At 47.3% G+C, this 288,358-nt stretch overlaps 1 protein-coding gene across 1 annotated transcript; it reads right to left on the bottom strand.

Moving 5' to 3' along the window:
* Nucleotides 1-58,726: 58,726 nt before the first annotated feature.
* On the bottom strand, nt 58,727-239,781 carry Med27 (mediator complex subunit 27). The gene is made up of 8 exons (XM_034495275.2): nt 239,537-239,781; nt 236,594-236,738; nt 171,998-172,128; nt 115,250-115,343; nt 84,078-84,185; nt 75,062-75,103; nt 60,494-60,571; nt 58,727-59,064 (listed from the first exon to the last, which is right to left on the bottom strand). The coding sequence occupies exons 1-8, from the start codon at nt 239,737-239,739 to the stop codon at nt 58,930-58,932; spliced, it is 936 nt and encodes a 311-aa protein (XP_034351166.1). The 5' UTR covers nt 239,740-239,781; the 3' UTR covers nt 58,727-58,929.
* Nucleotides 239,782-288,358: the final 48,577 nt, after the last annotated feature.

Below are 288,358 nucleotides of genomic sequence, written 5' to 3'. Positions count from 1 at the left end.
TTCAATGGTAACACTAGCCAAAGAATCTTGGCCATATTAAGCCCACTAACCCAGTCATGTTCCTCAGCAGCTGCACAGACCATGGGCTTTAACATGGTCTCAGATCACATGCCACCCACATCAACATGGCCCCCGAGGCAGAACCAACGTGGTTCTTCTATTGAGGAGGTCCAATCTAGAAAGTGAACCTTTGCCAGGGAATCCCGCAACCAGGCATCATGCTCAGGGCTGAGTGGGCATCTGCACATGCTCCAGGCTACGCACACGACCCCCCGACCCTACTGGGAATGACAGCATGCTAACTTGGCCTTCTCTCTCACTGGTCACTGCTATCATGTCTCCAGCTCCACCTCCATAGGGCACCCATCTCTGCTCTGTTTCTTTCTATCTTTCCTACCTCTCCATCACATAGCTGTTCATCATGGTGGTGCCCACCATCCTGTACCATGGTGGGCAAGCCCTAGGTTGTCTTCCTCCTTTTTCTCCTCCTTCTCTTCCTCCTCCTCTTCTTTCTCTTCTTTTTGAGACAGGGTTTCCTCTGTGTAGTCCTGACTGTCCTGGAACTTATTCTGTAGACCAAGCTGGCCTCAAACTCACAGACATCCACCTGCCTCTGCCTCCCAAGTGCTAGGATTAAAGGTGTGTGCCACCACTGCAAGGTTTCTTTCTTTCTTTCTTTCTTTCTTTCTTTTAGATGTGGGTTTTGGGGATCAAACTCAAGCCCTTGTGCTTGCAAGAGCAAGCATTTTATCAACTGAACCCTCCCCACACGGTGCTCTGATCGTGTACTCAGACCTTACTCTGCTGGACCTGTAAAATGCCAAAGTGTTTTAGGAGCACTGGGCCAGGCAGCAGGGTCAAAGAGGCCCCCGGCTCCCAGTTTCTACTTCTGTGAAGGCCAAGTTGCTTACTTTAGCTGTCAGGCAAGGTTTGGCCTGGCCTGACACTGTTCTATAAAATTTGAGTAATTTTGGGTTAGAATTCAATTTGTGTTTCTCTTCAAAGACTGGAAAAAAACTGAGGCCAGGGGCCCAGTTTCTCCAGTGTGGGTTGATGGGGAATCAGAGCAGCTGCTCCTTAGGCCTGGGCCCTACTGCCCCTGAAGCCTCCTGCTCCTTTCCCTTAGGTAACCTGTGGTCCCCATCAACGCATTCCAGTTGGGGACTCTTAGATTCTGCGCCCACTGCTATGATTCTCTGCTGAAACAAGACAATGAATCTGAGGTTTCCCACTTTTCAAAGACTCTGTTTCTCTCAGGAGCTTTTGATGGCTGCTTTAAGAGTCAATATAGCAGACTGCCCTCTGCATCCTGCCCAGACGCCCTGCAGTCTTAGGTCTTGCAGCCCCAGCTTTGCCGGCTGCCTTCCTGTCCCATTGCCATCCACTGTGTAGCCTGGGCTGTCCCTGAACAAGAAACAATCCTACCACAGTCTTCAAACTGCTGGGATTATAGGAATAAGCCAGGGTACCTGACCTATGATTTACCTGGCTTATTTTAGAATTGTATTAACTCTCTATGTGGTGTTAGGGATAAACTCAGGGACTTGTGTATGCCAGGAAAACAATACATTATGTGACATTCCTTGCTCTAAGAACAAAATCTTCAGCGTGTTCAAACAAACAAACAAACAAACAAAAAACAAGATTGTATTCTTTAGCCCAGGCTAGCCAGGAACTCACTATACATAGTTGAGGGTGGCCTTGAACTTGTGACTGTTCTGCCTATCAGCCTCCAGACTGCTGTGGTTACAGTTAGAACTATTATACTCAGTTAAACAGTAAAAACTTTTAAATGGCCTTAAAAAAAAAAACCCAAACAACTTTTTATTAATTCTTTGTGACTTTCACATCATGCACCCCAATCCCCTCATCTCCTCATCTCTTTGCATCCTCCCTCTGACCCTGCAACACCCCCCCCCCAAATTAACAAACAAAACATCCTGTCGTGAAAGCTGCAGTGTCATGGCGTGCCACACAGTGTACCCTTTTGTCTACACATCTTTACTTGCAAATGTTCATTGCTCATTGGTCTGGTACAAAGCCTCTGGCTTCTGCTAAACAATTGATATTGGACCCTCACTGGACTCCTCTTGATCTCCTGTTGTTCCTGGTGTCATGGAGCACCTGCCGTTTCGGATTTTCAGGAGCAGCCCCTTCATGCCCTCCAGCAGTTCACAATGGGGTGGATGTTGGGGTAGGTCAACTCAAAGTCCTGAATCTGGGCCTGGGTGGTAGCTGAGTTTGTCAGCCTGCCAACTCTCCTTCACCCACACCACCAAGGAGAATTACCCAGGCTAGCTCTGGAGTCATTAGAAGCAGAGCCAGTTCTTCTGCTCTCCTATTCTTGGGACCAGCTCATCCACACCCACACCACAGGGCCACCTCTCCTGTGCTGCCTAGGCAAGCTCCAGGGCCTGCTCTCCCTCTCTTATGACCCCAGGGCCAGCTCTTCCGCCTGCCACAGGTGTCGAGGAGCAAGGTGAGAGGGCATTTCTCCCCTTCCCATGAAGAATGGAATGGAAAGAAAGGCTTAGAGAATTCCTTTGTGTCTTTCACATTCCCAGACTCCACTGCTAGAGTAGGACCCAGTACAGTGTGAACTCACAGGACACATCACTATCACCCAAGGTATAGAGGTGACATTAGGGCATTGCTTATGGTGTGGAATGTTTTGTGTGTCATTATGGTGACATCAAATAGACAGCATCCTTACCATAACCTCCCCTTTGGGAAACTGAGGCAGGGATCAGAACTCTCTGTTTCCTTTGGGACTCCAGCCTGACAGGCTGGAGTAGCTGGCTTTGAGCTATTCCCAAAAGGAAAACTGAGGTCAATCAAGGAAAAGTTGGTGAGTCAGAAGACCGCTGGCCTCTCCTCTCCTGTTGAATCTCCTCTCCTGTTGTGGCTGAATTGTCTCTCTGCCCTCCCCCCTCCCCATTCCCCTTAACACCCAGCTCTGAGCTCTGAGAACTGATTGGCAGTCAGTATGGGCTGTAGCTGGTGTCAATTCGATGTCCTCAGGAGGGGAATGGGAGTCTGCGCCTTTAAACACAGATTAGCAGCTCTCTCTCTCTCTCTCTCTCTCTCTCTCTCTCTCTCTCTCTCTCTGTGCATCTTCCTTAAAGAGCGAGCTTGTCAAGGGCCGCATCAATAATAGATAATGGGGCTTCACCATGGCAGGTTCCAGCCAGAGGCTGTTTTGATATTTTCTAGAGAATTTGTCAGCAATCGGACAGTGGGGAGAGGATAGGGGAGGGAGGACAGTGGGAGCAGGGGGAGTAGGGGGAGGGAGTGCGTAATTAATTGGTCCTCATTTGCATTCTTACTGCTAAATAATGTAAATAATGTAAATAATGTAAATAATGGTCTCTGAGTCTCCAGCCCTGGCCCCTCCTCTGGGTCTTGGAGTCCATGAGGGATTACACAGGCCTTTGACAGCCAGGGTGGGGGCAGGGCAGGGCCACCTCAGCAAGACTCCAGAGCCCCCACAGAGTCTGTCCGAAGGGCAACCATAGAGGGATGTTCCCTCTCATCAGGACTATCCTTGACAGAGCTGGTCCTGGACCAAGTGGTCTGCAAGGATGCTGTTGTAGTCTTGAGGGATCCCTTGGAATGCTCACACTAAATCTATTTTATAGCTGGGAAAACAGGCTTAGAGAGGCAAGTACGGCTCAGAGCCCACCAGCTAGGGAGTGATGGAGGGAGCCAGGATTTGCTGTGTAGATTTGGTATCAGGTCAGCATCAAAATCTGCAATGTTCCCTTCACTTGCAGCCCCAAGGAGCTCCTGGAGAGATGCTCTGTTCTCTAATCAAGGCACTGAGAACGTGGCTGCAGGCGGTCTTTGGGTGGAGACAAGGTAACTGAGGCCAAGGAGCTTGGACAATCCATACTCCTCCAGTGAGAAATGGACACCGCAGTGGGCAAGTTGTTAGGGAACACAGTCAGCCTTGACCTTGGGAAGGATGTCCAAGAGACTTATGAAAATGGAATGTGACTGTTTTGTGAGTAGTCAGCACCTGTCACCAGGGGATTTTCTCGGAAGCTGTTGTCTGCTGCCAAGGTCATCTTCAGCCAGGTGACAGATCTCTGCTCCAGCTGTGAGTTTGATTCAATTAGCTTCCACCCATATGATAGACTATAACACAGCCAGGAAAAGGATGTTGTTCACACATGTTTTTTCATGCTAAACCTTGAAGCAGATCATGAGTTTTGCAGAAGCGCCAGACCATCCTGGAAGGACGGCAGTTTGCTGTACCGTATGCCTCTCTAGCTGGTGACCCAAGATGGTGGGACTTGAGCATCTCACTCTTTAAACTTCTTTTCTAAATGTTTTACTACATTTTATTTCTTTTGGAGGCAGGGCGTGCATGCTATGGCTGCCCATGGAAGTCAGAGTACAACCTCGGAAATCAGGTCTCTCCTTCTGCTGTGTGAATGCTTGGAACTGGCTCGGCTTGCCAGGCTTTGCAGGTGCCTTTTACCCGCTTGGCCATTCTGCCTACCACGAGTGGTCGAGCTTTCTTCCACACAGCACCTCTTGTGCACCAGTCTCCGGCAGGAAGTCACTGCTTCAGGGAATGAAGGCCTTGAAGCATCCTCCCTGAGCCTCTAGTGAAAAACATTGTTTCATGAGTACACACTCATGTGTGTTAATCAGAGTTCTCTAGAGCAAAAGAACAGGGCTCTCGAGAGGTTTTTGTTATATCTATCTCCACATATAGAAGTCTATATATTCATCATACAGAGACATATATTTATATATTTTATTTAATATATGTATGTACATACACACACACACACACACACACATGGGATTTATTAGAGTAGCTTTCAGGTTGTGGTCCATCTATCAACAGAAAGTCCAAGAATCCGAAGCTGTGCAGTTCATGAGACTGGCTGTCTCGGCCGCTCTTCACACTGGGATCCTGAAGTAGGCTCTAATGCAGTGAAGGAATGGACTTGCTGGGCAAAGCAAGCAGGCACCGAGCAAGAGCTTCCTTCTTCCATGTCCTATAGGCTGCCAGCAGGTGTGGCCCAGACTGAAAGTGGATCTTCCCACCTCAAAAGATCCAGATTAAGAGTGGGTCTTCCCACTTCAAATGATTTAATTAAGGAAAGCTCCTCCCAGGTGTGCCCAACCACTTGGATTGGTTAATTCTAGATGTTGTCAAGTTGATAACAAAAAATAGCCATCATAGTGTGTGTGTGTGTGTGTGTGTGTGTGGTGTGTGTGGGGGGAGTACACGTGCATGTATATGCATGTGAAGATCAGAGATCAACTTTAAATGTTATTAGGAGCTGTTACAGCATAGCCCCCCCCCCTTTTTTTTTTCTGAAACAAGATCTCTCTACCCTGCCTGTCCTGGAACTTTCTATGCAGTCCAGGCCGGCCTTGAACTCACAGAGATCCTCCTGCCTCTGTCTCCAGAGTGCTGGGATTAGAGACGTGCACCAACACGACTGTCAACTTCAACCCCTTGTTTTTTTTTTTTGTTTGTTTTTGTTTTGTTTTGTTTTGTTTTTTGTTTTTTGTTTTTTGTTTTTTTTTTTTTTTTTTTTTTGAGTCAGGGTCTCTCTCTGGCACCTGTGTCTGCCTGAATAGGCTGGTCTGTGGTGGGGACTGTCCATCTCTATGTCCCCAGCCCTGGGTTACATTGATGCTACCATGCCAGCATGTCCACATGGGTTCTGGGATTCAGACTCAGGCCCTTGTGCTTGTGTGCCAAGCACTTCATCTACTGAGCCACCTTTCCAGTCTCCCGTGTTAAATCTCTGGTCCGCCCTGGCAGAAGTCACACTGCCTGGCGTTCCGCTGCCCTCCTTACCAGTACAGACTGGAACAGCACTTCCTTCTCTGCCAAGTCTACATCAGTATCCTGGGGGTGAGGACACGGTGTAGGCTTTTCCTAGGAAGATGCTCTGTAGGTCACTCACCAGAGGTCACATAGTCAGTAAAGGTGAACCCTGGGAAGCAGCCGCTGGTCCTGGCTTTGTGGGTGATGTCACTGGCTCTCTTCCTATCCTGGCACTGGATGTGCCAGGGACCCAGTCATGGATGATGTGACCTGATAGAGTCAGATTTGAGGTTGTTGCCTCTGTCAGGTTCAGGGCCATCCTGTCCTCTCCATGAAACCAAACTACTTTCTTTCCTGCTCTGAACTCCCGTTTTTTTTTTTTTTTTTTTTTTTTTTTTTTTTTTTTTTTTTTTTTTTTTTTTTTTTTTTTTTCTGGGCTTTCATTCCTGTCTCCCTTCCTGTTAGGGCTGCATGGGGGAAAGGCACTTCTGTGATATAATGTGTTGTCAGAGGTTGGATCAGTTCCTGTCTAACATCTGGGGCAGCACAGGATCCTCTTGTTCAAGGCAGCATAGGCCTCTACTGTCTGTGTTTCGGGAGAACTTTAGTAAACTGCATGGTGTAGGTGGGATTAGACTCACCAACTATTGCTGGGATCCCCTCTCTGCTTATAGAACCTCTGGCTGTCTAGTTAGTTTGCTTAAAGCTACCAGGTTTGGTGCTTTATGCCTAAGTGAAGCCAGAATAGCATCACCCCATTTTACAGATAAGTAAACTGAGGCCTGAAGAGGATAAGTGACCTAACAGAGCTCAGTTGCCTAGGTTTGTAGCCTAAACTAGGAAGCTCAGGCTGGAAGACAGGGGAAGCAAGAAGAGCACCACACTGTTGGGGGCACATGGTGGAGGCTGCTGTGAGTCACCCTACAGGGACCTGAGCATCTGTAAGCTGACTAGGGCTTCTTCCCAGGCATCCTCAGAATTCAGAGTGGCTTGCAGAACCATGGACATAAGCTAGAAATCGAGTTTACAGATCTATACAGATTTAATAGAGGACACGGGGCGGGGGGAGGCGGAAATGGAGTTTATAGATAAACATGTAGTTACAGCTATAAAGATAATGATAGAGCAATCATCTCATTTGTCTGTTCAACAATGTTGGCTGAGCCCTGTGGAGACAGCCCGTGGGGCTCTGGAGCGAGAGGAAAGAGGCGCAGTACCCACTTGTGACCACAAGGGGAGCCCTAGGGCTGAGGGCAGGGCAAGTGGCTGCTTTGGGGTCAGAAGAGAGAAGCTCACAACTAGAAATGGTCTCAGAGGAAGCCCATGGTGCAGCCAGGGTTAGGGTAGGAAGGGGAGAAGCCTGAGGGTCTCTGCTATACACAGACAAACAAACACACACAGAGACAGATGCAGATGCAGATGCAGACGTGCGCGGACACACACACACACACACACACACTATTACAAAAAGCCCTCATGTTTTAAGTAAGTTATAGTTTTGTTTGGGGCTGCATACGTAGCTGTCCTCAGGTGTATGTGGTCCACAGGCTGCAGGAGGCACACGCTTGGCATGGGCTATCTCCCTCTGCCTTTCTAGGAAAAGTTCTCCTTCACCCTCTGATGCCACCATATACCACTTTGCCTGCTCTAGGCAGGTACCATTGAGTTGAGCCATATCTATTTCCACAATGGACACTCGTGAAATTGTGAAATTGTGTAAGTCGGTCACTTTTTCCTCAGTAGGCCACATCCCATAATAACGGGCCATTCGTTTCTGCACTGCCTTCCTGGTAAGTCACTTGGGGCTGTTTCTAGGTCCTGGCCATTCTGGATAAAGATCCCACGAACCTCCTGGGAAACCTTCCCAGGTAGGAGCATGCGTTTTATTTGTCCTGGGGACTTGTTGGGGGCTATCATGTGGGTAGGTGTTTAACTGCCTAAGAAACTGTCAAACCAGGGTTAGGGTGTGGTTCCATTGGTAGAGCTCTTGCCTAGCTTTCATGAAATTGTGGTTCAGTCCTCAGTACTGCATAAAACTAGGGGTGGTGGCTTGCGCCTATGATCCATACATTAAGGATATGGAGGCAGAAGGGTCAGAAGTTCAGGGTTATCCTCAGCTAGGGCAGTTCAAAGCCAGCTTGGGCTATGGGAGACCCCGTCTCAAAAAAAAAAAAAAAAAAAAAAAAAAAGCCAGGCTATACCGTTGTGTGGACAGTGGCTGCACCATTCACGAGTCTGGCAGAGTGTGTAGAGTGTTGGATTCACCAACACTCGGTGTTGTCAACCTTGGATTTTAACCCCTTGCACAGGCTGCTGAATGGAGTCACAGAACCTTCTCTCATCCAGGGAATGCAGGTCCAGAAAGGCTCTCTACACATGGAGGTGACATGCCACAGGTGGCTGTGGGGCAGTCAGGTCTGTGTGGGCTACCTGTGAGCACCCTCATGCTTCCCATGGGACCAGGAAGGTGAAGGTTCATGCGGCCCTGGGTTTAGACTCATTTGGCAGATCGGGACTTTCCTTGATGCTCACTGGGGCGTAGAGATCAGTGTGACTATTGTCTTGTTTACAGAAAAGGAGGTTCCCACCTGAGATTTCCTGTTCTATCTGATAGGAATCTCTCCTGCTCTGCACTGTATCAAGCTACCTGGGGAAATGGATAAGGTCAAAATATATGTCCTGCCCGGAACCGGCTTGTATTCAAGTGGTCTAATGAAATCACTACAGGAAGCCATCGGGAACTAAGAAGAATGAAATCTGGTCACGGTGATGATGGTTATAGTGGTGATGTTAGTGGTAACAGTGACGATGGTGATGGTAGCGGCAATGACAGCAAACCATGACAGTTAGGACCTGGGCTGGTGCATAAGCTCTCATGAGGGGCTGGGCTGGGGTTTCAGCTGGGAGACATTATGAGCTCTGTCTTTCTGGAGATGTAGTGACAGGGAGCTCTTGGGTACAGGGCTACTAATGAACACTGAGTCTACACAGTAGGAGCTTAGCTTGGGGTCCTTCTCACCTGCTCATCCTCATGCAGTCATAAACAGGGATTCGGGATGCTTGGCTGGCCCCAGGTCAGACTGAAGCCACATTCAGGAAAACCATGGTGCTTTTGATTGACCTGTGACCTCCAGTAGACATGCTAAGGTTCTATCCCATCCCCATTCTGTGGGCATGAGCTCATTCAGACGTAGAATCTTCATAGATGTAGTTAGTTTAACTCAGATGAGGTTATAGTGGGACTGCAGAGGTGGATCAGGAAAGGGCTGTGCAGGCATGAGGACCTGAGTTCCATCTTCAGAACCCAAGCAAGCAATGTATGTGGTAGCATGTCCATAACCACAGTGCTGGGGCTCGGAGGAGCTCGGGGGCCAGCTGGCTGGGTTTAACTGGTGAGTTCTAGGCTCAGTGAAAGAACCTGTCTCAAAAGTGGAGAGCATCTGGAGGGCTGCTCAGTGGTTAGGAGCACTTACTCCTAATCAGAGGACCTGGGCTGGGTTCCCAGCGCCCACATGGTGAGTCACAACCTTCTGTAACTCCAGTTTCAGGGAATCTGATGCCTCTTCCAGCCTCTTCATGTCTACTCTTATTATGGCACACAGGTGGTACACATAACATGTCTGCAAGCAAAACATTCATATGCATAGAATCAAAATAAATCTAAACATTAAAATGAAAAACAAGACAGAATGATTGAAGAACATACGCGCCATTGACCTCTGACCTCCACATGTGTGCACACATGGATGCACATATGTCAGCCTCATATATAGAGTACCAGCCCTTCCAGTGCTTTGACTTTTAACCTCTGGTAAATATGGTAAACATAGTTCTTTTACGTTGAACATCTGCTTTATGGAAACTCATCGCTGCAACCCTGAGATAATACACACAAAGTCAGGAAGTCTCCCTGCCTTCACTGTGGACCCAACCACTTCTCTTTGAAGTCTGTGCTGGAACTATGGATACCCTTCCTCTTTAGCCTCTTCAATGCTGCAGCATCCGGTGTCTCTGACCTGCCTTTGCGTTCTCAGTGGCACGGATTCTCTTTCAGTGTTCTCGATGGTCTATTTGCTGATGACATTTTGCTACAAGAGAACCCTGTGCAGCTGGGGTCCAGGCTCCTGCTGTGTCTCCAGCACCTGGTGCAGAAAATATCCCTTACCTCCATGGTGTATGATTGATTGATGGATGCTTGGTTGGATGCTCGCACACTGTAGCAACTTGGTGGTTCCATCTGTGGTTCAGCTGCCTAGTCCTTGCACAATAAACTTGCCCCAGCAGACACTAGCTGGTGAGCTAGGCTTGGGGTAGAATTCTCCCCCCCAACAATGAGTCCCAGAGATCATTTTTGCTTAGCTTGGTTTTCTCCAGCGTCAATTATAAGCATGAAGCTGATTGGTCTCACAGAGCCACGGTCTAGGCAGTCTCTCTTATTACTTCCCTGGCTACTGAAACTTTTTAATCCAAATGCAACAAGAATTGTCTTTGCTGGGAGAGGAAAGAAGCATCAGCCACTGGGCACTCAGCCCCTGAGAAACGAGGACATTGGCTGGAAGCTCTGAGGGCAGGCAGGGCTCTAGGCTCCCTGGTTATGAGACTCCTAAGCTCTCTCTGTGGGTATCTGAACTATACTGTCCATCGCTGTCCTGAGTGCCTAGCTAGCCCAGGAACATGCGGGGCTCTAATGTCATACAACCCTCCCCCAGGCTTTGTGTGTCTTGAGTGCCACAGTAGCTTTGATACTCAGCTGTGTCAACTGTTCACCCCTAACCAACTCTATAGCCAAGGATAGCCTTGAACTTCTGACCCTCCTGCTTTTGCCTCTCAAGTGTTAGGCTAACAGGCACGTGGCATTCCATCTGTTTTATATGCAGTGCTTGGGGTAAACCCCAGGACTTTTTGGGTGCTAGACAAGTGCTACTACCAACTCAGCTACAACCCCAGCTCTGGGTTCACTGCCAGGACTTCAGTCAATGTTCAATATTCAACAAGGATACCAGCGGGATGCCAGCATGACCAACTTCCCCCTCAGTTTCGCCAGCCTCTTCAGGCCACTACATGAGCCTGGGTTACAAGCGCTTGCTCATGGAAAATTTGCAGACACTCACTCTAGAGACAGCTAGTACCAGCTCTTTTTTTTTTTTTTTAAGATACATTTATTTTATTTATATGAGTACACTGTAGCTGTCTTCAGACACACCAGAAGAGGGCATCAGATCCCATTACAGATGGTTGTGAGCTATCATGTGATTTCTGGGAATTGAACTCAGGACCTCTGGAAGAGCTCTTAACCGCTGAGCCATCTCTCCAACCCCCTAGATGCCATCTCTTTTACCAAGCTCTATCAGAACCAGCTCCTTCTCCCTCCTGCAGACTTTCCCTCCCCCATCCCCTCTTCCCACATGTTTGTCTTTGTGCTAGTGACTAGCCCCAAGACCCTTGGCTCACACTTGGTCCAGCACTTCCCTGGGCTTGGTTTCAGCCTTAGATGCAACGTGGTGGAGGATGCTGTTGGCCCATCCTACAGATGACAAAACTGTAGTCTTGGGAAGTGAAGCAATTTACCTCAGGTCACATGCTCTGAAAGTGGAAGAGGTAAGGGCCCTCTTCCTCTTCCTGTAGACCTTGCTTCCCAGAGCTGCCCTTCCCTTGTGCTGAGCACCATAGCGGGTAAGGGATGCCTGGACCCCAGGGAGGGATGCAGGCTCTGTGTGTTGGGCTGGAACTCTCTGAGGGAGAAGGGAGGAGCTAGCTGTGCTCCTCAGACCTGGAACACCTGCCCTCTCCAAATTTAAGGATGAAGCTCCACCTCTGTCACCATCACACTCTCTCACCTACAGCTTCCGAAGACCTCCAGTTCACACCTAGCACAGGACCTGGCACAGAGGTGGAGGTGGGGACTTCACAAACACTGGCTCAATTCAGTCCCTCTGCACCAGCTCAGGAGTGAAGAATGAGAGTTGAGAAAACCCTAGAGGCTAAAGCAAGGCTCACCCCTCAGCCTCCACTTTGGACTGAGTCTGTTTTCTGTCTGTGAATCTTAGTGGCCTTTCTAGGGCATTCTGAATTCAGCTTCCCTACATTCTGAGTCTGTTGAGACCATCTGCATGCACTGTTTGTTTTAAGATGGGGTAGGGAGACCCCAGAACAAGGGGAAAGGAAAGGTGAGGGAGAGAGGTCCTTGGGAGAATGCTGTGTCTCAGAGGGGAAGGGGAAGGAAGTGGGGTCAGCTGATGGTCTCTGGCAGGTCCACAGTAACATGCCTGTTTTATAGGTAGTGCTTGAAAGTCTGAGACTGAGGGAGACTCTGTAGCAAGCAGGTGTTCGAGACGCCCCCTGCAGTACTCCCTGGTAGTCTGTGCAGGGTTGGAGATAAGAGGCCCCTCGAGACAGGGTTGTGGGCAAGAACTAGGGTGTAGAGGACACTGACTAAGAGCTCATATGGTGACCTTGGTGAAAATAGCTTCAGGGACATGTCACTCCAGGGAGCCATGGACAATGAGGGGCTGGGACCCTGGATCCATGGCCCTCTCTTGGCCTGAGACAAGCAACTTTGCACATTCACTGAAAGTGGTTTAAGAAGTCTGTGTCCTCTGGTTCTGAAGCTGCAGGAGAGACAAGGAAGCGAAGGGCCTGAGGGAAGGAGGGAGAAGTAGTCTCTAGTCGTGAAGGTGAGCAGCCCTTTGGCTAATGAGTGGAGAGACAGCCGATCATGGCAAAGAGCAGCACAGGAAGAGAGGCCGAGACAAAACGTGTTGGAAGTGTGGAGTTAATGGAACTACTAAGTAGATTTCCCAGCTAATGAGGCCCCTCCCACGGGCTGAGGCCCCTCCCACGGGCTGAGGCCCCTCCCATGGGCTGAGGCCCCTCCCACGGGCTGAGGCCCCTCCCACGGGCTGAGGCCCCTCCCACGGGCTGGGGGGAGTGGGCAGGAGAGAAAGACCAGGGCTGAATGACTGAAGGCACTGGAGCTAATGAAGTCACCGGAGACGCGGAATTCCTTGGGCGAGTCTGACACACACTGCAGCAGTGCTATTTTATTTCAGTCTGAAGTTGACCAAAGAAGAGAAAGCTGCCTGTCTGAGAATGTGAGGAGCTTGGGGGACAGGAATGCTGAAGAACTCAGGTTGGGGTGTTCACCTCACACAAACCCAGGACGGATGCAGGGACAGGGAAGAACGAGCGGCAACTCTCTTGGGAGGCAGTGGACACATTCCAGATGATGCACAGAGCCAGATGCCCTCTCCAAACACATGCACACCTGAACTTCTCAACTAATATTTAAATAGCGTGGCGCCTGTGAAGGTCAGAGACCAGGAGGACTCTGGCTCCATGGGCTGAGCCTAAGCTTTCCAGGCTTGAAGCTGCATCTCATTCTCTGGGCATGAAGTCCCCCATTGCTCAACACTTGGGACTCATCTGGTATCTCTTTGTCTCCCACACTGTGCCAGCCTTCTGGGCTCTCTCCTCAGGTTCTCCTTGCTTTGTGGCCTTTACACCTGTTGTCCCCTCTCCGAGAAGCTGCAGACTATGAAAATTCCTTTAAGAATCAGGTCTTTGATCAAATGTCACTTCCTCCAGGGGTCTTCCCTGACACCTCAGACCACAGCAAAGCTTTTGATGATATGCTGTTTTCTAGGCTTACTGTAACGAATAACCATGCACACTGGGTGGCTTAAAACAATAGCAATTTTGAAAGATTTTATGTGCACCGTGCATGTGCCACTCACTGCCTCTGAGGAGGCCAGAAGAGCGTACTGGGCACCTTGGGGCTGCAGTCACATACAGTGGTGAGCTGCCATGTTAGCGCTGGGAACCCTGATCCTTCACAAGAGCAGCTGGTGTTCTTAACTGCTAAGCCATCTTTCCAGCCTCCCCCTCCCCCCAGCAATTTATTTTCTTAGTTCTGAAGGTAGAAATCCAAAAATCAAATCAAGATGTTGACGGGGCAATTCAGAGAACTTTCTATGCTCTTTTGCTGGCCTCAGGCCTCTGTAAGCTGCTGGCAATTGACTATATCATTCTGCCTGATTTCTGTGTGGCTATTCCTCTGATAGGCATGTGTGCGTGAGTGTGTGCGCGTGAGTGTGTGCGCGCGAGAGTGTGTGTGTGTGTACAAAACATACAATATTGGTCATGAATGAGAAAAGTCAGAAGACACAGGAGGAACCCAAAAATACTTTAAAAGATTCAGATTCTCTGAGCTTAATTCCAAATGTCTTTGCTATCCAGTCCTAACCTGTCACTACTGAACCAATGCCAGCACTCAGGACTCAAAAGATTCTCCATAGATACTGTGGGCCAGATGGATGAATGTGTGGATGGGAGGGTGGATGAATGAATGAATGAATGAATGAATGCAGCAGCCTTTCTTGTCTGCAGCCACAGAAGCTGAAGTGTTGTTAGACCCTGCATTTCCCACTCAGCTCTGCTCATCTCAGCCTCCATATGCAGCTAGGTCATTGATATTCACAGAATTCTTTCCAGCATTGATTACTGAGACAGAGCGCCCTTCCCCCAAACCCCGTCAACTTTCCTGAACCTCCCCACCAAGGGAGCCTCCATCCAGCTTCCTGATTAATTCCCTTCCATGACTGTTCTGATGAAACTGTGTGCCCACACCGAGCAGCCTCCATAGCCTGGATCATTTCAAAGCCATTTTGCTCTTTGTGGCTTGTATTCATTAGCTGTGGCAGAGGTCATGAGGTCTGGGCTGGCTCGGTGGGGCCACCTCTGAGCAGGCAGTTTCCCTGGAAGGGAAGTTCTTCCCAGCTTGCTGAGGGTGGAGAAGGTCATGCTGGCCAGACCTGGTGGCTTGAAATCTGTGAGAGGGAGCAGGCGCCTGGCAGGAGAAAGGGTGGCTCTCAAAGGAGCGAATATTAGACAGAGCCACACGGGAGTTCTGATATGCAGCCTTTTGTGCACTCATGAAAGCAGCAGGCTGGTGAATAGAGTCATCTGAAGTCCAGACAGGGAGGGAAAGGAAAGAGCGGGGGCTCTTAGAGAGCAGGTTGCCACAAGAGTGGTCCTTGGCTCCTGGAGGGTGGTTTGGGGTGAGCTTACAGGGACAGGGGGAAGTTGCCAGCATTTGAAGCACTGGAGCTCAGAGGCCTGGGCTCTGGAACCTGTCTGTGGCCTGGGACTGCAACCGTTCAGTGTGGCCCAGCCTGTAGCTTAGATTGGCTGCTTTAGTGGGTTGCAGGGCTATGACGCTGTCCGTGGTGCTGAATCACTTTTGACAAAGATCACACATGTGGCTTATGCTTGGGTGCTGCAGAAGACTGTCCACCATCTTTCAGGAGTCTTGAGCCCAGAGAAGAACATGGAAGAGGATAGGAGTCAGTGTAAAAGTAACCTCTCACCCTACAAAGAAACAACTGCTAGCTGGTTCTGGAGAGGGAACATTTTAGTATGTTACCATTGTTAAACTACTATTGCTCCAGGGACACACACGCTCTTTCCCTGTGTGTCCCTGGTGCTGTCCTTAAAGCAAAGGACAAATCAGTCTTGGGTCTTCACCCTATGAACTGATGCTCATTCCTCTTGCCTGTAAACTCTTTGCAGGACGCTTTGTTCTTGTTGCTGTACTCTGCTGCCCTACCTCAACATCTGACCCCAGCAGTCCCTGCCTCGCCACACCCTCCCTTCCAGGAAGCCTCTCTTGACCACGTTAGGCCAGCCTGGGCCCTTTTGACCTCAGAGCTAAGTTTAGCAAGCAACACTTTCCAAGGCATTCTTTCTCAGCTCTCTCTATCTCCCTCCCTCCCAGCTGCATGCTCTCAGGGGACCTGGCTCTTGATTTCTCTGTCCTTGCAGCAGCGCCAAGGCTCTGCATGCATGGATATCAGCAGCAGCACCGTCAGCCACCATGAGTGAGGGCTACTGCTGTGCAGGCAGTTTTTGTGCTATTTCTCACAGAAGACTCACAGGGAATCTGCAAAACCGGTCCTATTGTGTTACTGTCATAATAGGAGGCCCAGAGAGATCCAGTAGCCTGCCTAAGCCATAGAGGCATGAGAACCAGGGTTCAACCAAAGGTCTGTCTGGCCCCAGAGGCCAGCTCTTAATCACCAGCTAGTCTATCTGAGTCATGGCAACGACCCACAACTGAAACCCATTCTGCTGCTGACTTAGGGTGAAATTGTGTCACTGAGGGACCAGTGTTAGAGAGTGGGGGGAATCATGAGTTTTTGCCAGGAGGGAGCTAAGAGGGCTACATCATTCTCTTGCCCTGAACAACATTCTCATACCTTAGCAATGGCATTAATGTTTACAACACTTATTGAGCGCCACTGCATGCCTAGCATTATGAATTATGGCGAGAGCTGGGTCAGATAGCCACAAGTACAACATACACTGGCTGATCCATCTATGATAGAAACATTAAGAGAGAGAATTAGAAAATAATATCACAGCTCAGCTCCAGACCAGGGTCCTCACCAATAGATGGCACTAGCTTCTATGCTTTCTTTTGGAAAGACCCTGGTGTATTCTAAAAGCAATGCAGACTCCCTAGAGACAAAGGGACATTCAGAGTCGTGGCTCTGGACTTTTCAGGAGATGGTGAGTCTCAGACACCACTTATCTAGGGAGTGCTTGATTCTGTGAGGGTGCCAGCTGACATCATGTTACCCAAAGACCAAGCTAGGCCCTGTGTGATTGTGTGTGCCTGGATGTATACATGCACATGTGTATCAGTATTGCGCATTCTTGTACGTACACGTGTGTGCATGTGTATGTGTTCATTCATGTGTTTGTATGGTGATAAGCACTCACACACTTTTATGTGCCTGCATTTCTTTTCAATTAGAAGTATATTGGTGCTGACAACGAACAGGAACAGCAACATGAAGTAATCATAAGACTACTGAGGTGTGGATGCCTGATGGGGAGATATAAGATAAGTGGAAATCAATTCTTTCCTGGATCTGTGTGTGCAGAACTTCAGCCAGGGAGAAATGCTGCTTCCTCTGAGTGGCTCTGGAGAAGACTGGGAGGAACACAGACTCCCTGGACAGCTCAACTCTCAGAGTATGCAGGTTGGGTCAACAGAGTAAGCAGAATGTTCAGCAAAGCGCACACACACACACACACACACACACACACACACACACACACACACACAAGCACTCCTTGAGATATACCCTTAGGCAGTTTCTTGGGCTAACCAGGTCTTGTCTTAGCCTGTCCTAAACAGCAGGCTTCATGGTCTGACACCCTGGCCCAAGTTCCCCAAGCCCACCCTGCATCTTTCCCTCAGGGATTCTTACCACATCAGAAAACCCTTAGTTTCTAAAGAACCGTTCTCCACAGCCTTTGATGCTGCCCTTGTCTCCCCCAGGTCTTCCGGAGAACAAAGGAATAACTGAGTGGTACTGGTCTCTGGTGTCTGCCCTGAGTCAGGTTCCTGTTGATGGGGGAGAAATTTGATTGCTGGTTTACTGGCTTTCTCTTCTCTTTCTCTGCAGGAAAGTTCATGCCCGTGGGCTTCCTGAGAGCAAGAAGAGCCTCTTAGTTGCTGCCACTCAAACACAGGGTCCTTCAGCCCACTCGATAAACACCGGCAACTATCGCATGTGGATACCATTATAATTTAGGGATAAAGCAGTCGGCAGACCTTTAAACAAAAGCTTGGCCTGGCCAGAGCTTGGATCTGATAGAAATGCTCTGATAAAAGAGACTTCAAGGCAAATCCAGATGCTGTCATTTATCGGCCATAACACCCTGAGCAAAGCACTCAGCGTCTCCTAGCTTTAGTTCTTCTATCTTTAAAACAGAGACAACCAGAGCGCAATAGCTACTTACTGCTACAGCAGTGCCACATAACAAATGATACCTAAATCTTGGTGGCATGCAACAGCAGACATGATTTCTCACTCGTCGGGAGTCAGCTGAGAAGAAGGGTCAGGGTAGGTGCGGCTTTGCAGCCTTGATGGGTTCACTTCCTTGTCTGGGGTAATTCAATCGACCTGGATCTGCTCAACACTCCTTTCATCCTCCATTAGACCAGCTCGGTGTGTTCCCAGGGCAACAGCAGAGGTGCAAGAACAAGAGGCCAAATCCTTCGAATGACGTCTGTGCAGATACTGAGGCAGCCAAAAGGAAGCTTCATGGAGGATTCCAAAGTGGGACTGGGTGGACCTGCAGAGCTGCGTGGCAAAGGGTCAGTGCTGGGGATACAGGCTCCTGGCCTTAGAAGTCATTTTATCTCACCTGCTGGAGGTTAACAGTGTCCCAGAAGACCCTGGCTAGAGCCAATCTCTGTCTACTCAGAGACCTCAGCTCTCCGGGACCATTTTGAGTCTAGCAATGGCTCCAAGCATGAGCTTCAAAAGCATCCTTGCTCTCCAAATGTCACAGTTTGACTCGGAAATGTTCTCATAGGCTCATGGTTCTGGGCCTTATTTTTCCATACTTGTGCAATTTTGAAGGGGTGGAGCCTTGAGGAGGTAGGGCCTGGCTGGTAGGAGGGTGAGGTCATGGGGACGGGCCTTTGAAGTTTTAGCCTGTATCTTCCCCTGCCTGCAAGAGAGCATCCAGAGTTGGAGATCCCACTGATTTGCTGTCATTCCCTCACAGATGAAGGGGGTGGAATCACTGGACTCTCCCCTGAGATTCCAGCAACTCTTTCCCGCCATCTACATACAATCCGTCCCTCACTGCACACAGCTCTGGTGGTTTTGGAGGTGTCCAGGCTGGGGAAGGTTAACTGAGGGGCTCTCTGTTCTGCCAAGAGAGGGATACAGATTTTCCAGTGCAACTGCTTTGGGGTCCCCCCTGCTCTGGCCACTAATCCTTTATCCATGTTCTATAAATAAGTCCAATAAACTGATTGGTTTTCCCCAAGGTGAATGTTAGTGGATTTGTATGTTGGTTTGTCATTGAGATCGTATGAGGAGGAGATATGTGTTGTTTAGTCTCCTCAGGGAAGAAATTCTATTAAGGATCCTGTCATTCTCTCTTGTCTGGAGGCAGAGGGTCTGGTGAGAGAGTTCAGGGCTCTGGAGAAGTCAGGAAAATAAAGCCCAAAGGCCGCACTCTGCCCTTTCCTTGTTGCTTTTGGAAATAAAACTTTATTGGAACATGGTGGTATCCATTCCTCTTGTGGTATTTATGGCTGCTGAGTTTTTGGTCACAGTAATAGAAATGGGTAGCTTCTGCTACCTAGATGGCCAAACTTCCTGTGTTCCTGTCTGGTGCTACTCTGGGGGATGGTGGGAGTTGGCAGGAGCCTGGAGTGTCGGCTTTCCAGGAGCACACCCTGAGCAGGATATGGGCAAGAAAGACACCCTTCCTGTGTGGCATAACTGAGGTGTGGGCTCTGCCTGATTTTGAGCTCAGCCTGCTCTAAAGGTCCAGTTCTACACTGAGCAGGAAAACGCCAAGGCACTACTACCCTCCAAGAGGCCAGCTTACCCAAGAAGGAAGCTTGTTTCTCAGGTTGGGGTTCAGGCAGGAACAAGACTGAAGCTGGTTGGTCACTCAGACCTTGCAATGCCATCTGGGTGATGCCTCTTGTATAGAATGAAGGGAACTTTCTCTTCTCAGAAGATGGCAAAGCAGAGAGAGAGCCGATGGAAAGGACACCCTGGGCGGCTATCTCTGGTGCCAGCATACAGAGAACTACAGCCTCTGGGCTTTCAGGCCCATCAGGCAACTTGAGCTCAGGGGCTTATCAGTTACCAGGTGGCGCCATCAGGTAAGTCATGGAGCTCTCTCCCCCAGCTTCAGGTTACTGCCTGTGAAATGAGATCAGGATTGCCCAAATCCTACAGTTGCTGGGATGGCAGGGTCTTCAGCCGTAAGACACACCACTGCCCTCGAGTGCCATGGCCCCAGCTCTCCAAATCCCAGTCCTAGTGGCCTGGCACAGCTGCCTGCGTCTGGCAGCAACCTACTCATAGCAGATGGAAATGAACCAGCTTTCTCTGCCTTTCTGGAGGCCTAGGAGAGATAGAGAAGGTGGGTGAGCCCAGAAGGCTTGCGTTGGTAGGGAACAGGTAACCATAGTGGGTCAATTGCCAGAAGGGTATAAAGAAAGAAGACACAGAGAGAAAGAGGCTGTATCTTCAAAGAAACTCACGTCTCAGGGAGCCATTGGTCCAAAGGGACTTTCTGGGGCACTGTGCTTACAGCAGAGAGAAGGCCAGTCACTTCCTTACTTCAGCTGGGTGTTAACAGGAGACTGCACTGGAGATTTCAGACGGGGAACTGGACATTCCACTGACTCTTTGGGGTATCCTTAACTACTTTGAACTCCATGTGGCTGTTTCCCACCTTGGGCATTTCTGTTTAGCGCTTCCTTCTGGTTCCTGTGGACACTGGGTTCTCCCTCAGGACCTCCTTCCCTGTAAAGAGAGGCTGTCTCCCTTACCAACCTCTGCCTTCTTTCACTAGAGATGCTGAGTGGGATTTCCCTGGGAACCTGGACTGTTGGGGCAGAGGCTGCCAAAGCTCTGACTACATGGTCTCTGGCTTGCTAGGTGACCTCTGATAAGTTATTAACCAATCTGGGTCTTAATTGATTCAACTGGTGAGGCAGAAGTAAATGAGGCATAGAAAGGCCTTGGAAGGTGCTGGTATCCTGTGTGCAGTGACATACACCAGCAGAGATACCAAGACAGCCCAGAGATAGCAAGACAGCCCAGAGATAGCAAGAGAGCCTAGAGATAGCAAGACAGCCCAGAGATAGCAAGCAGTTTGCTTTCAATTACACAGCCAGTTAGAAAAAACACAAATAAGGCTTAGCTGTCAAAACTTACTGGCTCTGCACTTTTTAAAAGGAAAAAAGAAACTGCCAGAGAAGGTGTGAACGCAAGGCTTCAAAGACAAAAGGCTCTGCACAGCAGAGATGTGAGGAGGGGCACTGGGGAGCCAGGGTACCTCCGAGCTCTCAGAGAAACCACTCTCATCAGGACCTTGTAGCCAGGGCTATTGTGGGGCTTCAAATCTCCCTGTTGTACAGCAGTTTCCTCTGAACTGAAACATTCCATCTAGAAGGGAATCTCCAGAAGTAAACAATTAAGTCTCAGGAAATTCCTGAAACTTAGCAGATGCCAAGGTACCTCCCCTTCCTCTCCCTTTGTATAGTCTGTAAGGCCTGCTGAGGAGAGGAGACTCCCTTGCTCTGTTGAGTCATGCCTGTCTGTCATGCAGAGAGTTCCAGGGTCCCAGTTCTTCTGAGCTGTCTTCCATGCTGGGGGCTGCAGTGACTTTGAGTCATTTCTGCTGACTAAGTAACTTCAGGAATCTCATTGGTTATCAAGTCAGGCTTTATTTAGTCTACCCTGTGATCACTGGGGTAACGGTGTTCACTTCTCCTCAAGAATAGTGTCATGAAATACTTCTACCCTGAGATGCTGGCAGATTTGTATCCCTGTGTAAGCAGTCTTTCATTTTGTCATCTGTAATACAGTAATTAGCTCACAGAGGTTGTGAGGGAGCATTCAAATTAAAGCTTGCATACAGTAGGTGCTAAAGAAATAACCACAGCTGGTTAAAAAGAGGTTTTACCCTATGCCCTAAGCTTAGAGGAATCAAATTGCAGGAATCACCTGGCATTGCAAAGGTGATGACCTTGGATGGCCCTGTCCCCAGGAGTGGTAGGTCAGAAATGAGACCTGCAGAGGTTCCCTGGAGACACTGAGATCAGGCATCCTGTTTGGCTGCTCCACCCTCCCTGAGCTCTGTGGAACTGTAGAGAAGCAGAGGAGCTAGGCAGGCAGGGAGGAAGGGGGGAGGGGTGGGGAGGAATGAGGTCTGGCTTCTCTTTTTGCAGACATGCCCTGGGGTTTCCAAAGACCGTGAATTCATTAGCTGTTGCAGCTTTGAGAGTTGATTAAAAAGATGATACCCCCACCCCCGCCCCCCACACCTTTTTTCTTTTCTCTTTTCCCTTGGTTCTTTCAATTTGCAGCCAGTGGTCCTTGGGGGCACAGCCAGTCCAGGCGAGCGAGGCTGTGCCTAAGGGATTGAGACCGTGCTCTCCTGTACTGCCTCCCACATCTTCCCCTCCCTTCTCCTCGCCTTCCTTTCCGCCTCCTCTCTTTCTCTCCCTCCCTTTTGCACCCCACTCTTGCTCCCCCTCCCCCTCAGGCCAGGGTTGGACACACCTGCTGTGCACAGTGGTTGCCTGATTACGGGCCGGATTGATTGGCCTCGGCTCTCATTAGCATATAGTTAGCAGTGACCCTCTGCCTGGCCCGCTGCCTGGGCTGACCCGAATGGATCTGCTGCTGGTGGGAAGATGCACGCTTACAACAGGAACTCCTCTTGGGGACACCAGGGGCTTCCTGGGGGAGGGGCCAGTGGATGGAAGAGCCTGAAGGAGGCCAAAAATGCTTTCCTCTTCTCCTGAAGGGGACCTAGATTGCAATGCTTCCTGGGAGCTAGACCAGTGAAGGATAGAGAGTCGCCTCCCCCAGGGGTGGAAGCCCCTCCCCCTTCCAATTCTTCACTTTTTATTCTGCAGCAGATGCCGTTCAGGGCTCAGGGCTTATTTGATGTTTGGATCCTGCTTGCTTTCTGTCTGTAGCATGAACAGAGATGGAGAAGGAGAAGGAAAACTATCTCAAGTTTTCGAGAATGCATAAAGTGAGACCATTGGGGCACAGTGAGCATAAAGGGCACCTGATGGTGGAGTGGGATCCTCTGAGTGGGCCTTACCCTTCCTCCTGCCTCCTGTACACAATGTATGGCCAGGCTGACCTTCAACCTATGGTGGTGGTGGTGTGTATGCGTGTGTACTTAGTCTCTTTCTAGTTAGCTTTCAAAGACTTGTTTTTAAATTATATACATGTGTGTGTGCACATGACTCCAGGTACCCTGGAAGGCCAGATGCATCCAATCCTCTGCAACTGGAGTTATAGGAAGTTGTCAGGCACTGGGAACTGAACCTGGGTCTTTGGCAAGAGGAGTGTGCACGCTCTTAATTGTAGAGCAGACTCTCCAGTTCACAGGCACATTCTTTGCAAACATGTCAAAAAGGGCAGTTGTCAGCCCCATGGTTGCAGGGACCTCTTCTGCTGGTCCATTCCAGCATCACCAAGGGCACCTGTGCAGTGAGTGTCTAGGATGTGCGTGCTGAACAGGAGCTGGCCAAGTGAGTGTTAGTACAGTTTAGAGTCCAGGTGATCTAGGGCATCTGTCTCTTTGGGAACCCTGACCAGAATGCCTGCCTCTTTTTTGTGGCTTTGGCCTGAGCTTTTAGAAGATTGTGTGTGTGTGTGTGTGTGTGTGTGTGTGTGTGTGTGTGTGTGTGTGTGTGTGTCTGTGTGTCTGTGTGTGTGTGTCTGTGTGTCTCTGTGTGTGTGTCTGTGTGTGTCTCTGTGTGTGTGTGTCTCTGTGTGTGTGTGTGTGCGTGTGCATGTGCGTGTGCGTGTGTGTGTGTGTGTGTGTGTGTGTAGTCAAGCTCAGATAACCTCTGGCAGGGAGATATGGGTAGGGAAGAGAGACAGCCTGGCAGATGGTTCTTGGTCAACAAGGAACAGACTGCTCCGATGAACTGGCCAGGCTCCACACCCCAGGCTACAGTTCGGGGCCCCTTGGATGTGGAGTCCTGGGTCACACCACTTCAAGCTCAGGTCCAGATAGCACTGCAAAGATGGCCTTGAGAGAGCCGCTGGCTTGGTCCAGCCTGTGAGTAAACAAACAGGAACCTCCTGGGCCCCTGCAAGCCCAGACCTCATGAACAAGGTAGGCCTGTGGGAACTCAGCTTTCATACCTGGGCTTGTGGAGCCTCTGGCAAAGCTAGACAGTGCCAGTCAAGGAGGTGAGGCAGTCCCAGCTGGCTGGGCCCGAGAGGCTTCCGGGGAAGTTGCAGCCCTTTGAGACACTCACTAATAAGATCTTCTCTTTCTGCGCTGAGTGACTCAGTCACTTCATATAGGATTCCATCTGTCTGTTCCCTCCGAGCCAGTCGGTTTCTAGGCCTCTGGCCAATTAAAAAAACCCGACTAGCTTTGTATGAATCTGCTGAACAGCTAGTCCTGGTGAGCGTTGTTTTGCCTCTGTGGAAGGAGGCCTCTTGGCTGCCCTTGTAAATCCTGCCTTGGAGAGAATTTCAAGTTGTGTGGACAGAAAGGACCAGGAGGCAGCAAGCTGCAAGGAGATGAGCCCCAGCTAAACAGCTGAACAGGCCTCATCTATCGGGGGCTGTACAGGATGGTAGAGAGCTCACCGTGTTTGGGTCTGTTTGAGTTTTGGTACTTAACTCCCAGGAGAGACTCTGGACTTCATGCCTGACATAACTGGGTGTGGGAGCAGGGAGAGCAGACAGCCTAGTTCATCACCAGGACTGGCCACACACAGGATTTTCAGTCCCCTTTGTGCCTCTCAGCCAGTTAACTTTGCTAATGTCCAGATCCTGGAGCTGAACAGACTGCTGAGGCCAAGGAGCTGGCGGACGGGACAATGTATAGTTCCTGTAGGCAGCCACTCCGAGGCTGATTTGAGCTGAGTTAGAAAACCCCTTTAAGGGTAGGGAGAATTGTCCATGTGTGTGCCTAGGGCAGAGCTACTCAAGCGGTGAGCACTGGGTTGTAGTTTTTATAGAAAAAGCCTTGGCTCCGGAGGCTCCAGTAGTGAGGTTTGGCCACCATCCCCGATACATCCAGCGTGCCAACGAAAGAGGCTTGTGATGGTGAAAAGAGGGAGAAGCTGTTTGTTCACCAGTGCATGCACACTGCAAAGTGTTCACCAGTGCATGCACACTGCAAAATGTTCACCAGTGTGTGCACACTGCAAAGTGTTCCCAGTGCGTGCACAAAGTGTTCACCAGTGCGTGTACACTGCAAAGTGCAGATGAAAGGTGCCAGGTCCATCTTCAGAGCACTGATGTAAGGATTCGAGCTTTAGATTCAAGTACAACTGGGAAAGGTGTTCCCCAACCCCCAGCCCCCAAAAGGTGTGCTGACTCAGCAGTTCGGAGTACGTGCTGCTCTTGCAGAGGACTCAAAGTTCGGTTGGCAGCTCCAGGGCATCCGGTGTCCTCTTTTGATTGCAACATACATGTGTGTCCTGATGCCTCTTCTTTTAAAACTCTATTTTCATCATGGATTTGTATGTAGTGAGTGTGTGTGCATGTGTGTGCATGTAGGGGTGTGCGTGTGTATGTGTGCACATGCATGTGGAACCGGGGAGTGTGTGGAGGCCAGAGGACAACTTGTGGGAGTCACTTCTCTCTTTCCACCATGTGGGGCTAGGGATTGGACTCAGATCATCAATCTTGGTGGTAATTGTCTTTTTCAGCTAAGCCATCTCTGTGCCCACCCACTCCTCTAGAGGTCCCTGGTGAACACCATCCATTCCTAGGTCCACCAGTCCTCACCATGTGTAAGAGCCTGGCCTGCCTGCCCTTCCAGCCCCATCTCAGGATCCTTCCACCTCCAGCCACTCTTGTTCCCAGAATCTCCTATGCCTCTTAGCTCTCACCCCAGGGCCTTTGCACATGAAGTACCTTCTGTCCTTGTGGACTCTACTCCCATCTCTAGCTGCTGACCTTCTGCTTAAACCTTCCGTATCTCCTGACAGCCCAGTCTTCTTTCCTCTGGCTAGAAAAACTACATGGATTTCTGTCCTGCCTGAGTTGTCAGGTATATCTCAGACAGAATGACAGGAGGAGTTGAAAGACGATGCTGGCACCCAGTGCCTGGGTATGGACCCCACCTGGCACAGGTGCCCTATGGGCAAGGGTCCCCAGTGAGTGATATTCCCTCTCTCCAGTTCTGAGTGCCACCTAGCTCTAACTGGGGGCCAACATGGGGGCAGGGTGAAGGAGGGTTTTTTTTTTTTTTTTTTTTTTTTTGGCTCCCCAAGGGCTGTGCAATATGGCAGCTGCCTTGAGCTGGCAGGGCAGTGAGGTCCTGTGGGGATCTAGAAGGCATTCAGGACACAGACTGCAAGGCTTAGCTGGTGGCAGGCTCTGCTCCAGCCAGGTGATCTCTGCCTGTGACCCCTCTGGCCATGTTGTATCCTCAGGACCCAAAACCTTCCCTGTGTCTCTAAGGACTCAGGGCTTCCCCCAAATCACCTCCATTCCTTGGGTATTGGTGAGGCCCTTGGCTGGCATTAGTCACTGGCAAGGGCTGAGCAACTGCCTCGAGACTGGTCACTCAGCTTCCCCATCTGTGCACGACAGGCCCAGACTGTTGTGACGAGGGTGCACTCCATATATGGGGGTGGATGGTTCAGCAGCAACTTACAACGCTTACTGCTCTAGAAGAGAATCCCAGTTCAGGCACATGGCTTACAGCCACCTGTAATTCCTGCCCTCTCTGGCCTCCACCGACACCATCACTCATGCGCATATGTGTGCACACGTACACACACACACACACACACACACACACACACACACACAGAGAGAGAGAGAGAGAGAGAGAGAGAGAGAGAGAGAGAGAGAGAGAGACTTTACAAAGTAAGTCTTTTTAAGAAGTGTGCCAGCCATTTAGCAGGCCTTGATGTTGTCACTTTTCTTTCTTGTCTCTGCACTGTACTGCTTTTCCAAAGCCCTGTCCCTGTCACCTCCATTCTGAAAATACACACCTGGCTTTTCCCTTATCACAGAAGTGGGTTTCCAGCCCTTTTTATAAACTAATGGCTTAATGTATCTGACAGAGACACTGTCCCCAGTAAGAAGGCAGGCAATGATGTCGCCTTGGGCACCAGCATTTGTAGGAGCATCTGGGTTTGGAGAAGCTTTCATTGAGAGTCAAGAGCTTCGGTGGGAGGAGGGGGAAGCTGGTGGAACTGGCGTCCTCAAAACATGCCACAGGAAGTCCCAGCTTCTCTGCTCCTGGCTGTGTAATATTGGCCAAGTCTCTGAGCTTCTCTGAGCTTCCTGGTAATACTTGGGTAGTTCTTGCCGCTGGAGCCCTTCAGTAGCCCTGTGTTACAGCACAGGGCCCGGTGTGCTGCCTCCTTTGCTTGTTCTGATGAACAGGCATTAGTGATACAGCCAACAAACCACCAGCCTGACTCCACAGAAGCATCACTGAGAGGACTCAGTAGAGGCCTGAGGACAAGCAGATATGTCCAGAAAACCATCAATCCAGTTTCTCTGAGACTCACAGAGCTCTCTGCCCTGGGTCTGGATACCCACGTTTTTTTTTTGTTTGTTTGTTTGTTTTTGTTTTTGTTTTGTTTTGTTTTTTGTTTGTTTTTTTTGTTTTTTGAGACAGGGTTTCTCTGTGTAGCTCTGGCTGTCCTGGAACTCACTCTGTAGACCAGGCTAGCCTCGAACTCAGAAATCCGCCTGCCTCTGCCTCCCAAGTGCTGGGATTAAAGGCGTGCGCCACCACCGCCCGACACCACCGCCCAGGCGATACCCACGTTTGTAACTGAGGGAGTTTCCAGAGGGAGAGAGATCCAACCAGGCCAGGAGATTTGCTCAAGGTCACAAAGTCCCAGGACCTCCCTTTCTTCCTATGCCAAACTCCCTCCTCCCAAAGTGTCCCCAAGTTTCCAATGGCCTGCCCAGTGAGAACATTATGAACCCAAGTGACAGGGATAGACCCAGGAGATGGAGAGCAGCAGGCAGGGAGTCCTCTGAACATCCAGCAACTCAGAGCATAAGGCAACTGGAATTTTCCAGGCCCTCCCTGCAGGCGCAGCGACCCTGGTCAACCAGCCACTCCACACAGAACACCTGGCAGTCACTTAGAGACCCCTTCCCAAGGTTCTCAGGAGGGGTGAGGGCATCTGGAAGCAGGGGTTGTTGAACTAGAGCTCCACAGTCCTGTAACACCTGCCTCCCAGTGGGACAGTAGGTCATCGGAAAGCAGGGGCAACTAAGCCAGACTCTAGCTAGCTGCTCAGCTTCAGCATCCTGGGGCCCAGCAGGAGGATTGGGAGGGCAGGGCCAACAGCAAAGTGCCTCTGTCCTCACATCTCAGTGGGGGTGGGGGGAGTGCAGAGAGGCTCAGAAAAACTAAGTGAGGGCGGAGGGGATGATAGAAATAATGGAATAGGAAGGGTTGGGGAGGGGAGGGGTAGGATGGGGTAGGGTAGAGAGGGGCGGGGTGGGGGGAGAGAAGAAAGGAAGACTACAGAGAGAGAGAGAGAGAGATACTATTCATCTCTAGGAAAAAACCAAATCACAAATTTGCAGGAAAAAAAAAAAGAGAATGGATTTATGACGTTTAATATGAAGTGAGGCCACTATCTCAGAAAAAGCACAGTAAGCACATGTGTGTGGAATGGATGCTCGGATGCACACAGTGTGAGCGCATGTGTGTGAGGGTACAGTGTAAACGCACGCACGCAGCATGTAAGTGTGGGTGCAGGACAGCACATAGCTTAAGCGCATGCGTGTGTGGGGGTGCTGTAACATGCAGGAGACTAAGGGGTCAAGGAAGACTGAATACAAAAGGTGGACATGGGTCAGAGAGGTGGAAAGCTCATTGTCTTTCTAGATTAACTCTCCACAGATTTTTGTTTTGTTTTGGGTGATGGATACGCACATAAAATATATTAAATGGCGAAGTATAAAATCCAATGTGAAGGTCTATATCTCCGGTTCCAAACGGCCGGTCTAAATCCATTTTAATCCATTGAGTTGTACGGTCTTTCTGTGCGTATTTTTTTTTAATTTGCAACTTTTTTTCTATAATAAAGTGGGGTTTGTTTGTTTGTTTGTAGACACTGGGTGTTGCGGCGGGGGTGGGGGGGGATCTTCTCCATTCCTCTGATTTTAGTTTTCAGAGCTCTGAGTGCTGCCTCAGAGCTGGGTCCCTGCTAGAGTTCCCCCAGCCATGGCTCTCAGCAGACATTGCTAATCAATCCGGGAGCCCCTTCCCTCTAAGCCACCCTCCTGTGCTTCCAGCACCTTCTTTAGGCAGCAGGACACACTGGTATGTGGAGCTGTTGATGACAATGGCTGAGATATAGCTTGTGTCCAGTCTACCACCTGGAACGGATACATCCTATGAGAGGTATCTGAGCTGACTTGGCTGACTGAGAGGTTTTGATGTGAGCAAGGCCAAAGGTCAGGACATGGTAAGCTAGAATCGTGTCCCATCTTTCCTCCCAAGTATTTATATATAGGGATATATATATGTGTGTGTGTATGTGTAATTTTATAATGTGACTGAATAACATACACATTTAGATTCTAAGGGGTCTCAGTTCCTGTTCCTGACATTTGGAGACCCCCCGGAGTCTCTTGCCTGGGCAGACTCTCCTTGAGGACACCCCATAGTGTGGCTGATGGCTGGTACCCTAATGGCTTCAGGATGGGGCTGGTTACCTGAGGAACCATTGTGTCACGAGGGCTGGACCATTCCATGTGTATAATGGTGCCTCGGGAACCGTTTTGCCCGAGATATGGGTGACACTCTTTTCCACGTCAGCAATCCTGGCAGCTGTGAATTGCTGTCACACCATGGTTTGTGTCTGTGTTTCCTTGATGACCCCCTAGGTCTCTTGAGCACTGGGATCTTGGTGGCCTCTGTGAAGAGCCTGTCCTGCCTGGTTATCTCTGGCCCCGGTCAGCGAGCTCTTGCTGACTTATCTGTAGGCCTGTTTTAGGCAAAGCTTCTTTCTTATCCTGAGCAGTTTCCTCTGTACGGATTGCCTTTTTCCTGGTGGACCCAGCTCACCTCAGCCTGACTGTTTGTTTATTCTTGCCTGTGACTGCTGCTGTCTGTGTCCTGTCTTCAGCTCTTGTCTAAGCACTTTCCTCCTTGCCTTTCACAGTCAGCTTCCAGCCCTTTCTCGGTGGACTTTTGCTTATCTGTGAGGAGTGGTTTGGGATAATTCAGCCCCTGTGACAGTGGGGTTGCCCCATTGCATTCTGGGCAGGGGAATCCCTATGTCTAGATTCGTTCCCTGTTTTGTGACTCAGTTTATCTTTACTTGTGTGGAGTCTTCATGCACCCTGGACAGGGGGCTCACCTGGCCCAGTCTGTCCTTGAACTCTCTGTGTAGTTGAGGCTGACCCTGAACACCTGAGCTTACTGATTCTACCTACCACCCCCACCCTGGGATTACAAGAATCCACCCCCAAGTGTGGCTTGACCAAAGGAAGCTTTGATGCTGTTGCTGAGAATCCTATACCCAAGGTGACTTTTCCCTCGCAGATACAGTGCTGGCATCAATTATTCAGCCTGAGCGTTTCAGAACAAACTCAGAAAACATGGGCCAGTCTTTCTGTTGTTGAGGTCTCCTTCCAGGCCATCAAACCTGCACCTGGCAGAGAAACAGAGAGAGGGGCATCTGGGAGGGGCAGAGAGCAGAGAACTGCAGGAGCTGGTGACACCAGGACTCTTGCACAGGGTTCGAGACTCCACAGAAAGAGGTGTCACCCATCACAGGGCCTTTGATTCCTCCCTGACTGTAGTGGATGGGTTGGTCTGGGACTGTGCATAATTCATGAGCCCCCAGCAGCTGTGAATTCTGAGCACAGGATGGGCAAAGCTGAACTGGACAGAGGGATGTGGCATACGAATCCTGTGAACACCCACGCCCTGTCCTGTTGCTACCGAGAAGGTGTGGGGAAGCAAAAGAGGATCCAGGGATTGGAGGGAGAATTCGGCCCTTGAAAAGTCATGACTACTGACTACTTGTCTAGGTTCTCGGAAGGGTAAGGACATTAACCCATCATCTCCCTCAAGCAGAGCACACCCTCCAGAGGGTTGCTAAGGGACCGCTCAGGCCACCTCAGGCCAAAGTTAGTGAAGACCCCTAGAGCTAGTGGCTGGCCTTACTCCCCTCCGATAAGAACAAGGCTATAGAGGCTGGCAAAATAGCCCAGTGGGTGAAGTGCTTGCTAGGCACAATGAGGACCCAAGTTTGGATTCCCAGCAACCATGAATAAGCCAAGCTTGTGGGTAAAAATCTGTAGCTTTAGTTCTGAGGCTCAAATGGCCAGCTACCGGTGGTTAATGAAAGACTTTGTCTCAAAAGAAAAAGAAAAGGTTGGTAACATGGCTCAGCTGGTGAGGACAGTCAGGGCCATGACTGGAGTCCATCCCCAGGATGGTGAAAGAGAGGACCAGCTCCCACAAGCTGTCCTCTGACCTCTACACATGCACTAGGGCACACACTCACACACCCCTGTAAAAAAAAAAAGTCTAAAATAAGGTAAAGAATCAGTTAAGGAAGACATTTCAGTGTCAACCTCTGGCCTCTTCACACACACTGCCTGCTCAGGAACATATATGCAATCATACATGCATGTCACACACACACACTCACACACACACAGAGGGGAGAGAGAGAGAGAAAGGCAGATAAACTGACAGAGTGAGACACAGAGAGACAGAAGACAGAGACAGAGAGATAGAGACAGAGAGATAGAAAGTACAAGGTTGAGACCCCCACCCCCCGAAAAGATGCTTCACTCCATTTGCGGTTGAGCACTGATTGTTTATCACAGGCGATACTCACTTGGGTTGAGTGTCCCCATTCCATTTGGCTCTCTGGGGCTGAGGGTTCCCTGTCTTGGGGTGTAGCCTTAGGCAGGGTATTAGAACTACACAGAGTTTGGCTGATGCACAGAGCAGGATCCAAACTAAACCAAGAAGCACAAAAAAATGCATCTGACAGCTGTTTGAGAAGCTGTTCAAACCTGGTGACTTAGTACCTGGAGATCAGGCTCCCAAAACCAGCAGGAGCAGAAACCGCCCAGAGCCGCCCAGAACTGCCTCCTTTCCCTTCCTTCTCTCTTTCTCCATTTTTTGTTTATTTTTGTTGTTTTTTTTTCTCATTCTAGAGTTTTGCTATATTGCTCAAGTGGGCTTTGAACTCTTGGCCTCCCAAGTTCTAGGAACTGTAGGGTGCAGGACAGTCCTCATCCTATAGATGTAAAAGGGTAGCATCTCCCTCTAATGAACTCAGGGTTGGGGGTCGACAAAGATCCATCCAATCTTCCTAAAGTGGCCCCACTGGCCCCTGCCTGGCTAGGGACAGGTGCTGGGCAGTGTTGGGGAGAGCCTAACTCTGCCCCTGATCTTCTGACTGGAGCTTAGCCAGAGGTATTTTTCAAATAATTACATTGTTTCTGTTTTCATTTCTGTTTTGGTTGAGAACATTGATTTTTTTTCTCATAGTATAGATTTTTTTTCAAGCTGCAAAAGTAATACATACATCAATGTTTTATTGTTCCCCACACTTTTCTGTATTTAAGGTTTTTTTTTTCAACATTAAAAAACGCATGTCTGAGATGGACATGGGGGAAGATCTCTGAGTTCAAGGCCAGCCTGGTCTACAGAGTGAGTCCCAGGACAATACCTTGTCTTGAGGGGAAAAAGTGTGCTTGTGCGTGCATGTGTGTGTGTGCGTGTGCGCATGCGCGTGTGTGTTTCAAGCTCCCCCCCCCCCCAAAGTAGAAAAACAGAGAAGCTGAAAGGGGCTGGAGGATGACCCATGGTTAAGATCCTTGCTGCTCTTGCAGAGAACCAGAGTTTAGTTCCCAGCACCCAGGTAGATCACAGCTGCCTATAACTGCAGCTTCAGGGGATCTGAGATGCTCTTCTGGCTTCCATGGACAAGTGTATGTATATATACCCCCAGACCCCTACACAAATGAAAATAAACCTTAAAAAAAGAAGAAAAATAGAAAAGAAAAAGCCAGAAGGCTGGGCATGGTTGTGCACACCTTTAATCCCAGAACGCAGGAGATAGAAACAGCAAAGCAGCAAGGGACTGTCTGTGAGTTAGACCCATCCTGGTCTGCATTTTAAATTTCAGGCCAGTCAGGGCTACATAGTGCTACGTAGTGAGGCCGTGCCACATACAAACAAATTGTACAAAAACAAAAAAAGCAAAATAAATGTAAAAAAGCTTGCTCCCCAATCCCTGCATTCAGAGATCAACTCATAGCCTGTTTTCTAGGGCCACGGCAGTGTGAGAAGAGATATCCTACCGGAGTTAGCTAGTGTAGTAAAAGCATACAGCATCAAACTGATTTGCTTTTTTCAAATGAGATCCCATGTAGCCTAGGCTGGCCCTGAACTCTTGTTTTACTGCCTCTGATTCCCAAGTGCTGGGATTATAAGTGTACGCCATCTTGCCAGATAAAAACACGCGCTTTAAGCTTATTTTAGCCCACGTTCCCTTGGCATTAAGCATATGTACACTGTGTACCAGCATCTGTCTCCAGACCATTGTCACCTCCCCATTACTCACTGACACACATGTCTACTCTTCAGCCTCTGGGAGAGGCAGTGAGCCAAGCTGGAGACACTTCATTATACAGTAACTGTAGGTGTCAATGTGTCAAGAGTTGTAGACACACAAAGCTACTCGATGTCACCGAGAAGATTAAAGCAGAGGCATACCATGCTCATGAACAGGAAGGCAGCAGTCTTGTGCAGACATATATTTCTCAGTCAATAGGTTTTTACTTTTTTTTTAATGACTTTATTTTTGTTTGATTATGTGTGCGTGCAGTACCAAGGGTGGCCAGAAGGGGACGCGAATCCTAGAGCTGGCGTTAAAGCCAGTTGTGAGCTGCCATGTGGGTACTGGGAAACTGGGTCCTCTGCAAGAACAGCCAGCACTCTAACCACTGAACAGCCTTTCCAGCCCCAGGTTTTTCCTTTTTTAATAGACTTTGATAAGCTGATTCAGAAAGGAAAGGAGAGCCAAGAAGATCTCAAGGCTGCCGTCGCCACACGAACCAGACTAAGACCTGTTGTGAGGCCAATGTCACAAGGACATTTGAGTGACTGGCCCAAGGAAAGGCAAACTGACCCATAGAACAAGGAGTAAATCCAGACGTAAAGCCCCTCCCCCCATCAACCAACCCCCACCACAGTCAGCTAAGGTAATACCAACTAGGATAGCCTCAGTGTCTTGGAGGCAGATCATCCCTAAACATACCTCAGAGATAAACAAAGTTGCCATTGGAAGGGTTAGAGGGCGTGAAAGCCAAAGAGGAAACTGATGAGAGGCCTAGCTCAGATAAGATGAAGGTATCTGTGGTGAGACAGCACCAGCCATAGCAGAGAAAACAGTACTTGGTGCTTCAGTGAGGCCTGTCCATCAAAGAGCCCAGAGCAAAAACAGGGCTGAGGGGTGGGGGGTGGGGTTGAGTGGGGGTGGGATGGGCAGGACAGGACATGGAGGGAGATCCCAGGGTGGGAGCTGGCCTGGAGAAAAGGGCCAGGTGTTAGTATTCTGTCTAAACTCCACCTCCACAGTTACCTGGCAACAGCCAGGTATGCTCCTCCCCACAGTTACCTGGCAACAGCCAGGTAGGCCTGGTCCACTATAAAAGGGGCTGCTTGCCCCCTCCTCTCTCTTACCCTCTTAATCTCTTACCTTCTTACCCTCTTGCCTCTAGCTTCTCTGTCCCCTCCCCCTCCCCTTCTCTTCCTCTCTCTCTCCACGTGGTCATGGCTGGCCTCTACTTCTCTTCTTCCTCTCTCTTCTTCCATCTTCTTCCCCCCACCTTTGCCCTATCTCCTGAATAAACCTCCCCCCTCCCCCTTGGAACCGTGTGGTCTAGAGTGGTCTGTTCCGAACTGGGGTCGGACAGCTAATAACAAGTAACACAAGGAAAAAAGGCACATGCAGAGAGAGAGAGAGAGAGAGAGAGAGAGAGAGAGAGAGAGAGAGAGAGAGAGAGAGAGAAAGCACCCTAGGAGACAGCCAGAGCGACCTGGAGGATGACCCAGTGAGGGAGAGAGTCAGAGAACACAGGAAGGTAACTGTCCATCAGGCTAGTTCTCAGCCATTCTTCACAAAACATGTTTTAGAAGTTAGTAAAAAAGATTTATGGAAAGGAATGTTACAACAGGCTTGCAGGAAAAGCAAAAGTCTCATACCAAGCTGGTGGTTGTTACATAAAAACAAACCAGAAAACAACTGTCACCTTACTGCTGTGAACTGGTAGGATCTGGACTTACCTCAAATGCAAGCCTCTGGGTATACCTGTGAGGGACATATTTATTAAGTTAATTGAAGTATGGAGACACACCCTAAAAGTGGGTGGTGGCAACCCAGGACGGGGACCCCTAGACAGTATCAAAAGGAGAAGCTGAGGCTCCTGGGATGGCTCAGTGGGTAAAACTGCTTGCTGCTAATCCTGATGACCTGAGTTCAGTTCCCAGGACACACATGGTGGAAGGAGGCAGCCAGCTTCCACAAGGTGTTCTCCAAATCTCCACCCATGTGCTATGGAAGGTGTGGGCATGAGTGCTTGCCACCAAAATTGATGGCCCCACATGGTAGAAGGAGAGACTGGACTCCCAACAGTCGCCTTTTGATCTCCACTCACATGCCATGGTCAATGAACTCACCACCCCCACACATATGTACACACAAACAAATAAATAAACAAACAAATGTTTAAAAATTGAATGCAGTCTAGAACTGGAAAAGATGAGCAGCTATTCTTGGCAGCAAGCAGAGACTGAAGAAGGATGCAGGGACTGGAGAAGGGTTCAGGGACTTGACCCCTCAATTCCACAGCAGCAGCATCAATGTAGCTCAGGAGGAGTGCCCCCCCCCCCCATGCCTCAGATCCATAGCTGAGTGAAAAGCAGGCAACTACACTGTAGATTGTCACTCACCCTGGAGAAGAAGAAAAGACGTGCTGACAGATGCTCCAATACTGGCGAGCCTTGTGGACATTGCACTAAGTGAGAAATAGCCAGTGAACAAAGGTTATGCTTGGACAGGTCCATTCAGGCTAGGGACCTGTGAGAGTCAAGTTCAAACAGTATAGGTCTTCCTGGGAGGAGGGGCTGCTGTTTGTGGGGAGCGTTGGGGAGGAAGGAGTGTCCTAGAGACTGATGGCAGTGACTGCCACACAGTAAAGGCGCTGTGTGTGTGCTTCATGCCACCCAAACCACGCCCTGAAGATGATAAATGTTATGTTATGCATATTTTAGCATAATAAAAAAAATCAAAGAGCCAGTGGAGAAGACTGGTAGAGAGATCTGAACAACATGAGTGCCTGGCTCTACTCCTTAAAGGGCACTGTTCTGCAAGACGGAGCCCATGGAGCATGGAGGCTGTACCCCAGTCCTGCATCCCCTGGTGGTGTCCTTCATAGGAAGACAGGGAGGCCAGAGGGCGAGAGAAGTGAAGGACCCAGGCTGAGTGGTTGGAGGAAGAAGCTCAGGAAAAGTGATACAGAGTATCTTCCTAGGGGGCCGACCAGGGTGAGCCCATCAGGTGCCTACACAAAGTTTACAATGTTGCTAGGCACCATTGCCTTACCGGAGCACGGCATACAAGCCATCTCTAATTGGTGGTGATTCTAGTCAGTCCATGACTGAACAGAGACAGGCTGGGCCTGTCTGTGATCATGTGATTGCCTAGAGGGCTTTGGAGTACAGCTTAGGTCTCACTCTGTGACTCAGTTTCTCTAGCTCCTAAGTCAGAGAAAAGTCTGGGGTTTGCTTTAATATGGTCACCATGAGAATAGTGAATGGGCTTTCATGTGTTTTAGGAATCACCGATGTCTTGGTGTCTGTGATGGTGTGGGGTACAGGGAGAAGGCCCAAATGCTGCGGTGTTGGGTTGCCCTAGCTAGAGGGATGATTGACAGGAAACTGATGTTGCAGAGAGCCTGGAGGGAGGGCTCTAGAGGGCTCACTGTGACTGTGGTCTCACATCAAAGGTCTTGGTGAGGCTCATGGAAGACCCATGAGACAAGTGATCCCTGTTGCTTCTGATACCCTCTCTGAGGATGTGGCACCTCCCTCAAGGAGGGCTAAGCAACACTTGGCTTCTAGACATTGTGCTGCCTCCTGAAGACAATCCCTCACCTGACACTTCAGCCAGCTTGGCCTCTTAAAGGCCACATAATGAGAAGATGCCAATACGATATTTATATTCCTCCCAAGCATCTGCTGAATCGGACTTTCTGCTTACAACCCCACACCCTCCCAGATCCCCTATTCCTCTTCATCATCTATTGGATAGAGACTTTTGGGGCCAACTGCTGGGAGGATTTTTTTTTTCTTCTTTTAATTTTCTGTATTGGGTTTAATTAAACCAAGGTATGCATGACCCTGTCGGATCATATCAAAACGGACCACTTTGCTGCATGAGGAAAAACACCAGCATAAATTATTGATTCATCTTCATTGAAATTAATCTGCCAATGACTTTTCCCGGCTGGGGTTGGGGCAGGGACCTGGGGCACCCTGTGATGTGCCAGCACAAACAGCATTTGAAAGTTCCATCTCAGAGTGACATGAGATTGCATCAAAGACAGCAAGAGGTGTCAAAGACAGGCAAATACCCAGATGCCACTGTGAGGGCTTAGATGCAATTTCTAACGTGGCCCTCCTCCAGTCCTGCTCTACCCACAGAGCACTGAGGTTTTAAGAGATGGGAGGACTGAGCTGGAGCTTCATGCTGAGCTGTTTGAACATTAACTGAAAAAGACAAAGTAACACAAACTCCAAAATTATTACTCCAAACAATGTATTGAAGAAATTAAGTCCCAGACTATGGGGCAAAGGTAACTCCAAGCCCAGAGTTCTTTCCTGGAACAACTCAAAGTCCGTTCAAATCTAAGAGGGTAGACAGAAGGGTGTGGCCTTAGTGTCCTGACAGGGAAATGTTAGTCACAAGCTCCCAGCTGATTTGCTGTTCCAAAGCCAATCAACAGAGTAAAGGAGGCAGCTCACTTGGCTGCTACTATAAAGCATGAGAATTACTCAATATATTCATGAAGAAAAGCGCTTAGGAAATCAGAGAGAAGGAGACTGCCTGCCTTGAGAAACTGTGTGGTGGAGCGGCTCGTAACTTCCAGCCCTAGAGGTGCAGCGCCCTCTTCTGCCCTCTGCAGGAACCTACACTCACGTGCTCGTGGTCAGCACTGCCACAACACGTAATTAAAATAAAATACATCTTTTTTTTTTTTTTTTTTTTTTTTTTTTAACAAATTGAGCATTTATTCTAGAGGCAAAGGCAAAGAATCTTTGTAGGTTCGAGGCCAGCCTGGTTTATATAGAGTGTTCCAGGCCAGTCAGGATTAAATAGTGAGGTCTCGTCTCAAAAATTAATAAACAAACAGGTACAGCCCCCTTCTCCCAGCTCTAAGCCTGGAAGCACAAGATTCTTTCTCGTCAGCATTTTTAATAACCCACTATCCTCCTTGATGCAATTAGAATTAGAAGAGAAAAATAAAGTTGTCTTCAGTCTTCATAGATGATAAAACTGTACACACTGAAAAACTAATAGAATTTGCAGAACATTACAATCATAAGTAAATTTATTGAACATGTTACAAACACCGTCAGTCTCCTTATTCAAGATAAAAAGGAGAGAAACGGAACAAAATAACATCGGCAGCAGCACCAAAGAAAAGAAAATACTAGCTGGGTCTCAACAGGCGGGAAGGTCAGGAGTTCAAAGTCAGCCTGGGCTACATAGGAAGACTCTACTTCAAAACATTAAATGGAACTAAAAACTAATAAATCGAAGTGTGGCGGAGCCCATTCCTGCAATCCCAGCCTTTTACAGGGGAAGGCAGAAGGACTAGAGTTCAAGGTTATCCACAGCTTCGTAAAGAGCTCGAGGGCAGCCTGTGCTACATATGATCCTGTCCTTAAAAAACAAAACCGAATAATAATAATAATTAAATAAAATGAAAATTAAAATCAAACAAAGGATTAGATTATAGAAAGACTTGTATATCAAGTAAACTGGTGTATTTTTTTTAAATTAATTTAATTTAAGGAGTATGGGTGTCCGCATGTATACAAGTGCACTCACTGTGTGTGCCTGGTGCCCTCAGAGGTCAGAAAAGGCATTAGACCCCCTGAGACAGGAATTACAGGTGATTGTGAAACCAAGTGTGTGTGCTGGGAGCTGTGCTGCCAGCCTCGTAACTGTGAGCCACTCTTCAGCCTCAGCAATACAGTTTTCGTTTCTTTGCTGCCTCTGTTTTGTTTTTAAAGAGTTTCTTTTATTATTTATTTGTGTGTGTGTGTGTGTGTGTGCGTGTGCGTGTGCGTGTGCGTGTGTGTGTGTGTATGTTTGACCGAGGCAGGCAGAAATTGGTTCTCCTGTATCTGGAGTTATAGGTGGTTGTGAGCTGCCTATGGTAGGTGCTAGGAACCACACTCAGGTCCCTGCAGAAGCAGTAATGCTCTTAACCACTGAACCATCTCTTCAGCCCCTTCATCAAAACAAAAACAAACAAACCAAAACCCCAAACCCCCAGGATCTTATGTAGCCTAGGATTGGCCTTGAACTTGTAGTGTACCTGAGGATGACCTTGAACTCCTGAGTGCTGGGATTACAGATATGTGTCATTATACCTGGTTTATGCAGTGTTCTAATGGAACTCAGGGCTTTGTGGATGTTAGGCAAGCACGAACTGAGCCAGTTCCCAGACGGCGCCCCCACCCCTACCTCCAGCCTTTTTTTTTTTTTTTTTTAATAAAAGGCATCCTATATGCGGGAAGAGTCTGTCGCAAAGCAGCAGCGCTCATCTCGGGTGCCGTGATTGTGAGATATTTTTATTTCTTCTTTGTGTTACTCTTTATTTCTTCTTTTGAAAAATAGTGAACATGTATTATTTATGCAATAATTTTTCAGAAGAACTTATTAAAAAGAACTTTACAGCATATTTTATTGCTTGGGCATTCTCTAGGGAATAATACCACAACGATTCCGGCAACTGACGGGCTCTTATTTGTAAGCAAAGCAAATCGCTTCCAGTCGACTTAAGCAGAAAATGAAGTCGCCAGCCAGGTGTTGGGGCTTCTGGGATCTCCAGAGGCACAGAGGACCCAGTTGTGAGTGTGGAGCCTGTGAAGACCGGAAGAAGGACCCACAAAAGCCGAGCTGGGTTTGTGGGGACGCTGAGCCTCTGAGCTTGCTCCGTTCCCTACCGCCGCCCAGGACATCACTGCAGCTGCCCTTGACCACGCCCCCATGACCAGGCCAACTCCCACCGCCCTGCTCCTCCTCTAGCCTCCGAGGAAGGCCTAGATCAAGCTGCTGGGGGACCAGTAGGCCAGGAGTCAATGTTTGCTCAGGACAGTTGGGACAAGAAACAGGGGCTGTGTCTACAAAGTAAGACCCCGTGTCTAGAATGAAAAGAGAACGAAATCAGAGGTGGAGAGTGTTGACGGAGATATCCGGACACAGCCCGGGGAAGACCAGCCTTTGTGTTCTGGGTCAGTTCTTCCACTTGTGGCCTGGCCACGCCCCTCGGGTCCACACAGAATTATTTACTGCTGCCCGATCTCCAGGCAAGGATGTAAACGTTCCACTCAAGCTAGTTTATTGGCATCTACTTGCTTCCAAGAACTCTCATGAAGCTCCTGTGTCCGTTCTCATTCTGTGATAGATCTGGCTGATCGCGTAGGAGGCAGAGGGTTGGATCGGGTGTCCCTGGAGGACCAGGGCCAGGGTATTCCAGCTCATAAGCTGCAAAGTGCCATCGCAGCTTTGCCTTAGCTCTGCATTCCCCCCTCCCCCCTCCCCCACCCTCCCCCTGCCCCACCTACTCCCCCTCTTGTGCTCTCTTCTGCAGCTTCTCTTTCCAGAAGCTTCCAGTTGCTCAGAGCTGCAAGCCCCATCATCATACCCCTCTATTTGGTTTAGACTCTAATTGATCTCTGCAAGACTTCATACCAGGGACCGGAGAGATGGCTCAGTGTTTAAGAGTGCTGGCTGTTCAACCCAGGTTCAATTCCCAGCACCCAGCTTCTCACAGCCACCCATAACTCCAGATCAGTGATCCAACTCCCTCCTCCTCTGCAGGTACCAGGTACATGGTGTACAAACATACATATAGGTATGTATTCATACACATAAAAACAAAACAAAGCAAAACTTCATATTAGACTTCTGCCTTAAACAGGATTATTATTACTGCAAAGAGACACCATGACCAAACCAATTCTTTTTTTTTTTTTTTTTTTTTTTTTTTTTTTTTTTGTTTTTGTTTTTTGTCTTTTTGGTTTTTTTTCCAAGACAGGGTTTCCCTTTGTAGCCCTGGCTGCCCTGGAATTCACTCTGTAGACCAGGCTGGCCTGGAACTCCGCCTGCCTCTGCCTCCCAAGTGCTGGGATTAAAGGTGTGTGCTACCACTGCCTGGCTCCAAAGCAATTCTTATAAACATTTAATTGGGGCTGGCTTACAGGTTCAGAGGTTCAGTCCATTATCATCACGGTGGGAAGCATGGCAGCTCTCAGACGAGCAGAAGAGCAGACGGGTGCTGGAGAAGGAGCTGAGAGTTTTACATCTGGATCAGCTTGACTCAGGAAGAGAAATAGAGCATCACTGGGCCTGGCTTGGACATTTAAAACCCCAAAGCCCGCCCCCAGTGACACACTTCTCCAAGACCACCCCTATTCCAACAGGGTCAAGTCCTAATCCTTTCAAATAATGCTGCTCCCTGTGAGTCCATGGGGTCCATTTTCATTCCAATCACCACATCATCTTTGTGGCTATTACACAGCAGGTCCCTGGGCACTTCCTGTCCCCATGGGGGTGGGGGAGGGGGTTGGAGAGCTGTGAGATCCACGGCTAGACTCTTAAGTTTGCTGGACAGAGAAGCAAACCCTTCAAGGGTCAGAGCGCGACCCTTGGGGTTACTCATCCGGGTTACCCATCCCTAGGGTTTCCCCAAGTACTCTCATATGCCTGGAGCAAGGGAAGAGCACACAGGGCCTCAGGGCATTCTTACATACAGTCATTACATTCCAGATCCCTTCAGCTTGGTGTAGCCCTGTGCTGGGTTCTGGATGTGGAAAGCCCAGGGGAGCAATGGGTCACTCCAGTCGGGTCCATAGAAATCTTTGTAACCTCTCTGCTGTCCTGTCCCCAAAGCAACTTGGGTATAACATGTACTTAGTGGCAAAACATTTTTGAGTCTGGAGCTCTGAGTACTGTGGGCAGCCCCCGGCTAGCCTCAAATGCACCATATAGCTGACGATGGTAACCTTGAACTTCTGATCCCCCTCCTCTCTCTCCTGAGGTGGGAAGGCAGGCGTGGGTCCTCACGGTGGCAGATTCTAACTTCTGCCTTAGAAAAGAGGGGTGTAAGTCCCCTCTTCTTCAGTCAGAAATGCTTAGTTCTGCTTCAGCCAATAAGACCTGGCAGACCAACCCTCTTCCTTTCCTGCCTCCCTAACCTCCCGTCTCTGACTGTGCGGGCTTGTTGCATGGAGTCTGGCTACCTTCCCTCTAGCTGGGGTGGGTCAAGGCTCTTCCCTTCTCAGAACATCCTCTGAGAGGCTCAACAGCCAGTGTGAGGGAAGACAGAACAGACACAGGCAGCTCAGGGCAGGGAGAAGGATCTGGGGTCCTGATCGCCTCCCTCCTAAATCAGACTTTAGCATGTGCTTCTTGGCCAAGTCCCTGAAGCAGATATTCTACTTGTCCGATCTTTGGGGCCAGAGGTGAGGGGTAGCCTTCTGCCAGCACCAAAGGTGTGGCTACTCTTGCCTTCTGAAGCAAAGGCAGGGCTCCTGCCTGGTCCTGAGGTGACGTCCTCTGTCCCCTGGCTCAGCCTTGTTACCACCCTCCTCTTGCCTACTGATTCACACATTGGCTGCAGCAGGCCAGTGGCCTGGGTGGTGAAGGGAGAGGCTGCTCCCTCCTTGCCTGTACAGGAAAACTCACCAGAAGTTTCCACTCAGGACTTAAAGAGGAATCGAGCAGCTTCACAGAAGAGGCCCAGCTTTTAGGGGAGGGTAGATATTTTTAGCTGAAAATTTTTACCAGAAGAAAGGCCACCCCAGGCCTGAGAGAGATGGACGTCATCTTATCTGGCTGTCATCTCTCTCATGCTCCAGGTTCCTCTAAAAGAGGGAGAGCCTGAGACGGCTTGAAGAGCCATCCTCTGCCGGCACCGCCCACCTGCTGCAGCTGCACTCAGTGCAGCGCCCAGTGCCCAGGAACGTGAGAAAGTCATGTCAGGGGGGTGGGGGTGGGGGAATCGCAGTCTGCCTTCTATGTAAAGAAAGTTCTGCCTCAACAGCTGAGCTCTTCTCCAGCTGGTGACATTCCAGGTCTGGAGGGTCAGTGCCACCTCCCATCCTCCCTGTGGCAGTCCCCCATCTTTGGGCCTTTTGCAGAGACATGGTACCTGTTGGGTTGTGGGCCTTCCTTGGGTGTTTTTTTGGGGGAGGGTTGCTTCGTTTTTGACAAGCTCTCACTGTGTAGCCCAGGCTGGCCTCCAATTCACTGTTTTGAGCTCTGATCCTTCTGTTCTTGCCCTGCAGATTCTGATGAGGTGGCTCCACCCAGCTTCCCTTGCTCATGTCCGACTGGTCCTCCACACTCATTTCAGATGTCACCACCTGGGGAAGCCATGTTAGATGGCTACAGACATGCATTCTTACACACACTATAGACTGCTTATCCCTAGGTCCTGCTCCCACTGGGCTGAGGGAAGAGGGCCTCTCAGGATTTGTGCACCCCCAGAGCAGAGGACCTGTCCACTCCACTGTAGCTGGTGACCTAGGGCAATTTCCTTATTTATCCACTGTAAACCTTGGCTTCTCTGAGTTAAGGGAGAGAAGACAGTCTCGAGTTGAACATTTTGTGATGCTGGAGAGAGGCTCTGATGGTATACTGTGAACAGCCCCATCCATCCCTGGAGAGCCAGTGCTACCCTCTCTGCAGCCTGAGTGAGGCTGTGGGCAGGGACCTGGGCCTGGGTCACCCTGGATCCTGAAAAGATCCCTCTTTCTCTTGGATTTGGCATAACTTACAAACCCTATGTGACCACATAGCTGGCCTGCTCCCCACTGCTCTAAGACAAAGTGGCAGTCCTGGGGAGCTACAGGGGGACGGATACCATCCCAGGGGCAGCTTCCCATGTTGCCCTGTTCTTATGGCAGAAGCTCAGATGCTTTGTTCCTTGTCTGTTCTTACTCCCCAGGGGCCAGAGGCAAGCCACAGTCCTCTGCAGGAATGCTATGCTGGGGACCCAGCACACAGCCTGTGCAAGGTGGCACCTCTCAGATGGCCTTCTTCCATTTACACCCCCTCGTGCCAGAAAGGTGAGCTCTGTTTAACTGAGATACTAGACACGGGTTCTGTTGTTTGCTGGCGCTGTGTAGGGAGTTCTACTTGGCTCCTGACCCTGCGATAACTGACACTGGATTTTCCCCAGGAGATGACTCCCCACTGCCATCCCAGCTTCCTGGTCTCCAGAACCATGGAAAATAAACTCCCATGGACGTAAATCTCCTGGTTGTGGTCTGTGCTGCTGCTATAGGTGTAGATAAGACAAAAACGCCTACTTCCGGGGGCTTCAATCCCCAGGCTCTCAGCATTCTACCCGGTGGTGCCTGCCGCCACCTGCTATTATTTATTAAGCTTACTCTACCCAATGGTCAGGCTGGAAAGACCAGGAGATAAATTTGAAACTGGGGTAGGGGGTGAGAAGCCAGAGGCCAGAGCAGTACGAGATGCCCCCATGACTTAGCCTCTAGTCTCTGCGACGATACATCTACAACCTGAGGTAAGACAATGAAGCACCAGCTTTAAAAGGAGGTGACGTCATGGTCCCACGTGTGGTCCCTGATGGTCTAACTCACTCTGGAGATATTTCTGGAGCTGAAATGCCAGCTTCCTGCCTGGCACTCACGTTGATGTCACCATCCATCCAAGTTCACGGGTGGCAGGGCGACAGGAGGCTCACACTCCCCACATGTACACCCACACGAGTCGAGGCTCATGGGAGCCGGGAGCCGGGAGGAGGAGCAGAGAGAGAGGGGCCTGTGCTAAGTGCTCAGTGTCAAGGGGGGAATAGAACCGAGTCACACTCACTTGAGTGACAGATTGGGAGTGTGGCTTCTGTGAACTGACCCTGTGTCTCACTTGCATCCTCTTTCCCGCTCACTCACTTAGGAGGCACGGGAGGCACCCTGCCATGCCAGGAAAAGGGACAGTGGCACTTGCTGCCCTTGCTCCTTGTCTGGCTGGGGCTGTGAGCTGGTTTGGTGAACGTTTCTGCACTTGGGTGTCAGATGGAAAGGAGCCGAGCTCTTGTTCAGAGCTTCTCCCTTCCCAGCAGGCCAGACCCTGGACTTCCATCGGACTGTCACACTGGATATTTTAAGGGGCTGTTGGCAGGAGGGGTGAGTTCATTTTGTGAGGAGGGAGCAGTGAGAACCATTTGAGGAGATAGGGGCAGCTGTGCGGACATGAAATGTGTCTATTAACTGGCACGAGGGGTGGGGCCTCTGCCTACTCCTGTCCAGTGGCCAGGGTGAGGAGCTCATGCTTACTGAAGAAAGGAGGACATTGGGGGAAGGGCATGGTAGCTTCCTGCCTGCTCCCTCTCAGTCCTCCACCTCTAGGGAGGTGAATTGTGAGGGGAGTTGGCGCTAAACTGTGAGGCTGCTTCAGGAGCCAGGGGAGACAAACAGCTCTCTGGTGAAGAGCCCAGACTTCCCACCAGTATCCACATAGCTGCCATCTTGAAAGGGGACAGGCCTAGAGTAGCCTGGGTGACTGCTCTGACAAGAGACTCTGAGGCAGCACCATCCGCTAAGATGTCCCCACCTGCAGTGGCATAGGAAGATGTTCAGTTGTGCTCTGACAGGGTGGCTGAGCTTGTACTCACACTGCCCTTCCAAGCACAATATTGCTCGAGGTTTGATTAAAAAGCAATGTGGGTTTGGGCAGTGGCGCATGCCTTTGATTCCAGCACTCAGGAGGCAGAGTCAGGCAAATCTCTGTGAGTTTGAGGCCAGCCTGGTCTACAGAGTGAGTTCCAGGACAGTCAGGGCTGTCAAAAAGAAAAAGAAAAAAAAAAAAAAAAAAAAAAAAAAAGAAAAAAAAGAGAAAGAAAGAAAGAGAAAAAGAAAGGCAGTGTGGGACGGGAGAGATGGTTCCGGTTTCCTAAGGAAGCCTTGTGCTCTGAGTTCAGTCCCCCAGAGCCCAGGTAAGGAAGCAGCGCTGTCTGTAATCCCACAGCAGTGCAGTGAGCTGAGGTGGAGAGAAGAGAAGCAGGTCGAAGGCTGATTATGCAGCAGCACAGTGGGAGAAACAAGAGAGACCCAACTTCTGAAGGCCTTCCTGTAACCGCCAGATGAGTGCACAGCAAATACACACACACACACACACACACACACACACACACACACACTCTATCATTATTTCTTCAAAGATGTATTAAAGTTTTATCTACACACAGTGGAAAGGCCTTGTGAGGAAGGCGCGGCTTCCCAGGCGTGCATCTCCGGCTTTGCCAGGCACAGGCTGCACCCGGGCTGAGACAGGGAAGAGCCTCTGCGGCTGCTCTGCCCACGGCAGAGCCCACAAACGCTGAGGAAGGCCTGGGGCTAAAAAGTTAAAGTTTTTGCCCATGGTTTGCCGGCTTAACCAGTGGTTAATACTTGGTTAATACTTGGATACTTGTCACAGGCAGGAGGAGCTCCTGGTGAAGTGAGATGGAAGATGACAGGGGTGGGGAGGGGCGAGAAGGGGGACAAGAACGCCGTCTCTGCTGTGCAACACCAGCCCTGGCACAGATGCCAAACTTCCAAAGCAGAGACGGGAAGCTGCTTAAAGCACGAGGTCACGAAGCCGCTTCCTCTCCACGAGGCAGAGCTATGCTAATTAATTGCCTTTCTTGACTAAAGATGGATGTGATAACCTTTAGCAGTGTGAAACAGCAGCAGCAACCAAACTAATGTGGTCTGGACACAGGTTGGCTGGGATGAGGTGTTAGTGATGGTGAGGAACCCTGACACAAGCCCCGTATCCAAGAATAAAAAGCCAACCAGCCAGCAAGCAAACAACCCGGTAACCTAGCACTCTCAGGTCCTCCGCAAGGTGACCATGGGAGGGCAGAACGTGAGCTTCAAGGGCGGAGCTGTTTAAAGCTAACAGCCATTGCACATCCTGTGCCCTTGGGAACAAGTTGGCTATGAGAGGCAGTAAAACCAAAACAGTGGCGTGAAGGAGACATTTCAGCTCTGTCCCGAGTGTGGGACTTTGGCTTCAAGTTCTAAGATGGCTGCTTGAGCGCCAGCCATCACACCCACAGTTTTACTAGAAAAAAAAAGGAGGAGGGGACAAAACAACCCCCCCTCTTGTAACTGCCCCACTAAGGAGACCTCATGAGTTTTATCTCAGCCATGCTTTTTTTCTATAAAAGAGCTGGGATGAGAAGTCTTTACCCCTTTATCCTGTGAGAAAGGATCCCAGGAAAGGATGTAGTTGAGCCTGCTTCTACCTATTCTGAGGTTCAAGTACTTCAGCTCAAAGCTCTGGTTCAAAACCCCGTTCCTGGTTGTGAGTGTGGCACTGGGGAGGGGAGGCTAATGCCAGGGAGATCAGAAGAAAACGTAATGACATGGGATGTTGAAAGAGTAGAACTTAGTCATGTAAATCCTGACATTTAAGTCACGAGGCTAAGCGTGGAAAGCAAGAAAACATTGTCCAGACGGAGCCCGAACTCAACGGTGGCTCCTTCGCTGCCCGCATTGCCTGAGCCCCTGTACTTCGGGTTTGTGTGGATCTCATCTGGAGCCGGGGGTCCTAGGAAGGACCAGCCAGCCTCTGAGCAAACCGAAGGGTAATGGGGCGTGTTAGGGTGGGCCAGGCTGTAAGACACAGCAAGGGAGGCTTAGGGCCGAGCTTCTTAGAGTCCCTCAGGCTGGGACTTCATTTGGACCTGGGATAAATTTGGCAACAGTAAAAAGCTTCTAAAATGACAAGGACCAAAAACTAATCAAAAATCAAACATTTGGCTCTGAGGTTTTGCTGGCAGCATTTACGTGTGCTGTGTCTCCCGGTTCACGCCACCACAGATGTGGTTCTGAACAGGAATGAGATATCACACCACACACGCCAACGAATGGCCTCAGCTCAGAGGTCCATCAGCATTTACGTGTGCTGTGTCTCCCAGTTCACGCCACCACAGGTGTGGTTCTGAACAGGAATGAGATATCACACCACACACGCCAACGAATGGCCTCAGCTCAGAGGTCCATCTCTTGTATTTACAAGTTGTGGATTTAACTACACAGGCAAAGGGTTTGCTCATAGAGAGACATAGTTTAATTACAGAAAACCCAGCCGGGCAGTGGTGGCGCACGCCTTTAATCCCAGCACTTGGGAGGCAGAGGCAGGCGGATTTCTGAGTTTGAGGCCAGCCTGGTCTACAGAGTGAGTTCCAGGACAGCCAGGGCTACACAGAGAAACCCTGTCTCGAAAAAAACACACACAAAAAAAAAAAAAAAAAAAAAGAAAAGAAAACCCAAAGATAATAGTTTCCTACCATCCTGTCTCTCAGCAAATAAATATCAAATTACTATACATCTGAACTGTATTGTACTAAAGTGTTTGGTTTTTAAAAATTGCAGTTTGAGCTTTTGACTTCAGTTTCATTTATAAAAATTACCAAATGGGGACCTGGAGAGGTGGCTCAGCTGAGGAGAGTGTAGACCCTGCTCCTGCAGAGGAGGGAAGTTCTGTCGCCAGCGCCCACGGCAGGCAGCTCACAGTGGCCTGTAACTCCAGCTCCAGGAGCATCAACTTCTAGCTTCCTTGGGCATCTGTACTCAGGTGCACAAAGCCGCACACAGACACACACTCGTGCACACAACTACAAATAAAAGATAAACCTAAAAAACCAAGTCCTTAAGTGAATCTTGGCTGGGAAGAGGGCTAGATTTTCAATAATTTCTCCAATGGCAAAACTCTTGCCATGTTGTACCGTGTGTTTGTGTGAAGCGGTTTTCTCAGCACCGACTGGTAAGTGAACCCCAGATTTTACTTGCAGCCCACCCCACCCCACCCACTGACGTGCACGTAAGCCGGAGGTTGTTAGGTGGCTCCCTCTGTTGCTTTCCACATTATTCCTAGACACAGGGTCTCTCACTGAAGCCGGGGTTCAGCAACACCAGCAAGGCCCAGCAACCCTCCTGTCTCCACCTCAGTAGTGCTGGGATTATAGGTGCACATGGCTACACCCAGCTTTTTAATGTGGGTGCACACTCAGGTTTTTCAGGTCAGGCCTTGGCCAGCGGCTGGCACCCTCTCCTCCATCAGTTGGCTTCTCTTGCACAGCCTTGCCCTGACAGTGTCTCCAGAATTTCCTAAAGCTGCGAGTGGCTGTCACCTCCACATTAGGTGCCTGCACTTAGGTTGGAATTTTCTTGACCTTTGCCAATTTGCAAACTAAGGGAAAGAAACAGGAAAAAGAGCGAATTAACTGTGGCCTTTTGGCGATCATTGATCTGACCCTTTGGAAATGAAAGGCTGGTACAGAGTCAAATATCAAAGGCTACGGGGGGGGGGGGGGGAAGCTGCCTCTAATCAAGGCAAGGGGCGTGGTGCAGGGTTTGTGGGCAGCGGCAGTCATATCGCTGATGGGTGCTTTGCCCCATGGCTGAGGCTAGACCACAGCATTTGAAGAGAGTAAGCCTGCCCTCTGTGTGACCACCATCAGCCTTGGGAAAGGACAATGTGGCTTTGCTACCTGCACAGACCGGGTGTGTACGCCTTCTTTCCCGTGACAGACTGAAACCTCAGAAATCATGAGAGCAGTTTGGCCCTAAACTCCCGATTCTGCTGCTCCCTCCTTCCAAATTCCAGGGTTATAGGCATGTGTCTACACCTGGCTTCCTTTGTCATTTTAAGGTGCTTTGATTGGTATTTTGTTGGGGCAACAAGACAGTAATACAGAAAACTGCATCAGTGAAGTGATGTGTTGCTGAGGAGTCTGGCATGTGGTCCTCAGGCCTGCAGAACAAGTTCCTGACAGGAATGTGGAAGAGTTTGATGCTGTGGCTCAAGCAGCCATTTAGTGCCCTGTGCAGAGCTCAATGGGGGAGATCCCAGTGGGGGCTTGAAAGCCCCAAATACTGACAGGAGTGTAGACAGCAAAGGCCAAGTTCATGAGGTCTCAGATGGAAAGGAATCCATCCAGATGCCATTCAGTCACATTCTGGCAAAGAACTTGTGTGCATTTCAGTCATGCTCCAATTCTGAGGCAGGCTGACTTTAAAGATGATGGGAAAGTTAATTTAGTGGGTGACACCCAAGGCAGCACAGTGTGCAGCAGGCTGTGATATGGTTCTTGTTTGCTGCGTTTGGCCAGGTTTCTAGTGAGAATGGCAATAAAAAGCAGTGTGGAAAGGTTTGGAAAACTTGCAGCTTGCCTAGGAAGTGTGTGTGTGTGTGTGTGTGTGTGTGAAACAGGGCTGACAGATGTACAGCTACAGACACTTTCAGGGATGCTAAAAGAAGCTGAGGGCTTCATAATGGGCCAGTGGGAAAGGCTCCTCAAGGACACCTCAGGGATTGGCTGGACCCTGCCCATCACTGGCATAAGGGCATAAAGGTCTTTAATGAGATGGAAGAGAGCTCTGGGGCCCCCTCCCTATGCAGGGCCCGTAGGAAGCTTCTTTCTCAGAAGTCACTTTACCAGGTTCAGCTACCAAAAGCACTCATGAGCTGCTGTAGCTGTGGTCCAAAGGGCCTGGCTCTGAGCAATGACATCTCAGACTGGCCTTTGGCCTCTTCATGGTTAACATATATACATGGCCACCCATGTACAGCTAACACACACAGACGATACACACGTGTATGCACACAGTAAAATAGAGACACACACTGAATGACCTCGTGCATATAACACCTATGAAAGAGGTGACAGCCGTGGTGGGGAGGATTAGTGCTTCCCTAGGGTGATGATGTAGTGAGACTGTGGCTCCACAAAGCTGAACACAGAGTAAAACTGCACTAGTGGACATGTACAGAGACAAGTGTGCAAACACACACATGTGCACACACATGCACATATGTGCACACACACACACACATACACACACAGGAGTGTGGTGCCCCAGGAGACTCTGAACAGCTTGCTTGTGTTGTACTGATTAGAATTCAGTGATCATGAAGAGGTTGAAATATTGCAAGACCCAAATTATCTTGGGTCATCTTTCCCATTCTTACTGGCCATGCATTGCCGCCTTCTGCATCCCACCCAACAGCCTTGTGATCATTAGGTAAATCCTTGGGAATGTGCAAACAGGTCTAGTTTCCAGCCAACCAAGGGGGTGCGCCTGAGGCCTGGAGTAGAGGCCTCCCAGGTTTGCCGAAACCCCCTTACCTAATATTCCCACAAAGGTGCTTTGAAAGTGTCTTGATTTGTGACTTTCTTTGTTCTAAAAAAAACCTGTCAAACTGTTGCCAAGTTAGAACCCGGAATTTGAGGTGACTCAGATCTGTGTCCTGAGCCATCGCCACTTGAATTTGGCTCAGAATAAACTGTTCCTTGTGTCCCTTGAGGTGAGAGATGTGACTTTGCTGTCAGCACAGCCCTGCCAGCCTCCTGGTTTGAATACTGTGGTCATCATGTATGGGGGAGGGGGAGTCTCCCTGTACATTTCTTTGCAACTTCCCATGATATATAGATTACTTCAAAATTAAATATTTAAAAAATGCCATGAGGGATTTATTACATAAATCATGGTTACTAAATGGCAGAGACTCCAAGAAAAAGCAAATACACAGACTCCAAGGAACAGACAGAGTCACCGATGTCCACCTTATGGGAAGGGAGGACTCAGGGCTATCCAGGTAGAGACTGCTTCTCCCAGAAACCCTTGCAGCTGGACATTGTGTGGAAGTTCCTCCTGCTGAGGGGCTGTGAGAGAACCCTCAGTGCAGCAGGCCAGCTCTGAGGTTTAGGGTGTTAATGTTGGAAATAAGGTAGTAGCAAATTTAAGAGAAGTGTGTGTGTGTGTGTGTGTGTGTGAGAGAGAGAGAGAGAGAGAGAGAGAGAGAGAGAGAGAGAGAGAGAGAGAGAGAAGCAGTTTTTAGAACATAATTCTGCAGAAAGTGGGACCAGCAAAGAGAAAAAAAATGGTTATATGACGATTTGGGACAAGATGATAGATTTTTTAAAAGATGTATATATGTACATATGTATGTATGTATGTATGTATGTGTGTATGTATGTATGTGTGTATGTATGTGTGTATGTGTGTATGTGTGTATGTATGTATGTGTGTATGTGTGTATGTATGTGTGTATGTATGTGTGTATGTATGTGTGTATGTATGTGTGTATGTATGTGTGTATATGAGCATGCTGTAGCTGTCTTCAGACACACTAGAAGAGGGCATCAGATGGTTGCAAGCCACCATGTGGTTGCTGGGAATTGAACTCAGGAACTCTGGAAGAGCAGCCAGTGCTCCTAACTGCCAGCCATCTCTCCAGCCCCAGATAACAGTTTTTAAAGCTCTATGATTTTAAAACACTCCTGGCCCCATCCCATCGGCCAATGGGAAGCTTGGTCTCCCATGTGCTCTCCAAGCCTTTCTACCTTTCTGCAGCTGGGAAGGTTTCCTGACTCAGTTTCCACCATGCACACAAAGGAACTGGGTCCCTGAGTAACTGCCTGCCTGGTGTTGCCTGTCCACTGCTGTGGGAAGAGGGGACCAGCAGTTTCATAGTACACAGTGTGACTTCGCTTTCCACGACAGCCATTCAAAAGGCTTTCAGAAGGGCACGGCCTGGTGTTCTGACACTCTCCAGTTAGCAGAAAGGACTACATTCTTTCCCTTGCTTTGTTTATTGGCATTACCTAATTCCCTCTAAGGGAACATATGGGTTCCTTTTGTAATTAAGAGCAAGCCTCTGACTGAGATGGGGGTGCCAAAGCCTTGAGCCAGCCTGGGTGCTTGGTGCAGGCAGTGGGAGCTGGGATTCTCTTGTCTGGGATTCACTGATCCAAGGAGAAACAGCCCATTCATGGGTGAAGCTTGCTGTTGGGACACTCTTGTCCCTGAGTGGGCCCACCTTATCTCCTGGCTTGAGTTTCTCTTTGGCCATTGGTCACCTCAAAGTTGTTGCAAAGGGTGACCTTGGTGTGCTTGCGAACTTGAAAGTTTAGCTCTTATAGTAGTAAGAGGGCTTAAGAACTGGAATCTAAGTTTAAAATTTCTATTTATTTGTGCATGTGTAGCATGTGAGTACATGTATGCACACTGGCACGTGAGTACATGTATGCACACTGGCACGTGAGTACATGTATGTGCGCTGGCTGTCTTCCTCTTCCTCTCTGGTCTCTTCCTTTGCTTGCTTTTTCCATATACCTATGTTTGTATATATACCATTTTATGTGTTTGTGTACACACTTGTATGTGTGGACATCACAATGCTGTGGCATTTGAAAGTTCCACAGGTTTGTGGAACGCTTCTCTCCATTTCCCCTGTGGATCCCGGAGCTTGGCTCAGGGCGCTAGAGTCTGGCGGCAAGCGTCTTCACTGGCCGAGCCATCTCTCCAGTCCTCCACCTTAGTATTTCTTGAGACAACATCTCTCGCCCAATCTGGAAAACACCACTTTAGTCAGGCCGGCTGGGCAGTGAGCTCCAGGGATCTGCCTGTCTCTGCCATGTTGTTGGGATTATAGACATGTGTGTGGTTGTGCTGGCTTTCATGTGTGGGCAAGGGAATGGACTTACCTCCTTCTGAGCGCATAACAAGCACTTCAGTTGCTGATCCTTGTCCACAGCATGCTTTGTTTTTACTGAGACCAAGTCTCAAGCTGTAGTCCAGGCTGGCCTTGAACTTCTGGCCATACTCTTGACTCCCTTTCTCCAGTGCTGGAATTAAAGGTGTGGGCCAGCATGCCTGGCTGCAATTTAAGATTGGGTTAAGGTTCTCTTATCTTTGGTTTAGGGGCCGGGGAGGACAGAACAGAAGACCCTGGGATAGCCCGCTGTGCTAGGTTAGCCCGCTGTGCTAGGTACTGGAGGCTAATTAGCCAAGTAGAAAACGGCTAGTGTCTGGTCATGGGGCCTTGGGTGACTTTTGTACACGTGTGGAAAAGCCCTGCTGGCTGCTGTAGCATGCTGGCCGAGGTGGGACGGGATTAGGTCTACTCTGCACAGGGTAGGCCCAGGTGAGCTCCACTTCTCTTTAGTGTGTCAGGAGACATGAGGCCAGGACACAGTGTAGAAAGGCCAGCTTTCCTTTTTTGTCTCAACCAGACCTGGATGACACCTCCTGTCAGGTTTGCAGGGGGTCCAGATCTTGTGCGAAGTCTTCCGGCTGAAGATGTCCTTCCTCCACTCAACTGAGGTGACCTTAAAAGACTCTCAATTTAGCATCAGCCCCACTCGCTGACACTCCAAATGTGACGGCAACTTCTCGCATTAACACTGAAAGATCACCGTTTTGTGGTGTCCATGGTGTTAGTGTTAAAACATCACTCGATACTGAAAGGCCAATTCCCTATTTAGTTCAGGAGGAAAAAGAAAATCTGGACAACCTTTCGCGGGCCTGCTTACTCTATTCTGTCAGTTGCTAATGGGAGCCAGAGCCACTGGGCAGCAGAAGGCATGGGGCAAAGGCCTGGCTCCCCAGAAGCAGTAACTTCCAGCAGGTAAGCAGGAACTGGTGGGGAAGGAACTCAGCCTTTTTTCATCCCTTCATGTCCGTCATGGGTCAATGTGGGAGACCCTCCACTAGGTGTCCACTAGGTTCCTCATCTGTAAAGTGGGAATTCCACACACCTGCCCGGGATGGAGCTTGCTGGCATATATGAAACACTTGGTAGAGAAGAGATGAAGGCCTAGACGGTAAGAATACAGTCCCATAAAATAAACGCCTTGGAGGTCTGGCCAGACTCCACCCTTAGAGAGGGTGAAGGGGATGGGGTCTCATGTTGCCCAGGCTAGCCTTGAACTTACAATGTAGCTGAGGATAATCTTGAACTTCTGATCCTCTCTCCTGGCTTTATCTCCTAAGTGCCGGGATTATAGGAGGGCACCCCCACACCGCCTGGGTTTATGAGGTGCTGCGGCTTAGTATATGTTAGGCAAACTCTCCATCAACATGTGAGCCACACCCACAGCCTCAAGTCACATGACAGTCACTGTGGCACTCTAAGTCACATGTCAGTCACTGTGGCACTCTAAGTCACATGACAGTCACTGTGGCACTCTAAGTCACATGACAGTCACTGTGGCACTCTAAGTCACATGACAGTCACTGTGGCACTCTAAGTCACATGACAGTCACTGTGGCACTCTAAGTCACATGTCAGTCACTGTGGCACTCTAAGTCACATGTCAGTCACTGTGGCACTCTAAGTCACATGACAGTCACTGTGGCACTCTAAGTCACGTGACAGTCACTGTGGCACTCTAAGTCACGTGACAGTCACTGTGGCACTCTAAGTCACGTGACAGTCACTGTGGCACTCTAAGTCACGTGACAGTCACTGTGGCACTCTAAGTCACGTGTCAGTCACTGTGGCACTCTAAGTCACGTGACAGTCACTGTGGCACTCTAAGTCACATGACAGTCACTGTGGCACTCTAAGTCACGTGTCAGTCACTGTGGCACTCTAAGTCACCGTGGCACTCTAAGTCACATGTCAGCCTGTGGCACTCTAAGTCACATGTCAGTCACTGTGGCACTCTAAGTCACATGACAGTCACTGTGGCACTCTAAGTCACGTGACAGTCACTGTGGCACTCTAAGTCACGTGACAGTCACTGTGGCACTCTAAGTCACATGTCAGTCACTGTGGCACTCTAAGTCACGTGACAGTCACTGTGGCACTCTAAGTCACATGACAGTCACTGTGGCACTCTAAGTCACATGTCAGTCACTGTGGCACTCTAAGTCACATGTCAGTCACTGTGGCACTCTAAGTCACATGACAGTCACTGTGGCACTCTAAGTCACATGTCAGTCACTGTGGCACTCTAAGTCACATGACAGTCACTGTGGCACTCTAAGTCACATGTCAGTCACTGTGGCACTCTAAGTCACATGACAGTCACTGTGGCACTCTAAGTCACATGATCAGTCACTGTGGCACTCTAAGTCACATGGACAGTCACTGTGGCACTCTAAGTCACATGACAGTCACTGTGGCACTCTAAGTCACATGACAGTCACTGTGGCACTCTAAGTCACATGACAGTCACTGTGGCACTCTAAGTCACATGACAGTCACTGTGGCACTCTAAGTCACATGACAGTCACTGTGGCACTCTCTATTACCTTTTAGCTCTAGGACCTGCGGAGGGTCCTCCTGGAAGCAGTCTGTTTCTGGTTTCCCTTACAATCTACCCTTTGGGAACCGACCTCTCTCCAACTTGAGGTTTTACATCAACTTGAGGTCAGTGTCTCCTTTTAACAGCTCATACCCAAGCCAGGCCACTTCACACTGATCTCTAAGCACCAAGCATTCGGGATCTCCCCCATTCTGGACTTTACCGAATGCATTATCACTCAAACTTGCCTTCCTAGGACAGAGATGGGAGCAGTGCACAGGCACAACTCCGGTGTCCCCTTCCCTTCACCCTTAATTAGGGAGTGTTGAAAAACAGAAAATCAGATTTGAGTCAATCAGCAGGGTCATGACACCTGCCCCCACGTCTGACAATTGAGAGACGTGATACCAGATGTCTTCTGACCTCCTCTGTGGAGCAGTGCACATGTGCCTACATACATATGTACATGTGCACATACAATAAACAAACAAGCATCAGGAAGGGAGACAAAAGGAAATCAGAATAGTGGGCACGGCTGGGATTCTGCTGTCCAGCTCCCTTCATGGCTACCATCATGGCTGCCTCACAGCCGACCTGCCTGCCTAGCCAGGCTTCCTTCCTTCATGATGACCAACTTGCACTGGTACAGAGGAGATCCCTAACCCACCGTCTCACAACTAGCAGAAAGTTGGAGCACAGAGCCATCCCTTCATCACCTGTGGCCCGCTGACCCTGCTTCTTGGTCACCTGTGCTACTGTGTAAGGAATGCTTTGCTTTAGTGGCCTAGGCAAACTTGGATGGAGTCCTGTCATCCCTGGAAGCAGAAAACAACCCTTTGTCTTAAAGATGTGTTTCTGAAGATGACAGAGGACACAAGAACACGACCCTTGTTCTGAGTGGGAGCAACAGCCTACCCAAGGCTGCGGGAGGGGTCTGCATGCACCTCACTGCTGAAAGCAGGCTGGAACAGGTTGGAGAGCTAAAGAACAAATGGGGATGGAACCAGAAATGCAAATGGCTTAAAACCAAACAGCTTTCTCATGATGTGCCCCACCCTCACCAAAATCTCCTTAGTCCTCTGGGACAGTTCTGCATCTGCACATCTCTGAAGGTGCTGGCTGCCAGCTGGCACTCACGAGACGATCGTCACTCTGCACATGCCCTGACTTGGTTACAGCCAGCAAGCTGCCATCATACCATGTGAGCAGTGCTTGCCTCGGCACCGCACCAGATCTGCTTGTCTTTGGAAGTGTCTTTGGAAAGATCTTGCAGTCTTGGGGCAGACTCTCATTGCTAACCCAGTGTTGTGCATTTCCTATAAAGCAATAAACGAGGCTTTTAGAAGACCGAGGAGAGGAGGGCTAGAGGAAGCCCATGAAGCTGTGTCACAGCCTGTAATGGGGACAGTGGACAGACAGCCCAGAGGGAAGGGCTATGCTACTATAGGCTGAGCAGTCATACTTAAGGCTTAAGAAAAAAATGGTTATCTTTGATCTTAGTGAACTATGGCACAGAATACCGGTGGCCCTTCTGGCACATGCTGATTGACAAGCAGGCCTCTTGTTCTTCCCAAATGTGCAGTAAAGGAAGCAGTGTTTCTCAGAGTCAGGTTCTCTGGGGCCCATGTCACTGTCACGGCAGTGGCTGCAGAGTGGAGCACTGCTCATCCTGGGAGCACGGAGGTAGCAGGGGTGGGCCTGAAGGTCTGCACTTCCACAAGCTCCCACTTGGCACTGCTGCTGGGTTAGGGCCCCAGTGTTGAACAGCACTGTGGGATATATCCCTCACTCAATGGTGACTCAGAGGCAAGAGTTCTGGTGTGCTCTTCCAGAGGACCCAGTTCACTGCCCAGTGACCACAACTCTGAAATTCTAGTCCCAAGCTGTATGTGGTACACAAATATCTTGTTAAATCACTCATATACATAAGCAAACAAAAATGTAAAAACCAAAAGAATACAAACAAAAACCTTCCTGCTTTGGTTCTTCCCAATGTGATAGACAGGTAGGACAGGGCTGGGTGGCCCAGGACCAGTGGGGAATTAGCCACACTACTATAACCAAAGCCTTAGTTTTCTGTGCAGCCCTGGACAAAACCGCTTAAGTTTAAAGCCTGCCTGGGCTACCTAGCAAGACAACTGTCTCAAAACAAAAACAAACTCCAAAATAACAAGCAAGAAGGGAGGGAGAGAGAGGCAGGGAGTAACAAGGGGAAAAGGAGGGGGAGAAAGAGAGAGGGAGGGGGAGGGAAGGGAGCTGACCTCCTCTAGGCTGGGCTGGGCGGGGCAGGGCCAGCCTTCACAGGGAGGGAGGGAGTGCCTTTCACTGAAGTGGGGGCGGCTTTATTAAGAAGGCTGGAGAAGGTTCACAGAGATCTACAGAACCGCAGAGGGCCAAGCAGCCTGCATTACTGACTACACTAGCAGGTGCTGCAGCTCCTGCTGGGGGAAGGGGACCTCTCTAGGTACCTGTGGAGCTCAGTCAATAGAGCCATCTGCAAGTCTCTCCTCAGGAGTTCTCTGTTTGGCAGCAGTGGTGACCAGGATACAGCATTGCCAGCCCTGCTGCCCTCCCCCCAACCCCCCCCCCCCCCCCCCGCCCGCCCCAGGAAGAAACAGTAGAGGCAGGCAGCCTTGGAAAGAACTTTTCTATAGGACCTTGATGTCTTCCAGGGACAAAGCTTAAGCTCTGTCCTTGGGCCACTAGGTTTTCCAAAAGGGCAACTGAGGAGAAAAAAAAAAAAAAGAGCCCCCACCCCCACCCCTTTGAGACTGGTTCAGTGGCCCAGGCTGGCTTCTAACTCTCAATGCAGCTGAAGATGACCTTGAACGCCTGATCCATCTTCACCTCCTGGCCAGGATGCCAGGCCTGTGCCACCACGTGGAGCTGGAGATACAGGACTTATGCTCTCAGCATGCCCAGCCCAAGGACTCTGCTTCAAACACAAACTCTTCTGGTTAAACTGAGAGAATGTCAGACATCCTGTAAGAAGCAGGACACAGAGCCTTGCCCAGGTATAAAAACTTTATTGTTTACAAAAATAAGTTACAAAAACCAACCAAGCATAACCAACGTAACAGCTCATGGAAGCAACAGACCCAGGGGCTAGCACACAAGGAAGGGGCAGACCATCCTCCTGTGATGCAGATGACAGTTATTCAGGGAGAACAGCGACAGACACCTATATGGTGAATGGGTCAGGCTGGTCTGGGGTCACTGGCGGCAGGTGTCATGGAAAGCTTCCAGGGTTCGGAAGTCTCTCCATGTCGGGGGAAGGCCATCTTGTAGAAACTTCCCACAGCGCTGGCACGGGGCCTGGAACAGCTTAATGTAGCTTCTCAGCCAGGTCTGAAAAGAGGTAAGACAGAAAAGAGAGAAGGGATCAGGGAGCCCCCCTCTTGGAAGGCCTAGTTGCCTAAGGATAGAGTTTAAGCAGGCTTTGACCCTGGAAGACACCCAGGGTCTTTTAGAAAAGCTGTCTCCCTGTGACTCAGTTCTGATGTCTCCTCCCTACTGTCCAGAGCTGAAGTGCCCCCAAGGCTATCTGGCACCACTGCCGGGTTCCCTGTTTCAGCTGCTTCTACCCTCTCTCTCTCATTCTGAGCAGAGGTACAGGCACATCTCAGTACTGTGAGACTATCAGGGCAACGTGCTCTGAGCTAATCTCATTTCAGAGGTTGTCCCTCTCTGTCATGGTGGGGCCTAACACAGCTGGGGTGGCCCCAGAGTCACCAAGTAACATAAGTAACAGTCCAGTCGCCCACCTTGAGGTTGAGAGCTGAGGGCTCCCAGATGTTCTGCATAAGAATGAGGCTCAGGTAACTCAATTCTCCACCTCAAGGAGACTCAGGGGCATAAAGGCCCAGCAAGCAGACCCCACCAGCCACAGGCAGGCAGCCCGGAGAGCCAAGCAAATCACATAACTCACTCCCTAAGGTGTCAACGAGGGGACAATAACCTCTGAAGAGGTTACTGATGCAAGTAGGTCCTGAGGGGCGGATCTAGCCCACCCACAAGCTGGTGTTTTGGAAAGAAACCTGTGGGGTTTTGGAAAGAAAACCCCATCAGGGTGATGGGTGGCAGTCTGCTCTGCTGCACAACTCCTCCAGTGCTGTCAAGTGCAAAGGAAAATGTGGAGTCCTGTCAGGCAGACGTGTAGCATGTGGACCACTGAAGGCCGTCACGTGCTCACTCCTCAGCATGGGGAAGGTCTCTCTGCATCTTTACGCTGAGCACCTAGTGGCATCCCCCCAACACCATGCAGTCAGTTCTCAAGCCAGGCTTATGTCTTGTGAGGAACAGCCTTTCTCTCTAAGAAGCTGTGACCATAAGCTGCCAATCAACACTCCTTGTGGTAACTACTGCTCAGACCAGCAGGCAGGAACACCAACAGCCATGGTAGCATGGAGACAAAAGGAGTTTCCTGGGCAGGGAAGGGCAATGGCTAGTGACGCTAAGGTGGACTGGCTGCAGGGTCTGTGGAGACTGCAGCTGGCTACCTGACCAGCCCTGGGGAGAAGTCCTGATGACTCCGAGTAACACCCCCCCCCCGAGATTTAAAAAGGACAGGGCAGGGGAACTACAGATTCATCCTGTCGCTCCTCCATGCTCAGGTCCAGCCATAGGGCTTGGAGGGTTAGTGCTACAGTGCTGGAAACTTCTGTAAGGCCACTTCTGTGGCACTGCTTGTCCCATTCTGATTGAAGTCCCAGGGATCACCTGGGACGGGCTCCCCAGATCTCTCCCTAGCTGGAAGGTCTGACCTGAAGCCACTTACCATGAAGGACCTGACCACGACGTCTGGCATCTGGGGTAACTGATAGTGAAGCAGGGCAGTGGTGGCATGGTCTGTCACCTAGAATGAAGGACAGTTACTGTTAGCCAGAAGCTGGTAGCTTCCTAAGTGACAGTCCTGCTGGGATCCCCCTGCACGCCTCCTCCCCACACCTAAATTAAAATCTCAAATAAGAAAATTAGCAGAGTTGAGACAGGGAGGAGGCACTGCAGGTAAGAGGGTACAGGGCTGGAAACAGGAAGAGTATGGAACATTCTGGCAACTAAACATCTGGACAGGAAGAAGCATGAGAGGGACAGGGAGACACTTCGACAGACAGCAAGGGTGCAATGATTTCATCCTGTCTCCAAGCTCTTCACTTAGGCTCTGCCCTGCCAGCTCTTTGAAGGCCTGCCCCTTGCTCTGGTCCTCCTCCCCACCAGGCTTCCTGGCCTTCCCAGCTCTTCTGGGGACCCATTCAGGTCTCCTGACTTCTCAGAAAGGTGGTAGCAAGGCCAGGGCCCAGATGGCCTGAGGTGCCCAGGAGGCGCCAGGAACATAGGCACTGTCTCTTGACCTTGATCCCATCACTCTCCCTGGGCCTCAATAGCTCATTTTCAAAACAAAGGGGCTAGTCAAAGACCCTAAGGTCTGGCCATCCCCAAACTAGTTAAGAGCTGACTAGTGAGAGGTTTATTAAAATTAATGGTTTATCTGACTGTCCTTAGAAACTCTTAAAAAATTTAAAAACATTTTCTTTTTTACTTGGTGTGTGTGTATGTGTGTGCTCTTGTATGTGGTGTGTGTGTGTGTGTGTGTGTGTGTGTGTGTGTGTGTGTAAGAGCATGTGCCACAGAGTGATGGCAGGGAACAGCTTGCAGGAGTCAGGTCTCTGCCCCCACCACATGGGTCCTAGAGATCAAACTCAGGTCGCCAGGCTTGGCAGCAGGCACCTTTACCTGCTGAGCCATCTCACAGGCAGTGGAAATTCTTTTTTTTTTTTTTTCTTTTTTGTTTTTTGTGAGACAGGGTTTCTCTGTGTAGCCCTGGCTGTCCTGGAACTCACTCTGTAGACCAGGCTGGCCTTGAACTCAGAAATCTGCCTGCCTCTGCCTCCTAAGTGCTGGGACTAAAGGCGTGTGCCACCACTGCCTGGCTGGAAATTCTTGTCATTACAAATATATTTAAAAACAAAAGAGAACACGCCAGATGAAGTCATTAACTCTGAGAACAAAAATCAACACAGGCCCAACATGCGTGGACTTGCTAGTCCCCAGGCTCAGTAGGATACTGTGACACACTAGCTGGCAGGGCCACTGCAGCAGCAAGGCAAACTCTGTGGGCAACTGGGAGGGCCGATCTAGGCCAGGGGCCAGTGAGGATCATCCTCAAGTTATACCACAGCATGAGGGCAACTGGCCCAGGATCCCCCAGTGTCCAGAGGCAAATTTAGGGCCAGATGGACTTTAACCCATAGAGGAGGTTGTGGCTCCATGCTTCAAGGCAGGGGAGAGGACAGGCTGACCAAGTTCTTCTTCCCCAGAGAGCTCAGTGCAGCATCCTCCCTGCCCTCCTCCTCTACCCCCCAACTCTGCCCACCTCTCCCCACAGCCTTCCTACATGATGCTGGTTCATGCTGTGTCCCCAGGCCTAGAACCACAAGGCACACATACAGCAGGTACCCAATGCATACGGTAATTAAAGAGAGGACTGTGGAAATGCCCACTCCTGGGGACAGCACTGCTCTCCCACAGAGACATCCCTGTGCCTGCGCTGCACAAGCCTGAGCAAGTCTTTCCCTGGGTGACTTTCAAGATAAGCGTACTTTCCCCCGTGCCAGGCCTGCTTTTATTTTAAGCTCCCTGACAGACAGCTTTCTAAAATGAGCAGTAGTAACCGTGACACGGCTGTGGTGATGCCGGGGAGACGAATGGGCTGTCTTTTTACCTAAAATGCTTACCTAAGTGATGCTGTTCCCCAGTTCCAGGCATGGCTACTTTCCTGAGATGGGCGCTGTCCACAGCACGAACTCTCCAAGGCCCTCTGGAGAGGTCAGAGCCATCTGTTCACCTGCTGGAGCCTTAGTTCAGTGACCCAGAGGAACATCCAAAGCAGGGTTGCTTGCTTGGATGAAGTTTTTGTGTTTCTTCCTTCTCAGTTAATACAGACCACCACATGAAATTCTCAAAGCCACAGAAGCTACAAACATCCTCACAGGTGACCATGTGAGAGGGTCTGTGTCCCACTTCTAGTCTCCACAAGCATGTGAGTCCCTGTCTAGTGGCTGACATCAGTGGGAGAAGAAAAAGGTTCTCTAAATGGGCATGCCCCTGTAGTGTTCCTCCACAATACCTGCTTGGCCCCTGTAACCTATGAAATTTGGGACCTCTAGCCAAATCTGACAGGACTGTCTCTGCAAATGCCCCAAGCCTTGAACCCAGGCCCTTTATCCTACTCCTGGCCTGGCTTCCTGAGCCTTATTTGGGCTCCTGTTTCCTGGCTGGACGACTATGGTCCAGGTGAGGGTCTGAAAGGTGGTCTTGTAAGTGTGGTGCAGGGAAGGCCTGTCCATGTAGTTGAGGTGTACAGGCTAGCCAAGGGGACCAGCCGAGTTAATGAAAAATGATTTTCTGCAGATATGGAGGAGCCAGGCACTCTCTGACTTGGCGTCTGATTCCCAGGCAGGCACGTAATCAGACCGGCCATTCTTGGCGTGCCATCTGGCTGAAGCCAGCCTTCTTTTCAAAGAGTCCCATTAAAAGTACTCCCTTTAACTGTCAAATGGTGGCAGGTTTTGCTCTGGCAACTGATGTGGTTGGTCATTTAGCCTCTCAAAATCCTACCACCGATCTCAGCAACATTTTAATAGAAGGAAACAAACCAGCTGCCTTCTGAGTCTCCCCAACTTCTTCACCGGCTCCACTCCCAGTTCTCTGATTCCCATGGCTGAACCCCCAGTACCAAGCAAAGCTCCAGCTCCAGCCATGCACTCTTCCTAGTCCTCAGAGCTTTAGTCCACCTTCAATGTGTGTGTGTGTGTGTGTGAATGTATATATAAAATAGTTTTACACTTTCAATAACAAAGTTGTGTTTTGTTCAGCACTGAAGATGTAGAGAAACCATGGCAGTGCAACAGAAGATTGCTACTAACTAGTGTTGTGAGGACCTAGGTCTGGGCCGTTGTGTTGTAAGTGAATGATGTTCCCTGGAGATAAAAGCGGCTGCTCAGAGGGAGGCCAGGGAAGAGCACTAATGCTCCTGAGAGACCAAGGCCAAGGAGGATGCCTTGCTGCAGGTTGAGTGCTTGGTTGAAACAAAGCTTATGAAAACATCAAAGTGCTTGGAACCTAGGGAGAGCAGGCAGGGAGGGGAGGGCGAAGCAACACTACTAGACAGACATGGACTAGGCAGGGTACCATGGATGGAAGGTGGGAACTCCAGAAGCCTTGCTTCCCCTCACTGCAGGGAATCAGAGGCCCAGCCTGGCTCCTGGTGGGTCCCCATCTGGAGAGCCAAGACAGCAGGCTGGGTTGACTGAAGTTCCCTCTGCCTCAGCTCAAAGCTGTGAAAGTCTTTGTGCACCCAGATGGAGGAGAACTGAGCAGGGCTGGCGGTGGGGGTGGGTGGGTGGGGGGGTGGGGCAAAAGGACTCTTTCACAAGACCTTGGAACAGCTGCCAGTCAGCACTCTGGAGAGGGGCTGCCAGTCAAAGCAGTCTTCCTAAGTTCCTCTGTCATACTGAGGTGCAGAGTGCCCCGAGCCTCTCTTCCAGGCTGGAGCTGTTTTAGCCACAAAGAAAGCAAGCTGCGGCAGGGGCAGTGCATGTGGGTGGGCAGCCCTCTGGGCTACAGGCTCACTGTTCTATACCTGGTCCTGCCCTTCCTAGGAGTAGAATGACCTTGGGCATAGACTCCACGGGTCAGGAGAGGGACAGTATCTGACCTCACGCAATCTTCATATCAGTGACAGTAGAGGGACATTCCAAGGGCCATTTGCAAGTCAGGGAAGACTGGGAGCTAAAGGGACTTCCTTAGGCTAGGTGGTTACCATGCAGCAGGGCAGGGCTTGTCCAGCCAACCTGAATTGAGGGTCTGACCTACACTCAGTAGGCTTCCACTGGAGGACTTCTTGGGTGAACAAGTGTTCTGGGTGGTGCCAAATCATGGAGTCTCCCCTCTCTTAGGGAGAGGCTGGGACAGACACCCGAACCTTGGACAAGGTTCCTTCCTTCCTTTCTTCCTTATTAAAGCCTCTGTTTATTTTCTGCTAACAAGGCTCACTTTCCCACTGCACTGGTCAGGGGGACAACCGAATTCATCTCCTGCCCGTGTTACACGGGAGCAGTGGGGTGAGGAGGGCTGCAGTTCAGTGTCTCAAAGGAAGTACAAAGCATAGAAGGTTGGGGGTCCTGGCAGTAGTGCAGAGGCCAAGTGTTCCATTGTCCAGTGATGAATATAGGACACACTCTTCCTCGCAGCCCAGGTGCCACAATAACTAGACCCTCAAGGGGAAAACCAAAGGCCACAGTGGTGACCCAGGAAAAGTTTGGAGAGGGAAGGCTCTTAGACTATCACAGCCCAGCATGCTTCCCCTAAAAGGGAAGCGTCTGCAAAGTGAGAGGATAAAGACAGTCAGCAGCGGCCAAGGTTAGGGACGTGGTCTGCAGCAGAAACCCTCGGCTGCGCCTTCCTCCTCCCTCACTTCACTTCCACACGGCTCTAATTTGGGGTGGCTGTTTTTCTACAATGAGAGCCCTGAATGTCTTCAGAGGCTCGGGGAACCTCTCAGGTGGGAGGCATTACTTGCAGGAACCAGACCCAGCTTTTAGAAGTTGTTGAGGGGTGCTGTCTAAGAGCTCAGGATATTAGGAAGTGCAGGCCACCAGGGGGCAGGACAGCAGCCCTAGGTGAGCTGGCCGCAGCCTCCAGCAATCCTCCATCCAATGCTCTTTCTAAAGCAAGGGTTACTGGACAGTTTCATCTATCCATAGGGCCAAATGCCCAAGGCATGTCCCTGCCAAGCTTGGGGGCTGTGGCCGCTATAAATAGCATTCCCCTGCGAGGTTCATGAGCAGGGGAAGGAAGTACCCAGTAACTACAACTGTTTAAGAGAACTTGGTGGTGACTAGTCTCTGGCTTCCCTCCAGGAAGCACCAGCCTCCACATGCATGCTGTAAGGTAGACAGGAAAGTGACTTGGTGGAGGGTGGGGAGCCCAATTGATGGGGGCTGGCCTGGTGCTGGTCCTGCAGGTCCTCAGTGTAGGTTCCCAGTCACTCATTGCCAACCCTCAGGTAAGGAGCTGTACCATCTCTGGCCCTTTCCAGGGGTGACTTTAATTTTTTTTTTTTTTTTTTTTTTTTTTTAAAGAGAGGATCTTACTCTGTATCCCTGGCTGACCTGGAACTTACTATGTATGCTATGATAGCCTCAAACATACAGGGGTTCACCTCTCTCTCCCTCTTGTGTGCTGGAACTAACGGTGTGTACTACTATGCCAGCTATCACCAACTTAAAAAAAAAAAATAAAGACAGCAGATGCCAGAGCAAGAAAGGTGCTATGTCTCTGCTTCACTCTAGGTGCCCACCTGATGCCTTGATGTGATGCCATCTTTCTAAGGCCCTGGCTTTGCTAGCTTCTCTCCCTAGCTCTAGGTTTCACCAAGACCGGAAGCACTGAATGTGCCTCTAATGTGCTCATGCCTTCCCCCAGCACAGAGTACAAGCAACCTTAGGAGGGTAAAGACGATTTACCACTGTGGAGGGGCCAGCGCAGGCATCTGGGGCTCCCCAACAATTTTAACAACAGCAATCCCACCCTTGGGAGGAGAAGCCCCAAACAATGCTCAAGTGTAAATGATTTGTGGGCGGCTCTGGAGCCAGCTATGGGAGCTTGGTGTGTGAAGGGCTTAGAGATGGCAGCCATGCTAGGATCCCTGCACCAGCTTTAGGATGAATCCTAAAGGCGGCTTTAGAAGTCTTCATTCTATGAAAAGAGGAGTCACCATTATCTCAAAATTGAAATGCTCTGAAGTCCTCAAAGTGGTGTTGGGGGCCATGGGAGCATTGCAGACAGAAGCTTCTAAAACATGGATGAAGGCACGGCGGGGCGGAAGCAGGGGATTTATCACTTATTATGCAGCTCTAGTCTCTAATCGGAGACAGGATTTGTGTGCCACAGGCTCAACAGGCCTGGGGGGCCTGAAGAGGAAGCCCAGAGGCCCACAGGGACTAGGGATTACTCAGGCAAGATCGATATTCTGCTTTGTGTGATGAAGGAGCCATCTGTATGGGCTCTGAAGAGCTTATCGCTGTCACTGGGGCCAGGTCATGCTGGTCTGGGACTTCTGGGACACGATCAGCAGGCTAGCTGGGTCAGAGAGGAGAGGTAGAGACAGACCCAGCTGCTCCATCGGGTCTCCAATCCCTTGCACATCTTTGAGATCAAGCCCTGCATTTGAGAAGTACAAGCCTGCAGATGCAAGACAGTTTCTGGCAGGCACAACCTGTGTCTTCCAAAAATGAGCATCTGAGTGAGGCAGGCTACAGTAAGCCTTTAGAGTTTCAGACATGATACCACTGATGTCTGGAAGAAGCTCTCAATTCCCTGGACCCAGGCAGACTGGCTGTTGATGGCCTTCATGGATGGCTACGTGCTTAAACACCCTAGCATAGATTGCTGCCTCTCCTCCTTTCAGCCCGCCACTGACACTGCAGTGACCTGTGAGCCTGCCTAACCCAGCACTGCTTTCTGACCTTGTCTGAAACACTCTTCTCTCTAGGCCCTTTCCAGTACTGACACTCAGTCTGGTGGCTCCCTGTCCTGACTGGTACCTGGTGCTTAGGGCTAGTTCCCTTGTGTGTACTTCCACAGCCCTCTGGGTAATTGAGTCTGGCACTATGTCCAGACTTGAGAGCAGATGCTCCATCTCCAGGCTCACTCTCTGGGAATGAGGCCACCTGGGCTGCATTTGTGTCCCTGGGCCAGCTTTGGACATTAGAGAGCAGTATGTCTCTGTACTGGGCACCACACAGTAGTAGGACCCAGACTAAGGGATTAAGTGGGAAGGTCTCAGGCAGCTGGAAGGGAGGAGAGCCCAGGAGCCTGGGAAAGCAGGGACACCACAGTCCTCTTGGAACCAGGGAACTCTCCAAGGTTCTGACCAGTGAGCACTTTCACATAGCAGGGTTGAGAAGAGCCACATAGTGGGTCCTTGACATTTTTTTTCAGGATTAAGAAATCGAGACTCTTCTTTAGATGAGAAAAGTTTAACACTTTCCAGATGGTAAGATGCCAGACTGCCGCTGGCTGCCGCTGGAGGTGACACAGTGATACCCATTTCTCCATCAGATATGTAAACAACAAAGCACCGGCCATTGTGAAGTCAGGACCAGTGCATCCACTGCAGGCCATATAAAATTGGTGTCACTGGAGGGAGGTGTGGTTTCAGGACAGTACGTACTTTCCCAGGTCCTGGCCTATCAAGTTGCTCAGTGAGTATAGCTGGCAGCTTTAATTCTTGTGTATTTCACACCAAAGCTGCCCACTCTTTGGCCAGGGAAAGAGGTATCAGGGCCAGGAAGACGGAGGAGGCTTTGGTGGGAGTGGTTGGGCTTGCCATGGTAGCTGGGTCTTTAGTTTAGTTTACGAAAATACTCCCTTAAAATGGTGACATGCACGGGCTGGAGAGATGGCTCAGCAGTTAGGAGCACTGACTGCTCTTTCAGAGGTCCTGAGTTCAATTCTCAGCAACCACATGGTGGCTCACAACCATCTGTAATGGGATCTGATGCCCTCTTCTGGTGTGTCTGAAGACAGCTACAGTGTACTCATATATATAAAATAAATAAATATTTTTAAAAAAGTAATGCTTCTCTTTAAAAGGTGTGTGTGTGGGGGGGGGCATGCACATAGATGGCTACAGATTCCAGGTACCGCTGTCCTCAGCCCCTGTGACAGGTACAGAGGCAGCAGCAGCAATAGCACATGCCACACACTCTCCAGGAAAGCTTAGTGCTAAGCCCCTCACCATGGCTGATCTTCACAACACACACCCCATGAAGGAGGTGTGATCTGTTTCACCTTTGTGCTGAGGAAAGAGCCGAATCCTACACAGGACAAATTCTTGGCTGGAGATCCACAGCACATCAAGTGCACAGCCCAGGCTCAAAACTACACAGTCCACCGTGGAGAGGAGCCGGGAGCCCTGTGCAAGGGAAACTGGCCAACAGGGAGCAGAGGAGATGGAGGGGCTTCCTCAGGAGGAAAGGTCACTTTGGAGGCAGAGTAGTAGGGATCATACTTTATATGTAACCTTCCTGTGATGTCAGCTCCCCTCACAACATGCTCTCTCCAGTACAGATGAGCAAACTGAGGAGGCACAGCCAGGACCTGACCACCTGCAGATGGCTCTCGCTGGAATAGTCACTACAGGGAGCGTGAAGGGGAGCAGCCAGACCTGGAGTGTGTGGACTAGCAGTGCTGGCAGCTTGAGCTGTGGGATGAAGGCAAGGGGTCCAGGAGTGGGAGGAGCCAGTATCTCAGAAGCAGCTGTCAGATCTGATGGCCTGTCCTGTGTCCCTTCCCTCCAGGAAGAAGGGAACAATCGAGATCATGAATGGCTGCCCATGACCCCTCTAATGGCAGAAGCCCACAAGCCACTTCTCGGGTAACTCATATGGGGTATAACCATAGAGGCCAGTGGGCTGGCGGGGCCTCCCTGGGTCTGTTTGCTACACATAGCTGGGTGCATGTGAGCACTGGAGCTGTGAACACACTGCCCAGCAGGGAGCCTGAAGGAAAGGGGTCAGGCCCATAACAGGCAAACAAGTGAGGACACCTGCTCTGGGAAGAGACACGTGTGGGTATGGACCCTCAGGGAAGGTGGTGGCTGGGGCTCTTGGCAGCCAGTTCAACCCAAACACCTCTTCCTCTTTCCCTTGGCTCTCAGGCCTGGGTGGATGTTTAGCTAGCCCTACCAGCTGGTGGCTGGTCTACCAGCCTACCAGCTGGTGGCTGAGGGCATGGCACCCTCTTCGATGATCAAGGGATCCTCTGCCTCTCTTTTCTACAATTTAACAGCCTACTCCCAGACAAATGCACACCTTCCTCGTGTATGCTACCACCAGAAACCTACCTGTCTACATGAAGCTGTTCATCTGTCCTGGTACTTGTGAAAGCTGTTCCCTCAGCTCTGTCCATTTGGGACACACTTGTGAATGTCCCTTTAAGTTCAAGAGCCTCTGTGGTACAAGGGCTGGGTAGGGTGTGGCCTGAGAGTCTCACCACAACCTCTACCTCTCTAGGCTTTCAGGTGTGGCATCCTTACCAGGGGTTTTGGGTTGAATTATTTTTTTGTGAAGAGAAATGTAGGAGGTTGGCAGGGGGACTCAGAGACTAGTTAGTGAGCCTCCCAGGTGATGTGAGATGCTATAGCAGGGGCCAGTGCCCAGGTCACGCCCAGCTCAGGGCACTGCGGTGGAGTAATGGCCACGGCTAAGAGTGGACTTCCGGGGCCAGTGGCTAGGTTTTGTTCCTACCCCCAGGAGGGGACATTGGCTCCCCAGGGACACTCTCTTTCTATAGCCCCACCCTGTCTGTCTGGGGCCTCTGCGCTCTCACCTTTCTCTAAGCCCTGCAAGGACTTCATGCAGAGTGACGGATGCTGGGAGAAATGCACACTGTTTTGAAATGAGGGGGTTAAAGGTCAAAACAGTGAGTGCCCCAGCAGAGCTTAAATGGCAGGAAAATCCGAACTTGCTTGAAGCCTTTGCTGGCTCTGTGGCTCTGGCCTTTCAGAGGATCCCCTTATTTCTGTATTTCATTCTCTGAATCCACACTGCTGGAAACTCACTGGCTATAAAAAGCGGCTTCGCCCTAGGATGAAGTGCAAGGCGCCTCTGGGGTAGTGCGGTAAATGACAGGCACCTGTTGGCAGTCACAGCCTCACAGCAAGCTGTCCCCCAAGCAGCCTCTGCCTTGCACTTGGGCACGGAGTCTAATGAGTAAGATAGAAAAAGGCTTGCTGACAGTCAGTGTCCTCAGACAAAAGGCAGGCATTTCACTCCTCAGGACTGGTTTGCTATAGAGCCACATGAGCGAGTCTCTGAGGGACTTGAGCTCGGGCCTCTGGACAATGTAACAATGGCCTGCCTTCCACTGCCCTGGCTCCTGAAGTAAAAAGACACGGGTAAGTTTGCTTTGGCTCTACAAGGCACTGGTCCCCTTCTACCTAGAGGGAAAGAGCTCTGGGGCTTCCTGCCCTCCTAAGGGTACCTGAAGCAATACAATGGTGCCAGGAAAGGGAAGGTGCCCTTAGCAGTGGGTGGTGGGGGTGGCAGTTCAAGTTCCTTCAGTGGCCAGGGAGTCTCAGCTCAGAATAGGGTGTACTAATGCAGTCTACTCTAAGTCAAGCTCTTTGGGAAGTGGGTGATTCTGCCGGAGAAGTCCCCTCACACAGGGGACAGAACTTCCTTGTCACAGTGAGCCGCCCTCCTGACCCACAGGAACTTACTGCCCTGGGCTAGGCTTTTCTCAAAAAAAGAATTTGACCTTGAAGCCCATGGTGGCTGTCTAGCGGGTGGACAGGTGCAGGAGAGTCCTCTCCATGCTCTGTCAGCACCTACCACCAGCAGAGTCAACAAGCACACATGTGGGGACAGGAAGACAGAGTGAGAAAGGGTGGATCCTAAAAAGCAAAGCCAACCAACCCTGTCATCTGATGCTGTGAGTCCCACACTAACTATCACTCAGAAGGCTGTGCAGGACAGACTAGCCTTGAACAGAGTGGCCCCAGCTCTGACGTCTCTGTGGAGTGGATTGTGGGAAGGAAATGAAGCAGGATAACACATCCTGCCCTTGGGACAGGATGCTGGATGCACCTTCTTCCTGCCACCAGCCCCTTCTGCAAGCTTGGAGCACAGGCTCCCTGATGTGACATCACACCACACCCATACCAGGGAAAATGATTGGCTGAAGCTTTCCTGAGAGGATTAAGATGGACTCTGTAGAACATTATTTTCTTAGATAGCCCTCCATCAGGGTCAGCACTGGACGTTAATCATTTAGATATAATAGGGCAAAAGAGAGATGAGGAAGAACCCAAAGTGTCTGGGCAGTGGTCTAGGAGGGTAAAGCACCACCACCACGTGGGTCAGCCCATTCTCACTACTGCAAACAGGCCATGTAGTACACAGGGAGACTGGCAGGCCCAGGCATCTCTCCAACTGTCCATTTTAGACTCTGCCGCTGTGTGTGTTTGCAAGATCAGACAAGGACTGCATGGCAGGTTGTTTCCAGGGAGGGGTGGGTAAAAACATGGTAGCACAGTCTAAGTCTGTGCTTCAGAAAGTCTCCATTTCACACTCTGCCCGAGTCCCTGATAAGCTTCCCACATACAGTCATGGCACAGAACAGTTTTTAAGAAAGCATGGCAAGGAGGCTCCACTCTCAGGAAGGGTTCACTAACAAAGACCAGGTTCTGAGCTGCAGGATGCCAGGAATCCTGCAGGGCTTGAGGAATCCTGAGGGTCATTGTGGGGTCTGGAGAAGTAACTCATTACTGTGCCACAGAGGGCACACAGGTAAGGACCAGGTTAAAGGACAGACAAACACCAGTTTTCATGATGCTGACTGACTCTTCTGGTTTTCTTTTTCTTTCTTTTCTTTGCAGTCACAGAGGAGGGGGAAGATATCAAGAACAACATGGAAAATACTCATGTTCATAGCTGAGGTGGCACCTGTGCCAGCCATGCCAACTATGTGAATATCCCCAGCTTGGTAGCTTAGCAAGCATGCCGAGCCTGCACAGGTCCCGGGCACTGAAGGCTGGGCGTGGCATTCATAGTTCCTTTCATTCAGCTCTGGGCCGGGGAGTGAGGCTATGTCCCATACCGTTATGTTTCAGTGAGGTGATGGAATGCTAGCAGACCTGGGACAATGATGTTCTCAGTTAAATGATGTTCTTGCTTTTGAAATACTTTGAGCTCTATGCAAGAACTGCACAGGTGGCCAGACAGACTCTGTTATAACTACTTTCCTCAGCACTGTGACCAAACCCAGTAAGTGGAGCGATGGCTCATCTGGGCTCATTCTGAGGGCACAGATCCACACAGAGAGCAAGGCTCAGCAGCAGGTGGCTCTAGAGCTGCAGAGTGCACAGTCGGGACTCCACACCTCCTCAGCCCTCCCCAGAACAGAATGGAAGCACAATCCTCAAGACCTGCCCTCCAGCAGCCATTTCCTCCAGGCAGGCCTGACCTCCCAAGTTTTAATTTTTCTTGAAATAGTGCCACCAGCTAGTTCAAACACATAACTTTATGGGGCACAATTTACATTCAAACCATACTGACTAATGATCTTATTTAAGTCACCTTATTGGGGCACACACTTGGTCAGCTAGCCTAACTCCACCTTACATGGCAACTGCTCTCTTAGACCACTGATGACATCTTCTGAAGCCCTGATACCTGTGATGGTTCATTTTTGTTAACTTAACTGGGTATAGAGTCACCATGGAAACATACCTCTGTGTGTGTGTGTGTGTGTGTGTGTGTGTGTGTGTGTGTATGTGTGTGTATGTGTGTGTGTGCGCGCGCACTTGCACGCAGATGTGGGCCATGCCATTCCAACTGCTGGGTCCCATATTGAATAAAAAGAGGAAGAGAGCTGGGTCCCAGCGTCCTCCCTCTGCTCTCTGAACTGTCTCCCTGCTGGCTCCTTACTTTAACAGCTCTGGACAGCTCTGGTTTAGGTGCTGCTGGCTTTTCTGATATAGGTGAAGCCTTGTTTCAGGGCAGCACACTATTCAGGTGTGACAAGGTCATGACTTCTGAATGCTCCTGTGCATGAGACCCCCTCAGGCTGTGCATAGGACTGCAAACAGGACTGTGGTTATAGTGGTGAGAAGATAGCCACCACGGCCCCTGCTGACTGCATCCTCAGCAAGGAGACTCTTTCATGGAGGTGAAATGTTGGTGATCTAGACAGAAGGCTGGCAAACAAGTGAAGTTACCCAACTCCAAGGAACTGTTCACTTTAAAATGGCTCACTTTATATTATGCAAATTCTGCTTTAATTAAGAGAACAAAAAAAGCCTATGCCTCCTGGCATACTTTGGGCACAGCTTACTCATGGAAGAACTTGGGCCAAGTGTCCCAGCTGAGTGGTCCCTGAGGTATTTCTTCTTACCAAACAGAGAACAGTATTCACCTGAGAACAGTATCCTAGCCTGAGACACTTGCCTGACCAGGGCTCTTTAAGGTTCCTCATGGAATCCTCCTGAGCACTCTGTCTATCCTCCTCTGGTCATCTGGCACAGTCCCTGGACAGCCTGTCTACTTGTGTCATCTCCCTGGTATTCCCGGACCTAGCACAGAGCCTGACAACAGGAAAGGGCACTGCAGAGAATCACTGCTGTCCTTGTCAAGGGAACAGATGAGACAGCAACTGTCGGGCCAGTCCAGAGCACAGGGTACAGGGCTGCTGCCTGTGGGGGAGCTGGCCCAAGTGTCTGGGGTGTGTAGTGAACCTGCACACCCAGTGGGGCCACGCTATGTTAGGAGCTTCATGCTCCTGGAGCTGAAAAACTGAATTCTCACATAATTTCTCATTTACATTTTTAAAAAATCTAACTTTTATGTGCATGGGTGATTTGCTTGCATGCATGTCTGTACACCATGTGTGTGCAATGCTCTCTGCCCTCAGAGGCCAGAAGAGCACACCTGATCATCCTGGCACTGGAGTTAGAGAGAGTTTGTAAGCTGCTTATATGTAAGCTTGGAATAAACCCAGGTCCTCTGGAAGAGCAACAAGCTTTCTCAGCTGCCGAGCTGCTTCTCCAGCCCCATTTCTCAGTTTTCTTAACAGTTCTTTATGGCTTTTGAGGAAAGAGCCAAACAAGCAGTCATGGGGGCAGGAGGCAAAGTAGAGTAGGCAGGGTTGCACGCTGCCTGCTTCTCTCAGCCAATCTCTATGCACTTGGGCAGACCACAGGGTCTGAGAAACAGCATCTCAAGACTGGGCAGAACTTAGAATCATCTGAGAGTTTCTGCCTTGATATAGTCTACACTATACACAGTATATATACCGGGTGAGCATGCAATCCTCTGGGCTCTAATACTATAACTACCATTATTACCTCAGAAACAAAGTAAGTCCACCACTCCAACATGACCTCTGGTATCTCTTTGAGGCTACTCCCCTGCTCCATCCTCAGGTAACTGCCAATGTGAGTTACGCTCCCAAGCTATCTGCTTCCCCGTGTCATATAAATGTACGTCAGGTTTCCACCCCCTTCTCTTGTAGCCCAGGAAGTACCTGTGCAGGAGAGGCCGACCTCAGACTTGATTCTCCTGCTTTCACCTTCTAAGTGCTGGGATTACAGGTGTGCATCACCATGTCGATAGAACCCGGGCTTTGTGCAGACTAGGCAAGCATCTACCTCGACTGAGTCACAGTTCCAACCTGTCATTTCCCCCTCACTATTTAAATAGCCTGTGAGTTGGGCAAGTTTATACTCACAGGCATTCGTAGTTTGCCATGTCTCCTGAGTAAGATACAGAGGAACGCTTACCTTCTGGAATACTTGATAGTTGGATTTGGACCATATGTCTAGCTGTTGGGCAGAGAGAGAAGAATCAGCATCAGTTTCAGTCAATCCAAAGAAACCAATCGGTGACAGGGTGGGCCCCGGTGGCAAAGGCCTGCCTGAGGTTTTCTTTACCAACTTCCAGGTGACTTAAGGAATGGAGTGAAGGCTGTGCGGTCATCTACCTCCAGTCCCATGGGCTGAGGCCCTGCCCACGGTAGACCTTGATTCTCTCTGAGGCTCTTTATCCCTAAAGTGCCAAATCACCCAATGTTCTTTGCCTGGATCGTCCTTCAACAAGCTTGCACATGGCTCCTCTTTCCTTCAGGCTCAATGTCACTACGGTCAGGAAGGCTTTCCCCACTTACCAGTCAGAACATTCTTCCTGACATGCACTTCCTTTTCTTTTTGAGACATTAGTTTTTCTAACAGTAAAGACCAACCAACAGACTGTGAGCTCAGTGGGCAGAGGTGGTGGGCCTGGCACATGGCACGAATCAGTAGGACATTGCTGGGTAAAGAGAATCAGCAGTAAGGAATAGTACTCCATGCTAGGAATCCCAGCGGACTTTCCGTACATGCCTTCGTCAGTCTCCAGAATGACCTTGGCTTTCCAGATGAAGAGGGAGTTCACCTCTCACAGAAGGCATGCCAGTGTCATCTGGCTACTCAAGCCTGGCTGGCACTGGCAGCCCCTGGGGAGGTTTTTCTGTATTTTTATTTATTCTCTCATAGTTGCATCCCTATTGCCGATTCCCCTCCTCCACTCCTCCCAGGTCCCCACTTTCACCTTCCCTCTCCCCAGATCCACTCCTCCTTTGCTTCCCTTCAGAAAAGAACAGGCCATCCAGGGGTATCAACCAAACACAGCATAACAAGTTCAATAAGACTAGTCACAAACCCTCATATCGAGGCCGGACGTGGCAACCAGTAGGAGGAAAAGGTCCCAAGAGCAGGCAAAAGAGTCTGAGACAAGACCATGCCACTGTCAGGCAGTTTTGCTTTTTTAAGTTCCGCAGTCATTGCTCTCCCATCTGGCTGAGTGTGGAGGGCTGAAGCCAGCCTGTGAGGCAGCTCCTTGTTTGCTTCTCAGCAGCACTCCTAGAGTGTTCTGGAACTGGCTGGGTTAGGAGGTCCTGATCTAAGGAGACTGGATTGCACACACAAGGAAGCTTGAGGTCCCAGATGAGATGTGGGTGGAGCTCAGGGGAACCCGTCCAGCCCACCCCTGCTCCCACTAGGGTCTTATGCACAGTGCCTCAGTGTCTCATACATAACTGAAGCCATTTCTGTTTTCCCCCAGCTTGCTCGGTAACCCATACAAATCTGTCTGCATGTTTCAAGACTTCAGACAAATGATGAATGGCAAACCCAGAATTCCTCTAAGACAGAGACTGCAGGGGCTGGGCTGCCACTCACAGGTAATGACAAGTGAGGAAGTCCTCTGTGTCCCAGAGTTGCTAGACAGGTGACTTTAATATAATGAGGTCAGGAGCTGAGCAAATAGAAAACAGCCAGTGAATGGTTCTCCTGGTCCTGCCTCTGGGGTTGACTGGTGGTCAGACTGCAAGTCTGACCTGGGGCAGCTCAGGCCTGTGTGCTGTCACATTGATCTGGTGCACTAGGGCACAGGGAAGTGGCTGCATGGGGACATGCCTCTGAGCCACAGGAAGTTAGTGTGGCACTTCAGAGTCCTTGCTGTTCTGAGGAAACACCAAAACATGGCTTTCTGAAGAGTCCTTGGAAACTGGAAGCTGGGTTGCACCCTGGCATGCATTCCTTTCTCCAGCTCCTTTTCATGTGTGATTGGTTTCTTATTAAGTCTCAGGTGCCCAACCACCTTACATGCTCAAGGGCAGAGTGACTGTCAGGGTTACCTAGCCCATCTCCAGAGCTGGCAGATAACGTGGATCTTTGATCATATTGGAAAAATGTACCCTACCAACCATACCGTATCCCTCTTGCTACAATCCCATGACCTCCTAACAGCAATGCCAAATTGCCTCCTAGAGAGGCAACATCAAACTTCAACCTCTGTCTCCTTTAAACCAGTGGACAGGAAAAAGAATCTGAAACATCTTTCAGGCATTAGAGGTTAGCAGTATGAAGGGTAGCTGACAAAAACGGTTGGCTCAGTGGAAAATGACGCCTGCTGCTAAGCCTAAAGACCTGAGTTCAATCCCCAGGACCCAAATAGTGGAAGGAGAGAACTGACTCCTGCAAGCTGCCCTCTCACCTCTGAATGCACATGTTTATTGACAGAATAAATAAATGTAAAAGAATGCACACATTTAGTTCCCCATATTCTCTATTCTGATCCTCGCCAGCCTGTGTGGGTGGAGTCAGGCTCAGGTGACCTCAGTGCAGTGTTCAGCCCAGGGTTTACGGAATGCAGCATTTAAAGACTGCCCAGGGACTGGGGGGGGGGGGGGGGGGAGGTGTACGGGGGAGGGGAATGACTTTGCACGTCTTAGTTCTACCCAGATCACGACGCCAGGGACTTTAATCACTGTTCAGGAAGAGCTGCATCCATTTGGGAACTCGGAAGCAGCTTCTTTCTCTCGTTTCCAGCACTGTTGACACCTCCTACCTGTTCACAGCACACACAGCACACAAGGACACCAGTCACAAAGACACGGAGATGGGAGTTGCACACATTAAAGTTACAGACTTTACTTAAACAATTATCTTAGGAGACTTTCAATATCTATAAAATCTACCAAGATAAACAAACAAACAAAACAAAACAAAAAAAACAAAACAAAAAAACCTCGAGAGAAAAGATCAGATGCTTCATTAAGAACGGATCTGAAAACTGTGGATATTCAAAACCCACCTTGCCTATTCAGAAGTTTTAAATAAGTCATCCGGAATGCTAGAGGATGATTCTACCATCTGGGACAGCAAGGCCCTGGACAATACCATCCATTTACCTGGCACATAAGGCCGAGAAAGGGACCCATTAACAATGGGCTCTCTTTTTGCTCTGAACCTGAGTCAGGTAGCATATACCTGATCTGCTAGGTTTACCCCAGAGAAAGCCCTTTAAATGAGTTCTGGAGTCAATGCTCTGTCTCTCTTTAGGGCCAGGAAGGACTCAGAAAATCATTTCAGGAAGCCAAGACTGAGCCCAGTGAACATTTTATTGGTTCTCGCTTATTTGCTGCAAAGGCAAGCATTGTTAACAGGTTTTTTGCTAGTTGCAATATTAAAAAGGGAACATAATGGAAGCTGCAAACCTTCAGTGAACAAGACACTATTTGAAACTGGGATGTCAGGTTGAGAGTGAACCTCCCCTCAGAACACTGGGCTGTGTCTGAAGGATTTGGAAGGGCCAAGTCAGCTGCCTGTGGGGTCCGGTGGGGAACCTGCAGTCCCAGAGGCAGCTAAGGGTGCTAGGGCTGGAGTGTGTTCAGGTGGGGGCTATTTGCAGGGCAGTGAAATGCAACCCTGCAGATGAGTGGGGTGCTCATATCTGTCCTTATGATAAGATACCAGGATACCCAAAAAAAAAAAAAAAAAAAAAAAAAAAAAAAAACAAAAAACCAAAACAAAACCAAGCTCCCCCTAGCCCTCAACTCTTAAAGCATGGTCTGATGACAAAGGCAAGGTCACCGTGTCCTTGCTGCTCTCTTACTCCTGCTGTGATCAGCAGGCCCCCTCCAGCGCTGATGCATAAGAGTGACTTCCAACACACAGATGAGGACACTGAGCTCAGAGAGCAGCACAGCTAAGGAGTGGGAGCTGAGAGCAGGCCTGTGACCAGAAGCCCAGGGCCCCTCCACAATGTCACTGCCCCACCTGGGGGGGGGGGTGTGCTCCTGCAGAGCTCAGTCTCACAGACCCAGGGCAGACCTGCTGCTCTGCCAATCATCGCCACTAACATTCATTTAGCAGTACTCAAAAGCGCTGGCAGCTTATCAGAAAGTTATCAATTCTTTATTTCATTTCAAAAGGCGGCACACACAGAGAATTTTAAATGATCTAAAATGGACACTTCCAAACGAAGCTCCTAAGCCGAAGCAGGCCTCAACCTCTAAAGGAAACCTCTAAAGGGATTTCTAACTTGCAAGACAGATGCGTCCTTCTGGGTTAAGGATACAACTGGGCACTGGTGAGGGTTTTCTCTGCAGCTGCCCAAGTTCTCAGAGCCATGGAAAAGTTCTGTGTGGTTGGTCATCTTCTTAGGTGTGCTCACCCTCCCAGAGGAAGAGGGGAAACGAGCCCTCCAGGAGAGCATGCTATGCCTCGATTATTCTTCAACTTTCACTTTCAATCAGGACATGCATTTGTTACCAAAAAATTGCTGAAAGCACAACTTTGGGGTGCCCTCTGTACAGGAGCCCAGCTGGATCCAACTCCTTCCCCGGCTCTCACCCTTTTCCCCACAAGTAACAAGAGGCCATTTTTCTGAAGGTCGTCTGAACAATTTCAAAGGCTATAACAAATCAAAATGTTCCCTGCATCTACTATCAAACGAGGCTGATGCCAACACTTATTAGAGAAATCAGATTCAAGCTTCCCCCAACCCCTTCCACCCAAACACACACACACATCCAACTTTGAAGTGGGAAGAATGCAGGATCAGAAATTACCCTGGAGACAGCTCTGGCTGTCTTTGAAGGTTCCCTTTGATACAGCCATTTCTTTTCCTCTCTTACGCTCGAAGGCTAAAAGCTGCCTTTTTTATTGATATGGGGTAATTAATGAAGCTATAGCATTAACATAACCTAAATCCCCTAATAAGATAAATTCAACGGAGACGCTTCTATTTTTTCCATCCATTCAGCCTGACTGATATAAAATCAGGACAATGGCCAGGTGTTCCCAACCCTGCCTGTTAATATGCTGAGTCACGGCCTCACTCCCTGATTGCAGCCAAGAGAGGTCTGAAGTCTGAGCAGCAGTTTTATTCTTAGAGGAATGAGGGTACCAGTGCTTGATATAAAAAAATATGCATCATGGGTAAAGAGACAGGGCATTAAGGTAGTGGCTGTTACAGCAAGGTACAAGTGGACAGTGTGTGGGATGGATGTTGGTGGGAAAAGCTGGCTGGAAACTGTAGGTGGGGAGAGGGGATGGCTGGCCACTACCTCAGCACTAAAGGCAATGTGTTGGACCAGCACATGGGGGACAACCACACAGGGGCAAGAGATTAAGTGCATGGGAGGCTTTCTGAGTCCATCCAGTGCACCCAAGGCTGAACTCCACAGCAGAACAAGCAGAACAAGCAGAACAAGCAGAACAAGCCCTGAGCCTGGGCAGCAGTTGAACAAATGCAGGGCTGCAACTTCCCAACAGCAGAAATGCCAGGAACTCTATCCTGCAGACCAGGCCGTGAGCTCCAATGGTGTTTTCCAAATCTGATTTTTGTGTGACACAAGTGTGCCCACTGCAGGTTCAGCACTCAGAACTGGACATTTGCAGTGTCTTCTCTTTTGTAAAGTCCTTAAGAAACTGGCACTACTGAAATGGTGAGGAGCAGTCAGCCTCAGGCTGGCCGGCCCACTAAAAGCTTCTCTATCATTCGAGGCCTGGCCCTGCCAGTCTTGCTTAGTCTTGTTTTGAGGTCCCTACCTGCTATGTGGGCCCATGTGCAGAGGTGCAGAAGGGATTAAGAGACCCCTGCCTAGTATGAGCACAGTGAAGACAATGCCCTTTAGACCTGTGAAAACAGCTTAGTCAGGACCCCACCACACCCAAGGCTGCTGACAACCTGAGAACCAGAGCCCAGTGACATCACTCACTCAGGATAACCAGACACAGAACCCCACGATGCCAACTATGCTCTGCTCTGCGTATCTGGAGAGATGACATCTTGATCTACCCTGTGGCTGGAAAGTCTCCCCCAGGATCCTGACCCTTGACTCAGAGACTTCTGTTAGAAACCAGATCTGATCTTCAGCTAAGATATGTCACACGGGTGAGCAGCCCTGAGGAGATAGGCTTAGGACCATACTTAGAAATTCTACTGTGGCCCTTGTGTGACGATCCTCAGCATAATATAACTTCTGTTATACTAGCTACATGCTCTACATCCTTGTTTGAGACAGTGCCCCACCACGCTCTGAGACAACCCATTCTCAAACCCAGATTCCCTCAAAATGCCAACTTTCTGCTGTAGAGTAGAGAAACAGCAATCTTTCATGAGGAGGCTGTGTATATGGGCTCATGTGTATCCCTTTACTCTGATGGTTTATGATTCTAATGCCTGCTGCTTCCCGATTCTTCATGTTTCCATTTCAGCTAAGCAGTTTTGCCTCTGGTCTACCCTTAGGACATGGTCACAGGACTCATTCACACAAGCAATTCTCCACCCTAGGTTCCAGCCCTGTTCCAAGAGGACAGGCTGAGCACTGGGAGTGCATGAGAGTTACTCACTGAGTCAGCTAAGTTAGTAGATGGGGCTGGCAGGAGGGAAGTAGGGGGAGGGAGAGATGAGCCCAGGGGTGGAGTAGGAGAGCTAGTACCTAGGGAGTCAGAACAGGCAAATGTGAATTACCAGCTCCGCTGTCCTAAGGCCATGTGGTGGGCACCAGGGCTGGGGAGTGGACAGGACACATGTAGAGAATGGAGGCAGGTAGTAGGAGGGTCAGATCTCGCAAAGGTGTCTGGATTCTGTTCCATAAGCCAGACCTCAGAAGCATGTTGTACAAGCTGCAGGTACAATATGCTCTGAGGACAAAGTTGGGACCACAAAAGAATTTGGTGACCTTGTGAGAAAATATGTACCTCTTAAGACATTCATACGGCATATGTATAAACCAAAGACTCTATGAATGTCTAAACACACTTAACTTCTTGGCTAGGGTAGAGAGAGGGGATGCTCAGGGGTGGAGGGAGCACTTGCTTTTAATTTGTGAGAGGCTCTGGGCTCTATCCTTGGGTCTGAAAAAAAAAAAAAAGATAGCAGGGAACTATCTGTAACCTAAGGTTTCTTAAACTTGGGTGCATGGGCTGCTCTGTACCTAAAACCCACTAACACCTACCTCTTGCTCTGGGGCGGCTGTTCCAAGTATACTGGGATGGTGATAAGCAAGACAGCCCTATGTATGCACGGGGGTTATAGGGAGAGTAACTGGTGGGCTGAGGGCAGGGACACTGGAGCCTCCATGTGAGCAAGAGCAAAGTCAGATGGGCAAAGGCATGGATGCTGAAGCAGGGGGCAGACAGGGTCCGGGGTGTGGGGCAAGGTAGAGGACTTCAGAGAGGTGACAGCCAGCACCTGCTGACAGCCCAGTCCTCATGGGTGGCAGGGAGGAAGGTTTAGACAGTTGGGTGGTGGTATAGTTAACCAAGACCAGGGGCATGAGGAATCCAAGATACGGAGATGAAGTGGCCCAGACAGAAGGAGTGATTTCTGTGTGGGCAGCATGACTGAGGACAGGTAAGGGGAGTGGGTAGAGGGAGGAGAGAACCCTGGGGAAGAGGAGTCAAGGAAGAGATGGGAAAGAACAAAGCAGGCTGCAGCAGGCCACCAGAGTAGCCTTCACGAGGGACACGGTAGAGAATTTCTTGTCTTGAGTGCAGCATAAAGTACTAGTGCTCCCCAGTGGAAGAGTGTGGGTGTCCCTGTGTGTGACTGTGGACAATTGGGGTCTGGTCAGCAGACCCTCACAGCTCGCAGAATCTCCACTCCTGTCTGAATGTGGAGTGTGGCTCATCTGCATCCTGACTTGGTACCGCTGCAAGCACTCGTGGTGCTAGTTACAGCCTTTCTCTGTCCTCAATCTCCAATCCCTGCCTAAGTATGACTACAGCATCCTCAACCTGAAGCTTGAAAAGACCCATGCTCAGCAGGGGCCAGGCTTCCTGGGAGGTGTGCACAAAGCCTGCCTGGCTTCTAGATTAGACCAGCAATCAGAAACCCCACTTGACCCAAACAGAATTTAGAATCCCACGGCAGCCACTCCCACCAGACCATCACACTCACTCTCCACTCTTCAAGGACATATGGTTTTTCCAGAAAGATAAAGAACATCTCCCAAAAAATGATTTGCTAGCAATTGGGAGACCAGCGCAAACCAGGCAGAGAACTTGGAAGAACAATCACCACGTGCAAATGCTGGGTGCTTTGCTCACAAGTCAACCTTAGCACAGCATGGGAACATCTGTCACCCGAAAAGCCACAACTAACCACCTGCTTCAAGAACTGTCTATTCTCATTATAATATGGCCATTGAGTGTCAATTGTTGTCACCAAACACATTGAAATGTTAACATTTGAAATGAGGCAAGCAAAAGGTCCCAAGAGAGGAAGGGGAGGGTGTCTCAGGCTGCAGAGTGACAGGGGGAATGTGGGTGGGTCTGTGGGGCAGGTGCTCATCACGCTTGGGAGCAGACACAAATGAAGGCTGCCAGCTCTCATTAGTGTCCTCTGGTGCTTTCCACAGAGCCAGATGGAGACTCAAGAAACTACAGGTCCACTACAGTGAACTTTCCAGGGAAGCCATCACCTGGGGACGCGCCTGCCTTCTCACCTCGGCCCTCATCGTGTTTGGCTGTGGAGAATAAGCCTTCTGTGAGACAGATCACTCGTGGGAAGAAGCTGCTTTCTGCCTGCCGAGGTATTTAGTGTGCAGCTGATACGTGACTTCCCAAGGGCCCATTGTGAGAGTCAAGGAGAGTGAGTTGTGTCAAACTAACTTGAGGCTTCCTCACGGCTCTAAGAAAAGCAAAATGTGGAACCCTGGGTTACTGATGTGCTGGCTGACTTGAAAAAAAAATCTATTTCCTCAGAAGACATGTCTAATGAGGCAACTGGGGTCTAAGGTGCTCAATTAGAAATTCAAGTGAGGGCATCGGCCTCGCCGTGAGCAGCAGAGGTTTAAAACAGCAAGTGGAGCGAATGAAAATAGTTTTTGTCAAAGGTTCCCTTTCATGCTGACTAGTCTGGATCACTCCAGTGCTGATTTGCTGGTTATTAGTATCACTCACCTGGAACTCTGTTCTGGGACAGAATAAGGAAGAATCCCCCTCCCCCAGACTCCAGGCCACTCACCTTCCCATCCTCTGTGTAGACGCTCTCATTATACCCCTTCACAATCGTGCGATCGATGAACAGGCTCCTCATGACCACGATCACTTTCAACACCTTCCCCAAGGTCACCTGTCAAAACATGAGTGCACACACGTGAAGGCTCAGAGTCAACATGCATGTCACACAGAGCTGGGCAGGACGGTGGAGGCAGGGACCACTGCGTATCTGTCCTCATTCTGAGTGAGGCAGCAAAGGACATGGGGAAGGCTAGGTATGCATGACAGACCCAGCCATGGGCAACTGGTCTGTAACTGCACTGCTAGCCTCGCCCACCCCATACCGCAGTACAGCTTTGTCCCGACCTCTCACTACCTGCTGGATAGAGCACCTGCTCCACCATTTCCCAAGGCCAGGTCCTCTATGTTTGCTTTGATGAGCTTGGTGAGCACAGTGGTGCTGATCTGGGTTATGGCCATGAGTGTAATACATGGAATGCAGTGAGAGGCAGAAACAGGCACCTAGCAGCCCTCGCTGGAAGCTGCCTATTAGTAGCTGGGGGAAAGCGGAGAAACAGTGTCAAAGTGAACCTGAAGGGAAAGGAACGTGGCCAGGTGTTCCTTCTCCAGACCTGCAGTCAGCACTTCACTCTCAGAACCTAAGTACATCATGGGTTAAGAAAACACCTAAAATGCTGGGTGTGGTGGCTCACACCTTTAATTCCAGCTCTTGGTAGGCAAAGGCAGCCAGATCTCTGTGAGTTTGATGCCAGCCTGGTCTACAGAGTGAGCTCTAGGACAGCCAGGGCTATACCGGCAGACTGTCTCAATACCCCATGCACCCTGAACACAAGAGAAAACATGTAAAAGGTTCCCACAGGGAAGACAGACACTGCTGTGTAGGGCGTGTGGCTCTTCAGGGAACGGAAGTGAAGCTGCCTTTCCTTAGAAGGCAATGCCTGAGGAGCATGTGTTCTATGTTCCCAGGTGAGGCCGCTGAGGCAGGCCTGGCCCACAGCTCACTGGAGGCCTGTGGTCTTGGATGTTCTGACAGGGCTATAAATCTCAGATTTGTTGAAAGGAAACCCTGCTGGTTTAAGAAAGCCTCCGCCTGCACTGCAAGCCTAGTTCTTCTAGGCCAACTTGGTGCTAGTGTCTACAGAAGCTACTTTTCTTTTCTTTTTTTTGGTTTTTTTGAGACAGGGTTTCTCTGTATAGCCCTGGCTATCCTGGAACTCACTCTGTAGACCAGGCTGGCCTTGAACTCAGAAATCCACCTGCCTCTGCCTCCCAAGTGCTGGGATTAAAGGCATGCGCCCAGAGGTGACTTTTAAGCATCCCTTTCTTGTCTCCTTGTCCCCTGCAGCTTTCTGCCTCTCTGATGACTACCTTCCTGTCCCCCCCCCCCCCTCCGTTCTGAGGTGCTAAAGAGCATCCAGACACTGTCCCAAGGTCTAATCTCCATTCCACCTTCACCCTTCAGTCAGTACACAGGTGGAGGACATGATACAGGCCCCAGGCCCTAGATAGATTTACATACTAATAAGGTACCTAAAGGTCAGAGGATGGAGTCAATTAAGCATTCCTCCCCAGCCCCTTCCCCCTCTTCCCCTCCCTATTTAACTCATGTCCGCCCTGGGTTTTGGGGAGCACATCCAGATCCATCCACCATGCCAATAAACCGGTTTTGGAAACCCAAGGACTTCCTCATGTGTTGGGGCCGCAACGTGAGGAACTGTGGGGAGGCCTTCAGTGAGCAGCCAGGCCTAACTTCCAGCTGGAGGAACCCAGAGGGCTCCCAGCCAACTATACACATCCTGGGGTGAAGAACCCTGGGTTCCCCAGCCGTTTTTTAGCTACATGACACCTGGCTTTTTACAGGTGCTGGTATTATTTTGTGTGCCTTAACTGTGCAGAACAGAAGCACAGTAAGAGAGAGCTAAGATGCATTTGTTTACATTTAAGGAGTGCTAATAAATACATCTTACAGTGTACTTTTAAATATTGTTTCACTAGCTGACACAGAATCACTATATAAGGATGCCAACGGACCATAAAGGCAGGATCAGCAGGAGCCTTCTGGAAGGAAGGAGGGCAGGACAGAAGCTCAGGCTACAGGGTAGGCAAACCTGACAAGCCAGGGCCATCCCCCAGCACACAGAGAACTCAGAGGCTTCAGGAACCGAGAGCTGCTGTCTAACACCTGACTCCAGCTGGATTTAACTAACTGGCTAATTGTCTCAGAAAAGAGAGTTTCTGGAGAAGGGCATCAGGAGGAAAATAATGGCCCAGTCTTTTGTCTTTCCACCCAAAGATGGTCACCATTCATGGTTTTTGGATAATTCCTTTATATATGTGTGTATACATACATACATACATACATACACACACACACACAAAACTGTGACAAGTTTTATCATTCTTCAGTGCTGTCCCCCTCCTCTGGCACCTGCATGTGGAAGAGGCAGACTCCACTTGCCCCCAGCACCAGCCCTACACTGGGTGCTCAGAGCCTCTTCTCCTGCATCCAGGACACAGGGCAACAGGAAGGACAGCTCCCAAACAATCACATAGCCAGCAAATGCAAACTGCCAATGAGCTTGAGCTACATATAGCTCCAGCTCTGTCCACACTTCCCTTAGCACGCTGGCCAATGCTGACCTTTCGGGTGGTCCATATATTATTAGCCAATCCATGGTTTTCATATTCCTGACATGGATAAATGTGTGGATCTGCAAGCCAAATCCTGACATAATTACACCATAGGCATAATTACACCATAGGCCTTCCTCCACATTATACAGCCTGCTACACAGGCTTCAGAAACAGGGCCAGGTGCTACCTGGCCTAGCTATCAGTTACCATGGGCCCTTCTCAATCCCTCTCCTGCTGCCATACACTTACAGTGTTTCCAAGTCTCCCTAATATAAACACGGCTGCAGCAGGTACTTCTGGCACCATACTGCCACTGCATGTGGGTCAATAATATTATTTTAAGTTACATTTTATTTTACTATTGTGTGTGTCTATGTGTGTGAATGCATGAGTGTCACAGTGTGAACGTAGAGGTCAGAGGACAACCTCTGGGAGTCTCCTTCCAGCAGATGAGTTCTAGGGCCTGAACTCAGGTTGCTGGGTTCGGAGGCCAGCACCGTTACCTGCTGAGCCCTCTCACCATCCTAGGGGCATTTTCTATTTTAGGATAGATTCACAGAATTCTATTTACTGGGGCAAAGTTTGCCAAGCTGCTATGGAGGAGCGTTGTGCTGACCAGAAAGCTCCCACACACCTGTTGGCTCTTCTTCACTCCATTCTTGTCAGTAAAGGGAGCTATGGAAACAACACAGCAAACCTGACACCCTTGTCACTCTTCTTCAGCAATAACAACGTAGGCTACTTCAAAGGTGCAGCACACAGGCTGTTCTTACACTCCCAGCACCCTCCTGCTTTTGCCTATTGACCACTTGGATAACAGGTGCGAACCTCCATGCCTGACTTCCAAGTTTTGTTGTTGTTTTTTAAATTAATTTCTATTTTAAAATATATGTGTGTGTCTGCCTGTGTGTCAGTACGTCTCGTGCTGGTACTCTCAGAGATAAGGAGTGAGTGGCGTGTCCTAGCTCTGGGGTTACCCAGTTGTGTGCTGTCCGTTGTGGGTGCTGGGAACCAAAGTTCAGATTCTCTGCAAAAGGCATTCTTAACTGCTGAGCTATCTCTCCAGGGCCCACCATCCCAACCCCAACTTGGTTTGAAAAAAAAAAAACATTTAGTAAAACAATGCATGCTTTTTAATCCCAGGGCTCAAACTGTGTCTAAAAAAAATCAACAAAATCAAATCTCCAAAACCTCTATGGACCCAACCCCTGGCCACCTAGTGTCACCTCTACCTCCTTTCCATCCGAATAACAAAAACAGTATTAGTTCTCAAGCGGGCACACTGCGACAGACCTTCTGTCTAGAGAACAGCAGCTGGTCAACACTAGCAAGCATCTGCTGCATTAGTTACCAGGTTTCCAACAGTCCCCTAAATGCCACTTTGAAAAGAAGAACACTCACTCCAGATCCAAGTGTGGGCTGCGAGAGCTGAGGCACCATCAGCCTGAGCTGGGCACCTCACTTCTGCTCTGTTGGTTAGAGAAGTGGAAGAAGTTAGGGTCTGAGGAGGCTATACCTTGCACCCACAGATGCTTCCCCAGGAAGCGCTGCTATGGCTTCCCTGCACTTTTCCCAGAAAGCCCTGGAGGATGGTTGGTGCTGGATAGACTGTTCTGCCTTATTTTACTGTCTTTCCATTCCCACGAGGCCCTGTGGAGTCTGTGAGAGAGGACTCTGGAGTTCACCTGAGCTGGAGAGGCACAGTTAGGGCCATTTGAATCTCAGCTTGCTTTTGGTGATCTATCCAAACTGAGTCATATCTCTTGACTCTGCTGTGGGGAAGCTTGGTCTCCTTGCAGCTCTGGATGAAGTACTTCCAGATTCCTGGCAGGCAGTCCCCAGATGGACAGCACCTAAAGGCGGGTGTGGATAAAGGGCTCAGGAGTAGCTTTTGCTCCTCAGCTTGAATGAGTGTTTGAGTTTGTTGGAGGAACAATAGTTTTAGCTAGTCAGCAGCAAAGATAGAACCAGATCCGCTGTCCAGGGCAGTGAGCCACCACTTGGGGCTGCAGGGAAGCTGTGGACTGTGGGTGCTACCCTCCAGGGCAAAGAAAATGGTGGGTCTAATGGATGGGTACTAGGCAGAAAGTACCTGCCAGCCTGCAGGGCAACGAAGACTCAAAGCAGCCATATGGCTGGCCAGTCAGCCAGATCTAACCAACTACAGTGATAGCCATTCGCTGTAAGTCAAGACCTATACTGTTACACAGGTTTCTATACCACAGGCTATACAGCAAGTATGACACAGAACAAGTCAGTCTCTTATGTCTATCTGCTCAGAAGTGGAATGAAACGTGGAGGGGTTGGTTGAGGATGCAGGCTGCAATGCTCATCTCAAGGCACAAAGCATCCTTCTAAGTGTGACGTGGCAGAGTGGGCAATAGAAGCCATCAGTATGGAACTGGGTGCATATTCTATGACATACTTTCTAATCTTAGTGTCATTCCCATGAGCCAGATGCTCCCGTATGTAAGTGTGTAAGTCTCTGGCCTGTCTTTGTCAGAGCCTAGGCTTTGACAGACTGAGAGAGTACACTGCAGATGGACCATGGACATCTTTCTACATGCAGCCAATGCTGCCATAGTCAGAAGCAAGATGCTTACTGTCAGGGGCTATGGGTTGATTCTTGGCAATGGCTATGAGGTGCCACAGATAAAAGCTAATGCCATCTGGTAATGAGCATGCTTGCTGTTGCCAAGGTAACATTTTTCTATACTGAACACCACAGCTCCTGAGAGCTCACTTACCACTTTGTGGCAGTTGGTACAGAGAGTGTAAGTGGCACACAGTCAAGGAAGCACCATGCTTCCTGAGCAGGGACCAGAGGGCACTTGGGAAGGTACCAGGCAGCCTCCTGCTGGCCTCCTCGGCACAGGGAGAGTGTCTGGAAGTGCTGGCACTGCCAGCCTTGGATGGGCCAGCCATGCTCTGGGTGGATGGTGGTCATCAGCAGGTACCTGTCAAGTGGCATTCTCCCAAGAGGATTCTAGCTCACTATGGTCAGGAATGGCACAAACAGGATGAAGTGTGAGGAAAAGTCAAGAAGGAGAGAAATACCTGGTTCAGCTCTGTCACTGACAGACCTGGTGGCTGAAGGGTACCACCTCTTGGCAGTGGAGATTGATTAACATTCACTCCTGCAGTCTCTGCATCCACAGCAGTTTGAGATGAGCAATATAGGATTGGGGGAGGGATATGCTGACCACATGCTAAAGAACCCAGGCCAGATGGCCCTTGACCTAGCACAGTGCACATGTGCGCCAGAGGGAAAGGGGACAGCACAGGATTTGTTCCTCTGACAGCTGGCTATATTTCTGAGCTCTGCTTTGGGAGAGGGTGTCTTATTTTTTAAAAAGCCAACCATTTCTATAAAGCCATCCATGAGTGCTATTTCCTCCATACAAATAAGGCCTTAAGGGGCCTGCTACAACCTAAGAAAGCTTTGGGACATAGAAGCACGCATACACACATCCCCCTCACCCTTCAAGGGGACTTAGGAATCATTTCTTCACCATAGTCCTGAGGAACTTCCTCTGCACTAACCCTGAAGGACTAGAATGAGGTGCAGGGTACTAAGGGAAGTCTATTATCATGTGAGATGTGCCCACTGGTCCACACACTGGGTCAGGGAATCGAGTAAATGCTCCCACCTCTGTGTGGGTGGCTGTGAAGGCCAGAGGAGGACATCTTATCCCCTGGAGTTGGAGTTACAGGAGGTTGTGAGCTGCCTGGTGTGGGTGTTGGGTCCAACTTGGGTCAAGTGCTCTTAACTACCGAGTTGTCTCTCTAAACCCCAGCTCTGTAATTGTTAAAGGAATAAACTGAGCCCTAGGGGATGATAAAAACTGGCATGTACCTGAACAGAGGTGGAGGACACCAGGTGCTCCTCACATTGAGCACTCAGTGTCTGTACAGAGCATTGATGGAGGACAGTGGTGTCTCACAGAGCATCTGCTACAATCAACAGGGCTCAGGGTGGAGAGAGCTATGCCCAGGGGCAATCCCCAATAGTGCTCCAAGCACAGGTTCTTAGATTTGGACTGGAACAAGCACCCAGAGCCACCCAGGCTTTATACAGCTTTTGGGGGCCTTCTCTTTGAATATCACACCTTACCTCTTTTCCTAAGACAGGGCATGCTTGCATGGCTGCAGTGCACTCCTCTAAGAACCCAGAAGGCAGCCCAGGCAGCTGTCTTATTTCCATTTTTAACAGAAGGAAGCTGGAGATTGCAGTCCAAGGTTGCTGTTTTTCTGTGCAAGGCCAGGAGCTACCTCTTGCTGGTTCCCCATATCTTGCCTAGCACATGAACGCAAATGCCAGCAACAGTGACCAAAGGGCCAGGAGTCACCTGACCCTCCATCCTCCCAGCAATCTTCTCTGGCACTGTGCTAAGTAGCTCTAAACCCTAGGACTTCGGCTGCCCTCACCAATGGCTCTGTGCATACTCCCAACCCTGTGGTAAGATGGTAATAATGTACCTGCTTTGTCTAATTTTAGTGCATTTAAAAAAGCCAGCCTTCTGGATTCTACACAGCTGCTGGATATGTGCAGCCCTGCTAGAGTCATGCTGGGCAGAACTGTGCCTCTGAATGGCAGCCTTGGAAGCTGCAGCAGCAAGGGGCCTGACGACACAGCGCTGGCAGCTGCTTCTTTCTAGGAAATAGGCGGGGCTGGCTGCAGACCAAGCCTCTGAACCAGAGACAAGCCCTGGCCTGGTCAAGCACAGGGACCGTTTGCAGTACCTTGCAAGATAGGGGAGGGGGAAGGGTGGGGTAGGGGTGGAATCTGTGAGGCAGGGCAGCAAACCCATTTCCAAGGGAACTTGGGTTGTGACCAGGAAAGCACCAGAGCACACGAAAAGCAGCTCAGAAAACCAAGTCTCTCCATATTTCAGGGCATGCACAGAAAGACTCCATTGTGCGATTCACGGCAGAGTACCATGACATACATAAAGGGCAATCTGAGGAAGAAAAACTCAAACTGGGAAAAGACTCCCACCAGGAAACTAACTTTGAGATACCAAGTCAAACAGCTGCGAGGGGTTATTTCTCCTGTTGAGAAGGCGGCAGGTAGAGGAGTCTGCCCAACAAGCTATGTGAGCGGACTCCACTAGACTCCTGTGCAGATCTGGCTCTGCCCCATTGGCTCTCCTTAGAAAAGGCCCCACCTCCTTAGCTGTTGACAGGAGGAGGGGACAAGGGTAGCTATGCTAGTGATAAGCACTGCCTAAGTGTACCCTTCCCAGCCTTGGGCAGTCTGAACAGACATCGCTTGCCACACAGGACTTTAACACCTAGGTGAAGCCAGGCTCTTTGTTTACACTTGCAACTTCTTGCAAGAACTTAGAAGAACAGACCACTTGCTGAGCCAGCTTTGCAACATTATCCAGCTGAAACAAAGGATGGGTTCAGGTGGGCTTTCCCTATACATACAAGAGCTGAATATTAAACTTGGAGCCTTGATCAGAGAACTTTGTCTTGGCTTCATGTTTCTTTTCGTGGCCACTGGGAGGCTACAGGCAAAGGTTCAGCTGGCAGTCTTGTAGGGTCACTCCTGAGAGACCCCTGCCACAGGCAAAAGACACAGGGGCTCTGCAGTTCAGAGTCTCCTCTGTTACCAACAGAATGGTATGGCCTAGGAGAAGCCACCTAGTGAAGCCTGGCCTCCTCTCCACAGCAGGCCTCTGTGAGGACACACAGTTGGGGCGGCCATCTTCCAGCACCATGTCTTTAGCTCACTGCATGGCAGCAATTGCCATATTTTTATATGCTATATATATTTATATAATTGCTATATATATTTACATAATGGCACTGTTGCCATTATTTTTAGTAATTACTAAACACCCCACCTAATAAGGCTTATCTCTCATTAGGCAGCTTAGTCCATTGATGGGTAAACTGGAGTCACTGGCTAAGGAACCATCAACCTTAGCAATTTGGGCACTCTAAACTTTCCTTTTCTTGCCTCTCTAGAAAATCTAAGGCTGCCCTGATTGCAGGGAGATTTTTGTTACAGGAGACCTAGCTGCTTGGCAAATTTTACAGAAAGGATCATGACAGAGCATTAGAAAATAATTTTCTGTTTTGTATTATAGACATAAAATTCCTCACAATCCTATTTGTCTCCCAGTCAACACAAAAATCCAAGGAAAGAAGCAGATGGACCATGTTTCCCAGCCCCGGGCTCGTTCCCCTTCAGACTTTCTCTGTGGTATGAGGGTTATCAGAATCAAATCCAGTGCACTTTAATTTTTAGGTATGTACATGCATACAGCCCTTCCAGAAGGAGTACAGATGGACAGGGCTAGCTGATGGAGAAGCAGCCTGATGATTCCTGACCATTCTAAAAACAATGGGCATTTCCGTAGCCTTGAGAGCAATCTGCCACAGTATCCACCCTGTACCTGAACCTAGCACAGAGTGTGACTGTCAGGAAATGAAGCCTCTTCCCAAGGCACTCTGTGGTGGTAGGAACTGCGGGGTTTGGCGTAGTACTGGGGCCAAGGGATCATACATACAGTAGCCCGACAGAAGGCTCTGCTCCTGCACACCCTGGTAAGGCCTGCTAATGTGTCTCTTTTCAGCTGAAGGGAAAAAGGACAGTGCTATGAGAAGGACTGGAAGAAAGGAGAAAAGGGGCAGAAGGATGGGGCAGGAGAGACAGGCAGACAGATAGCACGGCCCAGAACTACCTTCTTCCCCCAGCCATGTGTTAATACGTATCATGTGCAGGCCAGGCATTAGCACTCAGAGAGGTCAACAGAACAGACAGTTTATGGAGCTGGTGATCTAGTGGCAGGAGACAGACAGGTAAGAGATAAAGGGCCACTGCAGTTACGAAGGAAAGGAACCAAACAGTGACAGCTTAAAGGGCTCCTTCAGGAAAAGGCAATGTGTGAAAAATGAGATGTTAGCAGCTTGCTTGTTCACACAGATGTTTGTTAGGAAGCCATAGTGTGCCAAGATGGAGCATGGACAAGGGATACCTGCTCCTGTGCCTGGACATTCTTGGAGGGGAGAGGAGGTATGGGGATAACACTGCTCTGTACAGGTCAGAAAACAGGACGGCTAGAGAAAAGGGTGGGTTCAAGTTTCAGTGAAACCTCCTAAAACCAAGGCAGCCCAGGCCAAGTGCAGGAGAGAGCAAGGGAGGAGCAATAGCAAAAACTGGGAGTGGGGTGGATGGAGAAGCTTGGGTCAAGCAGAGTCTCTGCTGCGGATGTGTTTGTTTTGTTATCTTTTTCTTTCTTCTCCTCTCCTCACCCCCAAGACAGGGTTTCTCTATGTAACAACCTTGGCAATCATAGAACACTGTAGACCAGGCTGGTCTTGAACTCACAGAGATCTTTCTGCCTCTCTGAGTTCCAGAGTGCTGGAATTAAAAGCAAGTGCCACCATACCCTGTAGGTGTTTACCTCTGAGTAACAAGGGAACCTTGCAGGTATGATGTGTACAGTTAAACATCTGCTTCCTGGAGGATCATGAAAGCAAAGGAGGAGACCATGGAAAGCATCAGTGTAGGGATGAGGTTATACCATGGACTGACATGACTTGGGGCTTGGGCCAAGGTTCAGTGGGAAGAGCCCTTGCTATGCAAGCATGAGGGGTGAGTCTAGATCTCTGCACCCATGTAAATGCCAACCTGTAATCCCAGCATAAGGGAGGGGTTCCTTGGAGCAAGCTGTCTGGAGACTAGCTGAAGCAGTGAGCTCTGGGAGTGAGATAAGAGATCCTATCCCGAGACATAAGGCAGAAAGTGATCAAGGAAGACATCTGATACTAATGTTAGCCTCCACAAGGATTTGAACATGCTTGTGCACACCACCACCACCACCACCACCACCACCACCACCACCACCACCACCACCACCTATAAGCTATACTTTCTGTTAGACTGCTTATGAGGAGTGAAAGGTCTTTCCAGTGCCCAGTTTGAGCCCTAGACACTTGAATGGCCTGGGCATTTCCTGTGATGACAAAGGAGAAAATCAGGGAAAGGATGCAAAGTTTGAGCTACTTTTGAAATGTCAAGGAGAAGTCATGTTGAGGGTTGGTTCTTAGACTAGATCCACAACAAAGGGCCAGAGATAATTCCACAGTTTAAAGAATCCCGACTTCTCCTGGGTGGCATGTGTGGAGCTGAAGCCTTACACCTTAAGCCCAGCCCTAGCAAGCGACAGAGATGCTCTTTGCTGACTTAAAGCAGAAGTGGGCTCCATGACGGTGAGGACCCAGTGATGGGGGTCTCTAAGTGGACTTGCCAGCAGTGGTAGAACGGTACTATGGTGCCCTCCGGGGGAACCTGGTTCTGTTAAATCTCTATCTTCTCTGCCAATACTCTGTTAGGCAGCACTTGGCTTTTTAATATTTTGTCTGTAGGACGTATGCCAACTTGACCTTGATGTAGAAAATTTTAATTCAAATCAATACATGGACAAGGTCACTTTAAAATCCAATTAATATGAATGGAAAAATATGCCCCACAGTTGTCTGAGCTGAAAATGGGAAGAGCTGTAAGTTAACAACTACAGAAGACACATGTTCACAGCCCCACCCGGGCGGGCGCTTCTGGGCTGGATAATGCAGCGATCTGTGCCCTTAAACACATGGGGTAGTTTGAATAAAAACGTTTTACTTCTGTTTAGGGTAGCCTAAAATTCAGCTGAGTTTGTTTGAAGGTAAACATAAAATGTACTGAAAACTATGAGTTCCTCTAACCTGATTTAAAATAAATTAAACCTAGGACTTCAACTCACCATGGACTCCCTGGAGAAATCTCAGCTTTGCTCTAGTTTCAATACTAGCACTTAGCATTTATATAGAATGCAGTTCCAGCACGGGTGCAATAAGCTGGACATGGGGAAACTGAGGCACTGCACTTTCGATGCTTGTTGATTCCTATAAACACTATGCAGTCAGGACTCTTAAGAGATTGAGTTGGTTCTTCTACACCTGGGTTTTAAACCTGCTTCTTGGGTTTTGTTTGTTTGCCAGTGCTGGGCATTAGACCCGGGCGGGGCTCCACACATTAGAACTTTGCCACTGAGCCACATTCCCAGTCCTGAAACCTGATTAATAAGTATTTACTCACTTTTGGTGTTGAGCGTTAAAGCCAGGTCCTAGCAGGAACCACCCCTGAGTCATCCCTGGCCCCAGAAGAGAAAGCACACCATTATGAGAGAAATGAGGGAGCGGATCTTGGTGGCTCTGCCACTCCCATCTGCTCTCCCCTTTCAATTTGGAACCTCAGCCTTTCTGCACTGACGTCAGGTGGGGCGGGGCAGACAGGAGTGACTAAGCACCCACCTAAGGGAGACGGAGCTGCATCTAAGTCCAAGAACAACTGAAATTATGTAAGACGGAGGAGACGTGGTATTAGAGCTGCCAAGGAAACACCAGAAGCCTGTTTCTCACTTTACTGCATGTTTGGATTTTCTGAAAGGCTGCTAAAGGACCCAGAGCCACCGGTGTGATGTGAGGAGACCTCACACCTTGCATGGCTTTTCCAGCCTCCTGGGAACTTCTGTGGCTTGGAGGGCAGATGTCCCACAGTGCAGGGCCAGTATGTGGGGCAATGGATTGTACGGCTGGCTAAGGTCGCAGACAACGGTGCGAGGTGTCTGTTTCCATCTATAGATTACACTGCCGCAACAAATTAAAAGCAGCCAGCCCTCTGCATCGAAGGACACACTGCTGCCTTGCATAACGCTGGCTCTGCCCCCACATCGCACCCCTCCCAGCATCACTCCGCATTCTCCTTCATTTGAAATCATATCCAGCAGCAGACTCGCACGGCCCCCTCTGCCGCTGGTATTAATGCTCTTCACATACTCATTACTCTTTAATGACGCCTGTTTGTAAATAGCAAGACGGATGCAATTAAAGCACGACAGGCTAAATAAACACACACTCTAATTAGGATCCTTACAAGAGATTTTTTTTTTCATGTATAGACTGGAATTTACCTTTCATTAATCTAACTTAATTGCAATAGTGCACCAATAAAGAGTCAGCCCAAATTAAGTGCTCTAAATGATTTCCCTGTATTAAGGGTGAGCCCGGGATCCTTCCTTTGGGTAACAAGCCACAGTCTGTGGGAAGAGGGACTAACGGGGGAACAGAGCCACGGTACACTGGAAGGAGGATTTCAGCAAGACACTAGATCTTGCTACTTCAGAGGTTAGCGAAGTCAAGGCCCCAGGACCTCGGTAGGCTTGGCCTTGGTGCACAGTTCTGTGACAGCCAGTCTCACTCCTAACACTGTCAACTTCCCAAGACAGAGAAGTGGTTGGAGCTGCTGGTTCAAACCCTTCCTGTTCCTGAACACTAACTCTGACAACTATTTGCTTTGCAGCAGGGCAGCAGATAGCCATGCATGAAATGGATATCTGCTATTTGCAGAAAAAGGAAAGTTCTTGTGTTTAACCCCTGATTCTAGACAGCGTGAAAGTCCACACACACTGGGCAGCTAACTAGGATGCCACGATGCATCACTAGACACAATCATCCAACAAAGACCTCAGGCATTTAACAGTTTATTCATGTAGCAAATGCCAGCTGTACCCACCTAGATACAGGCACTGTGGCAGGGTCAGGAAAGGACTACAGGGAAATGTCACCCATTCCAGAGGACGTGTCATCCTTACCATATTTTTCTGTTCTTCCCTAATCTTGGCGAGTCACTCACCATCTTCTCATTTCCCTGACTGTGTCACAGACAGGAGGCGGTTTTACCTGGCAGTTAAAAAAGAACAACAACCACTACCTCCACCAAACAGTCCAGAAAAGGGGGAGGGTGAGAGGGAGTGTTCTGAGCCTAGTACCTTCTTCCAAAATTTTCTGATCCAGGAGGTAGTAGATGTTCTAGTTACTAATGTTAAAGTAAGTATTTGGGAAGTTCTTCAAGACAACAATGTGTGGAGCATACTCCATAACACAGGGTCTGCTGTAAGTCAGACTGGTCCAGGGGAAGTGCATAGTTAGTTAGAAGTAGTACAGCAAATCTCCTCCTTATGAAGTCAGTGTGCGCAGTCCAGTTCAGAAAAGGCTCTGAAAAGAACTGTAGCCAAACAAACGGTTCAGTCGATGGCTGGCTAGTGCCTCAGCGTGTAATCTCTGTCTACTGGCTTTCTTGGAGGGCAGTATGCAGAGAGACCCACTTTGGGCATCACCACTACAGTAGCATTAGTGAAGAAGTAAGTTGTCTACTGAGTGAGTCACCGGTTGCCTGGGTCCCAGCAGACCTCATTCAACCCAGCTCGTGCCTTGTAGGTAGAACGAGGCAGTGCATCCCATGCTTACTGCAGGGTCACGGGTCCATAACCGTGGCTCCTAAGCAGCTGCTGATTAATGGAGGCTCCAAGGCCAGAAGACAGCTTCCTAACAGACTGTGGATAGAAACCCATCAAGTCTCAGATGTCTAATTGCTCCCAGTTCAAGAACTTTCAGAGACTCACTCTTAAATCCATTTTTATGGGTGCGTTCTAAGCCTCTGAGAGCCCAGTCTTCCAACAGCAGCAGCCGTAGCTCTTGCCTAATCACCCTGGTAGATCGTATATAAAAACAAAACGGGGCTAAAAAAAAAAGCCCTCCATGTTAGCAAGCAGATGTCGGGCCCATTTGCAATTAATACGACCCACTTCCATACAATCAGACTCCTTAAAATTCCTGGAACTAGATGTAAAAGCTACGATGCAAATGTTCTGATTTTAATGAGAATGAATGGAAACTATAAAATCCTCTTTCCCTTTGAGGGTAGGTACAATCTACATGTAAGTCCCAAATGAACACTAAATTTATCAACAAAAAAATCATTTGATAAAGCCTGTGTGCAGGGAGGAAGTAGAACCGGGAACATCTCAAGTATTTTCAGAAAGCATTTTCCACCAAAATTAAATTTTATCAAAACCATCATTCTTTTAAAAAGCTTTACAAAACTCAATTCATTTCAACACATCCCCCCAGTTACCTACATATTTTAGGAGCTTTTTGTATGTCTTTGATGAAACTGTGCAACTTTTTAGGGATAATGGCAGAGGGTGACAGAGGAGACCAGGGCTCTGATGTTTCAAGGAACTCGCTGCAAGTTTGGGCCGTACTGGACACAACCTCGGGGGCCCTCTTCACTCCAAGTTTCCTCACCTAGGAAATGGCACTGACATGTCCTGGTGAGAGGCCGGTGAGAGGCGGCTTGTTGCAGGTAGGAGCAATCACAGGATACCGCTTTCCCTCCTGTTTCTGTCTGCTTCCATGGTCTTTCAGCTTACTTCTTCCTGGATGGCTTGCTATGAGGATCTGCTTTCACTTCAGGGCAGTGGGTTGGTAGGGGCTCCAGATCTTTTTCATCCCAGTAGTTTTAATTATCACTATGGATTAGGGCTGTGGTCAGTGGAATACTTGCCTAGAGTATGTGGGGTCAGGGCTCTATGCTTACACTGCACAAACTAAAGAAAACATCCAAAACAAACCAAGCAGCACCCAGGTAATCTGAAGATCCTCTCTGGAGAGCTGGGGTTCCATCTCTGGCACTACCAAAAACGAAGTGGTATTCTCCGAACTATGGGCATGGTGCCCATCATAAACTCCTGTTGTGTGTCTTCTGTTGTGACCAGTCCCAAGAGGCAGGACTTCCCTCAGCTCCATGTTATAGAAGCACTAATGGGAATACAGCCCACAAGTAGACACCAGGTATGTGCCTACAGAGCCTGTGTGTGCTACAGTCCCCACCATCCGGGGTCATTATGATTGTGCTGCAGGTTGATAACTGCTGTTCTGACTACAGAAAAATAGTCAGTATAACTAATTCTAAATAAAGTCTCACATTATATAGCTAACAAGGCCACAGACCATCCTGGTACAGATTCATGCTCATCCTTTAATCCAGCAGTCAACAGCTGGACTATACATGGCACTCGGATTGAAACTGAGTAAATGCTATCTTATTCAGTGGATCCAATGAGAAGATTAACAGGAGGCAAAGCCACATGTGCAGACTGGGTGCTGTGTTAAGATGTGCTAAGATGCATTACTTCGAAATGGGCTAAAGCTTTAATACAGCCCAGGAAGGTCTCAGCTGTTTATTTACATGCTTGGTCTACACTGTGTGAATTGGGGCTAACGAGATTCAACTGCAGTGTATAAATCTGAATCAAGACAACCCGATCACATAACGATAAGAGCAGCCTGGACTCCCATGCTAACAGCTCTTTCAAGAAGCTCCAGCTCTGGAAGCATCAGGCACGCTGGCAGTGCATTACAGACGACTGGAGCAGGAATTGAACCATAAGGCTCCATGGGCCAAATACAAATGCTGAGGTCCAGACTACCTACTGCTCAACACTGGTGCTTTCTAACAGGATCAGTGGCAGTCGAGGCTGATTCTTTGTGGTGTGGAAGGACGGCCCAGGAGAACCTTGCTTCGTAAAGGTCCTAGGTTCAGTAGAAAGGGCTATGGAGGTCTAACTGCATACATGGAACACAACAGATCTGCCTGCTCACAGGCAGATCTCGGCCCTTCACCTTTGCGACGGTTATAAAGGCCTGTGCACAGTGGTACCTCAGAGCATGGCTAGGCAGAAAGGAGAAGGGGAAAAGGTAATCTGAGGCCACACTATCATAACCACACCAGGCATCTGTGAGGAGGCTTTCTTTCTCTTGTGCACCAGGGCGGCGGGGGGGGGGGGGGGTGCCTGAGGCAGAGCAGATAGCTCAAGGGGAGTAGTGTGTATGAAGCATCGGGTTGTGGTCGGTGACAGCATTGCTGGAGAGGAGGGGCTGGGCTATCTTTCAATGGCTGATCAATAAACATTTGTTGCAGGACAAGGGGACACACTGGAACAAAATAAGGCCAAATTGGGGGCAGAGTGTAAGATAAGTTATCTGGCTTGAAAACTGGCCCAACATTTACTACGGAATAAATCAATCTAGTCAGCCTGAGACAAACACACAGTTAAGGCCGGGAGGGCAGTCTTCTGAATGGTGAACGTTCACACAGCTTCACCTTGCCTCAGAAAAGCCAATGGTGGCTGTTTCTGTCCTACGTCACTTTCACATCAGATACACAAGCACTTAGACTGTAACATCCGCCACTACTCCCTTGGTATTGAAATTGCCCTTAGAGAGGGCAGTTAAATTCACTGCAACAAACACCAGCCTGGGGAGCTGGACTCAGAGTCGAAGCTCCCTGGACACAGCAGCTGGAACACACACAGATGGAGCTGAGGGTTCAAAGGGCATCACTGGGAACACTGAGGCTAAGGACTGCTGGGAAAAGGGGTCGACCTTTGTGGCAAAGGTGACAGCCTAGGTCTCCAAAGTAGGCTGTTCTCACTTTGGAGGCAGTATTTCGAGGGGATTTTAGGATGCGTTGAGTTCCCACTCATCTGTAAATGGATGCAGGTACACAGCATTTCTGTGAAGGGCTGTCCTACAGCTAATTAAAGAAGCTAGAGACGCAATGGATACTTAGGAAGCAGTTTGGGGGGAATCAAGGAAAAGCATAAAGAACTTGGAGAAATTAGGAAACAAAACAAAAACCACTTGTGCCCTTGCCTGAATGACTTGGTATCTGAGACCCACAATACTTCCTTTGTGCCATCAGCACCAGCGATGAGACACTGGACATCCTCCACTCTCCAGCACCTTCTGCAACCTCCACAGGACTACCGTGTGTGAGTGCAGTACCTCACACCACCTGACCTGTAAGCCCCCCGAAAGTCTCTTAAAAGAAGCACAAATGTGCAAAGAAATGAACAGAAAGCAGGGTGAGGAAATGGCAGCTGTTCTGGGAGGCACCAGAAATTCCAGAAAGGACTCAGTTCCAGAACTTTCCCTAGGAATGAACTTCCTTTCTAAAGAAAAATCCCGCCCTCTCCTCCAGACTCACAGAACATCCCAGAGTGAAGTTGAGGTCTCACAACTCAAGGGAGAACACTGAGGTCAGAAGAGCGGTTTCAGAGGAGGAGGGGCGGGTAATGCCAGGGAGCACCTACACAGAGTGCCACTTATCCCCACAAAACCCAAAGCCACTGGCCTTCAAAATGCTTAAATGTGGTATGAGTGTTATCTCCACAGAAGCACAGAACAGAGTTTAGCTGAGAGACTTTGGAAGTGCAGGCATGCACACAGCTTCCTGGGGCCTTTGTCCCTTTTTAGGTCCCAGTTTTCATTTGCTCAGTCCTCAGTTCCTCTCTGGCAAGGAGCCTGCACTCAGAGCAACAACATAAGTCTGAAACCTTGCCTAACCACATTTAAGCTCTTCCTTCCACATTTAAGCTCTCTTTCCCCACAGCTACTGTGAGGTCACACTGATGCCTCCCAATACTTTGTTCATTTTATCAGGCAGATTCACAGATGACGACTGGACTGACTCTGTGGCTTATAATCATGATGTCATTGTTTTGGCACTCTCATGCCCCAGGTGTGCTTAGTAGGGGCCTCTTCAAAACGGTATCTGTATCTATGCCCCTCAATAATTCTCTGGCTATTTCCCTTATTTTCTGTCACAGCAAGATGCCCCAGGCTCACCTTGTTCTGTTCTCAGCTGCTTACTCAAAGGGTTCCTGCTAGTAAGTCAGACTGGCGTTCAGAGACCAACACAAGGAGAGAGCGGTGCTCACTGCCTTTGAGCTCTCATCTAGACCTTAGCAGACAGGGTCAGGGCACCCCTGCATGCACAGACACACCAGCATCTCTGTATATACTAACACTTCCAGTTGCCAGGCAACGCCACAGAGATAGCCTCCTGTGTCTGTATGTGCTCTATCCTATACACACAGGGCTTCAGACGTACCAGTTCCTACCAGTGTGAAGCCGACCACCACCACCACTGCACTACTCAGCTCACAGCTATCGCGGCACTCAGTGGAAAGGCTAGGGCAAACCCCATGCTCAAAGATTCTCAGGTTGCTTCTCTTTCTTCCCCACCTCAAGGAGTGAACACATACTTTGATTGAAATAGACTTAGCTTTCTTTAATTCCAACCATATTACTTTTGTTTAAAAACAAAAGCAAAAAAGATAAATACCCTACTCTGGACTTCTAGTCAGAAGCTCCAGAGTCACTCTGCCTGACACGCACCTGTCTCACGCACGTCCAGCCCGCTGCTTGACGTGCCTCTCTCAACTGCCTCCTCACAGACGGCTTTGTTTCAGGGCTACCCTCCATGTGTGTTAATGGATGTTTCCTCTCTCCTTACAAAGAGGGGCTGTATTGAAAAAAGCATCTGCTTTTCTCCTTAAATAATGGCCCACCCTGGAAGTCACTTCCCATAGGTCACAGGTCCTCCATCTTTCAAAGATGAGAACAGAAGCTGTGTGGCTCCATTGTGTGGCTGCTTCTTGATCTCCTCAGTCATCCTCCTCCGAGTGTGCAGGTTACCCAAAGACTGCACTTACAAACAACCCCGTAACCAACAGCTGCACATATCTGCTTTCATACTGTTGGAAGGAGTCTTCAGGGTCACCTCCTTGCATAGGCCCTGCTGGTCAAAGGCATCTGCAAACACAGTTTCACAGACATAGCAGACACTGAAGGTCTTCCTCTAAGTGGCCCACACTGCCATCAGCATCGACAAGAGGCCCATCCCCTTGCCTCCGCAGCAGAATATAGGCATGGCTTTTTCAGTACTGCTAACCTGATAGGCAGGAGACCGCTCTCAATGACGTTTTAATCCACATCTCTCTGAGGAGGAGGATAGACATCTTTCATCTATTTAAGTACTGTGTGTATGTTAATGCTTTCCCCATTTTAGTCCCATTTTAATATTTGCCGCTTTATTTTTAAAATTAGCAGAAGAATTTCCAAGCTGTATCTCTGCACACAGGACGCTTGTTACATACATTCCCCAGTATGCCAGTTGTCTTGGTTTGGTAGGATTTTTTTTTTTGACTCTCTGAAGGTTTTCTCCTTGCTGTGGCTGTGGCCCCACTGACTACAGATGTCACCTGTACCATCTGCTCGATTTCCACATTAACCATGGTCTATTTTAGTTTTCTAGTCTGGTTGTCCACCACAAGCAAGGGCCATATATTTTAACTCCTATAGATTTCTAGGTATGCTTTAAGAACACTCCCCATGTATCTTTCCTTTTTAGTTGTTCCTATTCTTTGATGCATACTTCTTTTTCCCTAAGCGCTTTAGTGGCACCTCTGAAAGTCTGTTAGTATGTGTATTATTGATGTGACTAATATGTGTGTTCTCAATTTGATGCCATAGTTAGATATATCACGTTTAATGTTCTTGGATATCCCCTCCCAGTTTCTACCTCTTTTCGTTCCTTTATTCCTGTGTGTGGAGGTTTTGAGACAGTGTATAACAGACAGCTCAGACTGACCTGAAACTTGCAGTCCCCTGCCTCATCCTGAAAGCAGGATGTACTCACCATGCCTACTTTCTTTCTGTTGATGCTGGTGATGGAACCCAGGGCCTCATGCATGCTAGGCAAATGCTCTACCACTAAGTGCTGGAGACCAGTTGAAATCTTCCCACGACTTGCCTAAGCTTGAGGAAGTACAGCTTCCACAAGGAAGTGCTCCTGATATCAGAACAGCAGCTTACTGGAACGAGATAAAACCACAGGACGTCCCTCTGGTGACTGACTTCGATATGAGAAGGACCACAAGGATGTCCCATCAGGATGTCTCCCCAGATGGCTGACTTCGATATGGACTGCTCTTCTTCCTTGCATTGTAACTCCCTCCCCATTTCCCTGTATAAGTGAGAGTTGCTTTCACATTAACTGAGACCTTTGATGAGTATCTATTCCCTTGGTCTCGTCCTTTCTCTCGCCCATGTTCCTTTTCAGGTGAGATCCCCCTTGAGACCCACGAATAACTAGAACCCGCGGGTTGGGTTAACTAAGCTATATTCCAGCCCTTTGTTTTCTAATTAGGTCTATAGTTTTCACGCTTACCTTTGTTCCTCAACATGCTAACACCTTCAGACTCCATTTTCTTATGCAACACCTTAACCTCTTGTTTCTTTAGTATATAGGAATATCCTTGATTCTCACTGAGTGCATAAACAAAAATCAATACACTTATTCCATCTGCACCTTTATGGGTCCCTCATGAACACAATGCTTATAGGTTCTCTCCCCACCCTCCTGACTACCTTGCTTGTGCCCTGCTCAGCTTGCCCTGGGGCTAAGCAGCCTACTTTCTTTTGGCTGGGAAGCTCTAGGGAGGTGCACAGATGCTAAATCTTGACATGCTCAAATGACCTCTCACTGGCCTTAGTACTTGAAAGAACACAAATGTGTCCCTGGCTCTTCTTTGAAATATTGCTGTCTTGCTTATATTTTTTGAATTTTACATGTATGAATGTTTATTTGCACATAGGTATGTACACCACAAGCATACTGGTGCCTAGGGGAGGTCAGAAGAGGGCACTGGAAGTGGAACTGGAGTTATATGTGGTTTTAAGCTGCTCAAGATAGGTACTGAGAACTGAACTTAAGACCTCTATAAGATCAGCAAACATTCTTAACTGAGGAGTCATTCCTTGTTGGTTTTAAAAAAAATACTTATCTTTATTATTTTGAATTAGGTACATGTGTGCCTGCATGAGTATATGCGTTGTGTGTGACGTATGTGTGTGTACTCTTTAGTGTGTGAGGGTGTCTATGTATGTGTGTGCACTTGGCCATGAGTGTGTATGTATGTGAGTGCATGTACAGGTAGGGCAGAGATCAGAAATGTCAGATCTGCTGTAAGAACAATAAGTGTTCTTAACTTGCCGAACCACTTCTCCAGCCCTATTTGCTGTTTTGAGCAGTGTAGTGACAAACGACTGTAAAATCAGGCGATCTTTTGGGGGCTTTCAAGTTATTTGAACTCTTGCTTGGAAGTCCTGAGGTATTATCTTTGAAGCGTGACTCCTGAGCTGTAGATACGTCTGGGGGTTCCTAGGTAACTATGCCAGGTTCCCAGTGGCCCCTTTTAGTGCTTAGATTAGGCATTGGCTTTACTTTCTGGGTCTATTTAGTTTTACATATCATTATGCTCTCCCCAGAACTCTGACATGTGCACGTAGGATGGTTTGCACACAGTCTCTCTTAGCATGTGCCTCATCCTAATAATTTCTCCAACTGCACACTGGTCACCTTCTCGTTACTCTCTCAGCGGTCTACTTCCCTGGTGCTTGTTATTAGATTTTCCATGAATATGTTTTTATTTGCACCTCAAGTTCAGACTTAGAATTTCTGTGATAAAGCTCTCATTTTCCTAAGTACAACTGGTATCCAGTTTTTCTGACTTTATAAAGTGTTGGGTTTTTTCCCCATCTTTCTGAATGCTACTCGAGGATACTAAAGACAGTCTGGAGTATGGCGTTCTAGTCTTTTGCTCTGTGGGATCTGGAATCTGTTTTCTTTTCTTTTTTTTTTTTTTTGGGGGGGGGGCTGTTTTCTTAAAGACTGAGGAAGGTTTATCTCATCAGATTTTAGTATGAAAACTTCAAACATCAAAAAAGTTGACAAAGTGGCAGAGTAGACACCCCTGTCTCTCTGCTCCGGTGGACACAGGTAGGCTTTCTTTCACCCACCTCCCTGCTCTCACCAGGACCTGATGCCTTTGACACAGCTGGCAATTGCATATGCCATTACATATTCCCCCTAGACCCTGGAGCAGCACAGCTAAACAGAACTCAATGGTCATTAAAAAACATTTGGGTAAATCTGTCCATGACTGAAATGTGCACAGGTCTGTAAAACTGGACAAGTGTAGAATTCAGATGATTCTTCTTTGTGAAGTGTTTCTCATCATTGCCCGCCAGTGCCTGCCTCTTCCGTCCAACCAGTAAACACTGCTCTAGAACTTCCTCTAGGTGCAGTACAGTATGCTTCAGTGTGAGGCTAGTTTCACTCTGTAGAAGGTGACAGTGACAACACAAACAACAGCTTTCTACAATCGTGTGCTCCCTCCTTCTGAGAGGCACCAGTGTGCAGGCTTTCTGGCTGTAGTTATGGTAGAATTTTGTGGCTTCACGTGTTTGTGGTTTCTATACTGTGTATAGGAAGAAACATGGGTGTGTAGAGTCACCAGTAATATTTCAGATAGCATAAGAATAAAGGAAGAGAGTACTTAAAAGCAAAATGACTGTGATTTTGCTCTATCTATCCATCTTTTCTTCCTTTTTGGTGGCTGGTGAGGCAAGTTGAAGTAAGCCTCATATAAAATATGAGATGAGGCTCTGACCTCGCCTAGCAAAGCACTAACATCTGACAGAAGTCTGTGTGTCTAAGAAAGGACTCAGGCAAGGTTTGCCTTCCCTTTGCCCACTGCAGTTCACTCCCCTAGTCATCCTACTTTCTCTGCTCATCTCCTGGCTACAAAATTAACTGGCTGAAGAAACAGATAATCATCTGGTGGGAAGTCCCAAATTCCCGTGTTTTTAATTTGTATTAAGGGTTTTAGTAGCTGGATAAATTTCTCATTATGAATGCCATAATAATAATAATTTTAGAGTGTTGTTGTTTTTGAGATCGATCTGATACATTCAATGTCTTGGATACATATTTTTTAAATCTTAATTTTGTGGTCTTCCCATGTTCTGCAGCCTGATCTCAAACTCTAGAGCTTAAGTGATCCTCTGGTTGCAGCCTCTGGAGTAGTGTGTACACCAGTGCTCAGCTGTTCTGGTGTTTGTAATGCTCGGAGACATTTCTTCTCAAAGCAGTAGCTTTCATCCTTTAGTCTCAGGACCTCTTTCTACTGAGAATGGTTGAGGAGCTCTAGGAACCACTGCATCTATGGGACGGAGCTATCAGTACTTAATGCAATGGGAATGAGAATGGAGGTGCACCTAAAGCACGGGGACTCACTGCCCCAAGAGAGCTCAGCACACAGCGTTGTCCCCCAGCATTAAGGAGCTTGAACCCCACTGTGGACATGAGAATTGGGGAAAGAGGAATGGAGAGGGAGACCTCCTATCTGCCTTAAAGCAATTTGATCTCTTGGCACCCTGGGAAAGGCAGCTTCTTGCTCTCAGACCACAATTTGGGAATTGCTACCTTAGAAGAATGGAGTTTTGGAAACCAACATCTTTAGGGAGGTAGAGACCATTGGATTCTGAGGGCTTCCTGGCCAGGAAGTCTTACTGAAATAGTGAACTCCACATTCACTGAGAGAACTTGTTTCAAAAAAGAAGCTGTAAGCTGGTCATGGTACCATGCATCTTTAATCCTAGCACTTGGGAGGCAGAGGTAGATGGATTTCTGTGAGTTGGAGGCCAGCCTGGGCTACATAGTGAGTTGTAGGCCAGCCAGGGTTGCATAGTGAGACCCTGCCTCAAAAACAGTATAGTAGTAATAGAGGAGACACTCAATGTCACCTATGGTCTCTACAAGTGCGTACACGCGGACTTCCCACACAAGTGCGTACACGCGGACTTCCCACACAAGTGCGTACATGCGGACTTCCTACACATTTGAAATACACAGACTCACAAGAGTAGAGAAGTACAAAGCCCATGTTTTCTTATCAGGCTTGTAAAGTAGGATGTTAGTGATAACAGCCTTGACAAAAACTCACATAGCATCAGTGCAATAACAAAGGTGTTAGAACTCAGGTTCTGCTCGCTCTGGCAAACACTGCTGCTGCAGCACAGAATTATGGCATAGGTGGACATCAGGAGTGTCTGATGGACAGTTAAGTTGAAGGCCTTAGTCTTTAGAGGGCTGGGAGAAGTCCAGAATCCAGAGTTGCTGGTGTGGATAAATTAGTGCAACTGTCTGGAAGATGAACACCTGTGCACTGAGCCAGGCTTCAACCACTGCCTTGGATTGCTGGGCTGCTCTGGCTCACCGCAGGAGAGCGTGTGAACAGAATCTCTAGTCCCTGCCCACTCAGATGCCTACATTAAAGTGTCTTAAAAATACCTCTAGGCATTGCTGCATATCTCTTAGGAGGCAACAATCAAGTCAAGAACCACTGTAATATCATACAGTAACATATCATACAGTCCGAACAGGTTGTGTAAACACACACAGACACACAGACACAGACACACACACACACACACACACACACACACACACACACACACACAGGTCACAACAATTAAAGAGGCCATGCATTTGAAAGAGAGCAAGGGGTGGGGGATATATCAAAGACTTTGGAGGGAGGAAGGGGAAGCAGAAATGATGTAATTATAATTTTAGAAAATTATTAAAAACAAAACAAATCACCAAAGGAACAAATGCTGCCCTAAGCCAAGCAAGGTCACACACAGTGAAACCTAGAGCAAGGGCAAGGCAGAGGTGACACTGGGTGGGAGGAGGATGAAGTAACCTTTAGCCATCAGGACCAAAAGCAAGGGTCAGTAATACTCTGAGCAGAGCTGTTTATAATCCGAAAACAAAATAACAGAACATTTCCTATCAGAAAAACGAGTACCCCAACAATTTGAATAAAATGTACTAAACAAAACAATGGGCAAAACATTAGTGAAAAAATTAGGATGAGTAAAAAAAATTAGTTCTTAAAAACAACATAATATCGGGCTGGAGAGATGGCTCAGCAATTAAGAACACTGACTGATCTTCCAGAGGTCCTGAGTTCAATTCCCAGCAACCACATAGTGACTCACAACCATCTGTAATGGTATCCAATGCACTCTTCTAGTGTGTCTGAAGACAGCTACAGTGTACTCTTACAAATAAAAAATAAGTAAATCTTTAAAAAAAAATCTTCCAACTATATTGAATTAAAAATGAAGATATGAAAAATTATACTTAGCAATCTAAATAAAGCCCCACCCCAAAGAAGTGATGTGCAAAGGGAGGAGGACAGAGTCCTGTGTGGGATGGCCGGGAGAACTTACATGGTAGATACTGTACTTCCACTTAGCTGACATTAAAAAATTTATGTATGCATATGTGTCTGTACAAAATATTTATTTATGCATGTGTGTGTCCACATGCATGCAGATGCCCGTGGAGACCAGAAGATGGCACTGGAACTCCTAGAGCTGGGGCTACAGGTGGTTGTGAGCTCCCCAATGTGGGAGGCACTGAACTCTCATCCATTTGAAAAACAGCAAGCACTAACCTATGAGCCATCTCTTCAGCCACTCAATATTATTAAATAAATATGAAAGGGTCATGTCTAGATTAGCAACAGCGTGTGTTAATCCAAGATTAGGATAAAACCAACTTACAAAATTTCACAACCTTCTGAGCCCTGGGAGGCCAAGACTGACTTGGGTGGCTTCCTGTTCTCCAGCTGACCTGATGAGTCTCTCTTTCCCTGGGTTACCTCTCTTGGACCTTGCTTCACTACACTTCCTGAGGGTCTTGGTCCTGAGCATACTGCCCAACCCCCACAACACCTCTCCTCTTTTCCACCTTCCCAACTCACTTGTGCTCCTGAACCCTTTCATTCTAACCTAGGCGAGGCAACTGTGGCTGTCTCTGGTTCCACTCTAGACGGCAGCATGGGGACTGCAGCACTGAGGGCTACGCCCTTCTTGCCTGGTGCTGTAGAGAGAATTCACTGAATGGCAGGGTGAACTTCCCCAGCACAGCTCACGTGTCACTCTGACACCAAGGCGGGACATGCCAAAAGGCTAGAGTTCCAGGGAACTCTAGTTGGTGTCTGATTAGTCCCTGTGTGTTTGTAAAACAAGCGAGGCCGGGGAAGTTTCTTAGATTCACTTGCAGAAGCAGAACTGCTGGCTGCAGGGCAGTGGCTCTCAATGTGTATGCGGGCAGATTGTCATCTCCCCAGGAGTTAACATGCTTCTCAAAAATGTACTCCATAGCTCCAGCTGCTCTTGGGGAACAGAGCATAGGGCATAGGGCCACCAATTCAGGATTTCTTGGTGGCCTGCAAGGAATGTGCATTTGTGGGAAACTACCCTGTGAGCCTGAGGATGACTCAGGCACTAGAGCTCCTGAACTCAGTGAGGAAGTCCAAGTGGAAGCAGGGGAACAGTTTAAGTGTTAGGGAATCTCCCAACCTTAAATAATGGGCAGAGTGAGATGGAGTAGCGTGTCCAATGGCTTAAGGAAGGAGGTACCATCGAGGCAGGAGGGCTAAGGTGTAGCTCTGGGGAGATGTGTACACAAACTTGAGGTTTTTGTAAACCAAATTAACATTTAAATAAAGATTACAAACTACCAGAGTACATTTCAAACATTACAGTGAAAGCTCCATTTTCTTATACCTAGTTGATCAGTCAAAAACCGGAGATGATACTGTGTTAAGCGACACGAGAAGCCAGCAGCTTGTTCCAGTCTGACTCAGTTAAGCTCTTACAATATTTTGACTGTTGGAGGAAAATTAATAATGGAATGCTAGGCAGTAGATTAGCTGGAACTAAATACCAACACAGCTAGGTTTATTTTTGGATGACTGAGATCATCCCTGAGAGAACAGAAACAGCCCTCATTATACCATGAGCTACTAACTCACACACAGCAGGACCGCTCCCAGCAAGCCGAGCACTGTCTGCTGCACACGAGAGGCACATTAGCTAGTCTGGTGTACAGGCCACAAGTGATGATCTAAGGCTCACGAAGAGACCAAAGGAGACTTCCCCAGCAATTGGCTGGCTGGTTTCAGGACCAAGCCAGTTCAGTCCCTTTCAAGGAGCAAGTGTGGAGGTAGAGGATAGAGTTCTACTCTAGCCAGTGGACCAAGCACACAGTGAGGTCAACCATGCTTTCTGTCTCTTCTGTATTCAGCTAGTTTTACTAGGCACTTACTTGCCTCTAGCCTCATCCCAGCTTGCACGCATGCTGCCCTGGTGGTACAGGTCACAGTGTGTTCTCTCAGGTGATGGCTCCTGCTTCTGAGGGGCTTGAAGCCCTGGTGCTTAAAAAACAACAGAGTCACTTTGGCTTTGGATGAGCCACACAGACCCCAACTGCTTAAGATAGAAGCACCAGAAAGTGTCAACTTGCCCTGTTTCCCCCATGCCTTCTACACAGTGGAGAGGCTGCCAACTAAAGCTGTGGGATCCCAGTTGCAGACCGCCTGGCAGCAATTGCCTAGAGAGTGAGAACACCAAAATGGGTTCACCCAGACCTGCCTTTCATCCATGGACTGCCTGGGTCAGTAACTCTGCCGATTCCTATGCAGATGCAGAATTCTGCAAGAACCTTCTCTCTACTTACACAGCAGAAACTAGAGGCTTCTAACATCAGTGAAATTAGGGGAACTGAGACTTTGACTGGGGTTTAAGACTGTGTGCGTGTGTGTGTGTTGTGTGTGTGTAATATAAAATGCAAAGCTGGAAAGAATCCCAGCATATCTCGGCAACAGAAATACCATGTGAAGAGTCATGGGATGGACTGTAACAGTATACATGGCAGAAACAACACACACAGCATGGTACTATTTTTATACAGCTAAAAGTTCCATGACAGTTAGGGACACATGCACATAGAGCACACAGATGTACAAGGGAGAAGGAGTGCTGTTCTCAGGAACGTGACCTCAGGTGGCAAAGCTATAGGGAACCCATGCTGGCTTTGCCCTGCTTCTCAACTAAGTGGTGAGCTTTCTAATTTACATATACATTATAAGTATAGCTATCCAATTACATTTTTTTTTTTTAAAGAAAAAAAGTCACCAGCACAGTGCCTGGTCGTCTAAAGATCCATTTATGCCATCAGAATGAGTTGTTTGTCCTCAGACAACATACCCTGGAGGCTTGCTGACAGGATTGGGGGGTGGGGAGGGGTCCCAGTCAGATGAACACAGCTGGGGCTGCTGGGAGAATAGAAGAGTGCTACACAGGCCACAGCCCGTCCTCCCTGCCATCCTCCCTGCAGCGCATTTATCAAGTGCAGGGGTGCTTTCTCAGTCCCTTTGGGAATTACTTCCACTCCACTCCTCACACTTGTGGAGGGCATCCAAGTCCTGACTGTCCAGCCCAACAAAGGGAGGAGAGCAACTTCTGGTGAGGCCACCAGGAAGCTCCTTCCAGGGTGACGTGGGTGGGAGGCAGGATGATAAATCCCAGGGTACCAGAAGGGCAGTGCTCCAGCCCATGTCTGAAGCTTCATGGAAACCAGTTGTTTGTTCCACTGGGTGAGTCAGCTGGGTCTCTACCATGTGAGGATCCTGTTTCATGAGACAGCTTTGTTCGCTTACATGAGCTGGACAGGCTTTGCTCCCGGCTTCGGGATGAAATGTCACTTCACTTATAAAGCATGGGAGACTGCTGGCCTGTCCTATTCCAAGTCCCACAGCTGCCCCTTCTTTCCAGTCCCGCTTCCTGCCCACCTTTCGAGAGCCATCTCCAGGAAGTCTTTCCTTGCCTATGTCTCCTGTGGTGGTGCATTGCAGATCTTCAGGCATGGCCGCTGAAGTCAGGGAATGGGTGACTTTCGAAGGTGGTGAGGAGGCAGCAGCGGCCATTCCTGACTCCTTCACACACAAGGTGACAGTTGTCTCTCACATTCATCCAGAAGGTGGAGAATGGACATCACACTGTCTTAGAGCATTGCAACCTACGGCAATGCCACTGCTTGAAGGAGAAGCCAAATAAAGCAGGTATGGCCAAAGTATGGTCACTCACCTGCCATGAGATTCTGACCGAATCGCCCACCTCTACTATAAACAAGCGCCACTGACTAGTTGTGTGTCACCAAAGACAGGTAGCACAAGGCCGCCAGAGGCGCACAGGCCTGACAGCCCTTGTTGGTTAAGCATGTTATGTGTACTATGGAGTCTTTCCTTTGCAGGGAGCCCCATGCTCTCTTATCAGCTATCATAACAGAGGCTCCATGAGTAGGTGGCTGAGGCTGGCAGGCCCAAGCTGCCTGTTTTGTCAGGTGGTAGAAACTCAAGTGTCCTACCTGCCTGCCCCTAATTCTGCTCATCTCACTCAATGCCAAATTCTTTTTTTTTTTTTTTTGGTTTTTCGAGACAGGGTTTCTCTGTGTATCCCTGGCTGTCCTGGAACTCACTCTGTAGACCAGGCTGGCCTCGAACTCAGAAATCCGCCTGCCTCTGCCTCCCAAGTGCTGGGATTAAAGGCGTGCGCCACCACTGCCCGGCTCAATGCCAAATTCTTATCCTCTTCATGAAATGGAAGCTTAATGACCTGGAAATAATGTGACCAAGCCTATTTTGCTGAGGATACTTTGTTTTTATCTTTATTAACTCTTTGATACCTGTCAAGTCTTCCAACAGGATCCGTGCACTGCTGTGAGGTCCGAGGGGACCTTACATGCATGGTGAGTATGCTTGAGGGAGCAGAAAATACCTTTTATATAAAGAAAGCTGCTTTATTTTCCTATCAAAGGAATACCGTACTATATCATTTTCTTTATATTTTGGCCCAAGATGAAAAAACTGCTCAAATGGACTTCAGAAGTCTATCTATATCTATATATCGAATACACACAAAAATGAAACATTGCAAACATAGGAAGTTTACATCCTTTCCATCACCAGTCAAAAGAAACACCCATAAACAATCAGCTTTTCCAAGATGGGAGGGCTGGGTGAAGAAGGGCTTGCCTGGGTGACTGGGATCCATATGGTGATACAAAGGTAAACACCATAGCAGTAGCAGCTTATAGGAGACCCAAGGCAGCAATGCTATATGCCTTCCTGGTACCCAACAAAGCCCATCCCTGTACATACTGCCGTGAAACATGTGTCCCAGGAGGGGCTCCTTGGGCACCGATCACCGCATGGACACCAGAAACCTTCTCATGGATACCACAACACATTCTTAGGCCACTTGACTCCAAGCACACTGTCTTTGGTCAGTGTGTACATTAGTGGACTGTGAGGCCAGAATTCTCAGTTCAAAGCCAACAGAAACAACAGAATCAGAACTCAGTGACAGCAAAGGGCCAGAGGCTTTCTCCTAACACGTGAGAGTGGTAAATGACTTTCATGAACCACTAAGTCCTGAGGCCACAGTGTGTTCATTTTCTTTAGCAGGATACCAGCTGAGAATCGCCCAGTATAATCTCTTAGAGAAAATATAAAATTTACCCATTGCTGTTGGGGGGGCTGTCACATGATCTGACTTGAGGTCAAACAGCTTATAGTACCTTCTCTCTCCCTTACCTGGGACTGCAATGTACTCAAATGCAAGGTTTCAGAGTGCAGTGTCTATGCTAAAGCAATGGCTCTATCCTGTGGGTCTCGACCCCATCAGAAAACAGGTATTTACATTACAATTTAAAACAGTAGCAAAATTACTGTTATGAAGTAGCAACAAAAGTAATTTTATGGTTGGGGGTTACCACAGCATGAGAAACCATATAGGTTGGTGTGTAGGGACCAGAGGTGGAAGCCAGCTGTCACCCCCAACCTTATCTTTTTTCAGACAAGGTTTGTTACCCATCATTCAGCTGGGCTACCATGGCAGCATGCTGCAGGGCCCTCTGCCTCCACTGTCCAGCACTAAGCTTACAGTACATGTTAGCACACACAGCTTTTGGTTGTGTACATGAGCTGGGATTTAAACTGAGGCACTTTACTGACTGTATCATCTCAGCTTCCACAGGAAGCTGAATTTGAAGACAGGTTTTTCCTCAACATGTCCCATAAACAGGCAAGTGGATCTTACCAGAAGCATTGCTGAAGTCCCATTGGGTCTCGATAAGTGAATGGACATTTCTGGAAACATTCTGTCAATGCGGCTGATCACGTCATCCACATACCTGGGTGTGGAAGAAGTACACAAGTATGAACTGGGGTCCTGTCGGAGGCTGGAAGACTTTATCTCATACTTAACCAACTTTTAGTTGGTGTGATACCTTTTAAAGAAGACAAGATTACAAGGCCTCTCATGAAAACCTTTTCCTTTTTCCTCCCATGACCCTTTGCAGAGGGGCTTGTTTTAAGTGATTATATTTATATTTTAAATAAGGTGCCTAAATCCACCCTAACTTTCTTTTCTTTTCTTTCTTTCTTTCTTTCTTTCTTTCTTTCTTTCTTTCTTTCTTTCGTCTGTCTTCTTTCTTTCTTTCTTTCTTTCTTTCTCTTTTTTTGTTTTGTTTTTCAAGACAGGGTTTCTCTGTGTAGCCCTGGCTGTCCTGGAACTCACTCTGTAGACCAGGCTGGCCTCGAACTTAGAAATCCGCCTGCCTCTGCCTCCCAAGTGCTGGGATTAAAGGCTCACCCTAACTTTCAACTGGGATATGTATGTCTCTTATACAGGACTCCACTGTAGGCACACTGTAGGCCTGTGCTTTGGCCATGCCTTCTCTAGTTGAATCTGGCAGGCTTTCCGTTTTCGTGGTTTCTGTTTGGCTTTTATTTGCTCAGCCTTCTATGTCCCTATTTACCACTCTATTCCTCAACTCTGGACTCTAAAACCTTTCTTAGCATAGTCAAATACATCAGGTAAACTAGCAGCTCCATTTTCATCCCTCCCCTGACCCAGTGGAGCCTGCATCTCCCAGGGCTGAATAGTCACTGAGACCACTGGCATTAAGCATGAGGCACAGTGGCAGGTAGTTACTAAAATCTCACAGATGACATGCATGATGGTGGGTGATTCCAAGAGCCCTCCTGCCCTGCAGTGGAGGCTCACGGAGAACATGCCGGCCCACAGCACAGACAGAGCTGGCTCTGCTCCTTACACAGGACACCCTGCCAGTTCACTGTCTACCCACACCAACACAAAAGGTGCATATAAGCCAGCAGCCAAAATCCAAAACTAGCTATTAAGGGGTAGTAAATTAAATTACATGCTCACTACATCAGGGACATGTTAAGGTATAGTTTCTGAGGGAAAAGCAGCGAGGAGCTCCTTGATCATGTGATATGAAATTTCAACTGGAAACCTGAGGCTTGTGAGAAGCAGTGCAAAAGAAGGCCATCTGTCTGCCAAGGAAGTCAGAAAGTGGTTCTCAGGACTGTCTTGTTGGGTTTTCATGTTGAAGGAGGGCAGGAAAGGCTGCAGAAGGCCTAGTAACTAACAAGGGCAGTGGACAGGTGGGTGTGAAAAGAGGCAGTGCTGGCCAGAGTGCTCCTGGGAAAGGCGGTGTGGGGGATTCTGGTGGACCCTAAGCAGCCCACGGGTTCCACAGCCACGGCAGCAGCCAGCTTCCCCTTTCAAGAGGACTATCGTGTGAGGCTGGCTGTGAAGAGCCCAAGTTGCTCCAGGCACTTCTTCAAGGTAAGGCCCCACACTACCAAGATGTAACAGCTTCAAAAGTGTCATTCCTGGTGACTGAGAACAGTCAGGGGATCTTTGGCGATCTCCTGACTCACAGCCTTATAGTACCTCATGGCATCTAAACATAACTTAATTGCAGAGATGACTGGGAGAGAGGAAGGCACCAGCATGGCACTGCCTAGTGTCTACTGAACCAACAGAAGATGCATGACAAAACCATGCCAATTCAGGCACTGGCAATGCTCAGATGCTCACCTTCAGATACTTCCCCTAATCTATATGTGTGCTTTCAACCCATTTCCTGAGACTCAGCAGAAGCAAACAGCCTCTGTCCTGTGTGAGTGGAGGTCACTGCTAAGTATATGCTAATGTGAGGGGCAGGGAGGGTCTTGTGCACAGTCTTCAATCAATAGCCATCATAGCTCTGGAAGGGAGCTGGATGAATATGCACAAGTTCGGCACAAAGACCATCATAACCTACCTCTCATATCTTTCACCTTGAAACCTTCAGCATACCACCTGGAAATCCGGCTCCTTAGCAGGCCAGAAAACCTGAACAGTGGGGGTTATGTGATGATCCTGGGCTGCACACAAACTTGAAGGCAACCTCACTCTATACTTTCCTAGAATTCCAAACTAGCCATCTGGTCCAGATTTTGTTCATTGCATCCAGAGATGCAGTGGGCAACCCTGGTTATTTTTGGACTCTATTATCAATATATAGGACTTTCATTTGGAAGGGAAAGTTGTGGCAGAGAAAAGAGAGTCCCTTGGAAAGGTATCTACCGAAGGCACAGCACAATTAAGAGGCCCAGGGTGGGTGGGTTTGTTGTGGTTTCCTCCCTGCTCACCCACCTGCCTGTGATCTTAGATAAGGCTCAGCAAACTCATTTGAAAATTCCATTGAGCAGAAATGAATTTTAAGGAGACTGTTTTTCTCTGCAGGCCTAACATAAAGGAGATGCAGATTCCTTTGTTACAGGTGACATTATGCATTTGCCAAAGAGACCAAAGAAAGTCAGCTGCACCTTTAGCTGAGGAAAACAGTGTCTAGATTTTAGATGCAGAAATCAAAACATTTCATTTTTAAATAGACCCAGCCTTAGAGATACAAATGAGCCACTAGTAACTTGACAGAAACCAGGGAGGCTTGCCACACCAGATTAAAAGTCTGGAGACAAAAATGGCTTTCTTTCTGCTGAGAGTGGGGGCTGGTGTGTGTGGGGTGGTCTTTGGCAACGCTTCTAGAATGCTACCTCCCAAGACAGCGAGCAGGCGCTGCTTGTGTCAGTACGGTGCTCGAAGAGTGTGCCAGCACCACGCTTACAGAGCCCGGCTAAGGACAGGTAGGAACGGCTTGCTCTCCTCCCACACTGCCACCATATGTCACACTCCACGTTGTGGCAGAATCAAATTACTTTAACTTTTACCTTTGGAGTGAAGGCAAACAAGCAGCACACCGCAGTGGTGACGAGTTTACACTTGAGCAGACGCGGCCTGTGCTGCCCGCGGAAAGATTAATTTGGAGCCAAATTGAGCAGTGAGTCACAATTTGCACATATCTGTCAACCTGTTAACAGGGTAATAACTTGGAAGGATTGCTGTTCCTATTTACATTACAGGAGCCTTTCAAAGTGGAGATGCTGGGTTTTCCTTTCCTCTAACACTCAGCTAGCTAGCCTAAGAACTAGACTGGAAACACAAACCTCCAGAAACCACAGGCCTAGATCAAGGTGTGAGTCTTCAGTATTTTCAGGCAGAAAGTTAACTTTTAAGTTTCTGTTTCTCTGCCCTATCCCTAATGAAGACCAGGCAATTCAGTGGTTTGGGAGATGAGCTTGTGCAGAGAAAAGCAGGAACCCCTCCCTCCCAGGTTCCCAAAGGCTTCCTGGGATGGGACTGCAGACTTGCTGCTCAGTGTCTCTGTGGCAGCAGAAACCACTACCCTCTCTACCCACATTCCTAGATATAACATACACCTGGGCCCTAAGCCTTGTTTTCTTGTTTCTTTAAATGGCCTTCACAGGAGTACTGAAGAACACAAACACCCCAGAAGTCTCCTCACCTAGTGACCCACTGACAGCATCTCTAAGAGGTGGTCTGCAAGGTAATTCCACTTTGCAAGACAGTTCCTGTCCTTATGTGGCGGCCAGTATCTCCACGTAGCCACACTGTATCAGATTGGCTAAATGCTACTCAGACAGTCCTCCCAAAGGCTATTGTTAACATGTACAGTTGCTGGGTCTTCCTAAGTCCTTCACTGATGGTTTTCAGTTTCCTCAGGCCCTAGATCCCTAGGAGAAGGTACTGAAAACTATATGACATTACACATACAACTTTCTGCACTTCATAGCTCTTAAGAGTCTATTTGTGGACCCTGATTTAAGTAAGTATCCTCGTCTAGACCCTTTCAGAATCTGGTTTTCTTTGTTAACTTTTTTTTCTTCAAAAAAAAAAAAAAGGTATTTTTATGGAGTGTACATTCTGCCTGCATGTATGTATATATGAATGTATGTATCTCTGTATCACACAGTCTTGAAGTAATCACAATTATAGCAGTGTGTGTAACATCTAACAGTTGTGTGGATCTTAAAAGCATACTTCTGTAATGGAGCTGTTAGGTGAGCTTATTACTTTTTATTATTTTTTTATTTTTTTTATTTTTTTTTTGTTTTGTTTTTCGAGACAGGGTTTCTCTGTGTAACCCTGGCTGTCCTGGAACTCACTCTGTAGACCAGGCTGGCCTCGAACTCAGAAATCCGCCTGCCTCTGCCTCCCAAGTGCTGGGGTTAAAGGCATGCACCACCACTGCCCGGCGCTTATTACTTTTTAAACTAACAAATTAAAAACTGCACCTCTTTTTCCCTGTGAGTATGCTCTAAAATACACACACATTATGGAATGGCTACTGTCAGGCTAATGAACACGTGCTTTACCTCACATACCGCCTTTTCTGTCAGCAATTTTCAAGAATGTGATAACCTATCATTAACACTAGCTACTCTAATGGATCTTTTGAGCTTATTGCTAACATTTGTGTCTTTCAGACAACATCTCCAGCCACTTCCCCCATCCAAGCCCTTGGTAACCACCATTGTACTGCCTTCCCCTATGAATTCCACTCTTTCAGATCTGACACATGAATGACACTCTGTGCTATTTAATCTGTCTGTGTCTGGCTTATTTCATTTAACACAAGATTTTCATGTTCCTCCATACTGACAGGACTTCCTTCTTGTTAAAGTCCTAACTGTGTCCATATCATGGTTTCTTTATCTGTTAATATGTTGATGGGCACACGTGATGAACCCAGATTTCGACTACTATGACTAAGACTGCAGGAACATGGGAGTGCAGATGTCTCTTCTTACTGCCTGTGAGCAGACACAGAGAGGTGGGACTGCTAAGCCACGTGGCGCTTCTGGTTTAGCCTCCTAAGGAACTTGCATGCTACTTCCCCAGCACTGCACTTACATCTGGTCCCCCATCAGTGTGTAAGCATCCCTTTCTCCCATGTCCTCTCAGCACTCATCTCTTGTAACACCTCCTCTCCACACCAGGGTCATGTACCTATTCACAGGACCTTAGAGGTGATCTGACTAGAGGTGACCACCTTTGCAGGGCAAAGCCACATAATCCATGGTTTCTAGGGGCCTCTGCTTGTCTAGGTAAAGCATCCTCTGTTTTCAGAACCACTCCTGAGACAGGGCTCAGAAAGGACCCAAGTCTCAAGTCCTCAGAGGCCTAGGAGAGCCTTGACGCAGCTGTCACTCCCTTCTAGCCTCAGCTGCCAACTCCTTTGCCAAACAGAACATTCTTCCTGAAGCACTCTTTGCCAAGACAGGCCCACCACAAAGCCCTGATCATTCTTCCGTAGGCTAACTTCCTCAGAAAGCCTTTCCTGGCCCCCATCCTGTTCAAATTTACCAATCAGTACACCTACCTCACACAGCACTTTCAAATTCTGTCACCTCTGCACATTGTAACTACACAATTTGTGAGTGATTATTTCTTTAAAGCCCTACTTCCCTACAGAATTCTCTAGGGTCATGCGACCACTCTCTTCCTTGTACTATCCCAGTGCCTTGCCACAGTGCCTGGTGCTCCTTGAATGCTCGTTGAATGGGTAGATAGTACATTAGAGATCGCCACATGGATCCAGGCTAGGCCATTATGCAATGAGATGCACAGTTCTCTGCAGTGGATGAAGAGGCAAGGTGTGGCAGAGGTCACTACATTAACTAAGGAAAGTCGTGTACAATGGCAGCCAAAGCTCATTGAAAATAGACCTCAAAGAAAGCAGCAGAGTGCCTTTCAAGTCTTGAGGCTTAATGTCTGTCCATAGAACCCCTGCATCTGTTCTTCTAGAAGCTTAATGCCTTTTAGAAGCAAAAGCCTTCTAAAGAAGCACACTGTACTAACACACAAGTTTTAAAATGCCACTTTTAATGAACTAATTAATTCTGCAAAACAGTAGTACAAAGATGTGCACTATCAAATAGAGACAACATCACCAAAATGACAACAAAAGGGAATGGGGAAGACGTTTCTAAAGATAACACTTCTGCAAAATATTCATTTTCTCCTCTACTCGGTAAGATATATTGCAAATGATTTGTTATTAAAGACTTAAAATATTATACTGGACAGATGGCTTAGCTCTCTAAGCCTGACCCCTCCTCAAAAGAGGGGGGAAACCCAACCCACAAACACAGCAAACCTGGCTCCAAGCCAATGATCTCATGCTAGTGGATGCTTAGCTGCTCCAGCCGGATTTAAATAGCATTTATCCCGCATGCTGGTCACTCTCTCCGCCCATACACACCCGCAGAGTTAGGGATGTATGTATTAATAAACTAATTTTCTAGTGAGGAGAAAGCCAGGAGTGACCATGAACAGAGATACTTGCCAAGATCTGGAAGTGAGTAAAGACTTCTCCCCACAGCTGTCCAGACCCATGAGGCTGAGTGGCCTCTGACAGTGGGCTGAGCAGATGGGGGCTTGTCTAATGACTCCACAGGAGTGAAGCTGGCTGAAAAAAAAAAAAGACCAACAATTGATGCTGAAAGAGAGGACTAGAGATGCAGGTCAAACTTGCTTGCATCCAGATTTGTAAACTGTCGGTACTAAGGCTACCATGCAAGATATCTGATTGTTCTGTCAAGAAATGAAAGGTAGTTGCCAAAAGGCAGGGATGGATATGCTGAGGACAGAAACAGGAGCACCTGCTCAAGTCTCTCCATCTCTCAACATGCCCTTTCCATCCCAACATGAGAGCTACTAGCTGACCCCTCCCAAGGAAGATGTTCACAGACTTAAACCTCTCCTTGTGAAACTCCACATCTACACAGGAAGGTTGGCAAGTCTGGGAAGAGTGGCTTCCTAGAAATGAGAGTGGCCAGGGGTGGGCAACCTTGCTCTGTGCTTTGCAGCTCCTGAATGTGTGCACGTGCTTCCTTTATACACTTAGGTGAACACCCAGGGAAGCAAAGTACTCATTCCTCCAATTCAAAAAGCTGACCAACATAAAGACCCAGCACACACTGTGGCCAATCAAGCCTGGCGGCTATCTGTCCAGCAGCTTCTCAGGTTCTTGGACTTCTCATGAACTATACCCATCAAATGCCACCAGGAAAGGGGACTTTTTATACACAGCATACTGGTTAGTTTCATGTCAACTTGACACATGCTACAGTCATCTGGGAAGAGGAACCTCAACTAAGCAAACGCCTATTTAAGACTGGCCTGCAGTAGTTCTGTACCAAGTTTAGTTTATTTATTTTTTATTAATGATGGGTGCAGGAGGGTCCAGCCACTATGGACTGTGCCATCCCTAGGCAGGTGGTCCGAGCCAGCCGTGGGGAATGATACAGTAAGCAATGGCCTCCATGGCCTCTGCTTCAGCTCCTGCTCTGGCTTCCCTCAGTGACCTGAGAGTTATGATGAAATAAACCCTTTCCTCTCCGAGCTGCTTTTAAATCTCAGAAATAGAAACCTAACTTAGACACACACCTGTTGGAGTGACGTAAGAGAGGGAAAGAACTCTTGGTAAAGCTTTCCTATCTACCTCTGCATTAGCATACTTAAAAAGGCCTACACTGTCAACTATCAACATGTTCCTGCAAGTGTTGCTACAGAGTGAAGGAACTGGTCAGCTGAGCTGGCTCTCCCAGGAGCCAGAGAGCAGCACTCTCTAGGGTCTTTCACTAACCCTTCCTCAGCCCTGGAAAGTGAGTAGAGCACGGCAAATCTGCTTTACAAGGGGGGAAAAAAAGCAGGTACAGTGCCTGGACTTACGGTGATCTTGTGGTTAAGGGGTGAGCTGAACCGAGAGTCCATGAGCAGAGAGTTCTTAAAGACTACAGTGCATCCCTTGGGTCTGTGAGGACCTCGTGGTTTTAAGCTAAGTAAGGACATTTTCAGGTGCACAGTAACAACATGCAACTACGTGACAAGTCTGCCCTTTGTGCTCCTCCAGTGGATGTCCTCTAGTGCTGAGTGAGTGTACAGGGACTTGATAGTCGCCATGGCAGAAAACTAGGTTAACAGTGACTTCTTACCTTCTCCGTAAACCCTTCAACTGCTTACGAGAGGAAGGGGGGAACTCATTTCACAACAAAACCACCCAGGCTCAACTTCTGCAAACAGGAACTTTAACAGCAGCTACCCTGTCACTGGTCATTCATGTCCTCAGGATCAAATAAAAGGGCTCAAGGTGACGAATAAATATGAGAGAAGAAAAGGCCACTTCCAATTCTAGCAGTGTTCCTTCACATCTCCCATCACGTCTGAAGACTGGCCACACGCGCACGACAGCCTGCTCAGTACGCTGAGATGGTGAGCAGGTATAGTAGGTCAGTTTGCTGCCTGCATACACACCGCAAAACACTCCAGAGGCAAGTGTGCTTTTGTATGACAGCTGTATGGTTATATTTCCACTCATCAGACAATTCCTTGAGGAGAGTCTAAGGCTCCCATCTCCAGCCCCTGGATGTCTTTACACAAAACATGCTCAATAAACACTTGGTTTTATTTAAACTGGAGAGATTTAATCAGACTGGATCAAAGGAAAAAAAAAAAGATCACAAGAATGAATCGAATCTTTTCTTGTAACTGTTTCTTCTACAAGTCAAAGCTTTAAATCAGAAAGTGTCGCCCAACAGCAAGTGCAGCCCAGTGAGTTTGTCCCTTCCTGACAGTAGTGACATGGGGCAAATAGGTTACAAGGAGGCTGAACTGGGGTGGAGATGGACAGGCAGAACTCAGTGTCTTAGGTTTCCATTGCTGCAAAGAAACACCATGACCAAGGCAACTCTTCTAAGGAAAACATTTACCTGGGACTGGCTTACAGTTCACAAGTTCAGTCCATTATTATTATGACAGGAAGCATGGCAGCATCTAGGCAGGTATGGCACTTAGAGGAGCTGAGAGTTGTGCTTCTTGATCAGACTGCAGACAGAAGAGACTTTCTTGCAGACAGCTAGGAGGAAGGTCTTAAAGCCCACACCTGCACTGACACACTTATTCCAACAAGGCCACACCTCCTACTAGTGCCACTCCCTGAGCCAAACATATTCAAACATATTCACCACACTCAGTGAATTCCCAACTGTTCCTCCTAAAGCCAACTCCCCGCAAGTCTCTGCTGAATGGAACCTTCTCAGAGGTCCCCACTTGAAAACCACTCACCCTTCCCAGTACTTATCAAGTCCATGCTGCTCCTCCTGCTGCAGTAATCCCTCATCAGACACTGACAAACAGCAGCTTTAGGAGTCAAAGAGACCCAGGTGTTCAGTTTTCCTGTCCTCATCTCAGTCCTCTCTGGCCTTGGCTTTGTATCTCACAAATAAGAACATCACCTACTACCTTCCAGTGTTGAGGGATGTATGTAACATGTAAGCTTTCAGCTCTGAATACACACCAGTTGTTCCCTTTACACAAAACACTGTCTTCCTCCCTGGCAAAAGTAAGACAGCCCAAAGACCTCCGAGAACAGCCTGAGAACAGGGGATTCTTTTGGGCTTCTGTTCTTTCTAACACCTCACTCCATTCCTGTTAGAAGGGAGAACTCCTCCTAGCATGGTGCTTGGGAGAGAGGGCAGGCAGCTCACTTAGGCAAGATCCTGAAATGTGAGTTAATGCAAGGTTGGCTAGAATAAGCAGACCAGACTCCAGTCAGATCTGTGCTGGGTATCTTCACTGACGCCTCCGGATTGCACTGTGCTTGGGAAGCTGGCCCACACAACAGGACATCAACTAGACTTTTGGTTCTATGGTCAATAGCAACTGCTGGCTGGGGAGCACTGGGCTGGCTAAAGGGCTGTAGAACTGCAGTGCTGAGTGTCTGCTAAATCCCACCATCCAGTAGAGTCATGGCAACATGGCATGGGTACACCCATTGGGTGGCTTTGTCCCCTTGGCAGAAAGGTGGCAGTAGCTGTTCCTGCTCACTTTTGTGACAATCCCCACCCACGTATTCACTTCAGCTTATACACAAAAAGCATTGGTCTCCTTTGGAGGCTGGACCCTGATAGGTGACGCCATCAGGGTCCAGAGAAGGTAGACTATACCCATAGGCTTCTCTGCTCTCTACCTTCTGTGTTTGACCAAATGGGGTATCCTGGTTGTTGTTGTTATTGTTTTTCTTTTGTATATGTGATCAACTTGACACAAGCTGGAGTCATCTGGGAACAGAGAATCTCAACTGAGAAAATGCTTCAATCAGACTGGCTTGTAGGCAAAACTGCAGAGTATTTTCTCTATTAATGGCTGATATGGGAGGGCCGGCATACTGTGTAAGCCAAGGGGAGCAAGCCAATAAGCATTGTTCCTCCATGACCTCTGCTTCAGTTTCTGCCTTGAGGACCTGCTCCGATTTCCCCTAGTGATAGAGTGTGACCTAAGACTTGGAAGCTGAAATAAATTCTTTTCTCTTTAAGTTGCTTTTGGTCATGGGTGAAGCCCACTAGGACAGAAAGTCTGGAGGGGACATGTGGGAGGTGGGAAACGCAGTCAGCTGTAGCCCTGCCTACCTGTGAGACCACCAGTGACCAGCTGCACTGGGCCACACAGTGTTCTGTCTGCTGTTTTGTCTGTCCCCTGGCTTTTAGAATTTTCCCCTCACCCAGGAGGAATGACAGCAAAGTCTCCGCCTACTGAACAGAGCACAAGGAGCAGCTCAGGCCCAGGAAGTCATCAGGCACCCTGCTGCTGACAACTTCCTCAGCCACTCAGTCTTCTTCCAGAACAGGGGAAAGTTCTTCCCTTGTCAAACACAGAATGCTAGAGTACAGAATATGGTGACCTAGATATTGAAGGTAACTGAAGGTAACAGTAATGTGCATGTTCTTGACTAATAACGAAGTGAGACTTTATGTATTCTGTTCCTTAATTAAGCAATATTCCATCAGCAGAACTTCCCGAGGCTATGTAGCCGTGGGTGTGGCCTTGTTTAGAGATCCATTTCATTCAAACAGAACCAGCAGGTGAGAAGCAGCCCCAGGTCTGGTCTTCACCTTCACTCTCCTTGCACACTCTTCGCTATGCTGGGGATGGAACTTAGGGCTGTACAGGCTAAGCACTGAGCCCCCCCCCCTCATCCTTTCTTATGTATTCTGATACCTCCAAGCTTCAGGTGGAGAACTCTCAGAACACTGCCAAGTGCTAACCAGCTCCCCTCTAAGTTCACTGTCAAATTCACACATGCCCCAAAATGTGGCAAACATCCACATGGTGGCACATGAACTGACTGTAGGTGACACCCAGATGAACATTTTCATGTCAACATCTACACAGACAGAAAAACATAACCAACAAACAAAGCCCAGCAACTTTATACTATGTATACCATGGATCCCATGGATACTATGGATACCATTCTGCTCAACCATATAGTTACACAGGCTAGTTTGAAAAGTTTTAAAAAGTTTTTCAAGCAGGTAATTCAACAATAACATAGTTGCAAAATAGGTTTGCCTACTTGTAAACTGTTGCTTTTTTTCCATTCTAGATGATTTTCCCTTTAGTACCTTACAAAGGTATTCTTACACCTCCACTTGGAGGTATTGAAGGGGGAGAAATGGACAGGCATCCAGAAGAAGCTGGAGTGTTTAGCTCAGCAAGACCAGGAAGCAAGGGCTATGATGATTGGTCACTGGGCAGCTGACAGCTTGTCTGAGAATGCGGCGGGAACACGCCAAGTGCTCAGGGAGAGGAAGGAAAGTAGCCCTGGTACTTGACAGATACTCAGCCATTCTGCCATTTTCTGAGTAGTTGAAAACTGCCAGAAGACTGCTCTCAGTAGAACCATACCTAGGATTCTCCCATATGATTAACCAGGACAGACCCTGCTTAGGGTCCAAGATCAGCTGAGATCGGGTGTGTTCAGAGCAGTATGGCTGTAGACCAATCCTAGGATTCTATCTGACACAGGGTAAAGTGGTTCCCAGGGCCTGAAACAAACCCACAGTGCATCCTTGTGGTGGACTGAATGCGAATGGCCTCTATCTTAGAGTTTTGTTGTATTGTTTTTAATTGGTATGAAGACACACCATGACCATGGTGACTCTTTTAAAGGAAAACACTTAACTGGGGATGGCTTACAGTCAAGAGGTTTCAATCTCACCGGGCGGTGGTGGCACAGGCCTTTAATCCCAGCACATGGGAGGCAGAGACAGGCGGATTTCTGAGTTCTAGGCCAGAGTGGTCTACAGAATGAGTTCCAGGACAGCCAGAACTACACAGAGAAACCCTGTCTTGAAAAACCAAAAAAAAAAAAAAAAAAAAAAAGAAAGAAAGAAAGAAAGAAAGAAAGAAAGAAGAAAGAGGTTTCAATCATGCTGGCACACAGGCAGGCATGATACTGGAGCAGAAGCTGAGAATACTACATCTGGATCCATAGGCAGAGAGAAAGAGGGAGAGAGAGAGAGAGAAGGGGAGGGAGAAAGGGAGAAGGAGAGAGACTAAACCTGGCTTGGGCATTTGAAACCCCAAAGCCCACCCCATGGGGTGACACATTTCCTGCAATCAAGGTCTCACCTCCTAATGCCACACCTTAAACATTCAAATGAGTCTATGGAGGCCATTCTTATTCAAACCATCACAGCCCTGAAAGGCTCAGATATTTGAGTGCTTAGAAATTAGGTAACTTGAGAGGGTTAGGAGAAGTTGGTAAGGCCTTGTTGAAGGGTGTCACTGAGGGTGTGCTTTGGGCTTTCCGAGCCTAACCTAGGTCAACGGTCACTCTCTCTCCTGCTGCCTGTGGATCCTGATGTAGAGCTCTCAGCTCCTTCTCCAGCACCATGTCTGCCTGCATGCTGCAGGCTCCCTGTCTTGATGATAATGGACTGAACCTCTGAAACTATAGCCAGCCCCAATTAAACGCTTTCTTTTCTAAGAGTTACTGTAGATATGGTGTCTCTTCACAGTAATAAAACAGTGACTAAGATAATCCAGTACAGGTGGATGGTGGCCTCGTACAAACTCATGGCTCACCAAACTTAGACATCCATGGTGGTCTGTCAGATCCTTCATAAACTCTTTTACTGTATGTCAGAAGAGAATTAAAGTCAATCACCTGACCACCCACTAACCATGTCCCATACTCCCTAAGCCCCACCTACTGGTCCCCACATTTCTACTCCAAACAAAAGGGGGAGACCATCATTTATAAGCAAGGGAAGTTTTAAGATTTTTTTTTTTTTTAAATAGACAAAGAAAAGTGGAAGAGTGAAGTAATTTGGAACCCAGTTTATTTTTCAAAGACTTATCTGAGTTATTTTTAGGACTGTGTAGGAGTGTGTGTGAGTCTCTGTACCTGAGTGCAGGCAGCCTCCAAGGGCAGACACACTGATTCCCTGAAGCTGGAGTTACAGGTGGCTGCCAGCTGGCCAACATGGGTGCTGGGAACTGAACTCTGCTGTTCTCAACTGCTGAATCATCACTCCAGTCCCAAACCTAACTTTAAACTGTAGGGTTACAACCCATTGGCAACTACAAAGGGTTTCTAAATGAACAACAACCAAAAATAAATTGAAGATCAAATGTAACACAAATCTTAGGTGCTTCGGCAGCATTTCTCATGGCACATCACATGACTTCACTGTAGCCTTGGTTCTGAACATACAACATGGCACTTCACACTGAACGTGCCCTTGTACATCACATGAAAGCAACGAAGTGCCTAACATACTGTGGGTCATAGTGAAGTCTCTGTATATATGAACTGCATGGCTCACACTGCACACACAACGCATTCCTCTCCTATTTTCTTATGGAAGTGAAGACACTGTGCTCCTGCTGTCACTTCTTAGCCTGCATTGAAGTAGTGTACACTGATTCTGTTGTGTCAGAACAAAAACTGCTCTTTGAGTTGCTGGCTTGATTTCTTAAAGAAAGAAGAACATAAAATGAATTTTGGTATTAGATTATGATGAAATTCCTAACAATTTCTGAAATGGTCCTAAGGATTCCTCTGCCCTTTTGTGCGATGCGAAGCATTTATGAGAAGAAGCACTCTCAGCACTGGTGTCTATAAAGATTTTGAAGATGCTATACCATGGCAGTGGCTCATCCTTAACCAAGACTGAACGGTTTATATAAAACAAGTAAATATACCCACTGAACTGGCATGTAAATTTTCTTTCATTTTTAGTAAATAATAAAATTATATGTACAGCAAAGAATTGTTTTAAAATAAACATGGCTTTTTATCAGCAAAAGTTTGATGAGCATGCTTATTTTATACATCTTCTGCTAAGGATGATGAGAAGATTTCTCTAGTGAAAAGGAGTCACAAAGCTTAAATGTGGAGATAGTTTTAAGAAGCTGTGATCCAGGAGATAAGATGACCCTAAATGAAAAGGCTCCCAGGAACAGGCCACAGTCCTATGAGTGACAGGAAGGTCACAGACAGGAGGGCAGCAAGCATGTGTACCCTCAGGCTGTGTGACCTGCAGGATACACAGCTTGTCCAAGTGCACAAGCTACAATAGAAGCAGGGTGGGCTTAAAACAGTTTCAAATTCACATAGAATCCATTCTTCCACCATTGGCAAAGATAAATCAGGAATTCCTTCTGAGGTTATTTGAATATTAAACTGTAGACTTCTAGAAATCTCAGAAGCCAATGAGAAAATCACAAAGAAAATTAGAGAATAATCTTTAACACAATGACAATAAAACACATTAAAATGTGTGGCACACATTTTAATGCTTAGGGGAACATTTCTAGCCCTCCCATACTTCTACAAGCACTACTGCTGAGCTTCCAGTTAAGAGTCATACCATGGAAAAGCGTTAATTCCAGAGAAGCAAAAGAGCATTACAATGTAACAAATCAGCACAGTAGGAAGCGGTAAAATGCAGAGAGCAGCCATGACCACAGACACCACTAGCAAGACTCACTGAGGAAGGAAACAGAGACTTGGAATTTACCAGGAGCAGGGACAAGTTGGGGACACTGTTCAGATTCCAGAGTCATCAAAAGTAGAATTAAGAGGACATTATAAAATACTTTGTGTCCTTGGGAGGCAGAGGCAGGTGGATTTCTGAGTTCAAGGCCAGCCTGGTCTACAGAGTGAGTTCCAGGACAGTCAGGACTACACAGAGAAACCCTGTCTCAAAAAAACGGAAAAAAAAAAAAAAAACCTTTGTGTCAATAAAATTGACAGCTTAGCTGAAAGGGGCAGCTTCAAAAGATGTAAGTTCTGTGACAGACAGAAGTAGTGATCTCATGTCTGGGGTGGGTACCTTTAAAAAGCTCACTAAGGAGCCAGCTCAACTCGCCAGCAGAGCTGCTGAACAAGGACTAGAAAGCAGCGCTGAGAGCAGGGGTTCAACTGCTGGAGGGAGCCCACTCCAACACCCTCCACAGCAAAGCTGCTTGCTCACTGGCCCACAGGCTGTTCCTGCAACTTCCAATGGCAATGGCTTAAAAGTGAATTTGCTATTTAAAGAGAAACAAAACAAAACAAAATAACCCACCAACAACACCCCCAAATCTTCCCAGAGGAAAAAAAAACCCCAGGCCAGACCGCAATTAGTACCGCCCCCCCACCCCCCCACCCCCACCCCCAAGCCAGGCAGTTTGCAAAGATTTGCAGACTCCCATATAGGCACTGCCTACAGCAGTTTCTGCAGGACAAATCCAGTTTGGCCTATCTGCCTATGGACTACAAGGAGCGGCAAATACATCTGAATATAGGCAATGGTTTTGACACACTTAGTCCTGCACGTTACAACTGAAGCAAGATAGTGTCCCCAGAAGAGCACAGCAAATGCCCCTTTACATTAACAAAGAAGGAAGATGGCACACAGGCACCAGGTTGGATGGTATGAGGCAGCTCCTGGGCCCCAACCCTCACAGGAGGAGATCAGTGGCTGAAGAACATTTTTGTCTAGAGGGTGGTTCTGGATGAAGTCCTTGAAGTTGCACACCCCAAATCTCCAATCTCCAATGAAGTACACCCAGAGAATATGCACCTAACCCTGGACCCCAAGCAGTTAGGTCATCCTTCTAGCCCCCGTATTCTCTTCTAGTTCACCCTAACCTTACTTAACACAGTGCAGGACATCCACTGAGAAAAGCCCAGATGAGGGAAGACACCCTGGCTCTCCACACCCACTGTCTTCAGTGATCTCGGGTCCATCATGAGAGAAACTTCTGAAGGACCATGGCTAGAGGGCACCAGCAACTGAACCTGTGGGTGAAGGATGAGTGTTTGCCAAGGACCTCAGGAAGCAGTTATTTACAGGGGGCGTCAGCCCACCAGAGCTCACAGACCGGCACTCACTGGAACTGTGTGGATCACCTTAATGGAGCTAAGTAGGGTGTTCAGAGTGCACAGGTAATCAGAATCCACACTAACTTGTCCTTCACTGGAGGCTCTGAGAAGTGGAGGGAGAGAACAATTATTTACTTAGGTGGTAACAGCTTTAGAAATGAAAGCCAAGAAGAGAATAAGTACCAGGTCCTTCCCCTCTGAAACCTCAGATGCCCATGTCCATAACCAGAAGCCCTGCTCTGTTCCATTGAGATTATCCATCTCTCAATAACACCATAGACAAATGCAGTACGGCACAGGGTGTGTGTGTCTCATAGGAGTCACATGGGATCCTCCAGAGGGTAGAGCAGACTGCTCTGGAGCTAGCCTATGGCTCTCTCAGGTCCTTGGAATTGTGCTAACATGGACAATTCCATGTGAGGGGAGTCTCCCATGATGAACTGCAGTGGTAGTGATGTGACTAATGACAAGGCATTAAGAGAACTCAGTCAGTCACACTTTGGGAACAAGGTATGCAAAGCTTCCCTTCCTAACTGGGCAAGAGAGGCAGCTCACACCAAGGAGAACACAGAACAGGGGACACAGGCACCTTAAACATGGAAACAGGAGGCCCTGAGTAGGACAGCTCAATGACTTGTAAATGTACACTAGTGACAGCAGGACACACTAAGGTTAGGTGAAGGGTTGCTAGGAGAGGATGTGGGGGATCACACTCAGCCAATCACACACAGCTACTCCTGCAAGGCTGAGAGGACTGACACTGCCCTGGAAAAGTTCCATCTAAATGAATAAATACCACAGCAAGTAGACTAAACTCTTGTTAAACATCATTAGCCCTTCAGCTTAAAGGAGGCTTTGCCCAGCAGTCCAGGTGTCACCTTACTATGTGCCAGACAGGTGGCTGGCAAGCTCAGGTAGGCACACGAAGATCTTCAGGGAAGAGAAAGAAAACAGCTTGGGCAGTGACTCTGAACAACACAGAGTTTCTATGTGGCTTGACAAGCTCTGGTAGTTCCCAGCCCTAATTCAAAGGGTTCTTTCTTTGTGGTCTTCAAAGAGGCTGGCAGATTATTTGCCGTTGAACAATGTAAAGCATTTGCTGATGATTAGTGTGGCGGACTTTTCATCATTCCCATGAAGGTTCTGAGACCTGCTGACAGCTCTGGGAAACAGATTTCTGCAGATTTCTGCAGTAAATAACGACTGGCCACTGGCCTCTGTGTGTCAGGACCTAATGAAGGCAGCAGGGCACATGATGGGAAACTGAGCCTTCACTAACCAGCTGCCTATTCACTGGGGAAGCCCTATAGTCCTTTAACACCAGAGACTACAGGCCAGGTTGGGCCCAATAGGACCCAAGTATGCTGGAAAGATAATAGCATGTGGCCTGTGACCTCTAGCAATTCTTTTTCTTTGAGTGAATCACATTTGGAAACATGCTCCAAGAGTTTGACAGATTTCAGATTATAATAACAGGTCCCCAAAGACTCACATGGGTCTAGAGCTGGAAGGCAGCTAGGGAGTTTTCTACCCCAGACCTTTCCCTCTGAGAAGCTGTGATTGGAATCGCTTAGGGGACACACCTCTGGCCATATCTGGAATGTGAGTGACACCATCCCAGAGGCTGGAGTCCTGGACTGAACTAAAGAAGAGAGCTGAACAGCAGCATTCACCCATCTTGTTTTCTGACTGCAGATGTGATGTGACCAGCTGCCTCCCACTGCCACCAAGCCTTTTCTGACCACAATGGCCTGTCCCTTCCTTCCTGAAGTTGCTTCTGTCACATCTGATCACAGAACAAGTACACGTTAGAAAACACTGAAGGCAACATGGACTAGAACTCTTGACCTTTCTGAGGGCATTTCTCCTTCCAGAGCTTGAGAGCATGACCCCAAAAAGCTCACAGAGCAGCACGTCTCCAAGTGGCAGGGTTTGCAGGCTCTCTTGAGCATCTGGAGCACTCCCACACAGCAAGAGCCTCTTTCCTGCTTGTTTTCTCAGCAGTGAACCCTGGCCACTGTTTAAAAGTCAGTCTATTTTCTTGGATATACTTTAGCGAAATAATGTGTGTGTTTAAAGTATGTGCTTAGACATACTCAGATGCATCCAGGTAAGGGGCTAGCCTGCACTTTGGAATCTTTCTGACAAACCTTCTGAATAATCAGTAATTGTGTTAAATGTCCTTCCCTTCTATGTGGGGGAAAAGCTGGGTGGAGTCCACACCAAGACAGCTTCATCATACCTGCATCTCAGGTAGATGACACTCTCCAGGCTGCAGATGTGGGGGACATCTCAGCACCAAAGTAAACACAACTGATCTATCTACTTAGTTTTATAAGAAAAAAAAATCCAAATAAAACTACAAAAGTCAAACATTTATGACTAGTGAAATATGGAGGTATAATGTCCATTTCCAAGCCAAGCAAGATTCCTTCTTGGTCCTACCCAACTGTTTCAAAGCTCATTTTTACAGTGTTCAGGGATAATAGCAACCGTATCATTCACAGGAACCATGGCCGGTCCATTTCCACAGAGAGTAAATGGAATTTTCTAAATAGATTAAGTTTTAGTGTAGAGAACAAAGACCCCCTGAGGTTAGTATTTCTGAAACAAAATGGCTAGAAATTAAGTTCCCATAATTTCAAGGGTTATTTTTCAAGTGTGACTGGCTCAAAATGGGAAGCCTACTATCTTAAACATGAACTTGTTTAAAAGCCCCAGAAGCAGCAAGCAGAAACAGAAGATGGGACCGCGGAGATTCCAGCATCACATAAAAGCCTTTCTGGGGCTGGCAGCAGGAATAGGTTCTAGCTGCCTCCCTTTGCTGCCCATCCCTGCTGGAGAATGTGGCTTCTCTTAGTTAAGGGCTCAGACACGCCTGGCTCCATCTTCTGGTGATGACACTTAATCCCCCCACCAACCATGTATGGGTGTCTTTTTAAAACAAAGACTTCCGTTTAATCAGAACAAGAAAACAATTTAACTTCTGTGTTAATGTTATGAACATCCACTCAAGCCCTGTGCTTTATATAGTGTTCCCCCGTGTCTCACTCTTGTTATAGAAGCATGGCCGCCTGGCTGTTTTGAGTATGTGTGCTACATGTTTCCAACCATGTTACCCTGACAACCTAGAGAAAACAAGCTTTGTGAGAGGGGCTTTGACAACACTGAAAATCTGCTATCAGGGACGTCGGCTAGGCTTGTTAGCATTCTTCTTTAATCATTACTGTTTGACCTTGTCGTGGAGTTGAAAATGAGTGGTGAATATCATGCCCATCTGGCACAAGTACTTCTGGTCTGAGGTGAGGATGGCCAAGAAGTTATCATATGAATGCCAGATGGGTTAAGAACATTAGCTCTGAGATCTCAGATAACTGAGTACCCAGCCTCAGTTTATCATCTATTAACGAAGGCTACAACTGTGCCCAGTTCAGGAGACAACCAGGATTAAATGGGTCAATCAGCAGTAAGTGCTGACAGGAATGTTAGACAGAGTAGCTGCTCAATAAACCCCAGCCACTGTCAGTGCTGGTGTGAGGACCATCAGGCGTCTCAGGGTCATTGTGCTTATGCTAACTCCTCTAACACCAAGATGACCAATGAGAGCCCATGAGAGCAAATCACCGTGGTCACATGTTAGACAGGATCACAAATAGAAAACTGTGAGTCCTCAATGGTGTAGAGTGAGGGGGTGGGACACTCTCACTGCAGTGGTATACACAACACACAGCTGCACATTGCCAAACTCTCTTTAAACCTTGAAGCAAGGACATGCCATTCTTACAAGATGGTGATCTGTTTAGAAAGTGGAAAGCATAATGTTTAAGCACATGGGATCAAACTGGGCTGCTTTGATGGAGTCCTTTCAGACACAAGGACGTACGTATTACCCGCATTTCAAGCTTTCCCATGGCACTATGCAAATGTATGTTCAATGCTACATCTAAAATCCTGCACCCCTTCCAGCAATTCCATACCTGGCTCTTATTTGAAACTCTTGTTTACATGCCTACATCCTTCTCCACAAAGGACTTAAAGAAGGCAGTGCACAGGCTTGTCTGCATTCTGACTTCCACTGCTCTGTCCTAGTATTTGGTGGTATTTATTTCCACTCTAGTCAGAAGGTTTGGAAGGTGAATAAGTTCAGATCCCTCAATATTTTCTTTTGAAAATAAATTATTCATGAAGCTCTCTCCCTTGTTCCCAAATGGTTAGGTTTAAACAATTGCTTAAAGTGCTGTTTTTAACTGAAGAACACATTATTCAAAAGCCTCCGGCCCAGGAAACACTTACTTGCTAACTGGTCATTTTCATCTGATCAATGGCTTTGCCACACTGAAACACACCATAGTGGAATGTGTTTCCAGCTCAGGGCCAGTGTCAGTAAGTGCCCGATTCTCATGAACAAAGCAAGTTGGTTAATGGTCGCTTTACAGTCTACACATCACCCTGAAAATCTATTACAGCCTGGCTTAGTGGACCTCATCTCAAATGATCTGGGGTACCAAGCACAGAGGAAACCTTCCTATAACAGGTTAATGGATCAATTTATTTATTTCAAATTTGTTCCTTTCAAGTTGAAAAACCACTAAAGACATTCTATGCAATCAGATCAATAACCACAGGGCAGGTAGCCATGCTGGGCCTGCTGCTGATGCCCTGGACTCTGTCACTGACGGTACCTAAGGCTCTGCTGGTGGCCCAGTGCCTTTTTCCAGGTGTCCACAGACTGACCAGTCTTAAGCTATTGTATGTTCAAAGGCACTGCTTTACTTTCTCTAGAAACAAAACTGAAGGTAGGAAACAGTTCAAACAAGGAAACACAAACGACTCCATTAAAATGACAGCCCTCAGACCACTGTCAGCAAGTATTATTTAAAAGTCTTCATGAAGATACATCACTAAAGGATCTGGAGGGTGGCTTAACATTACGAGCACTTAGGGCTCTTGCAGAGGACCTGGGCTCACAACTTCTTGTAACTCCAGCTCCAAGGACCATCCTCTAGGGCTCTACAGGCACCTACAGTCATATGTGCGGGGACACACACACACACACACACACACTCTGCCAAAAATACAACAACTCTTTTAAGAGCACACCACCACACCACAGCCCCAGGTTCTTTCTGCATCAATACCTTTCCAGTGTACACTTTTCTAAACAAGTTAGCACTGATGCATAGTTATCATGCACTCTATGACAGCAGGTGACCAGCGGGAGTTGGGAATCACTAATGCTCCTTGATGACCATACCCTTTGCAATATGCTTCTGACACCTGTGACTAAGAATGTGTTTCTGCAAATGGCCCCACAACTCAGGACTTTAGGGGTGGGGCATGAGCTTCAGGTCACATGCAGCATGGCTAAAGAACTAAATGTGCTCCTCAGTGTAAAGAACCAGCTTTAAAGTCCTTCACCTAGGGTTCTTTCTATACCTAACATTTGCAGAAATGCCTTTTCAGACACTTTGTGACACTAGGCCCAGCAGGTAGGAACTCGGGTGGTAGGTACTTCTCAAGCCCATGGCTCTTTGATGAGAGAATCTGAATTAGCTCAGCTATACACTGTCTCTGTGTCCAGAGGCACATCTGTAGAGGGCAGAACAGCAGCGTCCATGTGGGCACTGAAAAGACAGAATTATTCAATAGATGCCAAGGGTTCAGAGCAGACCCAGTACTGGAAGACCATCTGAGCACTTCGTCCCAGCAGCTATGGCCACCCTGGCTCTGCACTAGCTGCCTGGCACTGGTGAGCTCTCACCAAGAATATGAGAATACTGATCACAGCATGGTAAAGTAACACGGCATGTAAAGTGCTCTAACACACAGCACGTGCTCGACGAGGTTGCTGCTGTCATTAGCTTGGTGCCTCCTCACCAGCCTTCACCATGTAAGAACCACTGCGCCTGAATAAACAATATGCTGTAAGCTTATTCAAAACACAAACCCCAGGCCATTCCAATCTGTGGGTGTTAATTCAAAATTTCCAGGAATGCCTGCTCTATTTTCAGCACTGCATTGCTCCAAGAAATCTCTCTCGCACGCATCCCCCATGACACTACCACTGTGCATCAACAACGAACGAGAAGTAGTCAGCGGCTACTTGCAAATGGATAGTCGTAAAATTACACGGAAGCGGCGGCTTCTGGTGAGCTTCTGCTCACAGAGCTCCAATTACAGCAGATACCAGCTCAGAAAAGACTCGCCCTCTGGCTCCTGTGCTGGAAGGTTGCAGCTTGTCTTCAGCTAATAGCAATTTAGGCTTTCAGGAACCCTATGCTTGGAGCCAAGGACCCAAGCTCCTTGATTTACAAATGGGTACGACCTAGTACCACTAAGTGGCAGGCTCAAGATCACATAGTAGAGGGCAGGGAAGAGGAGTTGTCTGGCTTTGTTTCTGGCTCTGGGTCAGCCTCACTGATGTGTCATGCTTGTGAATGAATCTAGAGGTCAGACTATCTCAGATACCACTCACTACTGTCTTTAATCACATATGTAACAGGTATACATACAGAGACACACACAGACACACACACGCACGTGCAGGTAAGTCAGGACCTTTATGTCTGAAGATATTCACTTCAGCATATATTTCATTATTAATTTAGTCTCTTTAATGGAGTTTTTTCCTTGTATTTTATAATTTACCTTTGGATAAAGATTTTTCTTTTCTTTTCTGTTTATTACAATCATAGTAAAAAGGTTTAGAGCTTTGGGGGAAAGCCTCACAGTGTCTGGAATGGTGAGGAAGGATCAGGCCAGTAGGGCTACAGACGAGGGCTCAGTCCACGGGATGTTCCAGAGGGAGCAGGATGGTCCTGACACATGACCAGACCACTAAGTCCTGGGTAAAGACCAAGGTCAAGGGGCAACGTGTATCACACAGAGATCTGAAAGGGGCAGTGGTACAAAAGAGGAAGGTACCTAATTTGAATAAATTAATTAAACTTAATTCTGGAATTTTCTTAAGTTTCTCCTGGAAACCAAACTAAGCAAGTAAGGCAGCGAGAGATGATGGAAGCTCCAGCAAAACCTGACAAGTCCCTGATAACACAGGACACAGGACATACAGGGCCAGCAGACCCTAAGGTCATCGGGAAATGCTACTATAATAGGAGGGTCCTTAACTGAAGGAGAACACTGGAAGGTGGGCACAGGAAAAGCTAGCCCCAAATGGAGGTTCTGTGGGTGTGAGCAGCTTCTCAGCAAGGGCCTGAACTCTCCAGCAAACATTCCTCTCAGCAAAGCAGTCTTCTGCAGACATGCTGGGAGCAGGGCAGGGTGTCACAGATCCAGACAGAGTGGGGCATCTAACAGCTTCCCTGTAGCTGTGGAGAGTCAGAACAGCACCAGGGACTTTGGGAGTTTCTCAGGGCTGCCCTAGAGCCCCATACAAGAACAAGGCCAAATCCTGATCTACTTTACCCAGTACAACAATACAAAAATCAAACAGGACAGCAGTTTACCTTAGTGACCACTGGCCAATAAAAACTGGAACTTCAAATTGGGCTAAAAGAATAAGGAACAACTAACTGATGCAAACACAAACCAACCAACCAGCCGGGCGGTGGTGGCGCACGCCTTTAACCCCAGCACTTGGGAGGCAGAGGCAGGCGGATTTCTGAGTTCGAGGCCAGCCTGGTCTACAGAGTGAGTTCCAGGACAGCCAGGGCTACACAGAGAAACCCTGTCTCGAAAAACCAAAAAACCAAACCAAAACAAAAAACAAAACAAAAAAACCCCAACCAACCAACCAAACAAACAAACCCAAGAGCACAGAGCAGAAGCCCTGGAAACGAGGTGGCTGGACAGGAGCACAGGCAACGGGAGCTAGGACTCAGAGACAGCGAGGAACATTAGGAAGAAAGGAAACAGAAAGAAAAATAGAGCCAAGAGATTGCAGAAGCTGAGCTGGAGAAACAGGGACAGAGGAGCCAATCAGATTACATACACAGAACAACCATGTGGAGTCTGTCTGGACCACAGACATCAAGACAGAGTCAGAGATGAGCAGGGATGAGGAGACAAGCTAGAGAGTTGGTCGGTCCTCCCTTCTATCAACCGAGCTATCAGGAATATGATTACAAAAGCAGGTTTCCCTGTTTATAGAATCAAGTACTCAAGAGCAAAATGACAAGGCATTAGAGATTTGCTTTAAAACACTATGGTGCTACCAACAAAAGCAAGCACAGGAAAGAAACAAAGGGTTGGGAAAGAAACAAGGCCAAACAGTGCTAATCTGGGACCTGGGGCGTTGTCCCTGTGGGTTCCATTCAGCAGTCTGCTCTGTCAGTCTAGGCTCAAATGATAAAGACAGTGAGGCGGGGGAGCACTTGCCATGTGGAAATGGGAGGACACGGCAGGCATCCAGAGGCCACACAGCACTGGGCCCAAGGAAGAACAGGCAGAGAGTTCCAGGCTGGTAGGTGGGGCAGGCCAGGGGAAGGTGGGCTAGACTTTGGAGGCCCCAGTGGGCCAGACGCAGGGTTTGGATGGTTGGAATGAGGAGAAGCACCTGGAAGGATGGTTAGTCACTAAGGACAGGACTATGACTTGATGATGCTTTGACTGATGTGAATGAAGCAGAAGAAGCTGAGCCCAGGAGGTCAGCTGCAGGTGGGCAGGAGGGTATCTCAGTGATGAGGGCTGGCGAGGAAAGGAGACAAAGTTATTTGGCCATGTCAAAGTTTAACCTCTTTCTGAAACCCAGAATTAAGAGGGAAAACATGGCTGCTCAATGCACTTTGGCTTTCCAAAACCACTTCAAAGGCTTCACCAGATTTGTACCATGGTCAGAGTTGGGGGACTGAGCCTCATGGCACACAGATAACAAAGCCATCAAGCAGGTAACTGCCAGAAAGAAGTTTACTTACTGTGTCAGTTAAATGAGACAGAAACTGACACCAGTGTCTGCTCTCTGCTTCCCCAACACTTAATTCTAGCTCAGGCACCGTCTAGTTCAGTACTTCTCAATCTGTGGGACACAACCCCTCTGCGGTTGCATGACCTTTTCATAGGGATCACTTATCAGACCATAACAGCAGCAAAATTACAGTTGTGAAGTAGCAATGAAAATAACTTTATGGTTGGAAGTCACCCCAACATGAGGACTTGTATTGAAGAAAGGATCTCAGCATTAGGAAAGCTGAGAAGCACTGGTCTACTTGGATCTGTCCCCTCACAGACATAAGGGCTCCCGGCGGGACACGTTTGAAGTAATGAATATTTTAGATATGTTAGGAGGGATGGGCACTAACATCACCCACCCCTTCTGCACATATGGAAAGTGAGTCCATATGTATTTTGCTGCAGCTGTGGCTCAGCTTACTTTGACAGTCAGCTGTGACCAGAGCATATACATGCATGGTACATGTACACGTTCATGTGTGTGTGTGTTTGGGGTGTGTGAATGTGGAGGTCAGGGGCCTAAGAGTGTTTTTTTTTTTTCCCGATTGCTCTCCACTTTATTCTCTGAGGCAGTGTCTCTCTCACTGAACCTGGGGCTCATCATTTCTAAGGCTGGCTGGCGGGGCCTCCCAACCTCAGTTCAGGGTTTTAGACAGGTGCTCCATGGGTGCTAGGGATCACCCCAGCTGAGCTGTCGCCCCAGTCCCAGTCTTTCTACTGATCTACCCCACAGCTCATCACCATATCCACTAGAGGGAAGAATCCACCACTGGTACTGCCCTGGTAAAGCCATGATGGGAAGAGGACAGGAGCTACAGGGAAGCAGTGAGATCAAGTCCCCAGACTAATCTATAAAGTCGAGGAAATGCCAGCTCTCTGGCTCGCAGCTTCCCTGCTTTAGACCAAAGGGGGTTGAGGTGCCTCAGTGGCAGGGCTCTATGATGAGGGGCTGGGTAAGCAAAGCCTCCTACACAATCCTGGCCTTCCAATGCTCACTCACCACAGGCAGGAGATTCTCCTCATTTTACTCCCTTAAAAAGGAATTCAGGCGAGCTGGAATGCACTCAGCTTTGTCTCACTCCATCAAAGGCCCTAAGCACGTGGCAGCTCTAAGTGTACAAGGGTAGACTGTTCAATCTCTCCACACACTCACCATCTGACAGTAAGGTATGCTCTGAAGGTCGAAGGCCAAGAATGAGCGAGAAGAGCGAAGGCAGGATTTTAGGTTGAGCTGAGGGATAGGTTAGCTTCCCAGGCTCCTGAGCACCAATCTCATAACAAGATGTGAAAACCAGCATTAGTTCCCAACCCCCACCTTCCACCACACACAGGCTTTGCCAGGGAACAAAAGGCAGGCCTGTTGGCAAAGACAGGCAATTTAGGGACATTAGCAAAGAAATGTCTTCAGACTTTCTTTGCTTCCTTGACAAGCTAAACTGTTGACCAGTTTGTTTTATTATTTGCTTTTTTAAAAAAAAGGATCTGTAAATATCAACTGTTTGTAGTGATTATGGAAATAGCCTACCGAAAGATACCAAGCCAGTAACAAGCAAACACAGCATTGAACCTCACTGGCTCCATCTCTAACCTACAGTGCTATTATCTAATCAGATAGGCCCCCAAACACATCATTATGCCTTAAGAATACTGCAATTAGGAAGAGCCCTTCCTCCCTTCTGCTCTCCCAAGCCTGATCACAACAGCCTTGCAAGATTCAGCTCGCAGGAGCCCCATTTAAGCAGAAGCACTAATTGGCTTCCAGTCACAGCTGTACCACTTTGATGTCAGTTCCAAGGATGAACTTGACCACTTTTTTTTGGCCCTGCCATTCAACTAAGCCCCAAGGTTAACCCTTCAGTGTTGGTCAGTCATCCCAAGCCCCAGGGTTAACCCTTTGGCTGCTGGTCAAGCCAGTTGTGCTTTTGGAGTCTTGTTCAAGAGCTGCTTCTCCTGGAACATTCCTCACGGGACAAATTCCCTGACCACCTTGGGGCCATCCAGGACAGCCAGACAGGCCAAGTATGGATAGGCAGCTCTAGCTCCATGTATAGCAGGGTCACCCTGGCTTACTGCCAATGGCACCATCCTGCAAGCCACAGAATTTAGGTACCAGCTGCCAATGTGCCACTATGATGTGGCATCAGACCATCTTTCTGGGCCCATTTTTCTTCTCTAGACAAGGAAGCTGGTCTGGATGCTTGGCCAAGCATGACTTCAACTCCTTGCAAACAAAGGTAAAGGTAGTCAGACTGCCCAGCCATGGTTTCCACCAGTTCTCAGAGCACTTGATGAGCTGTGGGTCTCAAGAGTCAGATGTTGGTCTGAGAGCTGTACAGCAGTCATTCTCTTCATAGAGTTTTGAAAGGCAATGACCACATCAATTCCTCACAGAAATCAATGTTTCTTCACAGAGTAACAATCACTTTTATAACAAATTAGGAGTGAAGCAACTGGTCATTCATGAAAGAAGCTAGAGATCCAACTCTACTTTGAAAACTAGGATCCAGAAGGCAAGCATTAAGCATCTCTTCTGCTATCCAGTCTGGCTGACACTCACACAGCTGGGGATGAGAGGAAGCCCCTCTTCTCAGGAGCAGGGCCACGGCATCACCATGACATCTCTCTGTATTTGGCCCCAGCTACTGCCACCAGCAGAAAGTCAAATAGCCAGCAGTTTTGCTCTTCCTCACAGGGCACCATGCCACTGGAGATGACATTGAGAAAACAGACAAGCATATCACTGTGAATCTGGCAAAATGTCTAAATCAAGCCAATGGTACACAACTGGCAAAATCCAGACAACAGAAAACAAGTTAGTTCTTAGACTAAAAAAATCTCACAGAAAAAGAAGGGGTAGGGTTTAAGAAGAGAAGATTTGATTTTCAGCAAGCGAACACATTATGGTTATGCCTCATTAAGAATGTTTGCGTCTTACAAATCTTTACGTTTGTGGGCTCCATGGTGAAGTATTTAGGGACTAAATAACCATGATATTTTAGATTGGCTTCAAAAATTACAGAAAAGGTTAGGTGTATTGAGGTGTACAAGCCCATTACACGATCTGTCTACTTTTGTATGCAATCAAAGCTTTCCTTTAAAAAGGTTTTACAAAAGTAAGTAAAGTGATTGCCTTATGCCGGGGTAATAAGGAGGTGACTTTGTCTAGACATCAAACTGTGATTCTACACAGGTCTGAGCACAACGAGACACATCATACTCTTCAGGCAAGCACAAATGTGGACAGCCACCTCAAGAGGCCACTGTTCAGGGGTCCCCAGTATGAATATGAGGAGGAGCCTTTAGGACAAGAGTTTTCTTGGCATCGATTATATGGCTAGATGAGGTGTGCAGCCCTCGTCCTTCCTCTTCACTACAAAGAGGCCACACGGAAGTCCTTAAAACACGCAGGGCCAAACCGCACTCACAGAAAGCTGTGGAGCACAGATGCCTGGTGACACTTTGGGGCACAAGCTTGTACCACAGAGACAGGGCTGGGCCTTACTCGCATCCTTGCCTGCTTACTTTTCCTCAGCCACCCTCAGGGCTCAGGCTCTCCATGGGCATTGCTTGACTCTCCTGACACCCAGGGCTGGGTGCAGTAGACACCCATGCTAGGTGAAACACAGATCTGACACCCCCCTCTTTGCCTCATTTTACAAAACAATACAAGGGAAGCGCCCAGAAGCCAGGTTACCTGTAAACATCTGATTTCACTTGAAACAGATCTGAGAATTTAAGTCAAACTCTGAATCCTCCTTTCCATATTAGAAATACACAAAAATCACTATCATTTTATTGTTTTCAACTAAGCTCCATTACACTAACCTGCCATTGAACATTAAAAGCCATTCTCTGAAAGAATCTGAATGTTTCTGGTGAAGACAGACAACATAGGGGATCCTGGTCATACTCTGTTTGCTGCCACCCTTGTGCAGAGCTTGAAACACAGCAGGTGCTCAACAAAGAAACTGCTGGGTGAAGAAATGAAGGGGGTTCGCCCACCAGTGAAACACGTCCCTGCTGTGAAGTGGAGAGTCCATGCAATATTATGGAACTATCTGCTCGATGGTGAAGTCACTAATGTTGGAATGGGTCACTTTTCTGGACTGGGTTCTTTCTACAACTAGCACAGAACCTGGCATGAGAGATGGTCGGAGAGACCAATGGGTGTGGACAGAGGGTGGAGTCCATCTCAGGAATCTATAGGCTCTCTTGGGTTCTTAAAACCTCGGGCTATGTGCTTTGCCTAAATTATCATTTTGTTTTTATTTGAAACATAATGTAACCAAAAAAATTCCTAAGAACTACAGCCTCAAACCTTAACTGTCTCTTTAAATGGCTTTTGGTCTGTGAGTTGTCAAAAGTACAAACACATCACTAACAAGAACACAGCTCACACTATGCAAGCGGCTTTTAAAAAGGAATGTGAGTGGAGGGGAGAGAGGAGAAAATGAGGGCTGGGCCAGAGCACCTGCTCTAAGCACTGTGCTGCTCTGGAAATAAACCAGCCACCCACTTCATTAGCTATCAAATGCTGGGGCAGGCAAAACTGTTCCTCTCATTCAGAGAACACCTGACTTTGACCCCAAACGGTGGACTCCTACAATCAGAAGACACCGCTGATTAAGAGACTCCTCTGTCTGCCGAGGGAGGCTGAAAGGAGACTGGCAGGCCCAGCTCACAGCCACAACAGCCAACAGCGAGCAGTTTCCTGTGCCCGCCCTTCCTCTTTTGTGAAACAAATGGGACCTCAGGGTAAAAAGGTAAGGGGCACAGAAGGCCTTATCACTCTGCACTGGTGGGAGGAACCCGCCAGGCACAGGAGCACTTTCCAATTAGTTCTTAAAGTAAGCACACTGCAGTCAATCATCCGTGAGCTGCATTCTCATGGAAAACTTCTTCAAATGCATTTTAACTGCTTATTGGAAAGGGACTGGAACACTTTTGCCTGCTTGGTCCCATTTTTAAAAAGGCTCTTTAACCTCTTCCCTGCTGCCCAGCTTGGTTGTCGAGTGCCTTCTGACAGAGGTGGCAGCTGGCAGCAGACAGCCCAGTGCTGTCTAAGTCCTTGTTAGTGGAAGAAATGGCTCAATGGAGCAGATTAGAAAATGAAACCCTGGGGGAAGAGTTTCAGTCACCCAAATTTCTGACAGAATTTGCACATTTTGAAAGCAAAGATTAGACACTTTAAAAAGAAAAAGAGAGAAAAATCAGCATAACTTTCTTTATCCCAACTCAATCTGGATGAGGGTATGGTGTCTTCAAGCAGCAGGGCTCCTAATTGCAAAAAAGAACGCCACCGAAATTGTTACCCAAAATATAAAGGCGATTCAGAGCTGCTGGCTGGGATTCCCATTTGTGACTACATGAGACTTACCTCATACCTTGTATAAACACTTGCTCATTCACAGCACTGTCACAAGTTTTAAGAGAAACCATTATTTGTCTTGGCTAACTTACAATCTATCTCATTCTCTGATGCTTGCTCTGAGTGATTGCTAAAGATGTTCTCCTTCAAAACAGGCACCAGCCATTTGGATAGCTGCAATCTGGGCCCTTGGGCCAAGATGAAACTAAAATACAATTTCTGATAACGAAGAAGTCAAACACACATGAGGCACAGATGATATTATTCTTCTTTCTGGGTTTATTTTAAAATGCAGCCATTTGTAAGCACCAACCCTAACTGTTGCTACTGTATTCCCAGAAGAGGGAATTGCTCTTTGGAGAGGAGCATCAGGAAGGGCTCAGGATTTACAGTGTGCGTGTGTGTGTGTGTGTGTGTGTGTGTGTGTGTGTGTGTATGTATGTGTGTGTATATGTATGTGTATATGTATGTGGGGGGGTATGTATGTGTGTGGGGGTATGTATGTGTGTGGGGGTATGTATGTGTGTGGGGGGGTATGTATATGTGTGTGTGGGGGGTATGTATGTGTGTATGTATGTGTGTATGTATGTATGTGTGTGTGTGCTCTTGTACATACTGAAGCTCACTTGCATCCATGACAGCAAGACAATATTTAGTACGATAATACAATGACAGAGCAAAGCAGGATGTAAGGAAGGAAGGCAGGCAACATGAAGAAGAATGGTAACTTATAACCAGCTCTGCAGGCCCTAAGTCACCACACTACTGCTGAAGACAGCAAGAGATATGGAAAGAAGGGAACACTGCCAGGTAAGGGACTGGCACACTTTCTAAGAAAAACCAGGCCTCACATTTCCAACCAAATTTAACAACTGACCCCATTTTTTTCCCCACTTTATTTTGAAGTGTTAGAGAAAGAGAGGATTCCAATCAGTAGGAAGTCACCTGGGGAAAGGCCCACTCCCACATAGAGAATATCCACACAAATAAATAGCAAATGCCACATCTTGGATACTGTCTGCACTCTTCCATGTGTGGCAGCCTATCAGCTGTTGGCTCCCGGCAGGATGTGTGCCCTGGTGTCTGACAAGGTCTAGTGATGCTCTGAGTGATGATGGATGCTGGCACTGGTACTAGCTCCAGCCTGGACACTGGCATGGCTCAGCAGCTTTTCACTCTGCTCCCCTGAAAGCCCCAGAGCCCCAGAATGCATCGAAGAAGCCAAGCTCTTCTGCTCACAGGAACAGTGAGGCCACACTGAGCCAGAAGGGAGCCGAGGTCACAGGGTAAGAGGGCGACAGTAAACAAGCAAGTGGCAAGGCCAGTGGCAAACCAGCTGGGCCAGACCGGAGCGGGAATCACTAGTAAATCATGGCACGTTATGAAGGACACAGTGATCGAGTCATCCCGAGCAATGGCGTCACAATCATGAGGGAGCACACAATGCTCCACCATTAAATAGTCAGGAAGAAATGGGGTGTGGATGTGAACTCAGGACACAGGACCAGAACTGGTCTTCTAAGCCAAGGACCAACAGTCCTTTTCTTAAAGGTCCAGAGAGCAAATACTTTTAGCTTTGCTGATCACATGACCTCTGTGGCAATAACTGACCTCTGTGTAGTCTCTTTGGATTTACAAATGAGTAGGCATGACTCTGTACAGAACTGTATTGAGGAAGCATGACCAGTGAGCCTTGGCTTGCCAATCACTGCACTAAACCAATGCTTTTCTATTTTCAACTTGTGTATGATTTGTATGCTCATGTGAACGTAAGCCCACACATGCCATGGCATACACGTGAAGGTCAGAGGACCCCAGGGGTCAGTCCTTGTCTATTTCCCTGAGGAAGATCTTTGGCTTTCCACTTGGTAACCTAGCCTGCCTGGCCTGCATGATTCTGAGAACATCTGTCTCCCATCTTGCCACCCTTGCACAGGTGTTACAGATGCGCACTGCCATGCCTGGCATTACATGAGCTCTGGGGATTTGAACCAAGGTTCTCACTCTCACAAGTCAAGTGCTTCACTTGCTGAACTCCCCAACCCCCCCTTTTCCACTTTAATAAGCAGACTAAGCACCTGATGACTTGGTTACCATGCAGTCTCATGGGGGTGGTACAATGAACAGAGGCTTGAGCTCTGGTAAGTTCCCAGGAGACCTTGCTGCAGGACTCCAGACAAGCATGAGGCTTGTCACTCTGCTCTCTAATCATATTTTACAACCCTACCCCACAAGTTCCATTTACCACTGTTTGACAGAGGCATAAAAGGATGAACAAAGTTAGCCAGGCCAAAGCAGACCTTCCTGGGAAGAAAGGCCCAGGGTGCTTTCCTTCCTTGCCTGGTGGCTCCCTGACTGTCCTCTGATGCACTCAGTCTCCTCATCACATCTCCAGAGAGTTTACAATGTAGATAACAGTGGCCAACCTTCCAGGCAGACTTTCCCAACATGCTCCGTCATCTTACAGAACATGGACGATGAGTCTTGGGGAGCGCCCACTCCCACTGCAGCAGCACTTCTATTTCAAAGACTGCCAGGGAGACTTGCTGGAAGTGGGTCTGACTTTGGTGTGAGAAATAAGAAATACTTTAAACCTAGCCCTTCCTCCATAATTAACAATGAGTATTTTTAGCATCTCAGATAGATATGTAAATATTTAGCACCGTCCTTTCGAGACTGTTAAGCTTTCATTTTCAATCATGCAGAGGTATGTGAATGTCTTCATTAATAGTCTAATTATATCATATATTTTCATCCTGTACAATATTTTGCTTCTATATTTGAAATAATTGAATTCATTTGTGCTAATAAATGTCCTAAATGAACTTTTTAATGATTGAGATTAGCACATATTGTTTACTTCAAAAACAATGTATAAAACAAGAACTCTTGTTTGCATCATGCCATGGCAGAGCTGCCTGGGATGAGCAGCGGCCCAAGGTCATTTACAGCCCAAATTCCTCTTGCTCAGCTGATCCAGACACTGGACAGCGGCAGAGCAGGGCTGGTGTCAGGCCTATAGTCTCAGGAGGAAGCCCAAGCTTGGTATGCAAGCCCCCAACCTATCTTATTAATACCCCTGTCCTTGGCGTGCCTGTCTCAAACACCTTCCCCATGAGGGCCACATGGCTAGCACCCCATCTGCTCCTCTGTCACCACCTCAAGGCATTCTCCCTGGCTGGGTTCTCTGGGCCCTTTCTGCCAGCTCCACTCTGAGGTACTGCCCTCCTCCCAACAAGCTGCACACTACCTACTGATCACGTGCTCTCTGCTAGAAAGTAGGGTCTGTGCTTAGTCTGCCATTGTATTCCGGAGTTCCCACAACAGATGGAATAGAGCAGGTACCCTGTAGGTATTTTCTAAGTCAGCAGAGGTTTGGCAAGCATATTCCAGGCTCTGGGGCTATAGTGGAGAAAAAGACAAACGAGGTCTCGATTTTAAACAGAACTTTGTCAACCAGGACATAAGATAATAAGCCAGTCAGGGCAGAGAAGAGAAGGGGTCTGCAGAGGGCCTGGAGAAGCTGCTTCTGACCCTGAGGGATGACATCTCTGCAGGGGTAGCAGCACACTAATGATGGGGACATCATTAAATAGGGACATATGTAAATCATGCACATGCTTGTTGGAATCTCTGTCACCCTGATCTGCCATGGGCTCTTAGAGTAAGTCCTGGTCTCTCTCTTGGCCCTTCCTGTCCATCACCTGGCTGGGAATCTGGCCCATCAGGCCTTCCTGTGGATGTCACTCTCTTGCTGGAAGTTTCCCTTTCTTGACCACTGACATGTATTTCCTGAACTTAATATGGTCCCTCATAAGTCTTCTGCATCAGGGGCACAGAATCTGCCTCTAGGCCCATCTCCAACATGTGATGCATGGCAAAGCCTTATTGGTGGCTATCTGCTTCTTTTTCTTTTGGTGGGAATTAATACCATTGCTGTCCATTGGCATCAGACTAAGGCCAGTCTTACATCAGTCCCGGGTTCTTCCTTTGTTCTTTGGTTTTCTTGGTGTGTGTATGTGTGGGTCACATTGCATCATCTTTCTTTTAAACACAAAGCTTTTTTTCCAGCTTTATATAATATGCAAAACCTTGATTTCTCTGTCTCTGTCTGTCTGTCTCTGTCTGTCTGTCTCTGTCTCTCTCTGTGTCTGTGTGTGTGTGTGTGTGTGTGTGTAGGTGTGTGTAGTAGAGACCAAAAGCTGCCATTAGGCCTCTACCTTGATGGCTCTGTACCTTATCTTTTGAGACTGGGTCTTTCAGTGAACCTGAGTCCATCAATTCAGCTCTGCTGGCTGACCAGCAAGCCTCTGGAGACCTTCCTATTTTTGCCTCCCTGCCATAGTAATTGTAACTGTGTACCACGGCACCTGACATGGGTGCTGAGGCTATGGACTCAGGTGTTTATGTTTGCATACTGAGCCACTCCAGATCCTAAAATCTTGATTCCTTGTTAGCCATAATTGCACACTCCTAATAACATGAGAAAGCTCACTAACCCTGAGTGCTAGCTGGCTATGCAGTGAGGATTTTCACACCCTTTAATAATGTGATCTCTGACCAGTATTTGGCCTTGGTTGTACATTTAAATGGATAAGTGGCCCTGTTGTTCTCTACCAGAACCATCAGCTAGAACACTGTTCTATTCCCAGTGCCCCCTGTGGGAATCCACTCACTTCAGACAGTCACTAAAGTCCTGCTGCACTGTGGAGTGACTTGGGTAGTCCCTCCACCCTGCAGGCAGTCACTAAAGACCTGCTGCACTGGAGCAGCTTGGGTGATCCCTCCACTCACTGTACTTTGTGACTCAGTAGTTAGTATTTTTCAAGGAAGACTCATGACCCTTTCCTGGAGGACATTTAACTTAAAAAAATAATAATAAACTGAGCTAAGGCTAAAAAATCTTGGGTAGAACTTCCTCCTAAATACTGCAGTGCTGCTAGCCTGAATAGGTGTCATGAACAAGACTCAGGTAACAATTTTATAATCTGCTGTCCCACCTGCCCTGACTGCCAGCCCCTCTGATGACTGATGTAGGTGCATTACGGGTTTGGGCTTTTTCTTGTTTAACTAAATGTGCAAGTAGGAAGAGTCTAAGCCTCCAGGGTGTCTGTGTGTTCAAAAGCTCCTCAGGGCAAGATGATTACATGTCAGCACTGAGGACTAGATGCTGGAGCAAAACCCAACATTGTAATGAGGCTTTCCTAAAATAGGGCAATAAGCTGAAGGACAGCGTTGAGTATGTGTAGAAAGTAGTGGGGTACACCACAGTCAGGAGACTCCTCCGGTATGTTGTGCTCCCAAAGCAGGTGGAGTATCTGCTCATTGAGGAAGCACTGATAGGCAGGACCCAGACCTTTATAAGGTTACTTCAAGTTCAGGAACTTCATCCTCAGCAGGTTCTGACTTAGAGAAATTATGGCCTCCTGAAACAACACGCTGACAGAGCCAGGGAGCAAGTGTCTGTCTGATGCTAGCGCCACAGCCTTTAGGTATTGCAAAAGCATTCTTACTTTCTTGTAGACTACTCGATTTTCTACTTCTTGCTTTCCATTTATATTGTCCAAACTGTCAGGAGGATGATATTTTGACACAATAGCAAACAATTAAAATGCTATGAGCAGCCATGACAAATCATGTGTGAAATTGGACCTCTCCCTGTTGGACAGGGTGCAAAAGGATCTCCTTAATTTGGATCCCACTGAGGCAGTAGAAAAGACATCAAGTGGAAATGGGGTCCTTGGGGGTTATGCCTGGCTACCAGGTGCCACGTAGGTGACGGCTCTCCTGCCAGGGCTCAGGGTTCCCAGTTACATAAGAACACACTGGAGGAGCCTGAAGCCAAAAGCTGAGAAGGACAGAGGCCATAGCCATGAATACCTGGTAGGGCTGGGGATTTAGGAGTTGCAAGTTTTAAGCATAAGCTAAGAGGAACAAGTACAGTAAGCTAGCACTCAGGGAAGCAGGAAGATTGCCATGAGTATGAGTCCAGCCTGGGCTACAAAGTGAGCTCTAGGCTATCCTGGACCTAGAGTGAGACTCTGCCTCAAAACACTATTAAAAACAACAAAAACTGAGCTAGGAAACTTATTTCTGTAAACATAATACTCACAAGTTAAAATCATATTAAGAATGTTAAATAAGCCAGGAAGGGGTGGGGGTGCTTGCCATCCCGGCACTCAGGAGGCAGAGGCAGGCAAGTCTCTGAGTTTGAGGCTAGCCTGGTCTACAGAGTGAGTTCCAGGACAGACAGACAGACAGACAGACAGACAGACAGACAGACAGGGCTACACAGAAAAGCCCTGTCTTGAAAAACCTCAAATAAAAAGTTAAATAATGTCAGCATATATACCCATAATCACAATGCACAGGGGGGCTAAGGCAAAAATTCATGGCCAACCTAGGCTATATAGTGATTTTAAGATTAGCCTAGGCTACCCAGGATTATCATATCTCCAAAGACGAAGGTGGGGGTAGGCAAACTACAAGTTTGTTTTCTTTCTTCTTTTAAAATTCTTTAACAGTGTGACTGTGCCTTTTAATTCTAGAAAATGATGTAAGGATAGGGATAGTATTTGTCTGCTACTTTTCCACCTAAAAATAATTAATCCATCAATGCCACCTATACACTAAACCATTCACTACACACGCTCTGATGAATGTACTTGGGGGTGTTTTAATAAAATGATTCTTCCTCTCATTTAAAGTTCACAGTGATCTTTGTTGTGTGGGTGAAGCACCAGCTTTATAGGGAGGGATGGAAGCGCACATAATGGAGACTAGCTTTGCTCTTGGATTTCCTCAAGACAAAGGAAGGGGTCTGGGTCACCACTGTGCCTGGGACCTCCCTTTCGGGATGGCAGCAGGCCCTGATGCCAGTCAACTGGCTGGTGCTCCGTAGGTAAGATATACATAACATGGAATTCACCATGACTACTTCCTAATATGCATATGGTTCTGTGGCACCAGGTCCACCCACATTTTTTGTGACACTTGCTGTGTTTTCAGTTCTCTGTAATGGAGATGCTCAAACATCCCCACTAGGAAGGGAAAGTCACAACAGTCTCCTGTCAGGCAGCTCTAACAATTACACACATCCTGACATCTTGCTTCATTTCTCCTTCCCACTGCATAAATGCTCTTTAACCAAACGGCAAAGGACAATGCAAAGCCCAGACATTGTCACCAAGTCCCCATTACCTACCCCAGCAAGATACAGTTGGTCTTCACAGATGCCAACAATAGCTACATTAGCAGGAACGTGCACAGATACTCTGTCACTGCTAGACTTCAGCTTGCCACCAAGAAATCCTGAATTCAGCCACCAAGCCCCACAGCTGCCCACACCAACACAACAGTCTGCTTGCCATCTTTCTTTCAAACCTACACAGAACAAGCTCCACCTCTGGTCTTCCTTAGCTGTCCCACGCAGCTGCCCCAACACTTCCTCTCCACACCCTTATTACAGGAAATCTACTTCTTCCAAAGCCCAGTTCCACTCTTTTCTGAAGTGGTCAAAGCTCTTACCAGTTGTTTCTGTCCATGTGGAGCCTGAAGAGACTCTACAATAAAACACCCATGGTACATCCCGGGCTTCTCAGCACATCTTGGAAGTGAGCTCTGATGGGACCCTCCTGCCGCTGCCTTGTGCAGAAGCCTCTACGTGGATTTCTTCTTCGATCTTCCCTGAGAGTTCTGGCCTAGGCTCCTGAGAGAGTGTGTTGCTTATGTGGCCACAAGATCACCCTGCTATGTGTCTGAGATCCTTGTTATTTCACAGCGGGCTCACCCCAAAAGTGTGCTGAGCATCCTCTAAGTTTTCCTGAGGGGAGACAGGTCAGAACTGCTGCCTTGTCCTTTTACATTTGTGCCTGTGTCCCACAGCACACTCGGCCACCATTCCCATGTCACCTACAAGGGGTAATCTTCACCCTTAACTCTATGCACTTCAGCTAAAGTCTGCCTTGCCTAGGAAATGCAGGTGCTGTCTAGGTCTAGGGTTTCCATTAACGCAGCAAAGCTGGCTGCTGACCCTCTCCCAGGACCTCAGCTCACAACACTCTCATGACAGACAGTCTATACAAATCACCAGGAATTGATATTCTCTTACCTGCATCTGAAAACAATCTCACCCTTCAATCAGATTATAAATTCTTCATAGCCAAGGGCATATAACTGTGTGCTAATCAGACATGGGTGGAAAATCCATAAACACTTGTGGTCAATGCATTAATCAGTGTAATCGGCATTATGGCCACAGGGTACAATGGGAAACCTGAGTGTGAGCTAAAGCTCAGAGCAAAGAAGAGCTACCTAGCTTTTCAGTCATAACCCACAACACAGCAAGAGGAGGCTGTTTTTCTTTCCAAGACAACTTCTGACAGTTTCTCCTAACTGCGACTTGTACCCAAATATCTTGGAGGCAGCCATAGAAAACAACAGACGCTTGCTATGTTAAAGTACAGCTGTGTTTCAAAACTGCAGGTGCCACAAGAGACCTGAGTTTGCACCTGTTGAGGGAGGCATACCTTCAGCCACAACCATTCAGAAGTGACACTTTACAGCAGAGCTGCTCCTTCCATATCCTTGAACCCAGCAGGAACCCCTGAGAGCCTAGGCAGAAACATGCTAATTGCACTGGCTGCTGTGGAGATTCAAAATGGACTAATTCCTAACCAACTGTTAGAAACAAGAAACCTACCTTTAAGCAGGCCTCCTACCTACACTGCAGAAGGGACCTGAGCTAAACTTCAGGGTGACAGGGAAATCTTAACTTGACTCTGTAAATGATCTGTCCTTGCAACAGCTATCTCAAGGCACTACAGATAACATATGAATAATAACATGTACTCTGAACAAAAATATATAAAGTAGGATTTAATTTTCCTTTGAAGGTTCAGGAAGGCGTGCATAGATTTCTCAGTGTCGACATGATTCATTAATTATAAGCAATCAAGACATTTCCTCTGACTGTCTGTTAGGAGAGCTTTCATAAGTTCATCTAGGGACCACTGTAATGACATTACTTTAAATTGCATTCTTTGGGAGGAAAACTGTATTCTGTGTACACTGAGTAGACATACGTGCAGGGAGAAGACATGGCGTGGCCCAGGTGTGCATGGAGGAGACAGAACAGTCTTGTTACAGTCTACACAGGCAGGTGTCTTTCTCCAGGTTGTGGATGTAGAAAGGATGTGGCACACAGATCAATGGGAGCCTCAGGCTGAGACTCAGTCTATCTAGAAGCTGTGCCTTTTGGGCCCTGCCTTCATTTTTATCCACCATGTATGTGCAAACAGGGACTGAATTTCTGCCACGTTCTAATGAACACTTCAGTCTATAATGTATCTGTTTTGGTGCCTTCTTTGAAAAGAGAAGTACAAAAGAAAGGCACAAAGGCCTGACCCTCCGTCATGGACCCTCTGTCACAGCTTTCTGCTGGAATCCTGAGACACTCAGTACTCACAACACTCATTTGGGACATACTGCTGCCACCACATATAATTGTTGCCATGACATATGAATAGCTAACACTTAGTGACTGCCATCTGGGACATGATATGAGCTATGTTTCCATTACCGTCACCCTGTGTGACAAAGGAAAGGATTAAGACGAGTCATTTCAAAGAGCCCGGGGAACATGGCGTGCAGATAAACGGAAGCCCCAGGTGGAGACTCAGTCTATCCAGAAGCTGTGCAGTTTGGGCCGATCCTTCTTCTTTTTTATCTACCACATATCCTAATCTCTAAGAACAAGGATTCTCTCTATTCCTAGGGTCTGACCTAAAGCTACTGATAAACAGCAGTTTCTTGAGCTACTTTCTGTGGCAAGTTTCTTTCTGTTTCAAACCCTATCTGCCATGTTGAAAGATGGAGTCAAACAAAGCACAAACCCTTGTCCTGGGGACTGAGGGAGAGCGGAGCCCGCAGACAAGCATCTCGTTCAAGCTCAGAGCCCACTGCAGAGCCAACTAAGGTTGACATGAGTTCCTAGAGACCTGAAGTTTTGTTGAGGGGGACACATGGGTGCTTATACAGATGGGATAAAACTCGGATCAACATACCTGACAGTCTACTCAACAACCACATGGAGTCCTCTGTGCATAAAACCCACCAGAGTATGGAAGGCCAATGGTCTGACTGGCTGCTGTCCACTCCCAGTCTATACTGTATCAGAGGCAATACTGCGATGCTGGAGATCTGTGTCTGCTTAAAGGATCTCAAGGCTGTGAGTGCTGGTCTTTACCTTATCTGTTTTGTTCACTAGTCTGACCTCTGCAGAAACCAGATAGCTCCTGGAGGACTGGAGATCATTATAAGGCCACAGGCAGAGGGCCTCACTGTACACCATGTCAGATGAGGATCATCTTTATGAATGTCACCACTGAAGGTTGGTAAAACTACTTCAGAGTAAATGCCTTTTCTTTCCTCATCCCAATCAAACATAGAATCAAGCCCAGTTCATATTCTACAGAATGTACATAACTTAGATTTTCTTCTTTGGGAGCATTCTCCTGCCCTCTGCCACAATAGAAAACCCACCATGGCTGTGGCAGACCCCCCCCCCACACACACACACACATCACCTATGGCTGAGCAAAGGAATCCCACATGGCCAACTGAAAGAGAAAGAAAAGGCCCAAGTTCGGTCTGCAATTGGGTCATCTTCTAAGTGAGCACCAGTCAAAAGCGCATATCAGCTGACTTACAGATCTACGGGGTTGGCTTCAAAAATCAGCAATGGGGGGAAATTGTCCAGTGGGTGGGCCTTCAGCAGTATAGCAATACTGCATGTCCCACAGGAGTAGTAAGTAGCAAAGGTTATGTGATACATGGTCTCATGGGTGGCCCACTTAGATCGGTAAGTCAGGACAAGGACAGAAGTATACACGTGCATGGGCACATGGGGAATGGAAAGGGTGGGAGAGCCCACATGTCATCATCACCCTCAAGGAAAAGGCCCTGGGCAACTAGAATCAGACTCCCAGCCCACTGTCTGTCCAATATATCCACTCAAGGTGGCCATGGCAACAGAAATGGGCTGAACATGAACATACCCTTCTTGAAGTGATCTGGCTACTGATGCCAATCAACATCTGCCAGCAAGAGAGAATGATACTGAGTGACTAAGACAGGCTACTCCTTAAGGAGGCCAACCAACATCTGCTTGGTGAAGCTGATGAACTGACATCTTTTATCCTGGGGGGCTAGCAGTCTACTTTCAAAGGAATGATGTCTATGATGCCAGGACATCTCAATGCAAAGATGAGGTACCATCCCCCAAGATACAGGATAGGGATCAAATCAATAGGATGCTGTGCCTCTGGGGGGAAAGAATACACATGTCTGGAAGTCAAGGGGAACCAAGAGAAATGTCTCTACACTCAGAAGAGACTTGGAGCATCCCTTTCCTAGGACTCCGACCATACTTCTTGACCAGGGGGATGCAGTTCCACTGTTATCATGGCATGGCTGCCTCCTGGGTACTCTGCAATCCTGGTCTTAGAATCTGTGGGAGCACAGGGGTGTCATCATCTTGCCTCAACACTGGCTCTGAAAAGCAGGCAGAGGAATGAGCAGGAATCCAGGTGGCATCAAGACTAGTCTCTGGTGTCTTAGTATATTCACCCATTGTGACTCTAGGCTTCTGGTGATGGGGACTTACGTATGGCAGGAATGAAGCTATGTGTCTCCCTGGGCCAGCTCTGCAGCTAAGGGTGAGTAGAATCCAGAATGATAGCTGGGCAGTTGACAGCAGCAGAGCATCAGTGACAGCAGCAACATTCACCATTGGTGTTGGAAGTTGTGCAAGCATACTTCTAGGGATGGGGAATCAATGACTAGCATTCTGAAACACCACCATGTGGTACCAGAATTCAGACTGCTACAGAGCAGGGTTGGTGAGATACATCCCCTGTGGCCAGCTGTGGGGGCAGTCAGCTTCCAGCTGTCAGCTCCTTCAGCACCTGCCCCAGCTGTATGTAGAAGCCTCACTGCACTATAACCTTCTTGGAGCCCCTGCAGCTTCTGACTGAGTGAGGCAGGATACAGAAGGGCACCTCCTGCTGAGCACCAGGCAGTACTGGTCAAGGCCCTGTTGAAATGCAGGCAAACTGTTCTCCCTTGGCTAGACCTGTTCCTCTCCTTCTTTCCCAGGTACTGACCCCCTAATAAACACACCATACCCCAGCATCCATGCCTTGTACAGCTAGCAAGTGGGCTGCCAGAATCCTCACACCCAGCTCTGCATCAGGGGACTGGGGACAGAGTGTGAGCACCAGTGTCAGCACACCTATAGCTGAGGAGAGTGACTGCAGCTTCATTTTTCCCCCCTGTGGCTAACTGGCTTTGGTCAGTGAGCTGTCCTCTCATTCCTTGGACTCTAAGGCTATAAATCTAGACTCATTTGTTGCACAGAAGTATCTGTCTATCCTGGCTGATAAAGTACTGCCTCTGCCAAAAAGCAGTGTGCACTGGGCAAAGCTCCAGGGCCACCAGGCACACTGAAGCATAAAGCTCTGCAATAGAGAGAGCCACGCCCTTCCACCTGCAAAGAATCTGGAGCCACCAGCTTGACTGACGCTGGGTTCACAGACAGGTCTTCAGCAAGTGGGAAGATGACCTCTAAGAACAGCAAAGCAAATCAGAGCAAGGCTTCAGAGATCATACAAAATCATGGGGAAAGACAGTTGTAACTGTGTTCTATATCCCAGATTTGTCTGCCTCTTCTAATCCACCTTACTCAAGAAGAAAGGGGGTGCAAGCAGGGCGATTCTGATAAAACCTCAGGAACCCAGATGAGTTCTCGACAGCCTGAGTTTCCCTAACACAGGAGGTGGTGGAAGAGATGCCTCCTGGCTCTTCCAGTCTGAGTTTCATGGTGCCCCAAATATGCCTCCTCAACAATACAGAAGTTCCTTTGGGGTGAGGACAGTTCTGCATAGTGTCTACATGTCTGCTGAACAAACTGCATTGAATTAATTGGTCATAAGGGACCTCTAAATTCTAAATGTTCCTTTGTTAAAAATAAAAATCTGCCAAAAACCATATTTTTGAGAAAATCCATTCCAGCCCACATGTGATATGGAAAGTCAGATCTGTGCCTGTGGGGGTAAGGTCCATTCCAACTGACATGAAGAGGTTCAGAAGAGGGAGAAAATGCAATTGGTAGCTTCAACTTAATGTATTACATAATTTCATTGTTAGAGGTTTTCCAACATGCCCAAATCTAAACCCCTTCCCCACTTCAAATCAACTTCTTTTTTTTGTTAAATGGCGAATGGGGAGAAGGGCTTTCTAGAACCACCATGTTTGGAAATCATGCTCACAGCATTGCTAAGAATGAAGTAAATGTTACTGTAAGCCTGTGAGACAATTACAGGCCTATTTTCTTTAGAGCACTGTGATGCCCTGTCATTCCCTCTGATAGTAAGAAATCCTCAGATTTACCCACCACATGGGGAGCTAGAAAAGCTGCCATGAAGAAAGTCTTTAGAGCCAAGAGTCATGGCCCTTCAATGGTGTGCCCAAGCTCCAGAACACATTGGAGAAGAGACCTGGGAACTATGCATGGTACTTTAGGAGTATCTCTGCAGACTGGACAAAAGAAAACCTGGGGACCTCCCCGTCCTATGTGCATATCCTCCGTAGTTCAAGATTAAGCTGTTTTTAAGACCCAAGTCTTGTTACAGAAGGTTAAGAATGAGGTCACTGGGCAATGTGAGTCACTGGATCAAAGACAGGGTGGGCAGGGAAGTGTCTGCTTAGTAGGCCTTACTCTGATTTCAGGGATATTTACTTGCCCCTCAACTGCTTATTCAGCACCCAGCTCCCTGCATCCAGCATGGCAGGCATCAGGTTTTCTTCCCTGAATCATGAAAGTGAACACAAAGTGGAACTTAGTGCAAATAAGTGAGGATAATGTCAATTTAAGCAGCCATAGTAGCCCTTATAATCCCAGCCCTCAGGAGGCAGAGGTGAGAGGTTCACCATAAATCTAAGGCCAGCTTGATTTTATATAGGGTTCTAGGTCAGCCAGGGCTACACAGCAAGACAGGTTTCAACAAACAAACAAAATTCGAGTAAACAAAAAGAATTACAAGAATAGCATAAATTTAGATCAGTGGCTCAAAAATTAGTAAGTATTCTTATAGGGGGGAAAAAAAAGCTTGCTAGATGCTTGTCACCACCAACAGCCACTCCAGACCACAGCTATCACAGCTACCCAGGAAGGAAGACGGCAAGAGCTAAAAAGAAGCTAAGGAACAGAAAACACAGGTGAAGCTCTGTGTTTAGACCCCTGCACATTTTGGTTTCCATCTGTTTCCTCTGAAATCCCCATGGCAGCTGAGGGAATGATGAGCACACAGTAGGCACTCAGCAAATAATCAACCATAGAGCTGCAATTAACAGTACATTAAGGCCTCTTTGAAGCCGACAAAGGAAATGCTGACCTGCTTTTGACTGACCCTAACAGAAGGTCCAGCCTTGCCTACACTTCACCGAAGAAGATATGTGGGTGTTCAGTCAGCAACGCTAGTCATCAGGGAAATGCCTGTTGGAGCTACAAGGGGACTCTACTGCACCCCTACTCACACATCTGCTGCTGTCAGCCATGGGAAGTGTGGGTGAGGGCATGGAGCACCTGCACCTCAAACCCTGCTGCTAGGGATGTGGCGTGATACAACTTCTTTGAAAAATTGTTCATCAACTTCTTAAAAAGTTAAACATATATCTATGATGTGACCAAGATACTGCAATCCAAAGTTCTTATACAGGAAAACAGAAGCACACATCCATACAAAGCCTGGTACATGAAAGGTCAGGATGGCTTTATTCGCAGCATCCAAGCAACACAACTGTCATCACGACAAAGGTACAAACTGTGGGATATTCAGCGGACTACTGTACAGTAGCAAACAGAAATGATCTATGCATGTAAAACAGGCTCAATCTCAATGGTCATGCCGTCAAGTAATAAAGACAGATTTTTAAAAAGAGGGTATGTGTCATATAGCTTCATTGACATAAAGTTCTGGAAAATACAAACTAATTTACAGGAAAGGGACACAGGGCAATATTTGAGGTGGGAAATAATTTTCATTTTCTTGATTATTGTAAAGTGGTACTGGTACATTATTTCACAATTTAAATACATATGATTTATCACAAAATATAGCTATTAAATAATAGCTATAAAGAAAAAAATATACACTGGATCTACAATAACTAAATTGTCACGTGTATACAAATACACACATACATACATTTAGTTTTAAAAACCTAAATTGTATACTTGTGATTTCGTAAATATACTAATTCTCAATATCTATAGGGCAGTGTAGCATGTCTAGTTACACAGACTAACTACATGAATATTATATACAACGGCACAGCGAAGACTGAAAGTGGAGCCCCTGTCTTCCTGTAGCCATGAGCTAAAGTGAATGAAGGAGGTAACCAGCACTGACACTGGACCTCCTGTGCTGAACCCAACAGGCCCCATGAGTGCCTCGGTGAGCCCTGCGAGTTTTCCTCAAGTGCTCCTGTTGCTGCACACTACAGGCTCTCACAAGTTCTCCAGAAGCACCAGCCTGGAGAACCCCCCCACATCTCAGTGGATGCGGTAGTTCTCTACATCTCAGGTACCTGCAGGAATCCTCCGGGGAGCTGTTAACACCAGGATGCTGGGTCTCTCTCACAAGCGTCCTGTATGGTTCCAATGAGCAGTGGTGGCTATCTCTGGCTATCTGTCCTCTTTGCTTGGGAGCCTGTTCTACACTGGCCCAGATGTTTGAGTGCCCAGGGGTAGGACTAGTCCTGCCCACTGGCCCTGCCTCTACATCAGACAGAAGGAAAATATCCACTTCCTTCCACACTAGCCCCAATTCAAGAGATTTATGTCCCAGCAAGCTACACGTCAATATGACAGGGGCAGCAAACAATGTATTTTACTGCAGAGAACTCCTGTGTGTCCATCTACTGGCAGTGAGTGCTGGGTGAACTGGTGCCACAAGACCAGAGTCCATTCTGCCCTAAGTGACTCCGGCTAAGACACAGCCACCTCCTCCTCAGGACCGATCTCACGGTGGTCACTGTGCCTGTGAGTTTCTGGACTCTTCGGAAGTAAACAGAAAACCTGGCTCTTTGCTTCTCCATCACCTCTATGCTACACGGAGACTTTCGTGACTTCCTTCTTTCTTCATAGCTTACTAATGGCCAGTGGTGGGGAGGGGCAGACAGGAACCCCTGGAGATCACAGGAATTGCTTTCCAGCCCAGGCAGAAGAGAGGATTTCAAAGAGTCTCATACCAGCTTTAGTTGGGAACCCTATGGTGCGATGTGAAAGCTAAAAATCCTATGCTCAGCTCTTTGTTATGCAAAAGAATTAAACAAATACCCTTTACTTTCAATTACTTCATCATGTCTGCTGTTTGGAAGACTTGTACTAAGCAAACTCAACATATAATGAAGACAGCTTTCTTTACTGTGATTCAGACTTGAGGCCACGCTTTAAAAGCACCAGGGCCTATCTGATAAGCCTCTAGGAACCACTCACTCTTTTCTTCCTTTGCCTCCGAATGGCCAGTGATGTAATAGCCACAGCAGACAGCTGTCTTCCTGGATAAAATCACCTTGTAAAGGAGAAATGCAATTAGAGGGCACAATGAAATATCATTTTCAACTGATTCTGCAGGCGGCCATGTCCCACTCAGGGTTTAACGGCTAGGTTCTTTATTACTGTTGCCTAGTCTGTTGAACTGCTCTGTGATTCAGTGTCTACAGAAGACAGTTTCTCAGTTCTGTCTGTGTTACATGTAGTCTGAGACAAATGCAGGATGGGGTAGGGCTGGGGTCAAAGCTTGTCCCTGAGGGCTGCAGGTGCCCATGCTGACCAGAGCTGGGCTAATGGCTTCAGGTTTCTGTGAGTTCAATGGGACAGGATGTGACAGAGTTGTCACCATAGCTCAGTGGTCTCCTGTTGCCACCTGTCACTTATCTTGTGCACTTCCCTAGAGTCCCAACATTTTATCATAAAGGCTTCCGATACAGTCTCCCCCACCATCTATGGCTTTGCTGTCTGCTGCTTTAGGTTCCAGCAGTCAGCCACAGTCTGCAACATCTTCAGATAAACAATGTGGCATCCCAGAACTTACATTCTAAGAACCTTTACTCCACTCATGCCGCAGCCTGGACTTGCCAAAGAGAAGTTGGAAAGGACTCTTGTAAGTGAAAAAGCAGTTTCCAACTTGATTTAAAAAAAATAAAAACATGCTGAGGTTCCTAAGATCTGTGGCAACAAGAGCCTTCTGTCTGTGAAACTGCGAAGAAAGAACGCTGCTCTCCCACTGTGGGCTCATCACACATGAGCTCATATGGAAAAATGTACTTGGACTCATGAGATTCAGTACTCAGTTTCCATTATCTGTAAACATGTTCTGCAGATAAGGGCATGAGTGTATATATAAACACGGGCAAGAGTACAGAGAGCCCAACAGTACCATACACAACAAGACAGTCTCATGACCCCACTCCAATAGCAGCGGCATGCTGACCACATGCTTGGCAACAGGATGCTGGCGTATTTAAAGTAAGTGTAGCCCATCCATCACTCTGCCTGAGGCTTGTGAGCACCTCAAGCTGCTCATGCCTTGAGAGGAATGCTTCTCTCTGTTTACAAGCCCTTTCTGCACCATGATGTTCCTGGCCTGGCTGTTCACACACCTCACCTGCTCTGAGTGTAAAGAACACAGGAGTACATAGAGAGTGGATCAAAGGTCGCAATGGAGGCCAGATGGGAAGGGGGTTGGGAACATCAGGCATCCTTTGACAGGCAGTCCTCTGAGTTCGAGAAGCAGAACCTCTCTGGCTGAAACAAGGAGCAAAGTTCTGCCATATGTCTCAAATACTATATCCCTGACAAGCTATAGATTTTGGTCTGTGGCTATTAGCTGAATGGAACACAGTTCTCTCAAGCAAAGAGAAGTGGCTTTTACAACATATATGCTAATGAATTGCAACGATATAGAGCATTTAAAACAAAATGTCCCTATATTTATTCTCCACGGACAGATTTTTGCATTAATATTTATGAGGGATTCCTCGTTTATTTCTCCCAGAGACTTTTTCTCCTGCCCAAAGAGAGGGGATAAAAGATAAGTAACACGAACCAATTATCTTTTAAACAGCTACAAAGGATTAGCTTATTCATCTGCAACCTGCCACTAGATTCATCTTCCTAATACACCACTTTCCACACACTGAACCCTGCTCGCCAGCCCCAAGGGCCTGCTCTTCCACAGTATGCTAAGGCTGGCTTTTGGGCACAGTCCTCTGTGAAAGGCTCTAAGCCCAACCTCTGCACCCTTTCCCCTACAATCCTCTCTGTCTGTCTAAATGGCCCTTGGTTCCTAGTTACTTAAACACTCAGTGCTTACAGGTACGGTTCACAGTGAGTCCTGGGTACCATGATGACATTTAGCATCTTTGTAAGCATTTTGGGGAAGCTAGGAGATGACTCAGTAAAGTAGTTGCTACACAAGCATGAGGACCTGAGTTCTATCCCCAGCACCTATATAAAAAGCTGGGCATGGTATTTCATATTTATTTATTTACACTACTGGAGAGAAAGACACAGAAGGATACCAAGAGCTAACTGGCCAGACACCCTAAGAGAATGAAGAGCACTCAGGTACCAGGAAAAGAGCCTGACTCTAAAACCAAGGTGGACACTAGGTGGACACCAGAGGGTGAACTCTGCTCTCCATAAGCACATGCACATGCATGCGCAAACACACATACACAGACACACAGACACACATACAGAGAGAGAGAAAGAGAGAGAGAGAGAGAGAGAGAGAGAGAGAGAGAGAGAGAGAGAGAGAGAGAGAGAGAGAGACAGAGAGAGACAGAGAGAGACAGAGACAGAGAGAGACAGAGACAGAGAGACAGAGAGACAGAGAGACAGAGACAATAAGAGACACAGAAAAAGGTATTCTCAGCCTTATCAGCCAGGAAAGCTACATATCAGTGTTTGAGATATTGTGGAGAAACTGGGTGACTGGGAGAGTGTGTTGGGTACCACGGAGAAGCCTGGGCTTAAAGCCTTACTGATTGAGGAGTGAGAGAGCATTCTCCTGCACAGGAACCACACCATGCCTTTCCTCCACCTCAGAGACTCACAGTCTCTTTCCTCCTCTACCTGCCAATAACACAAGGACATAAGCCTAACAATGATTACAGGCTTGTCTCCCCTCAAACAGAGACTCTAAAGAGCAATGAAGAGATAGAGCCAGAAGTCGCTCAGTTCCACACCCTTGGCCTCAAAATGCTTTCCAAGTCTCTTACAATAGCACTGGGAAATTAACAGGTGCAAGCAGTGGCAAAGATGGAATGAAATACCATGAGAAGGCTGGGTGGAAAAAGGCTCTGGGTTCGCCCTAGCCCCTGGGAGGCTGAGTGTCTAGACTGGCCTCAAAAGCTCTGGAGACCAGATGGCAGCCTTGCACCAGTTTCCTTTCTGTCCCTGGGTTGAGGTGGCCCATTAGGTACAGTTATAAACATAGCCGGCTATGGCAGAGTTCTTATCAATTTCTTTGCCTTTACATGCAAACTGACTAATAGGAATAAACTGAAAATTACTGTGTCTACAAGAGAGGGTAGCAGGGGTCTGCAGGGCTTGAGATTCCTGTGAAGGCAACCCTGGCTATCTCAACACACTCTTTCACAATCAGGAGACCAAACAGATGTGTATACAGTGGGTTCTTCTTACATGGGTGCTGGAGCTCTGAATGCTCTCCCCCACGCTTGTGCAGCGGCCCTTTGCCCTCTGGGCATCTCCCCAGCTCATGCAAGCTGTCTTTGAGGAAGGTTGAGATTGCTAGCCAGTCTTGGAGGAGGAGGGCAGAAGTCCTGAGTCAGAAGCTCGACGTAACGGGTGTTAATAACTGAGCCTCAGCAGCAACAGTTATTGGAAACTGATCTCCTCCTTATTAATATGGTCCCGCAATGGAGAGAAAAGATCTCTCCATGTTCTAGAATGCAAACAATGTTTTAATCTTTAATTATATTCTCAATTTCAGCTCTTCTGGAGAACTGCAGCCACCTAGGCCTAGGATTATTTCTTTATTACACAGCCTCTCTGTGGTATTTAATGAATATTGTTACTTAATACTCGCCAATGGGGGAAAGGAGGGCTTAGTGAATTTCCACCTAAGTTTTGAAGACTTTCCCCCAAACTCGGCAAACTTTCATCTGCATGCTTCCTTCCTCTGTGGGACAGCAGCACAGGCCAAACACATGCTCTGCCACAGCCCCAGCGCAGGCTGAGGCTGCTGTGAGACATGAAAGGCCTGACAGACAGCAAGAGGAGCCCCTGTCATCATCAAGGCCAATGAATTTAAATATAAATTAATCACCACATAACCACATTCTGCCCTCAACAAAAGAGTCTCAGGAGTGAAAAAAAATTCAAGACACCACCGTCACCACAAGGATGCAAGCTCATGGTCACCATGGACCCAACTATAGTAGTGCTGCAGAATTTTGGACTTCACAGCTGCTGATGGGGACAAAGATGGAAAACAAAACAAATCCTCCGCCTTCAAAAGGTCTCAAAATCAACAGAAGAGAGAGTGGCAAGAGGCAGTGAGCCACAGAACAGCCTCCCGCACAAGCACTGCCTTGCTGGTGACGACATACCAGCGACCCGAGCGGCTCTCACCCACCCCTCATTCCCACCCAGGACACACAGTAGCATTGGTTTGCTCTCTGGTGTTTCTACACTAAACAAAAGGCAATGTGAGTCTTCTGAGAACAAAGCACCCAAGTAAAACTGTGAGTGGGTGATCTTGGGAGCCAGGCATGAATAGAGGTAGCAGGAGACTCGCCTCATTTGACTCAAGTCCCAGAGCAAAATCAGTGACACAGGGAAAGCCACTGTGTACAGGTGAGTGTGGTGACACTCTCTCCCTGCCAGGAGTTGATGGCACTTCTTTCCAGCAACTGCATGGCACATGTTTGTCATGCTGATGGCTGTAGATGTGAAGGTAGCTCCCTTGAAGGTCTCAGACAATACTGAAACATGCACGTTGAGGAAGGGTCACTAGGAGGCTTCAGAGGACTTAGAAAAAACGCCACTTGTCATCAAAACAGGACAAGGCGCTGATATACATAATGAGAGTGAATCTCAAAAGCTCCACATTGAGTAAATGGGAGGCAGACACCACAGTCTGCACTCCACTGTGTGCCATTCTAGAGACAGCAACTGGAGGAAACAGCAGAGACCACACATGGGTTGCAGAGAAAAGAGAAGACAAGACTTGAACTCTGAGAGCTTGGCTGCAAAGCAGAACTGGGTGATGTGGGAGCCAGCAGGGAAAGATGGTTCAGACAGGCTCCTAAGGGAGATGGTTTTGAACCAGTATGCTTTGTTTACTAAGAGGAACAAGTTGAGGGAAAGGAAACTCTGACATACAGAAAAGGAAGGCCAACAGGGAACTAGCGCAGGACAGGCGACCAGCAGAGAATGGTTTACTCCTCTCCAGGAAGGCCCTGAAGGAATGGTGCTCTGATTCCACAGGCAGGATCTTTTCAAACAAGAACATGTGGTGAAAAGATGCTGCTAACCCTGCCTGCATGGCATAGTGGTAATATTTTCAAAAGGAACTTTTCAGAGAAACTAGTTTCCCCTCAAACCTAAATGAGGCTGAGGCATGCTGGGTTGGAGCAGAAAGGGCTCTTTCATCTCTGGCCACTGAAAGCCAGCTCATCATTAGCTGTTGAGGCCACAGTTCTGTGGACCTTTCAGCCTGAGCGCACAAATGCAAACTAGCATCCCATGTTAAGAGAGAAGCATACCCAAATCTGCTATGGGGAGAGAGCACAACAAAGCTACTAAATACAGGTCTCTCTGAACATGACTCACAGACCGATCACGTAAGACAGAAGCCAACCTCAATCCAATGGAGGGTCCAGCGATGTTTCCATAGCAACAGGGAGACAGCCTCTTTTGATGGAACATCACTGAGAAGGAGCACTTAGGACAGCTGGAAGGAGGATGCTCAGCAGCACACTGTGAACACACTCAGTTTTTACCTCTTTACAAGTTTCTTCAGATGTGGGTAGGAGGGGTTTTGGAGTTGGGGGAGTGGTAGCAGAGGGAGTCTTTGATAACAGCACTCACTCATTCTATGGGACACAGAAACAACCAAGTCTGCAGGTGACTACTGTTCAAGCCAGTGCATCTGAAAAGCACATTCTCCAACTGTCCTGCATTCCTGTTTATGGTTGCTGCATCGCTCAGCAGGACCAGTACAGAGTGTGCAAGACGGAGCAACCCTGGGAAGCCCCTGGCTGCTTTCTACACTGGTTAAAGCCCACCCAGCCTTAGAAACCTAGAAGTCTGGTCAAGCTGGTAGGAGGGAAACCTGGTGAAATTCATGAGGTCTGTAAGAGGATCTTCTTCAGCACCTGACATGGGACTCTCTTGCTCATGGACATGTCTACAAACACCTATCCTCTCCTTAAAAAGCTCCAAGAAAAATCAAAGTCTGGTTCCACAGGAGTCCAACCTGGGGAGCCACTGAGTTTAACAGGCTTCAGAGTACAGTTGTCCCTAAAGCAGCCATACCACAGGATAGTCTAATCCTAGGCCAGACGCTGACTTACCTAACACAGCATCAAGGGGTCCTTCAGTTAACTTCCATACTCAGTTCACTCTAGCACCTCCTTATACCATGAGGGCAAGTGCAGCTAGGGCAGAATTACATGCAAGTGGCCAGGAGGTGTAGAAGAGAGCCTGCAGGACCACAGCAGAGAGGTCAGCGAGCCCACCCTCTTCTTCTAGGAGGGAATGTTACCAGCCAACAAGCTTGGTCTTGAGAGTCTCTTGCAGCAGGACGATGAAGGTGTTGGCTACTATGCTCGGAGGATAGCCCTCTGCAATAGCACCCTGACCAGAACATGGGTCTTGTCTAGCACAAGACCTGGCACACACTCTTGACACCCTGTGACTCATTTGTTCCCCTGTCTCTAGTCTTCTGAAAGCAGAAGTGCACCTCAGTCCTCTCTGAGGCTCCTGCTTGATGCACAGACCGGGACACTTGTGGGCCTAAGTAAATGGATCTTATGGGGGCTTGCTCTTAGCCACCTTTCCCCTGTAGTCCACATTTTCCTTGCCACTTTCTCTTTCATAAAGGACAGTGTGTGCCCTCCTGTTGAATGCCATTAGCACTCAGTGACTCATCCCTAGTGAACAGAATAGTGGACAACAGACACTCTGAGGCTAAGTCAGAAAAGGACAACCTCCTCTTGCTCATCCTTAGTCAGCTGCATTTGGAGAAGCCAGTGCCATACCTGAGGACACTCAAGAAGCCTGTGATGTGGGAAACACTACCTCCTGTTACCAGCCAATAGTGGCTGGCTTGCTGCTGAACTCTCAGAATGTTCAAATGAGACACCAGTCAGACCCATAGTCAGAGAGCTCAGCTGGGGCCACTGCATGGCCTTGGACCTGAGCTGAGCTGAGCCACTGATGACTATGGCCCTAGCTAGTGTCCTGGTAGAACACACTAAGAGACTGAGTCAGACCTGGCCAGGCAAGCCACTCTCAGAACCCTGATCGAGGGTGACAGGACAGAGACTGCCTCTTATTGCTAACATTATTATCAGGGGCAATTTATCTAAACTTAAGAGTGGTGGGTTGGGGGTAAGTGACAGTTAACTAATATAGCCACCTTGGTAAATCTGGATGCTTCATAGGGGCTCAGGAATTTTCTTAATAGCTAACTGAACCTATGGTAATCATGTGTTGTGTTTTTTTTTTTTTCAAAAAAAGTATTGTGATTAGGACTCTAGTGTAAGATGGCACGACTATTACACTATTAACATGCACATAGGACTCTTGTGTAAGAGGGCACGACTATTACACTATTAACATGCACATAGGACTCTTGTGTAAGAGGGCACGACTATTACACTATTAAAATGCACATAGGAGTCTTGTGTAAGAGGGCACGACTATTACACTATTAACATGCACATGTTTGATAGATACTTCAGAGACCATGTCATGCTGCCTTCATAATACACTAGCATAGGAAAGAGGAGTAGATCCCAATTTGATCCTTTTTGGAAAGTTTTGCTTATAAAAATGACCTCCCCCCCCCCCTCTTTTGTGTGTGTGTGTGTGTGTGTGTGTGTACTGAAAAAAAAATCCATCAAACCTTAAAAGGGGTTTCCTTGGGATGGTGTGATGTATCTGCTACCTTTTGTTTTTCTTTCCATCTATATTATACATCTATTACTTGTGGGTTGGTTTTGTGGGATGCTCCTAACTCCAGTAGGCCACCACCTATGCTGTGTCCATCCCTAGCCAACAGCAAACACAGTGAAGAGCTGTGTGGAAGTCTGGATATAGATCCTGCCTATGAGGCAGAAGTTCTATGAAGGGATTCCAGGAGGCTGAGAACCCCAGAGCTCAAAGATGTAAAAGAGGAAAAGTCCATCTCTGCAGGAAACGGCTCCAGAGACAGGAAATCATTCCACCACTGTATTCTTGGGCTGCTGTAACAACTTCTCACTTTGAAACCAAGTATTTTGAGTGATCTATTATAAATGTACGGTGACAGTTGTGAACACTCTTCTCTCTCCTTTCCTTTGGCATCAGAACAGTGTCTGTTGATTGCCTTGGTGCTTAAAATAGCTTCTAAGTGTCCTCATAATAGCATGTCACCTGTAAACAGGTTTCAAGCCAATGCAAATTAACAAATGGTGAACAGATGGACCAAGAACTGACTTTTGTCAGGAGAGAGTTAGCAACAAACACTTTTTGGCTTCGGTCTTATGGGACCATTAGAAAGTCTTTCACTTCTTGCCAAACATCTTGCCTCAGTAGACAATCCATGCAGGGAAAATGACAGATTACAAGGCCCATCAGACTTCGGGGAGCTGCGTGCTGAGGTGTGCAGAGTCACCGAGTCAACACGATGCAACAACAGAGTAACACTCCGCAAGAAGCTTTCTGCTTCTCAGCTTCTTTTCAAAGAACACAGCCCATGTATATGCATGCAGCATGCAAAAATACCCAGAGAGAGTGCTGCTTGCTTGTGCTTGTCCTGGCTGGCTGCTGCAGGTTGTGAGAGGGTCCACAGAACATGAAGACAGCTGTGGACAGGTGCCAGCTGCTGTAGAGTGCCACAGGGACCTTCCTCAGCCCTCTTTCCTCAAGTCTTTGCCTTGTGCCACCGCTAGTGGGTCCTTGTTTGACCGATCTGTTTAAGCAGGCTCCTCCTCCCACAAAAGGCTTCGGGTTCAATCCCCAGTATATACATTTGTGGGTATCCGTGTGTGTGTGTGTCAAACACAACTAGCAAAAATGATAGCATATGATTTTATTTATATGAAGTCAAGGACTGGCAAAACTGTCTTTTTGTTCTTGGACTTTTTTGGTTTCGTTTTGAGACAGAATCTTACTATATAACCAAGATGGTTTTAAACAAAGATCCCCCTGCTTCAGTCTCCCACACGCTGGGACTCATAAGCACATGCCACCATTCCAGGCTAAAGTTAACTATCTGAAGAAATGGGGACAATACTCAGCATAGGGTTAAAGGCACAGCTTGGGTGGCAACTCGGAGCCTGAGGACTCTCCTAGGGTTCTGGAGCTGGTGGCTACAGGGATGGGCACAGGAAAGGAAAAGCACGGGGCTTTGCTGTGCCTGTTAACCCTCCTAGGGATAAAAGCAAGAGCACATGGTTCCTAGGTGAAGGCAGCAGCCAGCCCAGCTCTAACTTTATGCCAGCTTAAGTATGTCCTCTAGGCTTGTGCTTACCAGAATGCACACAGGTCAGCTCTACTGGTGTTCTGCCAGCTTCAGAACTGGTCTGAGGAAACAATAAGATATGAGCCACCTAAGACTCCTAGCTGGCAAGTCATATGCCAGACACGTAAACCAGGAACCATGTCACAGCTGATCCAGAAAACCCTAGGTAAGTTACACTTTCTAGTTTTAATAGAGTTCTTTTAAAAAGGAAGACACTATTTGGAAAGAAACCAAAGCCTTCCTACCAACTCCAAAAGAGAACAAAGCAATGTTCACCCACGTGGAAAGCCCTCCTCAAACCCTTCACTCACTGAGGTGGCAGAACCAGAGTGGTGGGCTGGGCTTTCGGTCTCCGCTTGGCAGACACACCCATCTGATTTGCAGAGCGCTTCAAGGACTGTTGATTCAAAAGGCCAGATGCTAGACCTGCATGGTACTGCAGCTGCAGAGACAAAAGGGAGAGAACATTCCATGAGCTCTGGACAGCAGGCATTATATTATCAACCCTAGGGCATTCTGTCACCTTACACATTTTAGGTTATTTCAAATACTGCTGCTAACATTCTGCTGCAAGGAATTTATTCGTAAGGTGATAATTAGATGAAGAGAAACAGAAGCAAAGTTGTTCATTGTGGCAAGAACATACCAATGAAAACTGGACACAGTTGAAAACGGTTAAGATAGCAAAGGGCCTCCCAGCATCACTGCATGGACTACAAACAGCAGACTGCACGGTGAACCCAGGGACACGTAAGAGGGGCTCTGGAGCACCTCACAGTTCTGAATACTAGCAGAACTGGGGGGCAGTGGCTGTGGAGACTCACCCAGGTATTCAAGGGGTCTGAAAGCCTGTGGCGTGTTGCTAATATGATCTGCACAGTTTTCCCCAGGCACAGAGTAAGTTTTGGGAACTCTTGCTTATAAGAAAAAAAACTACAAGACTGATTCTGGGCTGTGGTAAGCCAGGACCTCGGCTTGGCTAGTCACAGGGGCTCACGCACACCTTTCTCTAGATTCACTTTTCCCACTGGTGACAGTACAAGTGTCAGCATAAGAGCCAGCTCAGGACTCAATCTGAGAGCAACCTGCACAAACAGACTTAGGCTCTGAAGGGAATGGCAAAGACTGTAATTTCATTTCCACTCACATGCCATCAAACTGTGCAACAGAGAGGAAGCTGCATATATGATGTGGGCTTGGGGCCAGAAGCCTTTGCTTTATTCCTGGACAAACTGCTGAGCTTGAAGGTTACTTAACACAGATCATTTTACTCCCTATAGTATTTTGACTTCTGTGGAGGGGAGAAATGGCACATCCTAGTTCTAACCCAGACAACTTTGCATAGAAACCCACTGTTCTTTTAGTGTGTGCAAAGTGGAATGCATGCATTTTAAATGTACCATTTGATGGGTTTAGACCAGTGGTTCCCAAATTGGGGGGTCACAACCCCTGTGGGGGTAAAATAACCGCTTCATAGGGGTCACATAAGACCATCAGAAAACACAGATATGTACATTGTGGTTCATAAGAGTAGCAAAATTATAGTTATTAAGTAGTAACAAAATTGATTTTATGCTTTGGGGTCACCACAACACGAGAAGCTGTATTAAAGGGTCACAGCATTAGGAAGGTTGAGAACCACTGGTTTAGACAAAGGCATAGATCTGTGTGACCAACACTCCACTCAAGACAAAAATCTGCCAACACTCCAGAAAGCTCCCCGGTTCCCAAGACAGACTCCCAACTTTACCATCCCAACATCTGGATTAAAAACATAGTCGTCGTCGTCGTCCCCCCCCCCCAGTCTCACACACTGTCAAATGAAGCACAGTTCTGTGACATGTGACAGTAACCTTCTTCTGCTTTTGTAGTCTAGATCCTAAGAATTGTCATCAATCTTTCTACAATAAAATTAGCTTTGACAGGTATCCCAGTCTTGAACAGACATAAACAAAACACTCAGATGTGCAGATGCTAAGCTAAAAATTTGGACCAAGACCATTTCTAACAACTGATATGCTTCCTTCCTCTCCTCTCAAATGAAGCAAAGTCTTTAGAATATATATTTAGAATTAACTAAACATACAAATAGTAACTCATTCTGAATCAATTTCTTCCCAACTGCTTTTCCAAGGCATGGATTTTCTTTGCTGAGTCAGCTGCATTACAGCTTTTGGTAATGACATGATGACCACCATATATAAAGGGCTAGGCCTGGATGCAAAGGGCAATAAAGCTCTGAAAAACAAATGGCCTCACCTAAGGCCACTGGGCTGCACACAGAGACAAAACAAAGACGATTAAAATGATCTGTTCCTTGCAAGTGGCTATAAAAGAGAAGCTAGCTACCCTGTGACCCAGTGAGGCAGAAATGGCTGTACTTGGAATATCCATACTACTTTCTAAAAGGCACTTGATTTACCCGGTGGATCTGTTGGGGAGCCTATGGCCACCCAATACAGGACAAAGACAGACAGCCTTCATAATAAAACAGGGGCTCTTCACAGGGTGGAGAAGGGCAGAATTTGGCTTTAACAACTCATCTTAGACCAATGAATTTTGTTCAGATTTGGTTTTCTCCCTCAGATCCCTTAAATGGGAAATCAATGGAAGCAAGGGACAGCACAAGTTTGAAAGACAATGTTTCAAAATGTCAGCTGCTTGGGCTTCGATCTTCTCCACCAGAATCTGCAGTGAGAGCAATAAGCAAGGGCCTTTCTGGAATGAAGGGAGAGACAGCTTGGCAGGGTCCATCCTGGCCCAAGGAACCCTCTCTGCCTTTGGCTCTCCATCTTCTTTGTCCATGCAAGCTCAGCTGATCCAGCCCTGCTGACTCTTTTCAAGGCAGAGCCCTGCTAACTATGCAGAGTGGCAAGGGGATTCTGTCCACCTGGCATCATCTGGATCATTTGGTCCGACAAACAAAAAGCAAAGCAGCAGAGCTGCATGCTGACTGCTGTCTGTCTTCTGCAGGATCCTGCGAAGCCTCCCCATCCTGGAGGATCTCAGCATGCAGTACAGCTCCACGAGCATATGTAGGTGGAACACTTTCCTTCTGCAAGAACAGAACCTGCCCTTGCAAGCTGACTCATAATGATTAAGTGACATTTGTTAATCATATATAAAATCCTGGTTTCCAGGAACATGGCTCCAACTGTCAAGATCTATAAGGGACCATTAAATATTAACTGAACCACCTTTATAATGGGCAGAAAGGTCAAAGTTAATAAAACTGACAGGCAGCTCCTGTCTAACTGGATCTATACATTATTTAAGCACCAAACACTTCATTCCATGGAACACTGTTTAGATCTAAAAAGACTCTTGGAAAATGTCCACCCAGCCAATGGTTCTGAAGCAGAAGGGGGTTCAGAGCAAATCCACACACAACATTTGGAACATATTATGCCACAAAACTCTGCCATAAATTTTCAGTTATAGGTTTTGTAATGTTTTCTATAAAAATATATTTCAATAAACATACTCCCTTCCAAATGTCTATGGCATGGAAACAGCTTCATCTCAGAAAAACCACTTATAAAAGTTCTAATGTGATGTTTCCATGCAGGATCATGTCTTCACTAACAAGAAGGAACATGAGAGAGGCCTGGCCTGGTACCTTTCACATCCTACAACTGTGGATGCAAGAGCTTATGCTACCGGTGGGGTCTTCATTTACCATGGAGTTGCCAGCCCCATCCACAGCAGCTAACTGTTCTCTGGGGTTGAGGATGCTCCAGTTAGGCCTCCGCTGTGTGTTAACTTCAGCTTTCAACCTTCTCCCAGGACTGTTCTATCAGCTCTCAACCTAAAGCCTGTCTAGTCAATGCTATCTGCTAGTTACCTCTAGGCCTGGGAAAACAACTCACCATTGCCTGAGTAAAAACCAATCAGAATTAGGAAAACGTTGATGGCAACTAATTGTAAATAATGCTTAGACTCGGTGCTCATGAGAGATGCTCCAAGTATTGTCAGGAGGGGGTCCATGAGACTGAGAGCCTGCACAAGCATCCTCCTAAGAAACTGCTCCTAGGCTTTGCTACCAGGAGAGCCTGTGGCTGCACATCCCACACCCATCTCTAGACCACACCAAGCTATCTATCTAAAGGAGATGGGAGGGTATTTGGCAGCACAAGGATTCCCCTAACACTCATATAACAGGTGATCCATGAGGATACATAAGCATCCTCACCCCCAAAACTCCAACCTAGAGAGCCAATGAGTTTATTGGGCTTACAGAGCATAGGGGAGGAGTTACTTACAGGAGTGTGTGTGACCCCAAAGCTGCTGCACCTTTGAAAACTGTCACCCTGACAGGAATGACAGGTAGGCTCTCCCTTTCAGCTAACCTTCCATGCTGTATGTATCTACTCCCTAGATCACAAGGCCATGTGCAATTAAGGCAGAATTCCATACAGTGGTCTGAGATTTGCAAGAGGGAGCAGCCAGAACCCCTAGTGAGAGTTCAAGGACTCTCCCCACCCTCCTTCTATGAGGCAGTATCAGCAGGCAGTCACAGCAGCTCTAGAGAACTCAAAGGCTATTCTACTCAGAGGACAGCACTGTGTAAGGCTTACCCAAACCTCTTTCTCTAGGTAATCTAGGTTTCACAGAACTTTTTTCAAAGAGCGTAAACCACCAGGGTCAAAGTTCAGTTGGCTTGAGTACGCTGTGAATTTTACAAATAGTAGCATATATCAAAAGAAAACTGCATCAAAGAAAATGATGGAGGCAGGAGTCCATGCCAAGTTCCTGGTCAAAACTTCAGCGTTTAAAAACTCAATGAGCCATTAGGTTAGTTCTCAGCTTGCTTTATGTCTTCCCTGCTGTCCTGATGGCTACATCACTGGCCCAAAGATGCACCAACAAATAGATAGATAGATAGATAGATAGATAGATAGATAGACAGACAGACAAATCTCTCCAAGGTGGCAGAGAACACACCAAAACCCAGAGCCACAATCTAAGCACATATTCTATAGATCCATTGCATACCTGAGTCAACCACCACCTTGCACAGCTGGGACACAAGACTGCAACATGGGTGGGCAGAGCTAATTGAGATTTTCATACAGTCCTATTTCCCCACACCATTAAATTCCAACTGGAACTACAAACCAGGAATACTTCATCACAGCTTTGAGCTGCAAAGACCTTTGGCCCTCATTACTGCAGCAGCGTAGCTTCCTGCTAATGAGACAGCACAGCATCACTGGGAAGCTCAGCTCCTTCTGAGCCCAACTCTGGGCAGAGAGCAGGCAAGCCTGCCTGGCATTGTCTGTGCCAAGGAAAACAACTACAGAAAAATACCATAAATCTAATTGTTCTGCTTCGGTTTCAATCTAAATATCAGATGATGGCATTAGCATCGGTGGCCTTTTATCTTGTAGAACTCCTTTTAAACAGCCCATTCTTTTTTTTTTAAACCATTGAGTTGAGCTTTTATAGGTAAATAATCTTTTTACTTGGTCAAAACAGCATCAATAAACCATAAAAAGGAGGCCTCCAATTTACTTCCCTATTTGTTCTCCACGGGGCAGCTGGGACTCAGGCCCTTCAACTCCTCTGAAAGCAAGCCCTGAAGCAGGGCTGTACTTCCTGCTCGACTGTGGCATTGTGTTTGTGTGCTGCCATTCAGGTTTCTTTCTGACATATTAATGCATGGACCTGCTCTACTGGTGCTTCCTGGAGTTCACGCCTTTATTAATAGGCCATTCCCCCACCTGCTCCTGTTTACACCACAGCTGTATGCATGCAATCACACTTCAAAATGTCAATCATCAAGGGGAGAAATCACTCATGTAGCTGAACAGTCAGGAACAAAGCATATTTAACCCAGCTAAAACCAAAGGTAGAGCCATCACAGGGATATCACCTAGGAAGGAAGGAAGGAAGGAAGGAAGGAAGGAAGGAAGGAAGGAAGGAAGGAAGGAAGGAAGGAAGGGGCAGGCAGGCAGGCAGGCAGAAAGAAAGAAAGAAAGAAAGAAAGAAAGAAAGAAAGAAAGAAAGAAAGAAAGAAAAGGAAAATGAGCAGACTTCTAAGTTAAAAAAGGGACAAGGGGAGGTAAGACAAGAAATTTTGCTGTCTCCCAGGAGCCACCAAATGTCACACCAGGCTTTCACCCAGGTGCCACACAAGGGTCACAAAGAGTTGCATGGCTAACAGGCTGATGATTCACTCTGTCACTCTAGTCTATGGAAGGCCCCACTTCAGTACTTTAGATGAGGTCACCCTTTTCTTGGATGAGAAACATCAAGAGGGTGGCTGGTGGCACACATGGGAGTCCATCCTCACTGAGCACCCAATCTGCAGGATCTTGGACTTTGCAACCTCACTGTAAGAAGCATTTGTTGTCCAGGCCATTCACTGTGTTATGGATTATGAGAACAGCCTGAACTACAGTGTCACACGCACCACCACTTAAGATGCAGCCACAAAGTAAAAATAGGACCAAAACAACACTTATAGTGCAGTACCAAGATTACACATGAGCCTGAAGGGCAATTTCAGAGCTAAGATAGTAGCCTCCTAAGAGCAGTATGGTGGGCCTGTGTGCCCATCATCCTCTCAGGGGCAGCATGGTGGGCCTGTGTGCCCATCATCCTCTCAGGGGCAGCATGGTGGGCCTGTGTGCCCATCATCCTCTCAGGGGCAGCATAGTGGGCCTGTGTGTCCATCATCCTCTCAGGGACAGCATGGTGGGCCTATGTGCCCATCGTCCTCTCACGGGCAGCATGGTGGGCCTGTGTACCCATCATCCTCTCAGGGGCAGTGAAAGGTCCGGGACTCCCCAGAAAGGGGTCCACTTAAGTCACAGGATAGCACGCACCCAAAGGACACACAAGAGACCGTCTTGCTGTAAAGCACATGAGGTGGTTTATTAAATCAGAGCTCTGGGCCAGCCCATATCCCCATATCTCACATAGGGGATAGAGGGACTGACCTCGTGGCTCAGGGGCATAGCGCTTATATATGGGCGGGGTAGGGAAAAATCGAACTTTCGCGCGGGTGCACAGGATTGGTTGTTTTACCTTTTTTGAACACTAGTAGGCCGTACCATGGGGCAGGGTGTAGTTCTTCCCTTGGCCAGTCAGTTTCTGGGATGTTCTTAACAGGCCTTTGTACTGTAACTCCCCCCTCCTCTGTAACTAATTAGATGGACCCAAACCTGCTGGCAGGTGCTTTTCTGCCCAAGGTCTAAGGTGAAAAATTTACACATATTTCATAAGATGGCCTTTATAATTTTTCACTCTACAGCAGCATGGTGGGCCTGTGTGCCCATTATCCTCTCGGAGACAGCAGTCTCTCATGCTTTCAGCAGCAGCTATGCTTACACTACCTGTTTACCCTGACACTCCTGTACCCAGTAAGGCACAATGTGCATCTCACCTACTACAAAGACTTCTCTGGTTGACAAGAAGTTTTGAAAATGTCTGCCACTAGACTGATGACCTAAGTTCAATCTCTGAAACCCATGTGGTGAAAGGAGAGAAGTGAGCCCTGCAACCTGTCCTCTGACCTCCACACGCATGCACCACAGGCACATGTGCATACACCACACGCACACACTCACGCTCAGGCAGCTGCCCTTTAGTATTTAGTACTCTGTGGGTTCTTCTTTGTCGCACCCTTGACACCTCCTCAGTTTCACCCCCAACACCACATAGGAGAGCAACAAGGATGGAGGGGAGAGAGGAATTTGGAAAATCTCTGAATCTAATTTATTTTCTTTTGTTTCTTCTTTGACCACTGCTATCAACAAACCGCAACCAACCTCCCTAAATGACCAACAACCCCCAAGCTCACCTTTCAGGACTCTCAAATTTATGTACCCTCTGAAAACTTCCCAGAATTCCTAATGTCACACAATCGCAGACACTATCTGCAGCTGGCAAAACCATGCTTCTGTTAGAGCATGAGGCAAATCAATCAGCTGTTGTGGTCAGTTTGAAGCAGCTCCATAACCCCACATATAAGATTAAAACAAATACATTCTTAAATTTCTGTGAAAAAAAAAAAAAACAACCAAGATTCCAGAGTTCTCAAAAATGTCATTATATGCTCACATGCAAATAAAAAAATAATAAAGATTCCTCTATGAAAACACAATCTGAGTCTGGCTTTCTACTGCAAAAATCCATGCCTGCAAATTTAAGTCCACTTGTGATATAACTGTTTCACTGCTCTCCAAGTCTCCAGTTAAAGCTAGCGGTAGAGGGGCAGGAGAATCCTTGTGAACCCCAGGCCTGGGTTAACCTTGACAGGTACCCCATTGTGAGCTGACAGGTAATTATAACTTCCATGAGGCATAGGGGAGAAAGGAGGCTATGCAACAGAACAATAGATGGGAACTCCAGCCCCAGACACTGAAGCCTCAGCACTGGCCCTCTGACAAGTTCTATAAACTAGTGCAGGATCTCTAAAAGATTACCAATCTAATGACAGTAGGAATGTGATTAAATCATTATAAATTTCTTCTTTTACAGGTAGTCGGAGAAGGAATGGCGGCTCCTTCAGAGAAGAAGATGAGTGCTGCATTGCTATTGCTGCATTGCTATTGCTGCTGCTGCTGCTGCTGCTGCTGCTGCTGCTGCTGCTGCTGCTGTGTTTAGATTTCACCAAGGAAATATTAAACTCCTCTTCCTTCCAGGTCATGAACTGCCTGAGGTAAGTGCCAATTCAATGCCATAACACGCAGTCCCCCTGCTTTCCCTTCCCAAATTGACCAGTAGTCTGCTGGGGGGCAAATGGCTGCCAGCCCAGGACTTGACCTGCCTTCTCCCAGCACTCACTTACCAGAGGAAGAAGACACGGGGAGGAGGGCAGGGCAGTGGAGAGAAATCACACACAGGCTGGCGTGCACCTCAACGGTACAACATGTGCTTAGCATGCAGGACACCCCAGATTCAACCACAGTGTATGGGGGCCAGAGGACAAAGACGGCAAAAAGAGGGAGTCACATAACCACTGAGCTACAAAGACCAGCAAGACCTCCAAAAGCAAGAAACTACAGAAGACATTGAGAAAGCACCATTCTATCGATCCTTTTGGTGAGCTGCATCATCTCTTCAAGGCAAAGGAGTCATGAGGTTAGTGCCTGAGGTCAGGAGGAGGCAGTGGTCCAAGGCAGCAGATGCTCTCCTCCACACTGTCACGGCACAGCAAAGGCAGAGCTCGGCAGTGTGGCTTCATGGGCAGGAGACAGAGCCCTACAGTCAGATGGCTAGCTCCACATAAAAGATCCTGAGTTTCTCTTCTCTTCAGAGCCTGTATTTATTTCATTAGCCCACTGTGAGCAGCAGTGTTCATCCAGAAGGACGAAGAGTTGTCTTTATGTCAACTCAACTGCTCCCTAAGGTGGATATGGGGGAGGGGGGATCTTTTAGTGACAGACAAAGAAGGCAAAGAACACCTAAGGATGAAGCGATGTCATGTGGCCAGTGTCAAGCCTGGCACTCTGCAAACAGGTAGAGACCAGAGCTGCTCTCCAATTCTGCAGAGGGCTCCAACCTCAAGCATAGAGGCTATCACTCTGCATAGAGAAAGAGACCAAAGCTGTCCAAGGTTTGTAGAAGGTTCTATACTCAGAAATGTCTCATTCTGCTAGCTAGCCTATCATTTTTTAATCAAGTACTGTCACCCTACCCACACTGGATAACAAACTGGGAGGGTGGATGAAAGAGGAAGATGCAGCTACTAGCTGCACTGAGAAATCCAACTTAGAATTCCCCTCACACAGTGAAGGAAGACAGTCTGGCGGGCAGAGACGCCTCCTGGCCCATCTCGAGTAAACCTCTCACTAACAAGAAGAATGACTCTGTGGGGCCTCAGAAGCCCCGGAGCACAGTAAATGGAAGGCAGCAGAGCATCAGTTGGGAAGCGCCTTCTAATAGACTAAGAGACTGTTCCTTTTAATCTGCACTCAACCTAAATGCCTGGCTTGTTAGCTCAACCTTGATGTGTTAAGCCACCAAGAGAGGATCACAAAGATCTCAGTGAGGCCAGACCAGAGTCTCCTTCCACAGCCCCTCCCATAGGACCACTCTCTTTCTTTGCGGGACAGTTGAAGGGTTTTCACTGGCTTCAATTTTGGTTTGGCGGTGCCAGGGACTGAAGTCAGGGCCCTATGCATGCTAGGCAGGTGGGTGCCGCAGCACTGAGTGGTGAACCAGGATCATTGCTGTCTACACAGAGGGAAGGAGAAGAGGCACACGGTGGCCGGCCTAGTTGCCAGAACCCCACACAGATACAGGGCTGTGACTGTTTTCACCCTTGGAAGCAAAGAGTCAGCCAATAGGGGTGTTTTTGGTTCAAAACAAGCAACATATCAGATTGAATGTCCTCCTGACCAATCAACACAGTTCAGGCAGAAAAGTTTCAATTCTAAGACTGTGTGGGTGTGAAGTCATATGTCCAAGTGCGTGCCAAAGGCCCTTCTAAGCCTTTGTCCTGGAAGTGTGGGTTTATCCATCCACGAGCCCCTCCCCGCAAGAATTTTCTTTTGTTAGGGTGCTGCTTCTCAACAGTGCTCAGTTAAGCCAGAAGAAACTTGGCCTTGGGTTCTTGGGGCCCAATCCAAGGCTTGCAGTTTATAATCACAAATATTGAGCTGTGTTTTCCTTGACCAGACGTGTTTGGGTCAGAAATTACCACAACATTAGGTCCTCAAAGTTGGTGAGTGGTGGAGAGAGAGAGAGAGAGAGAGAGAGAGAGAGAGAGAGAGAGAGAGAGAGAGAGAGAGAGAGCTGAACAAAGGGGCTGGCAGCAAGCATATACCTGAAATATGTAATCTGTGGTTGCTACTGACAAGCTGAGGTTGATGGGTAACTACTAACAAGGCGCCCGGAACAAGCCGATGACTGGAAAGCTTTCTTTGGACAAAAGATTTAGAGGACACAGATAAGTTCTGGCCTTGAGAAAGCCAAGTACAGCTAGGCTAGAGAGCAGACCAGCGAGGCTGGAGCCGAGACCAGCCCCTGACGTACTTTCTTCTCCTTTTTTGCCTTTTCTTCTTCCAATTCTCTTCTTCCTCTCTCTCATCCATCTTCCTTCTTCACTCCCTCCTACTATGGACTACACACAGGACTTGAGGACAGGATTGATGCATGCCAGGCAGACACAATACACTTGACCACACCCCTAGCCCAAGAAGGGCAACTTGGAAGAATGAGCACTTCCTCTGAAGCTGTGGTGCAGCCTATTCAAATAATCTAATCCAATCTGCTGGGAGGAAACCAGTAAGCAAGTGAACCACACAGAAGCAGTGGCTGTGTGGGGGAGGGGATGGTATCCATGAGGGAAGATCAAGAATATGACTATACCTAACTGTGTCCAATCAGAGGAAGAACTCAGTATGGAAAGGAGCCATCCTTGGGCCAGGGCTGGGAAGATAAGAACAGGCCACTGGGCAGCACCACTGTCCTTTCGCCTCAATACTACAAAGGCCGCCTTTCACTTGGCTTTCCTCAAGCCAGTCCAGACACCCCACCGTGCCTCTCAGAAACCACTATTCTAGTACCATTGTACATGACGGCATGACAGCACATGGAATCTACCCATGTCCCACTGGCTCTGAACAGGGGCCCATGTGGATGGCCAATAGCAGTATGTTGAGAATGTGCTGGTGTGACAGATGCAGAACACAGGGCTACACGTGGCTAGAAACCAAAAGTAGTAGCTCTGCTTTTAGGTCAAGATTTCCATCTAGTGCAAACCCCTAGAAGCAGAGACTTCCCTTGTCTAGAACAGTGGCTAGCCTGTGGTAAAAATGCTAACATTAATAATACACAAGTTTGTTAGTTAGACTTCACTACCTTGAGAAGACTCCTGAGCAAGCAAGTGTAGGGAAGAAAGATCAGCATCCCTCCACGGTGAACCAGCTCCTCACTGGAGGCCTGAGGTCAGGCAGAATGCTGTGGTAGTAGGAGCATGTGAAGGAGACCTGTCACTTCAAGGCAGCGAAGTATGAGAGAAGAAGAGGCATGGGACAAGATAGGTCTTTCCCAGGGATGTCCTCAATAACCTACCTCCTCTAACTAGGCTATACCCACTGCCTCCCCTCTCCCCCACTCTCAGCAATGCCATTATACTATGAATCCACCACAAGGATTAGTCCACTGATTAATGCAATCACCTGGCAACCAAGCCCCAATACATGACCCTTTGGGGGTATTTTATATCTGGAGAATAGCAAGGGCTCACTGTGAGCTAGGGACTCAAGTGATCCAAGTGATGGCCATGTAAATTAGGCATTGGTATTAACTCTAAGCTGATGAGGAGGAAACTGAGGCGCAGGCAATGGTATGGTGAGGCTGGACCCTGGCCAGCCTGCAGAGCACCTCTTCTAGAACCACTACGCACACTCTACCACCGAGAACTCAGTATGCTCTCACTACGGGTTTTTATAAAGAAAAGCCAGAAGACATAGGAATTAAACTTCAGACTGTGCTGAGAACCACACTGGGGGTGAGTGAGGTCCTGGAGAAGGGTGGGCATAGGGTATTTATTCAATACATGGTACATGTGTGGAGGTCAGAGGACAACTTATAGGAATCAATTGTCTCCTTCCACCCAGCCACCGTGTGAGTTCCAAGGACGGCACTGGCGGCACACTGACTGGCTCTAACGTCCCTGTTACTTGGTTAGGTCAGTTACAAGGAGCAGTCACTCTCAAGATGCCCAGTTAGTAAAGGTTTATCATGAGGGTAGCAGGAGAGGTGTCTGCAGCCAGGCCTCTTGGAAGATGAAATCATGGCTTACCACAGTCTAGCAAACTGTCCCTGCTGGCCCTGGAAGCCCAACCCACTGGCTGCTTTTCCAGCTCTAGAGGAGGCAACTGTATTGGACTTGCACTTGCTCTCCCAGAAGCCCCTGCTGCTGCTGAGGAGTGTTCTAGCTGTATACACACCTTTCACCCACTCACTGCCTTCTGCTGTCTCACACCCAGAGCAGAGGACGGGACAAGAAGCTGCCAGCACAGAGCCAGAATTCCTTCTCGAAATATGAAAATGCATGAAAGTCCTCAAAGTCAAAAGCTTTCTCATCAATGTAGGCGCAGAACTCGTGTGGCAGCAAAACCTGCGATGAACTGATGTGAATCTATTTGAATCTTAATTTATCTCACTTACTGTGAAGAGGCAGGCATTTCTACAGCAAAATATCTGATTATAAGGTATTATCCTGGATCCCACTGGAGAAATTAGTGCTATATATGGTATGTCAACATACTACCTTTCTAGAACATAAAATTCTAAAATCAAAACCCATTCAGACTCCCAAATTTTGGATATGGAACTCTCACCTTGTGCCACGCTGTGGGACGTAGGTGTGCTACACATAGTACCCCCTGCTAGCCTGCTTCATTAGTATCAAGACCATCCACAGGGGGATGATCCCATGTGCAGATTACATGGCCCTGCCTCAAATCTGTGGGATGATAAGCACACATGGGTCTCAGGCACACTAAAACCTGAGACCCACCATGGACCATTCTTAGGAAATCTGTATGGACTCACTGATTAGCTTCCAGGGAGATATTGAACCAATCAGAAATGCACAACTGGGCTAGGAAGATGTGCCGCCAGTGCCAAGCTGATGACTAGCCTGTGAGCCTTGGAACTCACACGGTGAGTGGGTGGAAGGAGAGAACTGACTCCCATAAGTCGTCCTCTGACCTCCACACATGTACCAGGGTGTGTGAGTACATGCACACATGAATAAATGCAACAGAATTTACTATCCAACAGAGTTTCTCTTGGACAAATCTCAAAGAGCTCACTTGAGCTGTGCCCGACTCACCACAAGGATCCAGGGGTGCAGATACCGATGTGACACGCTTCTAGCATGAAGAGGCATATAGCCTTTCAGCCACCATCTGCTGTGTCCATGATGCCTTTGGGGACAAGTGGAGACAGCTTTGGGAACTGGACTCCCTATCTAGTGCTCAGCTACCCGTGACTAAGCAAATACAGACATGCATTGCAGGAGCCTTCAAATAGTTAAATTTTCAATCTTTATAAAAAAGAAAATCCATCAGACATGATTGATAAGTGTACTTTTTAAAACTAAAGGTAAAAAAAAAAGTGAAGATTGGCAACATTTTTCCCCATATAATTTGCTTTCTTTGCCTTTTTCCACAGCACTGCACATAAATCAAAGAAATGTTAAGGAGGCCTATATATCACCAACTGGCATTTCAAAACTATTTACAAAGTCTTTAACAGACACAGGACAGAGTCCAGAAAACCAGGACCTTGGGAGGCTGAAATTCAGGGAGAAAATGAACTCAAACACCGACAGAGCTAATTAAGTTTACAAATAATTCTCTAACGAGAAAATGATGATATTTAATAAGTCCTGCCTTGGTAAAAGAGGGTTACAAAACGCAGAGGGGGTGGGGAGACAGACAAGCCGACAAGAGTTTTCCAAACAAGAATAATGTATATTTGAGCAAGCTGCCTCTGTGATTAAGCACAGAAATCTGGGAACAAGGCAGGGGAATGATGTTTTAATAAGGTCTGAGATAGCCTTCTGAGCTGCATTTTACATTCCCTTGCAACAGGCACGGAGATACAGCAGGAGCAGAGTGCAAGCTAAGACTCCAGGCTCACAGGCCAGGACTCATGCACCGGCTGAGGTGGGGAGAGGCAAGGGCAGAGAAAGGTGGGCTGCCGTGGCCATATCCCACACAGACAGTACATCATTTCCTGAAGGCAGGTGACAGATCCAATCGGTAGTTTGTGTTCTGGTTTCCACAGACAGAAGAGGGAATTTATCTTCCTTCTTATTGGAAACAGCACAAGTGACTTGCAGGGGGCAATGTCAGGTGGACAACACATGGAAAAACAGGCCCAACTGCATAGGCGTAAGTGTCACACTGTCCCTAGCCCCACATTGGAAAATGGCTCTAATATTAATGAAGTCTATTTTCTTTGTCAAGCTCGGCTTCCGTGAATGTGCTGCTGTTACAAACCATGGGCCTCTGTCTACTACTACAGTCCAGAAGATTGAACTGCCAGCAGCCCAGGCAGCAGGACGGGTGCTGTGCGATAATGCTAGCCCCTGGGAAAAGGCACAAGAGAAAGCATGCCTCTTCTGCATCTCCAGCCCCATCATCTCTCCCTTTAAGCATGTTTCTTCAAGGACAAAATCAGGACGATAAGTCTGTGTGCATAGCACAAGGTACAATGCCTCACTGGGAGCCAGGGCTCTTGGTTGAACGTGGCCGATAAACAACATGTTCAACTGCACTTCTTCCCCAAGTCCCTGAAATGGTGGGGATGAATGAGCACAAAGGGTTCATTCAGAAGGGAAGAACACAGAACCTGAGTTCCTCAGCTTTTTGCCTCTGTAACAAAATCCCTGGAAGAAATCAACATAAAGATGTATTTGGGGTCATGTTTCATGGGCCATCACTAGCTGGCTCCATTGCTGATGGTCTGAGGTGAAGACACAAAGGCATAAAAATGGAAGTGAACAGCAAAGGAGACAGCCAGGGCAGCCATGATGCAAAGAGCTAGAAGAATCAGAGGCTTTCTGATACCTACGTTTATACTGAGACTAGCACTGCTCCCAGCCTTCATCACAGAGGCTGATGCAGTACATGATGGCTAATGCAGAGACCCACAACTTGTCAGGGTGCTGAGGGGAAGTGACAGTTGAGTGCTCAGCCTAAACAGGACACCTACATCATTCCCTCTGGTGGCCTGGGGAACAGTGCAGAAGAGGGGACAGAGAGACAGAGCACACTCACTGCTGCAATCATGACCGCACAGCAGCTGTGACTACCTGCACACTCGTGAGCTCATGTAGGAAGGGGACTGGCTGGGAAGAAGAGGGTCAGCGGGAGTCGGAGGGTAAAAGAGAGGTCAATCAGGGTGAATAGGATCACAATGTATTGTATACATGTATGAAATTTTCAAAAAATAAAGAAAATGGGGTTGGGGATTTAGCTCAGTGGTAGAGAGCTTGCCTAACAAGTGCAAGGCCCTGGGTTCGGTCCTCGGCTCTGGAAAAAAAAAAAAAAAAAAAAAAATATATATATATATATATATATATATATATATATGTCATAAATGTATCAATAAATGAGTCTGTCAGTGAGGTCCAACCCTTCATGACCTGTTTGCCTCCTAAAAGACCCACCTCTCTACATGGCTGCACTGGGGACCCAGACTTCAACACATGAGCCCTCAAGGGACAGTCCAGCAGAAAGAATGCATGGCCAACACTTGACAGAGAGAAGCTCATTGAAACTCTGCACAATGTGGAGAGCTAGTGGAGGGTGCAAGAGGTAAAAGCCAGCGAGTGGCATGGCATACAGAATTCCTAAACACTGATATGAGGAAGGGGTCTGGAGGGGGTTGGGGGTGTATGCACAAAAACAGGCAGATTGCTTAAATCTCCACTGAGGCCCCAAATCCTTGCTCCCATCAGACACTACTCTAGAGAGGCTAACTCTGAGTCTTGGGATTCATGGGCAGCTGAAAAAGAGGAGTCTGGTGAGACACCTCCAACCTTCACAAAGAAGTAGCACACGGCATGGTGTAATCAGTCACATCATGTAAACTGATGTCCATCAGAGGCAAGCAAGGCATGGGAAAAAATGTGATGTACAGGTGCCAGACTCTCCTCCTCCTCCATGGAGCCCACACAGCCAGCGTCTGAGGTGGCCCAGGCAGATTACTCAGAGCAGCACAGGCAGGAGTCAAAAGCAAAGAGCTGTAGAAAAGCTCAAAGTTACCTCTGAAGAGTGACATGGGGACAGCCAGGCATGGGACCTGTCCTCTGTGAAAAGTGCTCCAGTATTAGTCTCCTTTAAATTATGTACATAATCGTTCCTTTGATGAACACAAAACTGATACGAGGGAAAGAGACCCAGAGTGCCATGAAGTCATGAGCACACGTGCCCCCCACATGACACAACTTGCTCGTCACCTGGGGACTATTAGTTTACTATAGTAACACTTAATTTTATTTCAAGCTTTACTGCCTCAACTAAAGAATTTTACAATAGCAGATGCCTTCCCTCCCACACATCAGTTAATTTGCAGATTGACTCAGGTTGTAGAGATAATGAGGTGCTGAGAGCCTTCTCAGTGTGAGGGAGAGCTGGGCACTCCATCAGATGTGGGTGGGGTGGGAGCAGCACTGAGCTTCCAGGTGCTTGAAGGCACTGGGTACACACAAACAACCCTCAGTGCCACTAGCCCGAGCGAGACCCACCCCTGGCCGAAAATAAAGATGAAAGAAGATAGGAAAGTTCTAGAGACATGTGAGATGTCTTATGCCCAAGAAAAAATGCCAGGTTTTTAAGACTTCTTTTTATAGGTTTATATTCGATGCTTATTGAGAAAGCAAACTGTTTGAAAAGAAAGAGTGTGGCCTCAGCATTCAGCTTAGGTGAGATTTGGCAAGCTGGTGATCAGGCCCACACATCTAAGTTTCTTCTTCATTCTGAAAGAGCTGAACCAAAGTAACGTTGTTTCAAAACACAGTGGCACCACTAGCCGGGCAGTGGTGGTGCATGCCTTTAATCCTGGCACTTGAGAGGCAGGGGCTTGCAGATTTCTGAGTTCGAGGCCAGTCTGGTCTACAGTACAGCCAGGGCTACATAGGGAAACCCTGTCTCAAAAAACCTAAAAAACCTTAAAAAAAAAAAAAAAGGAGTCACACCACATGTGCCAAAGATCTTTCTTCCTTTTGACTTGGCTACAAGACAAGCATTCATGCCTCAATATGCCCATGCCATCTTTTGACAAAAAATGCTAGCAACTACAGACCTCCCTTCATTACATGAGCAGTGCATGGTCTCAAGAAGCAATGGCCCCATCCAAGCACCAGCAGCCGTGTCATGGGACCCCAGACCTCTGGAAGTAGGGCTTTCCTCCATCTCATCCCCTTCCTGCCTCTATTGTCCTCTCTCCCAGGAAGGACCCTGTGGTCAAGCTGCCCTCTCTCCTCCTGAGCAGTGCCTTGCTCCCTTGCCTGCCCTTTCCCAGCTGTAATAAAGGGCCTGCCTGCGAGGAAGCTTCAGAAGGGCTCCTGCTTGAAGAATCTGCCTTCCCAACAAATTAAATAGGTGCCGACAACAGCCCACCAGTGAACAACAAGGTATGCTCTTCCTCAAAACTACATGAGGCCAGAAGTAAAATCTCACTCAAACATTTTTCATTCCCACCAACTAAAGGCAGCTTCATGCATACAGTGCTGTTTGGCTCCCCAACACACCATCTACGAAGAACTCGGGCCATGGGCTCTGGGTCCTGAAGACAACAATTTTCTTTACACAATTATGAAAGCAATCTGAAGTTTCCCTGACATTTTCTGACCTGGCATTGTCTGTAAAGGGCACAGGTTAACAGTGTTTAAGAAAAGATCACATACAATATATAAATCATGAAGGTCCCCAAGACACTGCGTGGTTCAGGGCTTCGGCTTCAATACACAGCAGCCAGGAGAGGGGTGGCTTTTCTCTTCACTTCATACTGGACTCACAAAGCCATTCAAATGCCAACAAAGACAGTTTGGGATCTACAATCATTTGACTTTTTTTTTTCCTAAGGAAATTTAAACCCAAAAAAGTTGAGTAAATTTAGTCTTGTGAAGTACCACCCGCCTCCTCTTCTCCCCTAAAAAGGGCAAGAAAATTCATCATCAAAGGTCGCCCCCTGAGGAATGTCATCAGAGCTTGGTATTTCCACACATTCATTTGTGTACACAAATCTCCAACTGTGCCAAGCTCTTATAGGCAGAAGCAGGAACGGAACACTGGGCAAGGGGACAGCTGCTTTTCTTAGCAGTTTTGCAATGGTTTTTCCTCCACTTTTGTCAGTACAACCTAAGTTCCTGGTGTTCTGGACAATCCTGTCTCTACTTAGCACACAGGGAAAAGGAAGGGAGACCTCTTCTTTCCTTGCTCCACCATCCTAACTCAGGACCCAAGGACATTCACACCTGCTGATTAAACATGCACTATTTTTATTCCAAAAGTTAAACCACAGCACATTTCCTCCTTTAAAATTTTTATGGTATCCACACTTTCAATTTGAGAGTTTTCATTCATGGTAGGTGAGCCTCTTATGTTCTATATTAAATGCAAGGCATGTGTGATCAGTACTATTAATAATATAACAGTGCCAATCTCTGAAGCAGCACACGGCGCCAGCATGCAGCCCCACGTGAATAGACACAAAACCATGAGTGCCACGGCAACCTTTATTAAATGTGTGGGAATGGAGGATGCGGCTTACTGCCCTGCCTACCCCAAGCCCCAAATCAGGAGCAATTTTTTCTTTCTTCTCCCCAGGTACAATGTGTCATTAGTTCTCATAAATATAAACAGGTCTGAGGCAGAAAACAAGTGATTACCTTTATTAGATTCAAAGGGGAAACACAGAAGAGTTTAAATATTCGTGGACACATCAAGACTGCAAATTCATCAAAGCACATCGGACACAAGGCTTTAAGGTCACCAAGGTTACCTGTGGTGGCAGAAAAACAAACTGCTCTTCACTTTGTAGGAACGACTTGCTTCACAAGCCTTGCCCTTGACTTTGAGGCCATCCTAGTATTCTTGCCCACTACCAAAGGGCAACTTGGAAAGTGATCTCTAAAGAAGTGTGCAGGGAAGTCACAAGGCCCACCTCACTGCTGGACAGAAAGAAACCTCAAAACAGGCATCTGATGGGGAACTGAATCTCGGAATGACAGCTTGAGTTTTTAAGACACGTTACATAAAGCCACTTAACTGTGCCTCATGTGTCCCCAACAATGTCATGTACTAAACTTAGAAACAGTCCCCTGTCGGCACAAGGCAGATTTAAGTAGAGACCCTGACCAGGCATTGGCTTTGACCTCTCTCTTCTCTCCTGCCAAGCAGGAACAGGTTAATGAGATGAAGACTCAAGGTAAAGGGTGTAACACACAGGCCTCTGTTTGAATATCAAACATATGAGACTGCCGCAGGTAGAAAGAAGGCTCTGCTTATGCTGACATGTCAACAGTTAAAACAATCTGTGACAGTGGCCCAGTTCATCCACAGTGTACTACAGTCCCTAGAGTGGGCGTGCATATGCACACAACAGCTACACACTCACCTCAGAAGAGAACTATATGACTAGAAATGGTGCATCAAGACTGATCGCTTCGCACAGCAGGCATCTGTACAGGTGCACTAGTGGGACTGACACCTTGGGGTAACCAACAGCTGTCTAATTGGACTTGAGACTAGTTCATAAGTGCTACTGTGAACCCAGCCATACCTGTGACTAGTGAGGCCATGGAACATGGAGGACAACCTATTCTTGCCACGTTCCTAAATCAGTATTACTTCTAAGTGCACTCTATGTGCTTCTGCCAACAATTCATCAAAGAAGCCTGGCCATAGGGTGCCCAGCTCCAGCTGACACATCTACAGCACAGCCCACAGACGTAAGGCTCAGGAAAGACTGTGGAAAGTGTGTAGAAAGACTTTAAGAACCAGAGGACCAAGACATCTGCTGCAAGATTGTATCTTCTGTGAAGGACATAACGCTTCACCCATGACATCTTAACAATCTAGTTCCCTAAGCAAGACCTGCACAGTGATGGCACCAGTGAACATGGAACAAGGGTGGGATCCCATAAGGCCCAACCCTCCATGAAGGGTAGGGGTCTTCTTATAAGGCCCAACTCTACATGAAGTACTACAGGCAATTAATGGACTGAGAGAAAGGAAAGCAGTCTTCACCAGGGAGACATTTTCTAATCCCAAGTGGTCAGCCCTAAAATCAAGCATATGATCAATACCAAATGAACTCAGCAGGTTGTATTTATATATCCATATGTGTGTGTACATGTGGCAATAATTATTAAAAGAAAATAACAGAGATAGCACATGAAGGTAGAGGAGGGCTTGGAGGTAGGGAAGAGAGGGCAATGGGCGAGGAGTACGATATGTAAGAGGGGATTAAAGATGATCAAAGTGTATTATAGACAGGTATGAAGTGTCAAAAGGAAACACATTATTTCATACAATTAACAAATGCTAATAAAAGAACAAAACAAAAGACTATTGGTCTACCCATTTTGTGAGACAGCAACAACCACAACAGAACTCAGGTGTCTTCTACACCAGGCATTAATAACACCCTCACAAATGCAATCCAGAGGAAGATGTCCTGACAATCCCATTTTACCCATACAGAAGAAGCCAAAAGAAGCTGTCACTTGCCCAAAGTCAGACTGCTGATACTAAACTCACAACACTTAAACTAATAGATCTCAAACTGTGAGTCACAACCCCTTTGGGGGTTGAATATTAGATATCCTGCATATCAGATATTTACCTTACAATTCATAACAGTAGCAAAATTATAGTTATGAATTAGCAACAAAATAACTTTATGGTTGGGGTCACAACAACATGAGGAACTGTATTAAAGGGTCCTAGCATTAGGAAGGTTGAAACCACTGAAACATTTCATTACAGATGTGTATTGCTGTCAACCAGAGTTTTCACTCACCCAGTGATGAATCAGCTCACATTTAAGTTCATATATAAATCTTAGAACATCGCTAACAAATACATACTAGGCATCCAACATCTTAACATCTGGGCCTGTTCTGAGGTCAGTGCTGAAAATAAACTCCAAAGACAAGAAGGACTTCCACAGCATGGTGAGCACATCCCTGAACAAATCAGTAAGGAAATTATGGAGCTGGTAGCAAGGCGCACAGAGAAAATATGGCAGGGACACCACTGGGAGCAGTGGCAAGGCCACCACTGCCATATGGAAGAGTTCCTGCAGAGGTGGCAGAGATCACGAAGTTGAAGGATGCAGAAGTATCATGGAGGAAACCAGAAGCAAGGCCAGAGCGGGAGGTGGGGAGGAGATACAGGGAATTCCATCATACCTGCAACATGCCTCAAAGAACTTCCCAAAGCCCCAGAGGGAACTGAGGCATCTACTCATCATCCCAACTTTGCTCTATTCCTCTGGAGCTCGCTGTGCGGGCTGGAGGGAGGAGGGGAGGGCAGGCCTAATGGATCCCAAGCATGGAGTTCTGCCTTCTAATGCTCCTGTGCACGGTTCCCACTACACACAGGTCCCTCGTGTAGTTATACATAGGAGGGCAATCTTGTGTGCTTATGCCTATCCATTAGGTATACCTAAAACCCAAGAAGCAGACTCTGAGAAGCATGATAGAGACACAGACAAGCCTCTGTGGTCAGGCAGCATCTGACAGGACAGAGGGAAGTGGCCACCAGATAGTAAACGCAGTGGCCTTTAGCACTCTAAATGTGCCTGGGTCTGGGCTTTCATACCAGCATCTTCAGTGTAGCAGTTATGCAAACACAAGAAGCAGGGGGTAGCCTGAGCTCCCTCTGTGGAGAACTGATCGTGGTAGGCTCAAGAGTGGATCCTGAGCAAGTGCAGGAAAGGGAACCAGCTGAGCTGAGGGTGTGGCTTGGCTCATTTACCTTGCATGCCCAAGGCCCTGGATTTGATCACCAGCATAGCAAAGTGAAAGCAAACGCAAACAATGAGACAGAAGGAAAGATAACATTCTGGCCTTTCCAGATAGCACGGCTTGGGAACAGTAAGTAGGAATAAGAGCACTTTTGTTCTCTAGCAGCAAAGAGAAATCCGTATGGATCATCCCATTCTTAGCAAAAATCCTAACTCAGACAGAACAACACCAAGCAACAGGAGGAGAGGTGGCGTGGGTGGAGTCCACAGAGCTCTGCACGCACCGCTGGGGACATTTCTAGAAGCTGGAAACATATCGGAAGTAAGAAGTTTAAGAAAACTGTAAAGATAGCAGATCCTTACCAGAGGAACACTCTGCCACATGCAGCTGACCTGAAGCTCCCAGCATTCTGAGGGTCAGCACTGAAACCCAACCTAGCAGGGGAGTGGCAGAAGCTCTAGGTCTCCTGGGCAATGACAAGGCCAAAACCTCAGTGACATGGACGCAGACTGGTTACTATCACTTGACCAGCAACTTGGCAGCAAAGCTGGTTCTACCATGGGGCCCCCAAAAAGGATCTATTCTTGTCACCATCTCAGATGCCCAGCCTAGCCTCCTTGAGTGGACACTCTGAGTGACAACTGCAGATTCCTCAAAAGAAAAGGACTGAGCTGCATTTATGTGGGGGATTGTTTAAAGTAGAAAAACAGACATTTTGGAAACACCAGAAAAGAGAGCTGAAAAACAAAAACATTCTTTGGCTAACACTTAACAAACAGGGCCATCAAGTCTCCCTGAGCGTGTGGATGGTGTGTGACTGCTGGTTAGTGTCTTGGCAATCAGTATTCTGCTAACACCAGCATGCCTGACTTTTGAGGAAAGAGCACCGTGAAAAAGTTTAGCCCCTACCTCTCCCCAGGCACTCTCAGGTAGGCACCCTTCTCTGCTCTAGTTCCTCGTGGGAACGGTAGACAACACACTGTGCAAACATCTCTATACGGTTGTCTGTGCAAACCCGCCTTTCACTCTGGCTCCAAGAGCTTGCTGCTCGGTGGCACCGTGAATCTCACGGAGCTACAGCTTATTACACAGCTCACTCACTGCAAAACCAAAGACTGATGGCCTACGTGAGAGACACAACAGAGGAAAGCCGCCGTGTTAGAAGCATTCACCATAAGTTCATGGCAGGCGGAGGGAGCCGCATGTGAAGAGGGCCAGCATGATGGCTGTGTGCTAGGGAAAGAAGAAGAGGGCAGGGTAAGCCAGCAAGCCTAGGGCGGGAGCAGGGGCAGCACCTGGCCAGGGATGATGTGGCAGGAGATGCTACAGGATGAAGCACACAGCGCACATTTACTCTACTATGGAACATAGGACTGGAGTTGCCTAGCAAATAAACACTGAAATAAGTGGACTCCTTATCTATGAACTTACAGCAGGGGGATTAGTGCACACTGGGGCTTTCTCAAACAGCTCTGACCTGGAGGCTCTGTTGGATGAAGGCTTAAAAGGAACAGCAGTATGAGATCTCAAGACACTTGGGTGCTAGTCCGCCCAGTCTCAATTCCTGCCCACAATGTCTCCCAAACTAAGAGGAAGCAAAGCCTCTGCAATGGTAGCTCTAACGGTTGAAAGTCTAGCTACTGGCATACAAAAGAAAAAGCCACTGAAATTCTTGGAGCGGTTGGCAATTCATATTTCAAAATCTAAAGCTTGGATGATAAAAGGAGCAGATGGCTGTGCAATATGCAAACAAATCCACAGCAACAATGGGCTTGGGCTTTGGTGGCATCCAGGAAAGGGGAGCTGCCATGCTGGCACAGGGAAATGACAATGGCATGACAGAGTCCCAGGAAACATCACCAAATGAAAATGGGGAAAACATGTGGGGCTTTCTGCTGTGGGGTGAAGTGGGGCGCGTCTTCCATGCATGTTCGAGCAGCCACAGCTCAAGTTCCTTTCCCAGAAACAGCACTACCATGACACCTGCCTCCTCAACACCAGCTAGATCCTGCCTGCCCCAGGAAGCCCACATCCTGGGGTGGGGGAAGGTGGTGAGTGACGCACCAACACCATTAGATGCAGAGAATCGACAGAAGTCACAGTTGGGAGGAGATGACATTTCATCTAGTACAAGCTGATATTTTACTTTAGAAATCTCAAAGACCCAAAGAGAAAGTAGCTTTTTCAAGTCTATACCTCATCCATCATCCATCATCCATCATCCATCCATCCATCCATCCCACAAACGTCAGTTGGCCACTCCCTACACTTGCCAGGTGCTTCTCTAAACACTTAGAACACTGCAAGGCAAAGAGACAAAGCACACCTCTAGGGAGGAGCACACACCCAAAGCTACATTGTTTTTGGTTTTTTTTTTTTTTTTCCAGGGAGAAAAGGATGTAACAGGAAGATGAGACATGTTATGGTTTCTGCAGGGGAGGGAGGGAGGGAAGACACAGTGTTAAACACAGTGCTCACTGAGAAGGTGGAGCGAGATCTGAAAATGAGGAGACAGACATGGGTATGTGTGGAAGAACAGTCTGCCTAGAGGCCCAGGATGGCCAGGGAGTGGAGACAGAGAAGAGAGCACAGAGCTCAGAGGTGGTCGCTGAGGACTTCAAAAGAGCAAGATGGGAGCTGCTGCAGAGCTGAAGTAGGTGAGAGATGGCAACTGGCTGTCCTTGCGGAAGGACACTCTGCCTGCTGGTCAACAAGCAATACAGCAAGGGAGAGCAGTAAGTCCACGGCAGGTCCAAGACAAGAACATGGAGGTCAACCCGTTTAGTAAAACCTTTGGATGCAATTAAATAGCCCTATTTGGGCCCCTTGGCCTTCACTTTGACTTCTAAATTACAAGAAATGCCATTTGTCAACATAACTCCTATCAGAAGGTAGAGTACATCTAGGTGGGAAAGAACTTTCCAGGCCTCAATTCCAGAGAGCAGAGTAAAGTCAGCGCATGAACGTTCTAACTTCAATCTCTTCCAGCTGGCCATTTTCCAGGTGAGCCCTGTGTCAGGGGCTTTGTTGGAAGGCAGGAGTTTGGGGTGTTCAGGAGGATGCTGGAACTGAGCTGTACTATGAGCTGCTGTATGTTTTACATCTCCTCGACTCTAAGTGGGGTACGTGGAACTAACAGACCATGTCCTCACTGTCATCATGCAGAGCGCGCCATTTCAGTCTCCAGGACACAGCAAGTACTTACTGAGTATCAGCACTGTTTCTACTGGCTACAGCTGTAGAGTCCTGTGTCTACACTATCCTGTGTCCATACATCCTACCCCGTGTCCACACTGCCCTGTGTCCGCACCATCCTACCCAGTGCCCACACCGTCCTATTCCATGTCCACACAATCCTACCCCGTGTCTACACCGACCTACCACACAGAGGGAAGAAAGTCTGGGGTGGCCTCCAAGTGGGTCCTGACTATATCACCTGGACTATCTGAAGGCAAAGGCATCTGTGGAGCCAATATGTGCTTTAAGGAAAGGAGTGTCTGTCACTTCAAGCGAGTGTGCACAGAGAATGCACACACATGCCCCAACAAGTGGACTAAGAACAGGAGACAGATGTGCCTTGTTCAACAACCCCTCCCTGTGCATAAGCCCTAGGAAAGGACACTCATGACTAGGTTCCTGCCTCTCTAGGCTTGCACTAAAGAAGACAGACCCTTCACATCTATGATCCAGCATCCTCCCTTGTAACACAGTACCTCTGTGGCTTTTCTCTAGCTCTACAGTCAACGTTCCATGTCTTGTTTGTTTTGTTTCATAAGACCATGGAAGGATGAGGATAAATAAAAGAGGGCATTTTGATAGAGAACACACACAACAGTATGCTATGATAAATCTCAGTCTACCACACCAATATCACACACTTACACATGACTTTTCAGAATGGTGTCAGGTAGATTGATGGCCAATGAGCCTCATCTAGACTGCTCAGGGCCCCTCCCAGCACAGGGAGCAAAGACCAGACAAAACCCTGGCCTCTCGAGCGACTGTAAGCCCCAGTCTCTTCCCAGTGCTGGAGAAATGAATTATTAAAAGATGGAAACGCAAATGTCGGCTCCATATCTTTGTTTTCTTTCCTTGTAGAAAAACTGTTAGAACCAAACTAGATGGAGATCTTGTGGCAGGTTCCTTCTGAACAGCTGCTTAGGAAACCACCTGGACCAAGAGGTGGCCAGAGAAGGAGATAGCTAAGTCCTGACAGGCCTGCCCAGGCAGGAAGACAGCTCTGGAGGATGGCCTGACCATACAAATGTCAGAAGAAAATTCCACCAGGCGAAGTGTGAGGCAGAGAACAAATATGCAGGGGGCACGTTTGCATTATGTGGGGAGCAGACCTCTCAGCTTGTCAGGCTAGAACCCGCATCACAGACACCACAGACTCAATAAAACACTGGAGGGACAAAGTATCAGAGTATTATACACAGTCTGCTTCCTCTGCCAGCACACCCTACCCATGTGGCTCCTGCTTCCTGCCCATGTGCAGACTTTTCTGGAAAGGCAGTACAACTATTTTACTTGCCCCTTGTGTAGCTAATATTAAGCTATGAATGCTTCAGTCAAGCTGAGGTTAGAGAAGGAGAGCCTTCATAGCCTAGTTCCCAAGAGCTAAACTACATCCCCAACCACAAGACTGAAAGAGGCAACACAGGAAGGTAAAGAAGGCCTGGCCCTCTTGATCCTCAGAGCCTAGGGTAGGTTGCTTGCAAAGAGGAACATAGGGACAGCATAAGAAGGACAGAAGATGGCCATGCCAAGAGCTAGGACTTGAGTAGACTGGTCCGAGCGATTACTGGCATGGTGTGGCCGTGTCTCCAGAGTGGTAATGCTGGAGGCTGGTGAGACCATTAAGAGGCAGAACCTAGTGGGATGGCACTGAAAGTGCTGGCTGTGGTGCTCGTGGGAGCAAGCTGGCTTCCAAGAGGGTGGTTATAATAAAGGAGTAAGCCTGCTCACACCATGATTGCTCTCTCTGCCTAGCTGCCTAAGTGCTCTCTCACCCACACATGCCCCTGCCACTGTAGCGCCTTCCATCAGGAGGTGCTGCAGCCTAGAGGGAGAGTCCTTCCCAGTGCTACTGTGCCTTTTAGCAGCTGTTGTTGAGAAGTAGCAGACCTCAGGTATTTCACTGCAATACCAAGACTTGGCCTAACGCATCCTTTCTGCCCAGAACTGCAAGCAACCCTGCACACTGTGTCCACACACCCTACCAAAGCTTTACAGAGGTACAAAAGCAACAGAGTACTTTCTAAATGTTTAAATAGTCAAATATTCAACATAGCTTTAAAACCTGTTCTTTAAGGACCCAAGTCCAAATTAGTACTGTGTGGCAAACAAGGAAATGGGGGTGTGACACGGCCAGACTGAGGCAATTACAAGCAGCCACAGTCAGGCCCGGCCTGTAGTGGCAGCTGCCACTGACTTTCTTCTCTTGGAGAATGCAAATGATTAAGATAGATTAAATACCTACTTTGCTTAAATACTCTTGATAATGAGTTTCTTTCCTTCTTTTAAGGGTGTTTGATGTTGGCAGTTGATGGATCTTGAGTTAAATTGTTTTAATTCAAAACAGCACCATCTGTTGTCAGGATCTGCTGGCGCTGCAGAGAACCGAGGAGGTGACAAGTACGTGATCTGGAGCTGAGTGCAGACAGGCAGGTGGCGGGGTGAAAGGAGCAGTCCCTGCCTGGCTTCTGAGTGGTGCATGCTCACAGGAGCTGGGACTCAGTTTCTCCCGCTACAAAATAAGGAGGCTGAGGACGGACGACAGCGATGGTGACAATGGTCAAGTTAATGCATATCATGCACCAGACTCTAGAGAAACAGCTCACAGTCTCTTTTTGTCTTGCTGAAATGAATGATGGCAAGGAGAGCAGGGCTCAGAGAAGCAAAGTCACTTGCTCCAGGTAGCATCAAAAGAGCTAGATTTGACTCCAGAGTATACCCAGATGGCCAAGGACTACACAGTCCAGTGGTCTCTGGGCTAAAGACCCTAGTGTCTCTACATCCAGATGACCAAGGACTACACAGTCTGGTGGTCTCTGGGCTGAAGACCCCAGTGTTTCTACACCCAGATGGCCAAGGACTACACAGTCCAGTGGTCTCTGGGCTGAAGACCCCAGTGTCTCTGCCCCTCCAAAATCCACAATCCAGTAGCTGCAACCTTCCCACATTGAGTCTTCACTGGAATAAACACCAAGCTGAGCTCTTAGCATTTCTGGGCTCGTACCCTAGGTCTGAGTGGGCTCCCTGGCATCAGGTAGTACTGTGATGGGGCCTTCTTTACTGGGCTCCACTTAGAATCCATCTGTAGCTCAATGTTCTCCTGAGTTGTAAAACTTTCCAAAACTTGTGGCAGACAATCCACAACATTTAAACTTCTGAGAGGCCAGCTCTCTTCTGAGACAAGATGCCTCACAGGAACCCATGGTACTGACTATAAAGAGAATGCTTCTGCTCCTGTTCGTCAGGTGCCCATTACTCTAAGTCAGAGAGGCCCAGACACAGACTTTCCATAGACCCCGGCCACTTTACCCTTGGATGCAGGGTAAGCTTTCTGATAAGAGCCAGGGAGGCAAAGAGAGTGGACGACTTCCTTCGGAACAGTCACAGTCTCAATTAGTACTGGAGGTCACGGGGAATGCCTATCACTCACAGGAGGAGGAACTGCCATGAGACGTGGGTACCAATGTGGCAGTTATCCTTCTTGCCAGACTCGGATGTCTCAGTTAGCCTTCAGCAGAAGGAATACTGGGGCTGGAGCGATGGCTTGAGAATTAAAAGAACTGGCTTCTCTTCCAGAGGAAAAGAACACCCAGCACCCGTGTGACAGCTCACAATTTTCTGTAACTCCAGTTTCAGGGGATGTGAGACCCTCCTGTGGCCTCCATGGGCACAAGGCAGGCATATGGTACAGAGATATGCATGCAAGTCAAATACACACATACAGAAAACAAAATAAAAATAAAATTTAAAAAGAATACAGATGTCTGCCTTCCAGAAATAACAAACTCAAAATTCAGACTGTATATGCTGGTGTGCCTGGAGGAAGTCACAGAAAAGGATCTAGTGATAACCAAGGAGGCAGAAGCAGACCCTCCTCGGGGAGTACACATGTGGTCACTCTGTTGCCTCATATTTCTCATATACAATAGAGCTCTCTATACAAAGTTCTCATTTTAAAAAATCACTATTGAAAAACCAGCAGAACCTGGAGAATCAGGTTATAACTAAATGGTCCAGATCCAGGCAGCAATTCACTATCCAAGAGAAACCTGCATCCCCTACAGGCTCTGCTGCAGCCCAATAGCCCAAACAAACCCACCTTGGTACCCCCTAGAATGTGAGCCCCCTAAGGTGGTAAACCTGCAAACTCCAATTTCCCTAGGAATTCCTTTGGTAACTTCAGATAAAGGTTCAGGATGCAGCAGAAGCTAGCTCCTTAGTATCTGGGATGCTGGAGTGTACACTTCCTTAGCCACTCTCATCCAGACAGAGGTCAGGACTGCAGGCTGTGCCTGGACCTCAAGCCCCCATATTACGTTGGGATTGGAACCAATTAAACAATCAGCTCCACTTCCAACTCTAACAGCTGTAAATGGAACCAACCTAAGCTCAACCTGGGGGACCTCCAAGGTAAGGGTACCTGTTTAATGGTACTAAGATATCCCCTATGAAGTTCCCCCTACGCAAGTAAATTCCAGGAATGGCAGCTGGATGTATTTCCAGGTTTCAGAGACTACCTGGCTTGCTTGCACTAATGGCTTAAAGGAGCGTTTAACTTCTGAATTCTTATACTGGAGGAGGGCCCACTCCTTTGTGTCCTTGTGCATGTTACAGCACAAGTGTTCACTATAATAAAGAAGGCAGGGCCCACTTAAATCTAGATTCTGGCCTTCCCCATGTACGTGAGCACCTCCATTCTCATTCCCCTGTTTGGTGCATTGTCTACTGCATTGCAGGCTCTGCTGCAGTAGAAACTTCAGCCCTAGTTATGAAGGATAAACACTTTTAAAAACTCAGTGGTCACCGGGCAGTGGTGGTGCTCGCCTTTAATCCCAGAACTTGGGAGGCAGAGGCAGGTGGATTTCTGAGTTCAAGGCCAGCCTGGTCTACAGAGTGAGTTCCAGGACAGCCAGGGCTACACAGAGAAACCCTGTCTCGAAAACAAACAAACAAAAAACCAAAACAAACAAACAAACATACAACCCTCAGTGGTCAAGTTCACACAGACTTGGACCATCCAGAAAATCCTGGCTTCCCATCTGGAAGCCCAGTTAGACTCCTTGGTCAAGGTTGTTCATCAAAATTGAAGAGGACTGGACCTCCTCTTTATAGACAAGAAGGTCTCTGCACAGCACTGGGAGGGATAGTTGGGGATAGAGACAGAGACCTGGAATAAGGGAGTTACCCAAGAATCAATGGGGCACCCACTATAAATAAGATCACACTGGCATGTAATACGTGGAACATGAGTGTAATGCAACTCACCCACAGTGGATCCCAAAGGCCCAATCTTTTGACACCAAGACAACACTGTCATCTACAAAGTTCTTGCTTAAGAACCATACAATTGAGGTTTTTTTAAATACACACACACACACGTGTCTCATAAAGTTTTTAGTAAGCCTGCACTTTTGTATTGGAATTCATTCATAGCATCCTTGGCCTCATGTGCCTATGAGGGGCCACAGGAACAGAAGGTGAGGGTGCTGCCAGTGTGGCCCAGTCCTCCTGGCAACTTTCCTGCCCACTGCATGACTCTCTGGGATCATGGCTAACTTTGTTTCTCATAAGCACAGTAGCTGAACCTGCTGTCCTCAAACCTGCAGGACAGCCGTGATCCTGCTACGTCAGTCAGAAACAGCACACGCTCCCTAGCAAACTTCATGGCTGGCACGTGTCTCTGTGGTACCCAACTACCATACCAACCCAATATCTTTTCCACTATTAGCTCAGTTTCATTTAATGAGAAACCTGCCACTAAGGGACAGAATTAAAATTCACTTAACTCCATGAAAATGCAGAAAAGAGAAGAGCTGTAACCTGCCATGCTCCCTCACACTATGCACCCGAAACGCCTCTCCATATGAGATTAAATCACAGTGGAGGTGGCTAGAAAGCAACTGTGAACGTCTCCCATCCAGTTCTAAGATTAAAAGAAGGGATCAATAAACCCCACCAATAAAAACTTAAACCCTGTGGATGTTTGTGAAAAAAAAAATCCCAAAATCTAAAACAGTCAACAAATGAGGAAGATTCACAGGAAACAAAAGCTTAATATTAGGCTTTCAAAGAACAATAACAAATATTTATGCCACGTGTGTCAAGAGATATGCTTGAAACACCTGCAGCAAATCTGTAACAGAAAATATACCAAGTAGCCCATCTATCAACAATAGGAAAACAGACCACAGTGATCAAGGATTGATTATCAGATGTACGGCATACATGTGGGCTCTACCCATGATGTCGTAGAAAATCAAAGGTGGTTACATGTCTAGCAGGAGCCCACACGTGTTTTTCTTGATATCATACACTTTGTGTATATGTCTCTCTCTGTCTGTCTGTCTCTGTCTCACTCTCTCTCCTTTTGAGCCTTTTCTGCTCTCTACTCTCCTGTCTCAGCCCCTAAGCCATGGCAGAAGAGCAGCGACAGCATTGGCAGCAGCAAAGGAAACGAATGAAGTCTATCAAGGAGCCTTATGTTTGAAAGTCAGGAAACTGCCTGTCCAATCAGGAGCTTGCGTGGAGGAACAGCCCCTCCCCAAGCTCTGCCTTTGTGCTCTCTGGGCCTTTCACTGTGTAGTGAGCTTCCCGGCCAGGGAAACAAGAAAGCCCCACCCACAGCAAGGACAGGAAATCACAGAAAGGAAACACCTGCGCAGTGACAGCACCCCACTTGCATCTCTGAAGTCTCTGGAACAAATAACAAAAATTCAGGGATGGATGGAGCTAATCAAAAGTGAAGGACCCAGAATTGCTAAAACAATTTTTATGAAGAGGGATACCTGTTAAGGAACTTACCAATTTCTAGGCATTCTATAAAGCTTCAATAATCAGGATGTGTGTGTCCAGCATGAGGCAGACGTGAGAACAATGAAAGCCCTGTATGGACTAAGTTGGAGAGAGAGCCTAGAAATGCATGCAACAGTCCTGCTCAGCCGACTCCGACAACAGTTGACAGGTCAATGGGAGGAGGGTCTCCTCAATAAACAATGCAGACCCAGCTGGACAGTCTTATCACCATGCTCCCATGCCACAAGTAAAATTTAACTCAAAATTAGTCTAATGTTAAATGCGTACTATGAAGCTTTTAGAAGGGAGGGGAGGGAAAAGGAGGGGACTTTGTGAACCAGTAATACTGAGATTCCTTGGCTATGACACAGAAAGGAAAGTCACAGGATCCATACAAATGTCTACAGTACCACTTAATGAAGACGAGCAATCATCCTTCAATGTGTGTATGTCCAGATATGCAGAGCTATGAAAAATAAAAGGGATCTATCAGCAGCCTGGATGGAACTCAAGGCACCATGTGTAGTGAGAGAAGCAGGAGTGAAGTCAGGTGCTGCACAGCTGCCCTCACGGAACACCCTCAGACACACTCGATAGTCTGAGGGACACCATGGGTTTGGGAGTTACAAAGGGTGGTTGGGTTTTGTTGTTTTGGTTTTTTGGTTTTTTGCAACAGAACTGTTCTGGATGCTGGTGGTGGTGTTCAGTCCAATAAATCTACACAAGTCCAAACTCACAAAACTGCATATAGACAGAAAAGCCATCATCAGCTTTTTAAATGGGGTTTTCTTAAAACCTTGCTTGTGATCAGTGGTCCTGTGGTGTTAATATCAGCAATGATGAGCTGAGGTGAGGTGAGCACAGGTGTGTGGCTCTACAGAGCACAGCAGCCCTGAGCAATCACCTCTCTGTCACACCAAATACTACAGTCCTCTGACAGTTTCCATACTACCCCCAGATTCTTGGAAACCAAGGAGGCAAAGTCCAGTTTCCATGCAGTGCCTTCCCATTTGCCCTTCTGACTGAGGACCATGCTCACTTAACTGCAATGCCCATCTCCAAGCACCTTTCAGAGCATCCTGTTGTTGCTGTTCTTTGTTTTATTTCATCCCATGTCTATGTGGGGCTCTGTAGTGTGAATGCAGTACCTATGAAGGCTAGTCGGTGCTGGATCCCCTGGAGCTGAAGTGATAGGCAGAAGATGTGAGCCGCCTGATGCAGGTGCTGGGAATGAAACCTGGTACACACTCTTAACCTCTGAGTCATCTCTCCAGCTCCTATTGTGTTGTTGGTTGGTTGATTGGTTTTGAGAAAGAGCCTCACTAGATGGCCCTAGAACCAGCTATATGTAGACCAGGCTGGCCTGAAATTCTAAAGCAATCTTTAAAAGGCATCAAGATTAAAAATTCAAATTTACCATGATAAAATGAATGTATCTCCCAAAGATGGCTTACTTCAGAGATCTCAGTGCCTTTAGGCTTTGTACCTCACTCCAGTAATCCCGTAGAAAATGAGGGGAACAGACTACCTCAGTGTGTGCTGAGATAACAAGAGGCAGAACACAGGCGTAGAAAGCAGCAGGGTCAGGGGAACATGAGAGTGAGCATGAACAGCAGGAAGAAGAGCTCTGAGCAGAGGGAGAAGGTATGTGTAAGCCACAGAAGACAGTCGACACAGCTCGCATGCTCTCAGCCAGAATGCTTGACATTTTAAAGACCTGAGCACAATACGCAAACACACACACACACACACACACACACACACACACACACACAAAACCCTCTTGATCCAGCTGACAACTTTGCAATGAGGTAGCAATCTGGATTTTTGTAAAAAGCTTGTTTAAATCCTGGGGCTGGGGTCCTTAGGCAACCCTAAACAAGGCTCTGATCCCATCCATCTTCTAACAGTGGCCCTTGAAATTCCCAACAACAGGATAATAATGTGGTAAACTGTGGTACATGTCCTGAATGGAATATGAGGCTGTTTTTGAATGGAGTATCAGGCTGTTTTGTTTTAAATGTCTAATTTTCTAACACCATGCAACACTGTCATAAATATCATACAAAATTCTTAAGATCCAGGAGAAAAATGAGGCAAAGTCATTTTCATGGTGTATAAAGGTATTTCCCTAGAAATGGGCCAGTAGAAAAGCAGACAACAGGACCCATATTTAAGTGCCAAGATTAGAGATGACCTGTTTTCTTCTTTATACTTTTCCAGATGGGATAATGAGCACACACCTCTTTGAAAACTATAATTACACACACACACACACACACTGCTAATTTTTTTCTAAAGTCTTACAAACATTCTCAACATTCATTCTCAGAATATTAAATAATATTACAGATTTTTCCACCCCAACTTTTCCCCTCAAGAACACAGAGAAACCATGGTAGCCCTTGTTTCTGGTTCTCCAGTCAGTCACCATGACAAGAAAGACGAATTCCTGCAGCTGATAGGCAATAAATACTGGGAAATTACTCAGAACTATGCAAATCAAACCATCCCTCCTTATTAGGGAGAAGTTAATAGGACACATTTGTGACAATGCCATTCTAATGCAGCCTGTTCGCTGTGGACAGTTACGGTATGTCAGGTTGTCACCCAGAATGCAGCTAATGACTAAACTGTTCTTTTGACTCCTCATAACTTAAAGGTCCCCACCCTCCCAAACTGTCAAAGAGGCCTCTTCCTCTCCATCTGTTCTACAGCACCACAGTTAACATGAAGGGCTAGCAGCAGAGCCCTGTGCCCCTGTCAGCTTGTTTCATCAACTGTTTGAAGGAGCTGGCCCACTTGGTGGCCGCTGTCCGTCCTTCCTCCAGCATCTGTGTCCGTGGTGTGGAGAGCAGGGCCTTGACAGCCTGTTGGGATGTCAGCCCATTTACTTTACAATTTCCATGGCCACTCTCCATCCCTCCTCCCACATCCAAGTCACGGGCTGAGAACAGAGCTTTGACAACCTGCTGGGGTATCAGCCCATTTACATTAGATTTCCAAAAGTGAACCCGACCACTCCTAAACCACAGCTGACTGGCTGTGCCTAATTTTCAGGATAAAAATGCATGCCAGGTTTTGCCCTTTAAGTCCAGGCTTACCTGCTTGGTGAACTGTTAAAGGCAAATACCAGCAGAGAACAGCACAAAGTCAACTGCAGTACTCAGGCACTCTAGAATCTTCTCCAGTATGCCTGCAGCCTGATTAAGCATGACCTTTAAGAACAGTGGATCAGCTAATCGATGGTGGTCCAACAGTCTTGCATGGGATGCAGGGGTGCTGTGTAGACAGAGGAGCCTACTATGGCAGCTGTGTAGACAGAGGGCCCTACCACCTCACCATGCAGGAAAAGTTACTGAGATTTATCTGCATTGATTTTACTTACAAGAAAAACACATCAGCAAACTGCAGCCTCAGCAGGACACTAAAGGTCGGACTTGGCTTCTTGAGGGATGAACTTGATATCAATAGTTATTACGACACATTCATACAAGATACACAAGAGAGACAAAGGGAAGATGCCAGTAATCCCACTTAATCCTGGTGCGGCCCTAAATCAGGCTCTGCAGACTGTGGGAAAATCAAGGCAAAGTCTTGCCATTCCGAGATGCGATTCTGTGCGCATGTGCTTGTACTTGAGCCAACTGTAAAGCAACAGCAGCATGGTAACCCTCAAGCTCTGGGATGGAAGAAAGTGGGGGATAGGAGGCAGCAGGCAAGAAAGGGGAAGAAGAGCATACGCAAGGCTTAACTGATCCCATGGGTCTTACAGACAGGCAGTGGGTATTGGCCCAACATGTAGAAGAGTCCTGGATGGGCCCTAGCAAGACAGCACCATCAAGGGGCTAGGAAGGTTTGGGCAGGGCAGGGCAGGGCAGGGCCTCCCAACCAGAAAGGGCTGAGAAAACAACGCCAGCAAAACAACCCCTCTGTAGCTGCATCTGGGACCCATCAGGAATTAACAAGATGACCCTGGTGCCTCACTCCACCTGAAGTTCTCAGAAAAACCAGAAGACTAAATGAAAACACTACCAAAGAGAGGTGAGGAGGTGAGGACTGAACGAAAACAAAAGTGAGCTCTTTCCTAAAGAACAGGGGTGGGGGAACCTCGTCTACATTCTAAAATAAAGTTATTCTTTCTTTTTTAAATTTATTTTTATTTTATGTGCATTGGTGTGTTGCCTGCATGTGTAAGGGTGTCAGATTCCCTGGAACTGGAATTGCAGACAGCTGTGAGCTGCCATATAGGCGCTGGGAATTGAACCTGGGTACTCTGAAGGGCAGCCAGGGAACTTAACAGCTTAAGCCATCTCCTCAGCCCCCAAATTATTGTTTCTTAATGCAAACTTTACAGTCCGTGAGCCTAAGCCCGAGCCACTAGAATCTAGTGGTTCAACCTTCCGAGTGCTGAAACCCTTTTATATAGTTCTCCATGTTGTGGTGACCCCCACCATAAAATTGTCTCATTGCTACTTCATAAATGTAACTTGCTGCAGTTATGAATCATAATGTGATATGATATGCAAGACATCAAATATTCAACCCCATAGGTTTAGAACTGCTGCTAGATCAAAAGAGCATTTTTCACACACTGGAATTATCCTAACCACACCACCAGCTCAACAATCCCAGAGCATCGAGGAGATGGAATACAAACACACTGGGCTTCCATCAGAAAACATGGATTCCTGTCACAAATAGGTGGCTTAAGAGTGTGTCCAAGAAGAAGCAAAGGTAAGAGTGCCTTCAAAGGCGGGAGGACCAGGGAAGGAGGGAGGAAAGGATGTTTTGAATCTAAGAGGCATGATCTAGTCAAGAGGGACATCTGCTAAAGACAAACTGTGGTCCCTGGACAGAAATGAGCTCATCTGGCTGCAGAGGCTCCCGTGGGGTATCAGACAGACAGGGCAGTCAGAGCACTCTACTCGGAGGGGCAGGCACCCGTGGGATCACCACTGAAGGACAGACACTCAAGCAGGAAGGCGGCCAGCCACCAGGTTTTGACTGAAAAAGACCACTGAGCAAAGCCACTCTGTGGGGTCATAGGTCAGGGCCTATGACACTGATAGGAACAAGGACAACGAGAGCAGCTATAAAATGTATGAAGGGTGTCTTTTCTAATAGAAAGACACCAAGAGCTAGACGCCTACTTAAAAAGGCTTCAAAAGACTCTGAAGCCAGACTTCTTAATATTTGCTGTTCCCAGACAGCTGCTGACTTCCCATCAGGCCTGTCCCCAACCCCATCTAAAGGACCCCACCCAGTCTCTCTACTTTCAGGCTTAGTATCTTTGGAATGAGCATCACTGCTTAATGTTGGTTCTGCACCTTTGTCTCCCTCAGCTGAGGGCAGCTTCAGGACACCAAGCCGTTGGTTTTCATTCCTACCATACCAACTTCTGAGCATCTTGTTAGTACCTGGGCATAAAAGATGAGTGCAATGCCTGGGTGATGGCCTAAGGCTGTATTTCATCAGTCATTACTTAGCCAAGAAACCCTAGACTCAACACACACCATGAAAACACACACAAACACACATATACACACACACACAACAGGTGCTGCAGATGCTGTCATCAATCTTTGCAGCAGAAATGTCAAAGCACGGTGGCTTTTGTAATCAATTATGAGGCCCTTCCAAAGCAACGTGTTCCCAATAACACAAGCTTGTCAATGATTTACTAATAAATTAGATCAGATTCAAGGTTAACCCTGATAACACATCTACCACTCATCTGCATCTTGTGAAGATTTTATTGGCAAAGAAAGGAGCGAGGCGCTGGTGGCTCACAAATGCATTTCTCCAAGGATTAAGTCAGGAGTCCTGCATATTCTGTTTAAGAATTGAATCGCACGCACTAGGGGAAAAATAGTTCAGCACTCCTCGGTTGGGCGTCTGTTTTCTTTTGCATCTCACATTACAACTTTCCAAGGCTTGTGTCAGCCTCTGCTCCCATCTAAGCTGTGGAGCCTGAGTACAGAGCTCACTGAAGGAAGCTTATCTGGGTTTGATTCCCAGCTCTGGGGGCAGAAGAGGGGATTGTGGGAATATGTACAGTTAACTGGAAAGAGGGGTTGGTACTAGTCTGTATGATCCAGAAGTCCTTCCAGTCTCCAGACCTATGCTCCTTAATCTGATGGCTACAACCTGCATACAGCTACTTAAGACTGAAATTTTAGCTCCTTGGTAGCAATGGCCATATTTCAAGGGCTCACAGGATACATATGGCTAAGAGGCATCATGCTGGATGATAATCTCTGAGTGTCTCCATTCTCATAAGACCTTCATCCGAGGAGCACTCTCCCAGTTCTAGAAAATGACTCCATCGAGTGCCACACTTCTGCGGCCAGAGGATCCCAATGGAGGAGGGAAAGGTGCCAAAGTAGGTCCCTTCCTCATTTCTTACATCAAGAGCCTACTGCAGAAAAAGCAACAGTAAAAACAAAGCAAACTGAGGTCCAGAAAAAGGGCAACAGGAGAACATGGCCCAGCCCTTCTTGCTCTGCAAAGCACAGACAGGAAAGGGCAGGACAAGGGGACAGGCAGGCTGCAGTGTAACCTTACAAGTGTCTTCCAAGCTCCCTTACAAAAGGTAACAGCTAGGAGAAACAGCCTCCGGTGAAAGGCCCCTTCCCCACACATAACTGTATTGTTATCTTTCTTTTATAAAGATCTGTTATTTATCTACAAACTTGTTTTATCTGGGAGTAGAGCCTTGACCTAAATGCAATCAGTATCGTGTGTGTGTGTGTGTGTGTGTGTGTGTGTGTGTGTGTGTGTGTCGTACATGTGGGTGTTCCTGTTCATTTATACAGAGGACAGAAGCTAAGCTTGGGCATCATTCCTCAAGAGTCCACGTTTTTTTGTAATACAGGGTCTTTTACTGACTGCAGCTCCTGATAAGGCTAGGCTGGCCCAGTGAGCCCTAGGGATCTGCCTGTCTCAGTCTTCCCAGCACGCAGCTTCATGTCTCACTAAGGTCCTCATGCTTGTGCAGCAAACATTTTACTAACTGGGTCCATCTCCCCAGGCCTCCTGTTTTAAAGGTTTAATTGCACTACTTTGGTAGCAATGCAAAATTTTGAAGTGTAGACTCAGGATACATTTGTAGAAGTCACATTTCAAAGATTAAGAACACACACACACACACACGGAAATAGCTTCATAATGAAGCCCAGGCAAATACAAGTACAGCAGCTGTTCCCCACATTCCAGGTGGGTCCACCCCACTCTTCCTGAACATGCACTGCACTCAGCTGTGCTCCTGTGCTCAGCAGACTATCAGCTGCTGTGGCTATGACGAGAACCAAAGAAGGGGGTTGGATGTAAAGAGGCTTTCTTTAGGATAAGCGCCACAGAGCTGAATGCAGGATTCCAGAAGAGACAGCATCATGGGGGACACGATTACCTCCAAAGGCAGGGAGGAAGATCTGATAAAGGCCTAACTTATCAACCTTCCCTCAGCTCTCCCTATATTACAATCTGGGAGATACTACATTTTACATGGAAAAACACAAGGATAGAGACATCAAACAACAAACCTGAACAGTAAGCAGCAGAAGCAAGCTACAGACCCAATGGCCTACCTAGATCCAGAGCAGGCTTGTAGCTCCGAGGCTGTGTTCCCAGTCCCTTATCGTTCTGCCTCATCGACTCTTTTTCAAAGAAAAATAGCCAAGTCTCATTAGCTGAATACACAGTTGGCCAAAGTGTGCTGGCTGTAGCAAGGTCTCGCAGACAACTCCTGGGTGACGCCTAGGCACACTGCTTCTCTCTCACTTTAGTATATGTACATAATCTATTAGCAAATACATATGTGTATATAATTAATACATGGCAATAATTCCTTTTAAAGCAAATATACTTTTAAAAACGATAATTTTAAAAGATATCAAGTAATAACAAATAAAGATATGGAAATAAAGCAAAAAAAGGAACATTCTTTCATCTTCTCCCCTAACCCTCCACATCACCCATCAAACAGACAACCTAGGGAGGCCAACCCCTCTCTAGTCTCCTTTTGGGTGTACACAGCAGTATCTCCCCCATAAAAAGTCTACAATGCCCTTCCTTTGACCTTCAGCCCTGCACCCCCAGGACATGCATTCCTCTCAGTGTCCTGGAAGTACTATAACAAGACCTGGTTCCCCAGAGTCCAGAAAGTGGCTCTGAGCACACTGGTCCAAAATGAGGATGTCAGGGCTCCCCAAGCATTCTTAGGGAACATTCTACCATGGAATGGGAAAAGGCACAAAACAAGTATGCCTATATAGAGTGTGTGTGTGTGTGTGTTCCTGTTCATGTTGTGCTTGCCATGTAGACTTGTAGAGGTTAGAGGCCGACATATGTGTGTGTGTATGTGTATCTGTGTGTGTGGTCCCTGTGTGTATACATATGTCAGGCCATGCTTGCCATGTTCCTCCATTACTTTTCCACTTTGTTCTTTAAACAGCATGGCTCCCTCAGACCAGGGCTCATCACACTCGCGAGGCTGGTTGGCCAGCAAGTCCCTCCCTGAGATCCTCCTGTCTTCACTCACTGGTGCTGGGGATATTAACACATGCTGCTGCACCTAGCATTTTATCTAGCTGCTGAGGATCTGAACTCAGGTCCTCATGTTTGCAAAGCAAGCACGTTACACACTGGACCATCTCCCCAGACCTACCATATGCTTCTTAAAACAAAAGACTAGAACAGGAATCATCCACCAAGCTACAAGACCTGGGTATTCTTTTCACTTTGACACTCATCAGGTTTTACTGCCAGTCTATAGACCTAAATGGCGATAGAGTTTTCCTAAGTCCTCCACAATATGCCCAGCCTCCTGTGAGCACTTTATAAACAAAATACAGTAATTAACCTTGGGACCATTGGAAACCACATGTACAAACAGACTAAATTAATATTTACAAGATCAAACAGGATAGCAGAGACGATTAGATCAAGAAGGATTTAGATGTGGGTCAACTCATACTGCCAACCACAAATGAAATCTGCTATTAAGATGCCTCAGACTCACTAAAGCACAGATAAGCCGCTTCCAAGACATTTGGACTAACATCAGCACAGAGAAGATGCCCCACTACCAATCCCTTGCTGGAGCCAACAGAGCAGCCAAGGCCATTAAATCTGCAGACAATGCAAAACCTCCTATTAGTCGAATCTCTCAGCACAGCCTACACCTACTGAATGATGGTGCTGAGTGCAGCAACCGTTGACTGAGCCCTTACCATGTTCCAAGTGCCCTCTAACAATTCCGTGAATTGGTAAGGTGGTGCTCCATTTTTCAGATAAGGAAGCAGAAAGAGAGGAAATCACGTGGGCCAGGACATCCAGAAAGAGAACAGCAATACCAGAGGCTGAGCCTGGCACCTGAGTCCATGTGCTTGATCACCACGTCTGCACTGTGCTCCAAGTCTGTACTCTCAGATATAACTGACAGCATTTCTTCTCATTCCCACCACAATTACCAGGGCATATTGTTTACCTCACGCCTTTGATAAGATAACCTCATTAGGGAGGGCAAGTGCCGGTGTGTTTCAACCTGCTTATTCATCTCTAACAAACACTGCTCAGGTAGGCAAGATGCAATAATAAATCTTTCTGAATCTGTACAGTCCCCAGTTGGTGCCATCCTAACAGGAAAATGGAAGGTTAGAGCTTTAAAATAAAGCCTGACACCTGGCTAATAATTATGTTACAGCCAATCTCCTGTCACAACAGGAAATGAGAGCGCTGGATCAGATGACAACCAATCCTCTCTTTAAAACTAGAATCAAAAGATCCTTCCCTGGGCCCACAGGACTGTAAAGTGAATTATTTTAATATAAATGTAAACAGTGAATTAACCCAGAGGCTGCACTTCTTTGCCTTTGTTAGTCCCCAATAACCATACAGAGAAACAAAGATTTATTTTGAGCAGCACCTCAATATCTAATCTGGCTACCTCCCAGCCGTGATCCCAAATACTACCAGCAATTAGGGCTTCAGGTATTTCTTTTCATGGTGTCTTCTTGTACTCTCTCCGCCTGGAAACGGCAGCCCGTCTGAATCTCTTTCCCTGTTTCTCTCTTTCTCCTCAACTAAGCTGTAGAGGTATGACCTCAGAAGCACGGGGAAACCTTGTTCCACCACTACAGACAGAAAAGCCAACAGAGACACAATGAAACAGGGACAAGGGACCATGAGGCCCAGGAGGGCCAAGACTCACATTTGAGTTACCATTAGGAGTCCTACATGGCCTTCCCTTCAGTTCCATAAATACCCAATAAATGTAACCCTTACTAAAAGAACCTAGACACATGTAAAAGTGAGCCTCAGACTGCAGGCCTGATGTAGTCCTCAGCCAACCAAGTCAAAAAGGATTAGAGGGCTGGTGCCTGTCTGGGGAGAGGATGCAGGCATACACAGTCCAGGCCTCCCACCACAGTGCTGTCTGGTTTTAGGCTTCTGGTCTTTGTCTTCTTTGACCTTCTGCATCCTCATCTGGCAAACCAGCAGGGACTGCCATGCTCAAAGTAAGTCCCTACGGAACAAAAGACAGACAAAAGAGTGGGAAATTCACCCTACTCTAAACAATTACTTCTCTGGAAATCTGCACATGGAGTCACCACAAGCAAAGGTGTGGAAGTGTTGGTGGTCCACAGTTGGCAAAGACCACACCCACACTCTGTATGGTGATCCAGTGGTCTCTTACACCTGCAGCCAGCTTCCTCCTGCCTGAAATAACCAGGAGTAACTTTGATGGGTCTTCAGTCAGCCTTACTTATGCTTGAATAAATATAAGCAAATGAGAAGGCTCAATTTTGTTTCCTAGAAACCAAACCAGCAAGTGACCTGCAAATTAAGCCAGAAACAGGGCTTCTCCAGCAGGTGGTCCCAAATCAACAGACTTCCCAAGTTTCTTTTCTCAGACTCACATTGTCACCAACTCCCTTTATTCAGCATCTGCTTGATGACAGCAATGGAGACTGGGCTCAAGAGAATTGCCCTGGGGAGAAAAACAGCCCCGATGACAAGCTTTTCCTGATGATGTTAGAGGCTGTTGTGAGTTTCTAGATATGAGTGCCGGGAACTGAACTCTGGTCTTCTGGTTAGAAGCAAGTACTCTTGATATTTCTTAATAACAAGAATTTAAAGTCTTTGCCAGGCAGTGGTGGCGCACGCCTTTAACCCCAGCACTTGGGAGGCAGAGGCAGGTGGATTTCTGAGTTCGAGGCCAGCCTGGTCTACAGAGTGAATTTCGGGACAGTCAGGACTACACAGAGAAACCCTGTCTTGAAAAACCGAAAACAAACAAACAAACAAACAAACAAAAAAGAATTTAAAGTCTTGTACAGAAATGTTATAAGGAAAAACCTTCTAGAAGCCAAATGTGTTCCCTTCAAAATCAGACATGACGCATGGCCACAGGCACCACCCATCTTTTCCATGTTCTCAAGCAGAGTCTGGGGGTAGGAGGGCCATTGGTCTCCTTCCTACATCCAAAACCAAGGCTCGTTGCTCTTTTCTCTGTAATCTGGGAGTTCACTTGAAGGTCACTGAAGAACAGCAAAAATACCTACATCTTCACAGCTTCAGTGAAACTGCCTGAAAAGCTAAGATTGCAGAGCCAACCCCCATCATCAATAAGTCATAATTCACTTATCCTAAAACCTGACATCACAATGTCTCCCACCATCAGGGGATCTGAGAATTATCCGACAGTGTCTTGCTTTTTCTGGTGGTTTCACAGCAGCACAAAAAGGAATGGCATGCCTTATAATCAGCAAGAGCAGTCAATAAAACAGAACCAACTTTGTGGGTGCCCCCCACGTGCTGCTTGCAACCCCTCCTCATGCTTGCAAAGAACATAGGAACCTGCTCTAGCCCCATTGCAAAAATCCCACTTGACTCAAAGACTGAAGCAGCAGCAGCCAGCTACAAAACCTTACTGCTGAGAGAAAATGGAATTGAACTCACAGGCAAAGATAAAAGAGCCAGTTCTCTGCCCGAGAGATATGACAAACGGGATCAGAATCCAAACCAGTGCTTTGCTTTTCTCAAAATCTTTTAACTCAAACTAGAGCATTCACTTCCTAGAGTCCAGTATCTCAGGGAAGAAAAGAGAAACACTTTGTCGCAAAGACTTCAGTGAAGAGTCATGGACCAGCATGAGGCTCAGGAGGGGAAGACAAGCTTCCAGTTTAAACAGTAATTTGTGCATAATTATCCTTGCAGGTTGATACAAGATAGTTAGATTAAATAAATTAATCAAAGTACAAATTGTGCTGGCAAACTCCAGTGCCTAGCACCTCCTAAGGCCAATGTGCCAACAGCTCCGAGGCTATGTCTCACAGTCACCAAATCAGAGCTGACAGCTAATGGGTTGAAGAGATGCAGTATCTCTGGAACCTGAAAGGCAATCTGAGGGGCGGGCCCAAGGGAAGGCTCTGCTGAGCCATGACAACAGAAACCTTAAACACAAGATCCATTACAGCCTGCACACCCACAACCACTTGCACGTGTCGGCTGGAAATAAATCCTCCAGAAAGCAGCCATTAATATACTTTGGCCAACATAGCTTGGGCATCCTGTGTGTTGAATGGTGTTCCTGGGACACTTGATTTCCCACACCCTACCTCCTTGCTCCTACTGTGGGTAACACAGGTCAACATTCTTATCATGGACATTCAGGAACACATCTCATCATCACACTGGTAGGAGCTAACATACCCATTCTTTACAGGGTTAGCTCCTAGAATTGTCACAGTAAGAACCATGATGCCCCTACTTAAAGACATGGAAACTGAGAGTTATGGCCACACAGCCTACCCAGAGTCACATGTTGAAACTGCTTGCCATGCCAGGCTACCTAAGGAACTGGAAAGGAAGTCCGTTTTCAAGGTAGAAAATCATTAACAAACGCAGTTCAAATATTGATCTCTACTTCTTTTTTTTTTAACATGTCTTAATTAGAATATGCACGGTACGAGGAGGAATCGGGTCTCTGCCATGAGGCCAGACTGTAGGGCATGATCTTGTGACAGTACATCCAGCTCAGGAAGGTCTTTCTCTGACACCAGCCAGGAGAACACATGGGGAAAGGCACTGCACACTGCCTGGGGGGTGCTGGCCCATCCCCAAAGCTGTGGCCATGCTTCTGTGGAACCTTCAGGACACACTCCCTGCTCCTGCAAAGCCTTCATGCAGCACTTCCTGACTGTCATGCACTCTGCCAATGACATATTGCTTGAAATTCCAGTTTCAGCATTTTGAAACATTCCTTCCTTTTTTCAGAAGTGTCACCTCTCCTGACAGCTGTTGATACTGTGGCCATCTTCATCAACTAAATGACAACACCAGACCCTTTCTGACAGACAACCATTCCTTGACAGACAACCATTCCTATAGCATTAAGGGGCATTTCAGAGAAAAACAAATGATGGGCGCAAAGCAGCCTGGGCAAAGCCTTGAGAGACACAGGATGAGCCTCAACTTTGGAAATGAATTCTCTAATAGAGAGAGGAAGTTGGAGCAAAGAAGACTAGGTCATCTTACTGCAGTACTTCTGTTGTTCCTGCCCTGAGGCCACAGCAGTGTCTTAAGCAGCCTGGTGAGAACCAGAGGGGATACACTGATGGAACAGAGACCATGTCTACATTTACAGATTTATTTGGGATGTAAGCTTTTTTACACTTATGCTGATAATAGCTTGCAAATTAAGTTGATCTGTCATACTGTGTGTGTGTGTGTGTGTGTACATGTGGAAGTCGAAAGACAACTTTAGATGTCATATGTCATTCCTCAGGTAGCATTAATCTTGTTTTTTTAAGATGGCGTCTCTCACTAACCAGGGACTCAGTAAGCAGATCAGGTTGGCTGGCCAGCAAGCCTCAGGGATCCTCATGTTTCTGCCTCCTTATCACTGAAATTACATGTATGCACTACCACACTTGGCTTTTATTAAAAAGGATTCTGAGGGAATCAAATTCAGGACCTCATGATTGTAAAGCAAGCACTCCCTTTACTAGCTAAACAATCCCCTAGCCCAATCTGTCCTAGTTTTAAGTTACATTGTTGTGGTTGAAGCAGTCTGATAGAGCAGAACATGTTAATCACTGTAAAATGTGCTCCCAGCTCTCAGCATGTCAGCTACTCTCCTGTGACCCAACTTACCATAAGCTCTGGGCTCAAAGCAAGCCTGAGGTGGAAACCATCCTTTTCCCCAGTTTACACACCAGGAGACAGGATTGTCCAAAGTCACAAACCAGTGAAGAAGTAGACTGTGAACCCAGGCAACCTGGCCCCTGTGGGGAGCCAACAGAAGGCGGCTATCATCCTTGCAGCCATCTTGAGCCATATACCCTGACAAGAGACTTGATTACAATAGCCTACAACAGCTGAGCACACTCTGATAACATCTTGCTTTAGATACCCAGGACTTTCCCTTGGGTGTGTGAGACTTAAAGGTGTGTAACTTAAGGGCATGACTTAGAGATCTGATTTAGAGACAAGACCTAAGGGCGTGACTTAAAGGCGTGACTTAAAGGTGTGGCTTAGAAGTGAGACATATAAAAGGCAGAGGCAGACAGAAGGAATTATTAGGTATTAGGCACTTGGCACTTGGCACTTGGAAGAAGAACTTGGAATTAGACATTAAACACTTGTACTCGAGACAGGCAACTAGGATTAGACACTTGTACTTGGATGAGACTCGAGACTAGAACTTGGAACAGGAAACTGGGAACTTGGAGGCACTAGGGACTAGGGACTAGGAACTAGGGACTACGAACTCAAGACTTGGGACTTGGACTAGGAAGAGAGACTGAAGAATAAACAGAATTGAATCACACTCTGTCTAGTCTCCATTCTCCGCATCTGTCCTCACTCTCTCTCTTGCTGAACCCCCGACCCGATGACCGGAGCAGCTTGGGGCAATGCGGGCTCTAACAATTTAGCCCCCAAGGCTTTTGGCAGTGCGGGTTCCAACACTGACAGAGTGGTCCGCAACATTTTGGCCCCCAAGCGTGGGGCAGCTCGGGCTGCAACAGGCCCCAAGACCAATGCTTTGGTCCCATTTGGACACATCTCCCAGGTTTGAAAAGATGAGGAGCAGGCACAAGCTTCACACTGCACAATGCTATGAGGTCAGTCTGTGGTGGTTTGAATAGGTTTGGCCCCCATAGACTCATGTGTTTGAATGCTTGGCCTATAGGGAGTGGCACTATTAAGAGGTGTGACCTTGTCAGAGTAGGTTTAGCTGTGGTGGAGGAAGTGTATCACTGTGGTGGTGGGCTTTGAGATCCCCATGCTCAAGTTCTGCCCAGTGTGGAATTCTAGTCTCCTCCTGGCTGCCTTCAGATCAAGATGTAGAACTCTCAGTTCCTCTAGCACTGGATCTGTCTGCATGCTGCCATGCTTCCCACCATGACAGTAATGGGCTAAACCTCTGAAACTGTAAGCCAGCCCCAGTTAAATGTTGTTTTTTATAAGAGTTGCCCTGGTCATGGTGTCTCTTCACTGCAATGGAAACCCTAACTAAGACAAGGTGTTTCTTTAACTCTCACTTTATCCTTATCCTGTCCTTTACCTATCTACCTTAAAATACTCAAGACAATTTGCCTTCAGTTTATATCCCCAAAATAGTTTAAAAAACAATAACCTTAATATGCATTATCCTTCAGCAAGTCTTCCTTGAGCGGAATGCATAAACCAAAGGCAGATCTCCTGCAGCTGTCAGAGACCCCAACCCACCAGCAAATGATGACCCACCATGGTTCCACATTTCTCTCTCAAAACTGTGGGTATGAAAATGCCACTTCACTAGCTGGAGTTGTCCTTTTTGGTTTGTTTTCTTCTGATGACACCAGAAATACAAGGACAAACAGGATGGCATGGTCCACAGTTCTTGTACAGTACTTAGAGTTCAACTGAGTCAGGTTATAATGACATCGTTATGGGGAGAGAAGGAGGCAGAAGCTCACAGAGGGGCATCTCACCCCAGCTTGTGGGGTCAGAATCCTCCCAGTGTATGATTATAAACAAACACACAAAAGAAGAACCATGAGTCAAGCAAAAAAGGAGTTGGAGTCCACTGAAGCAGAGCATAGGACATCAGGGTGCTTACGGGCACCTCAGGGTGAAGCCAAGCTGGATCACAGCTGAGACAGTGCACAAGAAGTCCTTAGCCAATCTTAGCAGAGCTGTATGACCCAAATCTGTGTTCTAACAAGCCACTCTACTGCAGTGTGGGGCAGACAGGAAAGTCAGCGAGGATGGTAGAGACGGCTATCAAGCAGTGGTGCCTCGCTTCTGGCAGCAAACACTTCCTGTGCCTTCTGAGACTCTCTGGGAAGCATACTGCAGGCCACAGAAAACTGCAGGTACTGTCCATGTTCCCCTAGGACCAAGGCAAAGGGAAGATTGAGCAGAGGAGCTTCTGTTTCCCAGAGATGTGGCCCAAGGATGTGCCACTGGAAGGCAAGACATGCTATGCCTACCACGGTTTAACAACTGGGAAAGACACTTCTCTACTGGGGAGATGCCACAACAGGAAACGCACCATCCCCATGAGACATCTATCTAGGAAATTAATACATTCCAGCTTCATCGGCAGAGGTCCCCAAGTACAATGTTGTGGCCAAGGATCCCTGTGAGCTGCCAGCAGGATACTGTGGTTACTCTGTCTGAGCAGGTGAAAACACTAATGCCTCAATGTCTGAGTGCACGCACACAGAACCAACACAGCTGCTCTGTTTAAAGCAAGGGGCTAAGAGTGGTGGCCTCCACACCCACTGCTGGCTTTTTAGGTTGCTTTTTTTTTTTTTTTTTTTAATTTTCTTATCCCACTGTGGTAGTTTAAATGAGATATGTCTCAGGCATTTAATACTGGGTACCTAGCTGGTGGCTGTTAGAAGAGGATTAGGAGACGTGGCCTTGCTAGACTTATGTCATAGGGGCAGGCTTTAGTTTCAAAAGACTTAGGCCATTCTGAATTAGCCCTCTCTGGTTCCTGTCTGCAATTCTAGCTGTGAGCTCTCAGCTGCTGCCCCAGGTGCCTACCATCATAACTTCATACCTTCATCTTGTACCAAAACCCTCTGGAGGCCCCAAGTAAACCATTCCTTCTGTAAATTGTCTTGGTCATGGTATTTTATCACAGCAATAGAAATATAACTAAGACACCACCACCCAAGCCTGAGGGTCATCGAGGGAACACAGCACAGGGAAGGGAGGGAAAGAAAACTGAGACCTACTGAGTGCCTGCACTGTGCCTGTCCAGTGCTAGTGCATTCCCTCCTGGAAAAGAAGTATCTTCAGACCCACTCTGTTCATGAAGACAGTGAAACTATCCCAGTGGTTTAAGCAGGAAAACACACTCACTCCTGTTTATTTGGGTGGCTAGAATTGCACACAAAATTCTTCAATGGTGGCCCAATTACTTCCTGTTCACTGGAGAATCTGAGAGTCCAGTTTCTCTGGATGCCCAGTGAGTCCAGCTCATCATAAAAGCTATGGATGACATGCTGGCTTGAATTGATACATTCAATTCAAGGAAACAGGCAGAATTATAAAATGTAATTTTAAATGGGAAGGCAGGGCCAAGGAGATGGCTCAGTCAGTAAAGTGCTTGGCTTGGAAGCATGAGAACCTATGCTTCATGCCTAGAATTCACATTTGAAAAGCCAGAAATGGTAACTGTAATCCAGTGCTGGGGAAGATTCCTGAGGCTTACTGGCCAGCCAGTGGGAGAAGCTCACTCAGAAAGTGGACAGTGCCTGAGAAGCAACACCTGAGGTTGTTCTCTGGCCTCCACACGAGTACACACACACACACACACACACACACACTACACAAATGGTGAGGCAAACAAAGCCCCCTTGGCTAGATGGAGAGGCAGATGGGCAGTCATGCAAATGGAGACCGCAGGTAGGGTGTTGAAGTAGGACAAAAGGCCAGTGTACACATGAGCAAAATTACCCTTCAGGACTCCCAGCATCCAAAGGAGATCCAAACAGACTCATCCCATAACTATAGCTCAGCTTGCCATAGTCTCAGTTATCCACAATCAGCAGCAGTCTGGAAATGTTAAATAGAAAATTCTAGAAATAAATAAATCATAAGATTTAAGTTACATGCTGTTCTCAGTAAAATCATGGTGGTGGTATGAATGAGAATGGCCTCCACAAGCTCATGTTTGAAAACTTGGTCCCCAGTTAGTGGAAATATTTGGGGAGGATTAGGGGGAGTAGTCTTGTTAGAAGAGGTATCACTGGGTGCAGGGCACTGAGGTTTCAGAAGACTCCCACCATTCCCAATGTGTCCTCTCTGCTTCCTGTTTGCAGATGGACCAAGATGCCAGCTGTCCCTGCTTCCATGCCTTTGCTCTGCCATCATGAACTCTCTCTGCAGTCATAAGCCCCATTAAATGCTCTCTTTCATAAGTTGCCTAGGTCATGATGCTTTGTTACAGCAATATAAATGTAACTAATACAGAACTGTGGTAAAGCCCTGGCCACTCCACTGACCATAACCCAGAGTCCTCACTATTTATGCTCCCTGTCTGCAAACATTTCAGCAGATGTTTGGGTTATGGGGTGACTGTTGTGCTATTATTAAGTAAGACAGCAAAGCATAAGAGATGCTGGTGACTCAGACATGCCAAAGAAAAGCTATAAAGGCTTCGAGTAAAGAGGCAAACACTCTTGGGTTAACAAGGAGAGAGAGAGAAAAAAAGCAGAAGCTAATGTTTCTCAGATCTACTACAAAGAATGACTCTCCTATCCATGAACTTAACAAGGAACCAGAACTCCACACTAGTCTGGCTGTGCCACCTACAAGTACAGGTAGCCACAGGCATGGCACTCTTTAGGGTGGCAGGCATTCCATTGTAGGACTCAGCTCTACTAACTAGGCTTTGGAAGGCCTCCCCGGCAGACATGGAGTGACCCTACAGAAAAGGAGAAGTGCACAGCACTGTCTGCTTTGCTGTCACCAGCCTATGTCACAAAAATGTGGGAAGTTATGACAAAAGCAGACCAACTTGTCCAGGTTTGAGGCTGACAGTGCAAGAAAGCTGGGGTGTGTGATGGCTTACCATCACTGACAGGTTGACCAGATGTGACTCACCTAGTACCTGTGAGGGCTTTTCCAGGGACCCACTCTGAGTGTGGGCAGCACCATCCCATAGCCTGGGCTCCACTGCCCAGGTACAAAGTGAGCAGCTCCCTGACCACAGCACGGCTGCTATCCTGCCCACCATGGAGGATTACACCTGAAGAACTGCAAACCAAAATAAACTCACCCTTAAGTTGTCTCTGTCAAGTGTTTGGTCACAGAGATGAGAAAAACAAGAGTGTCCTAAAGTTGAGCATGTGACTATTTCTCCCTCTGGACACAGATGTAAGACATATATTTAGTACTCTCTTGAAATCAATGAGAACCCTTTAGAACAAGCATGGCTTTGGTCTGGAACAGGGTAAGGACAAACTAGTCATATCCAAGGACAAATAAGCAAGTTAAGGAGACAGCACTAGAGATCTGAGTCTGTATTATGCAGGGGCAGAATTAAATGCAGTGAACTATAACAAGAAGATAAAATTTAAGATACCTGGATAGCAAAACAAAACCACTTTTGTGTTCAACCACTGTCTAGCCTTCCTGTGTGAGCTCCGCCCTTCTGTGACAACAGGGAACACATTATGCTGAGCCACTTAAGGCTCCTGGCTAAAGGAAAAATGTAAGGAGAGGTTGGAATCCAGCAATGGGGAAAAACTCATGGTTATAAGCAGAGGCTTTGGGCACTGCACTCTTGCTAGGTTAGTGAGATGCACGCCAGGATCAGGTATTTATCACCTTCATTCGCCATGTCTAGTACGGTGTCCACACAGCAGGTGCCTACAGAGTGGGGCTCAATCCAGCTGCAATGGGCAGGTTGGGTACTTCCTAGCAAAGAGTGCTCTGCCCTCAATTAGGAAATGATTGTGAATCAGTAACTTACAAGTGCAGCCACTTTCTCACCCAGACACTCAGAACACAGCTGATTCTAACAGTATACAGGCATGGAAAGCTGAGCCCAGAACATTCATGGTGGCTAGGGGTGGCTGTTGTGGCCCTAGCTGCCCCACGTTTGGGGGCCAGAAATGTTGAGAACTGCACTGCCCCACGTTGGGCGCCAAAAATGTTGTGAGCCGCTCTAACCCACGTTTGGGGGCCAAAAATGTCAGGGACCGCTCTGTCAATGTTGGAACCCGCACTGCCAAAAGCCTTGAGGGCTAAATTGTTAGAGCCCGCACTGCCCCAAGCTGCTCCAGTCTGCAGGTCAGGTTCAGCAAGAGAGAGAGTGAGGACAGATGCAAAGAATGGAGACCAGACAGAGTGTGATTCAATCCCATTTATTCTTCAGTCTTCCTTCCTAGTCCAAGTCCCAAGTCTTGAGTTCCTAGTCCCTAGTGCCTCCAAGTTCCAAGCTTCTTTCCAAGCTCTTCCTCCAAGTGCCAAATGCTTAATACCTAATAATAATTCTTCTTCTGACTTCTCTAGTCCAGGTGTTTTCCACCTAATGCCAAATAACTCACACCAAGTTGTACTCAACTCTTCTGTCTGCCTCTTGCCTTTTATATGTCTCACTTCTAAGACACGCCTCTAAGTCACGCCTTTAAGTCACGCCCTTAGGCCTTGTCTCTAAATCTGATCTCTAAGTCAGGACCTTAAGTCTAAATCACAGCTTTAAGTCTCACACACCCAAGGGAAGATCCTGGGTATCTAAAGCAAGATGTTATCAGAGTGTGCTCAGCTGTTGTAGGCTATTGTAATGAAGTCTCTTATCAGGCTATATGGCTCAAGATGGCTGCAAGGATGATAGTCGCCTTCTGTTGGCTCCCCACAGGTAGCCACCACTGTCAGATGACCAACTATCAGAATCCTACTCACTGAAATAACACAGTACCACTCTTCGACCTAGAACACACAGGCAGGCATGAGTGGGGAGAAGAGCCACTCAGGATACTCTGATTCTTGGTGAAAAGACAGACAGGATGGTTTGGTACTTCTCTGGCATAGCCATTCACTGGTGCCCCCTTTCATGTCAGGCAGTTAGTTGAGGCACTGGACAGTCCCGTTTTCCTTCATGAGAGACTCAGCACGAAGGTCAGTTACTTGCTAAGACCCTCAACTTAATGTATCTACAGCTCACTACAGTAAAGGCCTTTCTAGTGAGGAGGGGCCTGTGGCTGTTCTGCCCATGATAGTCAAGGCAATCCCTGACTATGCCCAAGCCTGGGCTGGACCACTGCTCCCACCTTACCTACAGGGAAAAGGACTTCAGCAGCGAGGAGCAGCTCTGCTCTTCCAAATATCAAGCAGCCTCCCCTGCCAGCCTCACTAAGAGAGATAATAGCACATGGCCATGGGCAAGTTACTTTCTGTAAGATGAGGTATGATATCGTACCTGATTGCTGAACCCTTGAGGTCTCATGCTTAGCTCAAGAGGCACAGCCCCTGTGTTTTCTGGAAAATACAGCAGGGTAAGGCTCAGTCACCAAGTGTCTACCAGATTCTAGGTATCCAAAGGTGACCCATAGTTCCAACCCTGAAGAAAGGGGGCACAACTGAACATCCCATAATAGTGTGATCAGTGCAGCCACATGAAGGCAAGGTCAATAGCATGTGAAAGTATGCCTGCTTGACCTTTATAGGACAGGAGGAGGGGTGTACGCACAAAGCCACAGGCATCCCAGGCAGAGGGCTGGTGGGCAGCTCAGCACTGTCATGGCTTTAGCTTCTAGTTTGCCAAAACCTGCTAGTCAGGCCAAGACATCAAGAAGTTTTACTTAGTGTCAAGTCAGCAAGAAGAAGTCCAGCCCAGCAATGGCCAGCGCTGGCCAGCAGCGGCAGGAACTGAACCAGCAACAAGCCTCCCCTAGCCCTGGGCACTGCAGAGAGCTGTGCCTCCCAAATAAGTGAGTAACTGTAGCAAGGGAATGCCCACATTGGGAGGAAGGTCCAGTGCAAGACCCAGAGCCAAAGGACAGCGCAGCAAACAGGAGGCAAAACCAGATGTGCCTCACTTCCCCATTCTGGCAGAATCCTGAGCCTAGCCTTGAGGAGCCTGAAGGAGCCCCAAGAGCAGGGGATGGCCGTAAGAGAGATGGAGAAAGCGCTTGCTCCCACATCCACACCTCCTCCCACAGTTCTCCTCTAACGAGCACAAGGAAACCTGCAAAGGTCAAGGTGAGGGAAAGATACAATCTAAAGGGGGGGGAGGGGGGCTTGAGTTTAACTTGGTTCCAACACACAGAGAGGGAGCCAATAGCAATACCTACTTGGAATGTCTCTGTGAGCCCTGTCCTGAGATGGAGACACTGGAAATCTGCACAGCGGACGGACAGAGATAAGACTAGCTCTGGGAGGTTAGTCCACTGAGAGTCCAGCACACTAGGCCCTAAGGGCTTCAGTAATTTCCCAAAGCAGAAACAGGCTTTGTCTTGGGATCAAACAGGTGGTTAAGCCAACAGAGCGGGATAAAAGCAACAGTGGACAAATGGGAGCACCTAACTGGATTCACAGCAGGCTTGCAGAGAAGGAACAGCAAGCGCAGCCTAAGTGGCTAAGACTTCTCTATAGGAAGAAATGAGTGTGAGAAGGAAGAGCATGAGCAAAGGCCCTTGGGAGACTGCATTCATTTTAGAAGATCAAACTGGCCAAAGAGGGGCAGGCAAGTGTGATGCTAGAGTGCACGCTATGGGACACTCCAGACCTGCTGGGGACATTGCATGTTAGTAATTCTAACATTCAGAAAGAAAAGGCAGCTGGGCAGTGGTGGCGCACGCCTTTAGTCCCAGCACTTGGGAGGCAGAGGCAGGCGGATTTCTGAGTTCGAGGCCAGCCTGGTCTACAGAGTGAGTTCCAGGACAGTCAGGGCTACACAGAGAAACCCTGTCTCGAAAAACAAACAAAACAAAACAAAACCCCCCCCCCCCCAAAAAAACAAAAAAAACAACAAAAAAAAAAAAACAAAACAAAAACAAAAAAAAAAAAAAAACAGAAAGAAAAGGCAGGAAAACTAGGAAATTCTGACCAAAAAGAAAAGCACTCTGGGAGAGGTGAATAAAACAGGACTGCAAAAGGTCCTGAATTATCAAGCTAGGCGTACAGAATATTCTAGTTTGTTTGTTTTGCTGCTGTGCTAAAACACCAACTAAAAGCAACTTGGGAAGGAAGGGTTTATTTGACTTGCAGGTTATGTCCATCATCTAGGGAAGCCAGGGAAGGAACTCAAGGCAGGAGCCTGAAGCAGAAACCACAGAGAAAGGCTGCTTTCTGGTTGCTCCCTCTGGCCTACTCAACTACCTTACTTAGTTAGTTAGTTAGTTAGTTTGAAGATAGGGTTTTTCTGTGTATTCAGGACTATCCTGGAACCAGATTTGTAGACCAAGGTGACCTTGAATTAAGAGATCTATCTACCTCTGCCTTCCAAGTGCTAGGATGAAAGGCATGAACCACCATGTCCAGCTTCAACTACCTTTTGTATATAGCTCAGGCCCACCTACCTAGGAATGCTACTGCTCACAGTGGGATGGCACTCCTATATCAATTATTGATACCAAAAAAAGCTTCACAGATATGCCCACAGACCAATCTGATGGAGGCAACTTTCAATTAAAATTCCCTTTTCCTTTCCAAGTAGGTCAAGTTGTCAACTGAAGCTAACTACTGACAAGAGTTATATAATTCTTATTTCCCTGTCTATTTGAAATGTCCCATCATAAAGCCTTTTGTTTTCTATTCTGCAGGAGGGAGAGGAAACAGTAGGGAAGCAGTGTGTGCTAGGCCATACCAACAGGCCCACCTGGAGACCACAGATGAAAGTAGACTCACCCTGTGCCACTCACAAGTCGCCATTATGACAATAGTAACAGGCAGGACTGCCAGGACCGTTTCCTAGGAACTGAGGGGGGTAACACACTGAGCTCCATGCATGCTGGTGCTAGAATGCTCTGCACAACACTTGGGGGCTGGAATCACTCCCACAAGAGACTGGGGTCACTGGAAAGTGGCAGATAACATGCCTTGAAATCTGACGATAGAACGTCCCTAGACAGGAGAAACGTATGAGAAAGCTGAGCTAAGTAGCAGCAGCCTGATCGAGGGTAGACAGGATGGGGTGAAGAGGCCCAGTCCAGAAAAGGCTAGCAGAGCTGGGGGTGCAGCTCAGGGCAGATTGCTGGAGCAGCATGCATTAAGGTGCCAGGTTCCATCCCCAGCACTGCAAAAATAAATGTGTGAGGCGGGGTAAATGGAAGAAAGCAGGCCATCCCTCTGAGTCACAGAAACCAAGGGGGTCACAAATGTGATGCCAACACCAATAAGTTAACTGTTTTCACAAACTACAACTAATAAGAACATTAAGACATGGAGCAGCCTGAAGCCTTAGGCTAAAATTCATTTACATTATGGGGTATCACCTGACTCTCATTAGCATTTATACAGGTGCACTGCAAGAGCCAAGGCACTGAAGAAGCTTCATGAGGTAATTTCCCACTGAGCCCTCAAGGGCTGCCTTGCTCTGCCAGTCAGACATTTGGAGCATGGACGCAGTTCCAAGTACTTCAGCTTTCTGGACAAGTGAAGAACTGGAGAGATCCTCTCCAGCCCTCAGGAGGCTTTTCCTCCCTCCCCACAGCATGCATCAATCAACAGAGCCTTTCCAGACCAGGGCAGAAAAGGACCTTCAAAGCATATCCAGCCTAACCTTTCAGTCAGCCAACGGAAGACCAGCAGCAGCAGATGGCAGAAGAGCCATGAGACGGCTCACCACCTAGTCACTACGGATGAATTACTCTTACCCTGGTGACAACTCTGAACCAGCAGCTGCTGCCTAGGAGGGCACACAACTCACCTGGTCATAAATGCCAGTGACAAACTGAACATAATCCAAATCTTCTTTCCAAATCAGCCTTTGTGTTCAAACAGGTGGGCCCTCAGCATTCCTGCAGCTGAGGACTACGGGAGCAGTCACAGTTCTAAACCCTGTGACAGACATCTTACTGAGCCTCCAGGTAAGATGAATCCTCTATGGTCAACTGCGCATACTTGACTGCACCCTTCTCTGCAGCCTTCTCCTCCTCCCTGTAGCTTCTGAGGGGGAGGCTTTCCCTGCTGGCATGCCTCACAATTCCCAACCCTTTGCCAAACTCCCAACCCCTCACTCCACAACCCAGGTTGTACAAGGAAAGAACTGACCACAGACTAACTTGCACTCATGTGTGAAGGGTTGCTATCCTTGCTCAGGCAATTCAAAGAACTTCCAGAGTCAATACCAAAGTCAATGGTGGGAGGCCTGCTGTCAGAGAGGAAGCAATGACAGGGAGGTAGAGCATCCTTGGAGTCTCTCCACAAGCTGTTTGTGAATGTGGTACCACCAGCCCTGTTATTACTCAGAACTCCTAGTCATCTCTGAAACGTGCCCAACTTAGGGAGCCAAAGAGAAAATCAGGAAGGCTAATCTCATGCTCTCGGGTAATGGAATGTGATGTGAGCCAAGGTGCTCGGGGCCTGGAGCTTACATGCGTAAGCGCACAGCAGTGCCGCTGAACACCACAGATGCACGTGCATGTGCACACTACCATATGCTGAACACAGGCACCATTCATTCAACGCTTACTATGTGTGAGTTAACTGTGGACAGTTTTTATTTTCATTTTGCCAACGGAAGATGAAAGCCAGGGCCCTTGCATGCTAACACAGATGATCCACTACCAAGCTACACCCAGCACCAAAAGCCAAGGAAGACATTCTACAGACATTATCTCCACTTCACCAACACTAGAATAGAAACCTTAGTTCTAGCCTCATGTCTGTCAGGACACCTCCACTCAGGAAGAAGCTTAGACAAGAAGAGCTGGATCGGAACCCAGGCAGCCTGACTCAAAAACAAGCATCCAGGTGTGCTCAGGTCCAACCTCAGGGCAGTAGAGCACAAGCCTTGATGTCAGGGTTTCCTGTCTGGTGATGTTATTCTTCAGTCTTCCTATCTTTCCATATAGGAAAGGCCAGTCTACTGTGGGTGGTACAAGCCCTACGCAGGTGATCCTGAATTTTATACAGAAGCTAGTTGAGAATAAGGCAGGGTGAGAACCAGCCAGCAAACAACATCCTCCATGGATCCTGCTGTAGTTGTCTGTGAAGTGAGTTCCTTGATCAGAGGTACTGTTGTGTGGAACAAAAAGAAGGTCTGCCTTCACATTCCTGACTCAACTTTCCTCAGTGATGGTGTGACTGGAGCGGTAAGCAGAATAAAGCCTTTCCTATCCTAATGCTGCTTCTAGTCAGTATTCTATCACAGCCTGGGGTTCACTGGCCAGACAGCCTAGGCAAATCAGCAAGCTCCAGGATCAGTGAGAAACCCCAATTCAAAAAGCACAGTGGGGAGCAACTGAAGAAGACCCCCAGTGTCAGCCTGTGGCCTCTAGAAGTGTGGATGTACACGAACACACACACACAATTATTGAGAATTCACAAAGTGGGATCCCCAGAGGTTGGTAGAATTGCCCCTGTTCTTTCTAGGCAGTTTCTGGGATGCTGTCAAAGCAATAGCTGCCACAGATACCCTATATTAGGTTCAGCAGCTCAAATCAGCCTGACTCAGTCTGTCCCAAGGAGCTTCCACCAAACTGTGTTCACTCATAAGCACTGGCTGTGGATCTGACCCACTAAGAAGGGCATCCTGGGTGACAATGCTCACAGATGAACCTGTTAAGCTCAGCCAGCAAAAAGCTTACCATTGCCTACCAACTGACTTCTGCCTGACCGTCCCAAATTACCCTCCTAGAAGGCAGGACCCTCACAAGTCCTGGGATGTCCTCTCTTCTAACTGTGCAACTGAACTCTCAGAAATGGCTGAAAATGGACATACCCTGCCACACTTCATCAAAAATGCAAGCAAGAGCAGGGCAGTGGTGGTGCATGCCTTTAATCCCAGCACTTGGGAGGCAGAGGCAGGTGGATTTCTGAGTTTGAGCCAGCCTGGTCTACAGAGTGAGTTCCAGGATAGCCAGGGTCACACAGAGAAAACCTGTCTTGAAAAAACAAACAAACAAACAAAAAAGCAAAACAACAGCAAAAGCAAGCAAGCCACAACCGGGACATGCCTTCCATTCCTTCAGAGGCAGTTTCTGTTTTGTTCCCATATGCTAAGCTAGGCAAGCACTCTGCCACTGAGCTGCACCCTACCCCTTCACTGGGTGAGTTTGTACTGCATCTTTATTCTGCTTGTCTATCAGGCTCCTTGCAAGGTTCTGAAACAGCCTATAAAGAACAAGATGGCTCTGGTGCCTCCCCTTTGGGATTTACAGTTTACCCTTAAAACAAGACAGGCTTCCTATAGGAAAACTCAGTCTTACACTCTAAAACAGCCCCAACCTGGCAGTTCCAGAATGCAAAATCAGAAAGCACAATTTCAAAGACAGATGTCAAGCTGGACAGAGGAAGCTAATACCTGGGAGGTGGGGCCAAGAGGATCACACATTCAAGGCCAGCCTGTACTGGAGGCCAACCTGGCCCCCATGAGACTGCACACACACACACACACACACACACACACACACACACACACACACACACGAGAAGGATATGGCAGATGAACATCACAGCAGCTTAAAGCCATGGAGTAACTTGAGTTCTTGGAACAAAAACAAAACAAACAAACAAACAAACAAACACCTTGTTTTTATTTTATTTTATTCTTAGATAGGATCTTACCACACAGCCCCACTTAGACTGGCACTCACTATACAGACTAGACTTGCCTAGAACTCAGAGACATAAGCCTGTCTCTGCCTTTCAAATACTGGGATTAAAGGCATATAGCACCACATCAAGCCTAAAATCTTCCTCTTAAAAACTAAAACACTAAGCCAAGTATGGTAACACACTTTTAATCTCTGAATTGGGGAGGCAGAGGCAGGCAGATCTCTGTGAATTTGGGGCCAGCCTGGTCTGTAAAGAAAGTTCCAGGATAGTTATGGCTATTAAAGCAAGAAACCCTATCTTGAAAAACAAAACTTAAAGATGTTAGAAAAGTAGGCTAAGGGGGAAGAGGAGGGAGAAGCACCATCTTGCCTGTGGGCCTTTCCAGGCCTTTCTCAGCTCAAGTAGCTGCAATCTTTGTTACTCTCAGTATCACCAAGGAAAGACTAAGTCATAGTTGGCTCTTCTAGGCAGATGCCATAAGTCCTCTCCTAGTTCTTATCTGTGAGTCTGCAAATTCAACCAATTCCTAGGAGAAAATACTGCTCTTATACTGATGTCTACAGACTTTCCCTGTCACCTCCTTACAGTACAACAAAAAAACCCTTTGTACAGTACAGTACAACAGCCATCCCATAACAAACACATTGTGCTGGGTATCACCTGACCCAGCAACCATGTGATACACGGGGAGAAGGTGGGCATGGTGGCATATGCTTACACTCCAGCCTCTCAGGAAGCAGAGGGAGAAGGATCACTTGGGGGATGCCTGGACAGCACAGCAAGAACCCATCTACAAAAGCACAGAAAGGAGAAGGCAATATATTTAGTTATATGCAAATACAGCATCGTTTTACATGAAGGACTTCAGCATCTGTGGACCTCCTAATTTCAGGCACATGAGCTCCTGTGATCAAACCCCCACTAGGACCATGGAGGGCTTTACACAAACCAGCCTTCTGCCCCAAAAGAGTGGAAAGTATCAATGCCTGAAATTCAAAGCCTGGAGACAGGAGGCTAGAATCTTCAGAAAGGGACCTTCAGGATGAGCTCTGTCTCCCTTACGACTAAGCATATCAAGTGACATAAAGTCCATGCTGACTACTTTACAGCAGGGACAGCGGTGATGCCAATTATTTCCTGCCCAAATGGAGAGAGCTTGTCACCCGTCTGCAGAACAATTATCTATAGGTGCATCCAAGTAAAAAGCTCACCTCTTTCCCCGAATCAGCATGGGGAAAGTGCTGCTCACAGCGATTTGACACCATTTCACTACATTAATCTTTGAATGTGTTATTCTAACAATTATGCCAACTACCATGTAATTAAGACTCCAACTGACTTTTACAAAATTTAAGAAAACTCCCCCAAAGAAAATAAACAGTCATTGGACATGCACGAGACCTTTCTATGGCCAACTGCACATAAAGTTCCCACATAATGGGTGGTGTCAAAGCCTTTTCCCGCATCCTTCCGTTCTCAGCAACAGTGCAGAAAGCTGACATGGGCAAGATACCCGACTCCCTTCACACGTCACTGCACACACTTTTTAAATTCCTTGGATAAAATGATGAATGGTGACTGTTTTCGCAATTAAAATCTCTTTTCATTTACAGAAGCAAGAAAAACACATAATTAATGCTTGGCCTCATGCATATCAACAGCTGGAAATGAGAACATTGGCTTTTTCCTTAAGGCTACTCCTTAGGTTTACTGAAGAAATGACATAAGGCGGCCTCATGCTGGCTATCTTCTTCTCTTTCTGGTTCTATGGATCTCATAATCTTAAGTCTTTCCCTTAGTGAGGTACAGAAGAAATGAATAACAGCCATGCTAGACATCAAGTCCTGCTACACGGTAAGGTCCCCTGTAGCCCTCCTGTGAAGTGCAAGGCAGTAGCTGCCCAGCCATAGAACATTTGTACAATTCAGAACCAATCCACAAAGAGCCTTAGCAGGAAAGAATGCAATAGTTGATTAGTAATGTCTACCCAGGGAAGAGCAAACGTTTGAAGACCCACATAACCATGTATTTTTCTTCCCTACCTTTTCATAAACCATGAAAATGCATGCAGACTGAATGGATTCTTTAAAAAAAAAAAAATGTATGAACAAAATGACATGAGAATTTCTAAAGTTTGGCCAAGGGGGAGAGATGTTTTCTAAAGTTGAATATTTAAGCAAAACTAGACCGTCAAGTTTCAGGAAAAAACAAAACGAAACAAACAAACAAACAAAAAAAACCAAACAAACAAAAAAACCTACCTCAAACCATAGTCCAGCTAAGAGCAATATATAAGTAAACAAGGTCAGTTTACTGGGCTTCAGTTTGCTTGGTTCTAACACAAGAGGCTGAATTCTTCTGCTGGTGACCCAGGGGACTAGTGATGCTGTGGCTCTCTAAGCACATCACCACATGTCAGCGCACCCTCCAAAGCTCCCAACACTGGCTACAGGAGACACAGATACATAGTTTTTTCTATGACAGCTTTCCATGAATGTTTAAACCTGTAGCACCTCTGAGGCAAGAGGTCCATACACATATTTACTTTACTTAATACACTTTCTCTCCTTGAGATAAAAGCAAGGGCCAGGGACTCCTGTTTCCATAGTCAAACAATCTAATTTCCTTAAATTATGAAAGCAGCTTTGTCCAAGCATAAATTGTCATCACTCCAATGTAAGTCACTTCTTCAGTCTCTGTCTCACCACTCAGGCTTTTTACCCATGCAACACAGCAACAGGATTTCCTCAACCAAACACAGGATTCTCTGGGAGTCAAGTGGGAACGGTTAGAGTCCAGCCATGCATCTGCTGGCCAGCTAGTTTCCACCCACGCACCAGGCAAAGTCCTGCTCAGATCCCAGGCGCATGCCCAGGAAAACCAGCTTCCACGGGGCAGCCTAGGAGGCTGGGGCTGGGGCCTCAGCACCTGCAGCAGGCACCTGCCACTGTCTCTGCCTGATGCCTTCTGCTCTGGTTGGGTATGTTTAAAGTGGGGATTGTCACCTCCCTCCAAGCTTCACTGATGAACAGTTTTGTCACCAACACGGTAATGATCTGTTAAGAGGAAGAACCTAATAAGAGGTCCTGAGGTCAATTGGGACATGTCCTCACAAGTGACTGGAGGACACCAGCCTCTCTGATCCCTGTCTGACAACGAGATCAGTTCCTCCTACATGCTCACCCACTGCTATGACACTAACTGCCATAAAGTCCTCACCAGTATCAAGTCAATGCAGTACCTTGCCCTGGTATTTCTAACACCAAGTCCTGAATAAACCTCTCTTCTTCATAAAGTCAGTCTAACTGAGGTACTTCATTACAGTAACAAAACAGAGTAATACACTCGTCTTTAAGGGGGAAATGGCCCTCTCCACCACCAAGGAGAATCATTCCAGTGAGCCAAGCTGAGCCTCCCACCCATGGATCCTATTAGCCCTTCCCAAGGACACCTATCACACAGGGCCTGACAGTCACTGGGAGGGTTGCAGGCATCAGGATGCACAAACCTGCAGCTGACGGACTACACTTTTTCCCACCAGGAGAGTCTCACAGCAACCAAAGCAAGCAAGCCCTGAGAAGCACCTGAGTGACAGACACAGCAAGCACACATGAGCTGACCCTCATATAAGCTCAGCTTCAAACCAGGGAGCTCCCTGACCACTGTATTAACAGGTTTCTACACAGGGCACCAGAGAGTTAGGGGGAAAGATCTTAAAGGACAAATCAATATATTCAGAGTTCAAGTTCTTTTAGTCCCCCAGTGACAATCATCTTTCTGAATCTCCCTCGCTTTAAACCAAAAAATAATACTAAAATAAGCCTGCCACAGAAATTCAAAGAAAAAAACATAAAAACTATCAAGGCTTATCTGTCACTAAGACAGATGAGAGGGAGAGACCCAGGGGAGAAGGCAGAGGGTAGATCTGGAGGAGCATGGCAGTTCACAATCAAGAACAGGTCTCAGGAGCTACTGAAAAAGACCTATGTATAAACCTTCTCCTAAAACGTGCCACTTCCCGTCAGCAGGAAAACACACAACACACAGCAGACAACAAAAGGGACTCAGGTAAACAAACTGCTTCCAGGTTTGTAAGCCCAGTGGTTCCTGTGAGTCACACTATTCTCAGTTCTCCTTTTCCAACTTTCCTAAGGGCTACACCATGGACCTACCCACTCAACACCACAAAAACTACACTCTGTAGCATATGGGTTCAGGAGAAAGTAGAGCATAATCTAACCCATAGCACTCTCCATATACTCTCCCAGAATGACAAAGAAAATACAACTCAAGACCATAAACAATGTGAGCAGCTAAACCTTCCCATCGCCAGTCTTTAAAGTGTAGGAGTCAGGACCTCCTGGCAAGCTAAGAGAAGCTAGAACAGATGCACCTTCCTCAGGCAAAACTGCACACGCCACAGCACACTGCATGTAACATACCACAGCACACAGCACACTGCATGTAACATACCACAGCACGTTGTATGGACCATTCTGTAAGTAGCTCTCCATACCCAATCTGCAGGCTAAGTATATCTGATCTAGGATTTCCTATCGCTTATAGGAAACCCTAGAATTCCAACTCTATGCCCAAGCAGGTACAAAAGAAAACTTCCTCTCATGTTCTCTCTGCATTTCCAGGACAAACACTGGGTTTTGCTCTGTTAGCCACCTACAGTAGCCCTTACCTTGTTGGACCATTTGTATGCTTGCAGAAGCTGGCTGTAGAGTGGGGTTTTATCCTGCACAGGATCCAGGCTTAGCAGCCCACTGTTATGCAGAGGGTGGTTCTCAGACGGCTTGCCTACCAGGTTGCTCAAACGTTCCAGTTCGCTAAAAGTAAATAGAGAAGCTACATAAATCTGAGTCCACTTCATTCCCTCAAGGCCAAGCACACTGCTTCTTCTGAAACCATCATCTCTCAAAAAGAGTTTTGCAAAGATAAAAATAAAAACAAAAAACTAGGGACAAACAATAGAGTGCCTAACTGGGGAGTTCTAATCTCAAACATACCTGTCAAAACCAGTCATGGTGGTCCACACTTTTAATCCCAGCACTGGGGAGGCAGGTGTGGTATATCAATGTGAATTTGAGGTCAGCCTGGTCTACATAGGGAGGTCCAGGGTAACCAGGGCTAAAATGAGTCCACCAGTGAGACAACATAAACGGCTTGGCTGTGATGAGTCTGAGGCGTTACATCCCAGTTTTTAGGAAACTTAGAGCTTCTTTGTGCTCTTAGGTTTGTTTTCCCTCCAGAATGGCATGAGAAGGCTAACCAATCCTACACAGTGAGACAAAACGAAACAAAATATAGCTGTCTCATGCCATTCTGGAGGGAAAAGAAACCTAAGAGCACAAAGAAGCAATAAGTTTCCTAAAAACTGGGATGTAACACCTCAGACTCATCATAGCCGAGCCGTTTGGAATCCTGCAGTTTAGTCTAACACGGCCTCTCATGCAGGGTTTCTCAGACCCACGTGCAGATCACTCCATTTGGCAGAGCAGCAAGTACCTGAATAAATCATGATTATTTATCATTTCACATTGGGATAGATATGGCACAGTGCTTCACAGATGGCAAAGCTTAGCAAAACAAAGAAGAGATAAAATAAACAAAAGAAATGGGAAGACACCATCAAGAGGGCTGTGTCAAACAAGCGCACTTCAGAAAGTCAGGGATGCTTGGGAAGTGAGCGGACAAGGAAACCACGCACTCTGAGGAGCCAGTTCTCAGCAGCCAATAGGATGCTGGGACCCACTCCCAGGCCACATTCAATCTCGAATCCTCAGCCACCTTCTTGACATGACTGTACATTTAATAAGTCAAAGAAATATCAACATTGCTAAAGTTTCTAAAGTGACAAAGGGCTGTGACATACCATTATAAAGCAGGACGGAGGTGGCACACTTATTTAATCCCAGCATTCAGAAAGCAGAGGCAGGGGGATATCTGTGAGTTTGAGGTCAGCCTGATCTACAAAGAGTTCCAAGACAGCCAGCACTACACAGAGAAACTCTTGTCTTGAAAAAAAAAAAAAAAGCCCCCCAGGGGGCTCAGTGGAGGGGGGGGGGGGAATGCATCCTCAAGCTGACACTGTACCAAAAAACATGTACATGTGTAATTTACGGAGGGGAGTGGAATATGGGGGAGGAAAGGCACACATTACTTCACTACTTCCTTCTCCATCCTACTTGACCAACTGAGAGGTGGAAGGGAGTCCTGGGGGGTTAGCCCAGTAGTGAAGAACCTAACTGACACATGGAAGGCCCTGAGTTGGAACCAGGCATTGTGGCAGAAAATGAGATGGAAGAGAGAAAAGCCAACCTGTCCAGAAATCCTAAGTGACTAGATGACCAAATACTCAATTTCAGAAGTAAAAAGCCTAAATCTGTACACTCTTAACTTCTAAGACAGGAAGAGAATACAAATTCAGGCAAATAAGAAGTGCCTACTAAGCTAGGTGTGGTGGTGCACGCCTTTAATCCCAGCACTCTGGAGTCAGATGAAGGTGGATCTCCGTGAGTTTGAGGCCATCCTGGTCTACAAGTTGAGTTCCAGGACAACGAAGACTGTTACCCAGAAAAACCCTGTCAAAAATAAAATAAAATAAAATAAAATAAAATAAAATAAAATAAAATAAAACAAAGAAACAAAGAAACAAAAAAAAAAACAAAAAAACAAAAAAACAAAAAAACCAAATAGGTGCTTTCTATGTATGGCATCTGACAAATGTCCTCTCAGCTATTTTTTTTTTCCGAGACAGGGTTTCTCTGTGTAGTCCTGGCTGTCCTGGAACTCACTCTGTAGACCAGGCTGTCCTTGAACTCAGAAATCGGCCTGCCTCTGCCTCCCGAGTGCTGGGATTAAAGGCGTGCGCCACCACCGCCCGGCTCAGCTAATTCTTAATACACTAATGAAGTAAAAGGAGGAATCTTATAAGGGAAACACATAATCTCCAATTATTAGGGGTAAAGCTGTTCAAACATACCTTTCCCGTTGTAGTGGACTGGGTCCTCTGAAACTGAACCTAAATAAATCCTTCCTCCTAAACATCCTAACAGATGTGAGACTGTGTCTCTCTGAGAAAAGAGCTGAACAAAAGGAATGATGGTGACAACCAGTGCTGAGCAGGTGGCTTCGGAGGGGAAATGGAAAGAGGCAAAAGGTAACAAAGGTGGTGTTTGAGAGTGAAGTGAGGTGGAACTGATGAATCCAGGCTCCGAGGATGGGAACTGGAGCTCAACGGATCGAGAGGTACGTAATGGGGCCGGGGACAGTGTTAATGGGGAGGCTGGCCCGATGTGATGGAGCCCAAGGAAGAGACCTGGTAAGATCAAGGAGATGGAAGTTCCTGAGAAGAGCTAGTTTCCTCATCAGAATACGACCGCTACAGCGGGAACCGAGGACCACAGATGACAACCAGGACGAACTGGCCAACAGAATGAATACTAGGTAACGGGACGAGAGACGAGGAGTTCCTGAGAGGCTGACAGGGACCCGGGGATGAGTAAAAGTGACAGCGGACTGCGGATAAAGGAGAGAGGCCCGTGACTGGGGAGACTGGCGCGGGATCCAGGCCGGACAGGTGCCAAGAGGGTCCTCGACCCCGACCCCTTCAGCCAGTACCTACTTGAGGTCCCGGTTGACGGAATGCAAGTTGTCCTGGAAGTGCGCGATGAAGGCCTTCTCGCGGCCCTCCAGAGTCTCTTTGTTGCGCATGCCATCCTTAAGGCAGTCGAACACCCTACTCACGCTAGAGCGCAGCGCCTGGATGGCACTAATAGCCTGCGAAAAGGCCTCCAGGTTCACCCCAACGCTCAACATGTCCGCCATGTTGCAGCCGTCACAGCCGGCTTTTCAGAGCCCGCAGCCTGAGCGGCGAGCGGCGCTTCCTGATGACGTCGTCCCGGGAGACTTTTGGGATGTGTAGTTTGCGACGTGGCTCCTAGCCAGGAAGCTCTTGGAAAAACAGCGCCAGTCTGACTAAATGAGAGGGTTGGCCACCAGGTGTGATCTCCATCTAGGGAAATCAGGTTGCCCTCTCCAATGGCTTGATAGTGAAATACAGAAGCTCACCGAGTATCCCCAAAATTTGAACAGTTACATAGGAATTTCTCAGAACAATATAATGTCCCCAGAGTACATGAATAAAATGAGTCGATATTCATAAACAAAGGGGAAGAACTCTCTTACCTATAGTAAAATGCCAACGCATAAATGAAGACAGAGTGATACTAGAAAACTTCCACTTGGCAGCCAAAATAATTAAGGTATGAATCAATTGATGTTTAAGAAAAAAGTCAGATATTCTATATAGTCTCAAAGCATTTTTCTCTATGAAACTTATTAGGAAGGAGAAAACAGTTGGGCTACATGAGGCCCTGTGTCCAAAAAGTAAATTAATAATAATAAATAATAATAATAGAAATAACGGTATATGCCCCCAAAGAACTGAAAGCAGTGTCTAAATGAGATGTTTGAACTTCCATAATCATAGCAACCTCATTCACAATAGTCGTGTGGAAGGAACCAGGAATCCACCAACATATAAGCAAATAAGCAAAATGTGGTTCTATATGATACAAATTGATATATACTGTGAGATCAAAATGGATAATATACCTTTCAAGTTAATGGGAGATCAAAAGAGGAAAACTAGAGCTTGGAGGTTAGGGGATGTTTTTGTAGTTAAGACAGTTAAGACTAAGCTCCTGTTTGTCCTATGCAGGCGAAAGTTTCTGTCTGTAATTAAAGAGTAAGTTCTATTTGCCTCATAAAAATCCTTGCAAGTTAGGATTTTTATTTGTAATTAAGAATAAGTTCCTAGTTTCATGAAAACATGTTTTCAACCTCTACACTAACCTTGCAACCATATTCACATGGTGAGCACCGTTTCCCTTGTTCCTTCCCTTTCGTTGTATCTTTCTAACAATGTATACCAGCCGAGTCTCTCGTCCCTGTGAACACTTTATCTCTCCTATTAAAAGGACCTCAAGGGGCTGCTCTCTCAAATCCTGACTTAGGGTGAGACAGCCAGCTGGCCATTCTAGGTACACCCCCCCCAAATAGATTCTTTTAATTGGACAATAGTGACTTTGGTCTTTTTTCCTCCAGATTCTCAGGTTTGACATTTCCTCCCCCCCCCCCCGCCCCCAGAGGAAAGAGGGAAATTCTGACACATGCTAATCAGATAATATCCTAATAACATCTGCAGATTCATTAATCATTTTGTTGGTTAGGCATGGTGATAAACACCTGTAACCCCAGAACTTGAGAGTAAATTGGAAGTCAAAGACTTTAAAGTCAGCATAGGTACAGCATGAGTACTGTACAAAAAAAAAAAAAAAAAAAAAAAAAGACATGTTTTGTTTGTTTTAGGGCTAGTAAAGGGGCTTAGCGGTTTAGTGTACCAGCGCTTACAGAGAATGTGGGTTTGGTTCCCAGCACCCATGTGGCAGCTCTCAATCAGCTGTGACTGCAGTCCCAGAGCATCTGTTGCCTTCCTCTGGCCTTCAAGGTCACAGCATACACATGGTGCACAAGCCTGCATGAAAGCAAAATACCCATGTAAATAAAATAATATGGAGGGGACAATACTGTTGGGAGCCAACTTTTAGCAGAAATCAGCTATCAGCTTTGCAGCCATCTTGAGCCATATACCCTGACGTGAGACTTGTTTTTCAACAGCCTACAACAGCTCAAGCACACTCTGATATCCAACATATTTTGTTTTGCTGTTTACTGCCCCCAGCTGCAAGGCGCACGTGGTAGTCACGCCTACAAGGCATGCGGTTCACGTGCTGTCCACATGCTATCCATGCCATACATGCCTATAAGGTGCACATGCTATCCACGCCTGTAAGGCTTACATCATATCAACACCTGCAAGGCACGTGGTATCCATGCGCCTACAAGGCACGTGGCAAAAGTGTATAAATACCCCAGATTTAACTTGATCAGAACCTCTGTCTTGTCTCCATTCTTCGCGTCTCTTCCCCTTTATCCTCTCTCTCTCTCTCTCTCTCTCTCTCTCCCCTGACTTGAAGACCAGAGCGGCAGCTTGGGCCTGGAAACAGTGGCCGCCAAGCGTGGAGTGGAGAGGGCTGAAACACAATACCCGTTTGCCAGTGACAATTTTACAGATGGAACTGGAAGAATATGCCATAGGAAGCAAAATTGTCACAAAAAAAAAAATATCCTAAGATTCTGTTTTTATGAAGTATAATCACATGGAGAGAAAGTGAAATTGCAGCTTCCAGGGGCTGGTTTCCAGTGAAATTCACACATCGAAAGAAAAGACTCCTAGCATAGACACTGTAGAAAGAAGAGAGTTTGGGGTGTAAACAAAATATTATCCAAATCTGGCTCTGCAGTTTAAGGCATCTTATTTTTCTGCCATGTCTACTATGGGACAGGTTCTGTCCTGAGAGGAGCCAAGCACCCACAATTTGGGACAGAGAAGACAGAGGAGTAAGCAGTTCATAATGCTGACCTTCATTGCATCTTTGTATCAATCAGGGAAATGAACCCTTTGGGGATATCTAGGAGCCACAAAAAGAAGCAGCTGTACGTAGGCTGGAGCTCACTGAGAGAATGCTTGTCTGATATATATGATTCTGGATTCAGTCTCCAGTCCCAGGACCTGAATCAGTTACAGGGAAGCTGCAGGGAAGACGACTTTGGCCTGTTTCTTGGGAATATTAAAGAAAATGGACTTGGAGAAGTCTCTATGATTGGCAGATGGGGACTCTTACCGAGCAATGTGAATGAATGGTTATAAAACACTGTAAACAGACAGAATGCCACAGAACCAGGCGTTTACATACAAATAAACAAACCAGAGGGTAGAGAGCTAGCTCAGCAGGTAAGGGCACTTGTTGCTCTTACAAAGGACCTGGGTTTTGTTCCTGGCACCCACTAAGTGGCTCACAACCATGTGTAACTCCAGTTCCAGGAGAGCTGATCTGCTTGGGCACCCAACCATGATGCACACACAAACATGCTAACAAAGAAACACACATAAAAAATTTTAAAAATAAATAAATAAAAATTTAAAACTTTAAAGAAAATATCTCAGAACATTTTCTTTAAACTTAGTAATAGAAAAGATTGCTTAGCAGGTAGACAGCCTGGATTCAATCCCCAGGCCAAACAAAAGGAGAAACAGTCTCCACAAGTTATCTTCTGACATCAACGCAAACATACATAACGTGCAATAACAATAGTGTGATGACAGCAACAATACATTTTTTAAATGAGGAGAAAGTAGACTGAACTTTACAGATAGCAGCTTACCTGAGGGGTCAGGATCAGCATTACTGGGGACAGAACACACTTTATTTTTCCTGACACCATGTACTGAAAGGAGGCACTGAGACTGTTCCTGCTCTGTTCCCTGTTCCTCCTCCCAAGAATGCAAACCTGGTCTTTAATAAGAACATAAACTGAAATCAACCTCAAACTGAAGAGCATGCAACAGAATAACCGGCCTGTTGGAGTTTTGAACTGAATGACAACAACGTTAACAAGAGCTCATGAGGCCGAGAAGCTGCTCCAGGTCAGGCCTCGCTGTCAAGACTGACAACCGAGTGCAATGCTTTCCCTGTGCTCGGCTGATGACACAGCTGAGGAAATCTGAGCAAAGTCTGTGAGTTAGTTGTGAGCATTTTGCCCATGACAACTTCATGGTGTTGTTCATCATGCTGTGATTACAGAAGAAGAACTTGTTTGGGGGGAATATATCTATAGAGGTGTGAGAGAGGCCATCACGAAAGGAAATATCATGGATATGCTTATTTGGAGGGAGGAAGATAAGCAAAGGTGGCAAGGTGGTGGGCGGCAGCCATGCCACATGACAATGATATATGTATATGTCTGTATATATGTGCAACTGTAAGTCTGAACTGATGTCACTACCATTGTTTTAGGTAACTTCATGATTTTATGAGCAGGAACAGTAAAACCACAGTCTAGAAGGTAAACAAACTCTTCCTTTCTGCCAGGCTATGCTGACAGAATAGTGTGTGGACCACTCCCCCATCCCCACTTACCTAATAACTCCCACCTTCTCAGCCTGACTGCAGCATCTCAACTTTAATCCACTGATTCTGAAAGTTTAAAGATAGATTCTGGGGACTGGAGAGACAGCTTAGATGTTAAGAGCACTGGCTGCTCTTACAGAGGACCCAGGTTTGGTTCTCAGCAACCATGTGACAGCTCGTAGCCATCTGTAACTCCAATTTCAGAAGATCCAATGACTTCTTCTGTTCTCCACGGGCCCCCGGCACACATGTGATGTGCACACATAAAACATGTATACACATAAAATAAAAACAGACTAACTTTTTAAAAGATAAATTCTGCACAAAACTCTGGTTCCCAGTGTTGCTTTGCCTGAGACAAACAACATTCAAGTGCCCCGCAAGCAAAGCAAACACGTCCTGTTGACTTGGCTTTCAACAGTCATTTTCATTTCCAGGCATCAACCTCACCTTCAGAGTGCTGCTAATTATACCTTTTCTTAAGGCTTGAGTCAGGGTTGTAAGGACATCGGCTGGAGAGATGCCTCAGTGGCTAAGAGAGCTTGCTGTGTAGCCATTCCGACCTGAGTTTGAATCCCCCATGCCAGGGGGAAAAAACAGACACACACAAGTCTCTAACCCCAGGGCTGTGGGGTTGGAGACAGGAGAATGACTGAAACTTGCTGACTGCCAGCCGATCAACAAATTCATAGGTTAACACCCCAACACATATATGTTTATATATACCACACACATGCATATGCCACATACATACAAATAAAAACATTTTAATTTCAGGCTGTAGAATTTTACCTTAGTTATTTCTCCTTCCTAAACCTCTGATTAGTTTGTTTGTTGTTTATTGCTTTTCTTTTTGTTTATTTGAGACGAGGTCTCACTATGACCCTGGCTGGTTTTGAACTCACAGACCTCTGCCTGCCTCTTCCTCACAAGTACTGGAATTGGGTTGTCATCTTAAAACTAATTTTCATACAATAGCCACGAGCTTTAATAACTGTGTATGCAGGTAAAAATTTTTAGATCTTGGAAACTGAGACAAGAAGATCACCTTAATTTTGAGGCCAATCTGGATTAGAATGTGAAACCTCATCTTAAAAATGAAAAGTTTTGAAGTAACACTTGGTATATAATAAACACACTGAAAACCATATCCATTAGGAGAAGGTCCCTGTGACTATCACAGGGGGATTCTTTATAAAGAACCACACAAGGGTTAGCAGTGGATCTGTTTGTTCTCAGGATTTCTAATGACATGGTCCTGTTGCTACTACGTTGTCAGTTAAATTATGTCCCATGGTTCACTATTTGGGGTAGACTTTCCCTTAACTTTGGCATATAGGATTTTTATGGTGTTTGTTTCTATTTTACAAAAGGAAAACTGAAAAGGACAGGAAAGTATCTGAATCCCTTAGCTTGGCTTGGTTGGGCAAGACTGGAGACTCTAAATTCTGGCTTTATGTACGTATTTTTTTTAGTGGTCCCTAGAAGGTTAGAAGATGTGGCCAGACACGGTGGGTCTCACCTGTGTTCATCACACATGGTAGGCTCTGACAAAAGAACTGCTGTGAAATCAAGGCTGGGATGGATACAAAGAGTTCCAGGGCTACAGAGCAAGAATGACCCTGATCAAAAGGGGAAGAGATGTGAGGCAGAGACAGGTGGATCTTTGTGAGTTCAAGGCCATACTGGTCTACATAGAAAGTTCCAGGACAGACAGGACTACTTAGACCCTGTTTCAAGACAGACAAACAGCAGTAACAAGAAGAAAAGGAGAAGGGAAGAGGAGAAGGCACCCAAGTTGTGTCCTTTGTCCCTAAGAGGAAAAATGCACTGGATTTGTCTGCTCTCATTCATATCTACCCAGGTGAGATTCTGTGACATCTGTGGGGGTTCGTGGCCCCCAGAAAGCCTAAACATGGTCCTCTAGTTAGGGTTTTCCTGCAGTCCCCACTGTGTCTCCAATGCCTTAGACACAGATGCTGGGTCTGCACACTGAAACAATGCGTCAATGCATTGTAGCAAGCCTGCCACTTTGTCTCCTTTTTCCAGATGACTCTCTCTTGTATCAGAGTCATCTCTTCATCTTTTTCAACCCCTCCCTCCACCAGCTCCCCTAGCATCTTCCTTTGTCTCCTTCTGTGATTCGGTAGTTTCCACCCTGATTGGAGCAATAAAGTACAAATAGAATTTGCTCCTGCAGTCATTAGTTTTCTGAATTTCTCCATGGCTCCCCTCTTCTGGGAAACTGAGAAATTGATCAGTGAAAATACACATTTCCCCTGAACCTAGTAAGGAGTCTTTTATCACGTCAACAGAAAACTTTTCATTTCAGAAAGAAATGGACAGGGGTTCTCTGAGGTGTTGTAAATTCTCGAGGATGTTGGCGTGTACATGCCCGCATCTGTGTGTGTTGGCGGGATATAAATTATTTTAAAGGAGTTCGTCTTGAGCAATATCAGATTTTAATTATTATGATCTTCTGTTTGTGTAAAAGGCAGCACCCCACTGCTAACATCTTCCAAAATGAGCAAGCCATTAGCTGGATGCTACAAGCTCAGGAATATGAGAACAGGCAATCAGAATTATAGTTGTCAGTATTTAATTAAAATACGCTTGTGACTCCCGTTGTATTCTGAGAGCAGGCAGTTGAAGCATTCAGTGAAGACATCCTCATCAATTAATAATTATTAAGGACACCCTAGATGCAAAGCTATGCATGGGACTTTTGGGCAGAATTTCACCCGAAAGACTTCCCCAGGCCTGTCAACCACAATGACACTGAGCTACCTGTGATCATAAAATATAATGCTTAAGATACTGTGGGTTAGGGCAGAGGCAGCACAGAGTCCCAGGACATGGTCTACATTCATGTTCATCATTCACATATATGCACAAAAAAATGTATTCAGCACTTTGCAGCAGCCTGGAGGTGGGGAGGCAATGGTCTGGGATAACCCAAAAGACAGCATGAAAATACATGACATGGATTACATATTCCTCTGTGTTTACCTGGCTAAGTCTCAGGCATCAATCATGTTTAAAGTGCTTAGTATCAGGTCTATCACTGGCCATCTGAGATGAAGGTGGCACAGGCTCCTCTCATGCTCTCTTACTCTCTGCCCACCAGGACGCTGGTGTGATACTGAAGACCACAGGATGGTGAGGGCAGAGATCAAACTGACCCTAGAGTCAGAGAGGCCCCTGGAAATGAGCCTAGGCAGAGCCCTCTGCCTCTAACCTTCCAAACCTGAGTTCTTTCATTTTAAAAAAAAGATTTATTTTTATTAGTTTTAGACATGTGTCAGTGTGGTTGTGTGCGGGTATACAGGTACTGTTGGAAGCCAAATGAGGGTGTCAGATCCTCATGGAGCTGGGGTTCCAGAGTGGATGTGGGGAACCAAAGTTGGGTCCTGTGGAAGAACAATGGACACTCTTAATCACTGAGTCTTCTCTCTAGTCAACAAACATGTGGTCTTGCATCTAGAAGACAAGGAAGGATGGGCTGTGAGGGCGGCTCAGTCAGTAAAACACAGGCATGAATGCCTGAGCTGGGATGCCCAGCGAGGTCTGATGGTTACTATACGCATCCATAGCACTGATGGAGGAGGTGACAAACAGATCGGCACCCTGGAGATCACTGGCCAGGCAGCACAGCTCATCAGTGAGCACCAGGTTTAGTGAGAAGCCATGTCTTAAAAACTAAGAGGGGGCATAATAAAAAAAGAGACCCTATATCACTGTCTGGCTTCCACATGTGTGCACACTCATATGTGTGAACAACCACACATATGTTCACAAGCACACACATGCACACACAAAAGACAGACTAAGGGACTGGATTCTTCCCAGAGCTCACAGCATGAAGTATGCTAACAGGAAGAATCTATTAATTCAAGGAGACAAAGGGGCTGAGTAAATGTCTCGGTGGTTAAAAGCGTATATCACTGTTGTAGCAGACATGATTTTGGTTCTCAGAACCAACATCTGTAACTCATATCTGTAATTCCAACTCCAGGGATCCAATGTCGTCCTCTGGCTTCCTCAGGTACCTGCATTTACACACACACACACACACACACACACACACACACACACACACACACTTAAAAATAGAATAAAACTCTGTAATGCCAGGTATGTAGCACACATCTTTAACTCCAGCACTCAGAAGGCAGAGGGAAGTGGATTTCTGTGAGTGCAAAATCGTCCTGTTTTACATAGAGTTCCAGGTCAGCTAGAGCTACATAATGGGACTCTGTTTCAGAGAAATAAATGCATCTTTTTATCTTTAAGAAGAAGAAAAATAACCACTGATCCTCTGCTGCCAAATTTGTTCAGTAACAACCACCTATGAAAGAGACTCAATCAGAAGAGTTGAGGACACCACGAGAACACGGCCCACAGTAGGGCTCCTGGGGACTCCCAGAGACAAAAGTGACAATCAGAGAGCCTGTTGGGTCTCTGAATATGTGTTATGCTTATGTAGCTCGGTGTTCTTGTGTGACTCTCAACAATGGGAGTGAGTGGTATCTCTGACTCTTTTGCCTGCACTTGGGACTCTTACTCCTACTGTTTTGCCTCGCCCAGCCTTGATATGAGGGTTTGTGCTTAGTTTCATTGTAACCTGTTATGCTGTGTTCCATTGATATCCCTTGGAGGCCTGCTCTTTTCTTTTTTCTTTTTTTCTTTTTGTTCTTCTTTCTTTCTCTCTCTCTCTCTCTCTCTCTCTCTCTCTCTCTCTTTCTTTTTGTGGAGAGCATCTCTGAAGGAGAGAGGAAAGCGGGGGAGCTAGGAACAATAGAAAGAAGAAGGGAAAATTGTGATTGGAATGTTACTAATGAGAGAAATAAAAAAAAAGAAAGAAAGAAAGAAAGAAAGAAAGAAAGAAAGAAAGAAAGAAAGAAAAAAGGCAGCTGGGCAGTGGTGGCACACGCCTTTAATCCCGGCACTTGGGAGGCAGAGGCAGGCGGATTTCTGAATTCCAGGCTAGCCTGGTCTACAGAGTGAGTTCCAGGACAGCCAGGGCTACACAGAGAAACCCTGTCTCAAAAAAACAAAAAACAAAACAAAAAAAAGAAACAAAGAAAAAAGGCTCAATAAGGGTTTAAATAAAACATGCTTCCCTGTGGAAAACACACACATATACATACATGTACATATATATGTACATATATACACATATACATATATAGAAATTTATTAGAATGGCTTACAGTTTGTGGTCCAGATAGTCCAACAATGACTGTCTACCAGTAGAAGGTCCAAGAGGTCCATGAGGCTGGTTGTCTCAGCCAGTGAAGGAATAGACTTGCCAGTGAGAGTGAGGGCAAGCAGACAAAGAGAACAAGCCGCCTTCTTCCATGTCCTTTATAAAGGCTGTCAGCAGAAGGTATGGCCCACATTAAAGGTCTTTTTCCCACCTCAAAGATCTGGATTAGAAGTAGGTTTAATGGCCAATTAAGGAAAAAGGTCCCTGCTGGGCAGGATTGATACACACCTTTAATTCCAGCACTCACGGGGCAGAACCAGGCAGATTTCTGTGAGTTCAAGGCCAACCTGGTTGTGGTGGTTTGACTAGGTTTGGCCCCCCTAGACTCATGTATTTCAATGTATGGCCATAGGGAGTGGCACTATTAGGAGGTGTGGCCTGGTTGGAGGAAGTGCCGCACTCTGTGGGCTGGCTTCAAGGTCTCCTTTGCTCAGGCTCCACCCAGTATGAAATTCAGTCACCTTCTACTGCCCACAGATCAAGATGTAGAACTCTCAGCTCCTCCAGCCCCATGCCTGCCTGCATGTTCTCATGCTTCCTGCCTTGATGATAATGGACTGAATCTTAGAACCTGTAAGCCAGCTCCAATTAAATATTTTCCTTTATAAAAGTTGCCTTGGTCATGTTGCCTGTTTATAGCAATGAAACCCTAACTAAGGCATTGGTCTAGAAAGCAAATTTCAGGGTAGCCAAGACCACACAGAGAAATACTGTCTCAAAAAACAACAACAAAGCAAAACCAAACAAAATGAAATCCCTCACAGGGTGGGATTTTAGTTAATTCCAGTTGTAGTCCAGTTAACAACCAAGAATGACCATCACAAGGTGCATGTGCAAGGTAAGAGATGTGCAGAGGGAATTCTGGAGTGGCTAAGGAGGATGGACAGAACACCCAGCTAGGGGAGGCTGAGCTCTGTCTCATAAGAAGAATACCGTCTTACCAGGTGAAGCAGTGGGAAGGGATGACTTGCAGACACAAGGTAGGTCTGGGCCATGAGAAGAAGCATGGTGTGCAAAGCCTGTAGCAAAATGTCATAAAGACCTTGTCCTGCATTTCTGTAAGTCTGTTTTTATGGCTATGACAAAATACTTGAGGAAAACAACTTAAGTAGAAGAAAGATTTGTTTGGATTCACAGTTTTAGAAGTTTCAATCCTGCTGGGCGGTGGTGGCGCACACCTTTAATCCCGGCACTTGGGAGGCAGAGGCAGGCAGATTTCTGAGTTTGAGGCCAGCCTGGTCTACAGAGTGAGTTCCAGGACAACCAAGGCTATACAAAGAAACCCTGTCTCAAAAAACCAAAAAAAAAAAAAAAAAAAAAAAAAAAAAAAAAAAAAAAAAAAGTTTCAGTCCTTGCTCTCCTGACTCTGTTGCTTTGGGACATGTGGCAAAGCTGTATTAAGGTGGTGTCTTAGTTACTTTTCAATTGCTGTGTTAAGACAAGGCAACATAGCATTTAATTTGGGGACACACTATGGCCATCATTGCAGGGGACATGGCAGCAGACACGCAGGCACAGTACTGGAGTAATAGCTGACCCACAGCAAGAGGCAAAGAGCAACAGAGCTAACTGAAACCTCAAAGCCCACCCTCCAGTGACACACCTCTTCCAATAAGGCCACACTCTTAACCCTTCCCAAACAGTTCCACCCACTGGGTACCAAACATTCAAAAATATGAGCCTATGGGACCATTTTCATTCAAACCACAGTAAGTGGAGAGATCATGACAGAACAAAAAAGGCAAAAAGAGAAAGCAAAAGGCCAGGTCGGTTATCTCCTTCGGGAGTGCATCTTCAGTGACCTAACTTCCTACCACTAAGCCCCACCTATTAAAGGACTCATTACCTCCCACTAGCACCATAGGCAAGAGGCCCAGCCTTTACCACATGGAGATTTTCCCGATGTAGACTAAAGCACAACTTTACAAATCCAGATAATAACTGCTATATGGGGCCAGAACTATATGGGGGTGGGACGATTCAGTAGATGGCTTTAAGTGGAGATATCCCTTGATTAGATTTGCCTTTCTAAAATTGTCCTTGCTATGGAGCAAATGGGCAAAGGAATCCAAGTTTAGAAGCAGGGACACCAGCAAATCTAAGAGACCCACACGCACACTGCAGAGTGGTCAACAGAAGACCATGGGTGAGCTGGGTACTACCCACCACAGAAGGCCAAGAGGTGTTTTAAACATCATAATAAATTATTGATCAACCATTTGGACATTCACTTAATCAATCTCTGGGCATGTTGTGAGGGCCCTCCATCCTCTCCCATACTTCTCTGTAATTAAGTACAATACATCTCAGGAATAGACCCTTTTACCAACACATTAAGTCAGGTCAAAGCAGAATGAGATGCAAGTTGTTTGCTCATCCCACTTGAGGGTGGAACTGTCCACTAATTCTATTACTAGGTTTTGTGATGATATATTTTAACCATGGGCTGCCCACAGCAGACACTTCTAACCTTGGATCCCTTAGCAGAATCTGAGGTCAGAGGGCAGATGCCCTGGGTCCCAGGCTCCCAGGAGAGACCATGCATGATACATGGGATGGTGACAGACCTGGGATCTTTCCTTTTTTAAAGATTTGTGTATTTTTATTTTCTGGGTATTAGTGTTTTGCTTACATGTATGTCTGTGCAATCCATATGTATGGTGCCCATGAAGGCCAGAAAAGGTGTACTGGCTGGTTTTGTATGTCAACTTGACACAAGCTGGAGTTATCACAGAGAAAGGAGCTTCAGTTGAGAAAATGCCTCCATGAGATCCAACTGTAAGTCATTTTCTCAGTTAATGATCAAGGGGGGAGGGCCTCTTGTGAGTGGTGCTATCCCTGGGCTGGTAGTCTTGGGTTCTATAAGAAAGCAAGCTGAGCAAGCCAGGGGAAGCAAGCCAGTAAGTAACATCCCTCCATGGCCTCTGTATCAGCTCCTGCTTCCTGACCTGCTTGAGTTCCAGTCTTGACTTCCTTTGGTGATGAACAGCAACATGGAAGTGTAAGCTGAATAAACCCTTTCCTACCCAACTTGCTTCTTGGTCATGATGTTTGTGCAGGAATAGAAACCCTGACTAAGACAAAAGGGCATCAAATTCCTTGGAACTGGAGTTACAGACAGGTGTGAGCTGCCAAATCAAACCAGGTCCTCTGCAAGAGCAGCCAATTCTCTTACCCTCTAGGCCATCTCTCTAGCCTCAGCCCTGGGATCTCTATTTCAGAAGGTCGAATCCCTGATTATCAGCCTGACTCCCACCAAACTCCTGTTAAGGCAACAAAAGAAGACTGGTGAGCATTCCAGCTAGGAAGAGAGCTGCTCCCCTTGAAACCAGGACACCCCTCCCCCACCTGCCCTGCTTTGTTTTCTTCTAATTAGAAACTAAATCATTATCCCAGAATCCTGAAGACTATAGGAAATGCTTACATAAGTAGATAAAGTTGCACATAATCACACAACTCAATATTTTGGAAATTCACACATACAGAGTCATTCACGTAACGGAAATCACAGGATTTTCAAACTTTCATTATATAGCTTAAATACCTTTGTCTGTCATAAACACTCTTCTAAGACATTATTTGAATGACCACCAAAGAGTCAAGTGAATGGCTTTGCCAAATAGTTTGAATCCCTGTTGTTGGCAGCTAAGGTTTTCCCTAAACTATACAACTGTGGGCATTTGTGTGCTGCATAGACAGGTTCCACAGAATTGGTATGTCACCATTTGACCAAGCAAATGTTTTTCCTAAGTAGGGACAAGAGGTACAGCAGACCACAGAAGCCTGGTGCCACCAGCGAGTGTGTGTGTGTGTTTGCCTATGTGTGCGTGTGCGCATGTTTTTGCCTGTGTGTGTGCATATGTGTATGCATGTGTACATGTGTGTGTTTGCCTGTGTGTGTGCTTGAATGCATGTGTGTTCATGTGCATGTACATGTGTATGTGCATGTGTATGTGAATGTGTTTGCCCGTGTGTGTGTGCGTGTGCATGTGCGAATCCACACATATGATGTACAGAGAACAGCCTCAGATATTGCTCCTCAGGAGCTGTTCGTCTTCCTTTTCTTTTCATTGTTTTCATTACACGTATTTATGATGGAAGAGTAGATATTTGCATGGCACCTTCAAGACCAGGAGTCATTTCTCTCCTTCTACTATGTGGCTCCTGGGAACCAAACTCAGATAGCCAGACTTGCTGGCAAAGACCTTCACCTGCTGAGCCATCTTCCTGACTCTCTCCTCAGTTTAGGAGACAGGGTCTTTCCAGGCCTGGAACACACCAAATGGGATAAACTGGCTACCTATTGAGCCCCAGGGACCCTCTTGGATGTACCATCAGGCCTGCACTTTTTTATATGGTATCTTGATTAGTTCTAATTTTTTACTTTATACAACCAAGTGTCACCTGAGAAGAAGACATCTCAGTTGAGAAAATACCCAAATCAAATTGATCTGTGGCTATACCCATGGGGGCATTGTCCTGATTGATGAATGCTAGGGGCGGGCCCAGCCCACTGTGGGCACCCTAGAAAATGGTTCTGATTTGAATGTAAACAGACCACAAACCAGGGGACAAGGCACTAAGTAGTGTTCCTCCATGGTTTCTACTCCAGTTCCTGGTCAGCATCTACCAGGACATCCCTTGGTGCTGGACCATACCCTGTAAGATGAAATAAACCCTTCTTTCCCAGCTTGCTTTTGGTCATGTTTATCACAGCAATAGAAAGCAAATGGACATACAGCTCAAACTCAGGGAATCATGCTTGCAGGACAAGCACTTTACCAATCAAGCTGTCTCCCAACTCCACCAAACTGTTCTCCAGCAGCAGCCGGTACTGTGTGCATGGGAGGGAGGGTAAAACATAAGAAGACTTACAGCTGAGACTCTGGCTTTGTCAACTACACAGAGATTCCCAGTACAGAAGTGTTTGGCTGCAGTCAACAGAAAAAGTTCCTGGTAGACTAAAGGGAAACGAGCTTAATGCTCTTCATACAAGGCTGAAGGTGGGTTATCAGTTGCTTTGCTATTGCTGTGATGAAGCACCATGACCAACACAACTCACAGAAGCGGGTTTCTTTGAGCTTATGGTTCCAGAAGGTTAGAACCTGGGTTGCAGAGGGAAGCAGTGTGGGGCTGTGAAAGGGTGCCTTGGTTCTTGGCTGGGCACGGGCCTCGAACCCCGACCCCAATGGGGCAACGGCAGGTGTTTGGCCACGCCCCCGGAACCCAGGGTCCTAACATGTGGTCTAGATCTCCATTGACCCACGCTTTTCAGCCACGTAGGACAATGCAGCCCCTCCCAGAGAGGTTTGTGTCACCATCCACAGGTAGAGGGCGTGACTACAGGCCTCGAGAGATTTCCATATTAAGGAGTTACCTAAAGGCCAGAGAACATAGCTAAGTGGCCCTCCTTTCTTCTCCCTCCCTGTTTAAGTCAAGTCCCCCCTGAGTTTCGGGGGGGTGCACATCCAGATTCAACTACCACCCCCCACCATGTCAATAAAGCCGTTTTAGAAGCCCGCAGACGTTCTCCTGTTATTGGGGCCTGCCGCTGCTGCGGTCCTGGAGGACTTCCCTGCGTCCCAGCCATCAGGATCCAACAAAGCAGCAGGCTGCAGGCACAGTGGTCTCAAACCACAGGCAGGAAACAGAGGTTGAACTCAGAATGGCTAGAGGGTTTGAAACCTCAATCCCACCCCTAGAAACATATTTCCTACCTCACACGCCTCCCCAAATGGCAGACCAAATATTTAAATGCCAGAGCCCACGGGACACACTTTCATTCAAAGCACCACGGGGTATGTACATCCCGTGAGACCCCGCCCCTTCATCAGACTGTGCTACCCACCCCGAGCCTCATCCTTGAGTCTTCATTTCTATGTCACATTCTATGGTCACAGGATGACTGAGCCTGAGTACACAATAGAAAGAAAGAAGATACAGGAGGAGAGGCAGAGGCAGCAAACTTGTGCTCATGTCGCATCGGCCAAATAATGTCCCATTGCCACCTGTGTCTACAAAGCTTTCTTTCTTCTCCAGCTTCTAAAAGTACCACCAATGAATACAACCTGAGCCATAGATATAACCCAGGCATGTCCTAATTGTCATGTTCATTAAGTAATACACCTCACACCCACTAGGGTGGGTGCTAGAAAGTAACGACCATCTGGCTGGGAAGATGGCTCAACTGGCTAAGTGCTGGCCGTGTAAGTACCAAAGGCGTGAGTTTGATTCCCAAATTCAGATTTAATAAATAGATTTAAAAAGCTATTCAGAGTTAGACACGATGGTGCACACCTTTGACCCCAGGACTGAGGAGGCAGAGTCAGGAGGATCTCTCTAAGGCTAGGCATGTCTACATAACAAGCTGCAGGCCAGTCAAGGCAAAGGTAGGCAGATCTCTGTGAGTTTGAGGCCAGGCTAGTCTCTAGGACAGCCAGCGATACACAGAGAAACCCTGCCCCCACCCCCCAAAAAAGCTATACAGGCTGCAAGATGGTTCATTGGGTAAAAGTACTTGCTGTCTAGCCTAATGGAAGAAGAAAATTGACTCCTCTAGAGTGTTCTCTAATCTCAAACATTCCATGATGGACAGCCATGCACCCACACACATACACACGTACATGACAATCTAGAATGAAGAGAAACCCGATTAGATGGTCTTGGTTAGGATGAAGGAAGGGCATCCTAGAGAAGGCACATAATGGAGAACTCTGAGGACACTGTGAGCAAGGAAATAGACGGTCACAAAAGGCCAAGACAGATCCTATGCATATGAAGGGACTTCAGTGGTCATTATCTATAGAGACACAAAGCTGAATGGATGCTGCCACAGCTGGGTCTCAGTGAAGGGCCCCACTGAGAACACACAGCTCACACAGGCTGTGGGACAGGAGAAGGCTTGACATTTAAACAAAACTAATGAGATATTGGTCAATTCTGGCTTCCTGGAAGTTCTTAAGATACCTAGAAGTCAGTTCCTTGTGATAAAAAGTACACGGGGGCGGGGGGGCTGCTGGGAGGAATGGGGGTGCTGCAGAGTGCAGGCAGAGTTTCAGGTCTACAACACCAAAGGGTCTGGAAGTGGACTGTGGTGATGGGTGCACACCATAGCATGTCTGTCTGTGCTGAATCACAGTGTTTAAGGACTGGGCATGTTCAGTGACAGGGTCTGCAGCACACGCTCAGGGCTCTGGTGTGATTCTAACACTACCCCTCCTCACAAAAATTAGGAAAGCATTTTTTTCTTTGTTTTTGACAGTGCACTCTGGTTGTTTTAGACATCAGTGAGAAGTACCAGGTTTTACTAGCCTGGGCTACTAGAAGTTTTAAAGACTGCCTACTGATGCCACCAAGAAGACTCTAAGTAGAAAGGGATCCTGGGCTGTGGGGCTGTCAAAATACACAGCACCAGACACAAACGGCTCCCTTCGGTTCATTGGGTGAGAAAGTTAGACCATTGACTGCCAACCAGCACTATGATTCAACACATTTGGGGGAATTCATTTGTCCTGAGGAAGGGCCCATCTTCCTTGCCCTTAGCTGGGCAGAAAATAGAAAGAAATTTGCTTTCTTGTGAATTAGATTTTCTTATTAATACATGTCTTGCTTCCATAGGATGCCATCTATTAAGCCTGCAGGAGCCCCCCTTGGTGTTTCTGAACTGCGCTGTACACGTGTGTGTGTGTGTGTGTGTGTGTGTGTGTGTGTGTGTGTGTGTGACAGCTCACTTTCTCTTAACACACCATTCTGCTGTGTCAGATACACAGTAATGTGCATCCATAATTTGCCACTTTTATATCTAAAAGAAGTAAATGTATCCCGTATTTGTTGTTGCATGCAACAATTAAGGGATATTTAGATTGTTTCCAATTTGGGGGTAACTATCGTGAATAACATTGCTATGATGGTTTGTGTACAGTGCTTGGGTAGATTTTTTTCCCTTCTATTGGACATGTATTTAAAAGTAGAATTGCTGAGTCATATGGTAACTCTTGACATGGTTGAGAAATTGCCAAACTGGTTTCCATAGTGACTGACACTCCTACTGGCAATAATAAGAATGCCTTCTCCTTGCTTGCCAACACTTTTTACTGTATGCTCACTGATTTTCACCGTTTCTATTAAGCCTGCAGGAGCCCCTCTGTGTACTTTGGTTTGCATCTCTAAAGACGGGGTTCTCCTCATCTGTTGCTGGACATGGTGGCACATGCCTGTGACCTCAGCACTTGGAGGTTGAGGAAAGAGGGTAGTGAGGCCCAGGCTTACCCTGACTCAAGGTGGGTGGTTTTAATGAGAATATTCCTTATAGAATATGGTATTTGAACACTTGGTCTCCAGTTGATGGTGCTGTTTGGAGAGGCTTAGGAGGTGTGGCCTTGCTGGAGGAAGTATATCACTGGGGATGGGATTGGGGTTTCAAATCCTTGTGCCTGCTTCCTGCGTCCTCGGCTTCTAGTCCAGCCACTGTGCCTGCAGCCTGATGTTTCCACTCTGCATCATGGACTCTAAACTGTTGGAGCTATATATGCAAATAAGCCCTCTTGACGGAAACCTGTGCTTTCTAGTATAATGGAGTGCTGGCTAGCACTTGGGTAAGGTTCAGGGAGATAAGGAGCGCAGGGGATTCGGAGATATCCATGGTGCTGAAGAGTCAGGTGCCATTCAGCAGTCATGGAGAAGATGAAGAGGCAGGAGTAGTGGTGCCTACTGGTGCATGCATGAGTCTGCAATCCGAGCACTTGGGAGGCAGATGCAGGAGGATATTGAGTTCAAGGCCAGCTTGGGTGAGACCTTGTTACAGAAAAAAACCACATTAATTTGTAACTCATTGAAGATAAGTTACCTTGGTCATGGTGTTTCATCACAGCAATAGCAAAGTAACTAATGCACCCACAGCCGCTGATGCAAGAGCAGCTACACAAGTAATCTAATAGAGAATAGATGGGGGGGTGAAGGCTGGGGAGACAGAGTTTTAAGAGTGCCTTGCTGCTCTCCAGAGAACCAGTTCCCAGTACCCGTGTCAGGCTCACAATGGCCTATAACTCCAGCTCTAGGGGATCCAATAACACCTGGATTCACATATGCACACATGTACACCACACCCAAATAGATAAAAATAGAAGAATACATTTTAAATGGACAAAGGACTGCATGGGGTGTGTGGGTCAGTCAGCAAAGTGCCCACCTTGCAGGAGTGAGGGCCTGAGTTTCATCCTCAGGACTGATGTTAAAAAAAAAAAGGAAAGAAAACTCCAAGCATAGGCATAGTGCTTGCAGTTCCAGTGCAGAGGCAGGTGACTCCCTGGCTCTAGTCTGTCTTCTTATTAAATTCCAAATGGTGGTTTTTTTTTTTTTTTCCTGTGACAAGGTCTCACCCAAGCTGGCCTTGGATATGAGATCCTCCTGCATCTGCCTCCTGAGTGCCGGGATTGCAGACTCAAGCATGCACCAGTAGGCACCACCACATCCATCTGGATGTCTCCTCCATGAGTGCTGACTGGCACCTGACACTAACTATATTTAGCATCATGGAGGACAGCACCAAACACTCTGAGGTCTTCATCATCCCAAACTTTACCCAAATGCTAACCAGCACTCCACATAACACTAGAAAGGACAGGTTTCCGTCTTTAAAAACCCAAACCAAAACAAAAATACCTTGCCAGGCTGTGGTGGAACATGCTATTAATTCCAGCACTCAGGAGGCAGAGGTAAGCGGATCTCTGTGAGTTTGAGGCCAGACTGGTCTACAGAATGAGTTCCAGGATAGCAAGGGCTACACAGAGAAACCATGTGTAAAAAAATAATAAAACAAAACAAAATAAAATAAAATCACCTCAAGCTGAACCTTTGCAACCCTCTCCATTTTGGGTGCAGACAGAAGAGGGGACGTCACTCCATTTTGTACCTTGTGTTTCCTGAGTGCCTACTGGCATCTGGTTGAGTGATCGCTCTCTGGGAACTGTTACTAACAAGAGGCAGAAACATGAGTCAACTTACACTCAAGCTGCCATATCAACAAGGCCATTGGAATAGTGTGTAATGGGCTCAGGTAGGAGAGGACAGTCGACTGGCAAGAGAGGGTCAGAACCAGCTCATGAAAGAGACTGCAATAGGACAAGTCCACCCCTCAGGTCTGTCTGTGGCATATTCTTTAGCTGTGTAAATGGGCCCTTGAACATCCATGCAATGTGCATGAATTAATCAGATACTCAATGCCAGGCATGATCTGGGCTCAGAGGATACATCATCCAATAAAATCATCTCTTTACAAAGCCTACACTCTACTGAGACAAAACAGATCATCTGAAGAAATGGGTATGTCTGTGATGTGCCACATAGTGAGGTGGGTTAAAGGGAGAATGAAGCAGAATTATGGACAGGATGTCAAGGAGGTGGCTATTTAAATTTGCATTTATTTACTATTGTTATTCCGTGTGTGCACTCACATATGCCATGGCATACGATGTGACAGAAGACAGCTTTGTGGATTCAGTTCTTTTCTTCCACCTTTACATGGGTTCTGGGGATCGAACCCAGGTAACTAGGCTTGCACAGCAAGAGGCTTGCCCTCTGAGCCATCAAATAACCACTGGGTGGCTACTTTGATAGGTTGTTCCAGTAAGATCTTTGGGGAATGTCTGGTGTGAAGCTATGAGACTACCTCTGGGAAGAAAGGGCATTCTGATGAGAGGGGATAGCAAGAAAAAAGCCCTGAGGACAGTGCAGAAAGCAGGAACACAGGAGGGAGGGCAAGAGGAAGAAGAGAGCTGAGGTCAGAGTTCAGGGCGAGACCGCATGGATACTACCAGATCAACATTCCTAAGGGGTAGGATTGCCTTGGGGCTCCACAGCCACAACATGCTATTAATCCATTAAATTGCTAGTAGACCCAGGGCAAGCTGGCTTGGAGGCTTGTTTTTCTCCTTGAGTAGAAGGGGAGGAACTGGTGCAAGGTGAGGGCCCGAGGCTTGTCAGACGGAGTAGTGTGTAAGGTCTCCCAGTCGTTCCCTCTGAGAACCTCTCCACAACTTAGAATCTGGGCTCCAGCCAAGCCATGTCTTCTGAGAGGACACACACAGGAACGAATGGAAGGATTGGGAACAAAACAGCATCAAGACTATTGGATGAGTCTGGCTTATGGAGGTTAAAGCAGCTTTCCTCTTGCCATGGTTGGGGTTTTAATGCTACCGTTCCTAGAGTGTCTGCCCAAGTGCTCCATTCTTTCCTCAGTGGAGCTGAGAGTATACAGGCTGGAAGAGAGATGATGGGTGGGAAGAAGGTCAGGCTGGTGAACTGATTTGTGTCAATAAGAGAGAAGTGACCTTGTGCATTATTTAGGGGAATAACAAGAGTCCATATAAAGAGAAGCTTTCAGGAGGAAGGCTCAGGTCTGATATTGTGAAGGACTTTCTGTACTCAGAAGGGTGGTGGTGTGCTCAGGACTGATGCTATTCAGGAAAGAATCACAGGAACATTTGTCTGAGATGCTCTGGTTGACATCCCAGGGCACTCTTAGGCAGAGCTAAGATTCCCACATTGTGTTGCTACTGTCATTCTTTAGGTCAGAATCAGACCATTTTGACGAGACGCTGAAGAACATGTTGAAGGTCACTTACAGTACACCCGGAGTCTTTCCTCGAGTCTCGAGCTGCTGAGGGGTTTTAATTAAGCTTTCCCCTCTGGGCACAACCAGCTTGTTTTTGGTGAGTGCAATATGCCATCCCAGAATATGTCAAACTTCATTTGCAAAATATCAGACTGCTGTTCCCCCCACTCCAGAGCCAATCTGCAGAGTAATGTGTTCAATAACTTTGCTCTTTTTTGCTCCCAAAGATAGGTCTCTTTCTGGAGTCAATATCGCAATAAATACGGAATCTGGTGCAAAAGCCAATGGAAAGAAAAGATATTGTTATTTAAAGGCCAAATAACGGCTTAAAATTAGAGTCGTGAAGGCATTGAAAAACACCAGACTTCCCAGATGGCTTGGAGATAATTCACTTTGCACTGGGTCCACTCGTATGCTAAAAAAAAAAAATCCCTTTGACTCCGTTTCTCCCCAGATTGAAAGTCGGTGCCTGCGTTAAACATATGTGCTTCTCTCTTTAAATTTAGCTCTGAGTCATGTTGTATTACATTAGGAATCCAGCAGGCAGGCGCTTGGAAAATGTACATCCATGCGTTTATTTTTAAAATGATACAAAAATAAAAATATATATGTTTAAATATATTAGGCAGTATTTTTGCCCAATTTCAAAATGGTTGTTCTTCAGAACAGATTAGATAAAACAATAATAAGGATGACACTCGGTTTTGGACCTCAGCCCAATCCCGAGAATCCCAGAGTGACTTGGCAGCTCCCATGGCTCCTAGCCCCCTGCACAGCTAAGTGCAAGTTTCGTCACTAAAGCCTCCGCCTCCACCAGGGACCAGGCAGCTCCCTTAACAGCTGCAGGGTGGCCTAATTAAGATGCTCCTGCCTCCAGAGTGGCAGGTCTCTGGGCAGAAGTCAGCAAAGGATGGGAACAGTCAGGTGGGAAGAAGCCAGAGGAAGACAGTCTGGAGGGACAATTTTGGTTTAGTGGCTGTCGTAATGCTTTATGCTTCTGTATCAGAATACCCAAGGATGGAGACTTTATGAAGGGCGGAGATTCATTGGCCAGAGTTCTGGAGTGGGGGAAGTCCAAGATCAAAGGTCCAGCGTCTGCTGAAGGGCTTCGTCCTATGAAACCCCATGGTGGAAATCAGTAGTGCCTGTGTGTGTGCACAGTATGTGTGTGTGTTCCTTTGTGTGTACAGGAATATGAGTGTATAAGTAAATGTACATGTGTGCACCTGTGTGTGTGTTCCTTTGTGTGTACAGGCATGTGAGTGTGTGAGTGAATATATATGTGTGTACCTGTGTGTATATGTGTGTTCCTTTGTGTGTACATGTGTGTATATGTGAATGCATTTGTTCCTTCGTGTATACAGGTGTATGAGTGTGTTATGAATGTGCATGTGTGCACCTGTGTTTGTGTGTGTGTGTGTGTGTGTGTGTGTGTGTGTGTGAGACAGAGAGAGAGAGAAAGAGAGAGAGAGAGATCACCCAGGCAAGATGGAGCTGAACTCACTTTGTGTGTGTGCACATGCTCCCATGTGTTTATACATGTGTTCATGTGTTCATGCCTATGTATAGAGACCAGAGTTCAATATCAAGTGTCTTCTTCAGTCACCCCTCCACACCTCTCTCTCTCTCTCTCTCTCTCTCTCTTGACAAAGTCTTTCTGGGTAGCCCTGGCTATCTTGGAACTCACTATGTAGACAAAGCTGGCTTCAAAATCACAGAGACCAGCCTGCCTCTGCCTGTACCTCACTCTGCCTTTCTAGTGCTGGAATTACAAGGGTCTACTGCCATGCCTGCCTTTTTATGTAAGTGCCGGGATTTGAATTCAGTTCTTTATGTTTGTACATAAAGTACACTTTACTGACTGAGCCATTTCCCCAGACCAAACCTTTGTAATAATCCACTCCTTCAGTAACAACATCAATTGCCTCACAAGAGCCAAGCATGCCTCTCCTCCATTCCTTCCTCCCAACACTGTTGAACTGGGGATTGAGGTTACAGCACATAGGCTTTGAGGGACATGTTCTGGCCATGGAGGAACTGAACATATGGGCTTTAGGGCAGTCAAGTCAGACAGTGCTGGCTTCAAATCTTGGCTTTGCCCCTGCATTCCCGGGAACTGACAGGGCCTTGCTTGCATCTCACTTCTGGGAAATGGCTGATGACTCCCGTGACCTACTGTTCCTGCCAGGGCTGTCTGGGACAGCTCATCTACTCATCTTGCCATTCTCTCAACATACCCTTGTTAACATCTTCGGGACAGACCCAAGACTATAGACCCAAACGCCAGATACCCATAACATCCACCCTAGGGGAGTGCCAGCTAGTGGATGGAGGCAGGAAGAGATGATACAAGTACGGTCCCTCTGTGAGAATGAGCGTGCAGAGGGGCTGTCTGTAAAGTAGAGCCCCCAGCATCTGAAGGCTCAGGACAGCCTCAGCCAAGGCACAAGGCACTAAGGAGCATCAGCCTCTTAGTGGATGCTTGTTGGTTCCTGCCTGTGTTTTCAGTGGCTGCTGTCACAAATGGCTGCAAACTTAGTAACTTTAAATAACACACATTTATTATCTTCAACTTCTGGGAGTCCTGAGTCTGAAATGAGTCTCGCTGGGCTGAAATTCAGCAAGATGTTGGCAGGGCTGTGTTCCTTTTGGAGGCTCGAGGAGAGAATTTATTTCCCTGCCTCTTCCAGTTTCTATTTTGTGTGTGTATGTATGCGTGTGTGGGCGTGGGTGTGGGTGTATATATGGGTATGGGTGTGTGTTTTTTGAGTGTGTGTGCATGTGTGTGTGTAGGCTAGAGGTTGACATCAGGTGTCTTCATCACCTGCTCTCCACCTTATTTTCTCACTGAACTTGGATCTTGCCCAATTTGGCTAGACTGGCTGATCACCAAGTCCGGGGAGTCTTCCCATCTCCACCTCCTTCACGCTGGGATTACAGGCATGCCTAGCTTTGTATATAGATGCTGGCAATCCCAACTCAAGTCCTCACACTTGCAAGTACTTGAGCAACTCAGCCCTCTCTCCTGTCTCCTTTGCCAGCTTCCAGAGCCCTCCTTCCTTCCTTCCTTCCTTGGCTCTCAGCCCTTCCTCTAAGGTACATCTCTCAGCCCCTGATGCCATTATCATGATTTCCTAACTGTAGCATCCCTGCCTTGTGCTTATAAGGATCTTCATCATTCCCCTAGGCCAAAAGAAATAATCTATAGTAATCTCTCATCTCAAGACCCTTCCACATGATCTCCCCACCAAAACCATAGCCAGACAAGCAACCGGTTCAACAGACGTCAGGGGTTGGGGCACAGGCACAGTGAAGGCTGTTATTCTGTTCACACAACCCAGAAGTTCAATAACCAAAGGTAGAAGTTTCCCATCAAAGAACAAAGAAAGTGAAAAAAATTATTCAAGAGTGATACATGGATACCCATCTGAAGGGCACATATCTCAGGACATAGAGAGCCTTGGGTGAACCCAGGGCTGATGTGCATCAGAGGCTTCCAAAGAGAGGTTGGGCATCTATGCTACAAAAACACAAGATGCTCAGTTGGATTCCCAAGACCCACATTTAAAAAAAAAAAAAAAAAAAAAAAAAAAAAAAAAAAAAAAACCTACAGTCTCAGAACGGGGGAAGGGGACAAGAGGGCCCCTGGGTTTCAGTGGACCCCAACCTTGCCAGTTGAATTGATACACACCAGGGTCAGGGAGAAACTCTGTTTCAAAAAAGGCCGCAGAAGGGTGTGAAGATGCACGCCTGTAATCGCTGCACTTGGGAGGCAGAGGCAGGCGAACCTCTGTGAGCTCCTGACCAGCCAGGCTACATTTTGAGATCACATGGTAAAGCAAAATAAAAACAAACAAAACAAAAATAAGGTGGAGAGTCAGACAGAGACTTCTGGTCTCCACCTCTCTCTCTCTCTCTCTCTCTCTCTCTCTCTCTCTGTCTGTCTGTCTGTTTGTCTCACACACACACACATACATACACACACGAATGAACACACACAGGCACACATACACACACATGCACACACACACATGCATGCACACCAGTACACACACACACACAAAGTAATAAATAAGTAAATAAATAAATAAATAAAAATCTTGTTTTAAAAGTGGGTAGCTTCCAAGGGACAAAACCCAAGATTATTCTTTGAGCTTCACTTGACTCACGCACATGTATGCCTGCATGTACATATACAAATACATATGAACTTATGTATAACATAACATATAAGAAATAAGACAGTAAACACTGGCTAGTGACTTAGCTGGAATCTATGATATTGGGAAGATAAGGAGGGACCAAATTAATGTTCTGAGAAAAGGCAGAGAGAGAGGGAGGAAAAGAGAAAGACAGAGAGGGAGAGAGAGGGAGGGAGAGGGAGAGGGCTTTCTACAGCAGGGCATGAATTTGGATGAAGCATAAAACTGACAAATGGAGATAAACTCAGAGAGTCGCTTGTGGCAGCCTCTGAAGAATAGACATGGTGAGCAGGGTGTGACATAGGCACTTTCTAGGTCTCTTTTACTCTTTTGAAGACTGTGAATGTCTGAGTTCTGTTAGAAATATTTAAAATTCCCAGTGCGGAATAAGGGAAGGATGCTAGTGTTCTCCTGAGAAAGGAGGCGGGTGATGGGTGCCTGCATGAGACAACCCCTCCGGCCTCTGCAGGTCCTCTCTGACTTTGGCCTCATTAAGTCACAAGAAGGCTATGATCCCTATGAAGGACACTGAACCTGTGGGAGGTCCTTCGAGGCCATGCAGCCCTCCACCTGCCCCAGTGGCTGCCGCCATTAGAGCAAGCAGGGTGGCAGACAGGGCCTGGAGAGCAGCAGGCACCTGTCACCGCTCTGCGTCCTTCCCAGCAGGCCTGGTGGCCCTGGTGGAGGGGTCATTAGATGAAACAAAGCCCCAGGACAGACCTGAGTGGGGAAGTGGTAGGAACATCTCTCTGCATGTGGACTTGAGTGCACTCCACTCTCATGATGCCCCCACTGGAAATACGAATCCAGGTCGGTTTGCTGCATCAGCCATAGACTCTCTGCCTTCTGAGGACTTCAGCTCACCTCTACAGCCTCTGACTCAGAGATGAGCTCAAGAGTAGAGTGCAGACCCTGGAGAGGTGACCTGGAGATCAAAGGACATCATCAACAGGGTATAAACTCCTGCGGCTTCATCTTTGTCCCTCAGTCATCTCACCCCACGGAGCTTCAAGATCCCAAGAACTAGGAAGGGGTTGAGTAAGGCCCCCAGAAAACTTGGGGTTTATGGTCCAGATACTTCAGAGCTCAGTTCTTTTACAAAGAGAAGTGGTAATAGGTTAAATTAACACAGTCACTTATGAGACCTAAGACCTAGCTCAGTAGATAGAGTGCTTGCCTTGCAAGTAAGAAGCCCTGGGTTCCATCACAGCACAAACTGGGTGTGGTGGCACACGTCTGTAATTCCAGCACTCAGGAGGTAGAAGTAGAAAGACCAGAAGTGCAAGGCCATCCTCAGTTACACAGAGAGCAAGAGACCAGTCTGGGCTGTTCCGAAGAGTGTGCTCCCTCACGATCAAAGTGGCAGGTGACCTTACATGGTTCCCTCTATGCCTCTTTCAAAGGGTGGTGGCTGTCAAGTCATGTTGGGTCCCGACAAGTAAAAAGCTCACTTGAGATGCTGTTGAAACACTAGAAACTGAATGGCAAGAGAGAATCTCTCTTGTGCACCATGTTCCTCTCCTGATTTTCTTCCCTTCATTTTTTATGCATGCATGTTCATCTTTGTATCTGTGTGTGTGCATGTGTGCATGTGTGTGTATGTGTGCCGCAGCATATGTGTGGAAGTCAGAGGTTCTCTTTCCCACTCAGGTTCCGGGGGGCTTGAACTCAAGTTGTCAGGTAGCATGACAGAAGGTGTGTGTGTGTGTGTGTGTGTGTGTGTGTGTGTGTGTGTCCCCGTCCAAGGCCACTTAGGGAAAAATGGCCAGGTATGTGAAAAACATTGCTGTTCATGGTAAACACCACAGAAGTTACACCTTTTGACAATTGCACCTGCTTTCTAGAAAGATTACATGTTGCTGGGTTCCATGGATTACATTGTGGAAAATACCAGCCAAGCATCAGGAGCTCCTGAGGGCTTGCATATCTATGAAAGCAGTTTGCAGTGTGCTTAGAGAGAACATGAATCTTTGCTATTCCTCATCCCCCAGCCTCTCACCTAACCTGCAGCCCAAGACGCTAGCAGGATGAACCCATCCGTTGGTCCTGCTCCAACTGGTGACTTCTGGTATTCACTCAAGACATCTTTGTGTTTTGGGTTTTTATTTTTAATTTTATGTCTCTGGGTGGTATGTGAACATTAGTGCATTGCCTTTGGAGAACAAGGGCATTGGACCTCCTGGAGCTTGAGTTACAGGCAGTTGTGAGCACCTGCTGGATATGGGTGCTGGGAACCAAACTTGGGTCTTTGCAAGAGCAGAACATGCTCTTACCTGCTGAACTATCTCTTTGGCTCAGCCCCCACATCTTTGTTTTTTTTATTTTTTTTAAAATTTATTTCCTTACATGAGGAAGAGTCTCAGAAAATGGGGCTTTGGGTGAACCAAATCTTCTGGTTCTTCTGTGATTCTTTGGGTTTTTTTTTTTTTTTTTTCACTTTCAAAAAAAAAAAAAAAAAAGAAAGAAAAAGAAAAAGAAAAAAGAAAAAAAGCCTTGCGCATTCTTGCACATTTTTATGCTACACTATCCTAAGAGTCACAACATTCCCCGACTTCATTCTCCATCCACTTGTAGAGTCTAAATGTTGGTTCAATGAAGCTGTTTGGTGAAGGCTTCTCACACTATTTAGGTGCTTCAGGGGCATCAGATGATGAAGGTGATCTCAGGAGTATCCCTCATTCACACACCCCAAGCCCTCTGGCTCTGCAAACCCCAGCCAGGTGAGTAGTAACACATCTCCCTTCCTTGATCCATCCATCTGTCCAACATGTATTTAATTATGCAGTGGCGCTGAGTCAGGACCTGAGCTAGATGCTCAAATGTAGTGACCAAAGTAGTCTCTGCCCTAGTGGGGGTGACAACCCACCTTCTTAAATGACTAGTCTCCTGCCAGGCCACCATGTGTGGTCCTGCAGGGCAATCTCTGCACCAGGGCTGCTGGCCAACGGGGCAAGTGGGAGCTGAGACCTACCCCTTGCCCCATTGGCCATTTGTCCTGCTGTGTATCAAAATACCAGGGGCCGAGTCATTTATAAACAAAATAAAACTGGTTCTTTGGGTTGGGGTTGGGGTTGGGGTTGGGGTTGGGGTTGGGGTTGGGGTTGGGGTTGGGGTTGGGGTTGGGGTTTGGGTTTGGGTTTGGGTTTGTCAGGGACCTGGGGCCTAGGGAGTTCAGTAAGATGCCTGTAGTTTTTATTGTCTGAGAGGAAGGACTACTTTGTAGCTTCCAAGAAGGCACCATGTTCCAGAAGGGAAGAAAATGTGTCCTCACAGTTGGAAGGTAGATGGCTGAGCATGCAGGTTCTTTCACAAGGGCTTTGCTCACCCTCGTGGAGGAGGTGCTTTCCTGGTCCAATCAACTCTTAAAGGGCCCACTTCTTAAGATCACCACACTAGCAACACCTGAGCATTGGAGGGGCTCTGGTCAAACCATAGCACCATGGTCAAAAATCACGGTGGCAAGGGTGCCTTGTCTACCTTCACAGAATCTGAATCAAGGGAGCTCACGATGTTGTTGTCTAGACTCAGTGCACCTGAGGCTGAGACTGTGCCCCACACACAGCTCAGCAAGTAGCCGCTCAATGAATGACTAATCTCTTACACCAATAATAGTAGCTGTCACAGGCAGTGGGCCCCACTTTCCCTAAGGCATTAAAATTAGAATATGTAGGAGGTGGGGATAGAAAGGAGATAAGAAAAGCTCCCAGAGACTCTGATGCTCCCCTAAGGAGGCAACCCTTCTTCCCATTTAGAAATCCATTTTCCAAAGGGAATTCCAAAAGACTTCATTCCATCTCCTCCAGGACCAAGATGCTCTCTGTATCACACATCGGTCCTTACACATGTAAAGAGATGCAAGGACAGCCAGCAAGCTTGGACCAGGACCCTCCTGGGACACTTATCTTGAAGGCCCCACACTGCCTGAGCTGATTCTCTGGGCTTGGCACTTGTGTACCCTGGGTCAGGACTCAGGCACTGTCAACCTCACAACTTGTTGCCCATCTCAGGTCCACCATGCCCCTGCCCAGCATGGAATTCATGACACAAAACATGTGTCTTATCCACTGCACCCTCTCAGGCACACTGGGCTGCCTGGGCCTTGCCTTTCACCTCCTCTCTTTTTGTAGGTGTCCCTGTGTTGACAGTCACAAAGAACCAAGTGTTTCCCTCCATCGTTCAGAATAGTGAGGCCCCTCTTTGGTTGACTTTCTCAGGCTTGCAATGAGGGCAATTGTCAGAAGAAAAACCTCAAAACATTTGGGGTAAATAGAGAAAGCTTGGGATCTCAGCAATGTGTTACCATCAGATGAATGACTCCTATGGCCATCAAAGTCCAATGGGTGCCTAAGCCTGAGGTGCCAAGCCCTGTACCCGAGGCTGCAAAGAGGGAGCCTGCCAGATGCATTGAGGGAAGCTCACATCCATAAGAGATTTTTGAGGAAGGCCAGGGTGGGCATCCACAGCTAGACATGTGACTTGTTACCCAGACTGATGACCTGAGCCCACGTGGTGGAAGATGACCACCAGATGACCTCTGACCTCTGACCTCTGGGTGCATGTTCTGGTACAAACACCCACCCAACTCATCCTCCTGAATGAATGAATAAATAAATGAATGAGTGAGTAAGTGAGTGAAGTGGAAATTACATTTAATAAGAACTAGAAATTGGATAGATAGCAGAAATAGCAATAACAGTAAACATAGCATTTCCCCAAATCTATGACCCACCACACATTTGGTTTCTTGTTTTGTCTTAAAGGGATATTTTTTCCTTGATTATAAGAACTATATTTATCTACTAAAAATAGAAAATAAAACACAGAAGTATGTGAAAAGAATGAAAAATGTCCCCAATTCTACTCCTGTGTGGATATGCTATTTGTGTTCGGCTCATTCATGTAGACTCAGGGGTGAGGTTGCTAGCGTGGTCTGAGAGGCCCAGACTCCATGAGAATGTCCCTGGCACTCTGCACCCAGGGTAAGCTCCCTAAAGCCACCTCTTGAGAAGAAACTGGAGTGCAGCTTGCACATTCTGAACATCACCCCCACCCCCAACCTTTAAGGTTCAGAGTAGAATATGCTTTCTGTGTTGGAGGAACCTCAACTTGTGTGGTATGCTATCCAGCTGGTCAAGCCCCAAGCGTTCTAACAACAAACTATATTTCTAATCTGTTCAGCTCTCACCACCTGCTCGGAAACCTCTCCAGTCTATGTCATGATCCTCTGTCCATAGGATAGCATCTCGTTCCCTCTGGCCTTCTTACTTCCTGCTTTTGTCTCTGGTACATTCTTTTTACAAAAGCCCCAGAGGTCTTTTGTGAAAGATTCATTGCGTTATTATTTTTAATTGTGTGCATGTGAGGGGATATGCATATATGAATGCAGATGCCCAAGGGCAGAGGAGTCAACAGATTTTTTTGTTCTGTTTTGCTTTGGTTTCTCTAGAGAGAACCCTGGCTGTCCTGGAACTCACTATGTAGACCAGGGTTGGTCTCAAGCTCACAGTGATCCACCTGCCTCAGACTCCTGAGTACAGGGTTTAAAGGCTACACCACCACACTCAGCCCAAGTCAGGTTGTTTTAAACAACACTTTTTTTTTGTATCTGTTCCTGAGTGTCTGTTTTCCACACATGTTCAACCCAAGGGTCTGAAAAGCTTTTAGTGCACACAGTAGACAGTACTTTTTAAAAGTGTTTTGCTTTTGTCCACAGTGATCAGATAAACATGACCACATAACACAAATGGCACCGGGAGAATGAAAGTGTGCATCAACAAGTATCATGCATTTGCTTCCTCCTGCGAATGCAGTGAGCATCATTACCTTAGCTCTAACTCCAGGCTCCAAGCTGCCATGGACCTTCAGCACCACGGACAGCTACCAAAGCGCTCGCCCCACTTAATGGTGGTTCTGTGCTGAGCACATGGGGTGCAGTCAACAGAGTGGATCAGACTGAAGAATGAGTTCCGGCTTTCTTTAAAAAAAATATATCAGAAACACTCCCGATACAAACTGAAAATAGGGCAAGAGAGTGGCTTACTTGAAGGCCTTCAAAAAAATCCACTGTGGAGGCTAGGGAGATGGTTTCCCTAGAAGACCTGAGTCTGGATCCTCAGAATCCATGTAGAAGCCACATTCTTTGGTGTGCACATCTCATCTCAGCACTTCCTTGAGAAGATAGGAGACAAAGACAGGAAAATCCACAAAAGCCGTGGGCCAGCTAGCCTGGGATATGCAGAAACTAATGAGAGACAACAAGGTGAGGACAAACACCCAAGTAGTTGCCCCCTGATCTACATACACACTTGTGTCATGGCATGTATGTGCACACACACACACACACACACACACACACACACAACTTTAAAAAGCTACTGTGTAACTACAGTGGAAATACCAAATATGGGCCAGCAAGATGGTCCAGTGAATAAAACATGCTTGCTGCACAAGCCTGACCACCTGAGCTTGACTCTGAGATGCACATAAGGGTGGACAGAGAGAACCAGTTCCACTAAGATGTTCTCTGACCTCTACATGTGCACCATGGCATGTGTGCCCACACTCATCAACCACACATACACACATTAATAACACAATAGTAAAATAATAAGAAAGACATGGCTTGAGAAGAGTGGTGCAGATGATCAAGAGCCCATAGGAGTCTAGACTTTATCTCAAGAGGTGTGGAAAGCCACTGGGGTGTCATGACAGTGACTTAGCAATGATTTCTTCTCAATGTCTTCTCCTGCATTGATACCAATGTACTATGGGATATTTTTCTCTGGAGATTTTACTTTAATTTTAATTAGATGTGTATGTTTGTGTATGGGTATTTGCATGTGAGTGGGGGGCCCATGGGAGCCAGAAGAGGGGGTTGAATCCTTTGGAGCTGGAGATACAGAAGGTTGTGAGCTGCTTAGTATGAGTGCTGGGAATTGAACTCAACTTCTCTACAAAAGCAACCAGCACTCTTACCTGTTGAGCCATCTCTCCAGCCTCCAGGGTATTTTTCCTTTACTTTCCAGCAGGTAATATCTTACATGGTACAGATTTTAAAGTAATCAATGAAAAGACTATTTTTCCTCTATTTTTCCCTGAAATGAGCAACCAATGTTATTCACTTGATATGCACATATGCAGAGTTATATCTGCCTAGAGAGCAAATACATGAGTGTACATATATATTTGCATGCAAAACTCATGTATAGATACTTTTTAACAACTTTATTGTTAAAAAAATTACAAATGCATGCTTAACCCATCCTTCAGCACTGTGGTGGTTTGAATATGTTTGGCCCCGGGGTAGTACTATTAAGACACATGGCCTTTTTAGAGTAGGTGTGACCTTGTTGGTGGAAGTGCATCACTGTGGGGGTGGGCTTTGATGTCCGATGCCCAAGTTCAGCCCAGTGCAGAAGAGAGCCTCCTCCTGGCTGACTTCAGGAAACAGTTTTGTCCTAGTTGCCTTAGGATCAAGATGTAGAACCCTTGGTTCTTTCAACACCATGTCTGCCTAGACACTGCCATGCTTCCCATCATGACAATAATGGTAACTGTAGCCCAGCCTGATTAAACATTTTCTTCTATAAGGGTTCTTGGTTATGTTGTTCCTTCACAGCAATGAAATCCTAACTAAGACAAGCACCTAGTTTTTTAATTGATATCAATATATCTGGTGGTTCTTCCACAATGATTGTGCCTTGAGGACCCATTGTCTTATGCATGCTAAGCAAATGATCTACCACTGAGTAACACCCACAACCATCCCTAAATGGTTACACAGTTTGGATTAGCACTAGAGAAATTTACTCTGTCCAACAGTGTATCCTGCTATTATTTGTAAAAATAACTTTTTACTCCAGGTGTAATTGTCATCTCAGAGGCTTACTGCTGAATATGCTCACTCTTTCTAGTTCTTTCTGAGCTCTGACTGGCTGGTTCAATTTAACTGTTCTGGCCCAAACTCCTCTCTAAGCTGACTGATTCAATCTGGCTTCTCTTGACTTCTCACTGAATTGTTCTGCTTGGCCTCAAACTAATTCTGGCAATTTGTTCTAATCTTCTGAATCCTTCTTGTTTTCTGGCTTCAACTGCCTCTACTGACCTGCAACAAACTGCATAAACTCACAAATGGACTGAATCCACTGCACTGGAGTACACTGGGCTGCACTGACTCCTACTGACAGGATGGACCGTCTCTTTCTGCACTGCTCTTAAATAGCTTCTCTCCTGAGAGTTGGGTATATCCTATCTTTGACTCATTCTCTCAAATCTTTCTCTGATTCATCACTTTGTCTGTCCCTCAATTAGACATCATTGTTTGGGATTAAAAGTATATTCTAAGGGCATGTCTGTATTCCAGCCAGAAGGATTAAAGGTGTGTGGCATATCTGCATTTCATCTGGATCACACAGACCTAGAAGGTGTTGGATGTAATCAGAGCAGCTATGTGGCTGAATTAAAATTCCTCTATGATTACTTTTCTTATCTTTTCTTTTGTGTGGTTTTCCATGTATATGCATGTGTGTGTTTGTTTGTGCAGATAAGTGTATAGTTACATTGTGTGTGTATGTGTATATGGAAGCCAGAGGACAACATCAAGTGTCAGGACCTGTCTACCTCTTTTTCTTTGAGCAAGGTCTCTCACTAGGGCCTGGGGATCACCAAGTAGGCTGGGCTTCTGACAAGGAACCCCTGGGGATTCCTTTTCTCTGTTTCTCCGTCTATCACTAGGATTATAATTTCATGCTACCACACTTGGCTTTGTAAAAAGATTTCTCTTTAAATTTTGTGTACTAGTATGTGTCTGTGTGGGAAAGTGAGCACAAGTACAGGTGCCAGTGGAGTCTAGAGATGGTATTGGTTCCCTTGGAGTTGGAGTTACAGGTGCAGGGGAACCACTTGATATGGCTGCAGGGAAGCAAACTCCAGTCCTCTCCAAGAACAGTAAATACTTTGAACTGCTGAGCCGTCTGTCCAGCATCCACACTTAATGTGGGTTCTGTGACTCGAACTCGCCAAGACTTTATTGACTGAGCATTGCCTTGGGTTTCATGATCTTCTCTTATAAGCTGTGGTCTTGCTTTTGGTCTTGGTCTCTAGGGTGTTCACAGATCTTTCTCTCGTCACCTGTATCAATATTCTCCAAAAAGACAGAGCCATTAAGATAGCTGGATAGAAGATGGAAGGATGATGGATAGGAGATGGGCAAACATATAGACAACAGAGAGATGACAGTGGCAATTGGCAGACATGATTATGAAGGGTGAGAAGATCCACATTGCAAGCTGGTGAGCCCCAGCCCCCAGCCCCAGTAGTAGTTCTAAGGAAGGCCAGGATGAAGGACTGTATCTAATCTGCAATCTGAGCATAGTGACCTGAGAATCTGACACTCAAAGCTTTGAGTTCTGATGCTCATAACAAGAAAATAAGGGCCCCAGCTACACTGGTGAGAGAAGAAAAGGTCTTTTTGATCTGTTGAAGTCTCCAGTTCATTGGCTGACACCCAGCATCAGTGAGGTGAATCTCCCACTCAGCTTAGCAATTCACATGACAAGGTTCAGGAGGTGCCTTAACAACCACGTCCAAAACTAGCACTTCACTGGTTTTTAGGTTCATTGATAACAGACACATTGGCCATCACTACATCTCATCCCCTGTTAATTCAGAAGTGTCAGGTAATTGAAGTTCAGTGGCCATCTTCCTGTAGACCTCCCTTGGCCTGAAATGGACTTGGGAGTCCCACATTCTTCAGAGGAGAAAAGCAAGGCTCTTTCTGGCTGTGCTGGCTCTTAGACCGGGGGGCGGCGGGGGGGAAGGTTTTCCCCGGCTCTCGGAAGTGATTGCTGCAGAAGAGTCGCTGGGGCAGGTGCTGCTTGAGCTAGCCTCTCTCCTTTGTGTGGAACCCTGGTCAGCTCCCACTTTCCAACTCTGTCTCTGTGCTTGCTAGTGACCAATATTTTTCTGTTAACAGTTCCTCTTCATAGGAGCTAGAGTACAATCTGTTAGATGGTCACCTTTCTTGTCATTCCAGATGCTAGCTAGGTCCTGATCACCCTGATTAGATCCTAGTGTTCTCCAGGTCAGCAAGTCATGCACAAGTTGTTTCTCTGAGTGAGCAATTGTCTATGTTTATGGAACCTACACTCATTTTTTTTCTTTTTCAGTTTTCATGGGTGGATTATATACATGTATGGGTTTACATGTTTGAATGTAATAGGACACATGTGGGTGATGGGTGCATGTGCACATGTGCATGTATGCATATGGAAGCTAAAGATTGATGGTGAAAATCATCTTCAATCACTCTTCCACTTTATTCATTGAGGCAGGGATTCTTAGTCAAACCCAGGTTGATATAGCTAGTTTCACCAGCCAGCTTGCTCTGAGAATACCCCTGCATTTAAGTCATTGCTGGGATCTGAGCTTAAGTTCTCACACTTGCAAGGCAAGCATTGGAAGCACTGAGCAGTCTCCCTAGACCAAGTGTTAGTTCTCGATAGAACTGCATTTTAAGGGAGCTTCTAATCCAAAGTTGGATCATTTACCATACCCCCTAATAGCTGATTTAAACTATTGGGGAGTTAAATAAATAGTTGATTTAAACTGGAGGGCTTTAACTCCATCTCCATTCTGTGTTTCTTTCCCTGCAGCCTTCTAGCCCCCACCTTCATGTTTGCTTGGCTGTGCTGTTTCATTGGCCAGCAATCTCCTCACTCTGGAATAACTACCAACTCTTTCAAGGCAAAGGCTTTGTTTTCTTCTTCTTTGCATGTTTTATATCAACCCTTCAGAGTGCCAGGCACACTACTGCTGATTAATTATGTTTTAAATAATTCGATGGGAAAGGACAGTAATTTATAACCCCTGTCTCCACTTATCAAGCAAAAAGGAAACACAACACATTGCTTAGTGTCTGCAAATACATTATTTTTCCTGATATTCCTGTGTTTGGATTGTCTGGATACATCTTGAACTTGAGATCTTTGGCTTCAGGTAGGAAACGATACTCAATGTTCAATGGCCATCCTACAAGTCAGTGTGTGCATGGGGTGAGGGCAAAGAGTGGGTGACAGACATGTTTACTCCATACCTTCCCATGGCCTTGCTTGCAGAAGGTATCTAGTGAAAGCTAGAGCAGTGGATATAGTCTACACACCTAACTGAGTAGTCACAGAAAAGCTGACTTTAAAGGCTGGGCATCGTCCGAGATCATGAACTCTTAGTCTCCTCACTCAATGTAGATAAGAAGAAGTGGTAAGTGAGCTTGGCTTTCTCATCATCCACAAAGACCTGGAGTGGAGGCCAGACCTGGAGTGGAACCTGTCCTTGCCTGGTTCTGTCCATGGCAATGTCTCCTCCTTTGCAAAATAAGGTCAGTGGTCAGCTTCTAAGACTACCATGAGCATGCATGTAAATTGCTTAGTGCAGTGCCCTGGCACTGTTGTTGCTCAGTGTGTAGCAATGATTATCATTAAACTGGCTTGGAAGAGTAAGGATGATTTCTCTGCAGGGCTATTATCTACCTGTGTCACATACTTCTTGGGGTCCAGAAAGCATTTGATGATGGTGACAAACAACTTTCTTACATAACTTTCCTTTAAGGGCTCAAGTGAAACAGGCTGGGTCTCCTTGTTAAAGATGAAAGTAGCCTCTGTTACTGGTTAACTGAGATTTGAAATGCCCCTGCCTCAACTTACCCCTTCTGACCCACAGAATTTGGCCATAGAAGAAGATACAGAAAGCTTTGATTGATGGATTCATTAGGGCTTGGAAAGGGGCCTCTGGTCCTCAGAGCCAAGGGTTGTTATTTAAAGAACACTGATGGAAGAGAGGAGTTAGATATTCAAATCGCCCTCGGAGGACCAGCAAGTCAGCCAGTCATCGTGGGGTATTTAGAGAGCTAATTCCTTGCTTCAGTATTTAAGGCCTCTCAAAAAGCTACATTCATCTTCTAGGAAGAAAAAAAAACATTCTCATGTCTTCCTGCTATCCAGAGATTATTTAGTGCTCTGATATTGACACCACTTCTGTAGGAAGATTTAAAGACGAAAACGCAGTGTGTTTGAGCGCTGGTCATTTTTCACCGTCACTTAGTGACAGAAGAGCCTGGAGTCAACCACAGCAGATTTGTCTTTGTGATATTGATTGTGGGCATGCATGCGCAGCTGATCCCAGATCCTTGGCTTCCTCTGCCCGGAGCCTCAAAGGGGCAGGAATGAGATGGGGGCTGAGAGGACCCCACCTCTAGATCGATACTCTACCAGAGAGTCTGGGTAACTAATACAAGGACCAAGGGTGCCAGAGATGACTGCCCATTAAATACCCTACTATTTGATAGCATGACCTGCTATCTAGTCATGGTGGAAAACTCCTGAAGCCTGAGATTAAAAAGGGCTCAGTTCTTGCCTTCTGGGGCTTACTAAAAACCACCAAGCTGGAGTTCCAGGCTTCTTTGAAGTTCATCTCTCTTTTGGAAAAGCGTGTGGATCAGCAGCTCCTAGGCCTTGGCAAGAGCCTACTGGCTGGAGGACCACACCCTCTGCTCTCCCTTATAACCACAGAGATATCTGCCAAAGGTAGCTGTGCTCTGGACACTTTCTGAGCTTCCTTATTCTTAAAAACTACTGGGGAGGGAAAGAGGGAACAGAGGAAGAGAAGAAGGCTGCAGGAAGTCAGGGTGGGGCATGGTGGTCATTATTCTACATTTCACAGATGAGACTGAACCAAAAGGAAAGGCAAGGGCCTGCCCTAAAACCATCCCACCCTTCCTGTCTAATCACATCCTATCATCTGCTTCTCAGTGGCAAGCTTATCTTGGGTCACTTTCCTTCGAAGTCAATTCCAGACAAAAGGGTTTCCCTGTTAGCAGGGATTCTCTTTAGGCCCTGGGTAAAATGTGACAGTTGGGGGGCGGGGCTGGCAAGGCATCTCAGTGGATGAAGGCAGAAGTTGCACAGGCCTAGAGATCCTAGTTCAATCCCCAGAGCCTATGTGAAGGTGGAGAGGGAGAATCTGCTTCACGAAGTTGTCATCTGACTTCTGTATGTGGGCCATGGTACATGCACATACATTCACACCCACACAGAAAGGGGGCCAGACAGGCAGACAGACAGACAGAAACAGTTACAGAAAGAGACAGAGAGAGGGGGAGAGAGGATTCTCTGCAAGGGTGGCCCAGCGGGGTGCACATTGGAAGCAAAGCTCCTTGAAAAGTGGCTACGGTGAATTTTGATACAAATTCAGGGCCCGGGTTCTCCATTCAGCCATGTCTGTCTACTGGTGAACAGAAGATTCCCGAGGGCTCTGCCCTCAACAAAAGTCATCAAAGGTGCTTTGAAAACCTTGGGTCCTGTGGAAGACATCTCTGACATCTGGGTTTGTGATGCTGAGAATTCATAAGAGGGCCATCTCTCAGTGTCTGACAGCTCCTCAGTGTTTAGTCTACATCCACTACTCCTAAATCCAATCCATCATTTTTCCTCAGACCCCTGAAGTCATCCCTCTGTCTGCCTGAGGCTCTACCCTTTCCAATGCTGCCCTACCCTTTCCACAGGATGCTGTTTTGACACCTCAAAGACAACCAGGAGACATTCTCACACCCTGTCCCACCTCAGCCACAGACACGTGGGTTTTTGAAGATAAATGAGACCTTAAAGATTACAGGAAATTCTTTCTTCTTCTTCTTCAACAAACGGAGAAGATGAGTCCTAGAGGGCACAATTTCAACAAGATCTCAAAGTTTCAGAAGAGTTTGGCCTTTTAGAAATGAATATAAAATTAAACAAACTTTACTATGTCTTCAGGTTTTAGTGGTAAGATAACGCCAATAAGGCTGAGAAGCCAGGTTAGTCGGTAAACTATTGGCAGGCCCAAGATTGATATCCAGAATCCACATGAGGAATAAATACAAAAAATAAATACAAAAAAAAAAAAAAAAAAAAAAAAAAAAAAGCCAGGCACAAGGTTCACACTGCTAATCCTCGTGCCAGGGAGGTAGAGACACATTGATATGTGGGGCTCGTTAGCCAACCTAGCCTACACGGCCTGTTCACAGACCCTGTCTCAACAACAATCAGACAGACAGACAGCTCCTGAAGAACAATGCCTTTCTTCTGACTTCCACCCACATGTGCACACACACAAAAATGTGCATCACTGTTACTGCGGAGGCCACTTGACCCTCAGAGGTGGGTGCTGTCACTGTTGGCTGAGGCTCAGAGACTCTAAGAGCCTCCTCCACAGATGCACATCAGTCCTCAGGCAGGGTTGAGCTTCCAGTCTGTGCCTTCTAAACTGAATGTTCATCACTTCTGTCTTGATATTTGTGACCAGAAACGACAACAAATCACCAAATGTTGAATTCCAAAGGTTAGAACAAAGTGAAGTGCTCCTTAGGAACCCAATCACTGGGCCCTGATGCCAGGAATGAAGGGCACAGCAGTCCCTGGGCATCCCAGGACAAAGCTATCATGGACTCTTGGTACCTACATGTCTGGTGGAGAAGATACACAGTAGATGCTTTTGAATGACAGACACTAAAAAAAATGGCTTCATCAAAGGGAAGACTGTAAACTGGCCAGTTGTAGCACTTGACTTTGATGGCAGCACTTGGGAAGCAGAGGCAGGAGGATCTCTGTGAGTTTGAGGCCAGCCTGGTTTATAGAGTGAGTTCCAGGACAGCCAGGGCTACACAGAGAAACTGTGTCTCAAAAGAAGAAGATGAAGAAGAAGGAGGAGAAGGAGAAGGAGAAGGAGAAGGAGAAGGAGAAGGAGAAGGAGAAGGAGAAGGAGAAGGAGAAGGAGAAGGAGAAGGAGAAGGAGAAGGAGAAGGAGAAGAGGAAGAGGAAGAGGAGGAGGAGGGAGAAGAGGAGGAGGAGGAAGAAGAGGAGGAGGAGGAGGAGGAAGAGGAGGAGGAAGAAGAAGGGGAAGACTACTTTATATTCTAGCACATCTTCTACTAGCAAATGGGGCATGAAAGGGAATGTCAATGTCACCCCAGATAAATCAGAAGTCTGCCTGGAATCGTCCAGAACACTCTGGCCAAGTCACAGGGAAGTGGGGTAAATGCTGAGGATCATCCTTTCTCTGCTTTTAGTTTCCAGCCACCCCTCCCTATACCTCAGCCAGGACTGTCCCCAGGTCCTTCCTCAGGAAGGTTGGGGAGAGGCCTGAGTTTCCTATCCCCTTAGACTCAGCCATCCCATGAACACACTGTTCTCTTGTAAAACCAGTAGCTCCAGTGATTGGCATATCACATGTCAGTGTTTTGCTAGCTCAGAGTTAGCCATCTGACCCAAAGTTACTGAGCAGCCAGCCAGACTCTCACCAAATCAGGCTTGAGCCCCTAGGTGGCCGTCACTCTGGGACTCACACCTGGAAGCACTATCCTGGCATTAAGTGCTCATGGCAAAATTCTTCCTTCCTTGTTCTTTTAAAATTACAGTTCTATTTCTTTATTGTGTGTGCACTTGCATTGGTGCACACATGGAGGTTGGGGGACAACTATCAGGGGCAGCACACAGGTCCCAGGGGTGGGGTTCAGATCGCAGAGCTGGCCAGCAGGTTCTTTGGCCCCAACTCCTTCCTTATTTTACCAGGCATCATTGTTCTTAGTCCCATTAACTTGACCGCCTGCCTCCCGCCTGCTGACCTCTTGTTGTTGCTGGGGGGGGGGGGCTTGAGATAGGGTTTCATGTAGCCTAGGCTAGCCTTGAACTCCCTATGCAGCCAAGAATGACCTTGAATTGCCTGCTTCCATCTGTTGGGTGCTGGGATGACAGACATGTGCCCAGTTGATGCAGTGCTGAGGACTAAGCCGAGGGCTTCACATACCTAGACAAGCTCTCTGCCTACCGAGCCACATCCAAGCCCTGGTGTTTCTGTTTTAACCCATATCCATGTTTTTGGACATACAAGCATCCAAGGAGTATCATCCTAGTACAGAGTCTAATTGCGACACTATCTTCTCTTTTTCTGTGAAGGAAGGTAACCACCCTGGAGACCCACCAAAGTATCCTCAAGAGTATAAATACCAGGACAGGGAATCTGTCCAGTCAGATGCCTGCAATAGAGAAGAGTCTCAAAAAATCTGCTCCAGATTTTCTTCAGAGGGAGAAATAACTGGCACGTCCACGCAAGGCTGAGTAATGTACCCTTCATAGAGGGGTGCAGCCTGACCCCCTGCTTTTCTGTTTTCTGGAGCCCATTTCCATAACCTGCTGTTTCTTTCCCTGGATCTAGAAAACAGAGTGCCTTTCAGTCATCCTGACTGGCCTGCATCCCACAGCTCACCAAGGGCCATCCTGTCCTGGCTCTGTTGCCCTCCCCGGGGATAAAGATTCTGGGAACTGGGCATCCAGCTTCCAAGAGGTCAGGATGACTTTGAAAAGGAGTTCCCAGGTATTTTTCCCCCATTTTTCCAGGCAAGAGGTCTAAGGCTTCAGAGACCTAGGCGGCCCAGCAGGATGTCTCTGAGGTATCCCAGAATGGCAAAGGTTGAAGTGGGCTCTCTCCGTGGAACCTCCTCCAGGAGCTTGGCCATTTTCCATGGAACCTCTGGCTAAGCTCACTGTGCCCAAGCTGCTTACAGCATTATTTCTGCATTGCTCGCTTTCTCTCTCTCTCTCTGGGGAATATCCTGTTTTAGACTTTCCTCCCAATTGAATTTGTCTTCCTCCCAGTGAGCCAAATCTTGTTTTGTTATTTTTCCATCGATGTTTTTAGCCCCCTTTGAGGAGTCTGCTTCGCTCTTCTGCCTTCTTGGTGACAGCAACACCTTCCAATTAAGAATCATATGCAAATGTCATTACTGTGCTGTGGACGCCTTCTTACCAATCATTATTAAAGATGTTAAATGAGAGATGGGCGGCCCTGGCTGCACACCGCCTCAGCAGGGCTTTGCTCTGTCACCTGTAGTGTGTGTGTGTGTGTGTGTGTGTGTGTGTGTGTGTGTGTGTGTGTGTGTAGCAGCGCACGCCATGCGTGCATGCCTCTGTGTGTGTGTGCAAGTGTGTGTACGCTTGTGTTTACTCCATTTACCAAGGAGATTCTTTTTTATCCTGAGGTGAATTCATTTGGCAAGGAAAGTTGCATAATACACTATGGCAAATGTTTTAGTAAGACCTAATCTAATCACTATCCACTCAACCCTTCCTCCCGTCTCTGGGGGCTCAGCAGAAGAAGGAACAAGCTTAGGTGACTTGCTTACTTTCCATAGAAACTGGGCAGCTCATGGTCTCCAGGACACCAGCTGGGGTTCTTCGAGTATCTCTATATTCCTTAGTTCATCAACCAAGGGCATTGTGTTAAATGTCTATGTAGGAAGGACATGTCAGAGTGGAAAAACACGATTGTGTTACTTAATTTTCTGTTGTAACAAAACTCTCAAGGTTGGGGAGAGAGAGAGAGAGAGAGAGAGAGAGAGAGAGAGAGAGAGAGAGAGAGAGAGTTATAGTTGCATAGTTAGCCAGCAGCCTTGGAGACTATAAGACCATCCTGTGGCAGCTGCATTGATGTGGCCTGTGGTGGAATCCATGGTAAAGACGTCATGGTGGTAATGTGTATAAGGAGATCATTCAGTGAGACGGGAAGTCAGCAAATGAACAAGAGGCTCAAGAATCAGATTCGCTTCTTCATAGTAGCTTACTGTGGCGAGCTGGGGTCCTCAGAGACCTCCCCTCCTCCGTTCTAAAAGTAATGCCCCCAGTGACTTAATGACCTACTCCACCACTCCTCTTAGCCCTACTCCACCTGAACTCTTAGAGAGTGCATGCAAACCACGGCTAAGGTCCATGTTCTCAAGAACCTCACAGTCCAGCTTAGAGGAAGGAGTATTCCTGCCCAGTATCAGGGCACACAGAAGGGGAGAACACTCAGCTACCATGGAAAGCAGAACAAACTCAGAGGCAAGCCATACCCTAAAACATCCAAGCATGTCTCTCTCTCTCTCTCTCTCTCTCTCTCTCTCTCTCTCTCTCTCTCTCTCTCTCTCTCTCTCTCTCTCTCTGTGTGTGTGTGTGTGTGTGTGTGTGTGTGTATGTGTGTGTGTGTGTATTCCCTCAGAGGCCAGAAGAGGGCATCAGGTCTTCTGGTGTAGGAATTACTGGAAATTGCAAACCTTCTCAGGTAGACATTGAGAACTGAACTCAGGTCGGCTGTAATAGTGGCACATAGTCTCACCATGGAGCTGCCTCCCCAGCTCCCTCCCATAAGCATGCTTTGAAACCCATGTCGTCTCCAGGCACTGTTGTGTCATGGTATCTCTCCAGGCACTGCTTACCCAGTGTGTGTGTTTGCTGCTCTTATCTCATACCTCCTTTCCCCTCCCTCCTTTTGATAATAACATTCTTTTACACTTTTTATTACATTTTAAAAATTACTTATTACTTATTTAGTGTCTGTGTGTGCATGTGTGGGCCCACATGTGGAGGTCAGGGGACAACTTGCAGGAGTCAGTTCTCTCCTTCCACCATGTAGGTTCCCAGGGATCAAACTCAGCTTGTCAGGCTTGGCAGAGAGTGCCTTCAGACAGCACTGGACTACTTCAAAATGCACCTCTGACCAATTAGTTTTCATTTTTTAATGTAATGTTTATATTAATTCTTTGAGAATCTCATAAATGTATTTTGACCATATTCATGCCTTCCCCTCCCCCACACCTCCACACTCCCACCCTCCAATCCCCCACCCCATCCCTGAGTCCTACCCACCCGACTCTATGCCCTTTCTATGCCTTTTCCCTTCTTCACAACGATGTCTATTTTCTGGCCCTTGTTTAACTTTTTGCCGGACTGAGCACTGTCCCCCACCATCAGTCAAAATAAAAAGAAGTCTTTTTACAGTTGGTGTACTTGAATCATGTCCCAGTTAGGGACATTATATCTGGTAGACATGCCTCGGAAGTCTCTACCTGCAATACAGCCTTGTAAATGTCATTTGGGTGTGGAGGGCTCTTAAGTCACCTCACCTATAGAATTATGAATGAAGTCTGTTCCAGAAGATCTTGTCATATAAGATATGAATATAGAGGTGCCTGCACCTGAAGCGTGAAGTCTTAGGGTTGCAAAGGAGTGTGGAGGTTACTTGTATATGCCAGATCCTCCCCCCCCAACAGAGGCCTCATCAAGAGGAGTCTGACATATTTGACAGATGTGTTTCCCCTTCAATTTGCAGAGAAACCCATTTTGAGATTCTTGTAAATAACACGTCGTCGTCCTTGCATAGATCCACAGCACTGCCCTGCTTACTAAGTGCTTAGCACGCACGCCCGCACGCACAGGTGCAGAATAGCTGTTGCCTGCGGTATGCAACGCAGGGGAGGCTGGAAAGACAGAAGTGAGGGCAGGGAAGAGCAAGGAGAGGAAGGAGGGGAGGAGAAGTAAGATAGACTGGATACACAAGGATAGAATGGAAAATAGAGCGGGGTAGGTGTATCAAGGAGAGCCCCACTGTGCCTTTAGGGCCCTGAGGGAAACAGAGGCTAAAGCGAAGGTGGTTGATGTCCGTGAAGCTGCAATTTCATTGTGTTGCCAAGGCTGACCTTGAACTCCTGAGCCAAAGTTATTCTCCTGCCTCTTGAGCAGCTGAAAATGTGTGTGTGTGTGTGTGTGTGTGTGTGTGTGTGTGTGTGTGTCCTCCCAGGAATGCTGTCTACTTCCTTTGGAGCAGAGTCTCTCTCTGTGGCCTCTATGCGCTCACCCAGTTAAGCTAGACTGATTAGCTAGTGAGCCTCACAGAGCCACTCCTCATCCCCCACCCCTACCCTCACCCCCAGTGATGTGATCACAAGCACATACCTGCAGTCCATGCTTTTTGGACACAGGTGGTAAGGAAAGAACCCAGGTCCTGGCTTGAAAGGTAAGAATTGTGCCAACTGAAGCAGTATTTTCCTTGCCCAGCGGAAGACTTTCTTAGCATCTAAATTCACTGGATCCCTGCAGTAGAGAGGGAGGCAAGACCAGTGAAGGATGACTCAGACTTAGTCTGAGTCTGAATGGGTGGCATCCCGCAGGACCCTGACACATTGAAGGCCAGTCTCAGCTTTCTGAGCCTGAGTTCTCTGTCCCTGGGAGGATAGTTTGGTGCACATATGAAGCCCAATGACTTAGGTTTTCCCCCACATATCTGGCACAAAGTTGAGTCTGCCCATGGTCAAGCAGAGCTCCATTTGCAAACCACAGACAGACTGTTTATCTTGCTTCTCTGACAGCAGATCTTTGCATTGGGGAGAAATCTATGGAATCAATCGGGTCTTGTAACAGGTTGACTAGGGGCTAATAAAACCTTCAGCTAAGCAGAAAAAGGGAACAGGCTGATCCCTTAGAGGTTTCCTTGCTGCTGGCTTCCCAGCTTTGGCAGAATGACTTTGAGACTGGCTCTTGCTCCCTTCCTGAGATAACGTGTGACATACTCTGATCATTTTGCATTTCCAGCCTCTGCTTTAGCCTTTATAATTTTCCCAAAATACCAAGTAGGTTAGGTAAGCCCTCCAGGGCCCTTGGAATCACAGGGCCTGATACGCTGATGGTGCGTTTGTTTACCCACAGGGATCCAGGTGAAGGAAGAAGCTCCCCACCCCCTCCTTGCCTGCCTTTGCTTCAGGGCTCTTCTTGCAAAACACAAAGAGAGGCAGGGCAAGAGAGGAGGACCCCAGCCCCTCTGCACTTGCCTTAGGTTCCTGGAAGGGAAAGTGATGAGTCAAAGAAAGTATTGGTCCAGTCACTAGGGACTGGCAAGAGGGATGCCAAGGGCTATCAGCATCAGGTCAGGGTCAGTAGGCTTAATTCCTCCGTTGTTTTTGGTTTGAGATTAGGTCTCATGTGGTCCATGCTAGCCTGGAACTTGTTATGGGGCCAAGGGTGATCCTGAACTTCTGATCCTTCTGCCTCCACCTCCCAAGTGCAGGGATTAAGGCCTGCCGCTACTACATCATGCTGTCAGTGTGTGTACCAAACCCAAGGCTTCATGCATGGTAGACAAGCATCTGCTGAGCCACATCCTTGGACCTTAGTCCTCTGTTTTAACTGAGAATTTCTGGCCTCACAGCTGGCATCCATTCATTTCCAGTTCCTATTGAAATAAGATCACAAGACAGCTGTCTGCATCCAGCAGGGGTTCACTGTCCTCTTGTCTGTCCATCCCCCCAACTCTGTCCATAGCCCACTCTGAACACCACCCCCTCAGTGTGCTCTGCCATGTGGTTTCCAGAGAAACACCGCTACTTTCCCAGCTCCATTAGAAGCCCATTATTTAACGCGGTCATCCTCACTTCCTCCCAAGCAGGCCCCTCACCTCCCACCACGAAGATCTCCCTTCAGGAAGCTGAGTGTTAGGTTTCCTGAGAGAGAAGAGGTCCCTCTGTATCCATCGAGTGAGGGCACACAGCTGAGGCCTGTACAGGAAGGAGTCTTCTCGTTCACTCCCAGTCACCTGTTTGGACAGAGCTCTCCGTCCTGTAGGGTGGAGAGGAAGAGAGGCGGAGGCCTTGGAGGCCAGTACCTCCCTCAGAGCTCTTCACTATTGATCGCTAGCAATCGATACCTTCTTTTCAATCAGCAAGCCTCATATTTCACCGTCTCTCCAAGGGCCCCCAAATAAACCCTACCTGCAGTGCGAGCCCATCCCCCATCACTGCTGGTATCTTCTCAAAGCCAACTTGACTTTGTTTCCAAGCGTCCTGGCTGCTGCTGCTGCCGACCCCTGATACTGAAATGTAGAAGCCATGTAGGATTTGTTTTTGTTTTGTTTTTTGTTTTTGGTTTTGGTTTTTTTTTTTTTTTTTTGAGGTTTTTTTGATTGTTTGTTTTTGCTTTTTGCTGGCTTGGTTGTTTTGTTTTGTTTTATTTTTGAGATAGGGTCTCACTATGCAGCTCTGGCTGTCCTGGAACTCCCTATGTGACCAGGCTGGCCTTGAACTCACAAAGATCTGCCTGCTTCTGCCTCCTGAGTGACGGGGTTAAAGGGGTGCGCCACTACACTCAGCCTTTTATATATTACGTATGCAGTTATATTTGTGTGTGTGCATGTGTGTATATATGTGTGCATGTGTGTGAATGTGTGTGTGCATGTGTGTATGTCATCTGTTTAATTACATTTTATTTACTGGTTTTCTATGTGTATGCTGGCAACCTCTGGGAGTTGGTTCTTTGCTCCACAGTGTGGGTTCTGGTGACGGGACCTAGGTTCTTGGGCTTAGTGGCAGGGCCTTTCCTTACCAGCTGAGCCAGTGAGCCAGCTCGTCGATTCATTCACTTCCTTTTTTATTTAATTTAATGAGACAGGGTCTCTCACTGAACCTGAAGTTCACCATTTAGCTAACCTGGCTGACAAGGAAAGTCCAGGCTGCCCCTGTGCCCAGTGCTGGGGTTACCGGTGCCTGCCTCTGCACCTGGCTTTTTGTTTGAGTTCTGGGATTCCAAATCTAGGTGGGCATGCTTAGTCAGCAGCATTTTAACCATTAAGCCATCTTCCTAGCCCAGAGCCATGTCTTTACCATGAATAAGAACAGCAATGGTGACCTGTCCACTGTCCCCAAGAAGCTCCCAAGTGACCCCACTCCTCCTCTGGCCAAAGCCCCCTGAGAGCTGATCCCCGTTTCTCCAATTACACTGTTGGGTTATTAATAATTTAGTCCAGATTGAGGTTGTCTCTGCTGGCGAATGGCTTTGGGGCCTCGGGTTATTGGAATACTAATGCTACCCATTTATCAGTCCTTGCTGATGGAGTGTCAGAAGTTTCTGGAAGTTGCAGGAGACACAGAGCCACCCTAGGAGGAAAACATTGGCTAACGGGAATCTGTGTGTGAGGAAATCCAGGTGTGCAATCACCCGGTCCTGGCTGCTGGCCCTGAATCACCTCCTGGGACCGAGGACAAGGTCGCACAGCAAATTAGGTGGTTTAGATTTTAAATCTGGTGCACACCCTCTGTGATGTGTACCTCTATGGGATTCATGTCTGTCTGCCAACATGTGGGCTACTCCGGGGTATAAGTGGACTCCCCATGAAGTTCCACACTCACAACGCTCAACCACAAGCCAAGAACAGCTCCTCTCTCCCTCCAAGGGAAACTGTTGGGAGAGTTTGCGCCTCCCTCACACCTGATCATCCTCCTGAGGAGGAGGCCCACACTGCAGGCTCCTGTGAGGACTGAGCACACTGAGTATTTGGGGGGATTTTGTTATGTTTGCTTTTATAGTCTCCTTGTATTTATAACCAGTTGTAGTGCTCTTCAGTTTACCATGCTGATACATGCTTTCCTTTGGAAGAACTTATATTCAAGTTAAACACCTCCTGATTTGTACTAAAAATACCAAAGAAGTTTAAGGCTGTG

The sequence above is a fragment of the Arvicanthis niloticus genome, chromosome 2 (genome assembly GCF_011762505.2).
Source record: "Arvicanthis niloticus isolate mArvNil1 chromosome 2, mArvNil1.pat.X, whole genome shotgun sequence".
Lineage (NCBI taxonomy): Eukaryota > Metazoa > Chordata > Mammalia > Rodentia > Muridae > Arvicanthis > Arvicanthis niloticus.
Note: the sequence above shows the minus strand (reverse complement) of the source record. Positions and strands in the feature narration are given on the sequence as shown.

Excerpts from the sequence above, each read along its gene's own strand:
- Med27 (XM_034495275.2), bottom strand. The coding sequence starts at position 239,739 with ATGGCGGACATGTTGAGCGTTGGGGTGAACCTGGAGGCCTTTTCGCAG. Across the intron at positions 75,104-84,077 it reads TCTACACAGAGGATGGGAAG|CTAGACATATGGTCCAAATC; the intron begins GTGAGTGGCCTG and ends TCTGCCCAACAG. Across the intron at positions 59,065-60,493 it reads TCGTGGTCAGGTCCTTCATG|ACCTGGCTGAGAAGCTACAT; the intron begins GTAAGTGGCTTC and ends ACCTCTTTTCAG.